Below are 288,358 nucleotides of genomic sequence, written 5' to 3' on the forward strand. Positions count from 1 at the left end.
CCTGGTATCAGTACCTCTGAGGCAGATTTAAAATGCACTTCACATTTACTGCGCCTATGCTGCTTTTGTTTTCTTGATTTGCCATCATGATTGAAAGAATGCTAATGGCCGCTGTGTTCCAAGCAAAAATATGGAGACCGATGCAAATAGTGTATTTAGACTTTTGTCATACCAACAGGCATAAAAATGTCATAATTCGTGTTTTGACAGGAGCAATGCGTCCTTTAGGTTGTAGACTAAAAGCAAATGTTTGCTTTTGCTATCATGTGGTATGCAGAGGGGGTTATCCTCCCAAAACGCTGCCATGCTGCAGGAAGTAGACCTTCAGGCTGTGTGCTCTCTGCTCAGCCAAATCACTGCAGGCTCATCCTGTAAACACAGCTAAAGTCTTTCAGGCTCTGCTGAATGCTCCCCATTTGTTCTTTCACCTCTGATGATTTCTCTTCAGTTAATGCACTTCCAAGCACTCAGAATCATCTGGCTTCATCTCCCACTCATGCATTGAAAACATTCACTTCTTTTCCCCTCCACATGTCACTTTGGAAACATGCAGTTTCTAAACGGCTGGATTTTATTTTCTCGTGATTCACAGACCACATTAAGCAAGTAGTGGTTTCGCAAATGCAGTCCACACTACAGTGCACAGGTTGAATGTGTGCAAAATTCCATCTGATGCATAGGGACTTGGAAATGATTGTATTTAGTATTTGCAAATGTCATGTTACTAAAAACTTGTTGTGTATTTCATGTGATAGACCAACACAAATCATGGAATTACTGAAGTGAAAGGAAATTTGTTGACTTTTTTTTTTTTTTTGCTACACTGAAACATGTCTAGCATATAAAATTCATTCTATTTTTCTTTGCTAAAACTCAGTTAAATTGGTTGGGGAAAAAAAAACAAACAACAAATTTAGATGTGAACCGAGTTGGCCTTTCTCTTGAATGAAAATGCTTTTATTTAAGTCGTTCAACTTTATCCATAATTAATATTATCTGGGTGAAATGTGACTTGGGACGACTTTGTATTCTGTTGCATCTTCCATTGAACTGATGTTCTCTATGTCTTCCAAAGAATATTCTCCTTACAACATGATGCTGCCACCACCTACAAGGACAGTAGGGTTGGGATGATGTTTATTTGTACAAAAAATAACATAAGATTTAGGCCAAGCACATTAAGAGAATATTTGAAAAAGTGCAACGGGTAATAAATAATTATAAAAGACATCACACTAATGGCAAGTATATAATTTGTGCTGTTATGGCAAACCTGCTTCAGTTTACAGTTACCTCTTGTTACTCCCAGTGTTAAACCCTTAATTGGACGACTGTTTAATAAACCAACAGGGAACTGCAAGTGGTACACAGAGTTATATTCAGGCCTTACTTAAAGCTGTCAAAAACAAGCACAAATTTTGATGTCCTGTTAAAAACAAACAAATAAGGAGAGGACCAAGCTGTGGGAGATGATGATTCATGCCTTATGTTTATATATCTATATAGGAACAATGTGTTCATGGGAGAAAACAGACATGTTCTTCCTCTTCTACTAGTCAGAAAATAACATGCTTCACAAGCTGTTTTCGTTTTTTTTTTTTTTTTTTTTTGCAATACAAAGCTGTCAAATAAAACATTGTTTTAAATGTCAAAACTGCACTGAAGGAGATGATGACGAGCACAGTGTGATTGTGGGTGTGCGTCGCTGATCAAATCAGCAGATGAATTAAATTTAATCCAGGCAGCTCTTGTAAACACAAGGAAAGGATTTCAATGTAAATGTTCCATTGCTGACTTGTTTCATCAAGCAGCTTTTAAATTATGTATTGGGTTTGTTCCATTTAATGTGAGTCGACACTTTTTTTTTTTCATAATCTTTTATTACAAAATTAGAATTAAACATTGTTTTTGCAGCTTTTACATGTTATTTGCTTTGGGATAATTTGTTTTGGTTTTTATTATTTACTATAACAAAAATAAACAGTGTCAATGAAAAAGATGGCTAAAATTATTTTGGGAGAATCTTTAGAAGCTTGCTCAGGATGATCCATCCATCTGTCCATTCATCCATCCCTATCTCCCTCCTGCCTCCCTCGTTTCTTTTTCCTTTTTCTAACTTGTTTTGTTTGCCCTCATTTTTAGCCTCTGTCAGTCTATTACCTGTAAGCCTTGGTAATAAAACCTGCCTGTAGATTTATTTAACCTGGCTGTGTCGTGAGTTTCAGTCTGCTTGTCACTTTGCAGTCTAATTATCTCCCCGTTTCTTTCGTTTAAGAGTATAATAGAGCCCCTCTGCCTTGTAAGCCTGACCACAGTCTTACTCAATTGTGACTCTTCATTTTGATATCCAGATCACATTTCATTGCCTTCCCAGCAACTTTGTGATGTATAATTAAGCTTGTTATATATACTTCTTTCATATCCTGTTGCCGGTAGCTTTTCTTTCTTTTTTTTTTTTCGGTCGTTGTTTCTATATTTGGTCAGAAACTGTCTCTGAGTTTTACTTCTGACAGAATGGACATACACAGCTCAGGGAACAATCTATGCTTTCTTCTCTTCTTTTAGGTTCAGGAAGTGGTGATGTGTGCATTTTGTACATTTCCTATTTAGTCTTTTTTTTCTTTGTGTCTCTCCTATCCTCTGTTCTTCCCCCACCATACTGTTTCCACTCTGGTCTCTCTTGGCATCACCTTTCTCTCCTAGTGTCCATTTTCTTCTGTCTCTGGAATTATGTGCTTCATAATCCCTCTCTTGTTTTCCAGGTTTACAAACCTCTGGCCCCTCGGGTAGGATGAGTCAGGTGTGAACATATCTCTTGCAGCTCGGAACTGCAGTCTCACACATTCTTTTTTTTCACATTTGAATTCAACTTTTTTTTTAATAATTGAGTGGTAGAAACAGTCTTTGCACACCTTTCTGTCACAGTTCTGGGCTTTCAGTCATACCAACGAGTTTACTGAGTCCTATCTGTTTATATGTGATGTGTTTCCAGTGTGCAACGTAATATTCAAATGACATGCCAGTTGTCAGTTTAAATCAGTGTTTGCATCTACAACCTCACAGCAGGCAAGAATCCACCAACACAAACCATAAAAGGTCTTTGTTGGTGCATTGTTGATATGTTGCAGTTCATTTTGTGCTACAAAGTGATAAATGGAAGTAAGTCAATTTGCTAGCTGTTCCTCTCACTAAAATCAAAATTTTTCAACCTTGTGGAGCTATGCCAGCGTTTAGTTTTCTTTTATCTGTCTTCTTTCTCATTTTTTAAAATAAGTACAACTCTCACTTTCTCAGCTTTTGTTCACCCACTCCTGAGATGACAGCAGCCTCCACTGGGCTTCACTTTACTACTTTCCTTACATGTCATTCTGAATGTTTGGATCAATAAGAGGCAACTGTGTAACAGAATTAAGCCTTAATGGAAAGTACAACTAGCTTTCTATTTACTCAGTCCCTTCAGGGAGCTTCAGGATAGGTAAAGAGCAGATTGCAAAGTGAGGTGGCAGTGGAAGCGAGTGAGGGATTTTTATGTTATGCTGTCAGGATGGTTGCATTATGGACAGCTGTGTTTTTAACAATGTGTCAACAAGAATGATGATGAATATGGGAAGAGGGGAGGAAAGAGAGTAATGATGATGTTAAAGATGTGCTGTTTTGACTTCATACTTTTCAAGGGTCATCCTGATAAGTAAGGGCAAGTTTTATTTGCCATTTGATGCGTTGAAAGTAGACATTTACTGGTCAAAGAAGACACAAAAATGAAGTAATCTTCTTGGCACGATGCACCTAAAACACACCATATTTGTGTTGGAGTGGTTTCAGATGGAAGTGCAAGTTGAGTGTTTGCCTTGGGATCTTTACTTCAGTGTTGTTTAGTGTCCTTGTGGATTAGTTGATTACTCTGTGCTGTATACTGTGTGAACTCCTCACTAACGTAATGAAATTATCGACCCAATGGATGGCTCAATGAGTTCCAACACAAATGTCATCTTGATGACTCTTAAGGTGTTAATGACTTTATGAGCAGTTAATTAGCTGAACTCTTCACCAGTGAGATCCTTGATATGTGAAATATCCTCAGGGTACAAAAGACAGACCAGGTTTCTATGAACCATACATCCTGTCTTAAGAACCAATTGATTTGCACAGCTTGGTTTTTAAAAATATAATAATTTAGTTTTTTTTTCTTATTCTTATTAATTGGACTTTTAAATTATCCCATCGTTAGTTGTATCTTTTTATCGATATTACATAGGGTAGCACAACACGTCTCCTTCCCCACCTACTGCTGTGCACTGTTTTTTTGTTGGCCAAGTAAAATCTGAGTCTTTTCACAAGGGAAACACAAAGTGTGAAAAATGTAGACATATGGAAACCAATTCAAAGTGCTTTTCATGAATTAGAAGGAAATAAAAACAAAACAATAAAAGCAAAGGAAATAGTAAAAAGACCAACCCCCCCAAAAAACAAACAAACAGTGGTCTAAACAGTGAGTACTTCACAATTTCTGAAAGTAGTCAGATAATACTATTACTAATACTACAATCTGCAAGTGGTACTCAGTCTCTGTATAATCTCTTCCCTGTAAGTCAATAAAATATTCAACCCCTTAAAAGTGGTCGCTCATGCCTTGGTGACGTCTCAAACTAAGATTTTATTTCTTCTTGCCATATCTAGGAAGATCTAGTCAATGGCCATAATGATAATTTTTTGTGGTATGTCAACATGTTAGTTGTTGTTTCTTACAGTAAAAACACAGACTAACCAAAGACTAGTTTTTTATTATGATAATTTTTTATTTTCTGTATTTTGTTAAAAGGCCTGAAATATAACTTTTTTTTTTTTCCTGTATCAATCTCTTGCATCAAAATCTGTTTTCCATAATCCCAGCTTGGCAACAAAGGATGCAGTCATATGGGGAGACTGCCTAGAACTGCTGCTGTTTGCACAAAAGGGCTAGTTTTGGCTTAATCAATGCAGTCACAGCAGAGGAAAGAAGAAAGAACCAAAAAGTTTTACTAAGCAAGTGGCAGTGAAAGGAAAGTTGGTCCAGGACAATAGCAAATTAATGCAGCAGCAATTTTTAAGAGCTCAAACATCTAGAATTTCAGTAGAAACCAGCCTAAATCAGAACAGTCATTCAAATTGACATGAAAGATTTAGAGTTTCTCATGATTGTTTCATTGCATAAGGCTCACTGGGTAAAGTGGACCATATTTGCATTTCTACAAAATTCATTCATCTCTTAATTTTTAACATTTGACACCAACACTGCATCTGGAAAAGAGGAAGAAGAAACACCTTCATTCAAATGGCAAGCATAATCAATTATAGGATTAATTTCATTTACATACATATTTGGAAGCAAATGGACATTCAATCAACCATTAATTTATGTCTTGTAATTCATCTATTAATATGCAAAGTGCATCTAAAAAAAATTATAATAACCAAGTACTATCATTAATATTTATATTCTTCAGCTCCCAGGATGGACACTTGCTGCATGAGTCATGCCTTTGAGATACCGCCTGGAATAACAGAAAAACACCAAAACCTTATGTGACTCATGGTGCTTGTGTGCTATTGGATTGTTTGGTTGTGATGCCATGCAGTGTGACATAAAATGACCTGATGTGATGGGATGTGCTCTGGCACTGGGCGACGTGATGCTCCATGATGTGATGCAATCTACAAGTCTTATTCTTTTCATTTAGACCAGCCAAAGCAGTAAAAACGCCTGTCGCCATGAAGCCTCCATCGATGCACTGCTGCCCTGTGTTTTACTTCCGTTTAACCTCATATGAGTCATTATAAAAAAAACGTTCAAGTCTGTCTTTCTTAAAACAACGGATGCTTTTGTCATGTACATTTGCTGCCTGCATTTGACCCAATTCAAGTATTATGGTGCCCTATAAGTACAAACTTAAACAAAGCACACAAATCAGCAAATACTCTTTCTTTTGACTGTGCTACTGAGATCTTAATTATTCACCACTTATGAATAACAGACTTTACCTCAAGCTGGCAACTGGGGGTATTTTTTGCACATAGAGGTTTGAATTAATAATGAATTCACAATGGGGAAAGCATGCAATTTTCATGTCTTCATTTTATTTTATTTTTTATTCTTTGCAATGTCATGCTGCAAAGCTGCAAACTTGACTCATTAACTGAAGCTAAGTTAACTTACTTGCAACACTTTGCAGAGTATTTTACATTTTGACGTACAACAATCAGAAACTGAAATGTATCTTCATGGAATGCGATGTGATGGCCCAACATAAAGATGCACATGATTGAGAAGTCGAAGGGAAATATGTTTTACCAATAAAATCTGAAAGGTTTGGCATACGTTTGTGTCTAGTCCTCTTAACTCCGAAACCACTAAATGAAATCCAGCGCAACCAGCTCCTGCCAGAAATGGAGAATTGTAAATAGAGTTCACCCGGGTTATTGTAGGCATCAACAATGTTGTTCTGTGAACACCTCAGAGGCTTGTTAGAGATCATTAGCGAAAATGTGTTTTTTCATCAGAGTCAGCCTGGATGATAAAATGGATGGAGCGAAATACGAGGAAATCTTGGAAGAGAACGTAGAGGGTGAGGCTGGGGCAGAGGCTCACTTCCCATCAGCACAACATCCTAAACATACAACCAGAGCTACAATTCAAGAATTTAGATTAAAGTATATTAATGTGTTAGAATGGACCAGTCAAAGCTGAGGCCTAAAATTGTAACTGAATTTGTTGCACGACTTGAAAAGAGATATTCACAAACCCTTCCCAGCTGATCCGACTGAGCTGTGTTTAATTTGCAGGATATAACCTAAAAGACTTGAGCGATCAAAGCAGACACAAATTGTGATTTTAGGAGGTTTAGGAAAGAAATATCATAATAAATTCACAAATTTAATCAAGGGTTTGTTGTTATCCAAACATGACCAATTATAAGATGAGAAAATCCAGCACTCTTCAGTGAAGATGATGTCAAGTCAGACTAATGAAGGCAACAAAAAGAAAAATCGTCTGCACTGATGAGACATTTTCAGCACATTGGACAGCTCCAAGGAGGAGCCCTGCTGGCTTTGTAGCTGTCCGTGGGTCTAAAAAGAGAAAATTAAGAAGCTGGAAAACAGAAGAGAGCATGAAAGTGTTTCCATGCCCCCAAACTTCAAAATAATTTTATCCCCTGACAATTTTTCATCTGCATTAGGCAACACCTCTGGGTGATTCATCTTTTCTTTTTTAACATGCTTTGATACCCAGAGATGGGTCAACTTTCTGCACAGCGCAGCCTGCTGTACATCATCCCTTCATTTACAAATAAGCTATGGCTAAACCGAGTATCGCTAACAAATCCCCCTTGAGGATGCAGACCTTCAACCACAATATGTTTCAAAATAATGCATACCTTTGTCATATAACAAACTAAACAACTTTTGATGCTTTAAGCTTTTTGTTTTGATTCATCAACAAAAATATTGTATGTATGGTTGTAAAGTAGGAGGAAAGAGATGCATGATTTAATTTTTTTTTTTTTTACAAATTAAACTTAATGAAGTGTTTCTGGGAAAATATAAAAATGCATTTAATAAATATTAACCCTCTGCAATTAAATATAAAATTTGGTGCAACAAGTTGCCTTCAGCAGCTACTTAATTAGTAAATAGGATTCCTGAACAACGTTGGACAAAAAAACTTCAAAAAGACCTCAAAACATGTCATGGAGAACTAAGCTGTAGAGTTAGTACCTAACTATGAAGGTTGTTGCACAAAAAATAACTAAATATTTTTCCTCCGCCAAGATATTTCATGTTTCTATGTAACCACCTGGCAGCACCATGCTGTGGGGATGATTTCCATCAGCAGGGACGGGTAAGCTGACGGGTAAACATACAACTAGAGCTACAATAAAATACAAAAGGATAATTCAGATCAAAGCACATTTACCTCTGTCAAAGACCTCCACGCCATTAAAAATCTGTGGCAGGTCTTAGATTATGTTTGTTCATAGATGCTCTTTATTTAACTTGACTGACCATAAACGGTTCTTGCTAAGACAAAGAGCGAAAAATGTCTGAATGGGAAAAGCCGTTCAAACACATTTGATCAGTTGACTTTAATCAGAACTATCAGATAATTTTAATAAGCGAAATTTGTGTCTTAATCATTTATCCGTTGTTATTAATTTAGGATAAAGACTAAGCAGTGCACTGCATTGTGTTAAATTGCCTCAGACCAGTGAACCCATCAATAAACAGGATGGCAAGGTGAACTAATGAAGGATGGAAAGCATCCCCAGTAAGAAACGGTCAGCACTGACTAGACATTTTCAGAACATTGGACAGCTCCGGAAAGGGGATCCTTTCGGCTTTTTATCTGTGTGGTGCTAAAAAGAAAGAAAGAAAAAAAGAAAAATCTATACTCTAGAGAAAAGAAGTAATGATTTCCAGTGTCTCTAAACTTCCGCAGATGATTTAAGCAACCCCTTCAGGCGGCTGCGTCTCTCTTTCTATATTTGAGACCGGGAGCTCATACATATTGTTTTCCGTAAGCAGTTAATAAAATGTCCTGCGGGTTGTTCCTGCACAGTAAGGTATGGCCACATCTCTTTCCTCCCCGATCATGCGCGCACCTTTCAAAAACTAATTCCTCTGTGTGGATGCAGACCTGCTCGGGCGTGAGCCGGCCGCGTTCACGGCGCGGAGGCGCGCTCGCTGACACACCGCTCAACTTGGTTATGCGTCCCTAACTATGCACCTGCTTCTTTGTGCCTGCTCAATGCCACGTTACTTTAGTCCAGGGGTGGGCACTCCTGGTCCTCGAGGGGACTCTTAGATGTCTCCCTGGTCCAACACACCTGAATCACCTCCAAGGTGCAGTCAGGATCCTGCTAATGACCTCATTATTTGACTCAGGTGTGTTGAAGAAGAGATAGCCTACATCTAAAAGTTGCAGGACACCGGCCCTCGAGGACCCGGAGTGCCCACCCCTGCTTGAATGCCTCAGATCATAAGTCTGCTTTGAGTTGTTCACAATGGTGCAGTTTTTCCAGAAAGAAATGCAACATGCACTCAAAGATAAACAAAGAGATAAAGGAGTGTACAGCGTGGCTTTCTCCCCGAATGTCCAGGCCCGGTCTGGTGTTAGAAAAGTGGGTTCAAAAATATTTATCTCAGTTTATTTGATTACCGAATGATATACTGCTGCAACATCAAATGTAACTCCCCCCCAAAGACATAAACTCACAGGTTTATGTCTCTCTCTCTCTCTCTCACTCGCTCTCTCTCACACTTTCGTTCAGGAATTAAATGAAAAGATGAGGGTTTGATGCGTCGAAGACAAAGCAACATGTCAATAAAGCGTGGCGTAACAAGTAAACATCAACTTCTCTCGTATGTTAAACTTGTCAGTGAAAATTAGTTCTGCGACCGGGTTTTCACCGAGTCTCTGCCGAGATATTTCGGCTGCATGCGGTGCCGGTTTTCACAGATGCGCCCCTCCGACGCTTACTCCACTGGGAGGGAGTCTGGGCGCATGATGGAGTGACGGCGATACCCTCTCGGAAATTGTAATGCTTCAGCCAGCGGGGGGAATTAATTGTTGCTGTTTTCCTTTCTTTCCCTTCTTCTTTTTTTTTTTTTTTTTTTTTTTTTAAATTGACACGCCTTGTTTTTGGAGAAAACGTCTGGAAATGTCAAGTTAATCACCGAAATATCTGTCGGAACGAAATGGGATAGAAAAGGAGAAATTGCGCAACATTTCTTTGGAAATGAACGAACTACAGAGATTTTTACCCTTAGTCAGAAAATGCTGGGATTAACATTTTCATCTAATTCAACTGTTGTTTTTTTTGTTTTTTTTCGCAGCGTGTCCTGTCAACGTGACCACGATGGAAACAAGTGTTCCCAAATTCCTCTGAGCATTCGGTTTAAAGTGCAACTCTGATCATTGATTATATCTGAAATCCAGTTGTTCCCTAAAGGTGATTTGAAGCAAAAGTTGGCTGACTGTGCTTGGATTTTTTCCCCCCTTTATTTTTTCGGGTTTTTCTCGGTTCAGTGAAAATGTGAGTTTCAGCGCGCACCAGACAGTCGCCGAAAGCAGAACCCAGATTTTCCACCGGGGGGGAACCGGGCTTTGTACCGCAGCGACGTCCTCGCTGTTCTTCTCGCCGAAATGCCTCTGGGTGCACCGATTCCGTAAAGACACAAGTGGATATTGCTTCTCCATGGTGTTCAGCGACCAGGTGCATCAGAGAAGGCAATATCTGGGCTGTTTTGTGCATTAAATGCAGGACACACCTTTTTGAATGTCCGTCAAGGTAAGTTACCTACTGCCGACGCAAAAGGCTTATCTCATGTTGCTGTGAGGGACTAAGAGGGGGTTATTAAGGAATATGTTTGTAAAACCTGAAAGAGAGCGTATAGGAGTAAAAGTCTTGTCTACTGTTTAAATTTTCAGTCACCGTGATCCGGCAAATGATGCATAATGCTTTAAGTTTTACCTCCGAGATTTCTGTTGCTCTGAAAAACGCTCAGCAAGCACAGAAATTTGCGGAAATTCTTACTGTATGATCACATCCAAACTGCGGTCTTCATAGAATCTGCCATACCGTGATTCTGTCCATAAGGATCATAACTCAGATGCCATCTTCTCTAAGGCACTTCTTCCCCCCTCCCCCCTCCCCACTTCTTGTAGTTATTGATAAATAAGCAGCTAGCAAAATTGTTGCATCTCTAAAAGTTAAGGCCTTAAATAAAATGTCTGCAGGTCCATTGGTGCAAAGTAGGGAATGAAATAAAATATTATCAAAGTTAATTTTGAACATTTTTTCCTGCTTACTTTAAGTGAAATGTTAAGAAAAAACCCGCTGCAAGTATCTGATCATGCAGAAGTGTAAGCTTCTTGCTTGTACTGCACAAGCTTAAAATATGATGCTGTTTCCCATAGTGCCAATCTTGCATCACATTTGTTATTTTATGCACACATTAAAGATAGAATTGAGGGGCTGCACAGTCAGTTGCACTGTTATCTTGCAGCAAGAAGGTCCTGGATTTCAATCCCAGCCTGGGGTCTTTCTTCATGGAGTCTGCACGTTCTCCCTGTGAGTGTGTGCGTGCATGATTGTTTGTGCTGTTTGTCTCGATGGACTGGCAACCTGTCCAGGGTGTACCCCGCCTCTCACCCATTGACCGCTGGGGATGGGCACGAGCCCACTAAGCATGGAAGCTAAAGGATGGATGGACTGTTAAAACTGACCAAAGCTGCAATGGACCAGGATGAAAAAAAACATAATGTCCTGGCTGATTAATGGCTGATTAATGTGTTTAATCTTAAGGAACCTTTACATAAAGGCAACGCTCTTCAGTCAGAAAATTTTGGTCTGAATTTCATAAGAGATTACAGGGGGAGTAGGGATAGTAAGGGGTTACCTAAAAATCCCATTAGGAATATACATATAAATATATATATATGACATTCATATGGGTATATCCCAATGACTCAGACTCCAGTGAAACAAGCTCCACAGACTATAAAGTGCAATTTATATGAAATTAACTCTGTTTTCCAGAACAAAGCTTTAAAAATAAAAGTTATGTAATTTTGTTCAACTTCCCTTGCAATGACATTTCCTCTTGCAATAAAATTTGACCTGAAGGTATACCTTTCAGTTTTGCCGCAGTCCGAAGTTTGGAATAAATGCAGCATTTGAGTCCAGAACATGCAACAACTGATGCAGTTGAAACAAGTGAAAAGAAAAAAAACCTAAAAAACAACAAAACAACATGGTGTTATTTCAAAACTTTAACAGGTTTTGCCGAGTCAACGTTGAGTTGGTGTTGGATAGAACCTTTGCAGGTGTGAATGGCTGTTGTTGGTACAGACTGCCACAGGGCGACAGTATGAACATTTTAATGTAATAGTAAATTCTGGGTATAACATATTGTTATTCGTGTTGGTTCTGATGAAGAGTGAACAAAAGCCATGTCATCAGTCATCACATATTAAAGTAGGACGACATTGTTACTTGGAAATCTCTCACCCCATACATCAAAATGACCTCACTTAAGATACTTATTGTCTATCCTAACTACAAAGCATGAAATACTCACAAGTGCAACAACTGGTTTGTTTGTTGTGGTGCTGTGGGTAAAGTTTAAAGAAAGTTTAAACTTTCCTTAAACGTTCATCAACCAATGAACTTTCTTTTCATAGGTTGATGGATTAGAAACCATGCCTTCCTAAATTCACTGCAGGATGGCTATATGGCCATGTTGTCCTCGTTTCTTGCGCTGCAACATCTTTGCAAAACATTGAGGCAAAACACAATGGATGCACTTTGGAATTCTAGTAGAAGACAGAAATTTTGTTTTCCCTTTTGGTCCATCGGGTCACAATGACCTGAAAACAAATTGGGCAACAAGCAATAGTTGCTTCCTCCCAAGCAAAACATGGAGAGCGCTGAATTACATTTATTGGTAAAATGTGATACCAATTTACCAATAATGGTAAATTTATTGGTAAAATGTGATACCAATTTACCAATAAAGGTAAATTTATTGGTAACATGGCATCAATTTACCATATATTCTTCTTTGGTTTTCCTGTTGTGCAAATATGACAGGAAACCCAAAGAAGAATACAGAGAGGAGAAAGTGTAGGAAGTCTAATGATTGAGGGAAGAGAAAGAAGTGTCGAGATGAGGAGGGGGGGAAAACACAAAGGGCTGGACGGAGCACACAGGGACAGAGTAGGATACATGTGCATCTGCAGTGAATGCTGGTATTATCAGGTTAGGTGAAACGATCGGTTTATGCTCGACAATTGTGCGGTGAGGGCAGCCACATGCTGCGCCTTGAGAGTCTCCTGCGAAGGCCAGAACAAGTGGGAGAGAAAAGGAGGGGAAGGAGGGGGCATGAGGTGGATCTGAGAAGAGATTTGGTAACTGTGGGTGTCGATATTCTATTAAGGAGAACAAAGAAATGCAAAGTGCGGAAGGGCAAATACCAGTAGTGTGTACAACACTGACCGAACACATGGTGGAAATAACTTGAAGAGATGGCCGAAGACACAGTTCATGCAGATAAATTGTGAAAGGGTTGTTGCTCTGCTTTAGATTCACCTCAATGATTCTCTCTGCATTCAACAGCAGCTGATATATATATAAAAAAAAACAACAAAAAAAACAGCAGGTGTAATCGTTTGAAACAACATTCATAGACCTTAAGCCACTTTGTTAAACATATGAGTGTAGTAAATGAGGTGGTCCTGACTTCAGGCCCACCTATCTCTTTCTCTCTGTGTGTCTCTTCCTCCCTTCCTGGAAATGTGAGTCACTGTGAATGCCACTGGCAGGCATGGCTGTTGACTCATGAAAACTCACCCACAGGCTCCGTTTCTTTTTTATTTATTTTATTTTATTTTATTTTTTTCCGTGGCATGCTGACTATAATTGTAACTAAAGGTGCTCATCAGTTTATGCTGGATCAGTATAGTGTTTAATGACAGGATCTGTGCAAACGTCTGGAAATGTGATGAAAATGTGACGGATTAAACAAATAGATACATGGGCTGAACTAAATGAGTAATAAACGAGATGCAGGGATTACAATTACTGTAATGATACTTTTTGTTATTTCATGTATCAGCTGGTAATTTAAAAATATAGATAGACCTAGGAAGGCAAGGAAAGCATAAAACTTGCTTAAACATTTACCAGAATATTAAGATTAATTTCTTTAAACACACAAAAACCATCAGCCTCATTTTTTTATTTTTTATTTTGTCAGACGACTATTCTGCTATTCTCATTGGTTTTATAGTCTTTCACGTTTCTTGATTTTTTTTAAAGTTATTTCTCTGCAAGCAGATATAAGTATATATTGTAAAAGTACTCTATATTATGGTATACAAGCTGCACTGTGTCACAGTTATTAGCCTTGTTACTTTCACCAAGAAGTTCCTGGGTTTGAAACCCAACTTTTGACTGGAGTTAAGAAAATGTTAATAGAGGAGAAATGTAGTGATGACTTCCTGAAGGTGGAGTCTCAGAACAAGAGTTTCGTAAAGAGACAGAGGCCCAATTTCAAAACATTAAATTACAAAGGCAAATTTCTTTTAAGTCATATTTGATATATGCAGCATTTTTATAACAACTGAAGGTAACATGGTTACTTTTTTGTGGTGTATAATGGTACTTTGTGGCTGGAAAACATAAAGTACTGCCCCTTTAACATGTTAATAGGACTGTGGCTCAAACTCTCCATAGTGCATTATACTTACATTTTACCTTATAATGAAAATAATCTACTTGTAAATACCAGGTCGTTTAGATGTCTCTTACTTAGAGCTCCTGTCATTTCTCCTTAGGCAGAATTACATTTGTTGCTCATCAATATTTACTTATGTTTATTAGTCATCTATTTGTCTGCAGATGTACAGTTTATTTCATGACTTGTATAATTCTCTTTTCCTTTATGTACGTTTAAAATCCACAGATTGATGGGCCATGAAGAAAATCACATAGCTGGAAACAGCACAATATAGAAAATAATATATATATATTTAAAGAAACATTTCTCAACACAAGAATCTTTGCTGTGGAAAAGGATCTAAAACATTAGGAGGGATTATTAGCTCAGTCTGTTTTTTGATATTCGCATATGCAAATTATTTTCTTTAACTGATAGGATCTCAGTGTGACATCTGTGCTTTCCACATGTTTGCCTATAGGTAGACTTCTGTTTGCATTAGCACAGGCCCCCTGTGTGTCCTTACAGTATCACATTTTATCCAGGAGCTTTCACTCAGTGTGCTCAGGTGCGTCAGTGCAGCCTAACCCAAATGTAAGCGCAGTTGTCAACAGATAATCTCTGTTGACAAGCAGCATTCACCCAGTCCCCCAACGTCCCAATTATAGATGAATGTATGCTGCACTGCAGTTAAACGAGTGGATTTATGGGGAATGTCAAGCTCTGGGACTAGATGATGTCTTTTTAGATGACATGGTAGGTGACAGGTGTTTACAGTATTGTAGAGTGTTTACTGAGCTAAAACGATTTTGTCTGAAAATACATTTAAGTTGCTCGGAGCCAAAAAGAGAATAGATTGCTGTGCAAGCGTAAGACAAAGGTAGAATCTGCAAATAGATGTGTTAGATGACCTCACCGACAAAGTCGTTTTGTAAACATTTTGGTGAAGCTTTGTTTTGTCGAGACCAATAATATTTTAATATTCCACGTGATAACATAACCTGATATGTTATCACCTGATAAGGGAAGATATAATGGAAAATCCACTTTTATAAATATATATATATATATATATATATATATATATATATATATATATGTTTTTTGCTTTTATTTTGGCTATTTATTTATGAATATTTGTGAAGGCAGCTGGAAATGTATTGAATGCAATAATTGTTTTTTTACCCAAATTTTAATAAAAGTTCTTCATTTATTTATATTTTTTATGATGCTAACCACTCAGCTTTAGCTCTGTGCTAGGAAATTTTGAGTTGAGTTGTCATTTTTAGTGCTGTGGTTTTATTACTCTTCCCCCCCTCAAGATTTCAGTGTTTCTTTCTAATAACCTTACCACTGTCCCTCCTGTTCTGTAGAAATCTGCTACCATACTAAGCTATATATATATTCAAATCACTCCACCTCTGCCTGCAAGATGCTGTCCTCCTTCCTTCTAAATCTGAGTTATCTTTACATACGAAATCCTGAGGACAATATTCCTCTACATCAAACCGGGAGCTACATTGTATTATATTCTGCTATAGCTTATCATATGCCATTTAAAGAAGCATTCCTACTTCAGTATTTGTCTATGTGAAGACTATAACATGCTAAATATTGTTTTGTGTTGTTGTCGGACACTCCTTTTTGCTTTGAGACTGACCTCTTTACACTGGATTACAACCAACTCATGGTTGCAAGGTCTGTGATGGCCATTCGAACAGGGCTGAATAGTGGTGAATCTGATTTTATCATGGTTTTACCATAGCACTGGAGGACATTTCTTTGGCCTTTACTGTTTGGCAAACAGGGTTTTCCCTTCTGCTTCCCTGTCCTACATGACAGTATGCAGCTGAGGAGGGTTTCTATACAGAAGGTGCCATCCTGCACAGTTGTCTCCGTCATGTGCTCTGCTGTGTGAACATATCAAGGCAAGTGCAAAAAAAAATAGACATGATTGTGCCTGCTTACAGTTCCTCAAAAACACAACTTCTGACGTGTGCAATTTGGAGGTATGTGCACTGTGTACACAGCAGAGAGAACTATTCCACATCTAACACACGATCCCTTTGTGCAACTGGCCTGATCATGACATCATGTTTATGGCTGTGTAGATCAGTTCTACACAGATCTATTTTATGCTTAGTGAGCAGTGGAGTGATACAATGAATCTAGTAGCTGCAAGTGTTATGTCAAATAATTGGAGTGCTTCTATCCCAGTGTGGGTTTGATTAGGTCACAGTGTTGGCACAAGCCACGTTGGCCTTCTTCAAATCCCTTGAGGACCAATCTATGCTGGTGCACACAAGCCACATGTCATGGACAAGGCGCCAACACTGAGAGCAGGATCTTTTATGCAAAACCCAGGTGCTAACACAATAATGAAAGGACATAATCTCTATGAAATTTTTTGTGCAATCTCAATACAGTTGGGGTAGCTTCAATCTCTGTCACTCACACTCAAGAGATAGATGCTAAATGTTTGAGAGAATATCAGACTTTAAAATGTATCCCCTCTCTGCTGTACTTAAGAATTTGGATAAGAGCCACTGTACTGCTACATCTACTGATGCTGCAGAATGTTATTACCTTTTCTTTATCCACGCGAACCATGACCTTTGCATGCTCTTTTATATTGTATTATGTTAGTCACACACTAAATGCTTGCATTTTGTCTTCAGGAGCCTCCAGCGTAAAATATTCATTCAATTTGGCCCAAATTTCTTATCACTCTTGCACAAACCGAGGCACAAGTTGCGACACAGCCCTCTGATGCACGCAAGTTGTCCCTTGGTGGGCCTCTTTGGCGGCTGTTTTGTAACCTGTCAGGACTGACACCAGTAAGGGAGGCCATCTCAGGGCCGCTCTACCATCACTAAATCATTTTGACTGATGGCACATCCCACCATTTAGCTCCACTCTGCTTGTTATTCCATAGAAGTAAATAAACAGAACCGCGCCTTGAAGATTTGTGACTTTAGAATAAACATAATGAGGCATCACTGATGCCTCACTAATTCATGCTGTAATTAGAAAAATAAAAATCTCCTCCTATGATCTATTGATGGTAGTAAGTCCTTTGACACACAAGTATTAGCATTATTAATAAAACCTCGCTTTGCATTTGATAAATTTCATGCAACTGCTGTAGACGTCAATATAGCTTCTATCATAAGAAAATTATGTTCTAATTTTCTAAAATGACCTATTGTAAATATAAATCTTTTGTGCAGTAACGTCTCGATTTACAGCAACGTTACAAAGATGTGAATGACTTACTCCAACCAAAGAATGTTTTCACAAAACCAAAATTAGGATCTTATTCAGTTTTCAAAACTCATAAATACTAGTTATATATTATGCAACCATCAAATCTAAGCAATAACAGAGAAAGAGGTCCAGAGCAGTAGCTAAAGCATAAAATCACTTTTGCAGTGCCTCATACCAGTGAACCTGTGAGATAAGGTGCTATAACTTAATGTACCTCAACATAAAGTCACAAAGACTCACGTCAAACAACTTTATAGTCCTTTGTTGAAGCAGCTTTGAGTAAGCAGTTTGGAGACTCTGGGTCATATTTGGCTGAAGTCAGGAGACATTTGACTCAAGTTAACTCTGGAAAACGTATCTGCTCTGATTGGATTCTATCTTTTTCTCTATATACATCCTAGAAAAAGTGCAACTGATCCTTAAGGACTGGTATCTTCCCAGCATATCAGAAAATCAATATTTTATTTATTTGTACACATGTTGAATCAAAACATCTGGTTCCTTTAAGATAGGAAACAGGTTTTCAGGCATTGGTATTCCCAGATGCAGCCCACTGAGGAAAAAGAACACTCTAAAGTTTGTGCATGTTTGTCTTCATTAAGGTTGTACTGACAGTGATAATGCACAGTAATACAGACCAGGGCTGATTACCATTCTAATTCTAGCAAAACAAAGCATTATGTAACTGAATTATAGTAATGTATATTAATATTTAATTAGATTTAAAATATCTGATCTGTTGAACCAATACAAAGTAACATAAGATTTTTCCATTTAGGATTCAGCTGCATTGATAAACATCTTCATGGAAGGACTAACTTGTTCTAAAGGATTATCAATGGCCTGGTTTCCCCTTTCGTGGTTGGTGAACTGTGCACATTGCTACCCACTAATGGTAGCAATGTGCATATCAATGGGAAAAAGAGCTGAGTGCAGAGATTTTCAATGAAGATAAATGGTGTAAAGCCTGAGTGTAGAACCTGGACAAAGTCACCTCATTACAAGACTAAATTAATAAGATTGTTCTCCTGTTGAGCAAGGTCTGCACAAACCTTAAACAGTACTTCAGATGAAATAACCCACGCCAGTTAAACTTGATTAAAAAGGGTCAATTATTGAAATCAACTAAAGTCTCAAGTTTTTAAGTCACTAACATGAATATTCTCTTAGTGGATGTATATCTAATCTGCCTATTATATTCCATTGCTACAGATTTTGAGTCATGCAGTGCCCTGACCTTTATAGGGTTTGGAGGCGTCTTCCTATTTTGAATCAGAAAATTTGCAGAATTGTGAGGGATAAATGATTAACTTATCCTTGACTCTAATGTGGCTTTTTAAAGCTCTATTTTATGTTATAATTGTATTCACGTATCAAAAACATACCTGTAGTGTAGGTTTGCTTCTTTCATGCATGTTTGAGGAATCCTTGAATCTCCAGTGGCAGCCATTCTGGAGTGCCTCCGCCTATTTATCCGCCTTGAAGCTTCAGTTTCTAGCTGAGCTCCTGGCACACAGAAAACAGTTGTAAATGGTATAACAACTGAATATAACGTAACTACGTGCCTGGAATATGCATAAAACCCCACCTTACATAGTTCTTCTGTTATTATTAACCCAATTATTCTTGAACTTAAGGTCACAAAGTGATGGCAGGACACTCTTCTTCATCATTCTGAGAAGGAGGAGATTTTATGATTTTATAATTAATTATGGCAAGTCAACCAGATCCTAAAGGAGGAGTGCAGCCCCTGACCACCATAGTATACCATCACTGGCACCACCACCATATTTGTGTGTTAAAATTAGTAATCTGAGTAATCTGGCAACTTTTGGGATGATTCAGTTCTGTTTCATGTTTTCTCCATTTGTGGATAGCATAGCCCTTTCGGGTATATCTTTTAATTAATTGGCAATTAATTGAGTGTAGTAGAGTAAATATTTGAAGGTGAATTACTGAACAATATTTATGGAAATATTTACAAAAATTGCTCTTTGTTTATTGAATAAAAAAAATAAAAGATTTTCTCCATGAAATGGATATGAAAAACTAGAGTTCATATAAATTAAATTATTTGTAATCATTCTGTAAATACCCATTCATCATTATTTATGTCATGCATTCAGATATGACTAGTATCTTTCAAGACAGAGAGACACAACATTTAAAATGAATGCTAATAAAGATGTTTTTTTTCTGAATATATGTTGCAGTACATTTGAAATTATATAAATTATTTCACCTTGTCACTTAGTTTTTTTACACCTCCTTGTTTTCTCACCTGTGTAATTTATTATATTGTGTTAACCATCAACAAAAGTTGAGACCATCATATTGCTTACCTCCTTTACACAGAGTAATTACTTTTCACCATTACAACTGAAAACAGCATTATGAACATGGCATTTTAATTATTAGCATCCATTTTATCACAACAAATTATTTTGTCATCATTATCATTATCACAGCCACTCCATCATCACTTGCAACAGAAACTGCCACTGCTGGAAACTAATGGGCTGATTAATGTAGCTACATTTGTCTTGCAACAACGGGGACGTCTGCGTAGGACTATTAACAATGATATAGATGTTTTAAAAACTATACGCTTAAAAATACAGTAGGTTCATTCAGAAACAACATACACAATATTTTGTACATTGTGGATACACAGACAAAAGTTCAAACTAAAAATGGCCTGTTTTAACTTCAGGCAGCTTTTGAACATTTTAAGCACTTACAATAACAATAATAATAAGAATTATAATAATTTATTGAGGTTTGTTCAATATGAAATGCCTTGCTCATTGTCTCATTATTAGCATGTCTATAGCAGATTTTATTAGTTACAAAATTATTTGTACACCATGGCACTTTTTTCAATCAAAACTTGAACACTCTGGTGGGTGTCTGTTTGAGAGGCAAGGAGCAAACACACATACTCACACACAAATGCAAACACATGCACATAAAATTCTTAGAGCTGCAGGGCTGTAAATGTCAGTCCTCACTCTGTCTATTTGCTGATAGATTTGATTGATCGTGGGTTGCATGTGTGTATGTGCTCATGGGTGCGTGCTTGTGTGTTTGAATTATAGCTCATGAAGAAAAAGGCAGAGAAATGCAAGTGCAGAGGCATACAACTGATGAATTGGACTTTAGTTTGACCTTTCAACAGAAATTTCCTGAAGGTATTGTTTGCAATGGTAAATCTACTCAAGTGTCTCCATTTTTTTTTATTATTATTATTCAAAACCCACATGCTTTTCCATGTGAAAAGGCAACAAGAACCTGCAGATGCTTCTTAATTGTCATACAAGTAATCACTAGTCTAAATAATATAATGTCTTATTTTAAGTATCTGTGCAATCTAATCTTTGGTTGTGTTTTTCTGATTTTTTATTTTTTTTTTCATTTGCATGTCAATAATAATTACAAGAGCCTCTTTAGTTTTATCTAGAACATAAAGCCATTTGAAAACATGAAACAGAAGAAGTAAAATGAATAAAAGAATAAAAAGTTAAGTAAACTTGTTATGAACGATACCAGGAAAATGTGTAATAAACCAGAATAAAGTTAGTAATGAAAAAGTTAATTTCTTTGTGCTTTTTGTTAATTGCAATCATATACCTCAATAGTCTGTCCAACTACATAAAAAAAATGTCATTTTAATCTTAGAAACCATTCTTAACTGAAAAAGTTATCTGCTGTTTTTGCATTAAAGCAACTTGGTTTTAGTTTCTTAATTTTCTATTATGTGAAATTCTCCTGTACATTTTTGTACTTTTCATTTGGGTCTTTACGGCTTCTAAAAACAGCCCAAGTGCTAAAGAAAAAAACATATTCAGGAATTTTATGGCATTAAGTACTTGTTAAATTGGTGTCAAGAAAACAAGCTTTACCAAAAGCCTCCCAAGTATTACGTCACAATCGGTGGATAATGGCCAGTTACTAAGCAACCCAAACAGAGCGCTGCCTCTGCTCAACTCATTATTAGAAGACAATTGGCCAGCTGCTTTTGCTATTGTGTATTTTGTTTTTGGCTGCACTGAACATGTGTCAATGCATTCACGCCCTATATATAGATATAAATATGAGATAATGTTCTTACAGTATTAATCTGTGCTTATTGCTAACTGTATACGTAGAACATTTAATAAGCAAGATTGTGACCAGTACGTAAGGTGATTTAAACAAGAACTGTTGTGGACGTCTCTTGCTTAACAATGCTTAAGAGCGTTGGTAAGCAACACTCTTAAGCATTAAGAGCGAAGAGTAAGCCCTTGTGGGTTTTATGGTATGTTTCTATGGTGCTCTAAACTTTGGGGGTTTTAGGCAGTGGGGCGTTTCCGCAGTAGATCTGGGATTTGCTCAGATGAAGACAGGCGATGTTTAAAAGTTGAGTTAAATCTGGTGCTTTGCAGCTTGATGGACTGACATGGGCCTGAAGGCAGTTAGACTGAGATAGAACCTCATTCTGTACTTCTGTGACTGTCAAAGACTTACGTTAAGCAAGCATGATTCTAAAATGACAAGACATAACAAGCTGGGACTTTTTTTGAGGAGCCTTATATTTGTTTAGGGGTGAAGGGTTGTATAAATTTGCTTGTTATTACACCTGTTGTCTTTTTACTCCCTTTCATTCATTCGTGTTAAACATTTTTTGTCTGTTGTGTTGGGTATGACTAAAGGCATGGAGTGTGAATAAAAAAAACTCTCTCTCTGTTCTCAAATCCAAGCTTATTTTTGATACACAATGCCCAATTCCTTTAACAATCTTCAAATGGTGGACGCAAAAAACATGGACGATAAAATGACATTGATTGCTGAGATTGTCATCCATTGTTTTTTTTCTTTTCATACTGCCTGTCTAATCTTTCTTTTTATTGCCAGATGCATATTTTAAAGACCAGGCAGGAGCCGACAGACATATGGAGCCATTATGGTTGTTAATGGTAATGATGTTGTGGTTCCTTTGAACACCTCCCTGCTATCCTGATTCATTGACTCCAGTTGCTCATAAAGACAATGATCCCATACAAGTGCCAGCATAAGGATTTCACAAACTAACACAGACATAAAACTGGAAATAAAAATACTGATTTATGCATGGTAAAGACACAGAGACATATTTGAGGGACAGTTAAGAATTTTCCTAATCTCTCTGCTGCAAGACAATAGTTACTAGTGAAAAAAAAAAAAATCATTTCAACACATATTTACACATTCACACCTGCATAAATACCTAAACACACTTCATCTTTACACACACACATTTGCAAGATGTGCTGACACATTTCCTCTACCCCAAGGACTCTTGTAATTAGATTTCTACAAGCCGAGTTTCTCAATTTCACTGCATTTAATTGGAAACGAACACAAAAGCTAAAGCATGCATGCGCACGCAAAAGGCAAGACTCCACAGGTCCAAGTTTGTTGATCACAAGTTGAGGTGTGTGCCACTGAGTCTAATTATTAATTTCCTGCCTGCACCCCCCCCCCCCCCTCCATGCCTCATTTACAAACAAAGTCCCTTGCCTTTGCCTTATTAATTCTACCAAGTTGCCCAACGCTCTGTCAGGACATGACCAAGGGAAGAGACCAAAGGTGGATATCTTGTTGTCTTTTCTTGTCGGACACCCAGTGATGCACCCTGTTTTAACTGCTGATGGATGACCAATTGTTTCAACTGTTGTCTGTTGTCTTTTTTTCCCTTCACACCTCAGGGTGTGAAGGGAAAAAAAGACAAATGCTTGAAAAGCCACATGCTGCTCTTTGAATGATATGAGACTGATTGACACTGACATCTCAGCCCAGGGCTTTCCGCAGGTTTAAAAGCTCTGATGCACCTGAATCCTGCAAACCACTGTTGTGATATAATTTTAGTTAGAACTGAATAAAAAAACGCTACATGTTACGCTCTGAAACATTTTAAAGCCGGAAAGATTCTGTTTCCAAAGCATGGTATGTTTATAGGAATATTTAAACATAATTATGCTCTATTGAAAACCCCAAAGTGCATCAGGTAGTCAGGAAATAAGGATTAATATAAAATCAAAAAGGACTGCTTTATTTCAAAAATGTCAGAGCAACACAGTTGCCTTCATCTTGTATTTGTTGTAAATTAAGGAAATTAAAACACAAGAGACTAAACAACTGCTGACACCTTGCTTGCATCATCTTGCAGCATCTGTAGAGTTCATACTCCACTGGGACTTTGACCAAAGACCATCTGTCGCAGGCTCCCTCTTTCTCATTTTTATTTTTTTTTGTCATTCTTAGACAAATAACCAAACAGTCATTGACTAAAACATGCAGAACAGATTTGTGTATGAATGGGCCGGCATGGGGAGGATGGTAAATTTAACGTTTAGTTTATCTTTCTTCGTACAGGTAAATCTCACTGGGACAATGAGCCTCATTATCAAGAGGGTCTTAAAATATTTCCAAATTAGTCTCCTTAGTAAATAATTGGAGCAAGCAATTAAGAAAGGTAATCTAAACTGTTGTTTGATGCAGACGCATGCAGTGAACTAGACCATGAAACCTCTCTATTTTTGACAGCACTCTTCTTCCCTGGAGAAATACCCAGCATCCCGAGGCAGTCCGACTGTTGTTGCAGACATCCAGTTGGGAGACGTTTGAAGACTCATGACTATATTGATAATACGTGTTTATTGTTTAAGCGTCATCTGATCAAGTAAACTTTGTATTACAGCAAGAAAAAAATCCGCCCCTCAAAAAACTTGTATCAAAGATTTTATTGAAAGCAGTTGTTCTTATAGCATAAGCTGACTAAAGGTTGGCAGAAATTCTTATCCTGGTGTGAAAAGCAAATATTTTGGTAATCAGGCTCCCCACTTTGGGAATTTGCTCTGAGCTAATATTTAAGACCATAACACTTATTCTGTTTTCTAACTCCAAGCGTTCTTTCCCAACCCCCAAAGAAAGAGCATCTTGTTTGACATAAATCAGATTTGAGACATTTTTCAGTACCTTTAAAAAAACATGAAAATAAGTCATATTTTTGGATTTGGACTTCAGCTGGGCTACCTTCACCATAATTTTATCTCTCACATGTCGAGTATGTTTCTTTGTCTTCACAGTAATTTGCTTTCACAAGACGAGCTCTGTCTTATCAGCACTTCCTATGCTTATTGCATACGGGTGGACTCTGTTAAACAGTTTTATGACTTCAGAGACACCGCTTAGGATTTTCATTTTGGTTCTGGGTGCCACATCCTTAAATAAAATTAAGTGGTCTGAATGCTTTTGCAAGACACTCTGCAAAGCACGGGATTCATACCTCTAGACCTGAGTAACAAGATGGAGCAGACAATCATTAGTATTTTTAGAACCGCAAGCCTCAGAGGAACCACTTTTTTTGTAAATGTTAAGTTCTCTCTGCCTTTTGGTCTGTGCTGCTTGTTAAGAGTTGCTTCAGGAGAGGTGAGGCAAACTGGGATGACAAGAAATCTAACTTTTTGAGGAGAGCAGAACAGAGTTAAAGACGAGAATGAATACCCTGACATGCATATACCAAAAAGATGATGAGAAAACAAGATGAATACGGAGTACACTGGTTGCCTCTTGGTATTTCTTTAGTGAATGATTTGCATCACCATTAAGTGTCGCCTCAAGATTGTTGTAGCAGCATTGCAGTAGCGCAGCAATGCACTCAAGTATCTGTGAAGTTCAAATTAGCTTTACTAAATGGACCGTGACTAAGAAGTCTGTCACATCACATTTTTAATTATTCTGAAATTTTAAACAATAAAGGACACATATTTATAATTCTAAGCAGTGGATGCATCTGAGAAAAATGATAAGCAATTTCTGGCAAAGGTACATTCCATATTAAATTTCTAGAGTGTGTTTGTGTAAAAATTAAATGCTATTGTTTAACAAAAAGAGAGAAAAAAACATACAAGTTAATAGGAAGCATGCACATGAAACGAGTGCTGTAGAGTGCTGCAGTGGGATATTTCAGTGCGATGTGGTTCTAACTTTAACTCTGTTGACAAGTGAAGGAGAGAAAGAAGAGTGCACAGAGAGAGACTAAAAGAAGTGAAATCAATTTATTACTTTTCCCCCAAAATGCTTATTTTCTACTGAATAAGCAATCACTGGCAGCATTATTGATGTCGGCAAGTGCTCCACTCTAACTCAACCTTCCGAAATGCAAAAAGCTCTCAAACCAGGAGTGGCAGGCAAAAAAAGAAAAAAACACATTATACAAAAAATAAATAAATAAAATAAAAAAAATTGAATGATTGTTAGAGGAAAAAAAAAGAGGAACATCTAAAATTGACACACAAAGAGAAGGTGGAGATACATCAGGAAGAAATAAAAGATGCACTGAATGTGTGTAGACCTTTAAAGATTAGCATGTGAATCATTCCTGTCGTAATTGCATCAGCTTCTCACCATGCTGCGTGGCAACGGCTTTGAATGTGAGTTTACATAAGTAAATACATCGAGTATGTATGTTTCATTCAAACACTGCAATCTGAGACATAACGTGTTTGGCACTCTAAGCTCCAAGTGGTTCACGCTCAGAGTCACGGGTGCCTGATTATGTTATAAAATGCAAGAGCAAAGAAGTGGAGAAAGGGAACATCCATAAGTGCCACCTTTATCCCGTTGAAAAGTCATTTAAATAAGGTTTCCTGTCCTCATACGGTGAATTAAGGATAATTCTTTATCGTTAATGTGCTTACATTATGAAAATACGCAAGCATACACTGATCAGGCATTACATTTTGACCTGAAGCCTGTTTTAGTGCTGCTCTCCTTTTTAATGTCAAAGCAGCCCTGTCTTGTCAATGCATGGACTCTGTTGGAGAGAGAGAGAGAAGCTGTAATTTTGTTTTTCACCTGGATATTAGCATCAGAACCTTGAAGTTTCTGACTTCAGTTGATGTTAGTGTTTTTCTCTTGCCTCACAGCAAGAAGCACTAAGTCAGTAAGCATCCAGTAATATAATCTGAAGCTACAATTGGTCAATTTGTGTTGCGTTTGGGAGAAAAAAAATGGATAGCTAAATGTAGAGTTTGTCCAACTTTCAGTTCATTCAGGGTGCGGGAGGCTGCGTCAGCTTCCATTCACCAAAACCAGAAATCTGGGGATGCAGTAATGGCTGAAATTGTAGAGTGGATCTCTAGTAAGCCTGACCTGATTTGTTGAGCTTCACAGATGGTATGGGTAGAATTTGGCGTAAACAGCTTCAACCCGGAGACAGCACCTACCATGTGTCCACGGTCCAGCTGGCTCTTGGTGGCAGTCAGAATCTTTTTAAATGTGCTTTCCTTGTATGATGGGATGTTTGGGACAGGCACATTTTGGCCCCACCAATCTTGTGATGCTTTTACAGTAGCCTTCTTGTTGAATCTTTCAGTGGGTTAGCAACACTTTCCACTTAGTAGATTCAAAATATTTGAAACTTAAAGATATTCCAAATATTTACAGTACATTATCTAAAATCTTAGGTTTTTCTCAAAATGTTACCCAAGGGCTGTAGTTTTTGTTCAACCAAAGACCATTCGTGTTGCTTATAAGTAAGTTTAAAAACTGACAACGTAATGGAATATTTTGCTCTTCTTGTTGCGCATTTGCTGCTGATTTTTTCATATGTCAAGTGACAATGTGACATTCTGTACAGGACTAATCGGTGCCTTTGGGAAAATTCAACGGGTATTTTATCTCTCCTCTTTGTGGATGATTTCACACGGTCACGCTTAATTATGTATCGGAGTGAATAAATGTTTAAATTTACCATGGAAAATTGAAGAAAAAGGACATTTTTATGATGTTGTAGTTATCACTGTTTGCTCAGAGTTTGAGTGTATTTTCTGTATCTGTAGGTTATTCCCTAGGCACTACTTTTCTTCTCCTATTCCAAAATGCATGATCATGAATGTGTGTGTCAGTTGTCAAATAGATTTGTGATCATTCAAGAAGGTTCTCCCCTCTTGCATCTTGATTGCAAAAGAGGTTTTTTTTTAATTATTTGCTGCTCCAACAAGTAAGATACAGTTGATAGCTGCCATAAAGTTACGATTTCACCAGAACAATATGCATAACGATGAGATTTTAGAAAGTTCAATATACTATACAGAAAAACATTTATAGTCTGAAGATTACATAAAGTGTTTTTTGTCAACTTAAGCGATGGAGCTGACAAATAAGCTGCATAATAAATGAGGCCCTCTAGGAGATTTTAATATGTAAAACTGAACTGCATACATTTTGTTTTTTTCTGTTGTCACTGCTGAACAGTTTTCTCTGCCAAGTCAAGGTATTTGAACTTTCGACGTTGTATTGCCAAAACCCATTCATTGATTATGTACAGACCTTGCAAAACACACACGCCCACACACACGCACCCCGACGGACCTCAGACCACTAATGCCCCCCTGAATGTTTGGTTAGACTCTGTGATATTAATTAGGAGTGCCATCCATAGGTTTTAGACCGGGGGTGTTCAACTCTAGGCCTCGAAGGCCGGCATCTTGCAACTTTAACTACAAGTAAAACAATGAGGAGTTATTCAGCAGTTGGCATTGTTAAAAAAATTGCATAAACTTGAGAAGGATGGCTCTGTTTTAAAGATCAAAGATAGTTTTATCTTTGATCTTCAAAAATAAAATTTGAAGATCCTATTTGTTGGCTTCTAATATTTGTATTTTTATTGATTATTTTAAAGTAGATTCACAGGATCTGGGTTTTTCTGAAATTAAATAGCTTTGAAATTGGTTTAACTTGGAATAACAAGCTTGTTTGATGTATATTTTCTTACATTAGATCACTGAAGATTAATTCAAGTTGAAGTTTCATTCATGCAATCAAAGCAGTCTTATTGATTTTATTATCCTTGCTTTAATGTGTTTATTCTGGTACAATAGGGCCTAATTGTGGGCAACCTCAAGTGATGCTGTTTTCAGTTTATACATTCATTTATTCTTATTTATTAAGTACCCGGTACGTCCAAGTTTGTGTCATTAGATGTTTATCTGTGTGCGCTTTTCTGGATGTCTTCGTCACCTCTCCCATCTCGAAGCTGAAGCAAAGCTAATCACTTCACTGCTTCCCAGTGGATAGGGCTAATGTGCTTAAGCAGTCCTGAGGGATCTGATGCTTGACAGCGTAGAACGGCCTCTCTGCCCGCTGATATCTGTGTGCTTTAGTTTTTTTTTTCTTTTTTTCTTCCTTTTGTTGTTTCCTCTTACGGGACCTTCTCTCTTTCTCCAACCTCCCAGTTTAATTTCTTCCCTGTCATTCTTCTCTGCCATCTGTTTGCTCCTAAATCCAAATCATCACCGCTTCAAAGAAGGAAACATTACTGAAAGATTGAGGGTGGTTTTTTTTTGATAAAGACTGAATTCCTGCATCTACTCTAGATCTTAAAGTGTTTCTTCTTATATAGCAATCAAAGTATTCCTACTGATAATTCAATTCAATGTCTAATAGGCTTTCCGCCACTCTTTCTACTGTCTTTTTTAATTAATTTTTCTTGCCTTCTTTCTCTCTGCTGGTCGGAGTAAAGGCAGTTTATTATCCACTGGACCTTAGTAATTTAAGCTCCATGAACTCTTGAACAGAGCCATCTTTTGGTCAATTAGAATTTGATCAGCTGGAATGATTATGTAGCTCGTAAATGTTTTGCTCATTAACGCCTTAGAAACACTTGGAGAGTCCCACATTGCGTTTTTCAGATTAGATATCAGCTTCATTGTGTTGCACTGTAGAGCGAAACGCAAGAGAATAACTGGGGCAGACATGATTTATCTAATAGAGCACCTAAAAATGATTGATTTTGTTTTGTTTACCTAAAAGTTCTAAGCAGGACTAAGGAAGCAGATATGTCCGCATGAATTTTTTCAGCCTTTTGAAAATTTTAAGCACATCTTCAAATTTAATCTACATGTACACAAGGTTTTGATATTTAGCTGGGCAGAGGCTCAGATGTGAAACATATCTGACCCCATAAATGAATGCTTGGTATTACCCAGTTCAGATTTGATCATCATTTTGGAAGATATTTTTAGATTTCAAAAACATACAATATTTTCTGAACCAGCAATGACTAATGTCATATCATTAACATAAACTTAATTAGCAAACATAAATAAAAGCAAGCAATTGCGTAGCTCTTTGCGATTTATTGTGGGATTTTAATATTACTAGATATGTTGCCATAGAACTCATGATACCTCAAGTAGGCAGAAAGATATACTTCTCTCACAGTTTAAGTGTCAGTGATACCTTATGCTGTTGGTCTTTGTCACATGTTTATTTAATCATCTGCCATCACTCTGCATCTGGAGCTTTCACAGTTTCCCTTCTCTCCATTTCTCTCACTCTCCACCTCAGTCTGACCTGTAGTCTGAATCTGGAAGGCTGCATAATTCTGCTGCATGGTACTACAGGAAGCTAAAGCATAAAATGAGCTTTTAAGGTGTGGAGGAGTTTGGAGTTTGTGATTTATTGAAGGTTAAAGCGTATACCTGAGCAAGATTGATGATGCTAAGATCTTCCTCTGGGCCCTGATTGGTTGTTTCTGACCTGGAGGGGTGTTTCTCTGCACATGGTTGTAGGACCACAGGGAGAAGCAGAGGAGCTCCACTTTTCTCCACAGATTAACCGTCCCATACTCTGCGAACATTTTGACTGTTTTACCAAATGGAAATATGTAAATAACATTTTCTTTTATAAAAGTTGCTTAGTTCAGCTTTAAATATCAGCATAACAAAAGAGAGATGAGAGGCTGTTTTCTTCTATAAATCAGGATAACATAAAAGGTTGAATGTTTTCAGGTGTCTCTGCACTTGTTGCAAATGTGCCAAGTTAGCATTTTTCATGGCAAAGACTACATATAAGGTTAGTAATCCACATAACTTATGACTCAGACTTCATATCACAGAAAAAACCTCTTATTGTTTTATTTAAATACAATTTATTAATTGTTATGTTTTATATAAATCCATCTATTTACTGAAAACATACAGAGTGGCCAGAATAAATGTAACTTACTACACTGTAAACTTTATCAGTCACAGTGTTTAACATAAGCAAAATTACCTCATGACTCCAGGATTCTTTTTGTCCCTGTTTTGATATTAATAGAAATGTGGCAACATATATTTCATTTATATATGAGCCACACATCACTGACACAAAGTTAAGAAACGTACAGACTCAAACACAACTGTTATCAAATGATTGTATCAGGATTAATTATGTAATACTTTAAAGCTAAATAGTAAGTAATTCAGTCAGACAACCACTGAGAGCGGATTCCATTACTTTTCAGTAGATTCTTAATTGAAAAGTAGCACTGGACAGATAAAATGAAAATGAGTATTAATGACAGAAGATGAAAGCAGTAAAAAATTATGGTGCAGTATGAGCTAAACGTTTTGGAGGGTTTGGGGGAGTGGAGGAGGTAAAGGAGGGAGAGTGAGCTAGATATGTAAAGAAAATACCTTTAAAATTGACTGGGAGCTGGCAAGAGCTAATGTAAATTATTTAGTGCATGTCGATGAGCATACAGAAGTCAGGAAGGGATTCAGGTGCAGATGAGATCATTAAAATCAATTTGTCTGCTTGCAGAACAGCCTTCTCCCATGACCAAGGGTCAACCACATTAGATCTACTTAAATTAGACCAGCTGAGCAAAAGAAGATGTCTTTTTTTCTAATAGCAGAGGCAACAGTTGGTCTTACCAAAGATTTATTTAGTCTGCCCGATGTACCTTAGAAAACCAACAATAATGACAAATATATAATGATCAACTCACATACCAGACAAAGCATGATTGCTGTTCGCCAAATGTTTACTTTTAATTATAGTGACTTCTGCTGCACACTAAAATTATTTAACTTGTTGGAACACTGAGTGATTGCAGTTTTTTTTTTTTCTAACAAGCCATTTTTTCTAAAAATGATAGATTGGGAGGCTGATTTTGAGCTCTGTTGTATGCCTCTAGTGGATGATATGCTTCACACTCTAAGTTTCATGCTAAAATGGGGTTATGAGCAGCATCCATCTTGACAGGCTCCTGGATGTTCGTTTGTACCCAAAACAGACATTTAAGGAAGTCAGCATCCATGGTTGCAGTGTTGTGTTTTGTTTTTTTCATCATGCATACTCAATTAAACTGAGATTTTACAATTACCAATAAGTGAATATGTGCATAAATGGCTGCTCGTCTTATGTATCTCTTCACTGACCATGTATGTAATGAAGTCGATCTCCTTAAAATGTGGAGGCGCATTTTAAAAACTTTTACATTCAAATTTTAGGAATTGAAAATTAGAACATTTTGTGCCATAGTTTGCATGCAAGCATTTCAGTGATAGTGACTATATAAAGTATGTCATTATAGTCACATTCACACAGTTGCACTCACACATGCACACACACCTTCATAAACTGATTTGTAGATCAGTAGGCTGTCGCTAGATAAGTGTGTATTTTCTCACATCAAACTTTAACAGTATTGATAAAACTGTTGACCAAAGACATGAATACCAGATTTTTCAGATTCCGATTATTTTTATTTTTTTTCTGAAACAAATGAATTATAATATTGATAATATATATATTCTAAATATTTAGACAGATTCTGAGAGAAGACATTCATGGAAATTCCTGGTCCACTGCGATTTTCGTGCCCAATTTTCTCACAGATTCATAGAAATTGGTCCAAAAAAAGAGAAAAAAAAACACAGTCATTTTCCAGTGAGTAGCTGTTGTGAGAGTGAAAATGCCTTAAGGTCCAAGATCATATGGCATATTGGTTAATGTAAGATAGCGTCTCTGAGTGTACAACACATTGAACCTTGAAGCAGATCGGTTACAGCAGCAGAAGTCTGTAAGGACTCCTGCCAAACTGGAAGGCCAGCTACAATTCACTCTAGGCAACCAAATTTGGACAGTAACAGACTGGAAAAACATTGCCTGATCTGATGGGTCTCAGTCTGATATTTAACATTCAGCTTAGTATGAGGTAGGTGATCTGATTTAGTGGTCGGTGAGCCTCAGAATTGGTGTTTACATTCTTTGTTCTATATATGTGCTCTAAACCAATAAATCAAGAGAAATGAATGAATTAATGAATTCATATACTAAGTATGTAATGGGTAAAGAGTATACATTTAAAAAAGCTTCACAAATTCAATTGTAAATTCCAAATATGGACTCAAAAAAACATTCTGATGCTGTTCTAGCTCATTTTTGTTTTATTCTGGCCTGGACTCCATTTTAGCCTCATCTCGTTTTGGCTTCCCTGCCTTGTCATAGTGGACAAGCTCCACTCAAAATGTAAAGAAGGCTGTGAACAAGGGTGTGAGCATTCAAAATGAAAATATGTTCCTCTCTTTCCTTCTGCCTACGTTACTCCACTTGATCCTGTATCTGTGTTTTATTTTCACCCATTCTCCCCTCTTTCCCTCTTGCTGATCCCCGCTTTATATTCATGACTCTACTGTAGTCCTCTGCTTCTCACATCTCCCTCCTCGGCTTTCCTGTCCTTTCCACTCTTCACCTTCCTGTCCTCCCTGTCTCCTCAAGCTTCCTGCACCTACCTCCCCCTCTCCCGTCCTTCCTTTGCCTGGCATGCGTTCATGTGGCATCGCAATCCTTTATTTTTACGAGAGGCTTTTTTTGTGTTCGTGTGTGTGGAAGTTTTTACAGTATGTGTGTGCGTGGATGAGTGGGTGGGGGGGCTGAGGCGAGCCACAAATGCTCCAAGAGCCATATTCAAATCTCATTTCACACTGCTGAGGGTGAAAAGACCTGACACAGCACTCTGCAAGAGAAGGAAGGCAGGCACAGAAAGAGAAGGAGGATGAGATCGGGAAACGAAGGGAAAGGAATGATGCCGGAGACGGCGCTGAAATCGGAGGAGGAGAGTGAGGGACATGACATGGGGGAGGAGCAGAATAATAGCTGTTGGCGTTAAGCTACCTACAGGAAGTGTGCAACATTAGGAGGGGGAGAGAGGGAGCAAAGACATAAATACCACACAGGAAGTACAAAAAGAAGAAATGGATTGAGAAACCAGAGTACCATGATTATGAAAAGAATATTTGTTATCTCTCAAGCTTAATAACTTCTCTGTTTTTTAACTTTACTGCAGAACTCACTATACTCCTTTCTCCACTTGAATCTCTGCCTCTCTTTCTCCGTGTTTTCTGCTATGCTTAGAGCCCACATCCTTCTGTCTTGCACAGTGTGTATGTTTATGCAAATGAAGTAATTAGGAAGCTACATGCCTTCATTTGAGCTCTGAGGTTTGAGAAGAGGTGTGAAGACAAAAAGGAGCGAGGAAGTGGAAGGATAAGCACTCAGGCTTTGGAGTTGGTCGGCACATCAGTATTACTCATTCCTATACAATTATATATTCCCTTTAAAGAACTGTACCATTCTATGCTTCACCATATCGCTTTAACTCATACTGCATTTATTGCACATAGCTGCAGCTGTCTTGAAACTCTTTCTTGTTCCCTGTCTCCGGCCATGCATTTCTGCCTCTAAGTCCTTTCAGCTCTACCATCCTCTCAACCTCTACTCTCTCTCTGTCATGCTCGCTTACAGTATATTTTCTTTCTGTGTTGTTTTTCTCTGTTTTTGTCTCTTCTGTCTCGCTTGAATCTGTCACCATATCCCAACATTTAAAGCCCAGTCTTCCAACTTTTTCGATTTCCATTTTCCCTCAAACCTCTGTCTTGTCATTTTCTGCCCTTGACTGATGCAGTATTTTACTTTCCTTTCCATCTTTTTTCTTAATTTACTTTCACCCCATATGGGTTTTACAGTTTCACTTACTGTAGTAAAGTGGCATGATTTTGGATGGCCAAATGTCATAAATGCATTATGCCATGTTTATTACTTTTGGTGCGCCGAGTAGGGAGGTAACTGAAGAATGGGTTGCAATTCATTTTACCCCAAACCACTGTCCCCTCCAATGTCTGAAAGTAAAAACTATTATAATAAAAATAAATAAAAAATATTAATTTCTATTGAAAATTATTGTTTCTGCCATTGTAGAACCAATAACAGCAAACATAATAAAGAGATCCAGAGCATGGTTAACATTGTTTTTGGAATTTTGTCAAAATATCTGTGATTTGTTAATTTTGTGGTCAGTGCCATGTATTAACTTCAGTTTTAAATATTTACAGACCAAAGGCTCAAATGCAGTGATGGTACTCTCTTGTTTGATGCGATGCAAAACAGTTATTTATGAAGCTGTCATCACATGCTATTGCTGCAGACCTGAATATTGAAGTAAGAATACCTCGGGGCATTTTATTTGATTTTCAGAGTTTAAACGTGAAACTTTGTACTTTTGAGTACAAAATGAAAGCAACACAAAGCATTGCTGGGGTAAGAATTTTCTCAAAGCAATAACAGGATTGACATTTCACACTTTTGACAATGTTTTCTACACTTCTTAACCATTAACGTCTTCAGTTAACATTTGTAGTTTAATGGAAAAGGGCTCAGAATAAATTTAAAATCATGTCATCCTAGAGGAACATCCAGGCTGGTTCCTGATCAGATGTTGAAGCAGGTGATACATTTTGATGTAGAGGAGGTACAACTCTTTTCCACGCTTCCTCTGGATGATGCAGGTCCTCACACTGTCTCTAAAGATGAGTCCACCCAGCAGGCTCATTCAGCTCATTTCAGCTACTTGTATCCAGAATGTAGTTCTTTTAGCCACAATCCATATCATAAGACACTAGGTAAAGGTCAGAATATAAAGACTTGTGTTTGGCTCTGTGACAGACCAAAGCAGCACCTTTATTAATTAATACATAGTACCAGTCTTCCATCTATCTTCCGCTTCATCCTTACTTGTGAAGGAAACACCAAACTACTTAAATTCCATTTGAGGCAGAGACTGACTCCCAAGCAAGAGGAAGCAGTTTATTTATTTTTTTCTTGATAAGACCTATGGCTTTATGCTAGTTGCCTTACACTCACCCCAATGTACAATGTAGGTCATGGTCAACAGAACCTCATAATCTGCAAAAAGCAAAGACGAGACCCAGAAATTTCCAAACGAAATCCTTTCCTATGACCTCTAGTGCTATGCAGTCCTCTTCATGAAAATTATAAACAGAACTGAGGACAAGCAGCAGACTTGACAGAGTCCAACCCCACAAATTTCCTGCTTTAAACATTTGTAGCAATGTGGTTGAAGTTTATTATTCAGGTTACTACGGTAGTCTGTATCTAAATACCAAGTCATCTCCACCCAAACCCAGTATTGCCATATGAGGTTACTTGGTGGGTGACAATGATCACTCTGATCACTAAAAGCACCCGTCTCATCGTTAAAGAGTGGGAAGTCTTCATCACGCTTTAGATTTGTATTGTGTCATGCACATCCCTCACTGTTGCCACGCATGTCCTGCCAACGCAAACATGCGCATGCGTGGCAGTACTGTACTTAGGGACAGACACGGTAAATGCATCAGTGGTGAACAGCAAATTTTGAGATATCACAAGCATACACAAACAGATGTGGAGGAGATCTATCTTCTCCACAGCACCTGTTTGAGCAGGCTACCATCAGGCAAGCTCAGAGCATCTTGTCTGATGGGTCACATGTGCTCCCATCAGAATATGTTCTTATGAACTCTGGGAGAAAGTTCAGGGTTCCCCTGTGCAAACATAACCTTCTGAAACATTCATTTGTACCACTCTCCATTAACCTGATAAATGGCAGACTAGCGGGGCCTGGACCGAGTAACAGGAGGTCCAGACGATGACCAACAGTAGCATGTAGAGGATGTATTGTATGTGAGTGGAAATGGTACTGCCGATCTGATATTTGTGCTTTTATGCATTTTCGTATTTATTTATTTTATTGTTGTATTTCCGTTTTGCCCCTGCTTCCAAGATAAATTTCTCCTATGGGAGACTAATAAAAATTATCTTATCTTATCTTACATAATCACATGCACGCTCTGTCAAGGCAGCTTTCATTTCTCAAGCTTGCCACCTCGGGGTTCATATCAAGGCTTTGTCTGCTCTCTCTCTGTGCCGTGCGCTCGCTCTCACTCACGCAGTCACAAAAAAAAAAAAAAAGCACACACACAAACACGTACTCTTTCCCACATGCACATCGCCTCCCGCCCTTTCTGCTGGAGTTTTCAAACTTTGGATGGCAGCTTCCTGTCAGGGCATGAAAGCAGTGGGAGAAGTGATTTCTGAAAGGAGGAAGAGAGGCAGTGAGGAGACAGGGAGAGAAAAAAGCGTGTCAACAGATGTTCGACTCAATACGTGTTGGCTTCTAAGGGGAGAAGAGGAATAGCTCAGTCATTACTTCTGCTCATCCTTTATCACATCTGGTGAATCCCTTCATAAATAGAAGGGCGCAGACTCATTCTGTTTGAAATTGCCCATGCAATCATGCTTTTAGCCATTTTTAGCAAAACATACAACAACTAGAGCATCTGTTGTCCTCATTCGTTTTACTCGGGTTGTGAAGCAAAAGCAAGCAGAAGCAAAAAAAATGTGATGGACTATGGCGTCTGAAGCCGGCATTCAGACTACTCACATAATGCATGTGCACCTGCAGCAAGTTCACTGGTCTGTGCCTAATTTGGATTGATTGCGTTCAGTTGCGCGACCATTGTTTGTGAGCACAGCAAGGATCGGATAACAGCTCGATTTGGATTGGAAACACGGCGACAGACACAGCCAGCAAAGCACAGTGGAAGCTTTGGCACGTAAACCTATAAGATTGACCGTTTGTTTTATTTGGCTCGCCTACCCCAAGCACGCTTTGGCTCACACACCGGCAGCCACGAGAAAATGTTTATCATTTATCAGGATGAACGAATGACAGCTAGAGCTCTAATAGTAAATCATTGGCAGCATTATTGGACCACCCTTCCCTCGCCAATATGGATTTGCGTTGGGAAACTGGAGGAGTGTGTAATAAATCAGTCAATAACACACAGAAGAGTGCGAAGGAATACTTTCACTATTCACATGGAAAACTATGTGCTAAACGCCACATTCCCACATTATTTACACTCCTTTATATTCATTTATATAAATACAAAATATTAAATGTGCTGATAAGTTGCCTACTGATGTTGTCTTGCTTTTGAGATCTCTTTGAGGTCTTATTTCTACTTTTTCAAAAGCTCTGTTTTCTTGATATTAAATCCTCAGAACAGGATAACTCTAACTATGAGTTCCACAAAACAACATGCATTAAAAGCCCAAATATATATACTGCATGGTCACTTGCAAAAGTAGTTTATCCCTTCATTATTATGATTTTGTTCTACATTTTGTCATGCTACAACCTATCTTCAAGTTGCTGGTGTGGTGATGCTTCAGGAGTAAAGCTCTGCAGGCTGGACTTTGGTTGAACAGCAGTAAAGATTTTATTACAAACTGCAGCCTAAGTCAGCACAACCAAATTATGAGGAGATCTTGGCCTCGTCATATTGCAGTCCCGTCTATCTCTGGTCAGAGTCCCTTTTATAGGGGTCATCTCAGTACATATTTTCAACATAAACATATTTTGACATTTACATCTTCCATGTTAACATCTTGTATGGGTGTTATCACATTCACATGTTACACATTGTCTCCTTGTGCTGAATCTCCTGGGAGCACGTAGATTTTGTTTTCCAAAGTCAGTGTCTTTTGACCTTTGACTTGTTTTTCCCAAGCACTGCAGAAAGTCCTTCTGTGTGTTCTGAAACTGCTGTGTCTTATTGGAATGTTATGAAGACTTTGTGCATAGTGAAGTGGAAGAAAAAGTATGCTTTGCAGTTGTTGGAAATACAAATCTGATTAGTGTGGTGCACATGTCCTCACTTAATGCAGATTGAATGAATAGCCTCTGTGAACATCAGTTTTCCTGTCTCTCCAGAGATTTTTAATTGGATTTATGTGCGGACTTTGACTCTGTTTCTCTAATTAATTAATTTACTTGGATCTAAATCAGTCCATAGTGGCTCTGTCTTTGCAGGGGTCATCATCCTGGTGGAAAGTGAACTTTTGCTCTGTGGTTTGAAACCTCTAAGAAGTTTTCCTTTCAGGATTTACATATTTCCCTTCTTCTACTTTCTCATCAGCTCCTATCAGATGGGGAAAGAAAGACTTCCCCTCTTCATGATGCTGTTAACCACCATGTTTTACTGTCAAGACAAATTGTTTGGGGTGATGTGGATTGGTAATTTACTTCCTCACTGAGATGAGAAAAGCAACCCATGACCTACATCTGATACTATTTACTCACTATTTCATTACCTTCTGATTATAATCTAATACCTTAAACTTGTATGCTTGATGCCTTGTTTGTTCAGTTCTCTTAGTTTCTTTCCCAAAAAATTGGATCTAAAATCCATTTTAATTTCTCATTCTGTCTAAATCTGTTAGAAGACGTAAAGCATGAGGAGAATGTGCTTAGCTAGTCTTGGTTAACCCATTTCATCAACCCTAAATGCATTTTAGCAACATTTTGACATGTCTTTATGTGGACACAAATCTTTCTTTCACTTTAAAAAAAATATTTCACCTTGCTTAGACAGTAGGCTACATTATGTTTTCGATGTCTGTTGAACAGAACGCACAGGATATTTTGATAGCAAACAACATCAAAGCAAGAATGAGAACTAGCAGGTGACCACTAACACCACAACTGAACATTTACAGTTTGCACATTTAAGCTTGCTTTTTCTTTCAACTCCACTGGATAGTGTTGAAACTATTAAGTATCCTTAGCTTTTGGTACGCTATGAAGCAAGTTCCGATCCAATTTATGGGCTACAGTCTCCGCTCATTTCTCTCTTGCTCATTTGCCGACCTGTCAATCCTCCTTCCAACCAATTAATTTATAGCATTACATCTGAACTTTCCCGTGGCCCAAACTCTGCAGTCTTCTAGCACGATGCTACAGCTAAACGTTTCCGCTTATTCATGCTGTAAAACTATTGAATTAGCATCGGCAATAGCTTGTCACCACTTTGGTGAGGATTTACAAAACAGAGCAGTCATGCTGGCTTTAAGACACAAAGACATGCTCAGTATTCATACGCTTGGTTAGAGCCAATGCTGTTAAAACAGATTAAACTGATGGGGCCTCTGCTTCAGAGTAATCCACTGACAGCAACTCTCTGAAGAAGAATTTTGACACACAGCGCAGTGTCCTCTTCTTCATCATAAAAAAGGAGATGCTGTGAGAGGGAGAGAAGTTCAGAGGAGGCATGAGTTGCAGAAGAGTAACAGCGAGGGAGGGAAGAAAGGAAAGGTTAAAGAGGGTATCAAGATAAGAAACTCAAACAGATAAGATAACATTCCCTTAAGAAGGTGTTTGATTAAGCAGGAATGAAAGGGAATATTTTATTCTCTCCTGAAATTAAAAATGAGTTGCCACAAAACCATGTTTCAGAGAGTAGCTGCACCCAGAGACTGGGCAGTAGGCTCCCACTGACCTGTCTTGGATTAACAATCTAGAACAACATGATCACAGACAGTTGAAACAAAGGCCACCTGATGGTGGGTGGGATACATTAGGAGGTTATTTTTTCTAAAATTGAGATCCAGAGCATCTGTAAAACTGCAGCTTTTGTGGTGTGTCTGCAGTGATTGGTATCTGTTAAGAATGGTCAAAGGAAAGCAGGACGACAATGAATGCTGGCCAGTGAAGTCCAGCTAGTAATGTAGCTCAAAATGTATTAGAAGTTAATACATTCATAGTAAATAAAATGTAATATCATAGAAAAGTTTATCCCAGTTACCAAATGGGACTTTATAGAGATTAATTACATGGAAACAGCTTTTATTTTTATTAATAATGATATGGTTTTTTTTTTTTTTTTTTTGGGGGGGGGGGTTTGGTTTTTTGCGTACAGCTAATGAATGACATACCTGATAATTACTTTGATGTGAGGTAAGATTGCACCTGTACAAATGAGCGGATGTATTCCTAAGAGTGCAAAAATAATCATTGTTTGTTTAAAAATAGCCTTTTTGTCTCATGATGCGAGATATTTTTGACTGTAAAATCCATTCACTTATGTTTTACTTTGTGAAAATGAGTTTTGCATGTTTATTTTCATCACCTGCTATTTCCAAATGGTCTAATGAAATGTTTCTCACACAGACCATATGGCTATGTACGAAAAATCTGCCCAACTGGCCAGTATGTGATCCATAACAAATGGCTGGGCCAATATAGCTATACTGCAGAGTCTGTATTATGCTTTTCTGGAGGCAAAATATGGTTTTGACACCCATATGTCACTTATTAATGGAAATACCTTAAAGTGTCTGGCTGTGGGAGTAACAAGCAATTCCAGTGAAATGCTTGGTATTTTTACCCACTGGTGGACAGAAATCCGAGTTACTAAATGAGACACAAGCATAGAAAATACAGTGGAAAAAATATTTTAACAAGAGTTTGATTGAGAAGCAACAAACTTATTAAAACTTTGCAAGTTGACAACAGAAAATCAGAGTCAAAAGAGTCTGTCAATGCAGCTCTACCTGACATTTGCTTTTGTATAGAAGGTTGTGGTCAGGTGGTTTTGTGACAGCAAGTTGTCACTTTTTGAGGGAAGCTAGGTGTGAAAACTTTAGGTGAGGATCAAATTATGACATTCTTCTTTACAGAAAATCACATTTATCAAAAAGATCACTTACCCCACAGAAATAAGATATAGAGCTGCAGATACCATACGTAATTTGATTCTAGTAACATTTTTGCAAATTGTGCCAAGTAATTCTGAATTAGACTAAACTGACCAAGGAAAAATTGTTGACCCAGTTAAGGTCAAATCTGGCTCAAGGTTCAGGCGGATCCACAAAAAGAGATGGGACAAAATTTGCAACCACTGGCTTCATTCCAAAGTCAATACCTGACCAGAAAGAAAACACAGCGCCATCTCACATGGCAAAAATCATCTTGATGATGCTTTTGGGAAAATAGTATCTGCATTTATAAAAAAAAAAAAAAAAGAGTTGCATTTCCGGTTGCATCCAGAATAAAGCTAATAGAATTTTTTAAAAAAGAACATTATATCAATTACCAAACATGATTGTGGGAGAGTAATAGTCTGCAGCCTTTTTTGCTGGACTGCTTTAACTGATGAAATCCCTACGTTTTCAAGACAAAATATGAAAGTAAATGTATAATAAAAGCCTCACTCTAAGCTTAAAGTACAATTTGGTTATGCAGCTGGATAATGATTAAACAGCATCATAGAAAGTCCATTTCTGATGGTTAATTTTCAAACCTAGTGAAAGCCTAGACTTGGATCTGGCTTCAAAGCTGTGGTCTGCCTTTTAATAGGTATTTGATGATGGGAAAACCTCTTATGTGGTTCCAATTCTTAAGAAAAGAAAAAGAAAATTGGCCAAAATCTCTTCGGAGTGTCTTCAGACTGATGTAAAAGATATAAAAAACTTACTGGTAGTTTTTGCAGATGCTTCATTACACATGCTGCTGCCAATGATGGGACAATTAGTTAGCAGGTCTAGAAGTTGTCTGGTACTGTGTATTAAAAAATGTTTTGATTATCAAAATATTTAAGTTAACTTAAGAGCTAAACAAAATCGAACAAAGAGGTTTTCACACCTCTGTTTTCATTAGTTCAGGAGTGCTAAAGTCCAGTCTTGGAGATGTGTTCTGCAACTATTAGATGCATTGTCTCTTCTACATACCTTGATCAAATCACAAGGACTGGAATTGGGCACCTCTGCCTTAGTTGATAGGATGGTGCACAGATATAGTTCTATGTAGATAAACTGTGATGACACCATTCAATTTGTTTTGTTGTACTGTGAGAGCCAGAAGCTTGGATTTATATTTCATATATGAACTTAAAACAACTGTGAAAACTGCCTGAATGATTTAGAGTTAGGATGAAATAAAAAGGCAGCCAATGTTTTCTTCAGCTGTCCAGTAAAGTTTATGATAGCATGTTTACAATGAGCGTAACACTCCAGTGTAATTTTGGACTGACAAGTAAGTTTAAACATAATAAAGGTTATAAACTATACATATTACAATTTGCTTGGCAAGGTAAATATGCAGAGCAGAGATTATGATCTTATCCTTTATGTGAAAGGCACATTTATCACATTTAGAGGGCAATTTTATGGCGCTGTCAAAAAGCCAACTCCACTATTCAGTGTTGGCTTCTGCATCAGTGGCTGCTCTCTGAGTGCATTTTACTTTCTCATCGATTATATACTGGTCTCTCTAAAACAGCAATTTGCTGTTTTGATCACCCAACTATTAAACTGGTTAGCCTGGGCTGATGTGCTTGTTTGCCACGTGAACAAGGTCTAATTACGTTCAAAAATAATATCCTAAAGTGACTCTGATTTCATTAACCAATGTCTGCGTTCCAAAAGACCCTATGGAACATCATGTTTCTTCTGACACACGCATAAAAAAAATAAAAAATAGATAAAACCACCTCAGGGAGAGTACCAATCCTCAGGGATGCGCTCACATTTTCTAATAATATGCTGGATGTTTTCAGTCCAGGCACCCAGAAACGTGTGCTCTTTTGTAAATCACGCATGTGTATTCTCAGCTGATAACACTGTGTCACCTTCACTGTGCTCTGACTGTGTGAGATTAAATTAAGCAGGGCCAATGCTGAGTAAATTAAGTGAATGAGAGATTCATGATATTTTAAGGCATAAATTTACCCAAGTCATCAGGTTCCACTCAAAGGCGTCAGGTGCAACCCAGCAATGGATTTGTTTCATAAACAAATGAATAAAGCTGAATAGAGGCGACACTCATTCTCTTGTTTGCTGGTAAATCAAAACACCTGGTGTAAAGTCAGTCTTTATAATACTAGATTTTTGACTAAAATAAAATAGTTTAAATACAAGTTATCGTGAACTGCACATCAGCAAGGCTGTTCTGTGTTGACTTGCAGCACAAAGATTCTGGGTTAGGCACACTTTGCTAAAATCATTAAAACAATTAAAACAATGCACAGATGGTCCTGAAGGGCCCAAAGTGTATCAATAAGGTCTTCAGCAGCTGTCTTCATCTTGTGCAGATAATTATGGTAAAGGCCAATTTAACAAGTGTGCCTAATAAAGTGGCCTGTGTATGTTATGAAGCCATTTGATGGTTGTCAACCCATAGCCATTTGTTGTTCCAGTTTTATGGAATAGTTTAATTTCAGTCATTGTGGAGCTAATGTAGCAAATATTAAGTATTTTGGAAGGTGGGTCCAAATGTATACCTCAATTCCAGAATGGTTTACATAACTATACGATTAATAGTTAAACAAATAAATATTTTATTTGGATCCCTGATGGTTTCTTCCACTTTAAGACGTTCACACACATTGTGCTGAATGTCTCTGTGTGTTTGAGCTAGAGGGGATAAAGGGCAGAGAAAAATAGTTTTGTGCGGTAATTTGCCACAACAATTAGAAAATAGCACTACTGTTGGATTTGATGCCTTTACCAAGCTGTATAGTTTTGCTTTTCAATTAGCACACATGGTGTGCATCATAGTTGAGTTGCAAAAATAAACAGATAAACAGAAAAGAGTTACAAGAAACACTGAGATCCCGCATTTTTATTGACGGCCCTTTTTTTTTTTTCTTTACCGTAAAACGCATATTTCACCACATTTCATTTCTCTTTGAGATCATTAAAATGGGTTCCATCCCTTGAGCCTCGTATATGAGAGTTTTGATCTCTTAAGAAAGCAATGAGTCAGAAGTGAATACCCATTATTTTACAGTTTTCTTTTAATTTTTTTTTGCATTCAGACTAGTTTTATAAAAAACACTGTAAGACAGCGCTGTGTGCCTCAAACCATCATTGTTATAATTTTGCTGTTGTTGTACATCCATCCTCTTCCTGCATCTGTCTCAGACTGTCGCAGTGGATGTGCGTGGGAGGGGGAAGCGAGTTTTTTTGTGGCATCATTGCAGGCCTTAGCTCATAGTGCAGCTAAATGGGTGACTGCATAGCTGCTACCTCAATTAAGGGTGCTAATGTGCCATAGCGTGTATGTTGCGAAGGTGTGAATGTGTTCATGTGTCAGTGCTGAGGCATCATTTGGAGCCTTCTGCTTATTCGGTCTTCAACACTCTGTGTCACACACTTTCATCAGTTGTCATTATTAAACACAGAACAGAAGAATGTTTTTTTCAATGAGAATCACCGAAAAGAAGAATAACTTATTAACCCTCATTTTAACTCAGTCAAGATAAAATACTTGCTGTCTTTACCATGAATTCATATATTAAAAAAAAAAAAAACCACGACAGAAGATTCACGCACCGGAGCATACTCCTTTCAAGATTTTCTGCAGAGCTGTCTTCGACTTAATTGTAGTTGCTTGTAATAGCTACAGGGTCTCCCTAAGAGGTTTGTCAAGGGAAATAAAGCACAACAGAGGAAGAATAAACTTCCTGCCTCCAAAGGAAACAGCTGTTGTCATGGCAAAGCTAATTAAAAATACCAGTTTGAAAAAGACAAAACACTCGCCCGGGTTGAGAGGCTGCATTTATTAGCACAAACAGCACTCATGAGATAATAAATGGATACACAGTTTTACTAGACAGAGCTTTGTAGACAGTTAATGTATCAGTGTATTGCAATGTGAGGAGGGTGACTTTCTCGGTTTTACCATGTTCTTCCACTTCAGCATCTCTTCAGAGGACTATCTTTGAAACACTAAGAAGTGCAGGCCACTAAATCACTGCTGTCCTATTTTCGTAGCTTGTAATGAATAGCCTTTAATATCATTACCCTATAAAAGCCCTCTCTCCTGCCAATTCTTAATGCTGCTGAGCTGCATGCTCAGAAAGAAGTCACACCCAAACATGTTATGTGCTGTATATTTATAGCATTATCATTTGAGATGCTTAAAATCTTAACATTTATGCAGAATTATGCTATTTATGGTGTCTTGCAAATGTTTTCATTGCCCTTGGAGTTTTGAAAATTGGCTGTGTTACAACTGACCTATCATTTTAATTGTATTATATTCGACAATCCAACACAAAGTAGAGTGTAATTGTGCAGCAAATTGTATTCAAGTAATGTAATTCATAAAAAGAGTTCACATTTGTATAAATTATTTTCAATACAAGTCCAGATCTAATTTGAAGTGAGAATTGGTAATCTGGTGTTTGATTGCCAGAGCATATCCAGTTTGATTGATCTTGAACAATTTTGCAAAAAATTGGTAAGAAAAGTAATCAATTTCTAAATTCACATATCTAGTAAACACAAACACCAAAAGTCTTACTGCTGTAATTTCAGCCAAAGGTTGGTTTTATACTGCATATAACAAGATGGATGGAATAATCCATGTTTCACTTCTAGATTTTTATACTAAAAATGAAGATAGGAAAACCTATATATAAATTTATATATTTCCATATAAATTTCCATATCTTTTACTTGCTTCTTTTATTTCCCTGAATTGATTTCTTACTTCCCTGGTTCCCCTGTTTGTCCTTCTTTGCTGCCTTGTGTCAGTCTACCATTTACTCCTCTTTCCCAGCTCCTAGTCATTTAGTTCATTAAGGTTCCCTCCCTTCCTCGCTCCAGTCATTTCCCTATTGGTTAATCTCTCCCCTCCTCATCTGTCCACATGGGTCTCATCTCTCACCTGCAACCCGTTAACTAATCAGCCCAGGTCTTTTGTTCCAGCATTCAACCTCACAGTATTTAAAGCGGCCCTCGAGGACTGGAGTTTGAGACCCCTGAAAACCCATCTCCTGCTCACACTCTTTACTGGTTCCTCTTGTCTATCATGTTAGATCCAATAAAATCCTGCTTATGCTCCCTTGCCCTGTTGTTACTACTTCCTGGCGATTTTGTTCTACTCTGCCCTGTTTTCTCCATGTTTTTTTTGTTGTAACGTTTTTTATTATTATTATTATTATTTTTATTTATTTTTTTTTAATTAAAACTTTCAACATGATTCATGCTCACGGCTTCTATCTACATTTGAGTCTTCCATTACCACTACACATTATATTACACACACACATAACTAAAAGTACAAAGCCATTGATCGGTTTTGCTTCAGTATTAGGACCTATAGATTAGTCTGTGATATAAAATCCCAATGGAATGCATTAAAGTATGTTGTTCTGAAATGATGAAATATAAAAATTGAATGGGTATTGCAAGGACTATAAAATAATGCATGGGTCTTAAAAATGATTCTGATGTGGCATACAATAATTATTGCAAAAAACTCACAGGCAATATATATACATTTTTGTTAAGGTAAGAAAGTCAGAATGTGTGTGTTATCACTTGTGGGTGTGTGTAAAAACTATGCATACTGTATGTGTAGCTCTGCACATGTCCAGCCACAATTTGGCTGCTTGCCTTATGCTGATGTCCTTCTTTGGCTGTGAGCTAAAATGAAAGAGAAAAACATTAAGTCCGGTGTTACTATCAATTCACTTAGGCTGTGGCCTCTGCCCTGCAAGCATAATGCTTGGGGTGAGTTACTGAGATAAATTTGTCTCACTCCCTTTGTCTTTGCACAGTTTACTTCATTAATTTTCTCCTGTTTGCATTCAAATTTGTAGATTTAGATGCACACAGGTCAACCCAATGATATTTTCTTGCTTTATGATCTTCAACATGTGTAGGTTTCCTGTCTCTTTGGATAAACTGGAATCCATTCGGAGGGTTAGTGATTGGAGATGGGAAGCTATTTCCGCTGCACAGCTCTGTTGTGTGGGGTTAAATGAATCGTCAATGAATGTGCAATGACTGTTGGAACTAGTTCACTCTCTGCTGTTTTACCTTCCTGTGTATGTGAGGTGAATCTGTTCAAGGGTTGTTATGCAGTGTCTCTACTTCACTTTAACACTTTTCGGTTACAGGTACCAGACATAGTCTTCAAAAACTGTGTGAGTCTTAGTCTTGTGAGTAGACAATTTGACGAATATTTTGCTTCTAATAAATTGACGTTTCTTGGTATGTTTAGAAGTGCTCTTGATCAATATTGTTTAAATATTTTCGGAAGCTTATTCATCTCTACAATTTCTTACACATATTGAAGGTTGAGTTTAGAGGTTTTAATAAGTCCAGGGTTAAAACAGGACACCATTTATCCAGCAAGACTCTCCAGCTTATTCTGGGGAAATCCAAGTTGTTCCAGGGAAATGAGGAACATGAGTCAACTCTACAGAGTTTTGTGTCTGATTGAGTCTCATTTGGACTTCCAAACCTCCTAATACTCATCCCAAAGAGGCATTCTGAGGAGACGCCAATAAAACCTTAGCTGGCTTCTTTCATTGGAGAATAACAATGACTCTACTCTGAGAAAACAGAGTACCTCACATTCTCACTAAAGCAGAGCTGAGCCACATTATGGAGAACCTCATTTTAGTTCCTTGTATCCAGGACCCCTTTTCTTATGGTCGTATCTGAAGCATTGTAATGCACCGTGGCCCATTAAATTGAGAGATTACAGCTGACCACAGCAGGTCCAGCATTATGCAGAGGAGGTCCAAGTCAACCTGCAGCTTTCCCACTATGACTTACTGCAGAATACATTAAGTTTAGAACCATGGCCTCAGAATTGGAGTACCTGACTCTTTTTGTTGATCTGGTGTTCCAAAAGTTTTTTAAACTATTCCTTAAAACTTACTTGTTTTTACTGGAGTACCTAGCTATTTTTAGTTTGTTTCACATTCCAGCTTAAGTAATAATTGTGTGTTCTATCTTCCTTAAACAAAAGAAACACTGAAATTTTGTGACAGTGGTTGAGTTTATGTTTACCACTTGTCCCTTAAGCATATTTCTGATTCATCTAGTACTTCTGTGATTGGTCATGATGCTTTAATTGTAAATTTGGCTTACTCACTATTGCGAGTTGTTTTGTGGTAGCATTATTTTACAATTTGCGTCTATGCATATGGACACAATTTTAATTTTTTTAAAAATGAATTTTAGTTTGACTGAAGTTTATTTGTAAAGGACCAATTTACTGCATGTCATCAAAAAACAAAGAAAAGAAAAAACTCATATTATTGCCAGATTTTCCAAGAGAAATTTTCCTTGACTTTCTTGTAATATTTTAATTTATCCAAATGAAGCTGAGGGTGGTTTTATACAATTTCAAAACTCTGTATTTAAATGTTTTGTTTTTCTTTATTCACTGAGATTCCTGACGTCGTTGTGCCGTTTCTCTTTTGGCTTCAGATTTCAGCGGGGGTACCATGACGACTGAGGAGTGTCCTGTGCCGCTGAGGAGTATCTCCTCAGCAAGGCCGGGGCAGAGCGAGGAATACGGCTCGGCGCACATAGATGACATCATTGAGGAAGTGGGTCCGGGTGACGACAACGTCAGCATCGGCAGCGACTTAAGCACTCTTGTGTTGCCCTTCCCTGAGTTGGCACCCGTGGTCTTCTTCTGCCTCAAGCAGACGACCTGTCCTCGCAACTGGTGCATTCGCATGGTCTCCAGCCCATATCCTTTCCTTCCTTTATACTCCCCATTCAACCTTAAACAAAACCTCTCCATCTGCATTTGACCCGTACCATTTATCTAGTCTGTGTGACATAGCTTTCTTTTAAAGGCAATTTTTTGTTCCTGCTCTTATTTATTTATTTTTTTCCTTTAATGTGTATCTTTTCTCATTCATTTCTGTTCTGTTTCTCATATGTGTTCTTTGGTGTGCGATATTTGGTCCATCCTGACTTTGCCCCCACAAACACATCTAATCACAGCATTCTCTTTCATCTCGGTATTTGCAACCACATCACAGCTGTCATGCCCGGATCTTCTCAAAGTAAGTGTGTTTGACATCCACATACAAGATCAACTGCAGCAGTCAGTGTTACACTGCTTTGGAAAGCGCATATTACTGTGCAGTTTTGGGTGTGCATGTGCGTGTTTGGGCTTTTAGCTAACGGATAAGAATAGGCAGTTGTCTTTTTGCCGACAACATTAACCGTGCCAGTTGGATAATGATGACTCTCTCCACGGCAGAGGTAAAAAAAGAACACTGCGGCACCATCTATCTGTTCTAGTTTTTGACTCTAAATGCTTCGGAGCTTTGGCATGAGTCAGTTCCTCCAGCTGATCTAAGGATTTATTTATTTTGTAATTTTTTGCAACAATTACAAAGAGACTTTTCTTGGTTTTTATGCAACCTATGAGGATTTAGTTGTCACCTTTAAATGTACTTTTGATATTAGTAAATGTTGCCTTATTTTTTGTGAGTACAAGTATCAGAGCAATGTTTACTACAACCATACATGTCCTTAAAGAAAAATACTGCTGAATCTGTTTAGTCTATTACACAAAGACATAAGGTCTGGCAAATATTGATTCATAATTGTTAAACATTCTAGCTTTGCATGTGCCAGTTGCAGTCGTCTTTCTGTTTCCCTTTCAATTCTCAGATGGCATCAAAGACCCAGCACACAAATTGGAGCAAGCAGTGTAACAAATTTTTCTTCACATTGTTAATTCCTCTGTCACTTCAGCCCGGATCCTCATTGGTAGCTGGATACCTGTGATAATGAAGCAGCAAGTGTGTTAAAACACATCTTTTGTGTCCTGTCTGAGTTTCAGGGGTGTGTGAGGAAAATATGAAAAGGCATTAGGAAGGCAGAATGTGATGGAAGTTGTTTCTTCTGGGGCTACAGAGGCTTATAAACCTACTATACACCTACTGGAAGTCATAGGAATTTAGATGAGCGTAACCTCTGCCACAGCTGCAGCGCCATCTACAGTTGCTGTTACTGTTTCTGAAACGACATAATGTCATACTTAAAAACTTAGAAAAAAAAAAAGAATAATGACATTCAGACATAACCCTAACCACATCTTAGTTGTTCCTTATATTAATTATTTGTCTAACCTCTGTACAGTTGAAGCTATACATTTTAGAAAATATGCAAAGCCTATCTTCTCACTGTTTTAGGCCAGTTAGGTCTATAAAACTTGTGTCAATTTGCTAAATCCCTAAATAAAGTTGATATTTTTAACCCTTTTTCCAACTTAGAATTGTACATGTAGAGAAACCTAAGATCTTCAAAATAAAGACTTTATTGCCTAAAATGACACGCTCGGCACATATTGAAGCTCATGGCTGAGTAGCTACATCCATTTGTATTGGTCTTTGTGTGCAGGGTAACAATATTCTCAGGTCTGTCTCTTATTTCTGTGTAAAAAATAGGCAGTATCATACATACTGTAAATACATATACAGGATTTATGGATAGACAGATCATTGGTTGTGCTTACATGTACCAGCAAATTCTTAACACAAACCTTTTTTTTTAACTTGAAATACTTTGACTATGAAACCTTGCGGCTATGATGTGATTACAGATATCCTTTATTTCATTGCCATCAAATACTGTTTTGGTTGTGCTAGGTGAAATATATCCAATTGTGCATGAAGGACAGCAATGAGTGGTTATATCAGCATCTTTTTTGAGATCAATAATTGTGTCCACCACTCAGCAGTCATGAGAAGCCTTCAGCCATACACACAGCAAGAAACGAACACACACACACCGACACACACACCCCATTGTTCTCCCACGCTTGCCTGCAGCACAGCACCTGGAGCACCTCTCTGTATCGCACCCCACTCACATCCTATGCCTCCCTGGATTCTAACACTCTTTACACATCATACAGTGGCTATATACCCAATTATTACATGTCTCACCTTGTGATTATTTGTTAAATGCTGTTGATTGTCGGTAAGTTAGTTCTGCTTTCCAGTAAATTTTTTTTCAGTGTGTCTGTTACAGAACATCTTAAAGCTTTAGTCTGTACATGTAGAAACACATGAAAGGACAAACCAAAAAAAAAAAATATGTTCATCTGATTTTGGACAGAACTGCTTACAATGTCTGTGAACAATTTTTTTTGAACATTTTGGGAAAGATGTCATGGCTTTATGAGCTGGGAAGACTGCTGGGAAGAAAACAACTCCATTTATTTAGCTTTATTCACAAAAATAGTCAAACTTCTCCGTCTTCAAAGGATACTAAAAATGTTGCAACATTCATGCATGACTTTGTTTACCAGACCACTAAAAGAAAAGGAATGCTTTGCTATAAAAACTGTACTGTGCTGTCTTGTTTGCTTTTGTAACATGTGTCTTAGTTTCAAAGAGATTATTTCTCATCAATAATTTAATTTACATCTATGACTGTCACTCATACTCCAGTACGCTTGAGGTAACACATATCTTCTTTTAGTCTTAGATATATATTTCGAAAGAAAAATCATTACATAATTTAAATAAGCAAGTCTATTGCAAATTAATTTAATTATTCATCCAAACAAACAGTGTGTTTTTTCAATATCCTGCACTGTGGTTGACATTATCTGTTCAATAGTTGTTTTTGTTGGAATAGAGTGGTTGTAGTTTTGGGAAAACTTAAGTTTGAATGTAGAAAATGATTTGCAGTGTGCTGCAGCCGAGACGGGAGATTTGAGGTGCTTGGATGAGTTGTACAGAAGCAGATTGTTGATTGATGCCTGGCTCAGGGCGCTTTTTTTCCTTTCCTCTTCCGAAAATCATCAAAGTTGCGTGTGCATTTCCTTCTTCCTCCCAATGTGATTTTCTTTATTATATATATATTTTTTATCATAATAATTAGCATCTTTCAATCACTCAGAGTTACCTTGCCCATAAGGCTTTTATTTTACTTCAGTCTGTGCTTTGCTTGGAATTTCTTTTTATGCACCTTTTGTACTACCATATTGTTGCTGCTGGACACTGTCTCTTTCTGCATTGCTTCACCTTTTCCTCTCCTCCTTTGATTTGCTCTTGAGGTGTTCAAGCAGAGTGACCAATGTGAGTGACCCATGATCCTCTCCCTCTCTGGAAGCTTATTATCTGCTTGGTGACAGATAACTGAGGCGTTGCCATGCCTTGCTCTTGACAATCACAGTGGATGGAAGTCACACCTGCGACACGTCACCTATCTTCTCTGTTTTTCTTATTAATTTAATTTACTTGAAGTTTCCCTTTTTTGTGTGTGTCCACTTGGAAAAGTGTTTTATTTTGCTATACCACCTGATGTTAGGTGTTTTAACTAAATAAAAGCATGCTTGTAGATGCCAAAAGACAGTTTGACTTGTTTTGACAGACGTTTTATTAAAAAAACATCAAATGTCTGTCTTTATTTCACAGCGATAGTCTTCCCTTCTCTAATCTCATGCTTGTTTTCTTGTCAGCTTTTTGGCGCTTTGTCCTACACGCTTCAATTTTGCATCACTCAAAAATTTTGTCATGTTTTCTTTTAAACAAATCACTTTCCCTCTTGCTTAGGATTATGCCTAGTTCCACATTTTTAGTTATGCCTCCATGTTGTGCAATAATGCAAGTGTTCCACTTATTTTAATGAGTCTCTGCTTCAAGAAAAAATGAGCTGTTGTCATTTTACCTCAGGGAACATCTTCTTTTTTTTAAAAAAGAAAAAAAGGTGTAAACATTAATGAGAAAAACCTTGCTTAAAATAAATACAACTCATTAGAATATTAAGTTTCTGCTTGAAAAATAAGTCCCAGTGCTAATGTTAGCATTTGTTCTAAAACTAATTCTAATGATCTCTTTTCCCTCTTTACTCTTCTGCGTTGCTCCTTCCTCCATTTGCCTCGTTGCACTCCCTCAGGTTTTGCAGAAACCACATTAGTTCTCTGTGGTCTGAAAGAGATAAATGGGGAAACAGGGTAGAAACGATGAAGAGCTTATAGTGACTCTAATGACAACTGTAGACTGCACGTACTCTCTGAAAGTTCAGCCACACACACACTATTCCTCCACGGCTGTCATCTGGGACCCAACATGGACGTTTTGTGCTTTGATACCTTTAAGTTTATATATATATATATATATATATATATATATATATATATATATATATATATATATATATATATATATATATATATATATATATATATATATATATATATATATATATATATATATATATATATATATATATATATATATATATAGCCTTTTAATGAATTTGAATATTTATTGCTACATCTTCACATCTCATTTTGTCACCTTATAATGGATAGTTCCTTTGTGTCAATATAAAATGCTGAGCACCTTTCTTCAAGAAAACTTCACCCTGAACGATTAGAGTGATATCAAAACTTATTTTCTGTTTTCCATAAATGTTTTCCATGAGTTAAACACGACAGAGTGTGAGATTGAATAGGGCTAAACCGGCGAGCAGTGGAGCTACTTTGTTGAATTCATGAATTCACCCACCAGTTGCACAGGCATGTTTTAATGTGTGTTATTATGGATTCAGTTTTATTCCTGCTGTTGAATAATGGATTAGAAGGAGACCATTTTGAGCTGTAGCCATAATTGGGTTATAGGTACATTCAATCTCATGCTCCCAGAGGAGAATTTAATTCATATGGCTTTGCTGACATTACCCACCTGCTGGTTATAAATATATATATGTATACTGTTTATAACAGCAATACTTTATCCTGCATTGCCTGTTTGCCCCAACTAAATATTATTAGGAACAGCCTGCTTTCATCTAAACCAATGATAAATGTCAGAAGGGCACAAGCAGCAATATGCATACACCAGCACAGCAACATGCTGACTGCCGAGCAAAGACCTTGACCTTGCTCTGATTGTCTATTGTGGACTTTGCTGAGTGATTTCAATTGTTTTTTTCTTCAGTGGTTCTATGTTTTCTGGTTATGGTTATCTTTTTTTTTGTCTTTTTTATATCATCCAATAACCGTCCCTAAATTTTTGGTATTCAGAAGGAAAAATTGATTAGTTCTTCCATCTTCTTGTCACACAAGTTGTTGATTAGCCTTTCTTTCCAATTCATGATCAGTTCATTTGAATTCTTCTTGGTATTCCAGACCTGGGCCCTGATTTTTTTCTTTTCCTTTCTGCTAATATTCCTTAATCACATTACACACAGGTTTTCAGCTGCCTAAAAGCAATTCTGGTGTACAAAAGGTTATTTTATTTGCAGAGTGCATCTGCTTGAAGGGGCCTGAAACTTATGAGGAGCTGAACACAGTATTGGAAATTGAAGCATTAATAAGAAACTTTCATCATCTAGCATCTCCTATAGACAGAAATAAACTGCAATCAAGGAAACGCCCCAATAGGAGACCTTTATGAGACCTTTAGGACAGATTTTTATGGCAGTCTTTTCCAATGTAAACTTCATAAATAGACAAATATTGATAATATTTTATGACAATGTCCATTTTATTTCCAACGGATGCTAAAAGTAACAAGGTTTACGAATGTGTTTTACAAATAAACTTAAAAAATAGGAAAAAGGACCAAATGAATTACACATAATAAAACATAAATAACAGACAATTATACTAGAATGATGGAAAAACAAGGAATACTAAGAAAACACCACAAGATGACTGTCAACACTGTAAACATGTCTGTTAAAAGGATAGTTTTACGTAATAAAAAAATAAGGCTATAATCTTTATTACAACATTTATTATAATTACGAGCAGATTTTCTCTTGGATTTAGGTAGAAAACCTAAAGTAGAAAACTGGAGGTTTGTGCCAGACTGACTGGTCTATTCAAATTTAAAATTTTAAATAGACTAGTCACCAGGGTGCAGGGGACAAGATATGTCTTCAGAAAGTTTTTCAATGCATAATGGGTAACTCAAAATTTTGTCTTCATGGTGCAATAAATGTATATAATGCGGGTACCTTTGTGCAAGGAAATGGCCTTCTTCCTCTGCAAACTGTGCACCCAGCTAAATAGTTAAATTGAGTGAATTTTAGAAAAGCCCACCATGAATAGCTGAACATCATGTTCATATCAACTTATCTAGGTCATAATATTCAACATAAACATACCACATTGGCTAGGTTTGATGCATTTATCTTTAGATAATCAGATTCAGTATATTTAATGGCAGGTGTTTATCCAAGAAACACAAATTCCTTCAAATATGCTTTAACAAAGAACATTTTTAAGGCTGTGCACATTTATGCAATAAGGCTATTAAAGTTTTTTTTTTATCTGTTTGTTTCATTATGATCTGTGATTTTAAACCTCTAGAAAATGTCCATTCAGTACTATGCTTCCACCTCACAAGCATGAGCAATTTTTCCTTTCACCTGTCGTCATCATCACATTCTTGCAGCTTCATTTTTCTGTTTATATTAGACTCATATCCTCTTTTCTCCCTGCCAGCTCAACTCAGAAGAAGTGCTTTGCTCAAACTCAAGCTCTTGAGAGAATTTAATAAGTAATTTTATGGCTCTATCATCACTAACTACAGGGTACATTTTATTCATTTGAGTGCTTTGTAGTTTGCTATTTGTCATCTACTATCCACAAAGTGCTATAGAAATTGCATGAGTCATTCTGCAGTGAGTCTGAACACGAGCCCACAAAAAATTTATCTGGAACTGATCTGAAATTTTTATTCTTTTGTCTACTGTACCTGTGGTGTCTAATGGTAAAACAACATTGGGCTGGTGTCTACTCTAACAGACAAAAAAAGTCATAAGACTTCTTGAATGCAAGTACAAAAGCTCAATGTGAGAACAAAGAATAGAAGAACAAAGAATAATATCAAGCGTGCAAATTGGCTGGATGATCTATTTGGTTTTAAAGCATTATAATGAGGAAACTAAAGAGGTTTCCATGAGTAAAATACAGAGACTTGTTGATGCCTTCCCTTGTTCGTAATGAATATACTTTTGTGGAAAGAAATTCACTACTCGTTCCAGTCAGTAATATGCACTAGTGATAGGAAACTACTGTACAAGAGAGTTTTTGTCAGAAAATATATTCTTCAATATATTTCACAGCTCATTTGTCCTTCTAACTGCTGAATCAACATACCTGCATCCCTATTTCTGCTCAACAGACATTTATTAGACCTTAACTAAAAAGTGATGCAATTATGAGCATACATGTCTGTCATTCAAGAAGTAAAATATGGCAAAAGAAATAGTGACCCGAACTAGCAGTTTTGGCTTTCTCTACAGTTTTCTGTGTTGTTTCTGTTTTTTTTCCCCATTTTGTAAATGTTATCACAAACCCTAACAATCAAAGAAAAACAGTTGTTTTTAAGACGAATATGTATTTCATAGATTAGACTTTGGAATTAACTTAATCGTATAGCAACCTTTTGTTTCTGCATAGTTTTTCAGAAATTTTGCTGTTCTTCATTGGTGGTTGTATGTCAGACACAATGATAGAATTATGGCTTTTGCAAAACTGTAGACAAACATAGAAAGCAACAGTTTGTGTGATGAATCTAAGCATCTCATTAAAATAACAAAAACATTTTCTGACTTATGCTATTGAAATAAGACCCATTTTGACTCACTTTGCATGCAATCCACAACAAATACATTTGACAAATACAGCAGACAGAATTACCAATACATGAAATATGACAGCTCACATTCTGTTAATTGTGAAAAAAAAAAGAAGAAAAAAAAATGGTGTTCTTTTCCAGAGATGATCTGTTCACTATTTTGGGATTGTGAATAGGCAAGTCTCATATTTTAAATTGAACACATTTATTTGTAAAATTGAATGTTTGAGATTTTAAGCTGTTTTTGGGTTACCCTTATATGTACCTTGTTAAACTGTCACTGTCCAAACATAAAGTGAAGGAGTTTGGATCAACAAATACAATGACTGACAACAAAAGGAAAAAAGAAGACATAACTATTTTGTACACTTTCAATCAAATTGGCAGTGGGTGATTGTTGTTTGTCATTTACTGATGTTTATGAATAGTCTGCATTTTCATAGACCATCAGATTCACATAGATTTACTCCTGAATCATCCGCCCACTTGCTGCACGGGCTCTAAGGTCTACCCCTTGGTAATGAATACTTATGAGCACATTAGCAGACCAATAAGAGTCATTAGAATATCAAGGAGGCCAGCAGATCTCATGTGCTTTTAGTACTTTGGAATAGAGCAGCCAGCTTTTTCTTTTCAGCTTTAATGATCTGAATGTAACAAACCTATAGGATAGTGACTAAGCAATCATTGCGATCACTTACCTTCTGGAACAGACTTGTGTAGTGAATATAACCTTTTTAAATGTCTTGTGGGGCCCAGAAAGTGCCAGAAATTCGGAGTAGATTCTAGAACTGTGGTTCTCATCCATCCTTCCATTTTCTGTATATATCCTTGTCCCTAGAGGGGTCCGGAGGGGTGCTGGTGCCTATCTCCAGCTAATGTTCCGGGCGAGAGGCGGAGTGAACTGTAGTTCTAAAATTATGAAATACATGTGTCAGCTATGACGACACAACAGAGTGGGCATCTGTTTCATAAGTGGTCTCTTTAGGGGAAACCATGGCAATGATGCATTTAACCTTTTACACTGCATTGACCTCTGCAAAGGCGGTGGTAAGGTGGCAGCAACCTGGACAGATAAACATTGGGAAAGCTAGAGCCTGCAAGATGAACTCTTTTAAAGACGAAAAATCTATTGAGAGAATTCCAGAGCACAAAAAAGTCCCTGCTTATTCTTCTCACAGAGATGAGTTGTAAGCTGGTGTGTTTACTTTGCAATGGAAGCACTGTTGTGATTAAAGAGTACAACTTGAAAAAACACTATGTTGCAAGCCCGGTCTCTTTCTCTGGTCTTTTTCCAGATGATTCTGGGGAACAGAGACCAAACGTAGAGGGGGTGCTGGCATCCTTTCAAAGGACTTAAGTAGCCAATGTACACTTTTAACCGGAAAAGTAGAGAGCAAAGATTTCATCCCTACAAGCTGCCTGGAGATTAAGGTGGAAGAAATAGGCTGAAATGGTGCTGAAATGATGCCCTTGATAAAATTGAGGTTGACAAGAAAAATTAAGTAGAGCATTCTTTTCTTCATCGAGAAGGTGCCATTATTGAATATATCAGAGTAAATGCTGAACTGTATATCAATAAAGCAGTTTGAAGTACTCAGAAAAGCAGATGTCATGCCTATTGCTGCAAGTGAATCAACATATTCCTCTGACACAGCCCAGCTTGGCTTATATGTTTGATTTTTTTTTAGGCTGTTTGTTTTCTGGAAGAACCTTTTGGACATATTCTGCTTTAGGCATGCAACAGATTAAGTGATTTTTCAAAATATTGTGACTTTTGCAATGAACATGTAATTAGCCCCACATATGCAGTTTTCACGTCATATAATCCTTCAGTCCAAAGGTGAACTTACAAACACAATGGAGACCGTCATAAGTATTGTTAATTTTATTTGCTCAATTTCCACCTGTTCCATGAGCCATTTGTAGAGCGGACGGACCTGCTGGTTCAAAATGTCTTCTGAGCAAAGAGAAGGTTCTGGACCATTACTGTGAAGTCCATCAGGAGAGTAAGGAGAGTAGAAACCTTTTTGGACCTCATGCTGGCTGAAGATATTTAGGTTAAAGATGGTGTCCGTATTTCATGGCATGAAAAATAACTTTGGTAATTCTAACAATGTTTTGATGAATGAGTCAAGCTTTTCTAGTAGAAAAACAACATCTTGGTCCTTCCTGGCCAATTTGAAGTTACGTGGATTCCTTAGGATTCCCTAATTATACATAAGTAGCTTAATCAAGGCAGTGTAACTTTTCTCACAGACAGCAAAATAAAAAAATATGTGACATGCATCACCAATATTGCATGGCGAAAAGAAACTGATGTTATTTTTCTGAATATTTTATTCATTCATCCAGAAAGTATTCTGGATACACATGTTGAAAACATGGAACACTGTGATTTTATATATATGTATGTATATATATATATATATATATATATATATATATATATATATTATATATCTTTTTTTTTATTATTTGGATGCACTTTATGTCGGTTATAGCAGTGACAGAAACCTCCTTTGGAGAGATTTTATTTTTATTTTTATTTTGGATTCTCTTCACACTGTAGTTAAATAACCATGTTCTTGGTCTTCATGGATATTTTTCTTAGCTGCAACTTTAGCGACCAAGGCTTACAAAATGCATTTGTAACTTTAAAATTATATGAATCCTTTCCCACCCTTTACAAAGAATGAAATGCATTCATTTGTGCACCGGACCACAGTGGATATGTCAGAAGAAGGCAGTTTGAATAGTTAAATTTGGTCCGATGAAATGGGAGGTCAAGACCAAACTGCTATTATTCTAGGATCAAAGATCAGGTCAGATCAAAGTAAGTTTTATTCGTTTGGCAGATGGAGAATTTTTTCTTTTTTTTTTTCTTTCAGCCTCTAAGATATTAGAACGAGTCATCCCTCCTCAATTAGATTTTCTGAATTGGATAGAAAATGTAAGGTTTGATGAAGCATAAGAGAAAATATCAGTGATGCACATTTGTAACTCAAAATATCATCCACAAGTGCATTTATTTTTGTAATTTAGATAAAAAGGTGACACTTGTATTAAGATTCCTGTCATGTTTTTTATTTTTACGGCTTTTGCTAATGAAAACCCACAATTCAGTTTCTCAGAAAATTGACCATAAATATTACTAATGATTAAACGCAATAACAAATAACACAATCCAGATTTTTACACGGAAATATAGATTTAGCGAAGGGAACTGCCATGTACCGCACAGGATATCAGTTCTTTTTTTGCATGAATTACTGCGTCAATGTGAGAAGAAGGCAATTATTCTGCCTCTGCTGACGTGCTGAAAAAGTACAGCTCACTTTAGCAGCAGCTTTCAGTTTGTTTGCAGCATTGAATCAGGTACCTGATCTTTTTTTAACAGCACTTCATACATTTTTGGGATTTTGGTCAGGTCTGTTTACTGGGCAGTCAAGCACAGTGACGCCATGGTGAAAAAAAAAAAAAAAAAAAAATTAAGTTTAAGTTTCCTTACTACGGCCTAGAAAATCAAATCAGCATTTTCATAAGACTTGTCAGTTCAGGGAGGGACGGGGTTCTCTAAAATGTCCTGGCTCTCCTCTCTTCAACTAGACAAAATGTTTTGAAAAGTTTTTTTTTGTTTTTTTTTCATATTGTTCTTCGGACATTGTGTTAGTAGCCCATGGCCTTGATATGGCTGTATGGTGGTTCTTGAAGCACTAACACCTGCTGCAATACATCCACTGTGAATCTTTTCAAAACTCTCAAACAAGCTTTAGTTCTCTGTCTTATCAAGCCTTTGGCTATCCCTGTTGTTTTTACACCTTTTTTTAGCAATGTGTGTCCCAGCACTCAGCTTTCTATTAATTTGATTGGACATAACTCCGTGTGAAAAGCCAGTTTCTTCAGCAAAACCCTCTTGTGGCTTTCCTTGTTTTGTGGAAGGTATAACATACACAATCATCTTGAATATGCTTGATATTTTGTTATATACTAATTACCTTTTCAGTAACACTCTATTGTGAGGTGTAGCTGGATTCTCAGCTTGTATAATATTGAGCAGCAGCATTTTTTTCTTTTTTGCTTGTTTGATTCTGCTGGATCAAGAAAAGGAAAACTAAAAAAGCACACGTATCATAGTTTATCATAATTTATATGCATTTAGACTTCTATAACACAACACAAAGTCGGTGTGAGTGGAAGTAAATTTAATGCAACAGATGATCAATAAAAAATTTTATGAGCAGAAAAGATTGAAAACAAGGCAGATAGAATGGAGTAGATTGCTTTGGTAAAAGATTAGTTAGCGGGGAGAAAAATAAAACTCAATGAAAGAAAGGTTTATAACTTTTCTTGGAGATAAAGATTAGAATAAAAACAGAGATTGTTTCCCTCGGAAAGGTGCTCACAAAAAGATTAAAGATTCCTTGTTAGCAGTTTTCTCGAAAAGGCTGATCATTGGAAGAAGAGGGGGAGAAAAGGAGATAGTTAGTAGAGTGACAGAATGAACTTTTGCCCAGTTCCTGTCACTACAGAGGATGACAGAGGACAGTTGGTGTGTATGTGTGCACCCCACAACACGTGTGGATGTGTGTGCATGTGTGTATCCTTGCCTTTTCTTGACAGTGAAGAGGAACATGAAGTCACTAATTGCTCTGGTGTCTGTAACTCAAGACCTCTACTTTGGTGAAGGAGAGAATAGGAGTGAGAACAGGAGAACGCTGAGAACTAAAAACAAAAAAAGACTAATCTATTCTTTGTTCTTAATCTATTTTTGTTCCTAAGCCAAAATATTCATTTTAATCATTTCATAAAAATGAAAACCCCATATGTTATTACTTACTAAGATCTTGAGTGATTATATTTCTTAAGAAGATATTGTTTTTGTCAAGATTATCAGCTCATTTGTTACACAGATTTATTATTCAGTACCATTTTTCTGACTCCTTGGAATGATTTTTAAGAGTAATTGAAGTCATGAATGTCTAAATCTGTTAAAAGTTACTTAGGGTTTAATCATTTGTTAGGATGACTGTTCCTCTGATGACCAAGAACCCCTTTTGTTTGTGATTTCATAATGTTCATGAGAAATAAAAACAAGCTTTTTCAGGTTGAAACTATTGAAACGTACTAATAAATTATTTCAATAAGAGATTTGTAATTATCTTGAGAATTTGATATATTTAATAATTTATTTTACCAAAGAAATATTGTTAAAAAATATTTAAGTAACCTTTTTTGGGAAAAAAAAACATTTGTTATCTTGCAACATATTTATTGCTTCTACATGACAACTCATTCATTATATGTAGTGATAACTACCTTAATATCTTGGAAATAAACTTTATCTGATGCTAATCATAATCATATCCAAACTGGTATTACAAAAGATTAGCACCTCAATAATTCAAGAAGGCAAGATTTGTATTCCATGTTATCAAACTCCAGTGTGTCCTGCAATTTAGAGATTTGTTCCCTGTCTAATACACCTAAATTAATTGGCCAAATTGCCACTTCACTTAAGCATGCAGTGATCTAGCTATCAACTGTGGGTTTTTGTTTTTTTTTCTCCAAAGGAGATGATTGGTTATACATGCCAGAGCATATTTGCTGTACAAAAGGGATATTTTAAGTGCAGAATCCTAATATTCTGCACTGGCGGTCCTTATTGTGTAGGATTAGGGGTCAGGTTGAGGACTAAGGTGTGAAATTAATTTAGATTGGGAATAGGTATAGACTGGTAATGGTTAGTTTTAGGTTTAGGGTCATAAAATGAATGAAAGTCAATGCAAAGTCCCTGTGAAGACATAAAGACACAATGTGTGTGGGATTATATGTGCAACAATATATTTGTTTGTGTTAAGCAATTATGTGAGTAATTTTGTGACCTGGAGGTCCCATAGTTGTTGGATGCTCAAGAACGGTCGATAGCCTGGAATACACAACTCCGAAAGGCTGCAGATACCGCAGGCAGACAGATACAAGGTCTCACCTCAGGGCAGCCATATGCCCCACACAGAGGCAGATCACCAGTGAAGCACAGGAGAAACATCCCCCAGGCCAAAGAAGCACAGAGTTAGACATAGGGTACCCAGCTGCCTTGACTGAGCCACAATAATCTCTCGTCATTCAGCCCGGGACCCGGTTTCCCTCATAACTTAGGGCACGGACCAACCTCTATCTGCAGTATCTGCAACCTCCTCAAAGCCCCTTAATAGGAACCAGCCGCATTGCATTAGCTACAACTCAGAAGGACCAATGTAGGGAGGGTAGATTACCATCTGGTTTCCTGGAAGGCCCTGGAAGGGTTTAGTGGGAGAGATGCCCACCAAAGCCCAGCGTAACCCCTGCAGCCTATAACTTGCCCGACAACATCCCCGGGATACATAGCTCATCATTACTGGATGTGGGCCAAGCACCCATTCAAACAACACCACAACAGAGAAGCGGCACCCTGCTGACCCTCCTATGATGCCCCCGGAGACCCCCAGGCCATCCCCACACTTGAACCAGGACAGACGACATGTATGTCTACACCGTGTTCCAAATTATTATGCAAATTGGATGTAAGTGTCACAAAGATTACATGTTTTGTTGTGCTATTAAATTTATAGATGGTATTGTGTGTCAGGGGTCTTTGAATCACTAACTTGATAACTTGTTTAAATGAAAAGTCAAACATATACACCTCCACACAGTAAGGATTATTATTCGAGATAATTTTATATACATTTACTATGAAAAGTAGGCCTTGAAATGATCAAGCTTTATGCTAAATACCTTATTAACATGATAATTTAAGTTATATAATCATAATGATAACAATATAAACCTGTTATCATTCATAAAACTACTTTTCTTTTTAAAGACTATAACCAATATACTGCTAACTGTGACACAAAATTCTTCATTATTATATTAAAATCAATGCATGGGAAATTTGTTTTTAACCATATCCTCCTGTTTGAATAAATTAAAAAAACATTTTCTGGACAAATAGAAAATGATGCTGTAATGGAGAGAATATATAAACAGCTTTCATTTTAGTGGGGCTGTATTATATTTAGACACAAATGCATGCAGTGCTAAACAAATATGTTTCGCCGGGATGTTCTGTTTGTACATTTGTCCTCAATTAAAATAAACAAAGCAGGATGATAGTGCTTTTAATTAAAATGATTTAGATATTTGGATGTGTAGTTCTGTAATGTTTATTTGCATAATTGGGCTTGTCTTTTAACTCCTTAACAGCTTTAGGCTTTATATCCATATTTTGTGAATAGAAAAAAAAAAAAAAGAAAAGAAAATTTTTCTGCATCAAAATAGGCTGCAGTAGTCTGTTGGGAGGTTTTGTAAATGCTGTAATTTAATGCAATGAATATGTAAATCCATTTTTCAACTGCTTTCTTAGCATGATAAAATATATTTCTAATTATTTTGCTGTTCCACATTGATGATGACAAATGTGTGTTGGGATACGTAGCACAGTTGCAAAAACACAAATCACAGTTCAGCTCTCTTTCATTACCTATACTCCATCTTTTTTTTTCGCTTTCCATTGTGTGTTTCATAGAAAGTTCTGGTGGATGTGGGACGCAATGAACAGAAATGTTGGATTAGCTTCACGGTTTAGGGATTTGAACTGCACACCCTGACCTGGTAGACACAGAACGCAACCGCGACTCGCACCTCACAAGCTCACCTCCGACATTTCCCTAAGTTCTGCTCAGTGACCCTTGCTTTCTCCTGGACGTATTCCCACGTCTCCCAGTCAGCTCTGAATGGAAATCCAGACAAAAGCAGGACAGACAGAGTGGGGAGGGACTGAAAGTGAGCAAAAATAAAGATAGACACCCTGTGATAGGTGGAATATCACAGAGAGAAGAGGGGAAATAAAAACCAACATAAACAGTGAGGTAAGAAAGAGAGAGGAAGATAAAAGGGATGAGTGGCCACTAGGGGACTTGATAAAACGATGCTGCTATGTCACTGTCTTTCACACAAACACAAACAGCTCTACTTCCCTGGCTCCTCACTTGCTCATATATACACATAATCCGTGCTGTCAGATATAAGTTACATTTATATGAATCATACTCAGCCCAAATCCTTTTCCCAGCCGCAGTGGTGGTATGAGTTGATGTGTGGGTGGCATCTGTCAGGTCGGATGCTAAAACCCTTCCTCTGGCCAATGATAAAAGCTCAGACCCAGTGTGTGTGTGTGACCACCCAGATGTTTGTACATTAGCTGACTGCTGCTATCTGCAGCTCAAATGAGCCTTGGAGCTTAGGTCATTAAAGAGCAGCTTTAAACTTACTTGCACACGCCATACATAAGTTCACACAGCTTTTGATGTTCTCCCCAAGCAGCTGAGTTGGTAAGTTTCTTTTAATTCTCTGCAGACTCTGGTGTAACAGAATCGGTGACTGCGTCACTGGCAGACGAGCAACAAGTGTTGGTTTTATTAGCAAGGCTTTACAGGAAAGAAAGTAAGTAGGCGAAAGGGAAAGTCATGACTAACTAAATAAATAGAGGAACTTAGAGTCACAGTCATCTTATGTCTTTTGCCTTTCTATGAGTTTGGTGAGGGATTCTGTTTTCTCTCAAAGACTTTGGTGTTTTCTTGTTGTTGTTATGAACTCAGTTGTCAAATTAGAAAAATATGAGTCCGTAATGCTAAAAAAAATTTCAAAAAAAGTTTCATTGCCTCTTGATCCCAAATATTTATTAATATGCAATCCAGTCAATCCAATTTGGTTAGAAGTTCCATTTTGTCCACTCAATGTTCTGTTTTTTTTTTTTTTAAAAAGGAACATAAGTTTGAGTTGGAAGAGGCAGATTTCCTCTTCCAACTCACACTTATAGACTTACTTGTCTTGGCTGGTCCTTTTATCTGTGTGCAGAGAAAGTTGCTAGTTGAGCCCCACAAAGTTACTAGCAGAGCCCCAAAAACCTGACAAAAAATGTCCCACTTAGAATGCCCTGAAAGGTTAATAATTATGTATCATGTAAATAATGTGGCTTTCTAACTGTGGATTTGGTTACACACAAACACCAAACACAAACAAAGGAGTCGTCCAAAGCAGAATCCTTTAAAAAAAATGGACGGTTTAATATTTAGAATAATTGCTTTGACAGCAGGTGGCATTTACTTCATTAATTGTCTTTTACATTTATAAGTACATTTTCCTATTTGTCTGGGCTCTTTCAAAACCCTACAATGACTCCCACACACAAACTTGCATTGAAATGAAGCATTTCTTTTTGTGGACAGAAATGAAGTGACTCCACAGAGTTTTAGAATAATAGCTGTTATGGATAGGTCATTCTTTGTGGTACCTGGGCGCTCTCAATTCTCCCAAAACATCAGTAATGCCAGACGAGAAGAAAATGTATATATTTCCCTTGTTTATGTGTTCTGAATTGCTTTACACAGAAGTGCTTGTTGTGAACATATGGGACCAATCTAAAAAATAATAGAAATGCCTTCCCTGACTATTTTAAACCTTGGTTTCCATTACTTGTATATTTATAACTTGCTGTGAAGGTACATGTTAAATGGATGACTATATATTTTCAGCAAAAAATATGTCATCAATTCTAATGTACAAATGATGAGATGAAAAGTTTTACATTAAGCATGTTTTTGAGGCTCGATTTAAAGCAGATAAGTACATTTTATTTATTACAGAAATTAACACATTATTAATATATTCTGTTTTAGGTAAACTACTTTTATATTGTTTTTCAATTAGCACTTTAGGGGATTTTCTTTTTTTAAAGCAAACACAAATACCAGCTGCAGACATTTGACATGCGTGGACATTTTGTTTGTCCCTCAACGAAAACCGCATTGAAATAAGATGATTCATCAGAACTCACCAAGCAACCTGCTGTCTTCAGGTAAAACCCAGTGCACCATTTCTCTCACAAATGAGACCTGACAGCACAGTTCTGTACAATTTAGCATGTTGGCAGAGAAGAGAAAGCGGGGAACAGAGGGGGCAGGGGATGTTGGGTGAGAAAGAGAATGCATGTGTCCTCCTGGCCCGTCCTTTTGGCTGTTTTCCCAGTCAAATGAGTGTGAGAGAGAGTGCAAAGGCACCCGGGACCCTTGCAGAGCTGAGCTCTGTTTAAACAATCTTACCACAATACATTTGTTTCACTCCATCTGTTTCATTTAAGCATTTGCTCTCACTGTCCTCATCTCCCGCCCTCTTTGACGATCTCTTTCTTTTCACATATTACAATTAAGCAAAGAAATCAGAACAGGCACATTACAACTGTGCTTACATTTGTCTGGTGCTACTATTAACTAAAGCGTCTCATATGGATCTAAGATCTATTTTACCGGTGATAGTCGTATAATCTCAAAAACATTCACACACAACTGTTAAATGCTATATAGTATGATCCTTGGTCTTATTACAATACCACACAAGCACAGGCACTAAATTACTACCTCAACACCCTTCAGTTCATGGCCACCAGCCATTTTGTGGCTCAATAAGTTATTGATTAGAAAAAGCCTACAGTACTGCAGATCCTTGTACATTCTCAAGGACATTATCCATTTCTGACCATCTGTGAAATTGACCAAAAAAACAGATTCTAGTGGCTTACCTAGGTCTTTGTTCAAAAATGTGAGGAACATCCTGTGACCTAAATATGAAGTAAAATCAATGTTAATCATTAATTCTGCTCATATTTTAAATGAACTAATTCATCTTTTATTGTTGTCTGGTCTACCTCGTAAAAAAAGTAATGCATTATCTCTCAGCTCTTCCAGTGGTGAACCACAGTGTATTTGCACTCCCTAAATGAAGTGTAATAAAGCATCCAGGTTGTTTGAGTTAATCTGCAAGTTCAATTTAGTATTCAGGTGATTCTGTTTTTCTATGGACAGTGGTGGACGTTGGTGGTAGTGTCCAGTGCTCACTTATATACTCTGTATTTCCAAGGACGTTTTTAAATTTATTCATTTGCACTAACTGCTATATTTTTAGGGATGTTAACAGTTTTTCCAGCAGAGTTTCCTTCTCTTTTGTGTAAACCAGAAACTTCTGAGATATTTTTCTCCATGTTGACATGATTAAATTTCATAGATGCTGCAGATTTGCTGCTCATCTATCATGAGATTTCAAAGGTGTTTGATTGGAGTAAGATTTTCTCATTGTTGAAGTCTTTGGAGTACAGTGAACTCGTGGTCAAACAACTTTGTGACGAGAGCTTCATCACATGGTGCAGCATGCTACCAGAAATAGCTATCAGAAGGATAAACTGTAGACATAAAGACACTTGTATACTATGATTGTTTATCAATAATACTTGGGTAGGCTAAAGTATTTCAAGAAAATATCCTTCATACTATGACACCGTACCAGCTGATTGTTGCAGCTGAAAACGAAACTGAAACCAGGCAACATTTTTCCAATCTATCATCTTTCAAATTTGATGAGGTTGAGCGTATTATAGCCTCACTTTCCCATCCTTAGCTGACTCAGTGTAACCGTCTGCTTCTGTAGCTCTTCTACTTTATCGTTTAGTGAGAGTAATCTGGATAACCTAGATATGACAGTAAAGTATTTAAATTAGTGTTACCTTCCCATCATTGTAAGCAAGTCTACGCATTCTCCAGTGATCTCCCGCACCAGTCTGACATTTTTATTAACACACTGCTTATTGGAACCTTTCTGTTAGATATTTTACATGAAGTTAAATGTTTTATTTCAGGATTTATTATTTAATATAAGATAAATTATGCACAAATGCAACGCTTGCACATTGTCTGTGCTCTTGGGGGGTTAGATAAGTTTGTTCTTCTAAATTAAACTATAGCTTGGCACTGTTGGATTTATGCTCCAGGTTGTTCTTCTTGTTGTTTACTTTTCCAAAGCCTAAATCTTTCTCCTTGAACCAAAATTTTAAGCATTATGTAACGAATTACAGTAAGAAATGCTTTAAGGGTATGTGGTTTTAATATTGCCACATTGGTACATTTAATGCTTTTCTAGCATCCCAAGAGTAAGTGAAATGTTCAACAAGTTTTGCTTGAGGTAATATGTTCTTTTACTTTATTGCCTAAATGGGTGCACTTCATTTTGGAAGCAATGTTTTTGGATTTAAAATTCTGACTTTTAGTCTTTAGATTTATCCCATTTCGTTTGATGCTCAAGTAACATCCTTAAAGCATTTTAAAATCTTTTTGAACATTTTTTTAAATTTTTGTTTATGTGAAACAACCAATAACTGAAACTGATGGATTCAGATAGCTGTTACTTTGTCATCATGAAAGGAAAACAACAAAACAAATTCACCTCATCTTTGTGTCATAAAAGTATCACTGATTAGCTAGATAAGTTAATATGAACATGGGAGTGAGTTTTCATTTCTTCACATTTAAATAGTCTCAAATATTTTAAAAAATCCAACTAACATTTTATATCCTTGCAAGAAGAGCTACTAATTTTGCTATCTTTTATGTATGAATCTCAATAACAGTAAAGAAACATCTGAAAATACATTAAACCTCAAACACAATAAGTTCAGTTGAAGATTCTGCTAAGGGGCAGGCAGACAGAGTCGCTGTTGCTGTGTGAGAAGAAAAGAATCTTTGCTGAATGTGCTTCTATGTCACTGTGATTAATAGAAACTCTCCTGCTTCTCTTTTACTCATCTAATTAGTTGCCCCGTTTTGTCAGTCTTCCTGTCTTCCAACCCACCGAGGACAAACTGTCAGAAATGTCGAGTAAATTACAGCAGTGGAAACATATTTCTTCTGGTACACGTCATGCCACTGTGGACAGGCTGAGGTCTGAATTACCGGTTGTTGCATGGTACTCAGTGCTAATGGTTGCTCACTTTAAGCTATCATTGATAGAGTTCAGTTTATACAGTCCGCAAGACTCCCCTCACACATGAATAACAACACTACAACATCAGTAAAATTCAGAACATGAGTGTTGAAGAGGTCTTCTAAGGTCCATCAAGAATACACCGTGTGAAGCAGCTTGAGAGTTCTCTGTTTTTGAGCATAAAGTAGTTTTGGTGAGATCATGGGGAGTGGATCCCACGTCTAGATCAAGGGAGGAGACCTGTGCTAGTAGTAATTAATTATCTACAATGAGTGACCGAGTGGCCGTTATATGCAAGCATTAGTTAGTCATTAGGACCACTGATTTATCTGGGTTTATTTTAAGGCCGTAGCATCATCAGACCATGATAGGCCTAGTAGGAAACCAATGATTAAATATAACACTCTTAGATAGCTTGCCTGTCAAGTAATGAGGCGACTGCTGCAAGATAGTTGAGGCAATCAGCACAAGCTGTACTTCTGCTTCACATGTGATCTTCCTCACACACTGCAAAATATTCACTTGCCTTCCTGCCAGGTGAATGTTTTGCTTGGTTGTCTTGAGTTCTATCACCAATCTAAAACATCCAGTAGTGCCTCAAATAGGGTTCATTATATCATTTAACAAAAGGAGCAATGCGACTCGTAAATCCCTCGCCCCCCAAAAAACAAAACAATTTCAGGCTTCAGGGCCTCTGTGGGACCAACTCAAAATGATTAGTGAAATGTGTGCAGCTTTTGGGTAATGTGTACATGGTTCGTTCTGATTGCATTCAGCAATATGTGTGCAGAACACTTGGCCTCATTTCAATTATTGCACATGATGGCACTCTCTCTGTTAAACAGAAACCCCCTGACCTGCATTCTGTCATGCTGCTGGTGAATTGAAGAAAAGATCTGATTGTGTTTTGTCCTCTGGAGCAAGGTAGAAACGTGGCTTAGAAGTGCAGAAATCGTCTATATTACATGGACAAATTCAACAAGTTGTAGAGAAAAACCTTGGTGCACTTGTTGTACCCAAGGTGGTTGCAGTGTGGTAGAAAAGCTGAGAAAGCAGAGGTGAAAAAATCAATTTGGTGAGAAAGAGCTCAGCAGTATGCACTGGAATTAGGTTTTCTTGATTTGTTATAAACCAAGCAGCACTCTTCATATAATGTGAAGCAGACGTAAGATTAATGTTAAGTATTACGATAATTTAATTCTAAGATGGATATGATTGAAATTTGTCAACCAGGGGGTATGCATAGCACAACTTATTTTCTTCTTTCTTTCTGTGGAGAAAAAAAGAAGGGTTATTTGGCACTTCTGCCAAATAACAGGGTAGAGTTGAGCACTTCAAAACCACTTAATATATGTTTGATCCAATTAAAACCTAAAATGATATTTTCACCTTTGTATTACATATCTGGACAACTGTGTATATGCACAGGTGTGCATTCTTTCTGTTCAAGTGTGTGCATGAGCATGTGCATATTGCATTTGCACACACTTGAATTTAGCAACCAGGAGAGATGTGCTCCCACAGGGTTTAGTCACTGCCACTGCTTGTTAAAATCACTGCGACCAGTAGAGCTGCAATAAGTGGCCTTGGATAGGCTTTTGCTAGACCAGTGAACTAGTGTAGTCCACATTACTTCACAACAATCGTCATTGGAAAGAGACATCAGGTTTCAGGTTTAGGAACCAGTCATTTTTAATGAAACTCACACAAAAGTGCCACAGGGCATACGATCCGAAATTGCGCAAAATATAGTTATATGAAATATTATTGTTTATTTTAAAAATTCAGTGATTGGGTTTGGGAGACAGAAAGGCACCATGAGTTTAAATAACCATTCGTCTCAACCAAACTATGGCATGATACATTTTCTGAACCCCTAACAGCTCACCTCAAACCGTCGATGAAATGGGCGATAGCAGCCAATCAAGGCCTGATTACAGCTATCATATTCAGATGGGAGGATTGGAATTAGCATAATGAACATCAAAGCATGCCTTCATCCTGTCCTGTTTCAGCAATACAAGCTGCTGCTGGTGGTATAATGGTGTGGGGGGATATTTTCTTGGACTTTGCTTGAAATATTCATATTAGTACCAACTAGCAACATTTAAATACCACACAGAGCCTTTCTGAGTTTTGTTGCTTGCCATGTCCGTCCTTTTGTAACCACAGTTTGCCCATGTGGAGATGCAATCTCTTCTAGGATGACACACTGTGTCATAAACCTCATATCATCTTGAACTGGTGTCTTGAACATGAAAATGTATTTACTGTTCTCCACAGTCACATGAGCTCAATCAAAAATATTTTAGATGTGATAAAATGGTGGATTTGCATCATGGCTGTACAGTGTAGTGCTATCATATCAAAGTAAATCAAAACCTCTGAGGAGGGTTTCCGACACCTTGTTAAATCTGTGCCTAGAAGAAATTATGGCGGTTTTGAAGGCAAAATTGTGTCCAACGAGGAATAAAGGACAAACAGTACATGGGTTTTCAGCCCATTTTACTCTATATACTAATGATGAAAAAAGAAGACTTGCTATATTAGTGCAAATAGGCGTACTTTTTCTCACAGCAGAGTCGTAATTAAGTGTATGTTTGGATAAGTGTTAATATCTATTGAATGATCAACTTAAACTATTTCCCACTAGCTGTGACCTGACTGTCACTCCAAAAAAACAAAAAAAACAAAAGGCTCCCTCACATCATGATGTATGTAAACTTTTGAGGTGGGTTATTTTAGACATTTACTTCACAATCAGTGATGTTGTGTGCAGCTTTATCATGTTTTTAAATTGATTAAGAGATATTTAGTCCAGCAAGGTACCATACTTGCCTGGGGCTGAATAACTCTTGATAATTTTTGATCTGCATTGCTCATGCTGTTTAGATTTATAGCTCTTTTTCTTTTTCTTTTTTTTTTTTTTCAGGTTGCTGTGATGTTAGAGACAAGAGCATCTTGCATTTTAGCACCTACTTCCTTCAAGGTCTTGCTATCTAGCTGAAGGTGAAAAAAGGAATGCATTGTTATTTTATCACTTCATCATGTTTAGAAAGATCAGTCCTTCAGCACACATTTAGATATTCTGCTTTAGTTTCCTGGCATTGAGACTTGGCAAAGATGCCCACTCAGTGCCCTTCAAAAAGAAGGCAGATTATGAAAGCCATTAAAATGAGGTAAGGGCTGTTTGACTCCTATAATGACTGTAATAAAAATGAGCATAAGGGTCAGCACTGGGGAGAAGCTTCAAATTAAAACAAATGGTAGTTATGAGAGGTGGGAGTCGCCAACTGTAACAAATGCTACTGCTAAGTGAGGTAAATTAATAATGCAGGTTTGAGTAACAGCTTAGTTTGTCCTTTTTTTTTGGTTCAGACATTTTACCTGCCAGTGTAAAGAAAAAAAAGAAATGGAACTGAAAGCCTAGTTATGTGAGTCATTGAATGTCATGCTGTGCGGTGCAGTATGCTTTTTCCAAGTCATGTCAGCCCGCAAGTTGGCTTGACTCTTCATTCTGCTTCATGTGCTTTTCAATGCCCTTTGTGCGCTAAATCAAGCATGAGTAAAGAGAAGTTCAGAAGGGATATGAGGACAAAGAGCTGCTTTCCTGTTGCTCTTGTTAATTTGCGTGTGTTGATGTGTGTGTGTAAACGGGTTGAAATGAGAGTTACTGTAAAACTGTATTTGTCATGTTTTAGACACAGTCGTGTGTTTGATTCACAGATTAACTGCACATGTTTTAAAGTGCCCTTTAATGAGAATGTGTGTGTTTGTACGGCATGTGGGCATGTATGTGTGTGTGCCTTTGGTAAAAGTGTGTGTGTGTGTGTGTGTCAGGTGGTAATTAATAAAGACAGGAACATTGGCTCTCCTGCTGTGCTTACATGCCTACAAGGAACTTGCCACCAGTTGAAGCCCTAGCAAGAACTGAAGACAGACAAACCTCCTTCAGACAAAACATGTGATCAATCAAATAGTAAATCTCTGGTTAAGATTTTCCCCCCAATTTGCTGTGTCCTATTTTTACTGAACTTTTACCTGAAGCAAGCACTATGCATAATTGAGTCTTTCTTTTTCTGCTTCATTTCAGTAGTGAAGAAAATGTTCATTAAAATTTCAGTAGCCTTATAAGGACAGAAATAAAAGGCTTGAGCAGAAAGAGTGGGGGAAACACTTGGTAGACTTGAAAGCACTTGGAAACTTAAAGTACTTTGCAAACAAAGACTAAACAAAGTTAACTTGCTTACTTTATAAAGAGGTAAGATAGAGCAAAGCTGGCCACGTTCAAGGGTTAGTCTGCTACTAGGAGGTGCAAAAGTTGGATGTTATTCAAATAAAAAAGCCTTTCAGACAGATATGCTTTTTAAATCACACTGCAATCAAATACTGTGATCTGTGATGTCAGAGATTATCCACATTTACAATACTTAGTAACCACATTCATAGCACTTAAATTTTTCCACATTTTATCATGTTATGTCTGCAAACATTGGTCTGTTTTACCAGGATCTCATGCAGTAGACCAAAACTCATTGTTGTATGATCCTGAGGTGATGGGGGTACATGATGGAAACATTTCAGTTTTGTTTTTATTGATTTTGGCCAAAAAGAAAAACGTTAAATGGGTGAAATATGAACAACCCACATTACCCTGAAGGCACTAAACGGATGGTGTGGTGACTGTGTCATGCTGTGGGGAAGTTTTTCTTTAGCAGGGATAAATAAAATGGTTAGTTAGGAAATTGTTGGAGGTAAATAATGGGCAATGCTGGTGTAATCTTTTTAACTATGAAAGCATCCCTTACAATTTGTACCTTGCTAAAAAGTCAACAAAATCTAATTATCCAAAAATCCCAAACCAACCATAATTCACCCCTAATGCAGCAGGAGGTTGGTCTTGCATTTTGCCTCAATGTTATCTGGACCTATTAGAAGCATTTGAAGAAACATTTTCTTCTTTCTACATGTTATTTTCATGACTGTTGTGGTAAAAGGGTATTATTTACTCTTTAAAGAGAAAAGAAGAGCAACCTAACATAAGAAACAAGCTTAAAACCCAAGTAACCTGAACTTGATGGGCATGTGTGCGTAGGGGTCCTTTTTGCACCAATCCCATTGCAAATCAGATGCTGAGACAGAGAAGATGGAGGTCGGCTAGAGGTCTTGAAAACCAATTAAATGATAAAAGAAAAAGAAGTTATCATGAGTTTGTTTCCTGTCTCAGAAGTTAGAAAATTCTTTAAATAAATCAATGTAGAGAAGATTTTAGGTTCACAGGAAAAAAAAAGACCTTAAGAGACAGAAAAGAGTGATTGGTGCTTTATGTATAGCATGTGTTTTGTGATATCTAGCTACTCAATAACCTATTATTTCAGTGTACTGGGTTTTAGCTTCAGGAATAAACATTTCACTTATATTTGACGTAATCTGAGTGACAGCAATAGGGCACCTCCATGGACACTATAAAAAAGGAAAGGGCAGTAATGTAGAAAAAAAATCTGCAATAAAGGTATTAAAAACAGATCAAAACAGAACTTAAAAAACCTTCAATGTTAACTTGTGACATGTCTCAAAAAAGGGATATCTAATTCCACGACTCCAAAGTAAAGCTGCTTTAATGGTATATTTTCCTCCCTGGATTTAAGGATTTCATTCAAAAATGTACGAATCATAAAGAAGGGGTTTAATCTGTCAGTCATGTCAGCTGTCAGTGACTCCACATATTTGAGCTGCAAAATTTTAATAAGGAAGGTGGAATTCCCCGCTTTATTGCTTGGGACTAGTGAGAACAGGACAAGAAATGAGCTGTCACAACAATTCACTTTATGAGTTCCAATGTACTCACAATGGAAGTAAGGGAACCGTTTGTATTAGCTGTGTTTTATAACCTTGTTCAGTACTTATAGTGCAATCTTGCATACATATAAATATGTGACTACAAATATACAATCTGTCTGCTTTTCAGTACATAGATAAGAATTTCATTCATGCACGTAACATAGACATAGTTACATTTTAGACACTTAATTCTGTTCATAGGGAGCTTTTATGGAGGACGTTTGTCATTGTTACATAGAGCTTGTGATTTCTCTGCAATATTTTCCAAATATTAATGGATTTTTCGTAATTGTTTGTTGTCAGTTATATGTAATTGCATTGGTCTGATGCATTATTAATGCACTCTGATAGAACAGTGCAAAAATGTCTGAAAGCCTCAAACTAGTATAACATATGTGCCCATCAGCAGTGTATGCAAACTTAAGCAATAGTTGAGTTACAATTAATGTATATTAATGGATATTATGCATGACAAGTGAAATTCAAACACAAAAAAACATTGTCTGAGAAGACAGCAAAAGTGGATCACTGAAATAATAACCCTTTTGGCTTTCAGTGGTTCTCCTGCTTAAACTCTCCTCTGTTCCGTGTCACCTCGTTCATCTGCTGTGTCTCTCTCAGCTTGTTTGCTCTGGTTTCATGAAACACCTGTGAAGCTCAGGGAAACGGTCACAATTAGAACCACGTGCTCCGGGAGCCAAATCAAATCACGGAGAAATTGATTACCAGTAGGAAAAGGATGGAAAGAGAAGAGAAAATCTGACAGTTCAAGTCATACCTGTGAGGCTTAAAGAGCAGGCAAATTAGCTTGTGTATCCAAAACAAATAGGACTGTTCTTATTTGAAGATTGTAGTTCACAGCATACAACTCCAAACCATATAGCTGCTGGAGTTTACATTCTTAATGTGTAAAACTTTAAGAAAACTGTAAAAACTCAGCCTCTTTAATTGCTGCCAGATCCCATCTGGTCTCGTTTCCTTCCTTTGAGCCCTCATCCTTTTTCCCCCCTCTGTGTTTGTAACAAAGATCATGTCAGCCCATTAGACCCATGTTGAAATATGGATGAAGAGATGAGAGAGACTAAGGCTTACAGCTCTCCTCTTAACTTTATCCACTTCATCCCCATCTCCTGTCTCTGATCTCTGTCAGTCCTCTGTCTGTTCAGAGTCAGGACTGTGTTCTCTGCACGGATCAGCCACACTGTTACAAACACTTACTGAGGCAGTGGATTGGATCGTGGAATCGATCGTACTCTGAGAGACTGCAACGCAAACCAACCACCACTCACCACAAACACATGGCTTCCAATTATTTCATGTTACACCATCTGTTTAAATCTTGATTGCTAGAGCATCACTATTTTTTTTTTTTGAATTGGTATTTCAAAAGATACAAGACACTTTTTGTCAAAAATGTTGTTACATTTCTAAAAATAAAATCTCAGATTTTAAAGTCCAGAAAGCCGATCACGTTTTACGTCCTCCAAGCTGAGAAACCCGAACTGATAGGATTTCCACAGATTGGGGAAATCTGTGGAGGTGAAATGAGATTCAGCCTAAGTCTTATAATCATCCACCATATCTTCTCATTTATACATGAATATTCCCTTTGTTCATGAGAAAACGGTGCTGTCTTCATCTAATATCATAGAGTCTGGTTCTTTGGAAAAGCAATGTGAAAGGACTCCTTCTGTCAGATCAATAGGATTGCTTAATATCAGGATGAAAAGAGGTTAAAGGCTCTTGAGCTTCTAGTGCCCTATTCTGCAAAAAAAAATCCTACTACAGGACCTTTTTTTAAGATTTCTTTTTTAGTGTGATATGACACACATGTTCTGTACATTAATTTTTCAGCCTATTTATGTTTTTCATGTATTCAACATTTACCTCCCACCTGGTTGCAGTTCATTATTTGCTTATTCATGTTGTCACAGATGTTTCTGTGAAATTATTCCTGAAAATTCACGTTTTGGAGGACGCTGTCGTGAGGCATGTCTGGCATGGTAGAATGCAAAATAGCTGAAGCTGAAATAGCTGAAAATGATTGACATTGGCAGTTCTAAGCTTTTCTAGAGAGGATAAACATAGCAGTTATAGGCCCCAGCTAAAATATGCAAATCTCTGGAATTGGTGTATTTTAGCAATTCACCTGCAAATTGCTAAAATATTGGTGTCCACTGTATACTGTTCATAATAATTTGGATTAATTCTGTGAATGTGAGATGAATTACGGAGTAAATCAGTTGACTAAAGATTTGATCTGCGGTAATTGGCGATTAGCAGACAGAATACTGATTGAAATTCAGATCAAATTTTTCCTCTATGCAATAAATGTATCAAAAGTAAGAACTCTAATTTTGGTTCATAGATGATTCAACAAGCTTTATCTTTTAAGTCACTTTTTTTCACAATTCTTAAAATCAGATAAAGTTCAAGGACTCTGATGCAAAAATTAACATAGTCTTAAAATGTAAAAAATTTCTGTAGGATTAAAAGAGGTCAAAATAATAATATTTTTTCTCTCTTTTATGTACTCTCGTCCTTTAGAAAAAAATCTTAATCAGACCAAATCGAAATTGTCGGCTCAGAAAGAGAAACTTGATCTGCACATATCTGAGATGACGAGTCCGGCGTAACTTAAACGAACGCACAAAAAAAAAAGTGGACTTTAAGCACATTTTGTGATTCAAACATCCTTTTATATGCTGCGCTAAGAACTTTCTTGTTCTTCCAGAGGTAGAAGATAAATGAGTCAGATGATAAAAAGGACAGAAGAAAAGAAGGTTGTTCAAGGGGAAATTAAAACGCCGAGATCAGATCCAATTATCCGAGATATCTGTAAGATTTTCGTAACATTAGTTTCATCAATGCCAAGAGTACTGCTGCTTTTTTTTTCTTTTTTCTTCTGAGTCCTTGCATTTCTCAGAGTTATGTTACACAGCATAAGGAGACAATGTCCAGAGCTGCTCCTCTGACGTTCACTTCATGTCACAGCAGCTGTAAGGAGGTGGGGAAGTGGCGGAGAGATCACAGAGCAGATGGCACCGCCGCATGAGATCAGTCGAGTTGTTATGAAAAACTAAAGAGGTTCAAAATGCTCTTGAGTTTTGAGACCCACGCCACAAGATTGTCACAAGCATTTCTTCAAAACTGGTAATTTATTATTCACTACATAACTTTCCACAAGGACATTTTTTTTTTCTTTTTCTTGAGAATGACTAACAGACAGAAGGACAGGTGGCAGGAGGGAAGCTGAGGGTTGCTGAGGATGGTCGCTTGTCAGATCACAGTCTGAGGGGTCCCTGGAGATGTTGGCAGCACAGTCCTGTCATCACATTTCTTTATCATCCCCTCGCTCTCCTTTCCTTATGTTTCCAGCTGTCTGTCTCAGTATCGAATTCGAATCAAGTCGTGAGTACACGCCAAGCATCGCTGTCTGGTTTACACCCTGGAAAAGCTTTAGTCTTTATCGTTTCTGCCTCTTTCAAAACCCTGAACTCATTTCTATCACAATCACATTGTTCCCTTGTACGCACTGGGTTTATGTTGGTATCTTTCTGCCTGTCTTTCTCTCACCTCCACTCTATCTTCCTGAGTAATGTTCTTCCTCTATCTGGCTTCCTCTTCCTCACTCGCACACACACACACACACAGGCAGGCAGGCATGGAATGCATCAGCTTATATTTCCCATGGTATCTGCAATACATTCTGCTTCACTAGGAGCAGCAATGTACTGGAGCACGGCACCTGCTGTGCACAGCTGATATGAGGGGAGAGACAACACACGCGCGCGTGCGCGCGCACACGCAGCCACACAGAGACCACGAGGTTTCATAAACTGGATGGAAAATATAATCCTCGTATGTCTGTAAATGCACATGCTGCACAAAACTAGACATTTAAACACAATTACTGGCAGCATGAAAAAGCAACAAATCCCTTTGTAAATAGAATAATTTCATTTTCAAACTATCATAATATATATAGATATTTTTTATTATTATTCCAGGGAAACTAAGCTTTCCTATTGTCATCATAACATGAAATATTGTATTTTAATATAGCGACGTCACCCAGCAAAAGTTATTAATATGGAACTTGAATAGCGATAAAACTTTAAAGATTTGGAATAATTGTACAATAATAATCTTTTAGGTTTATATTTTATCCAGGTCCTTGTAAAATTATCATACATCTTCAACTGTACAACCGCAAAGTTTAGGAAGTGTACGTAAAAGAGCAACACTAAGTAGCACATAAATGTGCAGCATGAGGACACATTGATTTTAAAATTTGCTAAAATCCAAGTCAATACTTATGTATAGGCTCAGTGAGATTTTTATAACTAAAATAAGAAAAACATGAAACCTCTTTGCATTTTAATTATGAGGTATGAAGAAATATCTGCAGCTTATAAAGCAAAAATGGCTGAAATAAAAGGGTAACAGGAAAATAGTTTGTTTTTTTTCTGGTGTATTCCAAAAAGTCTGCAATAAAATTATATATTTTTTTAATTATTCGAATGTGATAAATTACAAATCTTCAAGAAGTATGAGTGTTTTACACCAAATTACTTTTTGTAAGTTCACAATTTGTTTGCAGATTTAAGCTGCTCATTATTGCGGCCAAGCTTCCTTGAAGGGAGAGGCTAAATATTGAATCCTCTCAGAGGTAGAAGAACAACCACAGTGCAAACAGCTGAAGGCATAAAAGATTCATTAAAGTAGTTTGGAAAAAGCAAAGCAGGCCAGGGATCTTAAAAATGATGGAATGACTTAGAGAGAATTGTTTATACACCAATAAGTTTGAACTGAATCACTTGTATATAAAAAAAAACACTAAATGCATCAAACCCTGCTCTTAAACAGTCTCCATGGCTGCCTATAGGTTTTCATTTATTCCACTTCACAGTGAATCAGTTTTCTTCCAGTGCTCTAAATGTTTAATGGTGTTTAGCAGCAGGCATGAATTACCACAGTCAGTGGATTGTGTGTCTTTGCTATCAGAACTTTTTAGAGCAGATAACCTGTTCCAATGTTTTATGACCCTGTAATTCATAAAACATGTCTGCTCCTATGGCTTTGGTTAAAGCCTTGTTTTGAGATGTGGATGAAAATCTCCAAGTGCAAGGTTAGTCTGGGAGTTTGAGTCTGTCCTTGTTAGCCCTTTCATTTGTCATTTGCTTTAGTAGATTGGACCTTAGCACTTCATGCTGTGCTTTTTGTTGCAGTTTTGCAAGCGCTATACAGATGACAGGGTTAATTATTAAATTGCTCTCTTCTTGTTTTCTGTAATGAGGCCTCTCTCCTGAGTGTTTTTCTTTCCTTTTGAATTATATTTGCCCTTGCCAAATATATTTGTTAATATTAATTACTTCATACAGTCAATCAAGCAATAGTTACAAGTCAGAAAATAGTGGAATTTGCCCCCTTTTTTTTTTGCTAACTTCAAACACCAATAGAACTTGTTCACAAATAAATATTTCACAGCACCATATGTGCCACCGGCTTAACAAGCTGGAGACCAGCAGAAGTGCTAGCAAATATTTTATACCTGCAACCTTCACCCCATTCCTTATGCGCAGAGACATATTAGATAAAAATCAAAATTTGACTCTCCCAGTCGGATTATGATTTAATGGGATTTTGTTGAATTCCAAACTGGTAACTAAGAAAACAAAGGGAGCTTATATGTGGCTTAATGTTCTGCATAAAGGTTTTTGATTTAAAATTCATCTTACTCTAATAATAAGCATATTACTGTGATGTTAGCTTGTGTTTTTGAAGAATTTTAAGAATAGTTTGGTGGAAGTCGGTGTTGAGGATGCCTCGTCAGGTAAAAACTGCAGGGTTGTGACTTTTGAAAATATTTAAAGTTCCAAACTTTCAGTCAACATTTACAAAAGCAATAAAAAAAAAAGAGTTGGACAAATTCTTTTGATGCAGTAATTAATATACTTACAAAACTACTTCATTTTAGGTAGGGTAGCTTGTAATTGGGAGCTACATTTCTAAAGTTCCTTTTTCAGACTTTCAGCAACCTTTTTTTAAAAATACATATTGTTCAGTAAAGCTCATTCTGTCTTTACTCTTTCTTAATATAGATCCTCGGACTTAGATAACATTTTGTTTTGAATAGCATTAACCTCATCTGTTGTAGCCAGCCCCAAATCCCAACTGAGCTGTAAACGAAATAAGGTTTATTTTGCTACAAGAAATAAGGGCGATTTGGAATCAAATGTGTTTACTCCAGCACTTTTAGCTTAAATAAAGTTTGTTCCTATAGACTGCCAACATGTTATTAAGTAAAGATACATTGTAGTGCTTGTATAAGTATGCAAAAATTGAATCCATCAAATGTCTAATGGAGTTTTGATAGTAAGCGGGGTAATGTGGGTTTGTCCTCTTAGGGAAACTTTTTGAAAAAGAATGGAAATGTGAACATTGCATTTGCTGAGACAAGCATAGCAGCACTTACAGGACCTTTGCATCAAGCTTTTAGGATGGAGCTAGTTTAGCAGGGGAGATTTTACCCCACTGTAATGCAGAGGGAAAGGCTTTGTTGTGAGCAGTATGAGTATAGCCTCCTGTCATTATTAAAGGTTAACTGTAAGCACTTGCACAGCTGGATGCACAGATACAGTAACACTGAACATGCAATTTTTGTTTGGTTTGCAACTTTCTTGTTATTAGTATATGAGGGATTGCAGTTGATGGAAAGGTTAAATCGTGACACAAACAGAGAAGACGAAGAGCGAGGACTTAACATAAAGCGGAAGAGATTTAAAAAATGAAATAAACTGGTAGGCTCTAAAGAAGGATGGACAGAGCAACATCAGTATCAAGCCAAGATCCAGGAAAGCAGCTGCTCTGCCACACAGGAAGACACACTGATCAACTTTCCAAGAAGACACTAGAAAATTAAGGGGGGTAAAACGAACGACGTGAGCTGAATTAGGCAGGTGGGGAGCTCCTTGGCAACTTGCCTTACTCGTGCATTACTTATGGGGAACGCAGATAAGAGAGTGACAAGGAGAGAGGCAAGGGCAAAACACAGGAGCTATGAAGTATTTGACGTCAACAGAGGGCCAGCTACCGTCTGCATCACTCTGAACATTGGTCAGCAGAGACGGCTTCAAACTGCAGCGATGGATTCTTCCTCCATCAGCTGGGACTCTCTTCAACGTACCACGCACAGTTCGCTGAAGTTGTCATCCACATTGCCGCTGTATCTCTTTATAAGGTGACAAAAAATACTTGAAGAAATTTACCCGTTTGATGGAACCACAGCTGTCCATGAAAAATGTCAGTGGATGAGTTCATGTATGATCGCCTGTCTGTTGTTGGGCGTGTGTTGTTTTTTAAATTTTTTTTTTTTTTTTTAAGCAAGAGACAGCCACAAGTCCTGGTGTGTGCTGGGACGACATGCGAGCATGTGTGAATATGCGTAACAGCGTGTGACCCATCATGCTGAGTTCTCATTAGGAGAAGAGGCAGGGACAGGCTTCAGCGCCACAGTGAGAAGCTAGATGTCATTTTAATTCAGTTTCAATGGGACTGATCCCGAGGGGATTCACAGGAATGCTTGTACAAGTGCATGGACTTGGATACTGTACATGGCTACAGAGAGGCATTAGAGCACAGAACGCCGTCTAAAAGCCTGACTTTGAGTCGTGCCGATGTGACATTAAGCAAAAGCGCTCTTGTTTCTGTTTAATGCATCCAAATGCTCTCATTATGATGCCCTGGTTGTAGCCCCGTAGGAGCAGATGCAGACTATATATTTTAAAAATGTATTACAATTTTACTTTTAAATTTTAACATTTATGCAAACTACTTTTCTTCTGCCACTGCTGCAATAGGACTGCAGACAAAATGCTTTTAGCACTCATCTCTTTCTATTTTTTGGTAAACTGTAAATAAATTGTTGTACTTAAGCAGGTTAGATTAGGCCTGGTTCTCTCAGGCTCACATGCCTTATTTAGTAAACCTCACTGAAATTACAGTACATAGTGTGCAAACATTTTTATGTTTTCAATGAGAATGTTTCTCAAATATGCCAAGATTTTAAATTGGCTTTTGTTGAATACTGGAAATGCTTTCAGCCTAAGAAGAATGTGGCTTTCAGAAGTATATTCTGCTATCCTGCTATGTTAGAAAAAAATAAGACCATAGTAAATCCACTTCAGCCTTTTACCAAAATAAGACTGACGTTATCACTCATAGCCTGAAAAGACAGATAAAGACAATAACTACTGCTACATTTCCAGTCTGTCTTTCATGTGCAATATTTTTCAGGAACAGTTGCTTAAAACTCCACTCCTATTTAATTCAAATTAATCTCTACAAACAATTACAGTCCATTTCCCATAGTTTTTCTCTTTCCGTTGACGACTCCAAAGTCTTTCCCTCACCCCTGGTTAAGAGTCAGGATGTTCTTGTTGATAAATCTCTATCTTTTATGTCTCACATTAATAATATGTGTGCAAATTTTTATCAACACAACACATTTCTCCACCTTGCTGTTCCCTCTGCTTGCCTCAGCACCATGAGGAGCAGAGCTTTCTGCCACTCTGCTCCCAAACTCTGGAACTTCCTTCCACCAGACATCTGGAGCATTGATATTCTTCCCTGTTCAAATCCAGACTTAAGACCCACCAGTTACACTGATTTCTCTTTCTGATTTTGATGCTTTTGTCTTTGTTGTTTTAGCTGTGATTTGCAAAGTGACATCTAGTGTTGTGAATAGAGTTTGTTACTGTATTGCTATAAAAAAATAATTTAATTTCACTGAAAAAGAAACCATTCTGTTGCGGGATGAGTTTTTTTTTTGTTTTGTTTTTTTCTCAGAGCAACGCTTTTTACTGTTAGTGATATCAGAGCATGAAATTCAAATCTTTCCCGGTGATTCAGATCTGTGTATTCAAAGCCAAAGACTGTCTGTTCATGTCTGGCTTAAACATTTTACAATAATCTCATATGATATAAAAGTGTTTGCTGACATCAGCTGCAGACAGGCTTTGATGACCATTCTTCAGAATCACACCAGCGAGGGATAATGTGACCATATTTTATACATGGTGAAATGCTGAACTGGTGACACTAATCTAAGTCAGCCTCATTAAATTTTAAGTCTGAACTGAAGTTTATTAAAGAAGCATGACTTTAAAAAAACTTTTCCCATTGTGAAAATCCCTCACATTCATATCCAACAGTGTGTTGTCCGATAAACGTCTTAAGAAGTGATATAACCATGGACCGTCAAAAAATGCTTTTAAATACGCTGCAATTTTATTAAGAATAGTTTTGAGAGATGTCAGTGTTGTGTATTAAAAATGTACAAGAGGAAGGTTTTAGTTTTGCTGTTTCTTTCCTGTTTTATTTAATAAGAAATTGTTGAAATTCTTCACATACACAAAACATTTTAGAAGAAGTTTTAAACATAAACCCATAAATTGGGTTTCCAAAGACTTTTAGAAGCCATAATATTTCAGCTGGGGAAATATTTTACAGGTCATCTAATTTATTAGCTCTGAATCCGGTGAAGTGTTTTGATGCTTGAGTTAGGCGAGACAAAGCAATTTATTTGTACAGCACAAGGCAATTCAAAGCATTTTACATGATTAGAGGAAAATAAAACAACAAACAAGCAAAAACGGTAACTCCAAAATAAAGGAAAATGATGACAGGTTGAAAAACCTACTTCGGTTTATGTTGTTCCAGTTATTAATCAAATGCACCTCCAACCAAATGGATTTTGACTTTGAACTGTGGTTTTAATGGCCTAAAAGGAACTGAGTGTTTCAGCATTTTTGTAGATTTCTAGAACTTTACTAATTGCTTATTTATGTTTGGATCCTGTTGGGGCATTAGACCTTTGATCCTAGAAATAATATGCAGTTGGTAGAAGGCCGGCATAGTCATTGTCTTTGTGTGTCTCTGGGTGATCAGACCTGAATCCATCACAACACCCACATCCAGTAAGAAGCACATTTAAGGAAGAGATTCATTCAGGTAATAAATTGGTTTTGTGCAAAAGCTCAATGTTTTGGACTCAAATTATTATTACTTTTCTCCACAATGCTTTCCTACATTCTTAAGGCATGAAAGCAAATCCCCTTGAGTTCATCATAGAGGTAAACAGAAAGAACCAGAGACAGAAAGCTGGGATTTTGAAATGTTTTGTCAAAAAGCGAGAGGGTGAGCTTGATAAGGTCAGAAAGCTCCGTACAGAAAAAAATAGGTTTATAGAGAAGGGCAAGTGTCTGACAAAATGTGTACTGACGCAGAGAGACAGGCGTAGGAATAGGTGGAGACGTGGAGAAGAAGAGAAGAGAAAAGATGAGAAGTGAATGAAGAGAAAGAGGAGGCCCCGACTGTGTCCTAAGAAGATTAGATGCCATGGAGAGAGGGGAAAAAAGATGTCATGCAAAAGACAGGAAAAAAAATAAAAAATCACATCTTAGGTTTTACATGGATAGTTTCTGGGTGGGAAACAGTTTGAACTCGGTAGCTTCACACAGACCAAACTAATTAAAAACTGAACCTCAAAGGCATCGCTTTCTTCCTTTATTTTTTTGCAAATCGCCGATGTCGAAGTCGGTGAGCGCCGGCCCAGCACGACGAGGGAGGGGACATGACTGCGCATTGGCTACAGTGCTGTGGAATCAGCTGGGTGTGAGTCAGACGCCTTCTGCTTCACTCCCTGGGGAGGGAGAGGTCCGGGGTCATTATGACAAAGAAAGTGAACTCAAACCAGTGCTGAGTCACTTCACATGTCAGAGCAGATACCGTAAGGTTTAATAAGGTGGAAGTGGGGATCATGTTTAGGTGTGAAAGGTGTAAGAAAAAGGAGAGGAAGAAGGTTCTCTGAATATTCAAAATATTCAGAGCCATTGCTGAGACAGTTCAGGGTCGAACTCACCTGCTGTGTATGTAAGCGTTACATTTTGAAGCTTAAGAGGAATGTGTACTTTTGAAGGCATTGGGTATCACATATCATTGGTGTGTTTTTGTGCTTGGTCTTGGTTGAGGATTTATAAACAAAACCTCAGGGCAGGGCCTTGGGTAATGGTGTACTGGTGCTAAACAGCTATTTAAAAATGCACATACATATTCAGTGACTGATTTTTCATTGCCTGTTGAAGTATAACATATCCTGAACAGTTTCCTTTGTGCCACGAGGGCAAAATTGTCCATCATTTCCTTGAAAATAATAGAAAATGGAAGTGGAAAAAGGAAAAGGCTGAGATGCTGTGAGCTGGGAAAATTGAAGTCATTTTGAGAGACGGACAGAAAAAAAAGTAACCTAAAGGGAATTAAGGACACTTATTTAAAAGGAAGGTATTGGTTGTTAGATAAGAAAACAGGAACAAGAAAGCAGACAGACATTTTATGAAACATATTGTCCAGATATATTTTTTTCCTCATTTCTCTGTTGCTCTAGAGGAAAGTGGCAAAGAGAAAACTGAAGTGGTGCAGAGGATTAAGGATAGAGAGAGCAACATCCAGACATATTACCATATCTTTGTGTTTTACAGGAAAGAAATTCACTCAGAAATAAACATTCTTTTAACAACAAAGTGCAAGGATAAAGGGTAAAAATACACATGTGTTTGTGTCTGTGGTTTTAATGGCCTAAAGCAATATAGCATCTTTGTTTTTATTTTTTCTCAAACATGTTATTATGTATAAACGTATCCCTGAACAGACGGGTTTTGAGAGATGCTTCACATTGAAATAGGATCCATGGCTGAATTACATCCTTTCCTGTATTTGTTGTAAGACAAACAAAACAGAATCTGTTGCAAATTATAATAAAACTGGATTTCACTAACTAAATCTTTATCACAACTTATAATTGGTTTAATAAATGTTTCTTGAATATTTCAAGTAAAATATTCTGTAAAGCCAAATCAATCAGTGTTGATGTGTCTAATTGACACTGAGCGTCTCCAAAATTGCTGAATTTTGGTGGCGCTTGCAAGGAACTAACAGTTGGAAGCTCCAAATTAAAAGAGCTGAAACCTGGGAGAGTTTTAAAGTGGATTATGGTGATTATAATTCATACACATCTGTCTCTCCTTATGTATGCATAATAAATGCAAGTATCACGTGGAGACATTTCATTTCATTAACTTAACAAAGTTATTTTGTGTTGAGGCTTCCAGAAATCGCCGGCTACACTTGCAGGTTATGCATCTCTACTTACTTTTAAGCAGGATAGTCAATAGAGTGGAATAGAACAAAATAGAATGAAGCCTGCATTTAAACAAAAATGAAAATAAAATTGAAATAGCTGAGAAATTAACAAGCAATAAGGAATGATGTATGACACTGCTACTTTTAAGTATTTAAATATGTTTTAAATCATTTAGTGTGACTAATGAAGCACCTCTGAAGTCAAATGTGCATTATTAGTTCTTAAAATATCTATATAGTTTGTAATCAAGTCACATAAACGAATCATAAAGAATACAAAACATTTTCACAGGTTTCATTTTAAGGAAAATACAATAGTGCAGAAATGTTAGGCAAGTCCTGCTTTACCATCATCAAGTACTTTAAAAAATATATAAAGTTAAAAAGTTACTTACAGAGCATTACGGGGATTTAAAGGACTTTTAGTGAGACGTGAGAGGAAGTGATAAAATGACTGGTGCTTTTGACTCTATTGAATGTTGAGTAATGCAATGCTGCCCCTCCCCTACCTGATGCTTCATACGGACAGTCAGCTGAATAAAACCAGACTTTTATAAAACACTTTTTCCTAATTTATCAAATTAACAAATTGAACTGTAAGGCAGATATATTATCAAGCTCCATATGGTTAGCCAGGAGTGGCATGTCTGTTGTGATTTAGTCAAGGTTAAAGTTTATCATGCAGTGAGAATCTCAGTTTGACTGGTGATTATACATCATGCAGATTCTTTTTTTTTTTCCAATTTTCATTGAACAAAAGTTAAGTTGAAGAAAATCATACTATACTTTATTGTATTATATATTTTAAGAGGAACGTTTTTAGATTTAATTGCCCGACTCAAACTCAACCTTGTGGTTTACCCCTCCAGGACTAACTCAGATGTTTGTTGCATGTTGTACACGTTTTCCTCTCCTGCCACGCTCCTTAACTCCAGTTATGTCAGCACGTGGTTCGAGAGGATTAGCATCATGGTGATCCTGCTCAACTGTGTGACGCTTGGCATGTACCAGCCCTGCGAGAACATTGACTGCACCTCGGACCGCTGTCAGATACTCCAGGTAAGGCGGACTTTTGTGTGTGAGTGACGACGTGTAATCACACTGAGGGAGATGTAGAACAAAACATCCAATTACAGAAAACGCACTCTGCTTCTTGTTGACATTCTTCAAGCTGTGATGGAAAAACACACTTCAGATAGATTTTTTTTTTCTCTTCCCCTCCTGGAATGTTTATATTTTCTCCATCCTCTGAGGAGGGAACTGGGGCTTTGTTTGTGTTAATAAAGTCTTGCAGAGCAGCATTCTGATTTTTTTTTTTTTTTTGTCACCTCTTGAGAGAAGGAACCACTTTTGAGAGAGTGATTGTGGAGGTTCTCAAATGGCACAAGTGGCATTTGAGAACATTCACTTGAACTCCAGGTTTACCTGCAGGCTTTTCCTAATCTGCAATTTATTATTCAAATACGAAACTAAACTGTTGGCCTAGGTTTTTTTTTATTAGGACTTTTCCACCTTCACCAAGCCCTTATAATAAACTCCATTGCTTTTTGTCAGACAGATTAAAGTCTGGTAGCATTTGTGCTGAGTGTTTCTAATCTAAACCAACAGATTTCCCCAAACTCTATGTTTTGTTTCAGCACCTGACACTTCCTATGCTCTGAAGATCCCAGATTTTAACAGTGGTAGTGAAAAAATGCAGCTGGCTAAGTTCTTAATTAAAATTGCACACATAGTGGAAAACAGTTAATCTCATTCTCATTGTGGCTTTCCTTTTATATTTGCTTCATTATTGCTTGTTTACTTGACTAATTATGTAAAAACTGTTACTGGCAGTTAAAGTAACCAACATGTTTCTATTGATTCCTATAGGACATGTGCATAAAATGGAGTGCATATTCAAAATTGTGTTATCATTCTTATTTATTTATTTATTTATTTATTTTTAATTGCTGATATTTTGCCATTGTATGAGTAAGCCATGTTGGGCTTAGGCAGAAAATGTGTTATTGCCAGCTGGCGGCGGAATCAGTGTGTACCTCTGGGATTGTAATTGTTTTTCACTGAAGGCTCAATTTCAGTGGCGACACAGACGACCTAATTCCGCCTCAAATGGTTTTTTTTCATGGAACTAAAAACCTTTCTACTGTGACCTGCATCGAAACAGTATTGTTAGTATATTTAGTTTACTCCTTTTGCTCCCATTACCCCCTCTACCGAACACTATCTTCATGTTTTACTCTGTAACAAGCACACTGCCTCCCCAGGTAGGGGTCCTGTTCCAGTAGCTGCTAATGGTAACTGGGAGGATTTTTGTGACAGAGCTGAGATAGTAAACATGGCCCTAAAATGTGTCTCTGGGCCTCTGCAAATTCTGTTAGCCCAGCATGAACTCGCATTTAATTCACAAGGTCTTGATTGGGATATGAACAAGTTAAAGCCAAAGACCTCATATAGCTGAAAGCCTGGTGGAGGTGTAGTCTTCAGTCGATACGCATAAATAGGACATGGATTGATGGATCAATTTTCATAATTACTGTGAAAACGATTTACTCTGTCTTGATGCTACAGGAAAGTCAAATGAACTCTAAACGTGTAAAGCCACTTTGGTATTTGCTGCAAATGAATTAACCCCAACTACCCTGACAGAAGATTCTTCCTTTCCCACCGTTTTCATTTGAGTGACTTTCTAAGAAATTTGTGGCAATAAAGGTAAAAAATAAACTTTTTCTTCTTTCTTACTGTCAATATAGTCATTTCTGAAATAGGGGTTAGATATTTTAATTGCACACGTTTTAGTTCTTGTTCTGATAAGTCTGTTTAAGAAGAAAATAAATATATTTTTATTTCAAACCCCTAAGATCAAAATAAATAAATCTTTTTCCACCTCTTTTGTAAAATTTTCCCTAAATAATGCAACTGAAATTATAGACTGCATTCTCCACAACACTTTGAGAAGATATACCAAAACTCAAGCAACCTGGTCAAAACAATCATTGTGTTGTTTTTTTTTTTAATTCTTGAAAATATCTTTGGAAAATAGAGGAGAAATAAAAAGCTTTTTTAAAAATAAAAAAAAAATAGCTTAAAAATATCCATTTGTAGAGAATAAAATATCAAATTTACATTACCAACTTAGGGCAGTGTATTCAAATTTAACTTAATGCTTAAATTGTTCTCCTTTTTTTGGTTTAAATATGTAAATGTAGTAACTCTGATTACGATTACTGATTTTTAAAATGCATTATCTTTTCTAATGCTATTTATCTTCTAATTATATCTTTCAACTGCTCCCTAAAATAAAAACAGAAACAACTTTGCCAGATATTTCTTTTCTTGCCCTATATCCCTGTGAGTATTAAGTGAACGTTCATTTTCCAGGTACCTCTGGAAATTTTGTCAGTATCACATCAAATAAGACACACATAACATAATTTTTAAATCATTCACCATCCCAATCTTGATGACCCACTTACTGCGTCCTTTCCTCTTGGCAAATAAGTGGCACAATGACAGCATATAAAGCAGCTTCCACACCAACTCATACATCAAATTATGAAAGGGCCCATCGTAAGACACCCTCAACCTCTTTACAAATCATGCAGATGATGGAACCTGATAGGGTGACTGAAGAGAACGCTGGCGCCGGTGACAAATAACTATGATGAATTCATTCCCCTTCCTCTCAAAGCAGCAAGGGATGGGAATCTGACTGTTGCATCCACTGTCAGATTACATATGAAGTGTGCAGGCGGCATTATTTATCAAAACGTCACTTAAACAGCATGTAGGCCAGACTTCTCGCCTTCCCGATAGAATTCTGCCAGGTCCGAATTACGGGTTGATAATGAGATAATCCATCTCATTGTCTTTTTTTTGTAGCTGTGTTTGCACGCTTGCTTCCCCCATGCACAAATTTGTGCTGGCTTGTATTTGCACTTAAATAAATGCTAAATCTGTCTGTCATTCTTTCTTGTATGGAAAGGAGCTTATTTGCTGGGTATTCCTCTGTTTGACTCTTCCAAGTTAGACACAAGAAAAAGGATTTTTCAAAGATTACACCATGGATAAATGCTTAGAATTTAAGTTGTTTTGCGGAAGCAAACTTTTCATTTCCTTTTTCTTTTGCTGTTTATCATTAATGAACAAATATGTGTGTCAATGTTTGTTCGTCTTTTCCATAATCTATCCTTTTTCAACAGCTAAAGATTTTTTCTGAGCATGTCTTACCCCTTCCTACCAACTAAAACAGCACTTCATTAAAATCTTCAGAAATTGGATTTCTTTGCACAGTCTTGCCAAGTATATCATGTGCTTGACAGAGTCAGAACGTTTTCCTCACAATTTGCACAAAACTTCCACCGGACAGTCATAAAAGTTAATTATCTAGGTAGCAGCAGATCCAGGTCCTGCAGCATAGCACAACTTGGTAGCAGCAGTAGGATTGTATCACACAGCAGCGTGACTGGTCATCCAAGAATCTGAAGTGAAACTGGACACAATATGCCAAGAACGCAACCTGTGAGTGGGACGTTCTCCATGTAATTTGCAGCACCGGTTCTATGCTCACAGCGTTTTTCCGCCGCTCTGGCTGTAACAAAAAGAATCTCATGGAGTAGCTGCCACTGGCAGTCCGCAAGTCTTCACATCGCTAAAAACAGTGATCAGGCCCCTTGTTCCTAGTGATCAGTGTGTTCATTTGACGCATCAGACTCCCAAAAGCGAAAACATATTCAAATTTAAGGAGACTGGAGAAAGCTTTAAGATTTCAACCTGCAATTTATTTGCAAAATATTTTTGTCATGCAAAATAGGTTGTGGCATTAAACCTGAATGACAACTGGGGAAGACAAAGAGGAGAAGAGAAGAGGAGGGAGATATAGCTTAGCAAAAGAATGTTATCAGGACAAGTTAATCTGCAAAAAAAAAATATTTTACATTTTTCCTTGTGCACATGGTCTTATTGTGCACTACTCTACACTCATCCCAAATCAGTAAATTGTGAGGAAACAACTTATTAGGTTACCTGTGCTGTTAAGGATAATCAGTAACAAAACTATTTGAGTACTGTGGTCCCTGTATTGGCTCTGTGCAGAAATGGTATTAACTGGCTTTTGATAAAATAATGGGCGATTGGACTGATGTGTTTAAGATGAAAAGGAGCATCCAAGCTCTGGAAAAATAGCTGAGTTAGTTTCCAAAATGATATATGGTCCATGTGTGACCACAGCGTAGCAAACTTTCACATGTACTATTGATCCAGAGCTGCTGTGTATATGGATTTTTGTGAGTCATGTGCTGCCATCAAGTTAGGTTCTTACAGGGTCGCACAGTTATTACAGTGAGGATTTATACATTGTAAAGAGACGAATCAAAGAATGGCTGAAATGTTGTGTTCTAAAAGGAAGAACTGTGTTCTATTTCTTTTTTTTTTCTTTTTTTTATAAAACTCTGAAATCTCTCTGCTTCCCCTCTTAGTGATATTGATTTTAGATAGAAATAAAAATCTGCTATTGTGAATCCTAGCTGTACAGTGAAGACATTGAAAATAACATCCTTTGCACTTTTTGTCTACTGTCCGATGAACAAAATGAACAAAGACCTGTGTTTGATAAACTCTTAAAGTCAAACAAATTCTTAGCAGCTTATTTGACATATTTTGTTTATTTACGGTCATATTTGGACTATAAAAATACTGCATTCTCTCTAATGTACCTTTTGAAAATGATCTCACTTGAGACACACTGCATGCATTTCTCTCGGTACGGATGGCTGACAAATTGCTTTTCACCAAGCAGCAATGGGTTCATTTAAATGTTCAAGCCTTGAGAAACACTTTGTCAAGAGGTACTAGTTTGAATAATGTCGTGCAAGAATATGTAACAAGGCAGTAAATGCAGTCATTCAGCCCAGGGCAAAGCGCATGGAAGATTCTGTTCCATAAATACAATGGGCTCTTAAGCCAGTCATCTGAGCATAATAATGTATCCTGGACAACATAGGGATATGTTCACGTCTGTCTCAGTTTATCTATTTTCCTCCTTCATCTTTCTTTTTTGTTGTTTTGTTTGTATTCCTCTGTTCTTTTCATTGTTATTTAGTAATTTGGATCAGGTCAAACAGAAAACTCAGATCTCATTGTCTTTCTTTATGATGCTAATCATAATATCCTTGCTGGTTGACATAAAAAAAAAAAAGTAACCACTCGTTGTCCGTATCCGACTAAGGAGAAGCAGAGAGAGCCATCAGAACACAAACCTCATTCTTATTATTATTGAATGAACCTCTGGTGTTCCGGTTCATTCTGGTGAATGAACCTCTGTGGTGATTAATGGAGCAGTTCTTCTGGAAAAAGAATTACCCAACAGCTTCTGAGAAACTGGTGCACTTAAAGTCGTGAATGTGCCATTGAAAAGTACGAGATGAGCAATTATAGGTTATTTTAAAGCGTTTAGGCTGATATAAAATTGAAGAAAATTGATCAGACTCAGACTTAGCAATATGTCTGAATCGTGAGAATTCTGGTTTTTGCTAATAGCTTGAGCTAAGTGACATTAAACTTTCATTTAGAGTGTCTTGAATAAGATCAAAATCTCAGTGTGATCTTGCTTCACTTGCCTCATTATTTCTATTTCTTTTCACAGGCATTCGATGCATTTATCTACATCTTCTTTGCATTGGAGATGGTGGTAAAGATGGTGGCTCTTGGGATCTTTGGCCGTCGCTGTTACTTGGGAGATACCTGGAACAGGCTGGATTTTTTCATCGTCATGGCTGGGTGAGCAAGTGTTTCAGAAAGCAAGAATCATACTGGTACCACCTAAAAATGGCCTAACAGTGAGTGTATTAGACTCAACACCTTCCCCAATTATATCTTTGTCCAGAGTGTCATTATCATGCTATTATCCATCCATCTACTCTTCCATACCTGTTTCATTAATGGATGGAGGGGGTTAAGGCTAATCAAAGAAAACACAGAGCATGAGAGAGCACACAGTGTAATTATATCACGTTATTGTTATAGCTGACTTTGTTTGATTCAAATTCTGCGGTAACCCATTTATATTTACAATAGGTAACCGTCTCCTATTTGTTCCTTTCCATATAGTGCTGTACAACAATATTCTTGGATTGTTTTTATTTAGTGACTTGCTAACAAAAAGTTGTGCATAGTTGTAAAATATAAGGAAGAAACAGATTGTTTATGGAAGTTCTTACAAATAATTCAATCCTCTTTCCGCTAATACCCCTAAAATAATAATGGAAAAAAAAATGTAAAAACTCTGCAGCCAACTCCCCCTCAGGGGTTGCATATTCAAGATACGTTAAACAGAATGACCCAGTCAAAGTCCAAAAATAAATTTGAATTAGAATCTGTAGCAAAACTTATAACAACATAATATAACTGAGATGTTTAGTAAAGAACAATTCATGTGCTAAGTTTGTATAAGCTGGAGGAGGTTACGTGTATGCTACTTTTGAGAAAAAAGGTTAAAAAGTTCTCGAAAAATATCATTTTCCACTTTACAAATATGTATGGTGTTGTGCCTGTGGATTACAGAAAGTCCTAAATAAATACATTGATGTTCATGGTTATGATGGGTCAAAATGTGGAAAAAGTTTAAGTGTTATTCGTTGTTTGTTATTATCATTTTCAAATAGTAATGCAAGTTGAAGCAAATGCAAAATTTAGTATTTTTCTTTTTTTACATTTTCTCCATTTACCATGTAGTTGTTATTTTTATAACTTTTTCAGCTGAGCATCTTCTGACGGTTAAATCATAAACAACTCTTGCACAACCGAACACAGGTCTACAAGAAATTTTGCATTTCCCTTGATTTTCTCATAAAGTTTGATTTTGGGGAACTTTAGAAGTTTGATATTTTCTCCTTAATTGGTGAAGAAATTAGCCTGACCCCTCTTTGATGATTTCTCCCAGACTTTCCAAACTGAATGGCCTAAATTGCTCTATTCAAGAGAGCAACTGATTGCCCATACAAACTCTGCACAATCCATTGCCAAGAAAATTAAGATGAAATAAAGATATATTTTATATATGTTGCACCTGCTTACACACTTCACTTCTATTACGACACACACCGTCACTGTACAGAAAAGTCATGCTGCAAAAGCACTCACATCCATTGTCATACCATGTTTTCATAAGATTAACATGTTCTTCCCAATGGTTAATTGCTGTTTTCATGGGAGACCGATGCATGCAGTCACACACAGAGAAAACACATCTGCTCAAACACCTGCTTTGATCCAAGTGAAATGAGACGCTCAGACACGGGTAATAAAGCAAGTCTGGATAGGTGTGCATATTAGTCATGATGCAGATCATCAATTGGTTGGCACAGTAGAGAGCAGAGACACGCCCTGACTGAGCCCTTCATAAAATAAATCTCTTTAGATTACTTGGTACGCATGTTTATAGATGGAGTGTTAAAGTGTTGGATTTAGATTTTGGTTAAGATTTAGTATTTTTTTAACATTAGCTTCACCTTTAAGGTGTGTTTTTCTGTGAGAAAGACAAAGAGATTTAGATTGGAAAAGTGCCTGGTATATTTGCAGAAAAACAACAACAGAGCTCCAGACTTACCAGGGTAGCTGGAGGGACATTCATTTTCATTTGACCTGAATCACTTCATCCCCAGTGAATGTGCAGAGACTCTCAGCGACTGCATGTTTTCAAGGCTTAACATCGGCATCAAAAGTTTAGAACTGTAGAGTTTGGATATGGATTTGTGTGAACACCTTTTGTCTTTGTTTTCTTCTGAATACCTGTACATTAGATCAGAGCCTGAGCTAATTTCAGAGAGCATGTCCAGCATTTCCAGACTCAAGTACAGCCGTCATTCTGTTATGAGCTCTATGTCGTTTTCTTCTCTCTCTTTTTCCCATAGGCATCACCTCACTGTTTCATAGTCCTTCTGCAGCCTTTTTATCTGTCTATCTGACTCATCATCCCCTCTCCAGACAATATGCAGCCTGTCACCCAAATTGACATGTGTAGTCTCGTGTTACCTTTTTTTTCCCGTATCACTCAAATCCACTGCACAAATCCTACTCTTCCCTGTCTCTCCTGTAAAAAAATAAAAATAAACCACAAACAACTGAATCTTTTTTAACTATGTGGCTGAGATTACTGAGATTATTGTTTACTCAATTTCTGGATTGAGAAAACATGCAGAAATTGAGATTTATGGCAGATTTATGGTTAATCTACCTGTCTGAAACAAGGGGAAACAAATATAACAAGTAAAAACTCAACAAAACACAATTTGGATTTAGGTGCAACCTGTCGTACATCTTCATACATCTATTGGAAAAAAAAAAAAGAAAGAAAGAAACTTAGAAGGTGAATAAAGTTATAGTTAGTAGAAGAATTATAACAGACTGATTGTACTGATCCAGATAGGCTGTTTTTTTATTATTGTTATTCATTTTTGTATTAGTCAGAGGTCAGGTTCAATGTAAGTTGCAAGACTTCAGACTTGACTTTGAAAATCTTTTGCAAACATTTCTTATGTGAGGTCAACATTGACCATATTACAAGTATGTAATACAAAGCCTTCCCTAATGTCATTAACTTAAGTACTTCAAAATGACTAGAACGTTTTTCAATAGTACAGTATAGGTAAAAAAACTAATTTCATGGACCTGAATGGACTTTAAAAGAAATCAAAGTACACCTCCTCCATGTAATAGACAGTTTAAACTAAAAAACAAACAGACATTTTTTTTTTCCCATGGGAAGAAGAAAATTAGAAAATATCACAAATTTGAAAGTAAATTCAAATTCATTTTTGCATCTTTATTACCAAATCTTTTTAGGGTCCTTTATGGTAAAGTTGTCTTTTAAATCTTGTCTTGTTTTGCCCTCCATCTCCTCTGAATCCTTGTTTATAAAGCAGCACACACACTCAAACACACACCCACTATGCCTGTCACATAAAAGCAAAGTGGGGATAAGGGCATCACAAAAAAAGCAATGTGAGAAAAAGAGAACAATCATGAAAAGGACATTTGGGGCAGTCCACTAATTACCTTTCCAAGCAAACCGATGTGATTGATGTGCACAGGGGAAGACTACCTAATAGAACAGACACATACAAACACACAATGCATTGCAAAGATAAAAAGATTGCCATCAATCATATGCATCTAGCATCCATGTGTTTGAACTATTTGAGCAAACCAGACACTGAAAAGCTGCATGTCCACCGGAATAACAATGAGATAATAAAAACTATCATAGTAATTTTTTTTTTGTGTGTGTGAACAGTGACATCGCAATTATTTAACTAAATTACTCATTAGGTTTGGAAACACTTTGCATTCATTGTACTAATGAGTATTAGAGAATGATTAATGATACACACCCCTAAATGACGTCACAAGAAAGGCATTGATCAAGAGGAGTTGTGTATAGCGTACAAACATTTCCACAGGCCTGCACATGCTGGTCCCTCTGACTTCTGTAGACTGTTATTTGACACCATAACTGGATTTTGTCGCATAAAATGCTTTAAGGTGCATTGAGTCTTGTGTGCAACGCACAATTTTCCTTTCTTTGTTGTTGTAAAATACAACAATTTGTGTCAAACAAAGATTTCTCCAAGACACAAAAGCATAATATTTATTCGTTTATAGTTTATAGCTGTATCATTGTAGTGCATCACATCATAATGTATATACGGTATGTAACAAAAAATATCACAATATATATTTTATTTGCCATAGAAATTTATTTGGCAACATAATACATACAATATTTTGATGTATTGCAAGACTTCACATCAAATCACACGCATAGACATGTGACCTTCATTAAATTTATTGGTGAGACTTATTTTTTTTAAATGGTGAAGGTGGAATTGTCTAAAATGGGTTTTATAGCTATATTATGTCACTTTCACTCTTAAAAAAATCAGTTTTTTAAACATTTGTTGTGACAATATAAAACAAGATTTGTGTGAAAAAAAAATCAAGCTTCTCTGACTTCTCCAGTATTAACTGCAAAAATACACCGCTTGGTCAGGAACAACTGACCAATGCCAGGAGGAGGGTCTTAGCACTGTCAAGCAGCATGTACACAAAGATTATTGACGTTAAGATCTATTTCCTGCCTCTGATTGGTTGTTTTTGAACGAGATCAGCGCATTTCTTCAGATCGCTGTTGCAGCTCACGGACGACATGGATTTTTCTCACCTATATATATATTACCTATATAACTGTCACCATGTTAGATATGGTGACAGTTTTGACAAATATGAAAAAAAGTAAACATTTTTTTCCCATAAATGTTACATACTGTAGCATTAATAGAATCCCTATATGTAGCTGAAAAGAAGTCTGACCACCAAAACAACGGTTGTGCCTTTCTTTATACTTTGACATTTTCATCAGGTGTGGCATTTCTGCTCTATTGAATGAAGTGGGGAAAGAAAATTTGTCTGTTGCATTTCTACATCTCTTCAAGAAATGTACTCTTCAAACACGGGCCGCAGCAGCTTCAGGGGCAAGAGGACCAGAACTATTGATGCAAACAGAGGGAGAAAATATTTCACTGCAGCATTTTAGCTTTTTATGCCACATGTATAAACTTATAAAGGGTTGTTAAAGCAAGAATTCCTCTTAAGTGACTGTGAAGGGCAAATAGAAAGTACTCGCCCATGGGATCAATAAAGTATCATAATATTGTAAATGACACGGCTCCGAACACTGTCCATGTGACAGACAGAGAGATTGATTTCTTTCTTTGAGGCCTGCAGGTAAGATGTGGCTGTTATCTTATGACAGCGATGCAGTTGTTAGTTTCATGCTGTCCTGTCAATGTTTTAACCACCAGCAAATTACATCTGGATACACATGTAAAAAAAACCAAAAAAAACATGCCTTTTGCAGAGAAATCGAAACTTGTTCTGTAACTTATACAAACAATGAACTTCCTCACTCACTTAAACTGTATCTTAACCGACCATTATGAGCCATGTAGCTGTTTTCGCCACATTTAAAGAGACTCACTGCTTTCCCAGGCACATATACTGTATATTTCACCGTGACTGCTCTCGTGTGAAAGTGGTTTGAGTTTGGGGGCACAAGCAGCTTAGCCATGCAGTGAAAATGACTTGCTAACAGATGCCAGGCTCTGACTGAGACACAACATCCTGCAGGCAACACTTAGAAGAAAATGAATCCATATTTCTGCCTTTTCTTCTCATATCTGTTTCATGTCATTCTTCTGCTCTGTGCTTTGTAACTTTATCCCCCATCCTTGAGTCTTGCACCTTTCCATGGAACATCTTTTTGATGCAGCTAAGGCTCATGCAGCTCTAGCGGACAGGGTGGAAATCAAAATTCGTACTGGCCATTCAAAAATGTAACAAGCCATCATTTCTTCTGGTCACACTCTTGTGTAATATGGTTTGTGTTATTTAAGCAAAACTAACTAAAAATTAAATGATGAGGAAATAATTAAAAGTACATAGTTTATGTGTTGTCAATTAGGATGGTGCATTTAATAATAATAGTTGTTTTGTAGCAAGAAGTCCAACCTCTGGAAGTCCAAAAAACACGACTGTAAAGTTAATTGGTCTCTCTAATTTGGGTTTGATTGGTTCCATAGATGGCTGCTTGTTTTGTTCATCACGATGTTGCGCTGAGATAAACGGGCAACTTGTCCAGAGTGTAATCTGCCTCCAGCCAAATGACCAATGTTCACTTAAGATAGGCACCAACTCTCCCTGCAAGGCAACGAGGTTTAGACCAGGGGTCTCAAACTCCAGTCCTCGAGGGCCGCAGTCCTGCAACTTCTAGATGTGTCTCTGCTGCACCACATGGATAGAATAATTATGTCATTAGCAAGGCTCTGGAGAACTTATCCACACAAGGAGGAGGTAAATAAGCCATTTCCTTCCAGTGTTTTGTACCTGTGGCACATCTAAAAACTGCAGGACAGCGGCCCTCGAGGACTGGAGTTTGAGACCCCTGGTTTAGACAAAGGATGGCTGGACAATGACATTCTTTTTTCATTTTTATTTTTTGACAACGACCACTCTTTTAGCCCAATAGATTTTCTGGAAAACCTTCAGTGATTCACCACGGGGTTCACTGGGTACCTCAAAAGTTATTCTGACAGGAGCCGGGCAATATCAGGGAAACATGTCAATGTGATAATTTAGATAAAATTGCAATAAGGAAATTGACTACAACCAATTCCCATTTTTCACATGTCCCCACGACCCTTGGTATGCTTCAGCATCCAGTCATTAAAAATATAGGTCAAGTGTTGGCATCTAGGGAAGGAAAGGTCTGCTCAACTGACTAGAAATATTATAAACTTTCAGAATTTGCATGCATGGCACTTAAAATATCCTCCCAAACAATACAATAAAGCAGTCTTTGGCTTTTTGTGTTAATTTATGTTGCAGTCACAATTCTGATCTGATATGTTGCTCTGCTTGACTAACACTTGTGACATTTTAACCTTTATACTAACACTAAAAACTAGCCGACACAAAACTGCAGAGAAAAATTTGTTTGGCAGATGTACCCATATCACACGTATTGATAAATGCCTGGAACGAAGCAATTAAAATCTGTGGTTGGGAAATGTTTCTAAACTTTTCAGATGTTGCGCTTACAATTCAGATTTCGCCCCAAATCAAGAAGTGGGTTTCGAAAGGAATGAGTAGTTACTATTCTTTTGTCCAATGTTTTGAGACCTTGAAAAGAAAACACGATTTATGCATTGATGACTTTTTCAAATATCTACAGGTCAGGAATTATTTTAATTAGGATCTAAAAGTACATCTACATAATCGGGGATTTGTGGAAACATTTATATTATTAACTAAATCAGAAGCAGGCAATGGAATAATTTCCAGGTTTTACAAGGCCACCCTGTGGTATAAGAAGGACACCACTGTTTATGTTAAAGTGAAGTGGGAAAAAGAAGGCAACCTGAATAATTCCACAGGAAAATTGGGACCACATCTGTAAGATAGCATGGACAAGAACAAGATTGAAGGTTTGGCGTGAATGACAACAAGGTCTGATTGACCTTGTTGTCATTCAGATTGATGCTTTGATTTGAAATGTGATGTCACTGATTTGATTGTATTATGGCTTTCAGTTCTGGTTTGTTTTTGCTGGTCTCGTTTTGTTTTGTTTGTTGTTGTTGTTTTTTTCTCAAGAAAAAGTATGAAAAACAAGAATGTACAAAGTTCGAACAAAATCATTATACTGTAAGCATATTATTATAATGTAATGTGCTTTCTCAATAAAAATGTTAATGTAAAAAAAACTACAAACAGTTCTCGGTAAATGTGGATTCTGCTTTGGAGCGCATCTTGACTGAGGGAGGAGATGAATTTTGCTCTCCTTGTCTTTTTTTTATGACTGGCTAATGACTGATTGATGTGGACAAAACGTCTCAAAAGAGTTGTTCTGATGCTTTTAAAACTAAGTGCTACGGTTTGATTGCTGTAATCTTTAACGATTTGTGTCATAACTGGGTACGTTGTGTTCAGGTCAGTAACACAACATACTTGTGTTGTACGTTGCTTAATATGACGTTATATTAAGCACCAGCTGAGCTGATTCAAAATGCAGCTCAGGCACGTCGCTGCCCCCAGCAGATCTGTTGTAGAAATCAAAATGCTTTTTGAGTTGCCAGTAGCATATAATTTGATCCCATTTACTCAACACTTCCTAAAGTTACATGCATTTTGCCAAGAGTGGGTGGCAATTTCCAGCCCCTGACAGACAGGGGTGGAAGGTAATACTTTATATACTTCAAAAACATTTGAGTGGATTGTGACACTTGATATATTTAGAATAAAAACTGAGAAACTGATATTTGTCTTTGTGTTTCTTTTAATATCTTTGAATCCAGGATGGTGGAATACTCCCTGGACCTGCAAAACATCAACTTGTCTGCCATTCGCACGGTTCGGGTTCTTCGGCCCCTGAAAGCCATCAACAGAGTCCCAAGTGAGAAAAACTTAAGTATTTTTGTTTTTAACTGGAGATTGTATTGCAAGTATGTCTTATTATTAATGATTTTTGCTGTTTGAAGTTGACCTGTGTTGTTATCTACAGCTTTGGCTTTTTTTTCCCCTTTTCTTGAGCTTTTCTGTGTCGTCACATCTGTCTGTCAGTTTACATCAAGCTGAAATGCAGTTGCATGAAAATTCATGCAGATGAATTTCATTTTTCCTGCATCTCTGGGAGTTTTTCTTTTTTTTCTTTTCATCCCTACACTACAATTTCCCAGTGGGGATGATTAAACTTTCATCTAATGCTTCATAACAAAGTCAGCTCAAACCTTGAGTCACAGCCTTATCTAATTTACAAACCACACATTAATGTTGCTTCAGTGATCAGTGTGTGACTATAGACCCATTCTCCTTATCTAATACTCTGTTCTCCAGCAAGGTCTTGTAGATCCTATCAATTTATTTGTATGACTGCCATAATTGGCAGCTTGTCATCATAATAATTAGCAATTAGCCTGAACCAGCAAAAACTGGTTTGTGTCATTGCTGTACATTTGTATAGACAGTTGAAAATAGATGAAAGTTGTTTGAATATTTGAATATTGAAAAAAAAATGTGTGTGTAGGAAAAAATGGATGTGTTCAACACTTACTTTGTCCACTGTATTTTTCATTTGGATTTTATTTATTTATTTATTTATTTATTTATTTTTGGTTTGTATCCTTAGTAGGATTTCCAAGAAAAGATCTAAAATTACCCATGTTGCCCCAGAAGGATGCAATGATGCTTGGCTCAACACATAAAACAGGAAAGGATGAACATCCTGAGCACAATTAATATTCTCCATAGTATCTCAATCAATCTATTGCATCCTGAATTGAGTTCTGCACACATGGCAAGAAAAAATACTGCATGATAATGGAATCAATGTCTGCAGTTCTGTTAGCTACTTAGACTGAACTGCCGAGCTGGCGCACCAGGTTTTAGGTCTGTGAGATCTCAAGAAGCTATAATGGACTATTCATTGCATTCCCCTTCTTCCTCTATGACACTGTCTGTCACTTCCTCTTAGTCATTGTCTTCACAATAGTAGAAAAAAGTGAGAAAGTGGAAAAAAAAAACTTTAATTACACTCTTAGGGTAGAGATGGTGGAATATAAAGTATTGCTGCTTCAAAATCACCATTTTCCAAGTCTGCCACAGAATAACTAAACCTAGAAATGTAAAAAGCTCTGCTCTGAAAAGTTCTTTAAAACTCTATTATTTTTTTTCCGCCTAAAGCATGGGTTTTCATGCGGATGCAAATTGTAAATGCATAAATTGCGTTCTGTTTTGCAAAAATGTCCATTCTAATTTAGCCAGTGGCTTTAGTGAGGTGACCACATACATTGCCTTCTTATTTTACTTGACATATTCTGATGAACAAGCCATCCTCTCGTTGAAGTTGTAAAAGAGGAACCTGCTCAGTCAAATATTTGGTGCACCGGCAGCACTTAGGGAAAAGGTTTGGAAAATGTATGAAGACGAGTGTATACGGGGCTTTAGGGAAAAGTGAACTGGTTGCAAACAAATTTGCCCTTCTGTAGACAATTATATTTCCCTCCTTGCCTGTGCAGATACAGGGGTTTATCTTTGCATACGTCGCTCATAAGCAGCTCAAACATTACAATACTGTTGATCTATCTTTTGTAGATTGTTGTACAAGGGTATTTATATGCATCTACTTTGTATTGAACTGCAAAGTATGCATACTTCTGTGCATAATTAGTGTGTGCAACTTCTACTCTGTCTTGAGAATGTCTGAAGCAAGAGGATAAAGCTATTTGTTCTTTCTGCAGCTGGATTGCTACTTTGTCCAGAGGTACAAAGGCAGCATGAGCACTCGCTGACCCCTCACACACCTCAATTTGTAACCCTTCTACAAGGAGCAGATAAAGCAGCATGTGGCATATGTGAATGTGTTGTGTTAAACTTTGTTTTTGAGGAAATTGGTGTGATGTAAAAGGAGTGCTAGACAGAACTGTTGGGGGGGCAATAAACACCACAGAAACTGAAAGGAGAAGAAAAGGGAAGAGAGGATTTTCTTTTCCTTTGGTGAAAGGCACAGGCAGGGAGCCAAAAATGTGTTAACTGTGTGGTGCAAGCTGAGGCATCCATCTTTATATGAGAACAGCAGCAGCTGACAAACAAAACAAAAAAAGTCAGTGAAAAGGCAAGAAATGAAGACAGGTAGACGAGGATGGAGAAGGGAAAATATTTTTGCAGTGCCACCGTAAAGAAGAGAAAATATTGACAATAAAAGTTACAATTTTTCCACCATAAGATGTGCTTTATTTGTATTCTCCATTTTATGATTTTTCTTCATTCGGTTCTGTCTCTTCCTTGTTACTGAGTTTGCACACCACATTTTTTTTGGCAGATTGTCTCCCTCTCTACCCCTTTTTTCCCTCAATCCATCTCTTCCTCTATCCAGCCAATTAGGCCTAATGGAGCAGTGGCCTAATGACAAGAACCCTGGGGAACAAATACATTTAGACTCGCCTACAGCCATCAGCACGCTAGCAATGTTACTGCTTCCCATTTAAAGTTGACGAAACAATCAGCCAGAGATGACAAACCGGTTTAAATTAATTTTCCCCCAAAAAAATCCAAAGGTTAATTGAAATATATTCAAGGAACTATTTCAGCATACAAAAAATCTGCACGAGAATCATTGATATTTCCTCCATTTCCAATAAATTTGGATTTTCTGAAGACTGATGTAATTTCTACTGCAGTCCAGAGGTGGTTCCACCCAGCCCCAACACAAACAGATGTACACTGATAATGAAAAGATAGAAGGGTAATGTTTTTATGCACCAAGGTTTTACAAAATACTTCTTTTCTGAAAAGCACTAGAGAAAGTAAGTACAAAAGAAATTTATTTTGTTTTGTTTGTATTTCCTTCTAATTCATGTAAAGCACAAAGTTGCATAAAATGTGCTATATAAATAAAATCACCTTACCTTACTTGAGTGATCAGATTTCTAAAAATTGAAATCAGTCCATAACTTTGTGTTTCCCTGGAGCATAAATGACACACATTATTCCCCATTTAAATATCCACTCTTAAGTAATGTGAAACTCAAGGAAGCATGCAATTTCTTTAAGGTGGTTGCATGTCTTAGTTAACAATGGCTACAGCGGGTGCCATTAGAGCAGGCACATGACATAAAGATGGTCAAAGTCCTCGCTGAAGTTGTTCCTACTTCAATTTTCTCTCTGCCTTTCTTTCTGTCCGTCCAGTCATATTAGTATGATATAGAGATTGTTTTCAAGTTAACAACTATAGCTTGAAAATGATTATCTACACAAGATTGTGAGAGAGATAAAGGAAAAAAATCAATCCAAAGCTTGCAGCCAGCAAAAAAAGAAAGAAAAAAAATTGAAATAAGGCACCAAAAAATGTTGACTTGTGTAAATGTATGTTTTTTTTACTTAGTAACTGCCAGGGGTTGTACTTTTCTTCTTATTGGAAAAATTGCAAGTTATTAGGGAATTTTTGCATTAAAAAAAAAAAAAGTCATCCATGCACTGCATATAACTGCTTGTGCAATGTCGTGGGAAACTGGTGCCTATCTCCAGCGATTATTGGGAAAGAGGCAGGGATACACCTTCGATAGGTTACCAGTCTATCACAAGGCAACACACAAAGGAGAAACAGCTACACACTCTCATACAGGCAATTTAGAGTAATCAATTAACCAAACACTGCGACAGACTGGCGACCTGTCCAGGGTGTACCCCGCCTCTCGCCCGGAACGTTAGCCGGGATAGGCACGGGATGTAGGGTGTATAAAATATGGATGGATGGATGGAATTAACCAAACAGCTGTTTCTGGATAATGAGAGAAAGCTGGAGTACCCAGAGGAAACCCATACATGCATGGAGAAAAGATGCGTCTTCGTACATGACCCTACGATTTGAACCAAGGACCTTAATGCTGTAAGCCAGCAGTGCTACAAGCTGTTTATTTTGAAAATCAGAGACCTTTATTTAAGGAATATTAAGATTTTAAAACAGACAACCTCTGTGTTTACATTGCTCTGTGTCTGCGTAGTGAATAAGCTACAGGTATTTTCCACTTCTGTAAATATAATTATCTTCTTCTACTGGCTCCTCTGTCTCTCCCCTTCCCACAGCTTTTTTTTTTCCTGTCACTCATTCTCATAGCAGCTCACATGTGCTGTTGAGACACATTAACCGACCGCTGAGCTGTTTTTCATGAATTGAAGCTCAGAGAAACAACACACATTTTTGATGAGTGGATGGTACACTTTTACGGTAATGCCGTCTCTGTGCAGTGATCTCATCATAGGGGTCTCACCTCACTCGCTCATTAGACCAATCAGTTGTCATTATGCTCTGCTAATCACAGTATCAGTGCAGTATGTCATCACAGTGAGACAGGCTCATCAACAGGGGATAAGGTCATCATTATTCGACAGGGTACACACTTGTGTTTCTGCAATTAGGCTCCATCTCATCATGACTGTGACCTCACGTAGTCTGGAAATGCATCAGTGTCGCTGATATTTCATTTGATCTTTGAATGAGCTCATTTCAAGCTGTTGCCAATGATACATTTGTTTCTCTTGGTATTTTCCCCCTATTTATGTGAAGTTTTTCTGTAGTTTTGATATGTGCGATGTCAAATCTCAGCTGCTGGTTGAAAATTAATTAGAATTTTCTTGTGGATGATTAAATCAAAAGCTTTCAGAGTCCCTTTCAGCTTTCAGTGCTGAATTAGGAAGCAATCAAGAAGACAAAAAAGGTCAAGGCCACAAGCAGTTTAGAAACTAAACAGATTTTAAAAATATAAACCACACTAAAGACCAGGTAGAGTACCTTTGTACCTTTTTCTTTTACTTGAGTAATATTATTATTTCTACATAGATTCATTTTGTACCCCCAAAATAAGCCGATGCCCCCCCTGTTAAACTCGTCTGGAGCCGGGGCTGATCTACTGTTATGACTTAAGGTGCAAACCAGTCAACTGCTTTTAGTTTTTTCATGTTTCAGTTTGCTATAAGGGTACCTAGCACAGCTTTAGCCCAAAAGAAAGGCATTTCTGTAATGTAATTTTAGTGAAATGTGTAAAAAGATGAAATATGTGTATTTTTTTATTTTTATTCTGCAATCAGTAATATTTTTTTCTGCTACAGACTGATTAACATGCTAATCCTTGCAGGTATGCGCATTCTGGTGAACCTGCTGCTAGACACTCTCCCCATGCTGGGCAATGTGCTGCTTCTCTGCTTCTTCGTCTTTTTCATCTTCGGCATCATCGGCGTGCAGTTATGGGCGGGACTCCTGAGGAACCGATGCTACCCTGAGGAGAACTTCACCATGTGAGTAAAAGGAAAAAAGAAAAAAGAAAAACGATGCTCAAGTGGGATTTGTGACACTTCTTCCTAAAACCTCTAATGTTTGCTTTCCACATTTCTTCACTTCGTCAAACCAATATTATGCCAAGAAATCTATCAACTCTCTGTGAATATTCCTTTTTACAAATTATTTTAGCATATTTTGAATAAGGCAGAAAGCAAAACTCATTTACATGCTTTCATCGTTAATCTTTTTCACTGCTGCCTGCAGATTCTCTTCTCCATCTGGCTCTTAAACGCCAAAAAAACCACAAAAAAAACTAACAGGAGTCTTTCTCTTTTGCAACTGTGAACGCGATTAGTTTCCAGCTGCAGTCCTCCATATTTACGACGCCACGTGACAGCATCACCCACTGTGTCTGAGTGCAGGACTCTTATTGAACTCTGTTTGATTGCATTTCCTTCATACTTGCCTCAGACATACAAGCACATGTGTGCTCTAATATGTTAAAGCTACATGCTGCTGTACCTCTGCTCTTTACTACATTGACACAGGTACATCTAAAGACTAAGACACACTCCTGCTATGATTCATGTAGGATTTGATTTGTGCATTCATCTCACCTATTACTCAACCAAAGCATTATGCCTGTGCATTCTTTATATCATAGCACTAGATATAGTGAGCGGGGCTGGAGTGCTTAATTAGAAAGGTGTGAGTTAGTGCTAGAGGACTATTATGCTAAGTAAAGGGCATATGTTTGCGAGGTTATAATGAAGTGGGCTAAGTGCCGCTGTCAAGTGCAGCATTTGCTTAGCAATTTTATAGCCTCCCTCTGTTGGCCTGCATGATTTATTTTATTCACAGTGGTTTTGTTTTTAACAAGTTCCTACAAGATTAGTAGTTGTTGTTTTTTTCCTGAAAGTTACATCTTTTCCAAGATTCAGTTGTTTCCTTTAAAAAGGCCAATATAATTACAAAAGACATTTTAATGGTACAGTGTTTAGGGTGTCCTTTCTGTGTTGTCTGCAGGTTTCAGCCAGGAGGCTAATTCCTGTCTCGATCTGCCATTTGTTTCTGACCTTTTTTTTCTCTTTTTTTTTTTTTTTTTTACACATAACACAGCTTTTCTATGCTACTCCTCCCACTTCTTGGTCCTTGCCTCCACCTCGCTCTCCGTTGGCAGGTGTCTTCTCAGTGTGAAGTCAGGTTGTACTGTGCCATGCTGTGTGATGCCAAGTCTCTAAGCAGGGGGGACAACAACCTTCATTCATGCTCCAGTAGTCTTTCTTCCTTCCCTTTTTGTCTTTTTGAATTTAACCTGTCTTTTGTTGGAATTTCTTTTAACTTTTTACACAAAAAAGTGAATTTACATCTGAGACTACAATGAGTTTGGATAAGGAGGGTCATTTTAAAATCAGATGTGTAATCTTAACTACACGTTTACATGCTGCATGTGTGCTTAGAGGTGAAACAAATTCTATCTAAAGAACAAACATATCAGGGGTTTCTTAAAGCTATCCGTCTCATCTGGCTATGGACTCTGTTGCCCTTTTTTGGACTTTAAGCACATCACATTATGTTCACTTTCACTTTGCTACCTGACCAGGTGCATCCTTTTAAATTAAAATACAGCTGTACAACGCTGTACACCTCCAGTTCTCCAATTTGATAATTAAAATCACAAAAAACCTGCTTTGTGTCACATGGAGAAAAAAAGAAGAAAAATAAACAACATAGGAGCATGAGTGCGCTGCCTAGCAGATATGTTGTCCACTTTCAGTCACCAAGCACATCTCTTCATGTCCCTCAGCTATTTGCCTTGCCTCTTCATCTTTGGACTGGCAAATGATCCTTTGGTTATCAATATCTGGAGGTAGACATCAACCCACCCTCCAACCTTGCAAATGTCTGCAGCTAGAGACAATGGATGGATGGACGACCAGTCACCAAGCTGTTCAATGAGTTTCAGAAATGTATTCCGAATAGTATTGGGAAAATTAGAAATTGCAGCAGTGTTGCTGAATTTTGCAATGACGATATTGGTTTTGATTGCTCCCACATTTTCTTCTTCTTCTCTTTCTTTATCGTTGACATGATGTTGCCACCGCTCTGTGATTAGTGGTGGGCATTGAGGGCAGTGGGAGTGCAACCAAAAGGCAAAGTGAGAGTGCATGGCACTTGAAATATAATAGCTTGCCAAGAATAGCATCCAAGCAGTCCTTTACAGTTACAGTTGTGACACTGCACACACTGACATTGAGATGAGGATTGAGGTTCAATACATTGTGCAGTTCAATGTCATCCATTGTGCTGTAGCTTCAAATACGCTTGCAGTCTACGCTTCATAAGCTTATTTTAAAGAACTGAATAAAAGTGCTACTATTGATCATGATACACTTCTGTGCTGCTAGAGTACCTGAACCATACAGTGGAAGTATGCTGATACTTTATCAGCCCTGATATCTGCAGGAAGAGAAAGGATTAGATCGAAAGGATTAGGTATAAAAAGACAGAAACCAACAAGAAACCGAGATGATTGGGAAGTCTGAAAATCCTCCAGGGAGAGGATATGGATGTGATTATTGGAACAGACAGACAGAAGAAAAGGCAAGAGGAGTGAATAAAGGTGTTCAGTTTCAGAAAATGCTTCATAAAACTTTCGCATTTTATTAACAAATACTTCAGCTGTATTTGAACAATCCAGCTGACATACATTTTCTTACTCCAAAGATCCTTCTCAGTAATTTACTTAAATATCAAATACTGTTACTCATTTTTGTTGTTGTTGGCTCCATTTTAGGTTTCTGAATCAATTCATTGCACCTGCATTACTACAGTACTTTTCTTTCAAATCGCATAACTGAGACAATAGCAAATTGGAAAACTTGATTAAAAACTGCTTTACAGCTGTATTAAGATACCAACTTTACTATTAAGGTATCCACAACTTTCCAAATTGTTGCCATTGAAAACTGATTTGAGTGTGATGCAAAAAGTACCAGACTGTAAGCAGTGCAACAATGTTTTATTGCTCGCTGTGGCAAGACTTGAAGCTCTGCAAAAAGGTGTAGTTGTAGCAAATGCGACATTATCCCAATTTGAGTCAAATGAAATGGGGTGACCTAGTTTTGTCTTTATTTATGTTACAAATGAAATAGATTGGAAAAAATGGGTAAAATCACTCTAGAAATAATAACGCTTATTCAAATGTGTAAATAATTGTCTATGTATACAGAGTTGTCCTATACCGAACATTGTTAGCCTGTGTACATCAGATAATATTTTGAAATAATGCTGGATGTGTAAGAAACTTCCATTTTTTTCACTGTATTTTCTTTTACATGAACAATTAAAAAATGTAAATGATTAAGGAAGAGATGGAGTTTATGTCAAAAACATATACACATATACATGTTGTAGAGAGGTTTTGTTAACATCCAAGTGGGATAGAGGCATTGAGAGTTGTATTCCCTGTACTTTCAGTATCATTTTCACGTTTTTATTATTTATAATACTTTGGGGAGATTTATTCAGAGAACGCTCCCCATAAAATGTCTCATCATCATTTTTCCTTCCTGTTTCTTTCTCACTTCTGCCGTTCTTACAGGAATCTCCATGAAAAATGTAAAACATATTATTATTAAACAGGATAAAACTCTGACAACATTGAACTTTTTTATATTTATTAGACTCAACCTTCAGATTTATAACCATATATATATATATATATATATATATATATATATATATATATGGTTATATTTTTTTTTGCACAGACCTTCAGGCATGACGCTGCCAGCTCCCTACTACCGACTAGAAGAGGATGATGAGCGGCCCTTCATCTGCTCCCTGGGTTCTGATAACGGCATCATGTCATGCTCTGATGTACCAGCGAGGCGGGAAGGAGGACGCATATGTTGTCTGGATAAGGAAGACGCTCTGCACAGACAGTCTCTGGGCCTGAGTCCTGAGCCACTGTCGAATGGCAGCGGCGCTGGTGAAGCTCTGGGTTTGTGCATCAACTGGAACCAGTATTACACACGGTGCCATACTGGAAGCACTAACCCCCACAAAGGAGCAATTAACTTTGACAACATTGTATATGCCTGGATTGTCATTTTCCAGGTAGGTTCCATTCTTGCAAAGAGATCTATAAAATACAGTACATTCATAAATTAATATTGTTGCTCCATCTCCTTCCCAAGGTCATAACATTAGAGGGCTGGGTGGAGATCATGTATTATGTGATGGATGCTCACTCCTTTTACAACTTCATCTACTTCATCCTTCTCATCATTGTAAGTAACTCTGCTCAACACATGTGCCGTGCTTCCTTAAAGGGTTAAATGATAGAGATACAATAAATACTGCATTTTTAGCCTTGGCAGCAAACCAGAGTTTGTGCATTTATGTAATTTACAAAACCCTTTGCAAAGGGAGCTATGCACTCTAATCCACCTTGTTAGCAAACAGTTCATCACAGCGCTGGCTCTGTTTTATCACAAAAAGCATTATTTGGCCAGTAAGAGAAAAAAAAATCTCTATTTATATATATTTTTTAAATTACAGAAACTGCCATATTCTCAAAGACAAATGTTGTTTGTCCCACTCAGTTAGTCAGAGATACAACTGCTTTCAAAAGTATACAAACCACTGATTAAATGGCACCATTGTCCTCATCAAGTGTCCCCCACAGATTTTCTGATTCATGTAATGCTGGACTCTGGCCATACTTTATTGATTTGCTTGGTCATGCTAAAAAGCACATTTCATCTTTAGCTATTAGCAGATAACTGAAGGGTCATGGCCTAAGCTAACTACAATATAAAGCTGATCACAAATTAAAGAACTTGGATATAAATCTCATTAGTACTTCAAGAAAAGTAATACTTTTTGGAAGCAGTTTTACAATTTTCGCTTCTTCTTTTTTTTTTTTTTTTTTTTTTTTTTTTTTTTTTGATTTTGCATGCTTCATTTTCCCAGAGCTGTGGTTTTTCAGTGCAGATGGCAAGCAACCTAAATCATTTTTACCATCCTGTGGTAGCAAAACAGTGTTGGAGTCAGTAAAATGATTAGCTGTTTCATTTTGATCAAACTGTACCTTCAAAAGCTTCGAAACCTCTCCAAATTATCTCCAAATTATATGAACTTGTTTGAAAAGTGTTCAAATGTCCCTTATAAGTTACTGAATTGACTGTTTATTGAGCTTGTGTATTCAGGGTTACTCTGGATAAAAAGTTTGACCTCCATGATGTTTTACAAAGAGACTCTTCTCTGCATGACACTTGATACACTGAGAAACCATAAGAGCTTTTACTGCCGCACGTTGAAGAGAGTAACTCAATAAAAGTAAAGGGCAAATGCTAAGCAATGTCCAATTTACAAAAAGAATAAGCTCTAAAACATTAAATGTATGTGACAGCACCAACAACAAAATCTATAAAAGTCCTCTGCAGTAAGCTATTAACATTTGTAGGGTTTTTTTTGCCGGAACATACCTGCTATGAGATGTTGGGGGAGTGGAGTGTGTTTGGGTGTGCATGCATGCATGCATAATGCAGTGATGATCTAAATGTGTGATATTCGACTGCCCCCCCTGATTATGCGTAAAGCTGTCCGCTGATCAGAATCACAGAATAGACACTCGCACAGATGCAAGCCTGGAGGGAAATCAAAGCCTCCCACACCTGCAGACCTGCTTTGACCCACAGACCACAGCTGGGTGTCTCTCCTCCTTTCTTTCCACCTCCCTTCTACAATTCCCCTCCGTGTGTTTGTCTCTGTAAATATCTCTGGGTTGCCTAGACTCTCCTTCACCTTGCCCTAAATCTTTGATCATTGCAGATGAAAGTCTAGAGGTTGAAGGCCATTTGGGATTTGATATCTGAGCATCTTTTATTACGCATGCCTTTTCCAAATGTTTTGGCCTTCAAGATGTGTTTATATCTGTGTTCTTTTTTTTAGGCATGTTCATATCTGTCTTAAGGGACTATAGCTTATAGAAAACGTATCTAGTGCCCCCCTTTGTCCAGCATTAGCAAGTTTGTCAGCATTAGCAAGTATTGATCTAATCACTGTTTTGTAAAGTACTCGAGCAAAGGCCCAATTCAGCAGTTTGAAAATGATTCCCGCTACTACCGCTAAAAAGTGCCAACTCTTTAGTTTTTCTAATTGTTTGTTCACCTAAAGAGCCTTGTAAAAGTTTAATTTGCCTTTTCCACATTCATTCACCAAACTCAATGTGTTTTAAATGGGATTTTATGTGTTAGATTAACAGATAGCACATAAATGTGAAGTGAAAGAATCATGAGGCATGCTTTTAACTTTTTAAAAATCTGACAAGTGTGGCAGTCACCTGGACTTATCTGTATGTACTCTGACGCCCCCCAAAAAAGTGCAGCCACTTTGATTTGTAAATGATTTGTCAATTTTATCTCAGTAAATCTGTTTTTTGAAAGTATTATACTGTTTCCAATAAAACTTGTTAATGTGTGGAGCAAAGTTAAAACACATGGAAAAGTCGAAGGGGTTTCACAACAAAAAGTTTTGACCTATAAATATATAATTTTAATAATAACTTATTATATATATATATATATATATATATATATATATATATAATTGTTCACCTAAAAGTTGGTCTATGTTGTTCAGCTCATCCCAATAAGGAAAGATCTACAGCAGCATATACATACACCAGACTTTATCAATATTTCCATCTATAATTAAGGTTTTTATGTTTATACAATAATATAAACACCAGTGAAGGATAACATTAAGGGAGTTGAGGGCATCTTTTGATTAGTTTGTTAGTGTGTCTTTCTTGTCTAATTTACAGAAAAAAAAAAAAAAAATCTTAAAATAATTGTCTATAAAACATTTACTAAATGACTGGATTTAACACTCAGACCAAAATTAAGAGCCGGTTCATGATCCCTCAAAGACTCCACAGCTTAACAACCTTGTAAGTGGTTTCCTTCAGACACAGATGTCTAATTTCAAATAGATGATAAATTTAAATCAGAGGAGAAAGAGAAAGAGAGTGAAAGGCAGGCGATGGTCTGGGCCTTGGGTATGTGCTGGCTCTGTCTGTCTCCTCCAGTCAGCCATGGTTTGGTAGGAGGCCAGACCTCAGAGACCTTCAGCATGTGTGCACCATTTCCACAAATGGAATCAGAAAGTGTGAGAGCTTCTACAAACAAGTGTGCAATTACCACTGGAAAAATTCAATACTTCGCATTTGTATTTGTTGCATCTTGATTTGTATTCTTTTCCACATACTGGTGTTAAGGTTTAACATTCTTAGCATAGCCTGTAAGGAGTAATTTACCTTTGTGTGCTTAATCTTATTCCCCATCTACTTGTATATTCATTTAGAATATCCGCTTTTCCTTCCCCCTCGTCCAGATTGGTTCATTCTTCATGATCAACCTGTGCCTGGTGGTCATCGCCACACAATTCTCAGAGACCAAACAGCGGGAGCACCAGCTGATGCAGGAGCAAAGAGCGCAGTGCCTGTCCTCTTCCACCTTAGCCAGCATGGCTGAGCCAGGAGACTGCTATGAAGAGCTCTTCCAGCTGGTCTGTCACGTCCTTCGTAAGGCCAAGAGGAGGTCAGCAGCTCTCTACTACACCCTAAGAGGCAAGCCTGTTCCAACTAGTATAGGCAGGAGCAACAGGCGAGGGGGAGGGAATGTCAATGGAGATCGCCATCATTTGAGGCACCAAAGATGTAAGTAAGAGGCAAATTATAAAAGAGAAATTAAATACATTCAGTCTGGCAAAACATCCAACTGTTCAAGATTATGTTCATGATTAGACTTGTGTTGTTGTTGCTTTCCCGCAGCACCCAAATGTCCGCACCATGGCAAGCAGAACCATGACTCCCAAGCTCAAGCTAACTCCATCAGCCTGACTGTCCAGAGTCCTGAGGAGTGCCCTATCTGTTTGAAAGAAGGTCAGGGGTCTGCGGGACAGGAGAATGGGGAAGAAAATGAAGAGGATGCCGTGAAGGAAACAGACAAAGAGGAGAACCACTTAGAGGAGAAGAAAAATGAGGAGAGGAGGCGAAGGAGGACATGTTTTGGATGTTGTAGAGACCTTTGGAAGGATATGAGAAGGAAACTTTGGGGTATTGTGGAGAGCAAGTACTTCAGCAGGGGTATTATGATTGCAATTCTTATCAACACCATCAGCATGGGCATTGAACACCACAACCAGGTAAGATGATCAATCTCACTTTAAAATGAGGAACATATCATGAGGCAGATATGTGTGGATCTTAGCCTCAGTTAGCTAGTTAAATGTTAAAATTGATGACTGTTCATTTATAAAAATCTCTTTTTATAGAATGTCAAGCAAAAACCAAATACTTTACCACACCAGCACACAACAGGTCAAATATCTGTCAAGGAAGTTGGTGGAAGTGTGATGATTTAAATTTTTGTGCGAACATCTGGCAAATGAAGCTTTATTGAAATATAGTATTATCAGGGCTGGACTTGGAGTAAAATCGGTCCTGCCATTTTTGGCACCATGGTCATTATATCTGGAGGCTCAAGACATGTCAGAAGATATATGTGCATATTGTGTTGCTTCAGAAGTTAAAATAAAGTGCAACAGCCTACAATTGATAGCATAACCATGTTAAAAAACGGATATACTCATCCGTATATCCGGAAAAATATATCTGGATATACGGATGTATTCTTCCTGGGACATTCCCATCTTGAAGTGAAAATGGATGTCAAAGAAACACTGCTAAAGCTGTATTTTAGTGTTTTATGAAATATACTATTTGTACAAATACAGAATTATACCCATAGTCAGACGATAGCCACGTGCTCCTCAGGAGGTCCTCATTAAAGTGGCACCTTAAATCAGTATTTTCCAACCCTGGTCCTCAATGCACACTGTCCTACATGTTTTAGAGGTTTTCCTGCTTTAATGTGCCTGATTCAACTGATTGCAACAAATTCCTGTTAACCAGTCATCAATTGAAATCAGCTGGACTGAAGCAAGGAAATACCTAAAACATGCAGGGCAGTGTGCCTTGAGGACCAAGGTAGGGAAACACTGCCTTAATGTATAATAAGCACTTCAAAAGTTTAGGACCACAACCCTAATTAATCTGGAAAATATTGTAACAGATTAGTTTTCTGGCTTTGCTCAGAAAAAAAAGCATATTCTGTACACCACACATTCTCAATCCTTCAATGTTCGATCCATTTCGCACTGTTGTAATTGTCAAGACAATGCTCTTATTTATTTGTGCACTTACTCCAAAAGCTCTGAGCCAGCAGAGATAGTGATTGTTTTGGAACACTGCATTCAATTATTTAGATTGGCATACAGCACTACGGTGTCAACAGAGTGCGTTGGCGTGATCATTTTTCACTCCCCTCTCACTCCGAGTCACAGAAAGAAATATTGCAATGACAGATGAGATTCCGACAGATGAGCGTGGGCGTAGATCATCAGTGCCACACAGTTTCTTGACAGAGGTATAAACATTCAGCGCAACGGCAGACAAAACATAGCCGGCTCTTTAACATTGGGCCTGTCTGGTCAGAGGCGTACAAAGCAGGTGTCGGCGAGGGAGAGTGGAAAACATCTGCCAAGGACACACATGCACTTGCAAACACAATTTTTTTTTTTGTCCAGTCTGTGTGAAGCCAAACAAGATATCTTTTTTCATACTTGCGCAAATGCACCAATAGAAACACATTCAAACAAAGACCCACAAGCTGTTACATAAGACAGCTTGATTCCTCTTCCTCTCCCTCTCCAGATCAGACGATTCTTCTCCATTTTTTCCCTAATATTATTTCCACCTCACTCTCCTTATTCCCCCCATTAAACTCCTGTGTGTATCTTTCCTTTCCACCTTTTCTATGGCTGCCTTTCTTCCTTCCTACCATCCTTCCTGTTTTACCTCAAGTGTCGCATCTACTCTCTGACTCTATTTTTTTCTTTTTACCTCCCTTGATTTCACCCGCTGCCTCCCCACTTTTTCCTCTGTCATCCACCCACTCACTCTCTGACACTGTACAGAGTAGTTGCTTTCTGTTTCTCTCATCTCTGAAGACTCTAAAAATAAACGAGGGGTTGGTTGGGGAAGGTGGATCGGGGGGAGACAAGAAAGTAGAGGGGGGAAAAGAGGAGGAAGGAGGCCTCCAAGGTGCAAAGGCAGGCAGAAGTCACACAGCAGTTTTCAGCTCTGTTCCTGGTGAGAATCGTTTTTTGTTTTTTGGTTTTTTTTCTAACAAGTGTGGGCTTTTCAAAGCAAGAAGCCCACACTGACGTTTGGACACACACATCTTTATTGCTTTGTTGAGTATCTTCTGCATTTTTCTGCCTCCACAGGTTTTTGCAGGTTGACAGAAAAGTATTCACTGAAATGTTGGGTTATTTTTCTGTATGAAAACCACATTGCCTCCTGCAAAAATCCCATCTTGGGGAAAACCAAAGGGCAAAAACCTTATGGAGCACATTGATATATATTTACCTGTGAATTTTATTGGCAGTTTCAAATTCTTCATAGGAAAGTAATTGGCCCTTAAATCGGATGATTGGTTGTCCCACCCATGCCAGCAACAACTCCTGTTAAGTATTTGTTGTAAATTGGCAATGAGTCTTTTACATGGCAGTAGAAGAATTCTGGTCCGCTCTTGGTTCCATTTTAGCAGAGTATCATATCATAATAAAAGACTTTAAATTTTTGTTACAAATTCACTGCAACTTTAAAGTAAGTTTTTTACAGTGTAATCTTACAAAGGCTTGCAAGGGTTTATTTTATGCATGGTGGAGTTTGTAGCGCTGTTTCTTTGCAGCGAGATGGTCCTCGGGTCTATTCTCTGTCTGGGGCCTATTTCTCCTGTTCATGAGTGGGTTCTCTTTGGGAACGCCAAAATGGTCCATTTGTATGGGTGCATTCATGTTTTTCTTGTGTATTTCTGTTTTGCCCTGTGATGTGATGGACCTGTTGGCTGGATGGAAATAAAACCACACAAATGGATGAATGGTCAAATTCAAGTAAACATTGTAGAACAGCTTGAGACTGAGTTAAGCAACGGAAGGTAATAAGGCAAGGTAAAAAGGAAACTGTATAGACGAGTTGGGCAAAAGCCTGAAGAGGGAGTGATGATGGTGTTTTGTCTGAGTTAAGTTGTGATGTCAAGAGTCATGATAGGTATGTCAATGGCAATAAATCTCCCATCCTGTGTTGGTGTTAAGGATGAGTAAGGAAACTCTAGATATATGTCAAGGTTAGAGCAGGTGCAATGGAATAAAAATTGCATTTGTGTGTCTGTTCACCTCCTTATTACTGCGGCACCTGATCAGGTGGTCTTATTGTATCTGTGGATTTTCCTTTTACAACGCTGGATGTTTAGTGATAAGAAGTATTTTCTCTTGCTCCCTGCTTACCTTTAATTGTTTCTTATGTTTTTTTGTTGTTTTTTTTTACTTATCCTGTCTTCAGCTACACCATCCACTGTCTTCTCCTCATCTCCTTCTTCTGAATTCACTCTGTTCCTTTCCTGTTCTCTTTCTACTGATCGACAGGATGATATCGATTGGGAAGAGATGGGTCAGCCTGATAATGAGACTCAGAAAAAGGAGAGAGAAAAAAGGGATGGAAGTACTAGGGGAATGGAGATAGATTGGAGGCAAAAGCGGATTAGAGACGGGGAGGGCTGAGAATGTGTTTCTCTGACATGGTTTGCTAACTTTGGCAGGGCTCTGCTGGCTGTTTCTTTTTTCTCTGCTGGCTTTGAAACTGAAAATTCACAGGGGGTATCAGTGAAAGCATCTGATCCATATTGTGCAAACACAACATTCAGTCATATGCACAATACACTGGGATAAAGTGTGTCTATTCACATACAAATGGAAATAAACCCTGCCTTGTGTATTTCAGGGTTTCTACTTATGCAGCCCAGTTCTTATAGAGTGCCCTTCAAAAGTATTCACACCTTTTGAGTCTTTCAGTATCTAACACTCCTCATATTGTATTTTACTGGAATTTTCTGTGAAAAACCCACATAAATTAGTATGCCATTTATACATAAATTGCATGTTTTCAAAATAAAATTTTAAAAAAGTGCGATCATGTGTTCAGGCATCAGTCAGTACTCTAAAGAGCTGCTTTTGGCAGCAAATGCATCTGCACGTCTTTTTGGGTATCCCTCAAACAGTTTTGGATACCCTAGAGACTAAAATCTCATCCAAAATTGGATGAAGAGTGTCTAACCAGCAATTTTTAGGTCTTGACATATTCATGAATTTGTGTTAAGCCCTCCTGTGAGACTTGAACCACTTTTACTGCAGATATTGAATTTCTTGCCCACACACCAAACATAGTCAGACTGGATGGAGAACATTTGTGGACAGCAAATTCAGGACGTTCTAAAGCTTCTCAATTGGATTATGTTTAGAATATTTACTAAGGCATTCTAGCAAGTGCATATGCTTTAATTTGAAAATGACATTGCAGCTCTAACTGTAGGATTGTTTATAGAAGGTTATGTTTTTGGCACCCTTCATCCTTCTTCCCATCTCTTCCTGTCAAATTCCCAGGCACTCCTGAAAGAAAGCATCTTTACAGCATGATAATGTTGGTTCAAATAGTTTTCCATGTAGACCAGAAAGTGTAGTTTAGACATCATCTGACCAGAAAACCTTCTTCCACATAATTGTTGTTTCCCCGTGTGTTCTTTGACCAGTTTTAAAATGGATTTCTCATTACTTTCTCTGAACAAAGGATTTGTTCAATTTTTGGAGGCTTGTCAACAGATTCTCTCACGTGAGTTGTCGATATCTTCTGCTGGACCAGAGTTAAAACGGAGTAATTGACAGCTTCCCCAATTAATGATCTCTTTGCTAGGCTTGTCAGTTTAGTTGAACAGCCACGTTTTGCTGGGTGCATGACTGATTTGACAGTGCTGAGTGAGATGTGGAAAACTGAATATTATTTTATAACCCAACTCAGCTTTAATCTCCAAACTTACCTGCTCTCTGTGCTCCTTAGCTTTTTTGATCATGTCTCTTCACTAATATTCATTTCCTAGAGTTGCTCTTTTAGTTTAAATTTCCAAAATAATATATTGAAGTTTGTGGTTGTAATGAAGAAAAACAAAACCATTTAGTTCTCAAGGTATGAAAGCTTTTACAAGGGGCTATAATTATCTCTCCTGTTTGGGTGTCTTACATCTTATGTAACATGTAACTAGTCCAGTCTGTACATTCTTTACTTTTTGTTTTACTTTAATATTTTTGATTCCATCCTCCCTACTGACTTGTTATTTTTTGACTTTGTCTTTTTATGTTTCTGTGTCCCTGCACTGTTTCTGTGTCCACCAAGCCTGAGGAACTGACCAATGTCCTGGAAATCTGTAACATTGTCTTCACCAGCATGTTTACTCTGGAGATGATCCTAAAGCTCACAGCTTTTGGCTTTTTTGAGTACTTGAGGAACCCATACAACATCTTCGATGGCATTATTGTCATCATCAGGTCTGTAATCCGTCATAATAAAGGAAAATTATTGGTCAAACATGCAATGTATGATGATGTTGCATGTCTGATGTGGATCTACATTCAGGTGATGACTATCATTCCAGAAATTGTACATTTTTGGCTTATTGTGTTATGAAGTTGAATTGAATGGAACAAATGTATAATTGCAAAATTTTAAACAAATCTGATTTTCTGCATTTAATTACAATAGAATCAAATACCAGCATATTTATTTTACTCCCAGAGTTACCAGTTGCCTTTATTTCTCCATGTCATCCCACACTCTCTAATTGTGCACACGTTCTGCAACACGAACTCCAGTGTGTGTGAGATCATTGGTCAGGCAGATGGTGGTCTGTCAGTGCTGAGGACGTTCAGGCTGCTGAGGGTCATTAAGCTGGTGAGGTTCATGCCTGCACTGAGAAGGCAGCTTGTGGTCCTGATGAAGACCATGGACAACGTGGCCACCTTCTGCATGCTGCTCATGCTCTTCATATTCATCTTCAGGTAATCATATCACTTCTTTATGGAGTTTGACAAGAAAGAAAATCTACATTTTACCCATACAAGCGGTCAATCTAATATTAAAAGCACGTATCTTCTATTCACAAATGAGTTTAAAGGTTTGCTAGGCAGTATGTGTAACATTTGCTGTAGGTTTAACGGTTTCAGACTGAAAATGTTTTTTTCATCATCACTGCAAACCATAAAAAGTATTTTGTGGTTGGCAAAAAAATATTTTATGCCAAGCCACCACTGGTTCAGTAAGCATTATTTTGATTTTAGTAGTCTCATCTTGAAATTGTTATAAGTGCTACCACATTTGTTGGAGTAGTTTAAACATTTGCTTCCCTAAGAACAATTTCATTTGAATGTTGTGTTTTTTTGTTGTTGTTGTTTTTAATGATACATTTGAACTGTTCTTTTTTATGCATGGAATAATAATACAATTTATAACTTCAATTATGTTATTTGAAGCAAGAACTAAATGGAACAATTTTAAAAAGCTTTGCTTTTCTCAGATCCACACAAATGAATCCATTCATCCTCATATATAGATAAAAATCCATTCATACTAATACTTGATTTAATGTCTGGTTGCACCAACATGCTTGTTGTAGTCATCAATAAACTTTCTTTAATAAACAGCATATTCTGTGCATATTCAATTGTACATAAAAAGTCTTGTATTTGTTGCAGTATCTTGGGGATGCATATATTTGGCTGTAAGTTCAGTTTGAAGACAGAGGCAGGAGATACGGTTCCTGACAGAAAGAACTTTGACTCCTTGCTTTGGGCTATTGTCACTGTATTTCAGGTACCAGTAGTTTAAACTCACAAATTCATACCATGTGTTTTCTTTCATTGGGCAAACAAAATGCTTTTCGTTATCCTCTCGTCTGCTTTAGATTCTAACTCAGGAGGACTGGAACATGGTTCTCTACAATGGCATGGCGTCCACCTCTCCCTGTGCTGCTCTTTACTTCGTCGCCCTTATGACATTTGGAAACTACGTGCTCTTCAATTTACTCGTCGCCATTTTGGTTGAAGGCTTTCAAGCAGAGGTAATCGTAGAGACAAACCATGCATTAAACACAACACAACAAAAGAAATAAGGTTATGTTTTTGAAACTGCATGGTTTGTGTTTTTTGAAAAGTCTCTACCTCATGTGTTCTTTTTCTCTTCTTCCTTCAACAGGGTGACGCAAATCGCTCCTATTCGGATGACGACAGGTCCTCCTGTAATTTTGACGAAAATGATAAGCAAAAAGACTCCCTTCACCTCTCAGGTGCAATGTCTGTGACTATTTAGCAGAGTTTTTCCACTGCTGTTACAACTAGTTTACTAAAAAAAACGATGGGAAGTATTTTAGAAACTATATTTTAAGAACTTCACAGTGCAAAACACCTCATCTTTATTCTTTTTTGTACTCTAATCTGTACAGCAGCTCTTCTGAAACTTCAACATTATCCTAAAATAAACATAGATTTTTATTATATCTGTTTATTTATTCATTTAGAATTAATTACATTATTATTATAAAGATGTACTTTCACATCCAAGTATAATGATCACAGTGTGTGCTGTGAAATTTGCAGGTTGTAACCTGTGGCATGAAATACCTACAGTTTTCACAAGAAAAGCTTTCTAAGCACCTTTCCCAGACTAAAGATGTAAGCTTAATAAACTTTATGGATTGCAATCTCTATTTAATTTTTAGCATTCTCTCTGCATAGCCATTCATAATTGCTGAAAAAGCAGGAATGAACCAGCCATAGACTGCAGTACAGAGCGGCATTTAGCAACACATTAGGGAGCCGTCTGATGGTGTCTGATGACCGTTCCCCTGAGTTCAAGTGTACCTTTTTAAATGTCAGTGTTGGTGGAAGAAAAGCACATTTGAATTGTTTTTAAAGACCAATTTCTCCCAAAGACACATTCAGCAATGGATAAACGACTGGCAGATATCCTTTTGTTTCACTGTTAGGAGTTTCTTTCTGCCTTCTGAAAGACAACTTATTGTGAATTAAATCCTCCTCTTCCCCTTGGAGGTGGCTATAACATTGTTTTGGGACATTTATTGTGTACAGTGATGTGGAGGCCTCTGCTTTCATAGCAGCAACAGACAAAACATAAACAAAGGAAGGCAAGGGGTGTATTTAATGCTCCTTGTTTCTCCTTTTGACAGTTTCTTTCCACTCGTTTGTCTTATTTTTCGCCTTACCTCCACTTAACACTCCTGTTGATTTCTTTTGTTTGCCTCCCGCACTTTTCCTTCTGTCTTCTGCAGACCCAAAGATCTGTACCCTGACCCCTAACGGACACCTGGACATGTCATTGTTGCCTGCTGGTCTGTTCCCAGGAGAGAAGTTGACCTTTGCACTTGGCTCCAGAAAGAACAGTGTTATTTCTCTTGGCAGAGCTGACCTGGAGAGGAGGGCTGCGGTAAGTGGAAAAGGTTGTAAACGTAAACTGTAACCACATTAGGTCCTGACTGAATAACAATATATGTGCTATGTAGAATAGTTTGCTCTTGAGACTCTTGAGACTCTTGAGACTCTCTGCCTCGTTTATCAAACCTGGCACAGATTTGGGTAAAAAATGATTATAGGGCAAGTTCCAAATATGATTCATGAAACTGTGTATGCTGGCCAACTGTAGTGTATGATCAATGGTGTTGATGTAGTAGCTGGAAACGATCACCCTATAATGCAACATTCTTGTTTATTTTCAACATGGATGAACAAAGGAGTAAAAAAAAAAATCTACCTTTTACTCAGATTTTAAAGAGACAGAAGATTTTTAATAAGTTCAAAGAAGCTTCTAAAACCAAATTTCTCTTTGAAAATATGCAATGCCTTTATTGTTAACAGGACTGTTTATCTATCTATCTATCTATCTATCTATCTATCTATCTATCTATCTATCTATCTATCTATCTATCTATCTATCTATCTATCTATCTATCTATCTATCTATCTATCTATCTATCTATCTATCTATCTATCTATCTATCTATCTATCTATCTATCTATCTATCTATCTATCTATCTATCTATCTATCTATCTATCTATCTATCTATCTAGCTAGCTTGGTGATCAGTGTGTGCTATGATTGTGTCTTACATTCACTTCTAAATTGATATAGTTGAGAATGAGGTTGGAAATGATTATTCAGGCATAATTTTATTGTAGGTTATTTTTGATAAACAGAGGCCAGTGAGAGAATTTTTTGAAATTGTATTCTTCGAAATTCATAATACATTTTCCTTTACCAGTATCCAAGTCGAGGTTACCACAACTGGGGCCGTCCGCTGCCTCCCCAGCCTCACCCCTTGTGGGCCCGTCGCTCCAGCTGGAGCAGCCTTGGGGGCCGACCCTGCTCCTCCTCGTCTCCCTCTGCCAGCCCTGTCTTCACGCCTACGTCTGCAAGGCCTTTTTACGGCTACGGTCTGGGGGGTCTCGGAGGGGTGGTAGGAGGAAGCCTCCGTATCCGCGGCCCTCGTGCCTCCTCGTCTCCCCACCATCACCATCATATCCAGCCAGATGAAGAGGAGTCCCTTCTCTCTTCACCTGCTCCCCCTCAACATTGTCTTCAGCTGCCACATCCGAAGCTCCATGACTATTTTGCGCCTCGTAGGGACCGCAGAGCTCTCTCCCTAGAGCTCCCCCACATGCTCCAGTCTCCAGCTGGAAACCCACAGCAACATCATGCTCTCCCTCCCGTGAAACTCCACGCTCACCACAGGAAGAAGAGCCTTTCTGGAGGGCTTGTGATCAGCACCGGCGGGGACTTGGAAGGAATCCACCAGGACTGTAATGGGAAGACGCCTCTGTCGCACTTGCTCCTTCCACCCTCCAGGCGGCAGCAGGACCAGGCCGGAGGGGTGAACCTCCAGAGCCACCTGATGACGGATGTCTTCCCCCAGGTCAACACACGCAGCAAGGACAGGGAGGACCTGGATGACGACATTGAATATGTAAGTTACTGTTTGTTTGCGCGAAAAGGGAAAAGAGCCTAAATGTTTGTTTCATTTATGAAACAAACATTCATAAATGTACCTCCACACAGACAGACAGACAGACAACAACTTAGAGGAAATGAGTAGAATCTGCTTTTAGGACTTAAAGTAACTTGTCTGTTAACTCTGAAGTTAAAGAGCTGAATTTTAAAAACACTGTGATCATTTAGTCAATTGTGTCTGATTCATATCAACTTTCCATGTGTATTCATCACTCGTTGGAGTTTAATTTTTTTTTTTTTCCCTTGTAAGCAAGTGTATCAGCAAATCAAGGTTAATTGGGAAGGACTATTTAGAAAGCATCAGATAAGAACTGTGCAGATGGTAATGTTGAAAGATGTCCAAGTCGTTGCCACATAAATGTTTCACTTGCGTGAATAATTTTAAAAAATGCAGCCTAAACGCGCTCTTTCTACGAAGCTTTGTGTTTTCATTGCTGTGTGTTTCTGTGAACCTTTGTGAGCTCGGATCTGTGTGGTTGTTGCAGAGCTTATGCTTCCGAATCCAGAAGATGTTGGAGGCATATAGACCAGACTGGTGTGAGACGAGAGAAGACTGGTCCATCTTTCTCTTCTCCCCGCAGAACAAGTGAGTTCATTCTATATTTCTATCTTTATGGATAGTGACAGGCTTATTGCTCAGTAGTGAGCTTGTTCACAGATTTCACTCCTAATACCCTTAAATTTATGAATTTAAAAAGAAAATTATACCTTTTCAGAAAATACAAGAATATTTTAGATAAACAGCATGTGATGTCATTTTCTGAAAAATTAGACGGTATAGTTCAAACAAAGAGTTGTTAGCTTAGCTTAACTAACAGGTTTTTTTTTTCCCAGAGTGCCTGTGGCGCCCCCTTTGCAGTGCCACCCTGAGCAGTGAACCATAAGGCCCAAACATTACCAGTCAACCAAAATGGATGGTGTACCTTTACTATTTAGATCAAGTTGATATGGGAATTTTTCACAATCACTTACAGTCTTGTCCTTACATCTGCTCCAACTTTTTGCAAAATGTTTCTATATTTTGGAATGTTATTAGTAATAACAAATATAATCTAAAACAACCATATTTCTCTACTATTGTTGTTGTTTTTGATTGAGAATAAACAAGGCAAAACAACAGATAAATCTCAATAATGTAATTGTGCAGTTTTTATCAACAGCAGACTCCCTCCCCCACAAATAAAAACAGGACTGCAGCCTCGCAAGACATGTCATTGTGAGTTGCATCATCTTACAGTGATGAGCTAAAATCTGCATTCAAGGCATTATACAGAGACGGGTTTAATATTTTTTTTCAAAAAAAAATAACATTGAAAACTCTCCATGTATATTTACAATAAATATATATTTTTCTTGTTTTTATATTCCTGTCATCTGTTCTGATAAGCACTTCAGTGAAAATATTTAATTGCTTTTTGGCAGTGAGCGCTGTCACATGCTCACTTTTCAGAAGCAGATTCAGTGTTCATACTGAACGTCCTGTTTCCTTCTGCTATCAGCCCCTCCTTCCCCCTTTTCTCTGTGTGTTTCTCTCAGATCCCTCGACTCTGTTCTCCCAGCAGAGCTCTGTACTCAGGGTTCCTGGGATTCTGAGTTAAAGTAATTTGTTTTGAATTAGAAGCTATGTAAACAGGGCCTGAATGAGACTATTTACTCACTGAGATGTGAAGAAGCTACCATGCAATCACGGGAACCGGTTCCAGTTTGATTGGATGGAAGTTGCAGATAAGCAACTTGCAGATAACCCTTTCAGGACGATAACTGTCTGCAATGCCTTTTTTTTTTTTTTTTTTAAAGTTCTGCATCTTGTTTTCTCCTGTCAGGTTCAGACAGATGTGCCAGTCCATCATCGCCCATAAGCTGTTTGACTATGTTGTGTTGGCTTTCATCTTCTCCAACTGCATCACAGTGGCCCTTGAGAGGCCAAAGATCCTTCAAGGCAGCTTGGTAAATCCATGTGAAATGTGTGTCAATGCAGTTTCATGTTGCAAAAATTATACCCTGTGAACAGCTTTTTGTTTTTCAAATTACTAGAAAACAGCCAACTTAAGAGTTTTGTTTTTGTTATATAATTGTGTTAGAGCAACACGAAGGAGTGAAATATAAAATGAAGGTTTTCACATTTTCTTACAAAAAAAATATGAGTAGCATACATGCATGCACGTTAGTCGGATGCCTGTCAGTAATCCAGTGTCCTTGCTTGCTTTCAGAAAACCTGATTGGTAATAAAAATTTGTCATTGTTTGCTATTTAATCACAAATCCAACTAATCTGTGCAGGCCTCAGAGGTTTGGCAGAGAAAATCAGTGAACAAACAGCTTTATAAAGATTATTGAACACAGCAGACAGGGAAAAGATTAAGTATTCCAGAAGTAGGATCTTCTAGAAAGATCTTACTTTCTAGAAGAAAGTAGGATGAAACAAAAAGTTTAGATATGCTTTAGTACAGCTGCCAACCTACCATTTTTCCACCTAAGCAGCCTAGAGAGTAACTTTGGAGGATTTATAAATATCTAGAGCTCAAATGGGAGAAAGAAGACTTTTTTGGGGGGGGGTTTCTCATGCCCTCCACAAATCTAGTTTTGGTGGAAGAGTGGATAGAAAGATAGCCATTATTGTGAAGGCCATAAGGACGTATGGAATGAACAGAGCTAGAGCTGTTTTGCAAAGAGAGAATTGCCAAAATTTTCAGTGTGTTATTATGCAAATCCAGTAGAAACAAAGCCCAAAATACTTTTGTATTTAAACAGAAAGATTATTCTGAAAATTGCTCAATGCACATTTGAAGATTTCTTTTTCTTCCGATATTACATATTTTGTGATCCGTCCTATAAAAACCAGTAGGGGATGTGAATACTTTTGCAAGGAGCTCTTTGTGATAAATTGAGGCTGCTCAAAAATGCTCCTGTTTTTGCTTTGTAGCAGCATTTTCTTATGATAAATTGAATGTTACCCTCTAATAGATGCTGTAAAGACACTTTAAAACTCCTGATTGGCCCATTTGGTGCTCCTGACTCTTGACTCTCTTTACGTCTCTCTTTTCTGTTCACACAGGAAAGAGTCTTTCTCACCATTTCCAACTACATCTTTACTGCCATCTTTGTGGGCGAGATGACTCTCAAGGTAACATTTTACAACCTGTCTCTCTTTACTGCCACTGCAGGCTCCAAAGAGATGCCTTCTTTGTTTGCCTATTTCAATTGACTTGCCTTCAGTTCTCACACAGAACATACTGTTTCCTTCTTTTTCTTTTACAGCCAGTTTCCAGGTTCTTCTGGGGAAAAAAAACAGTTATGCAATGTCATTAATTAGTGGCTGATCTTCTCATATGCATATTCCCCTACTTGCTGTGTGTCTTTCTCTTCCGTTTCTCTCCATTTCTGTGGTTTAACTTCTCTTGGGTCTGAGCAGTCATTTTTGAAATTCTCAATCAGTTTGTTTCTCTGTCTTTTTTTTCATTCTTCTCGCTCACTCTTTCGTTGCCCATCTTCTGTTTTCTTTGAAAAAGTGTCTGGCATAAGTGGGCCATCAATTATGTACTTCCGCAATCAATTATTAACCAATCTGAGCCCGTCAAGGAGCCGCAGACTTGTCAGCCCCGTGGCCAAGCGGTACATGTCTCCCTTTGAGCCTGTGTGTATCTCCAAAACTTGTGTCGATGCGCTTGTTTGTTTAGCATCAATCTCTCCATAGGATTCTATCATCTGTTTGAATGCTGGATACAAGAAGGAGCCAAAAAAAAGGGGGGGGCGAAGGGGAAATAAAAATACGACGCAGTAGGAGAAATGGTCAGCAATCTGAAGCATCTTCAGGCAGAATATTGGAATTACAAAAAATATGTTTGATGTATAGTGCAAATTTGTTTTGTATGGTTTCTGCAGACCATACAAATCAAAAGAAATACAGTGGTTTACAAAAGTATTGAGTCACTCCTCATTCCCTTACAAGTGGCTTCTGAGAATCCAGAGTTTCTTGTAGTCCTATCCAAACAGGTTTGCTCTGAAGGTCTTTCTTTGAACTTTATCAAGACAGGTACTCTCCAATTTCAGAGGAATGTTTGTTTCTATGTTTGTTTGTAACATTCAAACATAAAGAAAGCTTTTAAACTCAGTCAAAACTGCAAACACTAAGAGATTGATATTTATTCAGTTCACTTTTTTAGGATTTAAATCAGTTAAGACTTTTGGACCTTAGATGTTTCCCACGGACTGATCTTTCAATCGTATTGATGTTTGCACAGAACCCTTTCATGATCTCTCAAAGCTTTGCTGAACACTTGGCAAATAGCTTCAAATGTCAGCGGCAGATTTTTGCGTAAGCAGAAATGATGCTCCCACTTCTATCTTGCAAGATTCAGTATCCGTCTGTGTGCATCTAAACTGTAATGTTTGCTCAGCATCTGTGTGTCAGTCTCATCTCATGTTACACAGAAGCCAAAGATAAAAGCTTTAGCTTTGGGGCCCTACTTCAGCTGTGAACTCTGTTTCGAGATCAGTAATGGTGACAGTCATTATTACTTGCAGGTGCCAGATGTTTGCTGCTTTCTACCACGTTTTCCACGACTGTTTCTGTAGAATGTATATCTGAAGTATGCAGCAAACAAAGACTACATGTGTAGAACTTGTCCTGCATTTACTGATCCTCTCACTGTTGTGGAATGAATGTCTTTTTTTTTTTTTTGTTCCTGTTATTCAGTCTGAAGCAGACAATCTACCACTTTCCATTTGTGTTCAAGCTGCCCCAATATACCAAGTACATGTTCTCATCATATTGCTTTACCACCTTTCTGTTCAGGTGGTTTCCATGGGACTGTATATGGGCGAACAAGCTTATCTGCGGAGCAGCTGGAACATTCTGGATGGATTCCTGGTTTTTGTGTCATTGATTGATATTGTTGTGTCCATGGCGGGAGGGGCGAAAATCTTGGGCGTGCTCAGAGTACTGAGATTGCTACGAACGTTGCGTCCCCTCAGGTATGCATTAAGTCGTGGGACATAAGAGTCAAATTTGTAATCCACCATATATTTTTAGAATACATAAAAACATTGTGCTTGTCTTAAAGCTCCAATAGATAATGTTTGGCAAAAAATATGTTTTTAAAGTCATTAAGGAGTGACAGTATAGCATGAGACAGATAATCTGTAAAAAATTGGAAATCATCCACCTCCTTCCAGTTCCCCTGCTGTCATCTGCAGAAAGGCACTGATTGGTGGACATGAGGGTGATTGACAGTGCTAAGATCTTCCTGCTACCTCTGATTGGTTGGTTCTTCTGACCAAGCATTGTATTTCTGCAGATGGTAGTAGCGTCACATGATGAAAGGAGAGAAATTTGACTTATTTTATTTTTTCACAGCTCACCTGTCTGATATTATTCTGTCACAATAGCAACATATTTTTTACATACTGCAGCTTTAAGGTAGATCTACTGTATATTTTGGTGTGTGTTTCAATTGATTGAAATAGGCAATTTTCCAAAATATTCAGTTTAATGGGGATTCACTAAAAGGAGCAATACAACATGATTCACCTAAGCATAAGTAATCGCCTTTACTAGACTTGTATGTTCATAGCTCCAAAAATATTTAACAAATTGATTAATAATTGAATATACACAAAAAAAACAACAGATGATTGAACACAGTCCATTACTTAGTCATTATATTTTTCTACAAGCTTCCAATAACATGGTGCAATAACATCTGGCTACATATCAATATCTGATTGAAAACATAAAGTTACAAATATACAAATAATTAGTTAAATGTAGAGTCCCTAAGTCCATATCTGGGATTTACTTGTTGAATCATACAGTATGTGCATCTAAAATCTGTGTTTGTGTCTATCTACTTAAACATGGCACTGATGTAAAGTCTGATTTCACCATGTTGTTATTTTTTCATAATTCATACAATATTTTATCTCATTGGTGCAAATACAGAAATAGTTGCACAAAACATACATGCATTATTACATCATATTAAATATTACTGTAATATCATCTCTCGTTAGAGTGATAAGCAGAGCTCCAGGATTGAAGCTGGTGGTGGAGACGCTCATCACTTCCCTCAAGCCTATTGGCAACATCGTCCTTATCTGTTGTGCATTCTTTATCATCTTTGGTATCCTTGGCGTACAGGTAGGAAACTGGGTCTTTTGATCAGACCCTTATATTATTTATGATCATTGATGAGATCATTATTAGTAATGATATCATCTGTTTGTGTTAAAAGCAGTTTATATCACTACAGGCTTAACCTTTCATTGTGAAGCAGCTTTAATGCCCAAGTATTTTTCTCACAAGAAATTGCTAACTGTCTTCCTTCTTTCGTACTTCACTTTTTGCTGTTGAGCTCCTCAGCCAGCTCATTATTTTATCTCATTAGAGTGACACCCAATGGCTTATTTTTCTTTCTGGAATACATAATAAGATGCCATCAAAAGGTTTTTTTGTTTTTTTTTATCTTTATCTTGCAGCTTTTTAAAGGCAAATTTTTCTACTGTCTCGGCCCTGATGTCAAAAACATCACCAACAAGTCCGATTGTCTGGACAAAAAGTACAAGTGGGTCCACCATAAGTACAACTTTGATAACTTAGGACAGGTGGGTATCATATGTATTATGATTTTTTTTAATTTTACGAATAGAATTAATAATCAGTGAATTAAAAAGTTATAAAAAGAAAAATAATCTCCAATAACTTTTTATCCAAGGCTCTGATGTCACTGTTCGTACTTGCCTCCAAAGACGGCTGGGTAAATATCATGTACCATGGCCTGGATGCAGTGGGTGTTGATCAACAGGTATTTTCATATTAATTGATGACAAACAAGTTTTTATGTAAAATAAAAATAAAAAATCTGCATTTTTTCTGATCACTATTATGTCTTTCTGTTTTTTCTCATCCAATCTACCAACATTAAATCGTTCTACCACTCCAACTGCTGTAGCCAATAACCAACAACAACCCATGGATGCTTCTGTATTTCATTTCCTTCCTCCTCATCGTCAGCTTCTTTGTCCTCAACATGTTTGTTGGTGTGGTGGTGGAAAACTTCCACAAGTGTCGCCAGCATCAGGAAGTGGAGGAGGCCAAGAGACGTGAGGAGAAGCGACAACGGCGGATGGAAAAAAAGAGGAGGAGTAAGTGAGATGACTGAGTGGAATAAGCAGACGGTGACAACTGTTAACCAGAGGTTAAATGGTTAGACAGCATTGAATAGAACTGGTTTTGTGTTGCCAAAATGTAATTTGCTTTGCCTTGCAAAAAATCTTCTTTTTCTTATTCTTCTTGAACTTTTGTGAAAAGGTTCGAGAACAGTTTGACTTGATTATATTTTACTGGGATTTTATTTGATTAACAAACAGCAGCAAGCATACTGGTGAGATCTGTTCCAATCAAAGCAGCACACATAGTAATGGTAATAATATGATTCATGTGCCGCTTTGTTTGGACCGTGACATGAAATCCCCATATGGCGTTTTGTTACAGCATCAGGAAAATTATTGTTTTTTTTGTCTGCTCATTTTATACTTGGTGAAAATATTGATCCACTCAACACTTTTAATCATTAACATTCCATTAACAACAAGCATTTAAATTACCTTTAAATTGTGGATATCTTGTTTCTCTTCCTCCCCCCCACCCCCTAATAGAAGCTCAGAAGCTGCCTTACTACTCCAGCTACGGCAATATGCGCCTGATGATCCACACACTCTGCACAAACCACTACCTGGACCTCATCATCACCTTCATCATCTGTATAAATGTCATCACAATGTCATTAGAGCACTACAATCAACCTCACGTAAGAAGAATTGCTTCCTTGGTCTGTAGGTTACAAGACTGTTTTTAATTTATTTAACGTTACTTTGTCATTTTATGACATTTTCCCTACATAAGCGCTCATCTTCTCACCTCTAAACGGCAGCCTCTTAAACAGGGTCCAATGATGACACCTGCAAGCCAACCATCTTGCAACTACAAGCCAACTGAGGCCAGGTTTCTCTGCAGCTTGTGGTGCTGACACAAAAGCTCTGATTCAACGTCGGCTGTTGTCAGAGTAGTGTATCTGTCCCTTCACACACAACAAATGCAGGTTAATACCTGGTAGCGCTTTTCGCACTAAAGAGAAAAGAGATTATCTTAAGATAAGACACCTGTTTGACCTTTGAAAATGGCGCAGGCTTTCTCAAATGGACTGAGCATTAGATAAATATCACAGGTCTCACCTGTGTTTGTCAGTTGTTGGTCCTGACATTTGGCAGCCTCCCACTTGTCAGAAGACACCTCTGTTTATATGAAAGGAGGAAAGAGCCAAACGAAGATTACAGGACCAGCTTTTAAATAATTACAACATGCTTGGCTCGTTGACGCTTAAAACTCACCTTGACCTGAATGTACTTTGGAGGAGACAGTGTATCACTGTATGTAATATCATAAAAAGGGGGAATCTTCTGAGGTGACCTCAGGCTTCTTTGATTTCAGTCCAGAAATAACTGGAACAATTCCAGTTTACAGTTCTTGCTGAGACTTCTAACACAGGTCCTCTTTTCTATTTGCCACATCTATTTGCACACACACACATGCCCGCACACCATGGCTCTCTCACTGTCTTTTTTTTTTTTTTTTTTTCAGTCCCTGGACCTTGCACTAAAGTACTGCAACTATTTCTTTACCTCCACATTTGTGTTGGAATCCATTCTCAAGCTCATCGCATTTGGATTCCGGCGCTTCTTCAAAGACAGGTAATGGCTTGAATTTAAGGCGGCTGAATTTTCAACATTGTGGGTGTGTAAGGGATTGCAAACAATTTTAACAAGACTGCAGGATGCTTCTGTTTCTCTTTATATACTTGTAACAAATGCGATTAAAAAAAGATGTTAAGCATTGAAGGGGCGATTAGAGCTCTGGCACAAACGTTAATCTCTTGACTGAAAATGTCATATAAATAGTGCCACAATAAATAGCTGTTTAGCTCAAAGTGCTTTTTTTAAGTCATAATTTTGCTTTGATCAAGTGTTAATGGAATGAGGTCTAACAGTTTTGAGGATTATAAAACGTGTTGAAATATTTGAATCGGAGTAGAGCTATATTCTGTTTTAGAAATATCCCTGTAATGGATAAACAACATAAAGACTTAGTATTCCTTAGATCACAGACCTAAAGCAGACTTCTTATTGTTAAAGATCATTAGATTCCTTGAAATAAGTGTACTATTTGTTGCAGAGACAAAATATTACACGAAAAGAACTTTAATATATATTTGAAGTAGATTTTGTTGGTGAGGAAGAAAATCCCTCTTTACAAACAAAATCACTAGAAGCACACAAAGTTATTTTTAATTATTTAAACTTTTAAAATGTTCATTTTGTGAAATAACCTTCTATATATTATTTTGTTCTTTCTGTATTAATTGTGAAATGTTGATTCTCCTTGTTGGATGAGGAGCTTTCCTCTAAATAAATATAGTCAGGTAAAGTCTGAATTTCTAAATTTTGACTTCCAATGGGAAATTATGCTATTCATTAAAACAATTATTTATTTTAGAGCTTTTTACACCTTTTTACTAATGTTGCCAATAACAATGAAGGGTGCTGTAAATGTATTATTCCCTTATTGCATAAATGTGTGTTATGTGTTGGTTATTTGTAAGGTTTTGCTTGAAAAACAATCAACTTGTCTCACAGTTTTTCACATATGATGCTATAGGACTAAGTTGTAGGACTTCACGTTCCTACATCTCACACACTTCCATCTTTGTTTGGTCCTCATGGTAAGAACGCATCAACATGGTCCCATCTCATTTTCTCTGTCATACCACTACACCATGTACAGTGACAAGACCAATGTCCCCTTCTCATCTAGGATGCATGGCGCCTAATTAAGGCGGAAAGCAATTTGGGTGCTTATATGGTAACTTAATGTCATGACCTATTTTAGCGCCTGATGAAAATCTTTGAGCGCGAGAGGATGAGAAGAAACGGTCAGAAAAAGAGATGGAGGACAGATAATATATGGCAGGGGAAGCTGGTCTGATCAAAAATGAAAGAGGAAGGGCACAAACGAGTGATGAAATGAGAAAAAGATGGGCGGATGTAGGGAGAATTTATCACTCGGTTATCTTCGAGCTCTTTGTCTCTTTTTATGTGGTGCCAGCAACAGCCGTGAACAGTCATTGTGCATAGAGTGATTTATAGTTTAGGGTCACTCGTAGCTTCAAAACTGGGTCACTGGAGCAGAAATTAACACATAAATGTAGAAAAAAGGAGCTTGTTTGCGCTATGTTCTTTAAAACAAAAAATGATGTAATATCATGGGCACCGCTTAAAGGAAATTCTACTGTCTCAAATATGGCTACAAGTGCAACGTGTGGGATTGAGGAGGAAGAAAAATTGAGCATAGGACAAATAATCACTGACGGGAAGTCACACTGCAGCAGAGAAAACTTTCATGAAAAGCTTGATGATTCAAAGATGACAGGTGTCACACCATTATTGCATAACCCTGCCAAATGTTCAATCATGGCAGACGCCTCATTTTGTGATCTCAGATCTAGATTTTTTTCAGACTTTCTCTTCTTTATTTGGCCTTGCAGCCTAAGCTGAACTTCAGTAACTAAATAACAAGAACAACTTGTCATATAAGCTGCAGGTTGTTGCTCAGCAACAGCATTTTGACATCAGGAACAGAGTATAGTAAGATAAGAGACACTGTGACAGCAGACAACCAGATGCAGTTATTGAAAGTCATTTAAGAAACCTCTTACTGTTTGAACTTCAATAAAAGTCAATAAGTTAAAAGCCTGCACCTAAAAGAATGAAGTTTTTTAATTTTATACTTTTAAGCCTTTTACATGATAGTATATCAGGTACAACAATACATCAAGACAGGACACATGACAGGAAATTAGCTTAAATGCAGCCTAAATCAAAAGAAAATCTTTGAACTGCATCCTGATTGCATACATTTGGGCTCTGCATTAGGTGGAATCAGCTGGACCTCGCCATTGTTCTCTTGTCAGTAATGGGCATCACTCTGGAGGAAATTGAGATCAGCGCCGCCCTGCCCATCAACCCCACCATAATCAGAATCATGAGGGTTCTGAGGATAGCACGAGGTAACAAATGCCAGACGTTTCAGAAATCCTCACTCTAGCACATTCATTTCACACCACACATCCTGTAAATAAAAGATATGATCTTGTTAGTGTGTTGAAGCATAAATGTTTAAACTGTTAAATAATTTCACAGGTCAGTTTGCTGCATAGCCGCAGTAGCTTGAAGTGTTGTTCTCTTTGCATCTACATATTAAGAAGGACAGAAATATTTCAATTGTCTAATGGTATATATTGTTACATTGAACCTAAAATCAATCTCCATTGAATTATCTTTAATCTCATTTTTTGTTTCTTTTTCCAAATGCTCACACAGTGTTGAAGCTGCTGAAGATGGCAACCGGAATGAGAGCCTTATTGGATACAGTTGTTCAAGCCCTGCCTCAGGTACACCTGAACACTGTCTGACATCCTTCCTTCCTGACTCAGACACCCCAATTCCTTAGAGAAATTTGGTCAGTCTCCGTCAAGAGTCTTGGGAAACGCACCCTGCTTCTCATTTACTGTTGACCTTTAGACAACCCCAGTAAACCTTAAATCAAAGTCTAGGAAAGTGGAAAACAAATGCATGTGCACAGAAGTTTGCTTTCAGTACTACAGAATGGAGATTTTCTTACTGAGATCACAGTCAGTGAGAAACAGGCAGTCTGCAGATTTAGTTAGGAAGTGTCCACAGTCGCAATATTTCTTTACTCAGTGCACTTCAGTTTCAGCTCCAGAAATGAACGTCAGCTTTGTTTGTACTTACTGATGCTGCAAAAATTATTAGTGTAGAAGTGAAGACATGGTAGACAATGAATCATGCTTAAAAAAATAAATAACAAAATGAAAACATGAAATCATGAAAGATTGCTTCAAATGTCCTTTATTTGTTTCATTTTATGGTTTCTACATTGCAGTGATTCACAACAAATATGATCTACAGACACTTTCTGAGACAAAACGATCCATTTGACATTATAGTTATTGAGATAAAGATGTAAATAAATATAAAGAGAGGGAGAGAGAGAGCTAACTCCGTCCATTACTGTGAACACACCGTCCCCTACCACAGCATTTGTTTTTTTGTACACCTGACTGTTCTTCAGTTTAAGGAAATGAAGTGTTGATTTTTTTATATAATCCACTTCCTGTCAGGCAGGTTCTGCTTATCAGGCCTGAGAGTTTTCAGTGAAAATGCTCTGACACAAAGTGGTTCATTATTCATTTTCGCATAGGGCAAGGTTGGTTTGGACTGCTTTTTATTCTGATTATCTGTAGTCTGAAAATAAAAGCTGTTTAATAGTCTGAGATACTTAAGTATCGCAAAATAGCTGAAACTGAACAAAATCCGCAATGGAGAAAATAGTTTTTATTTTTGGTGCCGAGTTTTCAGAAAACTAGGAATCATCTCTTCTGTGAATGCCAAAGCATGAAGAGAAAGGCAGGAGGGAGGGAGATAACTCCTAAAGATGTAGCCAACCGTCAAAGTGCTGGTACCGTCCTGACACAGATAGGCCTCATTTATGGAGAGGCACACTCCCATGTGATCCTTTGACCATTAAAAGCAAGACGAAGCAAACACACAGAACAGGTGGCATGGTGCGGGGAGGGCTGCCAGGTCTGAAGGAAAGTGGCTTCCTCGTCTTTCTTTTCTATTGATCCCTCCCTCATTAACACCCAGGCTTTTGTTTTGTCCCGAGGGCAGTCAGGCAGGTAATTAAAACTAAGGCTAATTAAAGAGTTCCAGGAGGTCTCTTTTTGTGCATATGGGGTCTGTGCGCGTATAGAGATGCTCACAGAATTACACCTGGTGACAGATTTTACCTCAGGTGATATTTCACTGTGCAATTGAAATGGCAAGCTGCAAATTTAATTTCCATTCCGTCAAATATGATACCACAGATTTGAACAGTCCTTATGCTTTAAAATCTAAAAGAATACAGCATAATATATTTACAAGATGTTTAAATGTTTAGTAATTTAAGAGGAGTGACTATTACTGCAAAGTAAGGCATAGCTTTTGTTTATAACAACTGAACCGAACAAACAGTTCAGTTAATAAAAATATGATCATGGACAGGTAAAGTGAATAAGATCCAACATCCCTTTATCTTGCCACTTGCTTATCTATGCAATATATTAGACTGCAAACAAACGTTTTGATAGAAGCAGAAAAACCAGGCAGCATAAGGGTTTGAGCGAGTTTAGCACAAGACTGGATCAGAGAATCTCCCAAACTGCAGTTTCTGTGGGATGTTGACAGTCTGCAGTGGTCAGTATCTATTGAAATATATCAAAAGAAAGAAACAGAGGAGAATTGGCAGCAGGATCAAAGCGGAGCCAACGAATATCCAGTCTGAACTATGCCAAGTAAAAAGATAGACAAAAACCTTCCGCCTATTGTATTTTGCTGGAAAAAGAGGTTAGCTACTAATACTTGATTTTTGGACATGTCTAGTTCTAGCAGCCAGAAAAATTTTCTTACTCTCAGTGGAGCAGCGCGACTGTTTCATTTCTCAGGAATGGGATTAGATTTTAGCCCCAAGTGCTGTCTAACATCTTCATCCCTGTTAAGTTGTGTTAACAGGAGGTTGTTTTGCGGTGGAACCGAGCCAAGTCCCAAAACCCCCAAACTCAGAAATTCATAAAAAGCATGAAAGGTTCACCTCTTAGAGTCTCCAAATAAGCTGTGCAGCAGTTTACACTTCCGAACATGGCAACATAAGAACAGTGCAGCAAAAACAAGCTGAGTAACCTAACACAACCAACAGACATTTCAGAGAATAGACAGAGAAACTCTTACTGAAAATCCCTATCTGCAGTTTTTAAATGTCGTTTGAATTAATAAAAAGAAACTAAATAGTTGTTTAGTTTGTTTCTATTCTAATGGCAGTAGGTTTATTTAAAGCTGCATTTTAACACTTTGGACTTTAGAGTTTTGCTAAATGAAACTTAATTAAATGTTTTCAATTACATGCACATTGTACATTAAACCGATAAGTAGAGATTAGAGAATTGCTGTTATGCTGATGGTTTTGTTGCAGGTGTTGGAACTTTCTAAGCGCAGTAAGGCAGATACACAATGAAAGGTTTTACTTTGTTTGCATGTGAACTGTTGTGTGTTTCTGTGCACATTTACTCATGTATGTCAATGTGTTGCAGGTGGGTAACCTGGGCCTGCTCTTCATGCTGCTGTTTTTCATCTACGCCGCCTTAGGAGTAGAGCTTTTTGGAGAACTTGGTAAGATTTTACCATTTATCTTCAGCGAAGGAATTTTGATGGCAGGTGAAGGTGCATTGCACTTATATTGAACAATATTTCTCTAATCGCGATACAGTGCAGTGCTTTGTAAACTTTCTCATTTCTTTTTATTAAATTCAATGTAGTAAGAAGGTATATGTATGATGTTACATATGTATGATGTTATCTTTTTGCAGCAATTGCTTGGAAAGGTGGGTTACATTTTATTTAGGGGTATTATAATGAGGAGAACTGAGTGCATATACAAGCCTTTAGTTTCAGACTTGAACTTGTAAACTTCTTCCTTTTTACAATTATGAACTATCTTATGTCGGCCTGTAATATAAATGTAATATATTGAAATTTGATCCATAGTGTCTGGCTATCCAACACTTTTGCAAAGCACTGCATGTCATAGAGACAAGGGACAGTTTGACTTAAAATGTCTTTGCTCTAGCAAGCATGACCTGTGCGCTCAGAATTGTGTTAACCTTTTCCCCCAGTAATCGTCTTATTTTCTGAGCTGCATTTATCCAATTTTAAAGTATTTTCTTCTGAAGCCATTCTTGACAGCCCCTTGGGAATCGAGCCATTATCCAGTGTTTTGTTACATAAACAGTGTCTCAAAACTACCCTGATTCAAGCTGAATGATCTATCTCCCATTATCTATCTCTCTTCCTTGGCAGTATAAGGACCTCGTTCCAAGCAATTTTCATTGACTAGACCTAGAAAGGCCAAAGTTAGCTTCTGTCTAAACAAAATAAAGTTGTGATAGAAATGTTCTACGTTTGTCACAGAGCCAGCGGTATGTTGTCTCTTTTATGTTTACACTTTGTGACATTAGAAAAACGATCATCATGAGGTCAGACCTCGAAGAAAACTGAAAACCAATACATGCCACTAACGTCACTGAATCTCTCATTCTGGGAAAAGTTCTCTTCCAACGACTGATAGTTTCTTTCTTGTGATCCCGTCCCATTCCTTTCCTTGGCTTTTATTTTCCTCTCACCACCTCTTCATGTATTTCCCCTTTTCTCTCCTAATTTGGCTCCATCGTTAACCTCACTCTCACTCTTAGTTTGCAATGAAGATTATCCATGTGAAGGTATGAGTCGTCATGCTACCTTTGAAAACTTTGGCATGGCCTTCCTGACCTTGTTTCAAGTCTCCACGGGCGACAACTGGAATGGCATCATGAAGGTAAAAAGACTCCCTCAGTCAGTTTTTACTGTATTTAGTGTCATAAAAGATTCAAATAGACGTACAGTTCATTTTAAAAGCATTCACGCATCTTAAACATTTTCACATTTTGTAACTTTACTTGGATTTTATTTGACACGTCTACAGAGTAGTGTAAAATTGGGAAGGAAGTGCGAAAATACATTTTTGATTTTCGAAATGCCTTAAGAAATAAAAATGTGGAATAAGTTTTTATTTATCCTCCTTTATTCTGTCACTCATGAATCCATCTTTTTTTCAACATCCAGACCTTTAAATATCTCAATGGAGCATGTTACTAAAATCATTTTCTAATCTGTCAAATGTTGAGAAAGTTTAAGAGACATGCGTCCTTTTACAAAGCACTGCAGAGCACACAGATGCAGCTTGATTTTAGGCAGGTTTTCAGAAATTTATATAAAAGGCAGAAAAGGAGATTGGAAACACTCTACATCTCACAGCCACAATGTGTTGCTGAGTTTTGAAATCTACTGATAATAAAAATGGAATAGCTTACTACAAGGATTCGATCTCTCTCTTTACAGAAACACCATTTTATAATGACTCTACATCCATCAGCACCTCTTCACTGTACCTACACTATAAAGGGAAAACAAATCATACTGGAGCAAGATTCCTCAGATTAGATTTATGCAGCACAGATTGCATTGCGCATAAAAAAACATGTGGAATGCAGATGCCGGTTCTGAGAGTGAATTCTAGATTTTGAGACATAAAAAAAAAAAAAGTCTATCTATGCATTAACGGAAGATCTGCTCTAAATTAGTGAGAAGCAGGTAAAACTGAGATGGAATTAGTGATGCAGTCATGAGAGAAAATGAAATATTGGGGATGGGAAATACAGGGAGGCACCAGTGAACTGTGCCACAAGTGGAGAGGGGTTAAAAGTTCCACTTATTATTCTTTCTCCTAACCAGAGGCAAAATAAAAACAGAAATGAAAAACATGATGGCATTGCAATGAGAGAAACGGAATGGGAGAGAGAGAGAGAGAGAGAGAGAGAGAGAGGATGTTTGTGTGTTAGAAAATGCCTGGTTTAGTTTAGCAAATGTCTGAAATATGCATAGAAATAAGATGGAAAGGGGGATGTACTCTGAAATTGGAAATGTTTTGTGAAGGAGGACAGTGTGTAAATGTCAAGCCAAATTAGACACAAAAGACCAGCTTCAGCTCAGAGGGCTGAAATTGTTATGTGTGGTCACAGCCTGGCTGAGATATGCTTTTTTCCTGCAGAAAACTCTTGTCACTTCAGCTTTGCTGCGATGAAAGTCCACAGCACTCATGTTAACTAGAGTGGAAGACAATCCACACTCTGGATAATAAAATTTACAAAAATAAAATAAAATAAAAATAAATAAGTTAATGGGTGCTTTAACATTGTAACGTTAATTTCTATTGACATTGCTGTAAAAAGCTGCGAAAAGCATTGAGTTGAATTATTTCATTGCTGTAGTGTGATTTCTCAGACAAACTCCAACCTTTAATCTGAGTGCATTTATTCAAGGAGCATTATTCACAGAAGCAGCCAACAAGGCTTGTGATAACCTTTGAGGAGCTGCACAGATCCAAAGCTCAGGTGGAAGCATCTTTTGACAGAATATATTAAACTACTGGAAGAGTGACGAGAAAAAGGAATCGTTCACAGTGTGCACATTTACTGTGTCCATCTCTATGTTGATGCGGCCACAGTACATACAGCCTGAAGGGCAACATAATGGTTTACATCAAAGCAGATTCCTTCTTTAACATAGCCCAAATGATGCCCTAACCAAAATGGAGAATCTGTGATAACTTGATAGCTAATGTCTACTGACGCCCTTCAATCAATCTGAAGAAAAAATAAATTAATTAATTAATTAAATTCCTTCCACTTCACTGTTACACGCCACTTTGTGTTTGTCTGTCATACAAATACTCTGACTTTTGTTGCTGTAACGTGACAAAATGGGAAACGATAAGGTACATAATACTTTTGCGAGAAGCAGCCAGTTTTATTACATTACAAATTGGACTTCTTACCAATGTCATTCAATGTTATTCATTCTTTTTGTATTTTTTCAGGACTCTAAAGGAAGTAATCTTATTTTTTGATTTTGACAATCTCTGACTTTGTTTTTTGTTTTTTTCTTTCCTCATCTCACCCCTCCCCAGGACACATTGCGGGAGTGCCCACCAAACCATGACTCCGGTGTGGACTATGGCTGCAATCCGAGCCTTCAGTTTATCTCGCCCATGTATTTTGTCTCCTTTGTGCTCACCGCCCAGTTTGTGCTCATCAATGTGGTGGTGGCCGTGCTGATGAAGCACCTGGACGACTCCAACAAGGAGGCCCAAGAGGAGGCGGAGATGGATGCAGAAATTGAGCTGGAGCTGGCCCAGGGCACCCTCTGTTGCATGGGCGCCCCCAGTTGTGGGGGTTTGGGGGTTGACAAAGGACTTTTGACTGTTGGATCGGGGCTTGGAGCTGCGCCAGGGAGAAGGGAGAGGGGCGGAAGTGCCAGAGGCGAGACGGGGGAAGGAGGGAGGAGGTTGCGGCATCCTGTAACAAACCAGGGACCTTACAATTCCTGTGATTCTCCTGAGTCATATTCGCCAGCACAAGTGAGTATTTCTGTATGCGTGTGTATGGGTACTTTTTAACTGAGTGAAAATGTAAATGACTCGCTTTGTATGCTTGCGGTTGGTGGACGAGGATGCCTTCAGTATTGTTTCAAAACTTAAACAGTAAGATCAAGACTGATCCAGGTTGGAAAAGAACGTACCGAATTTTTAATCCAAAATCTTCCTGAAGCTACTTAGAATTGCTCTTGTGTTAAAGTCGAATTATGAACCTCTTTTAAAATACAAAACTTCTGCCAGTCAAAAGAAGTACACAGATTAATGTTACGCTCAAGATCTGTCAACAGAAACCTCTATATCAGTTTTTTATATTTATATTTATATTTTTTCTGAAGCATTTTTTTTTTGCCCTATCTATCTAAACATTGTACATAGTACAATCTGCTTCATTTAGGAAAGAAAACCTACACAAGAAGAGCAGAAGGATATGGAATAGTCAATAGAAGAAAAGTCAATAGAAGGCTTAGTAAGCCTAAATTCTTCTTCTTCAAAGATGTTTTGTTTCACAAACATTGCTAAAGACAAATGGTAATCATTTAAAATGTACAGTGCCTTGCAAAAGTAACCATAACCCTTAAATTTTTTTTACATTTGTTGCATTAAAGTGACTAAAATTGAGATTTACCAATTCCCTGACGTTTGGGAATTGATTCAGATAGATTTTGTTGAGGACTGCCAGAATAAAGAGGGCTCAAAGCAAATCAAGCTCTAGTCTCACAAAAATATATATTATTACATTATATAATAATATATAGTGTTAGATTATTGTTTGGGATGCTAATGAGCATGAATTATTTGGTTAAAAAAAATAACATTAAAGTTTGTTATTTTTCCCAGGAAAGGGATTTTTGCAAACATTTTCAGTAGCAAATTTTGCTGCTGCAGTAAAACATGCCTTTCATTTTGAGATTTTTACAAACATGCACAAGTATTCCAATAAACATTGTGGGCTTCGTTCCCTGCATCACGCCAAAGCACACCATACGCAATATGAAATGGTATAGACTGATTTATTTTTTTTTAAATATGCAAAGTAAAAGATTATGCATACGTTATGAAAAAAGAAATTACATGCAATTTCCTGAAATACATTTGTTACTGTATCGCCTCAAGCTTAGTGTGTTGGGATTTACTTTTCCAAATGGATATGTCAAAGTAATTGTCAGAAGGGAAACAAGTGAAGAGATTAAATAAGCAAACATTGCCTTATGTCGGCATTGTTCCACAGGAGCAGCTGAATTAACATATTTGTGAAAATATGAAGCAGCAAAAAAACATCCCTTAGTAAAACAGTGACACTGGTAACATGAAATTATGTCATAAATAGTTTAAGTAAAATTTTTTGGGTTAGTAGTTAGATCACCCCTTGTTACAGGCTGGAGTATTGTCTTTTTTTCCTCTGTTTCTTTTTTTTTTTCCAATTCCATTTTTTTCCTTCTTGGGTTCTTGCAGGTTCATGTTTGCGGGTTAATTATAATTTTGCTTCCTAGTCCAGTGTGTAAGAAAGAGACAGTCCGCAGAGACTCACGCTTCTATTATGAAATATCCAATGATCACCTGAGATACCCACACAGATACAAACATAAAGATGACTCACCCTCTGCCGAAAGGAGTTTCACCTTTGTAGAGCTAATCTTGGCTGCATAGAGCCATTTTTAGTTTGGTGCTGGCTGACAAAGGAAGTTAATGCAGTGGCAGGATCCACCCCCGCTTTTTCTATATCCATCCTCCCATCCTCCCTGCTCTGTTTTCTCTTTCTCTGGAGTGATGCAGTAAGGGATCAAACAGACCAGCGTATTTTATACACAGCTCAATTCCTTGGGTTTTTGCCTTGTGCTAGCATGAATGTTACTTTACTGCTCAGCTGCAGTAAAAAATACACATTTTCTTAGTAGTTTAGTTTAAGAGTGGAAAAAAAAAAAACTTGAACTTTGTCTATCCAAAGAAGTTGATCAAAAGTTGTTCAAAAATTGTGTGTATGATAGAAGTAAACACCCAGAAGAATGAACTCAGACCAGATCTACATAAATAATAAAGAAATTGTCAAAATTAGAAACGGAGATGAAGGTCCAAAAAACTTACAAATCATGACACATAAACTGATTTCCTCCAAAAACGATCTAGAATATACCTCAACCACTCTGTCCATCTCAAATGTTGCCAATCTGACAAGATCAAAACTGATAAATAAAGTTGACTTAGAATATCTCTTTAATACAAAAAATAAATAAAAAATAAAGTCTTGAATGCATTTCTGCTCTGTTGAGTCACAGTGTTCCCAAAAGTAATTTTTAGCCAGTGTTGTTCATCAGCATTTCATGAATGACTGCTCTCTATGCAGAGCTGTCTTTGGGATTTGTGACTTCCTGCTGTTTGTTTATGCACTTAAAATCACATTACTCAAATTAATGATTTGCAAGTTGGAGGAATCCCTTCCATTTCCATTTTTGTCTTTGGGGAAAATAGTTTTCAATAAATCTAATATATTTTCTCATACTTTTGTTGACAGATTGTTGATCTTCTGACCACTTTTTCTCCTTAAAGGCTCTACATGTTAAGGAAAATAATTCCTTATGAAATTATTTTAATCATACTGCAGGCCTGAAATGCAGAAAAAGATGTGTTGTAAAAGTTCAACAACAAAAGTTCCTCAAGACAAAATTGGACATTTTTTTATATGTTACAGGTTAGTGTCCACAATAAAACATATATGTAAAAGTTATGAGGCTCAATGACATGGAGTCTCATTTCTTCAAATTAGGAAGTGTGCTTAGATATATAAAAATATGGGTTTGAATATATCAAGTAAGTTAAAATGTGTGAACCAAAAATTAGCAATTTCTACAAAATAAAAAATATTAAAGGGACTCTTCTACCTAACATGCAGAAGCTTTTGCAAATCAAATATGTCAGAAACCACTGACTGAATCCCAAGCTCAAATTTCCATCACCTCCTCATGACATCAAAAATTTTAACAGAGCTAATTTCATATACATATGTAACCTTTTTATCAAAATTTAAATTTGGTTTTCTTGGATACACAGAGGAGCAAATTCACAAAGCAATGCAATTTGCTCTTTTTGCACATTCACCATACATGCTTTACTTCTGCAGTCTGAGGCAGATTGGTCAATGCACACAGACTCTAACAAGTCTTAGCAAGTAAAATGATGGACAAATTCATATAAGGGACACTAGAGCCCACAGAAGACCCTCTGGATGGGAAAAAAAAAAAGATGGACAAATTGTATAGTGGTTTATTTTTTATAGGGTCATAATTATTCTTGCTTTCTGGACAAATTTGACAGATGAAGTGTTCAGCAAGAGACCACATTTGCTCAGCAAACTCTGGTTCCTGAGCAAACTAGGGAATTTATCAAAACTAATAACATATCTGAAATTCTTGAGGGAAGAATCAAATTTAAAGTCGTATTTCTACATCAACATGCAACGTGGATTTTCATCAATATTTGACCATGAATATTTACTCTTTTTTTTATTTATTCATTGAAAAGTGATCTTTGGTTTCTTTTCCACTGTGTTGGTTGATGTGAGCTCACTCACTACCTTCTTTCTTTCGCTGCCTAACAGTTGAGAGGATCAACTCTACCTTCTGTGAATTGAAATGACATCCTTTGATAACTTTGTTTGCCCCAAAGTTGTTTCATAAATAGACTAGACTCATTCTACAAGTTGTTTTGGTGATGTTGCAGCAAAGTCAGATTGACACTGCAGTTGTGCATTGCTGATACTGCTACCATCCAAGTTTTACTTAGACAGCTCTATTGTCCGTAAACAGTTATTGTTTTACCTCCAAAAAATGCCGTAATTAGTTCCCTTGCAATATGTGCATGTTCTTCCAGCTGTAAACATTTAATCTTCTGTGATTTTTCGAAATTGCTTAAATAAGTTATCAGCTTGACTAATTAGGGTCTTGAACCTCAAATCCGTTGGGCTATCAAGATTTGAGACGTTGCATCTCTGCATGATTTTGCTTTTTCTTCTGCCATTTTAAAATAGGAAAGATTTAAATAATAGCCCTTCTTTAAATGTTTCCTCCTTACCTTTAGACCGACTGAAGATGCCTTTATTTAACTGAGTGGTGGTCAAAGTTTTGCATGTCAGGCAAGGAGTTCTTACGAATGGAAGACACTAATTTCATCGACAGCCGATGGGCTCTTTTAAGACTTTTCATTGTGTCTAGCTTTATGCAGAAACATTGCTGAAGAACTGCACAAGCTACATAGGTTACACTGCAGGACTCTGAGACACACACCCACACACACACACACAGTTACAGTGTAACAGTGTGTTACAGTCCAGGAGCAAGAGAGGAGAGATAATGGCTGAGCCAGTGACAGTCAGATAGAGGCAGTAATTAATTTCAGCTCTCTCCTCTTTTACTCTCAACTTCCAGTCCCCCCAGACAAGCCCATTGTTGTCCACTAATACAGTTATTAATGGGGGCCAGCACACAGACAACGGCAGTCAATCAAACATTATTTTTTCATTTTAAGCTCCACCTACACATATAACAAAATATTCAAAGCCTCCCTGTGAATTACAGAGTTTGTGTGTTTTTTTTTCCACACTTGCATGTGTCAAGCTAGTTTCAGCAGAGTCACTCTTCAGCTTTATTTTATAAACCAACAACACTCCAGTAATATGTAGCTCACAGTACAGTAGGTCAGCTCTTGAAATCTTAACCCCCTCATTTTTTTTTATTTTTTTTTTTGAAAACATAAGTCATGGCTAAATGTAATAAATCCATGTGAGTCATATGAGATGGTGTGTTTACATAACAGGTCTAAGTATAGTCCCATAAGCACCATTGCAGAATTTTATAATGAAAATGGGCTTATTCGGGAATTGAAGAGGAGTGACCTTATTTCCACAGTGTCTTTTGGGAAATATCTTCTGATGTAATACAGTTTTTTTGGCTCCAGGCACAATGCATTCAACTGAAGTGAATTGATGTTTTGAATATTCGTTCTCGAAGTAGTTTCCTTTCGCCGCTACGGTAGACGCGTCTCCAGAAATAAATCTAGCAGACGAGATTCAAGCAAGCAGAGATCATTGATGACAATAAAAAAAAAAAGCCCTGAGTGATTCAAGCTCAATTACTTTAAAGCTTATAATATACCCAGAGCAAAAGGCAAATACCTAAATCTAAAACTGTTTCAACAAGGTATTGAACAGCCTAATTGAGATGATATATCAAACGTAATTGCTTCACACTGAGCGCCCAAGGATTTGATAGTAAAATTAGATGTGGCTCGACTAATGAGCATTTGGAGCTTTATTACTCGAGATCTTGTCTTTCTTTTTTTCTTTTTTTTTTGTGAAACAGTAAAGACTTATAAAGAGGAGAGAATGATTGCTACATAATCACTGACAATGCTTTCGAGCAGCAAAACAAATTGCCTCATAATTTTTATCTATGAATCGTTTGTGTATCCTTAGAAACTACGACGTTTACAGCTGTAGAGGTGAACAAGAACAGTGCTTTGCAAAACTATTCAAACCTCCATTTTTTGTTTTATTTTGTCACAATAACATGTCAAACTTAAATGGATGTCCAGATTTTATGTGTCAGACCAACCCAAAATAAAACCTCACCGTGATGAGGCAGAAAAAGGGTACATTGTTTTCAAAATTATTTAAGCTTCAAAATGTTCCTTATTTGCGGAGTGTCTTGTATTCTGATAACTCCTCAGAAAAAATGCTGTAATCAATTCTCTTTAGTTTTTGCCTGATAATTAAATCAAGCCCAGTTGTTCATAACTGAATCACAATACAGCTGTGTGGCGAAGGCCTCAGAGATTGAAAACTAGCACAGCACATAACACACCATCACCCTGGTGAAATATGGAGGTGGCAGCATTATGCTGTGGGCATGCATTATTTCAGCAGGGTTAAACCTGGTAAAGGCTGCCAAAAACCTGAGACTGTCCATCAGTCACCTAAATTGTGTAATGAAATATTTTGTACCAAACCAAATAAATAAATGTGATAGAAACCCAGACCTAACTCCAACTGAAAGCCTTTCCAATTGTTACTTATATAGACAAAATAGAAATAATGAAACTTTTTCCTCAGCTTTACAGTAATGAACTGTTTTGTGATGGTCGATGACACAATATCCCCAAATAATAAAATGTAAAAATGTGATAATTAATATCAGGGGTGTGAATAATTTTGCAAGGCACTGTATATGAAAGACGAATTGCAGTTTGTGAACGTAGATTTAAAAAAAAAAATTTAAATGGCAAAAGCCTGCGTGTGCACACGGGCTCTTTAATAATCCTTCCAATGGTGTATGCATTTCCCTTCGTGTTTTTTTGTCCTCGCATGTCCGCATGTGCACATGTTTGTGCCTGCGTGCATCCTGGTCTGCTGGCCTCCGTCCCGTGTGTGTTTCTGTCCGTGTGCGTGCGTGCGTGCGCGTGTTTGTTTGCGTGTGTGCGTGTATGTGTTCCAGGAGAGCCAGTGGTTGGACAGCGTATCTCTCCTAATCAAGGATACAATAGATGGGGAGATGCTGATGATCGACAACCTCTCCGGCTCCGTCTTCCACCATTACTCCTCTCCGCCTGTCTGCAAAGACTGCAAGGGCCACCCGCAAGAGGTACCACCCTGAACACACATAAAACACTATTCGGCACACACACACACAACCCTGGGCAGGGCTGTGTAAGAGAATATGGAAAGTTTAACATTTTAAAAAGCTGAACGGAAGCAAAAACTTTTCTGAGCAATTAAGTATTTATTAGTAATTGTTTATTATTTATAGTAATTTTCATCTCCTCACACCTCATGTACAGACTTCTTGGAAAAAGAAAAAAAAAAAAGCAAAGCAACAAGATTAGCAAGATTAGCCTCCTCTTAGTGGAATTACTTGCAATAAAAATGAGTTTTAGCAAGAAATCCATAGGCTTACTGAGCGAGAGTAATACTTCCCCAACTACATCTGTGCTTCTCAAACTGTGCTACTGTTTCACTGAATGTAAATCAGACCTGCTGTTGAGATGTATGTTAAAATAAACAATGTTACTGGTTCAAGCACAGTGGAATCCTAAGTTTACCTGTAAACTAATGAAAAATGCATGTTTAATGGAAAAAATTCAGGAACCCCTGCAGACCTGACTGGACAGCAGGTTTTCAGGGCAACAAACAGGTTTGGCTGGACAACAATAAAGCGGGTCAACAACCAGTAACTTTAGAAACATATTATGGTTCTTTGTAAAAATTTAAAAAACAGCCTAAAACTAACCACTGTTTTGCCACTTTAATTGTGTCTTCAAGCAATATCACCCTACATTTTTCTCAACAGAATAACAGTGTAATCAATGAATAACTGCATAAAAAAACTCAAATATTTAGGCCTCAAACTAAGCTCTAAATGTTCTAATTTTCATTTAAAATTAAAACATGTGAAGATTATATTTTTCTTTGCTCTTAAACCTAAAAGAGGAATAAAAATAAAATTACTTTTTCTTATTGAACTTAAAATAATTTAAAAAAATGAAATATTGGGTATTTTTATCTCTTTTTTTTCCCAAAGACTTATATCTACAATGAGATAATGCATAAAGTTTGAGAACTTCTGGTCTAGACACCAGTCTTATTTCTTCAGTGCTGCTGTAGTTTTCAGGGCTAACAACTACATTCAAAGTTTCAGTGAACACATTCCGCAATTCCGTACTTCAATACGCAATTGCTTTGGTGCCTCCTTGAGAAAAACAATTGCCGTACTTGCTTTTGCTTTACCACGTTGTGTGTTGTTGGGGAAAGCAGTATTTGAAGTTAATGAATGTCATTTCATTCTTTTGTCAACAAATGACAGAATGAGAAATTATTGTGATTTCACTGATGTAGATTACAGAAAACCTAATATAAATCTGCTGGATGTGAAAGATTTCTGCACATATTTTTTTTAAGTGTAGCTAGGACAAGAATGTAAAGCAGCTGCTATTAGATGCAATGATCAATTTTAACGTGTTTGTATTACGTCTTAGCCCTAATGGAGAGTCAAAACAGAAATTACATACCTAAATATCAGCCTTCATAAATACTTATCTGTACAAACATGGACAATTTTGCCAGCTGATGGATTTCAGACTGTAATGGAATAGTGTGTAAGTAGACCATCCAATTAATTCTGGATTTATTCTTGATTATTCCTAGAAAGCCCATATAATAAACATCTATATATATATATATATGTATGCAGTACATTCCAAATCAGGGTCACACTCAGGAAGATGCATTTGCATGCTATATGAAAATACACTGATGAAACCATGTTGCATGGCTGTTTAATGGATTACTGAGGCCACTCTGCATGAGCTCACAAATGCACCCATCCTTCATGACTGTATGCTTGCATGAGAGCACACATACGGCCACCCACAGTCTCCTTGAGTTTATATTCCAAGGTGCCTTGTTAACAGGAAAGTCTTGCATTCAACAAGCACTTAGAAACATACTGTCCTGCGCGAGTGTTGTCCATCACAGTGACAAAGTGCAGTGGGTCAGCTCAGAGGAGGAAGTAACTGGGATCTACACCTCCTCACCTGTCAGCTTTGCTTTCTGCCTGTCTGCAGCTGCTGTCAGACCATCAATCTTCTCTTTCTCTCGTTTACATGTTTCCTCTCTGTGCACATTCACTCCTTTTGCTATCTGCGCTTGGTCTCTGATTTGCTACGTAGGATCCAGAGCAGTTCCGCTTCAGTTTATTTTGAGCTCTAGTGCCTTGCAAAGTATTCATACCCCTTTTGTGTTTTCGTAGTTTGTCACATTTCAATGGCAAACGTCAGTGTATTTTATTAGGATTTTATGTGGTTTAAAAAAAAAAAAAAGAATAAAAATCTGAAAGGTTGGACACTTTGTACTATGACTCCCTTAAATTAAATCCAGTGTTAAAAAAAAATCCTTAAAAAGTCTCATACCTAGTAAATAGATTCCACTTATGTGTAATTAATCTCACTAAGAGAACAGTTGTTCTGTGGAGGCCTTAGAAATTTGTTCACTAGTGAACAAAAACATCATGAAGATCAAGGAACACAACAGACAAGTCAAGGATAAAGTTATGAAGGGGTATGAGGCAGGGTTTGGTAAAAAAATATATATATATATATTCCAAGCTTTAAACATATCAAGGTTGTAAGACCATTCAATAACAGTTTTAAAAATGTCTTACAAGTAAAAATCACTCACTCTCTAATCATCTAGTCAGAAAAGCTGCCAACATGTTCAATGGTAATTATAGAGGTCCATAGCTCAGGTGAGAGAATCTGTCATGATCAGAGTTGATGGAAAGGGGAGAGGAGAAAAATAGAAGAGAAATATTTTGAGTTGGTACAAAAGACTAAAGACTGGGGTGAAGGTTTGCCATCCAGCAAATAACCATCCTAAACATCCAACTGTATCTGCAACAGAAAAGCAGAGATAAAAACAGACAGAATTGTTTGAATGGTCCAGTCAAAGTCAGAGTTTTATCCATTGAAGAATATTTGGCAAGCCTTGGTCCTGATGATCACATGGGATCTCCATCTGAAGAGAGTTTGAGAAATTTTTTTTCAAAAAAAACTGAGCAAACTATTTAGTTAACTAATGTGGAAAGCTAGTAGAGAAACACGCAATAACCCAGAGAAGTTATATGGAAATGCAGACAGTTTACCATGACTTTGTTTTGGTGTATCACCTTAAATCCAGAAGAAATACATTGAACTTACTTATTGTAGGTTAACAAAAGGTGGCAAATATAAAAAGACTTTATTTTCATATGTGAATGTATGGTGTTTGGAAGTGAAGGAGGGAGCCGTTGTACAGCTAATCTTCATACAGATTACTGTGAGATCCTGAGGTCTTCACAGCTTTGGAGAGTCTAAAAGGCCCTACTGGAAATCTGGGCTAATGTGTGTAAGAGGAGAATAATTCATCATGTTACTCTGTAAAGAGCCCTTGAGGCAACCTGAAAGTGACAGTTCAACCTTTACCGTTAATTTAGCTGCATGTGTTGACCTTATGCTTCCTTTAGACCAGCGTCCTTCTATATTGCTTCATTTGTAATCACAGCAGTGCATTTACCATAAAGCCTGTTGTTAACCTTTGTGTGTTGAGTAGGAAATTATCTTGCGATTGCTATTCCAACGAGGTTGGAGCTTATATGATGCAGCAAACGGTGTGTGCTGGCCAGTGTGACTCGTGCATTTCTGTTCAATGTTCTCCCTTTTCTTATATTGAAGTGAATACTTTCAGTTTCCCGTTGCCCATCGTGTTACCAAACATACTTCTGGAGTAGCAAAGTTTCCTCTGCCTTTTGTACTTCTGCGTTCTCCCCGAAGGCACGGCAAAGAACACAAGAAGAAAGACGTCGCAGTTTGTGTTACACATCAATATAAACACCTGCTGGAAGCTTGCAGGGTTCTTCGTCGAGGCTATTTATTGCCCACCTATGAGACGCAAGTCAGATACAGTGCTGCCACAAAGTACCACAAGTGAGGGCTACTACATGAATCAAAACAGCACAACTGTGAAGTGTTTCTCTGAGCTAATGAGTCGCTTTGCTGTGCTTGTGTCTTTGCTTTGCTTCATTACGTCTCTCTCTCTTTCTTTCTCTCGCTCTCGTTCTCTATGGGATCTGTGGCAGTGGTGATTAACTGGCTCATATCAGCAGTGAATCTCTCTTTATGAGCCGCTTTGTGCACGTGTTAATACATGGCTAACCAGCCTCGCTCCATTGAATTTCACTTGGCCCGCTTTAAGTACTGTGGTTAATCTACCCTGCTCAGGCTGACTATTTATTGCTCTACCACCTCTAAGAAATACTGCTGGATTGCCCAGACTGCATTTCTGATTTCAGGTTGTTTGAAATTTTGCTGAGAAAGAGCACATGAGCTGATATGCATGTCCTGCAAATGAAAGAAAACTGGTTTCAAGAGGTTTTTGAAAAGCTCTAATATCACATTAGAAAATGGGACACATTGGTTTACCTGATGATTACAAACTACTTGCTTGAAATGTCTCACCATGCTCTCTTTACAGACACACCCCACAGCATTATTGCCTCTGAATTGTCAACAACTGGTGCATCTTAGAGGAGGTTTTGTTTCTTTTGTCTGTGATGCTGTTGCTGGTTTATTGAAGCTAATGAATAATCAAAAAAAAAAAAAACATCCTGCAAGATCTCGGTATGTTTTCATACTTTTTCATGCAGATATTCTTGTAAATATTTAAGGTTTTCCATGCTAGAGATGGTCACAGTGAGCACTGATAAGATTGTGTTCTTCCAGGATGTTGGAAGTGGTCACAGTTTCGTGTTTCTTTGACTTTTAAAGGCATCAGTAAGTGAAACAAACTCTTTGCAGCAGATCAGAATGGCAGAGATTGAGCAGGCATCACTGAAGTCGGAGCAACTCTCAGATAAGTCTTCGTCTCCTGCTCTCCCTGATGACCTGAGCCTGGACGAACATACCAGCTACATACTGCTGATGCAAGACGGGAAGGTGAGTTTAAACTGAGGTTGAAAGAGAAGATTAAATCCAATACACCCCACATTATAGGAAAAACAGTAACTCAAGGGAGCTGGAAAAGATACCAAAAATACCATAACACTCTTACTCTCAGATGTAAACTGCCAAATTCCTGAAAGAGATCTGTTTTCTTCTTTGTGGTTGTGTGTGTGTGTGTGTCCTCTCTGATCTCAGAATTGTACTGTAATATTATGCTTAGTTTTTGTTTGTTCATCATGTTATGTTTTTATTGTGTAAAGCACTTTCAACCACATGTGCTGTACAGAAAAACCTGATTTAATATAAAATCTATAATATAAAAGCCTGTTGATTTTAGCTTTGCTTTTATGTAACAATTTCATTCATATTTTTCTGTTGTCTTTTTAATAATTAATTAAAGAAATATGAGCTTCCCTTCTCTAACAGAACTCCTATTGCAGCCTTTTTTAATTAGAAGGTTTTTAGTGATTTCCTTGGACATTTGATAAAGGCCTTTAATAGTTCGCTTTATAAATAATAACTGCAAATAGAAGTTTTCTGGATCACCTTGAGACAGGTGTTAACAATACTTCCGCTTTGTTTTAGTTATAGTGATATTCCTAATATAAATATTGTGTTCCGAAGGCCTCTTTATCTCTTGCTCTGCATGTATCAGGATAAAATATCTTGTCTTTGAGGGGCCCACAGTCCCTAACCACTTCAGACCATCTCATGAATAAATCCTTGCCCCGTGTTCCCTTTAGTCTCTTTTCCTCGCTGGTTCTCATGCCTACCTTTCTTTGACTTAGTCTCACTGTGAAGAAATTATCCGTTCTGCTTCACCTTTTTTCAGTCTTACATCTCTGGTAATTACACACCTGTCCTGAACTTTGCTTCAGCCCCTCTATCTCTGTCCCTTATCATTTTCTTTGTAACGGGGTAATGCTTCTTGTTTCTGGATACCCAGATAAATGTGCAATCAGAAAGTACGACTTTGATTCTCTGCTTTTACGTTTTAGAGAGCGATTGAAGTAAGAGGAGAAGAAGGGGGTTAATAAATGAGAAAATATAAACTGAGCATGGCGTAGTTTAGAAATCATGTCATGCAGGTAGCATATTAATCTCTTTCTGGAGTCAAATTATATCCGCACTCCCCTGTAGGACGGAGAGCTCTATAACCATTATGCCTTACTGAAATACTGAGTTTAGGGTTAATCTACAGTAAATTAATGAAAATCGATATACTGCTCTCTGAGGGGACGGAAACAGAACTGCAGTCTCACTGAGCTACTGCTAATGTACAAGGCCTTTTTTATTACAAGGATGGAATAAACTCATTTAAGCAAAAGCTCATGTCGCTCGCATTAATCCCATTATACCTACAATAACTTACAGTTCTAGGAAAATACATATTATTTGTGTTTTTGCTGAAAAGCTATTTTTAAATGTGCTATTCAGATGAACTTGAATTGACTGTGAAGAAGGTTAAAGTTGTGATCAGGTTTTTAAACAACATCCCAAATTTGGACCTCTCAAGGGATACTGTTCAATCTGTCATTTAAAAATTAAAAGAGTTCTACTGCAAACTTAATAAGATATATGCATGCTCGAAGGTGGGTAGAGTAGCCAAACAGTAATATTAAATGTATATTATTTACTTCTACTTGAGTAAAAATATATTGAAGTAATGCTTTAAAATTACTTGAGTAAAAATAAAAAAGAATAAGGTAAAAACCCTAGTAAGTCTCAAATTCCTTGGCTAGAACTGTTCTTATTTAATCGGTGATATTCATGTAATCATGCAGACAAAATACAAAACTTTGTTTCAGGTCTTTATACTAGCAAATAAATCACCTGACTGCAAATTAAAAAAAAAATTGGATAGGAAAAACACACACTTCCAAAATTTGTTTTCCACAACGTAAAACTTTTGACACCAATACTTACAGTCAATAATGGTTGCATGTCCAGTGATCCAATGTTTACTAAATATTCCTTTGACCCTCAAATGGCACAACATGCTCAGCAGACAGAAAATAACATTAAAACAATTAATAAAAATTTTTCTTAAAAGACTTATTTGAAAGCCATGCTTTGTTTGTTTCTTTCTTCAAAATTATGGTACTATTTTTCATTGGGCTGTCACATCAGAGCAGTAAAAAACATTAATGGTTGTGGTTGTAATATGAAACACATGAAGCTGCATGTACATTTCTCCAAGACAATGTATATTAGAAAGAGAACTTCCCCGCTTGATTTTTTCTTATATCAAAACATTAACATGATAATAGCTGCTAATAATAATTTCCTACTGCTTAAGAGGCACTTAAATGAAAAGCCAGTGGAATGATGTAAATCAGAGGACATGTTTAATATCCGTGCAAAGCCTCAGGGATTGTTCTGTTCTCATTTTCTAATAATTTTGTTCTCAACCAGGAATTGTCACATTGTGTGTACAATAGTTTAAGCTTGACTTGCCCCTTTGGAAAATCCATTAGACTTTATGGACCACATTTAAGTGTTCTTATTTGTCATTTTATACATGTGACCTTTTCTTACAAGTTAAATGTCTTACTCCATAAATATAAGATTTTGATATTGAAAATGTACTGTTTTTGGAAAAAAAAAAGTTCACATGTTTATCTGCATTAACATAGACAATCACATTCATTCCTGTTGAAGATTTTTGCACCCTTTCTTGTTCTCCTTTAGGGAAGGTGCAGCAGCAGCTCCCATAACTCTGATGAGGCCGGTGGTGGAGGCGGCGGCCATGGAGGTGGTCATCAGACTGAGGAACAAGGTCAAGGTCAGGGGCCGTCCCTGCAATGCAGGGCTTCCAGCTCGGACACAGAGACTGAACTGCAAGAGATGGAAATGCAAACATACCACACAAAGATGTGCTCACCTCTCTGCTCCCCTGGTCAGTAAATTCCCACAAGGCTATTTTTGAAGAAAGTTGTGTTTCAATCTTGCCATGATCAATCAAATGAGTCAAAGTGTGGTTTGAGGTATTGTTTTGATTTGCTCACCACTTCGTGAGACCGTTGAGAGAAACAGGTAGGTAAAAACGTAATACTAAACATTATGATAAGTTTGGCATTGTTTTGTTGAAGTAGTGCTTAGGTTTAGATTAAACTGAGATATATAAATATTCATCTAAATTAAGTCGAAAACCAATACCAAACCAATACTGCTTTACTGCAGTAATAAACCTCTAGAGTTGGAAAAACTGCTGGAATAATTTGCTCTTCTATATTCATGCTTTGTGCTTGTCATGCTTCCAGAATAGCTGTTAAATTAAAAATAACCAAAATCTAATTTAAAATACATCGCTGAATCAGATGACTTACACAGATAAAAGAAAGACTTCATGAAAAGAAGTCTAGAAATGAATCACTGTGGTTCTCTCCTGAAGGTGGGATTTCCAGCATCAGCAGCAAGGAAAGAGGCAAAGGAGACGAGGAAAAGGGGGCCAGTGGCATTTCTACCCTCTTTCATCTGCCTGCTGAGTTTTTCCACTCTGCAGGGGCAGCCATCCCGATACCTTCGCGCAGTCGGAGCCTGCGTTTGTCAAGAGGCCTCAGGCTGACCTCCCCAGCCTCTTGGGTCTCATTCCGCTCCCCTGGAGCCCCTCGAAAGACGCTCTGTGCACAAGTAAGCAGAAGGAGGTTACAAACTAAATAAAACAGTGGAAGAATAGCACATAGGGTGATGGGGGAAAAAAAATTAATGTGAGCAGTTGTACTTTTCAAAAAATAAAACGTATTAGTCGATGCGTTCACTTTTTCTTTTCCACTCCTCCTTTCTCTAGTACCCATCCCACAGTGACTCGTCCCTTGCCACTGGCAGCTCTGAAGGGAGCCTCCAGACAACCCTGGAAGAAGGACTGAGCTTCAGTGTTTCTCCATCGCAGAACCTGGAATTGCCAATCCCAACAGCTTCCTTATCACCCATGTGCCCTATCTCACAGCCTGAAGACAGAATTACTATTTCCTCTCCAGTTCAGGCCCTAAAGCCTAGGGTGAACCCTCCATCTTCTGTAACCCTTCTGGCCACAAGGGGACACCAACGGAGCCAGAGCAGTGGACGAGGCAGCACAAGCCCCGGCTACAATCGTGACGACTCCATTGACCCCTCAGATGAAGACTTGGGCATAGGCATTGGCTCCTCTATCGGTGGTTGTGGCTCTAGCCAAGCAGGCAACAGTGAACATTTATCAGAGGCGCTGAGCAGCATGTCACTGACATCTTTGCTGCCGCCTAGCACCATCCTATGCCCTGGAGGACAAGTAAAGAAGTGCAACAGCACAGGTAGCCTTGACAAGGGGGGTCTTCTGCTGTCTTCCCGGTGCAGGGAAGGCCGCAGGGAAATTATGGGAATGGAGCTAATGGACCCCCAGGGCTTCTTGGCCAACCCTTGGACAGGAGTACTAGGTGACAGCAGAAGTGGAGAGGGAACTGGAGTAATAAAAGATGAAGAGCACAGCTTGAAAGGGAAGAGCTCAAGCCAAACAACAGTGGGGTCTTGTCGAAAAAATAGATGAAACCTGCTGTTTCGTTTTTCTTCGTCTTTCCATTTCTTGGAACTAAACCCATTGCCATTCCTCTCACTCTCTCTGCTTCATCAGTGAGACAGAGGTCTGATGAAACACGATGCTCGGTATTTCAACACCAAATCCTCATCTTGCCCCTCAACTTTTTTATATACATTTTTGACAATTTCTGTATGTGCTATCTAGGGGAGTGGCCTTGGTTATGGTTGATGGTGCAGAATTGGCTCATAGAGTAAATGCCCATGGGCAGAGGAGTGGCTCCTCTGCTGTCTGAGGAGATGTATTCCTGCAGGATCCGATGGGAAGTTGTGCTCACACTGAAAAACAGCAGTGTTTGTTTACAACAGGAAGTCAGCCGAGGAGGATGTTAGGGAGCCAAGCCTTTAAGATGCAACAGCGAGTTAGTATTGCTCTGAAGCAGTTTCCTCCTCTCTCTAATGGGTTGAGTTTATTGGGGTTGAAAATAAGAAATCTAATCCATTTCAAGAGACTCTGTTTAAAACTGTTTATGTCTCAAAGACAGGGCTAAATTTAGGCTTGTAGAGGACCTACTGGGATGGAATACATCAAGGTGGAACGTAGACTGCGAAAGGAAGGGCAGATGGAATATCTGTCTTTCCTGGCCGACCTTCAGCTTAGATCCGACTTAAATGTGAGGATGATAGAAAGTTCAGTGTAGTTCGGTCCGGGTCTGTGTTTGTGTTCCCGAGCACTGCCTCAGGTATCCAAGGCATGAATTAAATCATCGTCATTGCTGGCTGTACCACATTTCAGTGTTTCTGAAACCTGACTGTAGGTCTCGACATTGTGTGTCTGTCAACTTGGTCGTCATGAAAATGGAAATAAATTGAGGGACAGTGGAGGTAAAACTGTGCATGACGTGATTCGTGAAATCGGTTATTTTTCATTATGTCGCCAGCATTTCTCACTCATAAACATGGAGGAATAAGTGTGAAAGAGAGGCAGGGAGAATGGACTCAAAATCCTGTCTGAGAGCACCTACATGTGTGCATGAAGCAACATTTTGTGCACTGAAATGGAGCTCTAAGTGCACTCTTTTTGACTGCACTCCTTTCTCAGCATCTTCAAGGATTCTAAATGAAAGGACCCTGTTGCAAAGAACCTTGACTGCATGACGGAATTGCATCTAACCATGATTTTTAATCTATATACAGATGTGTACTAAGATTTCAATGTCGGGTGATAACCATGTGATTCCTATTCCACTATTTTTGTAGACAAGAGAATAGGCACGTTTGCGTATTGCCATTAATTTGTCCTTATTGAATCCCTGCAGTGTCTTTGACTTGTCTAGGACTTTTTTGTCTGCCAGTGGCTTCCAATTTTGTAACATTTTTTTAACTGAGGGCGGTGCATAAAATGACAAAGCAAAAAATTTCAAAGAAATGTGTGCGCTGAAGTGATTGTCCCCTGCACATTTTCCTATGGGAATACTTGCTCCTCAAGGACAATTGTTTTTTTGTCTTGGTTTCCCATGAGTTGAAGTCTGTGGACAACCAGAAATGGGAACAGCCATATTCACTCACCACTTGTGGACATTCTAGCTCACAAACATGACTGCAACATTCTTTGCGTGTAGCCTCATGACTGAAAACCTCTGACAGCATAAACCATCACGATGAGAGCTTTAATTTTAGAGTTACATCACGACATATCGGTTATGGGCACCCTACTGCACCTTAAGCATGGTTCTGGGATTGCAATAGCATATGCTACTTTATCACATGATACTTTGATGCACTCATCTTCTCCATCTCATTGTAGCAACCCTTTCTAATTTTATTGTTTAATTTAAAAAAAAAAAAATTGCAATGTTTTTGTTTTTTTTCTCTCTTTTAATGAAAACCTATTTTGGTTCCGGCCATTTAGAGTATTGCTTCATTCAAAAAGAGGATTCTGATGCCCGAGGTTGACTGTTGTTTTAAACAATAACCTTAGTTTGATTTTTTTTCCAAGAATGAACAAAACATGGAGGCGGTGTGGGAAAATGTGAGGTTTCAACCTCATTTATCATGCAAAATCACAACGATGACTATGTTTTATCACAAGGAGTTTGTTTTCAATGGGCAAGGCAATTATATGTGTGAGAGTGCGTGTGTGCGTGTGTGTAAATAACTTCAGGTAAAGTGACTTGCCTTTCCCTGAAGTGTCCTGTTTGTCAGTGAGGAGGATACTTGTGGTATAAGGATGAAGATGAAAAGGCAAAGCAACCAAGGGCTGTTTTAGCTTCAAAGATATATTGTCCTATTATATCTTTTTAAGACGAATAGTTGTCAATGAACATGGCATCAAAAGGTTAAGCCTGACAACACAGCAATAAATGTTCCATGTATGTTCCCTGAGTAAATGATGTCAATGTGATTTTTATCTCCTCAGAACAACAGAATTCATCAGTGTCTGTTTTCACTTTTATTTGTCTGAAACACTCAATTGGAAAGCACCTCTGCCCTCTCAGATACCAGTCAAAGAAGAAGAGATGGGCTCCAATTGGACAACTTGAACACATGAGGTTATTAAACTCAGGTCGGGGGGTAAAAACCACTAGTAAAATCTTATACAATAGCTGTGAAGTTGTGCTCAGACAGAATGCAAAGCAGAATTTTACCTGGTTTGATTCAGTTTTTACATTTTGCCCCGTTTCTATGTGCTTTTAACAGCCAGATATGAGCTGTAACACCACGTTAAATCTTTGTGTGAACAAAGTGTGCCTTTATACATTGTGCGTGCAACAGCTCATACTGAGTCTGATTTCAAAAGTTGCCAGTAACGTAAGATGATTTTATCACAATGCCCTTATTCAGTCTTTTTTTCTAATTAACTTTTTGTTAAATATTGACCAGAGCCATTTTAAATTTTTCAAAAAATCTGGATATCTCTAAGGCTAACTTTAAGATCGAAAGCTATATGTAGTAAAAAACTGATACCACTGGACACAGTTTATGCAAACTTCGGAACGAAACAACTCATAGCAACTTGTTACAAAATTTATATACAGATGATCCATTACTCATTAGCCTAGGTCACTGTACATACATCAATGAAGCCTCTTGAATCACATGTAAATCTTTTTTTTTTTTTTTCAAAGAATCACAAACACAATATTAAGAGTGTAAATCAGTACACATATTGCAGCTTACGTGATTATTTATGTGTAGAGTAATGCTTCCACCTCTACTACTGTCCTCTCAAAGTTCACTTGTTCTTGTCTGAACCTCAAAATTACTTTTCAGAAATATTCTCCATATACACAAGTAATAATCAAGGTTACACCCCCATACTCCTGTCCAGTGTTTGTCATCAATGGCATCATGTGATAAGACTTGAAAGGCAAAAGATGTCAAATTTGACAGAAAACTAGTTTGTGACAGATCTGGTCAAACTTGCCAGTTTTTCAAATCATAAGTCTGAGGCCAGTAACATTGCTTGCTCTGATCAAATAAACCCAAAATTTGAATTACCTCTCTGGCTACAGAGAAAAAGGTAGCATCAACACCAGAGTTCCAAATTTAAGTCTTGTTGTCCTGATCTTAGTCAAGTGAAGGACAACACTGTGGATGCTGGGAAGAGTGAAAACCTTGTCAACAGGAGTCAACATCCATTAGCACAGCAGCATTCAGGTTGCAAGAATGGGCTCCCCATCTAGTTGATTCGTAGAATGTTTACTTGAAGGTAATTATTTGTTCAGAGAACATGGAAGATTACGCCACATCGTAAAAAGAAAGGTTGGTTGGAACAATTGGGAAAGTACAGCATTAGCAAAAGACCTTGTGATCATATTAAGCATTGCTTCAGCTAAGTGCCAGCACTGTGAATCAGCCTTAAAGTTTACAGTTAAAAAGTTCTTCCTTTTTATATAATTAAATGCATAGTCGAATATTGTTGAGCAAAGATCTTTAGATATCATAGTTATGCAACAACATGAGGATTTAATGTAATCTCAATGTTTCTTACACTGCCTCTTTATATTTTCAGTATGTGCATTATTGTGCACAAGTATGCGCCTTAGAAACTAATTTGCTAACATGTTAATTTATGTTTACATTTTTTTCATTCCATATTTATAAACAAAATTGTCAACCACACAAGAAAGTAGTTGGACACTGTTGGCTTTCCCTTTTAACAACATTGAATATGTTATGGGAGTTTTAATATTTTTTTTTTTTTCTGTGTCTGACAACCATGTTCAAAAACACTTAGAAACCCATTTTGATCAACAGGATTTTATATGAAGATACAAAGAAACTCAGCACGGCTAATAAACCACAAAAATAAATATTTTTAAGATTTGATTCAATGTAACATTTCACTGCAGAATTAGCTTGTAGTAATAACTTAGTAGTTGACTAACTTTTATAGCATCAAGATTTGGAAAAAATTGCTTTTTTTCTAAAAGAAAAAAAAGAAGAAGTAAAAGTACATCTACAGGTTTCATGTAGGATAGCATCAATTACCTTTTGCGATAACAGCCATTATATACATTGTAATTTACTCATATAAATGCATTATCTCTTCTTTGAAGAGACTTTGTAAACACTTCTTTTCTCTCCAAAACTTCTGCTTGATTGATTATGTTAGGTGCCAACAGAGCTAAAGGGTTTGATTTGCAAAATGCAAGTATCCAGTGTCATGCCTTCCACTTGTACTCAGACGTCACATCTTTCCAGTTCCAAATTGGTGTAATTTAGTTATACGTTTAAAATGGATTTATATTGTGTTCCTTAAGTTTTAGAACAGAATAACATTTATAAAATGCAGAAAAATAGATAGTTGTCTTGAATTGTTAATGCCAATAGCAACCACAAAGTTACCAAATCCTACTAATTCTTGCAACTACAATTTCTGGAACTTGTAGTATATCATGTAAAAACAGTGATGAATATCACTTTATCATGACAAACTTATTTATTCAGTACATCTAACTGCCTCGTGTGTCAAATCACAGCACCAGCTTTATTTAAGGCAATGTTTTGATTCTAATTACAAGATTTGAAATGTTGCATGTTTTTCTCATTACTATGAGCTCAGGTGGGAGTGACAATGCATTCTTTAGATAAAGCCAGATGATTTTGATCTAAGATTTTTGTTATTATTATTTAAAATAGCAACTTTTAACCATAGCACAAAGACAAATTTTTTTTGGAAAAGTGTAATTATCAGTTTTTGACTTTCCTGTAGTTAGATTTGCTGTTTTTAGGCTCTACTTTATACTTAAGTCATAGTCAACCCAGGACCAAAACTGCTTTGCCTTCTGTCCAAACACACTTTCCAAGTGTATAATTCACAATTGTACATATTTATGTATTTTGAGCTGCATGAATGCATTGCTGCTAATGATAATGGAATATAATTAGTATGCATCTTAAAAGAAAATGTACAAAGGTAAAAGAAATGCCCCAATGTTTTTGACCACTGCTATGAAACCACAAAAAAAAAGAGGCAGTTTGAGTCAGAAACAGTTGTTTTGTTCTAGCACATGACTATAAAAATATAAAAAGATTGTTTTTCCATGAGATGTTACACATCTACTCTTCATCTTGACAAACGTTATTTACATTGAAAGAATTGGTCCTGACAGCAGCTGAATCGGGAACAGTAAAAAGAAAGAAACGGAAAGCTGAAGACAGGATGGAGACACAAGACCAGGAAGAGTCCAGGGATGACACGGACAGCTGAGTGAAGTTAACAAACAGCGGTGAGATGCTGCAGAAGAGGGAACTTCTGCAGACAGCTTGTCATCGGCAGCAGTGCCCAGCGGAGCCGTCAGCGCGAGAAAGCACATTAGGCATACACACTGAACTCTGAGGTGTTGTTTACCTCACACCCTCGACCGGCCGGCCGGCCAGCCAGCCCTTTGCCTCATCTAACCTCTTGAAGCCAGTTTTCCCTCCAGGCCGCTGTCCTTCAAATGTCACAGCAAGAGTGTGGAGGTATATGTGCGTGATGAGTGGAAGGTGTGTTTGCATCTTTGTTACTCTGAAAGTGTTTTTCATATGTGCAGATTTCTGGATGTGTAAGTAATCTCTACGGTTTTCTCAAGAAATGCCCTGCCATCTGACATTTTGGGGGCTTTTCGTCTGGGTTCCTTCTGTCTGAAAAGATTGTCCTCATAAGATACTTTCCTGCTGCACAAGCTCCAGTGGTGAGGATTTGATTACCTTCCCATGGCAACTAGAAGACTGGCTGAGACATGTAGCCTACTTGGATTTTTTTTCAAAAAGCAATTTGACTTGGAATTAATCTGGTTGTGCCTCAGTAACAACCTTTGTTCTGCTAACATCAGTATCTCAGAGCTGGAAAGGAGACCTCAGGCTAGTAGAGCTCGGTTAAACTCTTCTAGAGATAAAAATGGAGAAATATTTTTCCAATGAATCAGTCAAATGTAGCACGTCTGCATGGTAGAAAATTCTTCATGGTAAGAAGAGGTATTTGTGAAATCTCAGACAAAAAAAGAAAAAAAATCCTCTGCCATATTTACGTATGCAAATCAAGAAAAGAAAAACCCAAACAAAGTTCTAAAACTGCATTTTTTCATTACAAAAAGAGACAAAACACAAAACATTAAGTAATCTACACCTATGACACGAATAAAAGCAACTTTCCATAGCCTTTACTTAGTAGCAGATTTAATATAAAAACTTAATTTTTAGAATGAAAACAAATCTCACCATGTTATTTTAAAAAATGGCTCACAAAGTGAAAATAAATTGACCCACAATATTAAATTGAACAATAATTTAATAGTGTGTATTCACATACAAATGAAATCACTTCATTTGTATATAGTTAAAAGTAAAGAAACTTAATAATGTATAGCATTTGTACCAAACAGAACAAAAGCAATGAGTTATGATCCAAATCAGACAAAATCACATAAAGAAAGAAAACAATTTCTGAAAGACCTCGGGAAATGAGTGAATTTGTAATCTCAGTCAACAACAGTTACTGGCACAAACAGATTGCAAATGGAGTGGGAGTCTGTTCCATAATTGGGCCAATTTCACAAAAAGCACAACAAAATTTATGCCTCAAATGATTGGTTGGAACAGAGAGAGGCTGGTCAGCTGACCTTGGAGCTCTTGGTGGGCAGTTAGTCTGTGATACAGGCGCGTGCTTCCCCATGCAGTGTCCTAAAAACTAGGAGTTACATTTCAAATTTTAATTTATGTATGAAGGGCAGCTTGTTCTTTGATGTGAAATTCAGACTAATGTGAGCAGATACAAGGATTTCTGTTTTTCTCACTTAAAATTAAGACTATACGCTTTTTAAGTTTACTTATGCAACTAAGAGGCATTCATTCACAGAGCTGTTAGGGAAACTAATTGCCTTGGCATGATGTGACTTGCAAGTAGCAAAGGAAACAACAACGGCATCAAAACCACAGAGTTCTTGATATCCACAGACCGCAGTTAATCTTTCCATCACATTTACTCAGCCAGCCAAATTCAGCTCTCATTGTAAATAATTAAAGAGTCCAACAAAGTTGGTTAATATCAAAAGGAACGCATGAAATTAACTGGAAATTGGTTTGTGTTGCTTCTCTTCTTCTTTGAACGAGTTTAAAATGTTTTGTCGTGTCAAGATTTTGATGTCTGCATTTTTATGCAGAAAAACTTCAGCTGCCGACAACTGATATTGAACCAACATACCAAAAGAGCTCCATAATATTATTGTGTGGCCTTCAGTCTTTTTCAGCAGTTTAATGCGGGAGATAAAATTCAGCGTTGGCCAATTAATGAGTAATGTGAGCAGGCAGTATATGACCTGCCATCTCAAACAAGTTTCATTGACTCTAAATCTGATATTCTGGGCAGCTGTGGTTGAACTATTTCATCCATGGGGAGAATAAAATGTTGAGGGTCAGTGAACAGGGTGAGAATTTCTACAGAGAAATGTTGCTGGGGATTTTTGGGGGGGTTTTTCCACCCTCCTATGGCTGAAAATGAAGATAAATGGCTGCCATTCTGTTCCTTAATGCAGAAAGAAGGGGCTATTATTGTGGAAATGCAGCTCCTAGATGCACTTCTCCAACTTTTTCTGTGTGTGTGTGTTCTTCTATTTTTTTATTCAATTATATCAGCTTGCCCAACATTTACCCAACCTACACACCTGAGATCCGTGCACAAATCAAGGCCGTGCATGGAAAACCAGCCCCTGTCAGCTGTCAAGGCTAAGTGTCCAGGGAGTTGTCCAGACCCGCTGATCCTATCTCAGGCTCCGGGAAGAGAGCCAGATGAGGCAGGTCGAAAGGGCTGCACAACAAAAAGAAAGAATGGCATGCCAATAAAAGAAGGGGATTGCATAAAACAAACTAAATAGCTTTCAATCACGAAACGACACTTTAATTCAGTGTAGGAAAGAATGATCTGATTTTATTTGTGCTAATTCTGTTCTTTTGCTCCGTGTTCTCGCCCTCTTCTCTGTGGCTTCAGAAGATGAATGAAGCTGCTGCAATTTCTTCATTGCTCCCAATCTGCTCTAAATTTAAATAAGCAGCACTCTGGCCTTCATGACCTCTCTGGCACAATTTGCATCAGTGCCTGTGTGAGTTTATTTCCCTGCATCCCCCACCCCCTCTTCTCCTTCACTCACACTAACAAAAGAGATCCAGTCGCTCATTGCACCTGATTCTCAGAGGAAAGGTGCCTGTCAGCACTAATGGCTGAAGCTTGTCCCCTAACAGGCTGTGTTCCCCCACCCATCCTCACTCTCATTTTCTCTGTTTCTTTTGCTTTTTTATTTTTTTTGCCTGAGGCAGCTGGGAAAGAGATGCAGTGACATGTTGAAACCGTGGGACTTGGAGCAGCACTGACACTGCTACTTTCAACGTGACTGACTTGTTTTCTAAACACCTGGTCTGGTGTTGTGTAAGAGAATAGAGACAAATATCATAGTAACAACGCCGAGCAACTGGTTTGTGCTTTGAAAGATTTATCTGAAGCAGGCGGTTCTGTCGTACCCAACGACGGGAGCGTCTATTGCAACAGCTAGACTTGAAAAACCTGGCTTCCATCTCTCGGGCTTTGTTTGACTTTAAGACGCTCCACTTTTCCCTTACATGAAAACCAATTTCAAGGTTGAGAAAGCTGAGAATTTGGAAGGTATTTCCAACTCACTTTCAGTGTTGAGGAGCTGAGGGCTGCAGAAAAGGTGCTAAACATTATGTACCTTTAAATAAGCAAAATATACAGTGCAGTTCTTTTGGAATGATTTAATCAACGGGGAACAAGTGTTTTGGAATTTTAACAAATGGATAACAAATGGAAAATGCACAACTATTAAAAACAAACATGCTACTCCCATTCTGTGATACAAAGTTGATTGGTACACTCTGACAGCATGTTTTAAATATAAAACATGCTGTCAGAAATAAAACCTAAAACCTGCTACTGAAATATTGTCTCTCTCCCTGGATATTGAGCTGTTAGCATGACTATATAGTCATGCTAACAGCAACAGTGCCTTCAGTTTGATTTCTACTACAGATTATTCCGGTAGAAGTCAGAATCACAATCCACAGCAACCAGACGTTCAAAACTACCACTCCAAAACAATATTGCTTGTTGGTAAAAAGTAAGCTGTTATTTCTTTTCTAAGTCTGGGAGTATGACTTTATTTAAGCGTACATCATCCTGACTCACAGTCTCACTCTCAGTAAACTCCTAAAAGGTCGCAGAAAATGAACTGGTATTTTCTGAAGTCACAGTGAGTACAAAATGTTTCCAAGGTAGGTACAAATTAATGCACTGTTCTGTATTGACAGTCCTGCCGCAGACTAAAGGAACCAATCAATGAAGTCATATCATCTGTTTTAGGAAAGAAGCAGAGTCTGTGTTAGCCATCTGTATCAGTCGCTGAAGGTTTCAAATCAGTAGGAGCCATCTTCTTATTTCCTTTCATTAAGGGTTTTCTTTTGTCTTAAATGTAATATTGAATTTTTTTTTTCTTTACGGGGGTTCCCTGAGTATTTTGTAGGAACATATTAGTTTTCATTTTTAAAAGGTTCATGCATCCAGAGAAGCAATTTGATCACCTTTTATATGTACTGTTAGTTTATCCAATACATTGCTGTAATTGCATTATTTTTGTTGGTCCCTCAAATTTGTATTAACTCATTGAACATTACTGAGACTTGGGCGATACACAAATGGAAAGATCTTAGTTTTAGCTATGCATATTAACCGAACAGTCATAGGACGGCAAAAATGTATTACTTAGTTAGTACATATTTTTATTTTTTGTAAATACAATATATATTTCAATGAACGTGCGCCATGTAGTAAAAAAAAAAAGAGAAAACGCGGATAGATTTTTTTTTTTGTCAGTGTTGCCAGGTTTTTTAAACAATAAAGCGTTTAAGACTGAAACTGTTGGATCCTAAAGAAAATTCCTTTATCACAGATGGTTCTTAACGATAAGACATGCTGGCTTTAGCCTCTAATGCATGCTGTGTTACGAGTTTATTGAGAATGATAATAAAACTGTGAACATCAGCTTGAAGTCAGACATGCTGGAATTTGCATGATGCATGACACAAGGTTGCAACGAAGGACAAACTGGGGAGACACTCATGAATTTCAAACACTCTGAGTTAGTCTGAATATGTTATAAACACACAGTGGCCCTTACCATGTGCCTAAAATTTTGATCAGAGCTGCATTCTAGAATCTATTCTGTATCCACACAGAATACCCATGAAGACATTTATAAAGCAGCATAAACATATACAATTTAATAGGAAACCTCAACTTTTGCCCCCTGTATTTAACAAAGCACTGGTATCCATTTCCAGTCTAACATTTAAGGCTTTAACTTCACTGTCACACCTTGTTTATTTCTAAAATATTGGTCATTGCATTATTGAATAAATAGCATATTCATGGGCTCCAGACTAGCAGCAGCAGCAATTAGCAAGCACCTGGAGGAACTGCATGTCTGCTGAGTTTATCATATGAAATACAACACTCCTAAAATTGGCTGTAAACTGCATCATTGGAGAGCATGGAGCAGTATTGTTGCGAAATGCTGAAGGGGGAGTCTTGGAAAGGGTAGAAGGTTCTTAAAGGGACAGTGGCCAATTTCAAAGGGTCATACACAGCAATGATGCAAAGTCAAATTTCCTTTTATTTGTTTTTGATTTTTGCAACATTTTCATAACAACTGAAGGCACCATATTGATTGTGCTATTATTGTGTTTCTGGATAATATATATATAGTACCTCCCCTTTAACATGAAGTCCAGGTTTTATTCATTTTGTCCCTGAGAGCCAAATTATGCTCACTATGGAAACAACAGATCTCTCCTCACTGCTTTCTTCACAACGATCTTTGTTGATAGTGTTTTTTTTCTTCTGCTGCTCATAATCTGACCCTTCATTTTCTTTTTCTGTTGTGCGTTTACCGTGGCTCTCCTCCCCCTTTATTTCATCCCTGTGGGCGTGTGCGGCCAATGCGGTAACAAATGTCCAGGTGGCACACAGACTCTGCAATCTACATGGCCTCTGGTGACTATAGAGCTGACTGGGAGGTATGAATTAGGCATTACATGCATTTGATGTGTCATGCTGAATTACACGGAGACAACAAACATCACTGGACTGCAGGTGTGAGTAATTCTACCAGAAGTGGGGGTTCTCAAAAACAGAACAACGTCGAATGGATTGCAGGTTCAGCGGGTGGTGGCCATGTGCCTCTGCTGTGTGTTTCAATACTGGAAATTAATAAAGCCGTATATTTTTTATTTATTTATTTTTTTGCACATTGCACACAGCCGTTGTGTTCTGCCTCACAAGAGCTGTGTAAGAGCTACTGTATAGCGGCACTGTAGTCGATCTCCTCCCCCTGTCAAGTAACTGAACTTGTTGTGTGTGTGTTCCCCTCCCAAAAGTCTTTCTTACAAGTCTTTATCTGCCATCTCTGTTACTTCATGTATCACTGCAATTAGTCGCTCTGCTGAGCAGGCAAGTCCTCACTGAGAGAGTGTTCCTCCTTGATTAGAGAGCTTGTTTCCCATGGTTATTTTACAGTTTTCTGCACATGAGTTTGTTCAAGTGTGTTTGTGAGGTCGCCTTAAAGCAATCTTTGCTGAAAATGAATTTTTTTTTTTCAGAACCTGCTGATTGCTAAGTCTTCTTGTCTTGTGTAAAAGCTTGGATCAAGAACCCACCTGCCTCCTTTTGTAGCCAATGCTGCAATTTATCCTCACTGTCTCTAAGTCTTTGTTCACAGAATGCACCAGTATCGCTGACAGGCAGAGCCGGTCGGGAGACTAAGAGAAAGACAGCAAGGTAGCAGGGTAGACAGACAGCCCTGAGACAGGACAAAAAGCAGGTGGAAAAAGATGAATGAGCTTGAATGCAACTGAGGATGCACAGGAAAAAAAAAGAGGCCAGAACGTTTAAGGAAGCGTCAATAAAACAAAGTAAAGACGAATGTGCCGTTATGCTATACTGCAATCTTCAAAGGCTATTTTATATCTGAACATATGCTGTGTATCCACAGGAGCTCTGGAGGTGAAACCAAAGCCAACACTTCTTGCACAGGATCCGTCCACCTTGAAAAAACATTTTGCCATGTGTGCTTTTTAAAAAGGAGAGTGAGATGATATGAAGAGTCTCAAAACGGGGTAAATAAAAGAGAAGCAGGAAAAGCTTTTTTTTTTTCTCTCTCAAAAATAAAATAGTGAATACTGAACAGCCAGTGTTGGTCACAACAACCAATACTGTGGTATGTAAATTAGATCAGTCAATATTTTGAAAAAACAATCTGTAGATTCCTGGTTTTATGTTGTTCCTCAAACTCAGCATAAATACACTTTAGACTTTATATTACTTTGATACTACAGAAACTTCAAAGCCTCAAATAAATACTAACAAATCATTACATGCAGAAGTAAAAGTAAAGGTAATTTTATTTATGTGCACATTTTCAGCAACAAGACAATACAAAGTGCTTTACAGGAATTAAAAGGAAATACAAACAAAATAACAAACCAAAAGAAAGACCAAAAGAAGAAAAAGCTAATAATGTTGATCCAAAGTAAATAAACTAGATACTCCTATTTAGGGTTGCTAGATAAGTCGAAGTAAGTGTCTTCTGGTCTAATTCCTTTAAGTACTCACATTTAACCTTCTTCTGAAAGCAAATAACCAGAATGTCTCAGTGGTATTTATGAGCAGGGGAGGAAACGGTTACAGCAAGCATAACCCGTTGAATTATTTATATCAGAGGTTAACCTCTGCTTCAAGACACAGTGGAGTAATTAGTGAACTTTTCCATGAATATTTAAAAGTTTCAAATGAGATTGAAGATTATTACTCATTTCTTATATTATTTCCACTATTTTTCTTCTACAATAAACTTTAACTTAAGCAGCTTAGCGCAAAAAAAGTCAATGAGAAAAAAAAACATATAACATAGAAATTAAAAAAGAGTGTGAAAGAAAGATGGGATTCTGCTGAAAGTTAAGAATGTGACTCAAAATTTACATAATGATGACAAGTACATAATAATTGCCTTTTCGCATTCTGAAATATACGGCATATATTTAGTTTTAATTTTAAATATAAAACCAAATTAAATGGAATTGCTTAAATCGAGCGCTTTAAAATTTGAATCCTCAGAAATATGCATAAACAGAAAAGAAAGCATATGATATGTGCATCAAGCAAGAATGGTGAGGTATTTTTTTTTAAAATGCCATAATAATCCTTACAAAAATACAAAGATTTGCTTTGCTCTGGAACCTCTTCAAAACTTACTAATGATGCTGTACTAGTAACACAAGTGAGGTAACATGCGGTGCTTCTATGAAATGACCATTTGATAGGCAACTGCACTAAAAGCTCTTGAACGTTTTCAAACATCACACGCCCAAGCAAGCTCCAGAGTCCGAAGGCTGGAGGAAGAAAAAATACAAATTGTTTCTATGTCAACAGCACCTAAACAGACAGTCTGCTTGACTGTCGGTGGACAGCCACTTTTTAACTCCATGACCTGCAGAGTGAAAACTTCATTTCTGCTGTGGTTGGCAAAACCATAAAAAGGGGTTTTGCAAATATTTGTCCTCTTGACATGATGAATTTTGTACGTCAGTCGACCTTTCCTGTGCTAGCATGTTCTGTAAGCACATTTGCAAACTGACCTAATCCTTTTATCTCCTGTCTTTGCAATGCTTGCTGTTATTTCCTATGTCTCCTTGCGTATTAGGGAGTTTTGCCTGTTGCGCTTTTCAGGGGAGAATGTGCTGTCTGCTTCGCTCTTTTGCAAGAACTATTCAATCATCCCTCCAAATGTTTTAATTTATGCGCTCCAGTCACTTTATGGCCACAGGTATATATCAAAAAAAAAAAATAAACTACAGTGAATTCTAATGTAGCATCATAATAAGATGCCGCCTCTGCAATAAGTCACATAGTAAATGTTCCTCCCCCACTAAATACTCCATAGTCAGCCATTAGTGGTGTCATAGCAAATTGGAAGCGATTGGGACCTACAGCAACTCAACTATGAAGTGTTAGACTGCGCTGAAGTGTGCAGTGTGCCAAAGTTGTGAATTTATGTAGTCCCACTGTTGGGGATTAAAAACTGTGGCGGGGAAATCTGTTTAAATATCACTAAACTCATTTATTCATTGTTTTACTGCAACTGCTGCAGAAAAAAAAAAAACAACCAACACAACCACAAATTTGTTTGTGTTGTAAAAAGAATACAAAACCTGCTTTGCTCTTATTTGAATTCATTTGAGTCCAAATAAAATCCAATTTGGCCTTGCAGACGGGCTCAATCTTATTTAGGCATGGCGGTGTGACAGATCGTTTTCAGGATGTCTGCTTTAATAGTTGCATGGTCCCAGCGGACTCTGTAGGCTAATTTGCTTGCTTTATTAGTTTTACAAGAGCTAAAATGTAGCGTGACCCTGCGCAGCTCTCTCCAGGGGGATGCTTCTAGTTGCAGATACATTGTACTTGCAAGCTCCTACTTTGCGACAGATGCTCTCCCTCCCGCACATATGGTATGAAATCAGCTGAAAAAAGGCTAAAGTAAATGTCCATTTCTATTTGCTACCATGTATGCTTGGGGGGAAAGGATGTAAATCACAAGCTGGTTTGGGCCTTGCAGCAGCATTGCTCAGCAACACTTTGCATCCATATGTTGTTTAAAGTTTTATGTTAAAAGGCAGCATGTGTTATAAGCATTTAGTAGTAACTTGGGAGTGAATAGATCATTGCCAGTAGTTGGAAACTGTGCAAAAGCCTTAAGTCATGCTCATTAAATATTTTATGCACCCAAGCTGCTCCTTTTAATCTTTTAAACTGGTCCTGATTAATGCCTCTTTAGACTTTCAGAAAGTATTTAAGTTGCTTTCTTTGAATATTAAAGAAGCATGCACTTCTGCCTTACTTTATTCACATGACTTTTTTTTTCTTTGACACTGAACTGTTAAAGCATAGGTTGAAACCAGATATTTACAAACTCTAGATAAAAAATTACCATTCCATCTGTCTGACATTAAACCAGATTAAACCTTTGCTGTTTTAGATGAGTTCAGACCAAGATAAGTTTTTATGCTAAACGCAAGGATAATATACACACATGACACTGAGACGTGCTGAAAAGTTTTTAAGGAACTGAAAGAGTTGGCTCGAATGTTTTTTGCTATTTTTGAGCCAACTTAATTATTCTAGTTCTAACATGCTAGTTCTAGAACATGCTAAGAAATAGCATGTGTGCTAGTTCTAGACAAGCACTTGTGAGGATACGTTTTAGAGTTTATGTAATTCAGTTAAGTTTTTTTGACTGCCTAGCTTAGATAATTTTTCCTTTCATCTTACCAGTTTCCTCATTTTTTCTTCAGAAGTTACAATAGTCAATATGGCCAAATACATCAGAGTCAGACGTTTAGTATCATCAGATCACTGGACATGCTTCCAAAAATGTTAGTCTTTGTCCTTGTTTACATATCCGACTGTCTGTTGAGAGTTGAGTCTTTCTAAAAGACCACAGTGGCAAATACCCAAGTGTTACAAAAATTGTATTTCGGAGATACTTTCATAGCATTCAGCTTAGACGTTGCCACGTCTGATTAAGTTCTTGCTGGCACTTTTTCTCAAATAGCCTCATAATTCAGCAATCCACTTTACTCTTAACAGTATTCAGCACGTCTCGGTTTTCTTTACATAATCTCTGTGTGTTACTCGTGTGGGTTAAGCTGCACTACAGTAACCCCGTAGCGGACAGAGTTTTTCTTTTAGGCACCCAGGATTTACCTGAGACAAGTGAACCAACCATTTCCACTTAACAGGGTAATACAAGCGCTCAAGGAGAAGCAGAAAAAAATCCCAAACAACTCTGATAATAAAGCTGTTTCTATCCACATTAAGCATAGCTGAGTCTCACAATCACCTCTATTGTTTTGATGAAAAATTTAACTAGAAGAGACCTGCAATGCATAGAAAAATCAAACGTAATCATACTCATGATTTGTTGCATTTAACAAAGAAACATAGTTAATAGCTCGCAGCAGCAGCTGATTCAAACCATGTCAAATGAAGCTGCGTAGCATTATACGTCTTCAATTTTGCAATTGGTTTCAAATCTGAGGTGTGTCCAAAAAGAACAAGCTTAACTAGAAAAAATTATGTGAGACCAATCAGTGCAGAGAACATAATAATAACACAACTAATTGTCTCAGAACAGCGATTAGCTTGGTTTTTCATTAGGCCTAGAGCACATTATGCCAAGGTCCAAGTAATGTTTTAATGCAAAAATAGGTGAGTTATAAAGATCAAACGTTACAATTTTCCCCTAATGTTGCCTGTGGAAACTGAGCAATTACGCTCAATATATGCAAGTGCAAGTCTGGCATGCATGTTTGTCTCTGTGTGCATTAGCTTTCTAGAGAAGACCAGGTCCTGCAGGTTGTGAGGTGAGAGTCAGGTGTTTGCCGAATTTTCCATTTCAGTACACATCAGTGCAAATGTCAGTACACATTGGCTTCAATCTCCTAGAATGCAATAGGAAAAAATTAAATACATGTCTGCACCCGACTGACTTGCAGCCTAACGGCTACCATCTATGGACACAAGTAATATGTTTTGTAAATATATCTCAACAACCCTAATTTATTTAGCCATACACCAGTTGCATAAAAACTATAGAACCTTGTGAGGGAGTAAGAAAAGCAGCTGATGACAAAACAGGGATGTAGTGCCTGAACTCACCTGCCTGCTCTTCTTTGTTTCTCTCCTTCTCTGTCATCCTCTACATTACCGTTGTGGTGTCACTAGCAGGGGCAGCAGGAAGAGGGCAGAGTAAATCAGCCGGGAGGAGGTCGGCCTCGCTCAGCGGCCAGCATCGGTAATATCCTTGCAGGGAACAAGTCTGGTACTGATTTGCATGATTAAACAGCATCCGCCAGACAGCCAAGGTTTCATTACTCATCATGGACACACAGAGGATGATTAGAGGAAAATAAGCTGAGCTCCACGCACACACAAGCATAAATGTAAACATTGACATGCAGAGACACCAAAATACTGTATACTCATAGTAATGCCATATGACAGCATTTGCAGCTGAGCAGAAGCAAAGATGAAACCTCCCAAATGCACGCATTGTCCTACCAGTTTGAAACCCAAGGATGCTTAAATCTAAGAGCAATTAAGAAGCTACATCTTTGATATTTGCATAACATCCTGGCTCGTCAAACTTGTTTGTATAATCTCACTATTGTGCAAAGGGCATCAGTAATCAGGTCCATGACTGATCTCTATAGCAGGTAAGACAGGGAATCAATAGGGAGCCTCTGAAACCCTGAATCGATGAAAGGGCAAAGGATTCAGAATACAGAGGCCGCCCTCCAGCATTCCTCTATTATGTCATGTTGTTAGGGCAGTCCAGCATACTTGTCAAATATGTTGTTTTGTCAGAAAGATGATTTGATTGTGACATCTGTCGAGACATATACCAGTGATTATCCACTCCTTTCCTTGGTAAGTGCGGGCATTTTTCCTAACTGCCAGGACTGTCCGCCCTCTCCAAGCACTGCATAGATCAATAGGCGACATGCAAATGTGTTACAGAGACAGCAAACAGTTTGTCAAGACTTACAGGCTCACAAGAGATAGATACTACATTCTTACTCTGAGCCAAACATGCAAGTGATACAGTGTGTCCTAAAGGTGTCAAAAGGCAAGGGTTAGTTTGAAAAAAAAAAAAAAAAATTTAAATTAGGTTTTGGGGAGTTGCTGACAGCACTGAGTACTTTGCCCTTTGTTGACAGCTGCTATCAAAATAATGTGTTTGAAAAAACAATGAGAAGTTTGGAAGGAAGAGTCAAACTACCTAAGAACTCTGAGTGAAAACGAAAGCAGGCTTATCCTGTCTTCCAACCTCAACTCTCACAAATTTGTGTGCTTCAAAATGTTTGAATTGAGCAAACCTCAAATTTTTTTGAATGCAGGTTAAATCACCAAGCAGTTTCCAAGTATCAAAGTCCTTTTAAAACATTTTATCGACAGAAGTTAAGTTTTGTGAAGAAAAAAGAAGATATTTTCTATTTGTTTGGCACGTCAGACATTAAAGTGGAACAGTCTTACCAACTCTGTCTCGAAATCCAATACGGCTCCTACTGACTTAATAAATTAAAAAAAACTAAATGTTTGGTTTGCAGTTTGCATGTCATAAAATCGTTCACACACCCAAATCATGTCCACTATCTATTCAGTAACATTATCCTTTAGCATTTTCATTAATATAATGAGCAGATGTGTGCTGCTGTTAGCTCATACTGGTGGTGCTAAAAGTGATTAGCCTCCTCGTTGATCATAACATTGGCAACTAGAACATAGTTTCATCTAATTTGATTTCAATCCAAGGTCAAAGTTCAAGGCACAGATAATTAGCATTCCTCGCGCTTAGCAAAGCATCTGATTTTATACATTGTAACTGTGTGTGTGCCCTGCGGGTGGGTGTGTGTGTGTTTGGAGTCCATGGAAAAAGGATTCGTTGCGTGTATGATATGTCTTGTTCTGTAATTTATTTTATTAAACGGCTCAATTTGTATTTTTTGTCTACGTTATGTATTGATACAACTATCAGTACATAATGGGGAACGACAGTTAGAGAATCTGCTCTAACTTTGAGCAAAAATCTTTGTATGTTACAAACCTGATGCGTGCTAGTAAGTTACATATGCATAAAACAAGGCTTGCAAGAAATGATACGAAGTTTTCCATCCAAAATAAACCCTCATCCAGAAAGCCTGCCATTACTTATGAGTGCCCTTCTAATGTACAACATCCTGTATATTTCCAGTACATTCTGAGGTGTAGGAAAGTGTTAACATCACATGCTCAACTAGGGCAGCCCCCTTTGAAATCACCCCGTCACAGACTAGGTTTCATCCTGCTTGTGTGTAAGCAGCCACCCCCTCTTTGAAGTCCGACACGAGGCTTTTATCTTGTTATCATGCTGTTTCATTGTATTCCCCTGCGTAATGCCATGCAGCGTCCCGAGAGGTACGACAAATACCCTCTCATCCATAATAAGGGAGCCTCCAATGAAGCTGGGGAAAAAAGTGGAAGATAAAAATGTCTATTGTATTACTGAAGTACATCAGAGAGGAGTTGACCATACACCGTAATGACAGGCCTAATTATTCGGATACATAATTCATGCGACAGTGTGCTGTGAACAAACAGGAGGGATCAGGACAGACTGCTACCATCAGCATTTCTCTCAGGAGAACATTCTGAAGAATTTCTGATTGAAACAAACATGCTGATTAGAGGTTGATTAACACTCCGGGTTAATTATGTGTAAAAGGTATTCTTAAACAAGAGATTCATAGAGAACTTCAAGCATCTACTAAACACACAAACTCAACGTCTTTGGTGCTTCTTGACTTTAGATTATTGGGTTTCTTTGGAGTAAATGTATGCAAAACAAACCCTTAAGGGTTACACAATCTTCAGAAGCTCAACATTAAGAAACATGACTAAGTTTAGCTCCTTTCCATGAAATGTTTAAACTTTATCCTCACAAACCTTCACATTTCATCTTCACATTTACTTCATTTAGTTTGCTCATAACACATGCTTTAATTGGTTTGGTTCAGATGATGAAGACAAAATGGTTTGGAGTTGAAGTTTGAAAATGGTTTACCCATCCCAGTTTAAGTAAACCTTGTGTGTTTACAGATAAATCAGGGGAAGCAAGTTGATGTGATACAAAATCAATAAATGTATTCAGTATAATCCAAAGGTGTATTAAAACAATAAAAAAAGCACATAAGGCACAAATGTAACTTTTTATTGGCTTCTCTACTTTTTGCTCACAATATTTACAAGAATACAGATATTGTCTTAGAATATTTTTTTATATTTCTTTTACTAAACACTCTTTCTGCTTTGACTAAAAAACACATGTTTAACGGATAATTGAGAGACGGTATTCAGGACGGAAATCTCAGAAAAGCAATTATGAAACAAAGCTTACACGAGTTAAAACCTAATAAGAATCTTAAGAGCTAATGCGTCTCATAATATTTTTAAGTTTAGCCAAGTCGTACATCCTAGTTGTACGACTTGCTTCACTTTTTACAGTAATATTAGCAAACAGACTTTGAATCATTAATTAAGTGTTGCTCTTTACTCTGCTGAATATTTAATTGAGCACAACTTTAGCAGCATATAGATGGAGACACAGGAACCACTAAAACAAATTTATGCAAAATCAACTGGAGCTGAACCCAAAGAGAAAATTCACAATCTGTACAGACAAACAACCCTCAATGGATAATAGATAGATAATAATTTGTTGAATATGACAATATGACTGGATGGCTTTTCTCTGAGAATAATAATAATAATAATAATAATAATAATAATTATTATTATTATTATTATTATTATTATTATTATTATTATATATATATATATATATATATATATATATATATATATATATATATATATATATATATATATATATATATATATATATATATATATATATATATATATATATAGATATATTTGTGCGTGATGTTATTTTACCAATATGTAAAAAATTTACTGTTTGTCTTCACTGGGAAGGAAGGAAATCAAGCCAAAACACTAACAACCTTATTTGATCTTCTTTATGTAAGGACACTTGAAGTTTTTTGGATCAGAAACTATTTAAACCTTTGTGAAGAGCAAAAACTGGAAACACAAAATCTTTGGCTGCAAGGTCAAAATCTTTTCCGCTACTATCGCGGAATATAATTTAGAACAAGATTTATGTGTTTGAATTTACTCTAATATGTTTCTCCTACACGTAAATAACCACAAGATAAAATAAACCGCAAAATAAATTAATTGAAAGGTGATCATCCATGGCGATATTGGCTGAAGAAATGGGATTCTAATCAAACCCTTTTAAAATGAAGTCATTGAACACATTCAGCAGGTATTATCTGATGACTCAGCTGTCCATAAGAGGGAAGCGTTACATTTTCTTCACCATATCTCATAAATCATATTTTGTTGGTCATTGTATCGCTGCAGTTCCGGGCTTTCTCTCTGCACACTTGGACACACCTCTAGGTCTTTTTACACTCTGCAAGACCATTGACTTTTATATTAGAAGGTAGGCAAGGTCAGCTGTGCCCAGCCCCATGGACACAAGGTTACATGTTGTGAAATGTTTGGCTTCTTCTACCCGTTTTAAAATATGTGTCTGTAGCTGTGCCGTTTATGGACTCTTAAGGTCAATAGCCCCTTTTTGTGGTGAAAGTGATTTCATCCACATAACACATACTGCAATTTTCCATAAAAAGCCTTAACCTAAAAGCTTTTATATTTCTTGTTCCACCCCTTGCCAACTTTGTTTTCTGAAATCTGAAGTAAATCAAAAATGCTCAGCAGACACCCAGTGCATTATCTAATTTCTGACGACCCAGCTAACACAAAAATAATAATAATGCAATGTCAAGATTCTGGAAACATTTCTTTCTTCCACTACTTTACACCATTCAGTCCTCCCCACTCTTTCTGGTGGCGATTTCAGAGGATGAGCACAGAGAATGAGTTTCTGTTCACACAGACAGGTTTTAAATCTCAGCTGGGAAGTCTGGACTCTCAAAGTGACTGCATTCCTGACTCTGGCTGGCTCTTCAAAAGCCAAAACTGCTAACACTGCAGGACACAAAAAGGGGAAAAACAGGCAAAAGCAAAACAGAGATAGCACAAAAGAGGAGATGGTCAGAAAGAGAGAGAGAATAAAAACAGACAGCTCGTTGATTCTGGCTTTCTTCTTGAGGTGACGCCATCTGCTGAGACGGTGGTGTGGAGTTCAGGTTCCACAACTTTCTGCAGCGGTGAAGTCACTGTCTATTTTAATCCCATAAGTTATAAAAATATACAAGGTTCTTCCACCTCTGCTTTGAAAATACCTGTAGTTGACTTTGTATTGGGAGAAGTGAACTGTTGGGGTTTTTATTTTCTTTCCTGTGGTGATTTGTAAAATGTATATATTTTCATGCTTCTTCAGGCAATTATCTATGCATTGGTCGCTCAACCATGAAGCACAGATGTTTCAAACTTTAATGAAAAGGACAAGCCTATTTTCTCCTCTGCAATTTTGTCATGTTTCCTTTGACATCTGTCACCTTGGTGATTAAAACTTTTTGTATTAAATAACGAGTACTGAGGAAAAAATGACAAATATTTGATTTGGCAACAGAGAATAAAAAAAAATTTGGTCAAGCAGCTTTCAGGGCATGATGCATTAGATTCCAAATCAGTTCAAATGACAGAGAAATTATTCTGCCTCATCTCAACTTGAGTGGCAACTGACATAAGCTGTTAACAAGTAAAACAGTTTTGGTTATTAATCAGACAGCGAGCTAAAAATCCTGATGAATTCCTTTCTCCTGAATATCCTCTGTGCTGCTCTTGTCTTTTAAACTTTGCTTGAGAGTCGGTGCATTTCTCTGCAACACCAGAGAATCCAAAGGCATTCTTCTTTTTGTGAGTTTTTTTTTTTTTTTTTTTTAGCATCCCATTAAACTCTCTCTTTCAATGCTCTCTTTTCCTGTTTCCTGCGCTGTCACATTTTGGTTTCTCCTGCCTCCCCAGCTTACTATCTCTCTATTGTTTCTAGCCTCTTTTTTCTCCCCTGTAGCTGCAACTCTCACCCTGGGGAAATTCTGCTTTGCTAATGACATGTGCAGACTGGGTGTTGTAGAACGGGACATTAATGTTGCCTGAGTGTGAGACTGTAGAAAGGAGTTGCTATCCTCACAGGGGTTTTTTTCTTCTTCTTTTTTCTCAATTCCAGTGTGAACACGCACAAAATAAAAGACAACACATACACAAACACATTCCTTCTCTACACTTCAGAGGCTGATGCTGCTGCCAGCTCGGTGAAGAATCTCAATTAAAAATAAGTACATAGCGCCCCCTGCTGTTAAGTAATCTAAGAGCATAAAATTCACCGTATGTTTCTTAAAATATGAAATGCAAAGCTCCAAAATTCAGAATCTAACGTTTAATATTTACCACACATGTTATAATATGTGTAATATGTTTCATTAAGTGCCACATAATGCATTTGAAACTTTGCAGATTCCAAATCAAAGAGTAAAACGAGATCACATTTCTGACCAAAAGGGGAGATGGGTGGGGGAAAAATATATATCAATCTGCATAAACTGTAAAATACTTTATTTAAATTAGTTATCAGAACGAATGTTTCTCTTCACACTTTGTGTGAACAGCTTCAAACCTGCGTTGCCAGGGGAGAACTGGCCTCTGGGATTTGTATACAAGTATGCCAGAACAACTGGAGCACACCAACATTCCTCTGTATCTCTGGTTTTTCCCTCAGAAACAGAGAATTTTCCATTATAGTCTGAAGATTGACGTGACAACGCTGTAATGTTAATAAGGAACCAAAATGCTGACGGCATACCTGTAGGCCACTGATGCTTGAAAGTTGTTGTTTTTTTTCCCCTTGGAATCTCCTCTTCAGCACGAGGGAGAATAAACTCTTTAAGAATGTTGATGTATTAGGATCCATGAGACCTAGTGTATGTCAAATATGCCCTACACTAGTATGAGAGCCATTCCAATAGCAGGAGTATGCTTCACAGAGGATAATACCGTTTCCAGGGGTCGTTAGACCAACTGTCTGCAGCCTCTAAAGTCAATGAGAAATTTTGTTATTTTCAGTCTGTAGCACATAAGCATATGATTTTTTTTTCTTCATTAAAAGGAAAGACAGATGGAGCTCTTTACTAGTAGTTTACACATTTACCTTTGTCAGACTTAACCAAATATATGCTCAGCATTGTCTGGAATGTGTCATTTTGAGACAAAAAAAAAAAAAAAAAAAAACACTTACCTGTTTTGGAACAAAATGAATGTCAAATTGAACTTTAATTGTGGCCATCCTTTTTGAACAAGTCATGACAGCTGATTTGTGGTCTTTTATACACTCCTGAATTCAAATATTTTCAGAAATAATTGTAATTAATCAATGCATAATCAGAATTTGTGGAAATAAATACATACCTTTTCCAAAATGAAACCATTCTAGCTGCCTAAGCATTTTTATCAGGCTAAAAATCAGTTTGATCTTCAGTTTATAGGCTAACTTGTGTTTATGATACCACGATACTAAAACATAGAGGTTTGCATCACTGCTGCTAGATAAACCCCCAAATTGATGCCAAAAATCTCACAACCCTTTTAAATTCATTAGTCACAAGTAGAAAGATTCAGCAAACTTTAGCACTCATTGAAAGCCTGTCCTAACAGGCTGATTAAACACACCTTAAACTTTTGAAAAAAAAAAAACAAAAAAAAAAAAAACTGGTTTCTAAGGGGGACAAAACGCCACCACAACAAAGGATCTAATCCAGACTTGACAAAAAAATGAAGCACTCATACTGTAGAGACTGAGGACATATAGCTCTGAAAAGCCTTTAATTTTTTCCATTTATGTAAATACCAAACATTTACCGGAATCATCGCAAGACACCTCTGAAAACCTGAGAAAAGGTGTAAAGATGACTTGAAAAATTTTGCCTGGCATGTCTAACATGCTGGGAAATAAAACTCATTCAGTTCAACTTACCTGGAATTGACCAAATGTTCATTTCAATTGTAAAATACTTTATAAATCCAGACGTGAAATCAAATGTTGCACTCTCTTTTATCTAAGGTTCCTCAAAGACGGTAGTTCTGGTGGTGGGCAAAAATGACCTCCTGCAGCAGCCTGTGTTGCAGCGGTCCAGGTGAAGCCTCTGACTGGAAACACTTAAGTTTTATAGAAAGAGGATGCCCAAAGTTGTCCATTATGCTCTTCATTTCTTCAACCATTCTTCTTCACCTCCAGAACTGAACCAGCCATCTTTATCAGCTTCTTGACCTTTAAGTAACTGGGTCTGCTACTGCTGCCCTGCCTCAGGTAGTGGTACCGGATGCAGCTTGGAGTACAACCACATTTGTATTTTTTTCCTGTCTTACTAAGAATATTTCAAAAATCTTTTAATCAAATATAGAATTCATTACAAAGATAAAAAAATAAATAAATAAATCCCCCTGCCCCAAAAAACAACAACAAAAAAAACAACAAAAGACAAGATTTTACCTTTTAATTTAACATGACAACATGTACATTAAAAGCAAGGCGAAATTTAAACAAATCTTGAATGATGAAGAGCTTCAGATGAGAATTAAAATGAAAATATTTTACATTGATGGGACAAGAGCAATAGCCATGAGCTCAAAGTGGAGGAGGAAAGAAACACTCCCTGCCAAGGATTTTACATTGTACAGACGCTTTTAATTGAGGTTGTTTTTAAAAAAAAAAAAAAAAAGGTCAGGAGAAGTAGAACCTGACAAATGAGTACAAACCACGATAACTGTTTTTATTCAATTTCCACTAGATGCCAAGAAACATAGGACGTGTAAAGATTTTCAACAAAACAAAACAAAAAAGCCCATTAAGAACTTTTTCTACACTTTCCATGTGATATCTGGCTGTCATCTATTACCAGTGAATCAGATGAATATGAGATGAACCACAACTGCCTTTTATCCAGCCAATTAAACAAACAAAGAAAAAAATAATAATCTAAGTATTAACCCTCTCTCCTCATTGAGATATATCATTTCATGGTTATTTATTAAATAACCCCCTACACATCTGTGGTTCACCTTGTTTGTAAGCAGCGAAGTCAGGTTCAGGGTAAAGGTGGGCGTGCTCTTCAGCTTTTTCCTCCACAAGACATTCCAGCTTCCCCTGCAGAGCAAAACGGCCACAACAAACAACGTTAGCAAGGGCCCCACAACATGGGCCTGTAGCAAAGACAACCAGCTATGCAGGCAAATGTTTATCTGCTGCTCAAATATGGTAATTTTTTTATTGGGGGGAGAATGATGGTCCCATTAACAGACTATAAACCAAATAAGTTTAGATTTCTAGCATAAACACTGCAGGTTTTGAATACATTTGGCTACTTTGGCATATTTCATCTGCTTTGTATCTATAAAAACTTAGCATTATTTTAAAGACAAACCTATATAATATTCCTTTCGCCAAAGTGGAAATATGCCTGACATGTTGGAGAATTTGAGCATAATAATAATACTGTGGACAAGTCTGTGGCAATTTCAGCCAATGGCAAAAGGACATGAAGGTCGTCTCAGATTATTCATTCAAATAACTTTTCTTCCCCCCAACATGTTACCAAATACAGCAGCAAATCACACAATTAAAAATAAACACATGATGGATACATGTTCTAAAAGAAGTAGCTAGTTCTTTTTTTTTTTTTAGACAGGCAACAGCATTCAGAAATGGATGTGGGTAGAGAAAGGAGTACCTGGGGTGAGTACCTGCACAGTTTGACAGTCAGAGAGTATCCAAGATTTTTAATTTGCCCTTTTTCTCATGTGGGTCTCGCTCACAACACCAACGCTGTGTGAGGTATAGAAGTCAGCTGCAATTCATCCGATAAACCCTACACCTCCAGTTAGTGTTGTTAAGACCCCCCCCCCAGGTGCTATACCCCCCCGCACCTCCCAAAAAAAATAATAATTAAAAAAATAATTTAAAAAAACAAAACACAGTGCATGGCATTATCAGGCACAGTAAGCTAGAAAATGGGCAAATTCCCAAAAGGTAAAATCTGAACATGTAGAAAACATAGCCAACTTAATTTCCTCCCTGAATGGACAAACAGCAATTACTATGTTTTCCTGTTTCAGAGTAAGAAAAAAATTGAATGAAAAATAATAAGAAAAAAAAAGATAAAAACATGTATATACAGCTAGAGAAACTTGACTGGATCTGTCATTTCTTCCACAGAGTGAAATTAAAACATCTGTAAGGATCGAAAACTGATACAAAACGAGGAGTACCTCTGGGCATGTTTGCTCAGGGCTACACTGGCCTTTCCCTCTTGGCTTTGTGTGAATGTTTTCTACTTTCTTCTCATTCATCGGGCCTAGTCCTTCATCTTCAGTGCATACTTACGATGCACTAATCAAAAACAGGATAAAGATATTTGCATATAGTACATACGACAAAAGAAAAGGGGGAAAAAAAAATAAAATCATAGGCATTGAACTGAACATAAACAGCGTGGGAAACGGAAGGGGCAGAAGGGAGGGGTGGAAGGAAGGAAGGAGGGCTGAAGGAAAGGGGAGAGAGTGTGAGAGGGGAGGTCGAGAGCCAGGGGGAGTGAAGAGGAGGACGCACTTACCTGAGCCTGATCTGAGGTCCTATCAGATCAGTTTTAATTGGACTGAGTGTCACCTTCAGATTGGAGGAGCTCTTGCTGGCCGTTAAGCAGAGGAGGGGAGGAGGAGGCGGCAGCCTTGGTCTGCATCGGTTCCGGCTCCGACGAAGCCTTAACGGTGGCCGAGTCGCTTTCTTTCTTAGAGCTGCTCTTCTCCTCTGTCGCCTTACGGTCTGACAAAACGGTACAGATATTCAGCAGTTGACCAATTATTACAGTCTGAAAATAACTCACTTAAAAAGCGTGTTATTCAGGCCAAAACAAGGTAGAACATAACGTACCAGTAGAAGTGAAAAAAAATAAATAAATTATTTCACAAATGTAAACCTGAAGGGTAGGATTTTATTACTACTGGGCTTAAGTCTCTACCAGCTTTCTATCTCTTCCATTCATTTAATTATTCTTCTGGGGGAATTAGCTCAATTCATTGGGTTGTTTCTGTTGTTTTGGATATTTTAAAATGCCTTCCAGTTCCAGTGTTAAATGTTCATCAGAATTTAAAGCTTACTGATCTTTGAGAATGGTTTCTAGTGTTATCATAATGTCATATGAAAATAGTATCGCAATGACTTCTGGGTCAATGGTACCATTAGAGTGGAGGAACTTTTTCTGCGTGAATTGATAAAAGCAAGAGCTTAGTTTCATTTTCAACTGCTTTTATTGCACTCTCACGTTAAATCCCAACACAAAACCCTGAGGTTTCATGACGCAACATGACAACAATGGCTAAGCTCATTCTGAGGAAAACAGGCTCCCACCTTTTTCTTTTGATGACCGCTCTTTGTCTTTGTCCCTTCCTTTGTCTCTGTTTCTTTCTCTATCCTTGTCCTTGTCTCTTTCTCTGTCCTTGCTGCGGCTCCGGCTGCGATGGCGGTGAGATTTGCGCTCTGAGCTACGCGACCTCCTCCTGTCGCGGCTGCGGGAGCGATGCTTTCTGTCGGATCGCTCACGACTGCGCCTCCTCTCTCTGTCACGACTCCTGAAGAAATAAGAACGAGTTGAAGAAAAATAGATTTTCTCTACATACACACACTCAATTTGAAGCAAGACATATCGAAGCACGTAATGTAAGCAAGTTTTCCTATAAGGTTCTTGCTTTGAGATGGCAAACAGATTTTCTGTAGATTCTAATTTTATTATAGTTTTAAGTCGGTTGTTCGGGGGGGGGGACAGTCAAAAGTAATGTTCTAAAATTCTTTTTATGATGATAAATATCTTTTTATAAGAGCGAAATAATTCATCCAACTGAAAATTTTAAGCCCATTTTATAGTTGATTGTAGCTATAAAGGAGAAGGAGAAGAAGAAGAAAAAAAACAAACAAACTAATCGGCCATACCTGCTGCGCTTCCGTTCCCTGTCCCGGCTTCTAGACCTCCGGCGGTCGCGGGATCTGCTCCGCCTCTTGTCCGACGTTCGGCTGGAGTGGCGGCTGTTGGAGTGGCTTCGCCTCGCCCGTCTCTCACGGTCCCGCTCTCGCTCTCTGTCTCGCTCCTTCTCTTTCTCCCGTTCTCTCTCTTTCTCCCGTTCCTTCTCCTTTTCCCGCTCCTTCTCCTTCTCTTCCTCCTCTTTGCGCTTCTTCTCCCGCTCCTCCCTTTCGCGCTCGCGCTCCTCTCTGTCCCGTTTGACAGTAGGGCTCTCGCCTTGAGGGTCCTCAGAGCGACGTCGGAGTTTTTCCTGAGGACACAAATTCCCCATCGAATGAAAGTCAAAACCAAAAGGATTCAAATTACTTGTCTTAGATGTCCAATGCTGAGCTGAGGCATTTCATAATCTTACCTTAAGCTCCTCTACAGTAGACTTTATCTTAGCGTAGCCCATGTGTTGTTTCCCCATTAAGTGGTCATCCACCCGGGACTGTGCATCACCCACGATGAGGAAGGCCCCACACACCTCACACACCTCCATCTGTTTCTCCTGAGCAGCAAAGCTCTCAATAGTCTTAAAAAAAAAAAGATAAATATTAGTTTCACACTATAATTAGTGAAAACATAATTCATTTTGGATTGATGTATTTCTACACATCGTAGGATGAACTCTTGTTTGAAAACAAACGAGGTTTTCTTGTTTGAAAACCTACACACAGTAGGTGTTGCTTGATTACACAAGCAACACCTACTATCTTGGGCTGCATCAGTAGGCCGATTAGCCGGTGTTAGCTGACTCACCGAGGGGGTGGAGCTCAGCATCTCCCTCTCCTCCTTCAGCTGCTCCACCAGCTTCATCATTCCCTGAGCCTCCTCCACGCGGCCCTCCGACCCCAGTTCCTCAATCTAAGGAAGAGAACCATGTTGCAGTTTATAAGCAGAGAAGATGGGAGATTTTCGTAATCCATTACAATTCAGTATTAGATTGTATGACCTTCTTTATCACTAATTTATTCCAATGTAATGGCAATTCCAAATGTGTAACTGCAGAGTTAAACTTGGCTACTGCTGATATCAGTGAAGGATTTGAAGACCAAATACAAAAATACTTAATACTTTTTTTAATACTTTTAAATTATTATTAGCCCAAAAATATCAGGATCTATTTTAAATGAAACTGAATGTTCTCCGACATGTTCGCCACGAGGTCATTCAGGCTGAGAGAGAACGAGACGTTCAGCAGGTAAAAGGAACGCCAAAACTGTTACAGCAAATTTGCTCTCTTCTTTTTGAGGTTTCACCTTCTCTCAGTCAGGAAACAAGTTGGATCTGGTACCAAAACATTTTGGAAATCGTAGGAGTTAAACTAAAAACCAGAATTCCCTTAGACGATATTGGCTGAATCAAAAGCTATTTAAACACATAGACCTGCCTAATCCTGCGTGTCTTTATATAATTATGATCCAAAACAACCATCTAAAATCATTGTGAAAGATTTTCCTTCACAATGGATGACAAACAAATGTAAAATTATACCAACAAATTAGTTGCAAACCTGTAAAACCAGGTCTTCTATCTTCTCTGTTAGAACTTTAACTTTCTCTTCGTTCTTTCCAGATGGACCCGGGCCCTGAGGGAATAAAACCGCAATATCTCACACAAACGGTGCATTTATTTTCCTGTGGTTTTTCCACAAGAGATAAAACTGCATATGTGTGTGAAAAAATTTATAAGAAAATTACAAACCCCTGCATTTTGCTGAGCTTGGGAGAGTGCAAGCCGAGCGTGTCCTCTACGAATCCGCCGCTCCACTTCCGCCAGGAGAGACTGCAGATACCGCAGGAACTCTCGCTCGTAGCCTTCTTTCATAAACCGGGAGCTTTTCTCGTACCTGTGGCAAGAAAGAAGTTTATCAGGTCAAAACATCCAAATGGGGAAAAAAAAATATGCTAAAATCTTAAGCAGAACTTACAGTTTCCTTAGATTTTCATCATGGATTTTCTCACAAGGACCTGGAACAAAATAGAAATGCCTCATTACACTATATTATAGCAGTATTAATTTAATACTTTTAAATTATTATTATTCTTTCTTTAGGTCCTTACCCAAGTCAGAGCGTGTGTTTGTGAATAGCTCCGCTGGGCAGAAGCCACACAGATAGTATCGACAAACCTTAAGAGAAAAAGAGAAATATAAAACTTTTCTTGTGTTTATATTCCAAGAACAGTTTATGAAGAATTTTAAAACTCTGAAAATTGCAGCTTCCATTCATTCCAGTCAAAAACTATTTCAGACATCTCTTAAGCATAATCAGTACAAGCACACCGAAGGAGAAGTGCACATTTTGACTTGTACAATTCAATATACAAACAAAAATAAAGCTAACTTTACTCCAAATCAATTCAGATGTCAGTATTTTTGCATCAAATAACGCCAACAATAATGCAATATTTTCCTCTAACCTGATCAAAGAAAATAGGAATCAGCAGATTCTCTAGGACGGAAAAGGAAATAGTCTTCATCTTTCTTTTTTGCTCCAATTGCTTGATTATGCTGATTATGCCAAAACCTGCACCACTGCTTTAAAAATCCAACTTTATTTGGCTTCCTTAAAATATAAAATATATAAAATGATTTGTTATCCATTTTAATTAAAAAGTGATGCAATGCTAATGTGCCAAATTTACCTGAAGAGTAGATTTATTATTTTCAAACAAACCAAGTCTATAATTTAGAAATGTGAAATGACCATGTAGAAAAAACAATGTAGAAAAGGTTTTCTGTTTTTTTGTTTTATTTTCCCCGACATAACAATCTCAGTCACCGTTGTTTCATTTTTTTCAGTAACTAATTTGGTTCTTTGAATAAAACACCATAACAAGCCAATTCTTTTTTACATCTGAAAAACTAAACAATTTTTTGCTTGAGGTTTTAGAGCAACATGCCAAGCATTTTCTGTGACTTGGATAACAACTTCTCACTGGTTTCAGTGTAAAACGAGGGAAACAGACTACCAACAAACTTTAGCGGTTGCTTTCATTTTAAACCCACGCGTGATCTTAACACTTAGAAATTTCTTTCAAGACGTAAGACTTTAAGTTACTTATTCGACGAGCACATATATGAAAAATGTGCTCTTGATGATGACACATTTAAAAGTATCTCTCGGGTATCTTGAGGTTTTAAAAATCTTGTTCTAACGAGAGCGTTGCCAACCTTCATTGTGATCCACTAGCCTAGCCTAGCTTAACCGTTAGCAATTTCAGATTAATACCGCTAACATGCGTACCTACAAAGCAGTGTCCCTTAAGACTTAATTAGAAGAACCTTTTAAATTAAACTTAAAGCAAAAATCCCAGATCAAGAAGCCAGTTGAGTCCCAAACCATATAAGACATGATGTTAGACATCTCGCATTGCCTAAAAAAATGTTAGCTCATCACATTTTCGAAGCTAAGGTTAGCTACATGCTAACTTACGCTCTCGTCATCCCATCGCACGTTGGAGCGCTTCTCATCAGGGGCCAAGTTTCTGTCTCTGCCCATTAACTCATCGAGTAACTGGGCTGCAGACAGCATTTTGAAAGAACGGCGGTGCCTTCTCCTGGAGAACCGCTGTGTATCCCGAGGAGCCTATTTATGCCAAATACAACGCTTAGTAGTCCTAACCAAAATGGCAGACGCTGGAGCAGAAACAACGCCCGCTCACGGCTCGTCTACGAAAAGGTCAGTCTGAACCGGATGCAAAAACTGAAGCAGAGTTCAATAAAGTCCCACGCATGGTCCCACTGTTGTGAGCAAATGTCTTATAAACTATGTTATGAATTTTTATTGTTTTTTGCGTCTTACAGATTTCTCCTATTCTTGTTATTATTATTGCTTTTTATAGTTACAGTTTAATGTTTCAGATCATATAAAACCATGACAAGAGAACACAAAATATGAAATTTTGAAACTTCAAGTCCAGTCAGAAAACACAGCTAACCATATTTTTTGTTTCAAGGTCAACAATGAACCAAATAAGGCAAGCTGTTTACAAGGTGAATGGAACTGACTGAACCTGATTATTGTCTGATCTATAGAATCAATCAAGAGATCATAAAACCTTTATGAAAACATTAAATTGGCTAAAATACATCAAAAGGCAGCATCATATGGCCAAACAAAACTGCGGAAGATGAGGAAAAATTCAATGACATATCAGACTCTAAAATGTTAACAGGGCTTTGGAATCCACAAACATTTCAATTCAATGACTCATTTAGAACTTAAAGAACATACAGTTAATTTATTAAGTTAGTGTTCATGTTAGGACAAATATGAAAAGAGTTTCAAATATTTTAGAAATGGCCTTGTCAAAGTTCAGAATTAAATCTGAATTAAATGCTGTGGCATGACTTTGGGTCAGTTTCACCTTAAAATAAGGGTTTAGTTTGTCAAGTGATCAAATTATACCCTTTTTTATCTATTCTATGTCAACATTGTGACCAGAAAAGTTTACTGGTGTTTACTCAATCATCTTTTTAAAGCTTAGCATTTTTTCCATTACATATTGCCTCTATTAAGTTTTATCATCACAATACATAGCCTACATTTTTAAGTTTGTGCCCTGGAAAATTGATAGTAATTGGTTGACTGGCAATCGCACTTTATTGTTCCCATAGGAAACTTAAATATTGTTGTAACTCATGCAAGGCTTTTCATAGAGTTATTCTAGATGCTGATGGATGTGGGCAGGAATTATCGATTCTTACTGTTTCTAATTATCAAAGAACAACAACAACAACAACAACAAAAACCTGATTATGTTATATCAGATCTAATATAGATCTGGGGTCACCCCAGGGTCTTTCTGCACGGAGTTTGCATATGGGCTCTCTCCGAGTACTCCGGCTTCTTTCCACAGTCCAAAAAACATGACTGTTAGGTAAATTGGTCTCTCTAAATTCTCCCTAGGTGTAAGTGTGTGTGTGTGTGCATGGTTGTTTGTCCTGTCTGAGACAAACCAGTCTGTTGCCCTGCGACAGACTGGCGACCTGTCCAGGGCATACTACGCCTCTCGCCCAGAACGTTAGCTGGAGATAGGCACCAGCAACCCTCCCGACCCCACTAGGGACAAGGGTGTTAGAGAATGGATGGATGGATGGATGGATGGATGGATGGATGGATGGATGGATGGATGGATGGATGGATGGATAGATGGATGGATAGATGGATGGATATATGGATGGATAGATGGATCAGATCTAGAATAGCGGCTGCTCTGGCATGTGGATATTTATTCCCCTCTAGTGGTCACACTTTGGAGATGCAATAGTCGTTTACCTATATCAGATGTAATAAACATTACGATAACTCGTAATGTTTATTTACATGTGTTTTATTAGTGTGAATGCTGAGGGCATTCATTTAAAATAATTTACAATTTTTTTTAGATATAATGCATTAAAAGATAACTATACATGTGTAGTTTTAATAGGCTAATTTAACTCGTTTTTTGTTTTTTTTTTAAGATCGGATTTATTTGTTAAGCAGACAAAGTTGTGAAAAATAGCAATAAAGAGTAATGTAACAACAGTATTTTGAGCTAAAATATGAGAAAGTGGAACCAACTACCTGGGTGCATAATGTTGTCACATCCTAACCCTTCCGACTCGACGAACAAGCGGTGGTGTTTGAGATTGACAGGACACCGTCACTAGTGTCTGAATGACCCAGGCAGAGTATAATCAATGGTAGTATGACATGAACTAACAGTATATTAGAATGTTGAGTGTTTAACTCCAGTCTGAGGATTTGAGGAACTCTTCAAAGCGAAGTTACGTTAGCCGACGCTATTTGTTGTCACAAGCTAGCATCCCCTGTCAAGCTAGCTACTTGTAGGTAAGGTTAGCCGGTTAGCTGATCAGTCTCTCAGCGGGACCTGCGTGGACATTACTAGCGAACACAGTGTTGGACCATATTATTGGCGAGACACTTTTGCCGTCCTATGGTCTCACTCCGCTAGCTGCTTGTCTCAAAATGTCCACGACTTCGTTGGATAAAGAATTACAGGAGCGACTGAGAGAAGCGTCTGCCATCGGTGATATCGACGAAGTGCGGTCGCTGGTGGAGAGCGGGGTGAATGTTAATTCACAGAATGAGATCAACGGGTGGTAAGTGTTTCTAGTAAATTACCGCACTTTGTGACTGACTTTTGTTGTGTTTAGCTTCACCAATTGAAACCCTCGTAGGAGTCACTGAGCCAAGTGCGTCGTTGTAGGGATAAAAATGGTCAGTGTTATCCTATTAGGCGACACTAAGCCTGTTAACCAGTCAGCCTTGCCCTTTTGCTTATCCGAGACACAGAGCTCCGAGGCTGTCGAAATGCCCTTTATCACTCTGCATGCCAGTGGTTAAATAGGCGCGTTGTTGCTGTAAAACTACAATAATATCACAACGGATCCAAAAGGATAACATGTTCAAGTGGGGGGGAAAAAAATCCCCGAAGGGAGTCAGTCCTTCAGGGCTGGTGTCATTTATGTTTTTTCTCTGATTCAACCCACCGGAATCAAAAATGGCTCATTAGCAGGCCTCTGTAGAACTTTGTCATGTTGAGATTGAGTTAAAGGAGAGTTGCGTGTTAAGCTGGTTCTTGAGGGCTACAGGTGAACACCCATTCCATAAAGGCTCTGATCATAGCTAGATCAAATGTGATAACAGGTGGATTTCAATAAATTAGATAAAAACAAATTTATTTCAGCAATTAAGATGGAAATGTTCAAATTCATTTAAAATATTTAAATGAATATTTAAATTGCTAGCAGTTGTTTTTCTTTTAATTGCAGTTGTTATAGATTACAGATAATAGAAACGTAGAAGTTACTTTCTCATATAATCAGACAATTACATAATCAGTGTTCACAGTAACCTTTTAATTAGGCCTGCCAAGCTGACACATGTGGGAGTGTCATGGGGAGGACATTTCTGAAACATGTCAGGACAATGTTCTCAGATTTGCATAATTCACACTGTACTAAAACTGTAGTAAAATTTAATAGCTACAATAAATTACAGCTCTTTAGTCCTGATAAGGCATGTGTGTGTTACCAGCGTGACTTGATGCAAGGGGATGCCACAGCTCAAGCTCGTATCATGGATACGTCTGTGTGTGGTGGTTCTTGAAACCCCTGCAGCAGTGCAAGTCTTGTAAATCTCCCCCTAAAGCCCTCTAATATCCCTGTTTGTGCACTTTTTCTACCACACTACTGCCAACCAGCTTCTTTAGGAGTGAACCTTTGTGGCAGCAGTCTCCCCCATGATTCCCTTGCCAAGACTGTGGCCATAACATTAGCGTTTCTTTATTAAGTTTTTATTTTTTATTTTTTTTACTTGATCTTCTGAATTTTTCTAATTGTCTGAAAAGCTGGATTTCTGGCTCCCATTAACTGTAAACCATAATCATTAATTGTTGAAATATAAAACTACATATCATGTATAAAATTACAACCTAGTTGACATGCTGAAAAACATTTTGCATGAAACAAGAGATGAGACTGGTGAATAAAAATGTTATATAGACAAAAAAAAAAAGTGAACTACATGATGTTTACCAATAATCCCAAAGGATTAGGATATTTTACCTGAAAGAAAATTAACAATATTTATCTTAGATTTTTGTATAGCATTATGTTAAAAATACCTCAAAATGAAACCTGAGTTAATGAATTCTTTCTAGTTTGGAAAGAATGGTTAGCATTACAATGTGAGCTATTTAAAAAAAAATAATTATTATTAAACATGATATTTTTAGTTTACGTTTAGAGCTAGCTTTTTTACACTGCATCCTCTGGATATATATATATATATATTAGATTTTCTGGTTTCATGTTATAAAAGGAGCATGTTTGTTTTTAAATGATAAATGTTGACATATTTTTCTTAGGCTGTTTAACAACGAAGCTGCAGAGCATGAATAAATGGAAAAAAACAGTTTTTGATTTCTTCCACCAGGACATGCCTGCACTGGGCTTGCAAGAGGAACCATAAGCACATCGTGTCCTACTTACTCGGTTGTGGAGCGGACAAAGAAATCCTCACGGCTAAAGAGGAGCTCGCCTCTCAGCTTACATCTAAACCAGAGATCAAGAGACTCTTGGGAGGTTAGATCTTTTTTTATGTTCTTCTTCTTCTTATCATGTTCCAATTTTGCTATGTTCAGTTAAAACCCATGCCATTATTTGTCTAAATATGCCTATGAAAGTATCGTCTTTGTCATTATGTCGACCCTTTAATAAATAATGATTGTCTGCGCACTTTCATAGTTGAGGTGGAAGAAGTGCCTGAGGTGAAGGAGCCTGAGTTACCAATCATCCCAAATTATCTGTCCAACCCGCCCTTCATGTACTCCAGGATGGACAATAAGTCAGAGATCCTCCAAACCCAGCCCCCCACACAGAACGGCTCTAGAGATTACACTGAAGACACGCAGAGTGATTCAGCCTCGCTGTCCTCCACCGATGAGCTCCAGAAACCCCAGAGCATGGTGTGCGACGGGCCCGCCCCTTTACCAAACCCCGTCGTCAATCACAGCCAACCTCCAGCTGCTGAATTCATTCCTGTGCCTGAGCAAAACGGCGTGTCACCCAGCATGGCCTCGTCCCACAGTCACACTGTTGTGAACCACACAGTGCCTATTGACCTCTCAGTGGAGCCTCACCTGGTCAACCATGCCGACTACCCTCACATGGTGGCCCACAACGGTACTGTGAGTTCACCTCCACTGGCCTCACCACGCCCAAGCTTGACCGGCGGCGGCACACAGGTTCAGGCTCCGGTGGCCAGCGCGAACCCCACCATGAACCGGCAACAGTCTATTCCACAGCAGCTGAGCTACAGCCAGGCCAATGGGCCCATGCCAGCCTTTCAGCCTTTCTTTTTCACCAGCACCTTTCCTGTTAATGTACAAGGTGGGTTAAACTACTACTTGTTTGTTGTTTAGTTTTTACATAAACAAAATACTGAAGTTCCCACATACAGCATCCAACTTGTTGAAGCAGAAAAGACTCTCTAGTGGGTATAACATCTCTCACTGTGACCTCTGACCCCTACGACAGAGACAAATATGCAGAGAAGTTTATCTGGTCCAACAAGGTTGCTTTGTTAGTACATGACTATAATAAACTGGTGACGCAGTTATCCTGAGATCCCATTGTGTCTGTTAAATAAGCCATATTATGTGCGTAATAAGGAGGTATCTCTCACTCTTTTCCTTCAGAGTTGGTTCTGAAGGTTCGAATCCAGAACCCAAATGCACGGGAGAACGACTTCATTGAAGTAGAACTGGATCGTCAGGAGCTCACCTATCGTTCCCTCCTGAGAGTCTGCTGCCGCGAGTTGGACATCAGTGCTGAACATGTGGAGAAGATCCGCAAGCTGCCAAACACCATGTTAAGAAAGGTACAGCTGACAGAGATATATTGTCCTGCAGATTATGTTCACATGTGTTACCGTACATGTATTGTGGAAAAAAAAAAAATGCTGTCTGCAGATTGAAGTGTATTGAAATTATGTGATTAAAAAGTTGATCATCTCTTCTGAACATTGCTTGATAAATATAGTATTTGGAAATCCAATTGTAAAAGACAGAGCCACAGACAAGCGTCCGAAATGTCAATGACATTAGTAATATTACCGCAGTAACTCAACCTTAATTTCAAAACTTTTTTACTCTTCTGTAAACACCAACCAGTCAGCTTAAATTGTCCTAATTTAAGTTTTTTCAAAGGTTGGCAGCTCATAACTGAGAAACGTCCACCACTCTTTGTCAGAACAATATGGTCATTAATGAACTGGTATTTTTATAAGTCAGGATTTTTTTTATTTCAACCAATTTGTCCTTCCTGTTCAGGACAAGGACGTGGCTCGGCTGCAGGACTTCCAGGAGCTGGAGGTTGTGCTGGAGAAAGCAGAAGGCCTGTCCCTATTCTCTGGTACGGGGAGCCTGACAGACAGGCCCTGCTACAACATGAAGGCCTCTCGCCTCACTTACTGAAGCAAACCCAGACCCAAAGGTCTCCCTGACGACGACGGGCTTCTGTAGCTTCCCTCGAGCAACCTCAGATAGCCGCCCTGCCCAGCTCCTTTGTTCCAGCTTTGTTCAGCTTTGATGTTTGACCAATATTTCAGCTGGGATTTGTTTGTACAACTGTAGCTATTGTCCTCCTCCTGTCCACTTCTGGGCCTGCTGCTGCTGCTGCTTATGTGTACCCGAATCAGTTCCAAGTGAAAGCTGATGCATGGTATCCTCGAATATGTGCAACGTATTTGACCCTCTTTTTTCCTCTTTATCATGCCCTCCCACTGCACTTCGTGCCAAGGAGTAAGTGGGTCAACAGAGGGGGACGTTGGCTTGTCTTCCTAACGGGCTGGATTCTGCGATCGCCTTATAAGGACATGTTTTTATTGTGGAAAACTGGCCAAGAGGACATCAGGAAGGATTAACATGAGATCATCATCAGACCACCATGCCGGATAAGTTGCAGCACAGTGGACCACACAGCAACTTTGGTTTCTGACAGAATGAGCTACAGAGTCATAACCGATAGTCTTGGTTGTGCACACATGCTCTTTGTATTAACCATAGTGTCTTCTCACAGACGATATCTGTTATTGGCCAAATGAAAGCAAAGTTTATCTCACTTAATTAGGAGTAGTCCATTTATTGGCCTCAAATAAACATATATTCTCATCTGCATCCTCTCAGAGAAGATTTAAAGAAAACGTATTTCCTGTTTTTGAAATAATTCCACTGTGGTGAAGGAATAACACAGGAGCTATGCTTTCTTTTTTTTTTTCTTTTGTTTTGTGAACATAACACTACATGTTCACAAAAAAAAAGAAAGCTATGCTTTCTTTTTTTTTTCTTTTGTTTTGTGAACATAACACTACATTGCCATTAGGCAATGTAGTGTTATGTTCCCTCTCTACTTCTTTATGTTCAGCAGCCAGAATCATACTTCAGTTTTCAGAGCAGAGCCACATCTTGCATTCTGGTGGCAAAGCAAATGTGTATGAGGTTTCAACTTAAAATCTTTAAATCCTGCCCCGTATTAAATATTTTTCATTGCTGTCAATTTGTTTAGTGTCAATTTAGAATTGAGACCAAAAAATAAAAAAGAAAGAAAGAAACCGGACTAGCCAGCAAAGACAATAATATCACTAACAAACCTATCACTGCTTTAGAGGAGAATGTAGCTTTGTTTTCATTTTCATTTTCTCACAAGTGCTAAAGGAAAACATGCAGATTTTTGTTTTCTTTTAGAACTTGGCCATGATGCTTTTTGTTCATGTTGAGGACTACGCATAACATCAATATCTATCATACGGCTACAGTTTTTCTGTTCAAAGCCACTCTGGTCCTTTTTTTGAATCATTATTTCAGAACTAACATTTGCCTTTGACACTTTTTCTAGCTTGACAATTTAAAAAGGTCACTTTGAATCTGACTTGAAGAATATCTTGAACACTGAGAAAACACATATTTACTCTAAAGACATACAGTTGTGTTAGATAGCGGATTTGTTTACGCTGCCTATGTTAACCTGTTACTGGGGCTCCTGTTTAAAGTTTGGTAAATGGGCACTAAACATGTCTTACAATCAGCGTCTTACCTTGTGGTGAGAGTTTAATTCTCTGAACATACTTGAGCCTCTAACTCTTTGTTTTAATTTGGGTTTTAGGTAGTGTTTGTGTATATATATATATTTTTTGTTACCAGCTAGGCCTGTTTTTTTTTGTTTGTTTGTTTGTTTGTTTTGTGTCAAAAAAAATCTGCAGTTCTGCAGGAGTTCATCACCGAAAGACCCGAAATGCTTTTGTTGAAGTGCAATGGGAAGGAAGAGGAACTTGTTTCAGTAAGAGGAGCGGGACGACGTTGAGAGAAGTCATGCTATGTGTGAGAAGCTGGAGTTTGAAATAACAATGCAGACTTCTTAATTGAAACGGTGTATGCTAAATGAAGGGGGTTTTTTTTGTTTGTTTGTTTTTTAAGAAAATTAGATTTTAAGAAAAGGGGATGCCTATGTTGTGCTTGTTGGTTGCACATTATTTCAAAAAACAGAATACAGTTGGAATTAACCTATGCATCCAGAGTGATATTTTTATATACAGTAGGACCTGTATACATGTACAAATAATCTAATAAATAGGCACTGTTAAAATTGTGATTTTGTTCTGGAAACCTTTAACTGTTCTTTGATAAAGCATGGTAAATGAAACAATCTGTTTTCCTCATCCTTTATTTTAAATTGACTCTATCTTATGTTTTTGTCTGGTTAGAGCAGCCTATCATAACATGCAATGGTTTTTGTTCTCCTTTTCATTCAGACAGAAGATTGACCATTTTTATTTGAGTAATTCCCGACAACATAACGTCAACAGCACTGCTGGGATTTTCAACGTAACCTTGTTCAAACTGACAATAATCAAGCTCAGAATATTTTTAACAATGTATCAACTATAGATATTGATCATGATCTGCATCAGTTTTTCGAACAAATAAGAAACTTCAATTAATAGCTAAACATTTAAATATATAAAGATTTAGAATATTTTGGTACAAAAATACTATTTATAATGTGTATTTATTTTTGATTCCACACAGTGTCAAATTTTATCACACCAGCTTAAAAGAAAGCAACAAATTAACATTTCTATTCATGTTTTGCACTATTGTCCTGTTAGCACACCCATTATGTTTAAGTCTCAACCAACTGATAGTTGATTTCATGTGAAATTGTAGAATTGACACATTTATGAGATTTAGCCCAGGCAGTTAACTTAGTATTGTAAGCCCTTTTGTTTTGTAGTAGGGTGATGCTTTGCATCAGATGGTTAATTTTTGTTACAACAGAGTAATAATGCTAAACACAATAATAACTGGTTTTGGGGAAAGACGCAGCAGGCTAATGTTAAGCTACAGTGCTCATAATTATTTTAAAGACCTGAGCATATTGGAAGAGTTTGTTGAATTGCAGGAATTGCGCCACCATCCAGCTGCAGGGTGCCCTGCATGTTCAGTCAGTCGTCACATGCATTCTGCACAACAACCCACTGTTGTGTTATCCTGCAATGATCTTGCAGAACATGAGGTGTTGTTGTGTTCCCTGTCCGACTTAAAGAACACAAATAACATCTTCTTTACGGTCACGTCGTCACCGCTGTTTCTGTGAAATGAAGACTAGTGGTTCATGTGGTGACCAGATGTCCAAGTGATGCAATCTGCAGAGGACAAATATTACAAAATCTACACAGAGGGTCACGAGTACTGCGCCATCATACAAAGGACAAAGCCATGCAAGTCTTCTGGCCTTGCTGTGTTCTGTTGGATGTCTAGACTAGAGTAGGGGGTAAGCTTACAGCCATGCTGTGGCTGGATGTGTCCCTCTCCTTTGTTTTGAAATTAGACACTTTTATTAACCTTAAATGCACATATAATACCTTTATTGTCTTGAACCAGCTTTCTAGACATCACAGGGAGTAGAAGCAGTGGATCTACGTGGTCAGGCAACATTAGTCGCAAGTTGATTTCTTTGTCGCTGAGCACTGTTCAAGTCATTCTCTAACAGATCTAAAAGTATTTCCCAACAAAACTCCTAAACAACAAAGAAAATACATTGTAGTTTAAAAATGAGAAATCCTCATTTCGCTCATTCCTCTATGTGCTAAACCCTGCACAGACTCAGTGTCTGAGCTACGATTGCTCACAAACACGGTGAAGGTCAAAGTCAAGGTCTAATTGCAGACAATACATGACTGAAGGCTGATAGAGCGGCCCCAATGAGGGGTCTCACATGTAGCTTGATTCAATATGCTACGTGCCCTGTAGCCTCAGTGTTGACAATGCTGGGAATGCAGGGTCTTGAGGGGTGAAGGTTAAGGGTGGGGGGCCTAACGGGAGAGGTGGGGGGAACAAGTGGGTGAGTAGACAGTGAAAGCACAGCTTGACTGTGTTTGCACATTTGCAACCAATTGAACTTGTATATTTGTGAGCAGCTCCACTTTCCTATAATGAAATCCCTGTCACTAATGCATGTCAGCTATAAATAGATTTTACCCTCCTGGCTGATGATGCTATATTTCCTTTTTATGTTCATAAATGTCTCGCCTGTTTACATGTGAATTCACCTCACAGATAACAGGGACCAGACAGAGACTGCAGGGTTTGGTCTGAAGATCACCGGGCCTCATTAGAAGCAGCAGGGATTCAGCTTGGGAAGCATAATATCCATATCTCTGGCCACACCCTGGATGCACACAGTAACAAGTTTTAAGGTTTAACACATTACTATAGAGAGACATCCATCAATGGAACAAATTTTCCATCCATTTACAAACTTTAGACACTGTGTCTGAGGCTGGATCATTTAAATTTTTTTCACGCTAGTAAGGTTTTGAGCACAAACAACCTGTTTAAGATCACAGGTGTTAAAGTTAAACTTAAAACAATTTATGTTTAACTTTATCTACGCCACTCCTAAACCTTCTGTCTTTTCATCCATTGTCTATCCCCGACCACAGGGACTCGTTATCCTTCAAGACTCCGGTAGAATTCATGTTTCATTCAATCACAGCAAGTTTTACAGATGTGTCAAACAACTTCCATAAAGTTCCTCTTTTGTCTTGTCAAATCATTTTCCAAATGTCTTGTTGATTATTAAAATAATGTTGGAAATGGCTTTTTAGACTGACATTGGTCAAAAGCCTAATTTCTCATCTTATTGTTTTTAGATGAATTCTTGATTCAACAGGCCAAGCAGTAATTAAACAGTTTTTGTCTTTAATATCTTTTTATATTTTTCTCAGAAGGCCAGGTTGGCTTGGATAGCTTTTTTTTTCCCTTTAATAAATGCAAATGTCATTTAAATGCTTTTAGTATTTAGTCAGATAATCCTGTGTGTCTGTCTGTTGTAAAAATATTTCTAAACGGTCTGAAACATTTCTGTTTGACAAAAAAGCGAAAACAGCAGAAATCTGTAAGAGGAAAAATATCTTTTCTTTTTACAATATAGAAAAAATATATTTTATATTACTTTCAAACAATGTTCGAAAATTAATTGCAAACTAATTTTTCTTTCTGTTTTAAACAAGCTGAAGCATTCACACCAGCTGTTTGTTTTGAAGCCTTCTCTTCCAGGAATTGCTTTTTGGGGGGAACAACACCATTATTCACAGCATGACTTCAAGCTGTCTGCACTACTTGTGACTTCTTGCATGTCAATATTGTGCTATCAGATTCTAGCAGATGGTGTCTACAGTACTCCATTGTTGACTGCTGTACGCATTTCTTAAAGTTTCTGAATAAGATAAGATAAGACTACTATTAACACCATATTTTATTTTGAGGAAATTGACTGCAGCTGAAGTGTACTAACACTAGAGACCTGTAAACTAACAAATCTAAGTTATAATTTTTTTCTGTTTGCATGTGCAAGTTTTCTATGGTGTATGACAAACTATTAGTGCCAAAAATCTTACCCTTGTAAAAAAAAAGTGATATGAAAATTACTGACAGCGTAAAAGCCGATTGAGCGCTGCTTTGTATGTCATGCAGCTGCTCAACAGACTCATGTTCATAAGGGCTGCAACAAACAAAATGTTGTCGCTCTTATGAGCATGACAGAACAGGATTTTTTCAATTTTCCATCATGTGGAACATTACTTGTTGCCATGAAATATGATACTGTGGTCATGTTTTTCACCACTTCGATCCCTACTTATTCAAAGTAATGATTTCAAAATTTTTTTGAATTTTGGTGAAAATATCATTACACAGAGTTTAGGGCGTTCAAATCAGGGGGTTATCGTGTCTGCCTACAATCGTGTTAAAATAAAACTACCATTCTATGAAAATGCAGAAATCAATCAATCAAAATCATAGAGTGGAGCGAATTTGGCGTCATCTACTAGAGATATATTGCTTAGACGACCAAACTAAATATGAAACTGCACAACATATAGCATATAAAATAAACAGATGCTCTTGATAGATCCCGCAGGGTACTTGTTTAAGGAATTAATTGAGCATGTAATTAAAAATAAAATGATAATGAGTATTTTGTTATTCAAGTGTGTCATAGGTTTTTATTGTAAAGGAAATCTAAAATGACCCCATTTTCACTTTAATGTATTCCATATGTGTTTTTTTTAATTCATAAATTCTTAGTTTATGAGTAGTTTAATGTAACATTTTGAGACCTTTAAAGTAAAAATAATCCTCCACCTTCCACCGACTTTGCTTGCTAAGGGTTAAGGCAGCCGCAGGTGTCTGGGCAGTTCTTCATGAAACAGCAAACTTTTTTCTTTCTCTCTTTTTTTTTTTTAATTAAGTTGATCATGACTGTAACGCAGCTGGGGTTTGCTGTGTGAGCAGACAGGCCACTGTAATTCATGTAGCCATAGCTGGAGGGGGGTTCGCACAGCACCGTCAGCCTCAAACCGAACCCTTTCTGCAAAGCGTGGAGCAACAGCTGAACCTGAAAACTCTGCAGTTCGGGACCCAATCTGGGACGCTCGCTATATGATACGATACATCCGAATGGTTTTTGAGATTAATACTGACATTTCTGGCAGCTTGAAGACTTTTATCAACGTTGCACTTTTGTTAAACTCATCGGAGCTTCAACATTTTTGATTCCCCCTACATCCCCCCCGCCTCTATCGAGATGTGGTGGATGCTGTTTCCCCGATGGATTTGGTTTGTTCTTGGACATTGCTGGACTGTACTCCTGCATACGAACTGCCGGGTGACAGCGATGCCTATGATGTCCGCGGCAAAGGTGGTGTACTCTCACGCAGGTCTGTGTCCCAATGACCTGAACCCCAACCTTTGGGTGGACGCGATGAGCACCTGCATGCGGGAGTGTGAATCCGACCAGGTGAGCGCACCTAACATAAGCTCTGGATATTACAGTAAATTAAATGTGCTAAATAATCGACATAATGAGAACGAGTTGAAAGTCGTTTAAGATTATGGTAGAAAAACGGAATCACAAACAAGCTGCATGTATGTCTTCCATATTCTGATAAAATAAATAAATAAAAAAATGTCAAATAATTTTGTAACATTTTAATTCAACCATGCTATTATTAGATGCTAAATTACTGTGCATCGTTTGCAAATGAGCACTGTTTCATTTTGCACCGTGAAAATGCTTTCATTAGTTAAAATAGAATTAAAGTAATAGACTGATGACCCCAGTTTCTGAAAATACTGATTTGAATTAATCTAACATGACAATGTAATAAATCTAGCTATTTAATTTCCACATATTTACAGGATCCTCCTCATTAATTGACGTCTCTAATTTGAGCTCATTTATTGAGTGGGAAAAAAGTCCTTCTTCAAGACATTTATTTACTTTGTGCACGCTACTCTTCTACATTTATGTGCTAACCATATCTCTTTCTTTCTTTCTCTCTTTCTTTCTTTCTTTCTTTCTTTCTTTCTTTCTTTCTTTCTAAAATGTATCTATCTATCTATCTATCTATCTATCTATCTATCTATCTATCTATCTATCTATCTATCTATCTATCTATCTATCTATCTATCTATCTATCTATCTATCTATCTATCTATCTATCTATCTATCTATCTATCTATCTATCTATCTATCTATCTATCTATCTATCTATCTCTTGTTCAGCATAACATTACACCACTGCAATAAGATAAATTATGTAAATGATTTTTTTCCACGTCATTCGTCATTATCAGTTTCCAAACCCCGTGTTTTCTTCTCCTAACGTCAGGACTGTGAGCCATTCGAGAAGTGCTGCCCTAACGTTTGCGGAAACAAGAGCTGTGTGGCGGCACGCTATATAGACATTAAGGGCAACAAGGGCCCCATTGGTATGCCAAAGGGCGCCACCTGCGACAAGTTCATGTGCACCCAGCAAGGCTCCGAGTGCGACATCTGGGACGGCCAGCCTGTTTGTAAGTGCAGAGACCGCTGTGAGCGGGAGCCCCACTTCACGTGTGCGTCTGACGGCATGACTTATTATAACAAGTGCTACATGGACGCAGAGGCCTGCTCCAAGGGTGTCTCAATCACTGAGGTCACCTGCAGGTAACATGTTAAGTATTTCAGACATTTATTTGCCTGATTCGTGAGGTAAACGTCTTTTGCTTCTGTCATCAAAGTCTAAATGATTTTATTTCTTGACTTTTTACAGTCCCTCGCAAAAACCTTTCTTACCACTTTTAACTTCTTCACCTTTATCATATTACATTCATAAACGTTGGTGTTTTTTGGGATGTTATGTGAGAGAACAACAAAAAGGGTATAATAGTGGTTTTCAAAAAGTTTGCAAATAAAAATGTGAAAAGTGTGGAAGGATTGTGTTCCCAGCTGATGCACCAAAATAAAATCCAGTTAATCAATTGCCTTCAGAAATCAAGTAATGTATTAATAAAGTCCAGCTGTGTGTAATTTACTCTGACTGTAATTCAGCTGGTTTGTGAAAGCCTGGAAGGCATGAGGGAAAACATTACATCACAACAAAGTCATGCAACAACACAGTGGCTTCAGTAGTTTATGAAACACCGACACAAGATTTGAACATCTCATGTCATTTCATATAGCTCCATTCAATGCAGCATCCAAACAACCAACTGCCACAAAACACAAAGATCAAGGGGTATTAATTATTTTGCTCGGCACTGTAAAATAGTGTATATGTTGCTTGCCATTTAGCACCTACTCACTATCTCATTTTATCTACCTACAGGTATCACCTGTCCTGGCCAAACACAAGTCCAATCCCTGTGGAGACCACATTACATCCCACTACCGCCCTTCAGACCACCATCCCAACTGACATTCAGCTTCCTGCCATACACAACTCACCCATCAAACAGATTGTGTTTGTGGGTGAGACGGCCAGCTTCTTGTGTGAGGCATCAGGGAAGCCACAACCAGAAATCACCTGGGAGAAACAACTGAAAGGCAAGGATAATGTGATAATGAGACCCAATCACGTACGAGGTAACGTTGTGGTGACCAACATTGGCCAGCTGGTCATATACAACAGCCAACTTCAAGATGCCGGAATCTACACATGCACAGCGAGAAATGTCGGGGGAAGCGTGTCGTCACACTTTCCCTTGGCCGTGATCAAGAGAGAACTGAGAGGTAAAAATGCAGAGGGGAATAATACCAACCTCCCATTCCCAGCGGCCGAATGCCTCAAGATTCCCGACTCAGACGACTGTGGAGAGGAAAGCATAAGCTGGTACTACGAACCGAAGAGGAACAACTGCTTCACCTTTACCTACAGCCAATGCAATAAAAATCTAAACCACTTTGACACCTATGAAGCATGCATGCTGTCCTGTGGGGGGGAGCTGGCAGCTCCATGCAGCCTACCAAGCCTGCAGGGACCTTGCAAGGCATATGAGCCTCGCTGGGCATACAGCAGTACCCTGAAAAAGTGCCAGTCCTTTGTTTATGGAGGCTGTGGTGGCAACGAGAACAACTTTGAATCTAAAGAGGCCTGCGAAGAGATGTGCCCCTTTCCAAAGAACCACAACTGCAAAGTGTGCAAGCCCCGAGGCAAAATGGTCTCCAGCTTCTGCAAGAGTGACTTTGTGATCCTTGGGCGCATGACTGAGCTGACAGAAGAGCAAGAGTCAGGGCATGCATTGGTGACCGTGGAGGAGATCTTGAAGGATGAGAAGATGGGTCTAAGGTTCTTTGGCAAGGAACCTCTGGAAGTCACCCTTCTGAACATGGACTGGAACTGCCCCTGCCCTAACATCACCATATCCGATGGACAGCTGATCATTATGGGGGACGTGCACAATGGGATGGCCGTCCTGCAGCCCGACAGTTTTGTTGGCTCCTCCAGTTCTCGCAGAATCCGAAAGCTGCGTGAGGTTGTCCAGAAGAAAACCTGCGATTTCCTCAAAGATTTCTCTTCAGCCTAATATCATACCAGCAATACAGCTCCTTTGTGTTTGTTTTCAGGTTGCTTTAAACTCCTGTGACCTCAACAGCATGACAGCCAGTTTTTTTTGTTTTTTTGTATTTCACTTTTTTCCCCCTTGTTCCTACTCTTCTCAAAAGATCTTAGAAAACTGTTATCAAAACGTATTTACTCTGAGAAAAATATTTAATATTTTACCCTAACAAATCATATCTTGTATGCACTAACATTGTTCAATTAGTAATATTTTCATACAATTATTGTATGCCTTTTATTTTGATGGGTGTTTTGTACTGTTCCTATTGTGTGACAGCTGTCTTTAGTGCTTAAAGGGATAGCTTGGGTGCTGTGGAGATTTTAAGAGGAGTGATGATCTTACCGGCTGTAGATAACTCTAAATATGGTTTGAGAATTCATTATATAATATTTTTACAAATTGCTAGCAAATGTTTGAGACTAGAATTTTATTCAAAGTGAGGGAGTTCAGAAAGGTAAGATAATTACTGCTCCTAACCTCTTCACCAAATGGCCTAAATATTCATTTAAGGGGAATGTCAAGTAGTTTTAAAGTGAGGTCTTGATTAAAAAAAGTCATAAATAATTACGGTAATATCTTATATTCTGTAGATTGCTCTATATGTGCCTTCACTTGGTAGAAGTATTGTTTAGGCTAATGCTAGTCTGAGATAGACTAACACCAACTCCTATTGTCTTAAAGCAATTCTGATGTAAAATTATAGAAGGGTCGTTGCAGTTTATGTAAGCACTATTTAGTTAACCTTTAATTTATATCCACATTTGTATTGGTCAGAAACGCTTACCTTCATTCTGCCTAGTTAGTCTCAGAGGCTAAACACATCAGCTCATACAAGAGGGGCTGAGACCAAAGCAAACTTTGGCCGTCTTAAAACATATGGAATTTTATTGTTGCCCTTTATGCTATTCTATAAACATTTAAGCTTAAGTAGTTAAATTATGGAATAGTATAGCAGTATAAAGTTGAATAGAAAAAGCACTCATTTAAACTGTTGTAATATTTTTACCTTTTTACAACACTTGACTTCCATATTCTAGCAAGAAATGCTTTAAATGTTCAGCATGTTTCTCACAGGAATATCATTGGTGATCATCCGCCTCCTACCTCCATTTCCTGTGTAAATAATCACTCACTTCTACGTAAATGGCAGTGCAATGCCAATGTGACTATGGTTTAGCCCCCTATCTCCCCCCCCGCTTGTTCTAGTTGTTAGCTTCAATCTTTAGGACTACCTTGTCTGGATTGGTGGAACAAGACTTAAGAACTGTCTATTATATACCTGATAGTGATTTAAAGGTAAGCATGCATTCCTTTTTATTGAGTCTATGACCTGAGTTTTGTTTTACGCCGGTAGAAGTTGACTTTTTTTGGGCCCATTTGGGACTAAATATCATAAGCTCAGCCTCTGGAGTCAACTAATCTGGACCTTACACAAACTAAAGATATCAGAGGAGCTTATAATGCAGACAAATTGTTTACTTTTTATGACTGCTTAACAAAACCTCGCATTAAAACCTACCCCTTTGAGATCACAATAATGCAATACAAAGCCTCAGTTTTTCTGCCAGAAACAAATAAGCTCTTGGGTTCCATTTTCTTTTGGAATCACTGTGTTCCATTTACAACACTGAATATGTTTATGGACTTGTTTATGTCATATTTATTTTTCTTTATCTCTATTTTAGGGCCTTGTTAAATGAATATATGCAGTACAGAGGAATATGAATCTAATTACTTACAGAGCATTTTTTTATATCCTTTATAGCCAAGATTAGTAAATAAATAAAGATGATTTCTGAATTTACTTTGTGCTCTTCATTTTTGTAGCGTCAATCCTCAGCTGAAGGGAAAATTATTCAAGCAGTTCGACAATTTGCTCTAGAGCTCTTGTAAGACATCCTTCCATCCATGTCCTCCTCCTTTGCTCTTGTATTTAACAGTCAGGCTCTTGTCTGGCATTAAAGTCTGAAGCAGGTCACATTCCAGCCCAGCTGCGGTGGCCTGCCGAGCTGTGTGTGTTGTGTTGTGTCTGGGTTTGGGGCCCTCGCATAGCACACACCCCGCCGGCCGTCCATTCGCGTTGTGCGGCCTCTTTCATGTGTAAGAGGCCGGGGTGAAAGGGATAGGGAGGAGAGGAGGGACGCTGGCTGATTCTTTTTCTTTCATTCAGTCACATCTGTGTTTGGAAGACATAATAGAAAACAGAGAGCTGAAAGGAAGGGGAGAAAAACATTAGGTGGTACGAAAGGTTATCAGTATACATTTCTACACTTTTATGATAAGATCTTTACGAAATCCTGTTGTCTCTGGAGCTTGTGATGCAATGTGCGCTGAAGCTCATTAAAAATCTGTCTCAAAGACCAGCTGAGCATACATTAAGCAAGAGCTAACTAATGCATGTTGTCTCCCTTCCCCCTCTGAGCTTTATGTCTCCTGTTCTTGAGTCTGCTTCCTCAACCGTTTGCCTCCTTAGATCGACAGACAACCAGCCTTGGGAGATGAACTTTGACCTTGCTGATGAAAAAGAGGCCGCGGAGGAAAAAGGTCACTTTCATTAGAACTGTTGACAAGTGTTAAGTAACTGGCTGCCCTCCAGACTGAACTCCACAGAGCCTCCTTGATGTTCTACGAATCACAGCCGGCTGCTGATTTCAGTATCATGTTCACTTGGAGACCACCAAACTGGGCAACCTGCCAGACAGACTGGAATAATAGCCCAGAAAGCTGCAGGTATGCACAGGGAGCAGAAGCAGGGGAAAAAAGAAGTTAGTATTGAGAAAAGACATTTGCTTTCCTTTGAGACACATATGTTTTTCACATCTTAGTAGCTGTCCTTTGATAATAAAACACAGATCTAAGGATGCCAGCTGTAAGGTTAATTTAAGACTGTTCTAGGAATCACTTATGCATCAGACAAATACAGTACCAGGCCATTATTACTGTGTATTATTTTCACTAAATATATATTATCAGCTTTGTTGATACTATATGGTGTCTCTCAGCAAAGCTGACAGTCAGCTGTAGAAGAAACTTTTCATTTTAAAGTTTGTTCTATTTAATTTAAACTGAGCATGTCATACATAACAGGAAAAAAGAAGTCATCTGCATTTTGCTTACATTAATACTGACACCCTCAAGGCTAGAGGTTTACACGCATTTCCTTAATATTTGGAAGAATGGGTCATTTGCACTCCAAAACCTATTTAATGCAACCAATCATGGTATCCACAAGATGGCAGTACTTCATAATGAAAGTAGACTATTTTGCCACAAAGTAAAAAAGATTAATCTCTCCTTGTTGATTGCAGAGTGGGAGTTGGTTGCTTTTCATAAATTATGATTACCACAGAAAAATGATCAGTAGTAGATATTTTAAATCATACACTAAGCTTTGAAGCTCATTTTCTTATGATTTCCTGACTTCCTGTCAACCACTTCCAAACTTCCTCTACTCAGAGAGAGTGTCACACGCCACTTGAATGATTCTGATAGCAGTCAGCCAGATGGTCTGATAGATTGTGGTTGATGGAATGGATGAAAAAATCTATTACTGGATGCAGTCCTACACAAAATAAAAGGCACAATAACCCACACACACACACACACACACACGCATACGGGTTTTGGTGGTTTAGAGGGACAATTTTTTCAAACCAGTTTTTTGCAACACTAAACAGTCACCCCTTTCCACTTGTGCTAGAAAGACGTAGTAAGTTGTCAAAAATCTTGTTTGAGCTACACAACATAGATCTCACTTGAAAACTTCAATACACACATCAGAACTCAAAATACAAGAACCTGATGCAATGCTGTATTAGAAGGACAGACGATAATGAGGTGCTTGGCTCCGCCCATGATACCAACAGTAATTGTCAGGGCCAATTTTATTTATCAGGACCACAGCATACACAAACATGAAATATATATGTATTAAGTCCAAACATGGAAATATGGAATATGGCTACACAGAAAGTGGACTTTATTTACAGCACCTTCACTAAGAACTAGAGCAACAATTCTGTTTGTGAACATAAAGGAAAATCTGTGAATGGCAAAGTTAAATGAATTATGGGTCTATTGTTAAATCAAAAAGATAATGCTGGCATTCTATTATAGTGGCCAGTTGTCCTTTCTTGATGTGTTCGCCAAAGTGCCTCATGACCGCAGCAATCTCCAGGAGATCATGGATGCTTTTGCTCTCCTAGCACTTTCCATAGATGCTAGAAAAAGAAATAATTCATTAGTGAAAACCAACTCCAATTGTTAATTTTTCTTGGTTATAAATTATGTAATGCCTGTTTTCAAATAAGCATTCATAAAGAACATACATTAGTGGGAGAAGCTACAGAAATGAGCATGTAGGTTGCATCGATGAAAATTAATTTCTGCAAATGCCAAACAGGTTAACACTTGGTATGGTTGCTTGGTATGTATGATTAATTATTTGAGGGAATTCTAGAAAAAATTTTTTTTCATAATTTAAAATTGCATTTGTTTGACAAACAGGCCTCAGCAGCTGGTGAAGAACCATCCAAAGCCAAAAGACTTGTTCCTCCTTCTAATGCTGGTGCCTAGTCTTTTTCCAGTGAAGGAGATCCCACTCTGAACCATCTCACTGACTCCACCAAAATACAGGTTCTGTACAGGTGCAGCATCAGCAAAGGGTCCGTTCATTGAGATCTCTGGTTTCCTAAAACTAGAGATTAATCAAATTTAAGATGTTAATTTGGTTAATATCTTAAAATTAACCAAATTTAAAGATATACTCTGATTACTTTGCTTATTAGTTTTGTGGTGCTTTGATATTTTGAAAAAATATAAATATGTGAATGTATTTCAGATTAAGATTGGGATAGAGAAAGTAGTATAAACAGTCCCATTACTGATCACCAAATTAGATTTTCTAGCATCTGAACATTGGCTGTGTGAAAGTTTATCATTTTAATACAAGGCACAGTTAAATGGTATGTGTGTGGTAATTTAAGCCAGATGACATATTGGATAATGTCTGCTCAAAATATCATGCATAAAGAAGAACATGGTCACCCTATTGCCTTTCAGTGGTGTAGATCATTACTTTTGACCATGCTTCAGTTGTGCTTTTGAGCTTAACTAGCTTGGTGTTTCAAGACTTGTGTAGGTGTGGTGATTTACCAGAATTTTTATTTGTGTTTCTTTTTCTGCGGGGCTCTATGTCCTTCTGTTTTAGTTTTCTGTTGAGCTCTTTCCCCTTACCATCTGTGTTTACTTTGTGCTGAAAAGAACATATAAAAAATATGGGGTTAATCAACTGAAAAGTAAAGAACACTTGCTTAAGGTGAGTCTCTTCCCAATGTAGAAAACAGTTCTCCATATTCCTGCACATTACATGTTGAATATTACACAAGACCTGTGTGTCTGTGCACTTCTACATGTAACTTTCAATTTTTTGTAACTTTAAAACTCAGTCCTCTATATACCTGCATCTTACATGATGAATATTACACAAGACCTGTTTGTTTGAACAGTAGTTAATACCATTTTAATGACTTCATTTAGAAAATAAGTTGGTCTATGGAGACCAATAGTACCTCAGGAGGGTTGGTTAAAAAGGATCCCCATGCATCCACGTCACCAGCCTGATACGGTTCCTTTTTGGAAATCTGAAATGTAAAGAACACTCATTGAATGCGAGTTTGTTCCCAATGTAGAAAACAGTCCTCCTTATTCAGGGACCTTACATTTTGAGTATTACACAGAACCTGCGTGTATAGGCATTTCTACATGTCACTTTCATTCTTTCAAAACTATGTCCTCCTTATTCTGGCACCTTACATGATGAGTATTACACAGGACCTTTGTGTATGGGCGTTTCTACATGTAACTTTCATTCTTTTGTACTTGTAATTTCAAACCTCTGTCCTCCCTTTTAATGCAGCTTTACATATCAAGTTCTAGACAATACCTGTGTGTTTGAACAGTACTTAATATCATTTCAATTACTTAGTTTTAGAAAATATGTTGGTTGTTGGACACCAAAATTACCTCTGGAGGGTTGGTTGAACAGGATCCGCATGTTTCCACATCACCAGCCTGACACAATTCATCTTTGGAAATCTGAAATGTAAAGAACACTCATTGAATCCAAGTTTGTTCCCAATGTAGAAAACAGTCCTCCTTATTCAGGGACCTTACATTTTGAGTATTACACAGGACCTGCGTGTATTGGCGTTTCTACATGTCACTTTCATTCTTTCAAAACTATGTCCTCCTTATTCTGGCACCTTACATGATGAGTATTACACAGGACCTTTGTGTATGGGCGTTTTTACATGTAACTTTCATTCTTTTGTACTTGTAATTTCAAACCTCTGTCCTCCCTTTTAATGCAGCTTTACATATCAAGTTCTAGACAATACCTGTGTGTTTGAACAGTACTTAATAACATTTCAATGACTTAGTTTTAGAAAATATGTTGGTTGTTGGACACCAAAATTACCTCTGGAGGGTTGGTTGAACAGGATCCGCATGTTTCCACATCACCAGCCTGACACAATTCATCTTTGGAAATCTGAAATGTAAAGAACACTCATTGAATGTGAGTTTGTTCCCAATGTAGAAAACAGTCCTCCTTATTCAGGGACCTTACATTTTGAGTATTACACAGGACCTGTGTGTATAGGCGTTTCTACATGTCACTTTCATTCGTCTGTATTTGTAATTTTAAAGCTACGTCCTCCTTATTCTGGCACCTTACATGATGAGTATTACACAGGACCTTTGTGTATGGGCGTTATTACATGTAACTTTCATTCTTTTGTACTTGTAATTTCAAACCTCTGTCCTCCCTTTTAATGCAGCTTTACATATCAAGTTCTAGACAATACCTGTGTGTTTGAACAGTACTTAATAACATTTCAATGACTTAGTTTTAGAAAATATGTTGGTTGTTGGACACCAAAATTACCTCTGGAGGGTTGGTTGAACAGGATCCGCATGTTTCCACATCACCAGCCTGACACAATTCATCTTTGGAAATCTGAAATGTAAAGAACACTCATTGAATGTGAGTTTGTTCCCAATGTAGAAAACAGTCCTCCTTATTCAGGGACCTTACATTTTTAGTACTACACAGGACCTGTGTGTATAGGCGTTTCTACATGTCACTTTCATTCGTCTGTATTTGTAATTTTAAAGCTACGTCCTCCTTATTCTGGCACCTTACATGATGAGTATTACACAGGACCTTTGTGTATGGGCGTTTTTACATGTAACTTTCATTCTTTTGTACTTGTAATTTCAAACCTCTGTCCTCCCTTTTAATGCAGCTTTACATATCAAGTTCTAGACAATACCTGTGTGTTTGAACAGTACTTAATAACATTTCAATGACTTAGTTTTAGAAAATATGTTGGTTGTTGGACACCAAAATTACCTCTGGAGGGTTGGTTGAACAGGATCCGCATGTTTCCACATCACCAGCCTGACACAATTCATCTTTGGAAATCTGAAATGTAAAGAACACTCATTGAATGTGAGTTTGTTCCCAATGTAGAAAACAGTCCTCCTTATTCAGGGACCTTACATTTTTAGTACTACACAGGACCTGTGTGTATAGGCGTTTCTACATGTCACTTTCATTCGTCTGTATTTGTAATTTTAAAGCTATGTCCTCCTTATTCTGGCACCTTACATGATGAGTATTACACAGGACCTTTGTGTATGGGCGTTTCTACATGTAATTTTCATTCTTTTGTACTTGTAATTTCAAACCTCTGTCCTCCCTTTTAATGCAGCTTTACATATCAAGTTCTAGACAATACCTGTGTGTTTGAACAGTACTTAATAACATTTCAATGACTTAGTTTTAGAAAATATGTTGGTTGTTGGACACCAAAATTACCTCTGGAGGGTTGGTTGAACAGGATCTGCATGTTTCCACATCACCAGCCTGACACAATTCATCTTTGGAAATCTGAAATGTAAAGAACACTCATTGAATGAGTTTGTTCCCAATGTAGAAAACAGTCCTCCTTATTCAGGGACCTTACATTTTGAGTATTACACAGGACCTGCGTGTATAGGCATTTCTACATGTCACTTTCATTCTTTCAAAACTATGTCCTCCTTATTCTGGCACCTTACATGATGAGTATTACACAGGACCTCTGTGTATGGGCGTTTCTACATGTAACTTTCATTCTTTTGTACTTGTAATTTCAAACCTCTGTCCTCCCTTTTAATGCAGCTTTACATATCAAGTACTAGACAATACCTGTGTGTTTGAACAGTACTTAATATCATTTCAATGACTTAGTTTTAGATAATATGTTGGTCGTTGGACACCAAAATTACCTGTGGAGGGTTGGTTGAACAGGATCCGCATGTTTCCACATCACCAGCCTGACACAATTCATCTTTGGAAATCTGAAATGAAGAGATGTATACTGAATGAGTCCATAGAAAAATAAAATCCACCTATTTAATGAACCTGTCCAGCTGATTGTTAAACAGACATTTTATGTATTGACACTGCAAAATATGTCTCCTGCTATAAAATGTTCATTAATATAAGGTCAAAATATACTAATTTACATATGACAGTTTCTAGCATTTTGGATAGCGCTGAACAAGTTGAAATGGTGGTCTGGTTAAGTCTTTCTCCAAAATCTGGTTTTTAGGCACTCTGCTAATCACTTCTTGTTTTCAACTATAATGAAACTCTGTACTACAACTTGACATTTCCTTCAAAAATATTTTCAATGCTAGTAGAATGACTTGTGATAGTATTTTCACACTTACTCCCTTCTTCTCCATAGCCAGTCAGAATCACTACAATTATAAGTCATTTCTTCCCCTGGACCAATATCTTTGAGTGCAAACAAACAGAGATGACGTCTTCCATCCACCCTTGTAACTTTCATTTTGTTGTTTGTGTTCATCTCTTCATCATTTACCAGCCTCCCCAATGATCCATGTTCTCTGGCAGCATCAACACTAAAATATTAAGTATGCTATAAGAATAATTATACCATGCAACGGAAATGATTTTGCATATTTGGTGTTTGCATGTCAGAAGAATATTCCTCCTCCAACTAAAACTACTTTTACTGATGAAGCTGAAAATGTTTACATCACTTTGATTAAATATAAAATAAAAAACAACATTAAAACAGTCACATACCAAAGCTGTTGTCCATTGAACTTGAAATCAAACATAAAAGCCTGGAGTGCATCATGGTAAATTTTCAATCGGTTTTCTTGTTCCTTCCTACTTATGACTTCCCCTCTGCACTCAATAAGGAAATCTCCTTTTTGAAAGCACTGGCAGCTGAACACACCCCGACCTGCAGGTAAACATAATGAGTAAGGTTGAATAAACTTTAAACAATGCATATCTTTCAAATAGTAGCAAATGAGATTATTAAAATTTTTTCAAAATCAGTTAATTGATCTAATTTGAGGTCTTTCTGTGTTACTTGAACATTTGTTTGTCAGCTGAGTGGTGCTTCTAAATGTCACTCATTCTTTTATACTTGGAATTTCAAAACACAGTCCTCCTTTATACATATATATATATGATCTATGCTAGTGTGCAGTATAAAAATAGTTTAAAAGTCAAAAAGCAAGACAAAAGTAAACAAAAACAATCCTTTAATAAACTCTGGAATCCTGTACGTAAAAAAGTCACAACTCACCTTTAAATGAATTGATGTATTTTACATCAAATCCCTCTTTATCTTCACCCAAGGAGAATAATAGCTGGCATCATGTTTGGGATTTCTTTTTGCTCTCTGAGACCTTGTTGCTGACATCTCCTGCAAAGATCAGAGTAATTTGTTGTTGAGTAACAACATGATGCTTTAAATCAGGAGTGTCAAACTCCAGGCATCGAGGGGCAGTGTACTGCAACTTTTAGATGTTCCTCTGGTCCAAAACACCTGAATTATATGACTGAATTAGCTTCTAAGGGCAGTCAAGTTGATGACCTGCTGATGACCACCTCATTTGATCCAGCCATGTGGCATCACAGACACATCTAAAAGTTATTGTATACAAGCCCTCAAGACCTTGAGTTTGACACCTCTGCTGTACACAATATGATTTGATTTTATTGTATGCGAAAACCTGTACTGAAGTACACAGTATTACATAATTGACTTTCTATTGACAGGTTCTCAAAACCTTCAAATATTAAAACATTATCTTAATAGTAATGATTATTACAAAGGATAATTTGTGCCTGTGAAAGAATATCACTCACTGATGCACAGAAAATGTCCAAATACAGTTTTGTCTAATTCTGGAGTGAGCCACCTTCCCTTTAAACTCTGGTACACTGACTAAGATGGTTGGTGATAACTAGCTAAACTGAAGCAAATCAGATGCTTTGGTGCATCCAAACATCAAGTAACCTACAACATTCTTCAGAATTACAAATCAATATGTACTTAAATGTCTTAAGAGATTCTGTATGAGTCTTACCTCTTCTTCCACGCAAAAGAAGTTCAATTAATACTAATGGCTTGCACCTGGCCTTGATGGACTGTACCATGTTGATAGAGTAGGAGGGTACAACAAAAGGAGAAATCCATTTTGTTTCTGAAGCACACAAGGTCAGATTTTTTCAGAAACAAGAAAACAAATTTATTTGAGTTATATTTTGTAACTTTCATTCAATATTTCAAAGTTAAATAGTTTATCATACATCTTTCTTTAATTAGGAAACAACAGTAAGATGGTATCTCTCACCCGCAATGTTTAATCTTTTATCAGGAAGGTCACTTCTTTTAATCATTTCTGTTCAATCAATTATTTAAGTTTACTTCTATAGCACATTTCAACACATATATATACATATATATATATATATATATATATATATATATATATATATATATAAAGTGTTCAAAACACTTTAAATCATAAAAACAAAACTGTTGTCTAATGGCAGACAACACCAGCAGAAAAAGGTTGTCTTATGTACCTGCCTACAGACAAATTAGACTACCTAGACAATCTGCATGTATGCAGAGTAGTGACATTGAGATAATGACAAAATATCAATCTAAAGTTTTGTGCTAACAGTAACATAAGTAATCATAATATTTTTGGCACTTTAAATATTTTTAAATAAATGCTTTTTATATTTATATTTGTAATTCTGTATTACTCCATGAGTGGTTATCCCTTCTTTCAAATTCAAAAATACTTTATTGATCCTAAAAAGGAAATTAAATTTAAAAAAGCTTGGGTCCTCTACCACAGGCCTTGGAGTGTGAGTGGTCTTCACAGTATATTAACAGTTCCCAAAGGTGTGCTTCTCTGTATCAAGAGGTCTGATGATGTATTGTTTGAGCCACTCTTCCAGTTTAGGGTCATTACCCCAAGGGTTTCAGTGACCACAGGCACTACTGTTGCCCACACCTTCCATCTTTTTAACCTTTTGCATGGCATGCATTATTAATTCATCTTTAATATTGGGGCTGATTGGGCCCTAATGATTCCAAAAACAAAGAGTTATCTTTTACATGATATGTGGACATAATTCTTCTCAGAAAAATATTTATTCCTTTTAAATCACCATGTTTAGCACCATGGTAAATCTCTACAGTTGCCAACTTTTGTAAACTTACACCACAACAATAAACACTGAACATCTTGGGTCTAGCCTGTAATATGTAATAATCTTCCACTACCACTAAGTCATAAAATAATGACCTAACATATGGACACCCAATCCCATGTAGAGCTAAATTTATTATTGTGGGCTAGACAGCCCAAAATAAGTCATCCACTTATGTGGATTGGCCTCTATTGCTACGGTACTAGGCACCTGCTTGTGTGCCACCATAAATACCACCTCTGTGCTGTGTTTCAGTCTAAGCCTTTTTGTCCATTGGTAGTATTGTTTGCTCGCTATTGTAAAACACCCTGTTGTTATGATTATGCATCATAACAAAATAGCAAAGTATAAAAATATTTACAAAAATCAGTCCAAATACACAGTATCAAAACAAGAAGGAACTTTTGTCCAAACAAAAGCTATATTTCCCCAGAAAGGCAGGAATGAAAGTTTAAAAGTTAAATTCTCAATGAAAGAACAGGGCTACTCCAATGTGCTACAACCTTGAGAGGCACAATTTTCCATTCATCATCAGTAGCATTTGAATTCTTATATCAGTGGACTGAGTTTCCTCCCTTTTCCATCTTATCATTCCAGCATGGTATTTGATAACTGTCAATGCATAGCTGTTGATTGCTGGACCTTGTTTCTCTCATTGGACTTGCCTTACTTATTGTAGGTACAGTAGTTTGCAAAAGTATCCATAGCCCTTGAACTTTTCCATATTTTCTGACATTACAACCGCAAACATATTTTTACAGAATTTTATGGGAAAGACAAACACAAAGTGGCATATAGTTGTGGAGTAGAAACAAAACTATACATGATTCAAAACATTTTCTGCAAATAAAAGCTGAAAAGTGCAGTGTACAAAATCTTCAGCCTCCTTTCCCTAAGTGCGACCAATTGCCTTCAGAAGTTGCCTGATGACTGCTAATGACTAAATAGTCCACCTGTGTGTAATCTAATCTCAGTATAAGTTCAACTCCTCTAAGACTGCCTCAAAGGTTAGTTAAGAGAATATTGGGAAGCAAACAGCATCACAAAGTCCAAGGGACACACCAGACAACTCAGGGACAAAGTTGTGGAGAAGCTTAAAGCAGGCTTAGGTTATAAACAGGTTCCACGAATCATCTGGAAATGGAAAGAGAATGGCACAGCTGTGAACCTACCAAGACAAGGCCATCCACCTAAACATAAAAAAGTCCCATTTGCAATTTGCCAGAAGCCATGTTGGGATACAGCAAAAACAATAAGACGAGACCAAAATTGAACTTTTTGGCAAAATTGCAAAGCATTACTTGTGGTGGAGAATGGACACTGCACATCACTCTGAACACACCTTCCCCACTGACAAACATTTCTTTTCTTCATTCTTGATTGTAAGATGGATTGAGCCAAATACAGGTCAATCTTGGAAGAAAACCTGCCGGAGTCTGCAAACGACTTGAGGCTGGGGCGGAGGTTCACTTTCCAGCAAGACAATGACCCTAAACATTAAGCCAGATCTACAATGGAATGGTTTAAAAAACATTCATGTTAGAGTGGCAAGGTCAAAGTCTAGACATAAATTCAACAGAGAATCTTTGGCAAGATCTGAAAACTGCTGTCAAGTCAAGTTTATTTGTATAGCACATTTCAGCTGGAAGGCAGTTGAAATTGCTTTACATCAAAGAAACACAGAACTAAGAAGTCATACAAGTAACATATACTGTGTTCCAAATTATTATGTAATTGATATCTTCTCAGATTTTATTAAATGGTCAATGGAAATGATGGTCAGTATGATTGTCAAGTCAAGAACTACTACAGTATAAATAAAATTTTACTGAACAAAGCTCCCAAGGAGAACAGTATTTTTTCAAAAAGAAACTCAAAATGCACTGTTCCAAATTAATATGCACAGCAGATTTTCTAAACATTTTATGGATTATAAAGAACTGCAAACAGTTCTCTGAACTAATCAATATTTGAATGTGCAGCATCACAAGTACTAAAATCAAAACCTAATTCAATCAAAAACCTCTTAATAGACTGAGTTACGTGTTCACATAGGACCCCTTCTTTGATATCACCATCACAATTCTTGCATTCATTGAACTTGTGAGCTTGTGGATAGTTTCTGCTTGAATTTCATTGCAGGATGTCAGAATACCTTCCCAGAGTTGCTGTTTTGATATCAACTGCATCCCACCCTTAGATCTTCTGTTTGAGGAAACTCCAAAGGTTCTCAGTAGGGTTGAGGTCAGAGATCAGAGGAGGATGGTGACCTCACCATGAGTTTTTCCCCTTTCATGCCTATACACAGTGGCCTTGCAGCATAAGATGATGCATTGTCATGCATGGAGATGATTTTGGTATGGAAGGTATGGCTCTTCTTTCTGAACCATGAAAGAAAGTGATCAGTCAGAAAGTCCATATACTTTGCTGAGGTCATTTTCAAGCCTTCAGGGACTCTGAAGGGGCTGACCAGCTCTCTCCACATGATTTCAGCCTCCACTACCTCCTTGTTGATGTCACAGCTGTTTTGGAATTTGGTGGCCATCCATCATCAATCTACTACTGCGAACATCTGGACTATCCAGGGTTGCACATCAGTCATCAGTGAACTAATCTGTTTGAAAATCAATCTTCATGTACAGTTGGGCCCACTGACTGGTTCTGCTTGTGAGCTCTGGTTAGGAGCTGCCAAATAGTAGGTTCATGCACTGCAAGCCTCTGGAGGACCCTTCACCTTGTGGTTCCAGCTTCAAGTAACTGCTTGCTGCTATGTAAGGGCATTTTAACAGCTGCTCTCTTAATTTGATGAATTTGTCTAATAGAAACCTTCCTCATTCTGCCTTTATCTATACAAACCCATCTTTGTTCTAAATCAGCCACAAATCTCTTCACAGTACAATAATGCTTCAGTTTCAGTTAAAATATTTGATGTTTTCATATCTTGTCATATAGCACTACACTATCTGATGATTTTGGTCAGCAAAGAGATCCTTTCTCTTTCCCATATTGCTTGAAAGCTGTGGCCTGCTTAATAATGTGGAACATCCTTCTTAAGTAGATTTCCTTTAATTAAGCTCACCAGACAAACTAATCCGAAATTAATTATAGTGATTAAAAGAGCCCTGACACACAATACCATCTATAAATTTAATAGCACAACAAAAATGTAATCTTTATAACAGTTAAATCCAATTTGCATAATAATTTAGAACATGGTGTGCATTCACCTTAAGAAAGAAAAACAAAGAAATTAAATTCAAAGTAAAATCAAAATTAAAATCATATACATCAAATATAATGATACATGTACCTTTGATTAAGATTCAGAAACAATTGTAAATAGTTGTGTTTTTGCCTTGATTTAAAGGAATTCATTGTTTCAGCTGTTTTCAAGCTTTATTCAAGATTTGTGGTGCATTGAAGCTAAATTCTGCTTCAAAATGCTTGGTTCTGGTTCTATGGATGCAGAGCAAGCCAGAATCAACAAAATGTTAGCAGTGGAGTGTATAAATAGTTTGGTGAAAAATGGCTCTCTTATGGTTTATATTTCTTTTAATCCATGCACTTATGTCACACATTTATTAGTCATAATATTTTAAATAAACAATATTTGACCAAAATATATATTCATTTCTGTATCTTATAGCACAGAATAATCATATTGCCAACTCATCCCCAGTGTAAATTGCAAGACGTGAATTAGAAGGACACTGTAATAATTAGCAGGACCTTCCGGTAAACAACCAATCAGATTAAGACCTTGTGTGAATATTCATGAGGTCCTGCTATTACACAAACCTGCCATAGGGGGCACTGTGGTGATACACAGATTATACACAAAATCAGGTTTATGTGTATTAAGCGGACATCTCGTTTTTTTTGCATTTTTGGGGTTAATAGACCAATAGAAACCTTTCTACGTTTTTAGATTTTTCTCTGTTTTAGCAGGACACCGCTCCTGTCCTGCTAATTCAAAATGTCCTTCTAGTGTGGTGTGTATTCTGACGAAATGTCCTGCTAAATCACATATACCAACGCACACACACACACACACACACACACACACGCATGCACACCAACACCAAAGCAGCACAGCTGGTCTGTATTCAGGCAACAAAAATTGCCAGATGGAATGAAACAGAGAAAAGGACACAAATATTAACAGCAATACATGTTTGTGCTAAATTTTAAATATCAGTACTTCACATTTAAATCATTTAAAATGTGTCACAACCCAGTGTATTACGTGAGTGGTGAGCTGGATGTGCTTTTACATGGTGGAGAATCTTTGTGGTGTTGTTTGGCTATAAAAACAATCACAATAAGAAACTTGTATGAAGTGAATTTTGTTGTTTTAGTACCTGGAACAGCACTTTCAAATGCAGCAGTTTCAAGTGAGAATGTTAAAAAAAAAAAACTAAATGAAATAAAACAAATAAATAGGCAGGACATGCTGCATAAATGCTGCTAGCGGACATGAACAAAGAAAAATCGAAGTGCTTTGCTTTTAAGAATTTCACAGTAACAGTCCTTGGTCATGCAGTTTACCTTGAATGTACAAGGTCAGAGGTTTCCTCCTAAATTGTTCTAATAGTAATATGTTTCTAGTCCTTGTTGGAATTTATCCAACCAGGCATTAGTGTATTCTTTAAATGTGGGTCTATGGCTGTGAAGCAGAACACAGTTACTTTCTCCAAGAAGTTTTTGAAAGAGTTTTATTTTCTCAGTTTGTGACATGGCATCTCAGGACACCTCATGTAAATGTGACAATGTGGGATGAGAAGTAAATTTGTAAGAGTAGAAATGTTTTGGCTAACGTTTTGCCCTTGCGTTATTAACTGGAGAGGACTTAATAAATCTTCAAGTCCTCTTAACAACATCTCACATCAAAACAGAGAGTAAATATGCTAGTTGTTTTTAAAAGGATTTTCTTTATATATTTAGACTTTTCAGTTTTTTGTTAGTCTTTTTAACAAGTTTTTTTTTTTTTTTCATTTTTAGTTATGTTAATTTATTTCTAAGCCCTGCACGAATGGGCAAATGTATTCTGTTTCTGCTTTTCATACAAACCTGAACAGCACAAGTGTATGTACTTCTGTACTTCCAGTGTTTTTCAATTCTGTCCAGTCCTTATTTTCATTTTATTTAGTGCTCCTTTCTCCTTGTGCCAAATTTAGCTCCTCTCCTGCTCTGTTCTGTTGCACTCTTGAGTTTCACATTATCTGGCAGCACCTAATGCTTGTGTTGGTTGGCAAAATAAAGTGAGTGAAACATGAAATTAGGGGTTAATTTAGTATTTTAATATCACATAGATACACATAATTGCATTTTCTTTTCATTGACAAAATAAAATCAATGAATCTTTTCTTGGTGTCCTTAGATCCTACATGAAACTGTATGACGCTTCTATAAAAGACGTAATTGGCCCATTTTTTATCGGGCGAAGGCTTTCATTCTGTACTTTTCTGTCCTCACAAGGTCTCTGCTGACACCTGAGAAGAGAAGAACGGAGAAAAGATTAAAAAGAGAAGAAAATAGTATGCAAGGACTCATGAAGCAGAAAAAAAAAATCTAAAGGAATGTTACTGGGATAAGATGGAAGCACAGAGGTCACAGTAACTTAGGGAATGTGATAGGATCACAAAAGTGCTTCTCGTGGGGATTCTTTCCCCCTTATCTTTTTTGCTTTGACTATAAATAGCACACCTGCTGGTTGTAAAGTATAAACTTGGAAATGGATGCCTATGCTATCTCTTTTCTACCTCTCAGATGAATAGATAAATGCTGATGATAAGAAAACACAGTTAATCATATGGAAATATCTCCTGCTCCACTTTTCTGTCTATGATTTGGAAGTAGCCTATAATGGAATACAGGCCAAGAAAAGCAACTTTGTGGTATTGGTAGAAATACAAAAACCAAAAAAAAACAAAACAAAAAAACAATCTTAAAGCAAATGAAACATATCGATGAATCTTGTTGACTCGATGAGATTGCACATTAAATGTGACTATTATTGCAAGCTTTCCAGATGTCAAGTTTTTTGCTATTCCGTTGCAGCAGGGGGAGACTGTCTCTTTAATGAGATGTCACACCACCAGTCTAGTTTTTATACACGTCATGTGCTGATGCACACACAAACACACACATTCCTTTAGGTTTCATTTAGCACAGTTCAGTAACATAAACACATTTACGCTGCAGACACACAACAAATATCACTGTCTTCCTCCAGTGTGAGTAACAACCAGAGAGAGGAGGAACACCAGAGAGAGGAAGAGAGAGAGAGAGAATCTGGTAGGAGTGGCTTGAAAAGAATGGAAAAGGGGGCAGAGATAAAGGGATGCTTGGGACAAAATGTTCTAATCTCAAGCTTAAATCGCAAAGAGTTGCTCACGGTTTCCACATTGTTTCTTTTTTGAGGAGACAAAGAGTGTTGTCCCGGTGTGACCCAGCTGGATGGCAGCAGAGCTCAGCTGCTGTCAGAGAATGAAAACAAGGAGTGTCAGTCCTCATGTGACTGATTACATGAGAAGGGAAAGAAAATCTCTGTGTAGCATGGAAAAACACCCAGAGCTTTAAATTACACTTCAACTTGCTGCGTGAAGTGAATTGTATGATTTAATCAAACCAAGAACAAAAGACGGTGAAAGATGGCCATTGCACATCAAGTGTTTGACAAATTCACTAAGCCTTTAGAAAGTAATGTTACAAGTAATTTATGCGATTTAGTATCTACCGATAATTACTGCAGTTTTGTCATCAGTAAATGATTACCTAAAGGTACCTTGCGATAGTATTCATACTCTTGGAACCTTTTCAAAAGTCATTTCAGGAATAATTAGTTAAATATATATTTATGATTTGATCTAAACCAGTTCAATGCAACTGTCTGATGGAGGCTTAGCCTCTTAGTATAAGCCTCCAGTACAGTCTCTGGTCTTTTGCAGCTTTTTACAGATTTTCTGTCCCGGTTTGGCCTATTTAAAGCTTAAACCAGACTGAATAATGCTGCCGCCACCATGCTTCACCATAAAGATGGTGTGTTCAAGGTGCTAGCCTTCTGTCATGCAAAACGTTCTGCATGTGTATCCCGAATACACATCACATGTTTAGTGATATTGATTTTGAAAACGTTTTGCTGTATCAGATTCTTCCCAATAAATCATTAAGAAAAAAACCACATGTAATATTCAAAGCCTGTAATAATTAGTTTTATTTGTCAAGACAGTAAACAGACCTCACTGTGGATGACCAAGACTTCTGTACACATTTCTCTTTTTGCTTTTCAGACTCTTGTCTGTGAGGCTTAAGGGGAAACTGTGGATGAACGTCTCTTTGAGGGTTATTAAGCTCTGCAGACACTGGGGGGAGTGCCAGGCTGCTGTCTTTTAATGAGTTCAAGTCCGACATCCAGACTTGAAAGAGCTATAACTGCAAATTCAAGGCTGATTTTGCAGTTAAGCAATTTGTATCGGAAAAAAAAAAATTCATAAAAATAAAATGGTGTTTGCCTGACTAGTAAGATCATTGATCAAAGAAGACATTTATAAACCATTATTCTCACTATTTTTTTTTATTGATACTGATTCTAGAATTTTGTTTTTATAAGAACTGAGGTGTTCAGTTCAACACGTTGTTTAAACAAACAGGTTCTTATTGCTGAAATCTCATAATCAGGCTTTTGTGAAGGGAACTCACATCATAGTAAGTGCTTGTTTACACATCAAACATGGAAAAACAACCTCCATTTGACAGCAAATGTGCAGATTTCTGTTTTTGGTCAGTGCCAACACAAAACAAAAGCACCAACTTTATGCTGGTGCAATTTTGAGTAAATTCTTGGAATCTCTCTTCATAACAAACCCAAAGCTTGATGACTGAGCTGTCAGTCATCTAACCAGCTCTTTGCCAATAAGGGCTCACACCTATTCAAGGTGTCCCCATGCAGGATGAATGATGTGAAGCAAAAGTGTTTTGATTAAGGTGCAAAAATCACACAGCTTCCAGTGACTTCAGTTTTAAACTTGGGATTAACCTCAGATACTCCATGAGTCCTGATAATATGATGTTGTTGGTAGTTATTGGAGAACAGAGACCAGCACACCGAGCAGGAAATCAGGTGATCTGCTTCAGGGAAAGTCTGTTGACTGTGATAATATCAGCAGTAGTATAGTAAATGTGGTAAGTGTGGGGCTGCTATTCTGTAAGCCTCCGGACCTGAAACCAAGTACAGTGGATGTGTCGAGATTTGACTGTCTCCTATATTATTTGACAGTTTCATAAGAGTGATAATGAGGAATAGGATAAATGTATGTCATTTTTTATTTATTTTCAGCAATCAAAACACACAAAAAGAATGTTTTTATTGCATAATAGTTGAGATTATGCAGCAATAGAGGAAAGCTACACCATAGGGAGTTGGCACATGGCCTGCTCTGTTACACAAGAGAGAATACATGTCAACATATTAATTGCCTCACCTTTGTCTTGAAAAACATTCTGTTGTGTTTTTATTAAAGCATGCTTCCACTCCAGCCGTCTTACACCTGTGCTTGATCACTACCCTTCTCAGCAGCTTGTAACTACTGTGGTGCCCTCGCATAATTAATTGGTCACTTATACCCTGGCTCAACATTGGTTGCCACTCAGGCTTGTAAAATGCAGATGTCAAATATTTTCCTCAGAAAGTCATGGCAATCCAGTAAAGACCGCATTATGAACACGCAGTTTATCATCAGATCATGTCTTCGGTTTGATGTTGCACAGTTGTGCAAAGTTATCTGTAATGAATATTTTAACCACTCCGAGTCTGACCTTATTTCCAGAGCCCTTACGTAAGTGTTCACCACTTGAGATGGAAGGAAAGCGCCTGGGCTTGTCAGAGACAGAGTGCAAGATAGAAGTTGCTGCTGAACTATTTTTGGATTGCAGTCAGGTTTCTTTCCCCCAGGGTTTGTGCCTCAGTACCATGAGAGAGAGAGAATATTAATCAATGCTTTTATTGTTTGTTATGGAACCACTCCCCCACCCCCCACTGTTTGATTGGCAGGGACACTATCAACCTGTCTCCCTCTGCTGTATTACAATGCGAGCTGAAAAAACATTTTCCAGAGAAAGAGAGCAGAGGACTTGTTTGAACTTAAACGCTGCTGTATGGTAGGGTAAACTGGAACACATTCTTGAAGTGGCACTCCTCTTTTAACCAGGGATTAATAATCAACAGGTAAACAGAGGGATAAATTACATTCTCCACAGCTGTCCACAGACACACGTGTGTTTTCGTTAGCGTATCTGAGTCTGTGATGAGGCAAACGCGTTTAATCCGACTGCAGGCAAAATCCTCACGTGCAGCTCCCATCTAATCAAGGCCTCTGTGTTTGTGTGTGAGTGAACTGTATTAATGGGTTTGTCAGATCCCACGATCTCGTGCTTAATGCTGAGCAGCTTAGGCGGAAAGTCTGTGTGGGTATCACATGACACTTGACCTCTGACCTGTGCCGTGTCCTGCTTTAATTAGGATAAAGGCATAGCTGAGAGAAAAAAGGGACAGAGTAAGTTGTGACAAACAGAATGAGGTTGCATTGGCAGCTGAGGCTCATCTGTCAAGATCTAATTAAACGGCAGTTTAAAGTACATTTGTTGATTCTTTTCCACAATCAACAACAAATAAGTAAAGCTCTACTATCAATATTTTAGCCCTCTTTTCTTGGATTGCAGTCTCTACTTTGGAGTTTTCACATATTTCAATAGGATTTCAACAGAAGCCATTTAAGAAAAAAAACATCACTCTACACTAATCTTGAATGCTTTTCGGTGTATGTTTCAGCTTACCAACCTTTTGGTGACCCATGACCCACAAATGAGCCTCAACTTTCATGAGTCCAAATGCTTCCCTCCAGAAAGCCTTGATGGTCTTCAGACAAAGAATTTGGAAAACTCCCTTTCACTCTTTTTGCGGAAAGTCGACTCTGTAATTTGAATGCTCATAAAAATGAGCATTGAAAAGTTTTGACTTGCCATTGCAATCCCTTTTCTTTAAAGTCTTTTTCTACATAATTTTGCAAATGAATATTTAGCAGTCACATCATATACAGTAGAAACCAGATATTCATAGATGGTGAATAAAAAAAACATAAGCATTTTTTCTCATTGTCTGAAGTTAAATCAGACTAAACGTCTCTTGTTTTAGCTCAGTTATAATTACCAAATCTATTTCTATTTGCTAAATGCCAGAAAACTGAGCAATAATTCTTCAAATTCATAAATTTACAAGCATTTGGTCAGTATTAGGGATAATTGTATTTTGAACTGTATGACCTGGGTCAAACTTTTTTGGTTTTGGGTTTGAGCACACCTGTGGACGTATTTTAAATTCCAAACCTAGAACACACTGCTCTCTTGTCATGAGAAATCAGCCAAGAAGGCAAGAAGTGAACAGTAAAGCTGTTCAAGTCTGGTTCATCCTTGAGAACAATATCCAGATCCTTGAAGGTGCCGGATTCATCTGTTCAAACGATATGCAAATATAGACATGATGAGAATGTCCAATTATCAAAGCAAATGTATAAATAATGTAGCTGAGAACAGCCATAGCATAACATTGCTGCTATGTTTATTTATCATTTCAAGTGATGTGTTTTCCCAACAACTCGACTGTTTTTCATGCGTTATGTGAAAAAATGAATGGTTCTTGTGTTACGCCAGGTTTCATCATGCACTATAAATATCACAGAGCACTGACTACAAAAAGGATGTTACTTTCAGCTCAAATCAGCTGTCATCATGACTTTTCTTCTTTATATACAGAAAACACCCAATTAGTTTCCTTGTCATTTTGGAAAAAAATCTAGCTACCATGAGAAAGTTAATTTTGCAAAACCGCTTAGTGTATAAATTGTATATATATTTGAAGAAAAACAAAGCTTTTTATCTCAAAATAAAGACATAATTTAACACAAAAATGAAAAGAAAAAAACCCCCTAAACTTTAGTACATTAGGTCATGGAATAATAATGATATGTACAAAATAGTTCCGTAAATAATTACAAAGCACTTTGTAATGTTAAAGTTTGAAACAAATTGCACAAAACCTTGATGTGTGCAGGTGCAAGACAATTTAATTTTGTCCTTTGTGGGCCATGAACCATTCTCTCACATGGTGTAATTTGGATCTAATATCTGTCATAATGTCTGTTCAGAGCCCATGTCATCTTCCTGAGCAGCCATTAGTTTTCACCTCCAGCTACAGTCGACTTTGACGGGCAAAATTGATGTCATCCATTCACCTGGGTGAGCATTTCAAGGGAAGAAGGTGACGGTAAAGTAGAGAAAAGAAAGCAGTGAGAAAAAACAGGACTGAATGTATTGACTTTTTTTTCCTGGTTGTGTTTTCCATTAGTGTTTGGCTGTATGGAAATATAGAGAGATGAGATGAGCAGAGATGCTGTGTGTGTGTGTGCGTGTGTGTGTGTGTGTGTGTGTTTTATCACTGCAGCTCTTTGTTGTACAACATTGCACTGCATTAACTCTCTACCTCAAAGCCTACATCCTGAAATGTAAAAGTTTATTGTACCAACTCACGCTTTACTCTCAAAAGACAAAAACTGCAAATGAAAGAACAGATTTTCCTGCCATACATAAGCAGTGCAGATTCACACAGTAATACATAACCATGTAAAATACATATCTAGTCAGGTCATTTGCTTATATTGAAAGAGAGAAGGAGGGAGGAAAGAGCAGAGTATGGTTAACATGATCAAGCTTTTCCTGACCATAGCAAAATAAAACTTTCTGGACACTTCATGTGCCACCGTAATTCTTCACTTGGTAATAATGAGAATGATGAGAATGACTTTTTTTTCTGAGTATAAGTTGAATAGTGACAGGTGCAGTAGGTATTAATGGGGTGATGAGTCAGTATGTCTGTCAACTTGCTCCTAAATATAAAAGTGAGATGGTTGTAAAGCCCTTCTCAGTGCATCGCATTCATTTAGCACTCGTTACATAAGAGAGAAAACATGAAGCACATGTGGATCAGGATTTACATGTGTACAGGAAAAGAAAATGCACACACGATGACCTAATGGAGATAACAGCTCCTGCCGTCTCTCTTTCGCAGTTGAAGTTGACCACTAATTAAGGAGAATATTTATGTGTTTTTATTTAATCTAATCACAAAAGGCTGTAAGATTAATTTGCTTTAAGAGAACCTTAAAGAAATCCCCTAAACAAAAGTTAAAATCAGCCCTAATTTGTTAATGAACCACCAGTTTAACCTTTAAACTAAATGTTTGTTAACCACTCTCAAAGAAAGCAAGTAATCCAGCCAAATACCCGTATAATTTGTAGCATGATATTCTCTTGATGAGCTCTCCCCCCTAGGGTAGAAATGCCAACATGATCTCAGATGAGAGAGCTTTTCCTGGAAAGCATCTTTAATTTTATTCATCATATTCATAATCAGAGCAAAATTTAGGCTAAACAGGGATGCCCACAGCAACTGAAAGTCTGTCTGATGTTCACCACAACTTTCTTTAGAGTAGAGCAGATGACGAGTATGGTGTCATCTGCATAAAAGTGCATTTTAGCCTATGGCATGTTGCTCCATTTTAGCTTAAAATGTGTTTCTCCTAGTTTCACTAATGGTAAAGCAAAATAAAATTCCACCTAGATTGAGCCTTGTGGGATTCATTTTACACCTTTCAAAAAGTACATCAAAAACACATTGCTTTCTCTGAAACAATTTCCAGACCAGTGTTCTCCATATTTATATGGCTTTCATACATGGACTCATATGTAGCAACAGAACAACAATGACTCTGGCATAAATCAGCTGGATAGGTTCAACCTCCAACTCCTATGAGATGACACAGTGACATTTTTAAGCCTGGTCAGCCCACTGGTGGGTTGACCAATCACTTGTGTTTGAGCTCTGCAGGTAAACAACATGAATCACAGACTTTTTCTTTTTTCTAACTTGACTGCAAGAAAAGGCTTTAATGTTTCCAAAACAATCCCCCATATGAGTGTTTGCACAAAAAATATATATATATATATAATTTTACAGCTATTTAACAGATTTAATAAATAACAGTATTGGAAAGCTTTTTTTTTTTTCTGGAAGATCTTGTCTCATAGAAAAAGTGATGTTAAATATTTTGTTTGCATAAATCTTTTAATATATGAATGATGCAGTGTTTCAGGTGTGCTGGTCATTTAGGGCGTGAAGTGAAACTCTTTCCTGCTAATCAACAGAAGCTGCTGTAGCCTTTTTGCTTTTCCTCCCCTGCACTCTGTCTCGGATTCATTGTAATGCAGCACAGAACACTCCACACATGGACTTGACAAAGACCGCTTGTACTCCAGTAGACCTTGGGCTGGGAGCCTTTGTGGCAAAAGTCTGTGACCTCACTCTTTCCCTTTTATTGCACAGGCTCACATAACACAAACAAATGTACTTCTGAGGGAAAGCAAAGACATGTGGACAATCTGGGTGGAAAAAAAAGGGTTACTACACAAATTAAATTTTGTGTTGTTTACAAACACAGAACTGTTGCCGTCAACACATATGGACACTTATGTTGCTGATGCATAAATACTCACTCTATTTATTCACAACCTAGCTGGGGCCCAACCTAGCTTGTAATACAACTGACAGCATTGGTCCTTTGAAAGCTTGGAAGATATAAACAAAGCTGACCAACATACAAGTGAGTGTTTGTGAGCTGAATGTGTTGTGAATGGGGGTGTGCGGGAGCCACGTTTTGTCATGATCGCACACACTGAGGTTCCAGAAAAGGTGGCAGTGTTTCTGTATGAGTTTAAAGGTCCTTACAAATAGAGTTACCTCGTGGAGTTTCCCCCACAATAAAACATACACAGTAGTGATAATACTGATTCATGATTTGCTTCCAATACACCTGATGTTTTGAAGAAAAGGATTAAGGCTTTGTGGGAAACAAATCAGGATTGCAGCAGACGCCTTCAATAATTAACCAAGTGTCCAACAGTTTCTAGAAATCAGAGCTACTTCTGGTCTTGGTCCATACAATTTATTATTTTTTTGATCTTCCTGCCTCTCTTTTTACAAGATAAATATATTCACCTTTTTTCCTGCCTCCCTGACTAATAGAGCCTTGCTATTTCTGTCAAAGTGTTCCAAAATTAGTAATTGTGTTTGTGAAAACTCCAGCTTTTCCAGATTTCTCTTCACAGGTTTGTCTGGTTTCAGGTTCAGATGTTAACTGTGGCATCTATCTGATAGTCCATCTAGGATCTGTTAATGCTCCACCATTGTTCTCCGGCAGTCATGCTTGCTTTTCTTCTTTTTCAGACTTCACAGACTTAACCTGTCCCAGTCACATTTGTAAAGTAGACAACTTTAAAAAACAAAAGAAAAAGTAAGTGGGTTGTGTTGCAACCCAGAGTTTTTGGTTTGTAGGCAAAATTTTGCTTCTTTCTTGTAGCATATTTGTAAATTTTCTTTAGCCAAATGAAACAAGAAATTTGCGCTGTCACATGTCTGTTTAAGGTGCATGAAAGAATTTCTTGTGGCCAGAGTTAATCTTTGATAAGATTTACTTCTAAGATGAATTTACAGATTTAAACTGAGTTAATTCATGCTCAGAGTTCACCTTATAAACATTTTGAAATAAACTCACTTTTGCAAAAAGAAGTCATCATTGATTTTTGAACAACAAAAAAAAAGTTTCTCCCAATGTCACTCACAAATTTATAAATTGATGTTGTCATCATGCACCGCTTGCAATAGGGCCTTAACGCTTCTGACTAAAAGTAAAATTAGTCAGAAGCGTTAATAAGACTGCGTTTCCTATTGTGGCCCAAGAGGCTGATGTCTCTGAAGGGAATGAAATACAGCACCGGAGTCATACTTTTGGCCATAGTTGCCTGTGTTGTGATTTGGTGCTATGTAAATAAGTTGAATTACCTAGAAACCCACCAAAAGATTCTTTTGCCACCGCAGAGTCATGAACACCGAAAGCAAACCCACTCAGCAACAAAACTCAGCATAGTAGTTCAAGCTTGTCAAGTAAAAATTTGCATCTTAAATCCATCGTTGTCCAGAATATTAACACTAGGAATGAAGTATCTAATTTAAATATGTTTGTGCATGTTGTTGCATGTTGTTTTTGTGGCCAAGATTTGAATTGAGGAAACTTTGAGTATTCCTTGATGGCCAAGTACAGAGATCACAACAATCTCAAATGTTTAATAATAGTCTACCTTAAGCCAGCTTCCTTTTCTGTGAATAAACAATGCAATTCAACCTGGCAGATGCACCAACTCCTGGGAAAAGAACTGGTGGCATCTGTGGATGAACAATGTCGTATTCACTAACGAAGCCCCAGAGGTTCTTCTTTCCATGCAGTTTTACACTAATGGATGCATAATCAATAATACAATACCAGAAAGGGAAAAAATACTCTAAGGACTGAAGCAGATAAAACAAAAGGCTCCACTTAACAAACATCAGTGTTGGTTGAATGTATTCATGCACAAAACAAGTTATTTAAAGCTATCTTTTGATATGTATGACGTTATTGAGGAAACAATCAAATGGAGTTTTATACAGTTTATTTTGTTTAACAAGGACTAAGAGAAGATATTTTGGCCAAATTTCCTTTATGTAATAGTTCAAATTCCTGTACGAGGAAATGAGATTTTGTCAACCTAATTTACTTTTAATTTCAACACCGTATAATAAATAACTGACATAAATTGTGTTTATATACCATACAATTTGAAGAAGTTTTTTTCTGGGAACACCATACATTGCTCTGGATGGCACTGATCTCCATTTCAAAGAGCTCAGAAACTCACAGAACCGCACATGAACACACACCTACATGTGCATCGGTGTTTGTCGGCCACAGACTGACATGTAAAGCAGCTGTGCTGGCAGTTGGCTATGTGGTGGCCAGAGGGAGGAACACAACAGAACAGAACAGGACTTCAGCAATAATACCACAGCGGGTCAGCCTGAGAGAGAGAGGAGACAGAGAGGCACAGCCTGCTGAGCTAGGCCTCTCATTATGTGGGATGTAATCTGAGCTTTCGGGGTGCAGACCGGCCCTCTGACAGTGCTGAATGGGGTGGCATGGGGGGGTGAAGGGGCGATGAGGGGAGGTTGAGCACCGGCCCCCTCCGACTTTCCTGTGCTTTCACTTTGCTTAGCTCGACAACTCTGATTATAAACTAAGAGGGTGGGTTGGTTATTTGGGGCATGGTGGAGCTGGGGTGGGTGCGGGCAGCAGAGATTTAGGTGGACCCGGGGTGTTGAAGGTTTGGGTTGCAACCATGTGATGAAAGGGTTACCTTGCAGTGCTTGGATAAGTTGGTTTCTAAAGTATGATTTCACATTTCTGAGCATTTTTTAACATGTTTTGTGAGGTCACAAATGAGGTAAAATGAGACCAAAAGTAGACTTCCAAATTTCTACATGTAAAATGCGGTCTGAACACATCATTACTGCTGAAGCATGGAAGTGGCATCATGCGGTGGCTCTACTTGACTGGGAACAAAGAAGTTGGACAAAGTTTATATGGAGATAAAGAAAAACTTATGAAAGGCTGAAATGGAGTTGAAACTGGGGCAAAGGTTAACTTTAGAGGACAACAACCTTAAAGTCATGTGTTGAGCTGGTCTACTCAAAACTTCCTCTTAAGTTCAAATGGAAGACTGTGGTAAGACTTGAACACTGAATTGAAATGGTTTTCAATCAAAACTTGATCTATTTTATAAAGACTTGGCAACAAGTTCAGTCTAGAAGCTGGCAGAGACGCATTGACTCACAGGGACATTTCAGCTTTCATTATTATTGAAAAACTAAAATGTTGCATTTTTGTTGTACAGTTTTACAGTTATGTGATACTTTGTGCTGGTCAGGCCTGTTGGTCAATCAAATGAAACTCCAATAAAATCCATTTGAGTTTAATGGGTATGGAAGCTTTTGTGAGGCAACATAGGGCATAAAGAGATTTTAAAAATGTCTGAGTGAATTCATAACTCACTTTTCCAATAAAAGGATGTCCATTAATAGAGGTTAGGTGAAATTTGTATTCATCAATATGTAAATCGTCATGCCTTCCCCACTCAACTCATCTAGACTAGCAGCAGCAGGAGTTATCAAATACCTGGTGAAACGGCATAGCAGCAACTGTTAGTTTGTCATATAAACTACATCTTAGTCCAATGCTCCCAAAATGGCGGTAAATGGAATATCGGAGGAGCATTTTTGTGATGACATGCTGAAGGTGGGGTATCAGAGAGAGCAGGAGGTCCTTAAAGAGACAGATGTCCAATTTCAATGTGTCAAATTGCAAAGTCAAATTTCCTTTGAGTAATGTTTGAAATAAACAGCAAATAGTATGACAACTAAAGGTAGGATAGTTACTATATAATGACATTATGTGTCCGTAAAATATATAATACCACGCCCTTAAAAATGGAAAACTGAACACATCATCAAATCAAACAGATTACCAACCAATCTTGCAGCACAATTTGATAATACGTAGTCTGTCGCTTCTAGTATCTCAGAGATGGAGAGCATTCACCTAAATTACGCAGAGCGCTAAAAACACATTCAAAGGCTAATCACAGTTTGTGTCAGCGACAGTAAGTTTGAACGTTTAGATGTGATGGTGACATCAGTCCAGGAGAGAAGCACGAATGACCTTGCCTTACTTCAACCTAAATGATGCCTGTGCACAAATGTAGACGATTAATTGCCGCCTTCTATTGCACGTGCGGAAGCACGTGACTGAAGTCATACAAATTGCATGCATGCAGTGCATGTGTGTGCTAGGTTTGACAACCTTGGCCTCTTCGAGCTAATGAGGCCTGGCCACCAACGTCCCATGGCTCAATCCAAGCACAGCGTGCGCACCATTCATTTGCCCTGGCACAAACTGTTTATTTCATCATTAGTCTCCGTGTTGCTTTTCTCATTTGAGCCATTACAAGCACTATTTAGAGCAGCGGTGTACCTTTCCGTCAAATATAAATAAGCACAGAAGTTCACGCTCGCAAAACAAGAAGAAAAAAAAGGGTGAGAAAGTCTTGTAATGTGACCCTGTTTCTCATTGGCAGAAGCCTGCTTCGTATGAAACAAACAAGACGGTAGGTTGCGTACTATCGTGTGATATGTAAAAAGGAGGTGGGTGGTTCACCCCAGGGGAGCTCTCTGCCTGCCTTTATGTGTTTCTGTGTTTACTTTCTGCAAGTTGTAATTGGAGGAATGACTCACTCTGGAGTTCTCTTGGGAACAAATTATTAATTTATAATCTCTTTCTTGCCAGACTAAAGTTTTAGAAGAAAAACAGAAGAAAATAAGTCACTTTAGGCCATCTTTGTTGTAGGTTTTTATAAAGCCACATGCCTTCTTTCAGACTAAGTGAGTAGTGGTCTAAAATAGCAATTCAACATAGTCATATGGTAATGTTTTCTGTATTTTTGGCAGCTTGCTTATCTCCAGCTTAGATTCCACAGCTGTGTTTCAATGCCAGTGTTGGAGTCAAGAGGGTAGCAGTTGGCAGCCCACACTTGCTTGTGAGTCAGTCGAATCACTTACAATTGGCATGCCGTGTCATTTGACATAGAAGAAGAAGAACCAGAGAGCAAGATCCCATTGAAACTAATGATAGAGGGCAAAGGCAAGAATGAACAGTCCCCAAAAATCTGACGGGTGAAGCTGCTGAAAGATGGATGCTGTAGCAGGTGTTTTGTCAATGGCACCAAGCTGGAAATCATGGTGAGAAACAGCTTAGACAGCAAAGTGATTTCACCTGCCATCATGAGACACCGCAGTCTGCCCAATGCTGCTTTTATCAAGCTAAAACACCACTTGTCACGGTCACAATAATACGGTGCTGATGGTTAAAAAACAAAACACACTCCATCACTGTCTGAAAAGGTAATGAAAATGTTTTTGTTTTTTTCACGTAACCCCGTTTTTTTAAAGATTAAACTAACTTGACTAAAAGTGAAAAGTTAGAAAGACTTCTCTGATAACTCACAGAAGCAGCGTGCTTTTGAAACATCTTCAAAGGAAATCTGTTTTGAATGCTTAAGAGGCAGTGGAAAAACTGCTTTCAGTCAGAAGAACAGAACGCTAAAGCCACAAAGTAGGTGAAGTGGGTCAGACGGGTTGCACTGTCTATTTATTCCAGCCAAACTAAAAAAAAAATAATAACAAAATGCCAAAGACAAACTGACATGTGAGAAATGTAGGATGACAGCAGCAACTCGGTTCCAGGTTTAAAAAGTTCCAGGTTTAAGTTTGTGCTCATAATTTTTTATCCATTCCTAGGCAGAAAGGGTCACACTAAAACGTGTTAAAAGAAAAAGCAGAAATTTAATTTCGCCTTGCACTGAAACTGCATCGCTAAAAGTTTAAAATGATATAAAATTGGCATGAACTACAACTTTTTCGATTGAAGTACTGCAGTTGACACATCTGATCGTAACACTGATGCCAATTATTTGTTACTTAGCATCATATTGGTGTTACTCCCTCCAATATGACCACTTTTTCCACAAATGAGTAAATAATATGTTTTTTGGATTTCAGTCACTGTGCATTATTATTTGTGATCATTTTCCCTCGTTAATATATATGTTTGCTGTTTTCTTGCATTGGAGTGACATAAGAGATGAGTCATGTTTCCAGCAGGCACCTGCAATACTATTAATAAACTATTGGCAAGTCATCTTTTGGTTGGAGGTTTGTCCACAGCTGCTGCATGGAACTAATAATGTAATTTGAAATCTAACTAAGCAAAGTAAATAAACTACCTTGCACGGGATTAATCAGTAATCAGTTGGGTTATTTTTTTCAAAGTAACTGTGGTCATGACGTAAAGATTGACAAGCTGCAAAATAGGTTGGGATTGTCTGGTGCTGTGCTACTCACAAATGTTCACCACAGCGAACTAAAGATGGAGTCTCTAAAGTCAGTGTTCTTGTGCTACCTTCATATGATACCTATAAACTCCCCCCCAACTCAGATTCAAACGGATTACAACATCTTTTACTGTGTTTAAGGTCATTCTCAGTGATCTCAACTAGATTCAGTGAGGGTGAAGACAACAGAGCATTGAATAAAAGGGTTATGTATTCAAATATTCACTTTAAATTCCACTAAAAAGTCTGTTACTAAATCAGTCAATCACCATTTTGAAAACAGACTCAGAACAAATGTTTTCTGTCAAACTAGAATACAGAAGAAAGTGGTATGACCTTTTATTTTCAGCAGGTCCTTGTAACAGACCACTGATTATTGTACATTGTGTACACCTGTCTACATCAGTCCCAGGTAGACACACCTGCACCATCTGAATACACTGTTTTGTTAAGAAAAATCACCCTTTCACAACCTTACCTACCCCTAAACAGCCTTATATGTTCAATGTATAGAGTGAATATAACACCTATTAACTTAGAAACATCATAATTATACACACCTTTGGTTGACAAATACTGAGATGTATTCATGTCTATAATGTTCAGAGTAAAGACGAATGACCACAGAAGTGGTAAAATATGTGATAATGATAATGAACCCAAAGCAATAAAAAGGGAAGTTTTCTAAAAGGCAGACAGAGAATGATTCAAAAACGTCCATGTTTGTGGGAATTGAATCCTCCAGAATGTTCCGGTGGGACACTTTTAATTAACCGTTAAGTGTGAATTTAAAAGCCAACCCTATCTGTTATGTCTTACGCCACAGTTACACCCTCCATGACAAAAAGATAGATGATAGATAATATGTGTGTTGCTATTTTTGGTGGAACATTGGCTCTGCCCACCTATCAGTACCTGGATTTGGAGACCTGAACTGGGGATTATAGTTGTGAAAAAGGTGGGTGTGGTGGTTCTCAGTTTAGTTTGACCTGCTTTTTATAAGAATATTGTGTAATCCCCAAATAAATATGTCCCAGACCGTGGTTGCTTTTTAAAGATGAGCAATGAACCCAAGCAAAACCTTCAAGATGACTTTGTTCAGTAAGAGAGAGAATATGTATGTAGATTATTTATTCAGATCTTAACAGAAAGGGAGATTTCAGGATGGGACTTTTTTTCCTTTTTTTTGCTGAGCTTAGAACGCAACTCACATCATACGGACAATAGATAAGCAAACAATAACAAGCACAATAGAAATAAAGCCTCCCATTCGGACCAACTTTTGGTTGTTTTCTGGTAAAATGTGTCAGTGTCAGAGGTTTGTCCCTTCTCTTGTGGAACAGTGTTGTTGACTCATGTCCTTATTCTTAGCACGCTGCATCAGATGTCCTCTTTGTATAGTTTGGCTGGTTCACCATCTATTTCAGTCTTCGTGTATGGACAAACATGCTGTTAGTGGGAAGACAGATAAGGGTGAAGGCAGCAGGGAAAACTGGGAATAAGAGAGTAAAATGTTGTAAAGTCACATTTAGAAACCCCAGTGTGTAAGTATATTATAGCATTAATTTGAAAAAGAAAAGTCATAGTTTCACTAAATACTTACTTTTGTATTTTGAACTAAATACTTATGTTTCGAATTAAATATTAGTGCATTTATGCAAAACAGGGTAATTTCAAGTTACGGTAGTTAAAAAAATGTAAATGGTAAATGTGAAGAAAAAAATAAAAACATGCTTAAAACTAAGCTGGCCAGAGTGATCTAGTACGAATACGAGAACAATCATTTTAAATTCTGTGAAAAATCTTGGCCAGGTTTTGTCAATATGTACAGGTCAAGCCAAATCTACACCACTGATTTAAAGCCCTTATTCTCCAAAATAAAGGATCTGCTGTGATCTGCATTTTGCCCCATTTTCTGTGACTTTGTACATGCATCTAACGCCCAAAGACAGCGGAAAATACCATCATTTATAACCAAAATTTGCATAATCAGAGTCAAGCCTTGTGACTCAATATTTACTGAAAATCAATGTCCCTTTGTGACTGAGAGCCTGGGGTGTTCAAACCTAATTAAAACAAATGGATCTGCATTGTATCTGCAAGCTAGTCATAGATAACATCTGTGTTTAGTGACTTGCATGCAATTTGCGTTTACCTCTTTGTTTTTTATTTTAAGACCTTAATGCCGTCCACTCATGTAAAAACCTTCATTCATTTCTATAAATACTTTCTCTCAGTGTTACATTAATAGAATGATGTAAACAGCATTAAAGGGCCACCACTGTGTCAACACCTCAGAAGTTTTCTCTAAGCATAGATCTGTCACTGATATGACACAAAGTGAAGAAAATAAATTGTTTATCCTACGTTTAAGACATGTCCCATGATTCTGTTGCTTTATTGTTAAAGATCTATTTTATGAACAGAAAACAGGGCAAATAGTTGCATTTCAATCATTTTCTCCACAAGCAGACGCTTTACTTAGACTGATGTAAGTTGGGAACCACAAATCAAGCTGGTTATCTTAAATGGACTATGCAATATAAAGTCTTTTTTTTTTTTCAAATTGCGATGTGAAAACTTCTGTATTTTTCTAACTGGACATACGGACATGTAATAACAATTTTAATAATATAAACCAATGAAAGTAGCATAAGCAATCAGTAAAAACTGGAGAAAATACCTTTTAAGATTTTCTCAAAAATGTAATAAAAACTACAACTGACACTATGGAAAACATGAACTCTCTTCCACATTTATCATCACGTAAATTGGCTAAAATCACACACATGCCTTTTTTTTTCGGTTGCATGTCTTTAGAACAAAACTACTCAGGATTTTGAAGGAAGTTTTTAATCTCTGAGCTTTGTATTTTTCTGCTCACAGGGAAATACAATACAAGTAGCCAACATGCTCAGGTTTGACCATCCAAGCAAAATCAGAATTCAAATGCTAAGTCTCCAAAAATCCTAACGTGTCTCCATAGGACCTACAGCAACATCTTGCCATTGTTCTGAAAGTGCCTGTATATTTTTTTAATACAAGTTTAACTTTCATGGAAGGTGTGTAAGGAAGAAAACAGAGAGAACGCACACAATCACAAGGAAATCTTGATTAATGCTCTTTTGACAGGAGACTCTAACAATGGAAATTTTGGACACTACAATAGAGGAAATGATTGCCATAAAGTAAGTGGTCCATTCCAGAAAAATAACTTGGGAATGTCATGAATTGGGAATGCTTTGCAGCAGCCAGTCCTGGACAGTTCACAACATGCACCATAAGTTGTGTCAAAAAATGTAAGTCTATGTCCTGGGTCGTTGTTTTGTTCATGAGAATGACCCAAAACACCCAAGTAAATCCATCAAGATATGGCTGAGAATTCATACCTTGATGAATTACGAAATGTAAAGTCCTGGACTGGGCGAATGCCCAAAACCTGACCTTACAGAGATGCTGTGATGTGTCTTGAAACAAGCATGAAATGCCTCACATATCTCACAGCTGAAAGTGGGGAGGTGGACTAACTTTCCTCAAACTGATTTTGTAGACTAGAAAATCACTAAAAGGAGAATTAGGTCAGGATGTCCTAAGATTTTCCCCACCTAGAAAGCACTTTCTTGTTCATGTTGCTTATTTTATGAGTTAAACAAAGCTAATATGTTATGTTTAACAGGTGTTTCATTTCTTTTTTCTAATTTTAACCTGTAAATGTCATACGCCATAATCCCAATTTGTAAATTTTTATTTTTTATTTTTATAGAATTAAACTGTTTTTACTTTGCTAACCTCGGGATTTTCATATGCAACAACTTCTCCGTTCTCATCCACAAAAGCACATAATTCACAGACAAACAGCATATAATCAGTGCTTGCAGCTTCCTGTGGAGGGGAAAGGCAGAGTCTAAATGATGATCTTTATATTGTGGCTCACTGAAAGCCTGTGGTCTGAGTAACGTCAGTATACGTTGCTATTTTGTGTGTTCATGCTATGTGTCAGAGTGTACCCAGCCATTAACTGTGTGCCTATTGTGCAAGGCTGTCAAGCTACCATGAATACCACTGGGGCTGCAATTGCAGGGTGGGAGGAGTGACCACGTGCCTTATTGCTATAATGCACAACAGTGTATATTTTCATCTGTGCTGTGATGACAGTGTTTTACACTTTTAAATTTTCTCACGGGCAAAATCAGCGGAGGGCGCTGTGGAAAGCTGCCACATTGTGTGCAAAATTATTTCACTTCACACTTTAAGAGCTCATGAGTGACTGATAATGCTGTTGTTGCCATGGAAGATTCTAACATCTAATCCATAATCCCTGTGATCACCGTGAAGATCCAACAGGAATATTGCTATGGTTTCTGAAGTTTTAGTAATATTTTAAGTAACTTCCCACTTATCTTGGCTTCAGATATTCTCTTTATTTATTTCTTTACCTTTTTTGACTCTTTTCGTTAATTACCTCTACCAGGGACCCCTGTAGTGATATGCTAATAACAGCTTCTCCCCTGAGTCTATTGGCTTCATTAAAGAATGCATTCCTGCTGGGCTCTGAACTGGTGCATCGTCGTCTCTTTCTCTACAACCTGTCGCATGATGTTACACCGCTGTGCTTTCAGCTGTCAGCCTACACATACCTGTTTGCTCTCTGAGGACCCTCACATTATTTACTCATTTCAAGACTGTGTGGGTGTGTTTATTTGTGTGTGTTATAAAAACTCAGTGGGGACAGCAATGTTTTTGTTTTGTTTTGGTGTAAAGTCTGCATTTAGGAGTCCAGATTTGAAGCAGGTATCATCATTAATTGTTAGGAAGTATTAGACTTTCATATTACTGTACGTTGGTAGGAAAGAGAAGAAACCCAAAGCCTTCCACACAAACACAACAGGACAAAAAAAAAATCTAACTTTTTTTTTTTCAACTGAATCACATTGTAAACTGTCTGCTTCTGGAAAATGCAGCAGTGGCAAACACAGAAAAGAAATCAGAGCAACACAAGTGCTTTAAAGCTGCTTTGAGATTTTAGGCCATGACTACATAATGTTCAGACATTTTGTAAATTGGAAAAATGTACCAATATCATTAGGTAAATTATAAAAAAGCTGCAAAATTACAATACATTCACAATAAAAGTAGCCAGCTGGTAATTCTGCTGCCAGTCCATTATTGTACATTTTGCTGTGGAGTTGACCAACACATTCTCACACCCGACTCGTCATATATTGACGAGTTGGGACGCCGTCTGACCATGCGTCACATATTGACGCGAAGGGTACCCCCTTCGCGTCAATATGTGACGACAAACAGGTTCCTTCACCGTAAAATTTTGACGATTTTGACGATTTTGGAAGGTCGCATGTTTTACATGGATTATTTACGCGAATGGTCCTCGCAAACACTGCCGACACTTCAAAACCCAAAAATTGGTTAGGTTTAGGGAAAAAATTACGGTAAGGCATCAGGTAAAACCCTTCGCGTCACATATTGACGCGAAAGGGGTACCCCTCGCGTCAATATGTGACGAGGACGGAAGTCCCATGCGTCAATATATGACGAGTTGGGAGTGAGACTGGGTTGAGTTGACGCAGTCCATTTGAGCTCATTGTATCTATTTAAACAACATAAGCTGGGGCGTGCTGTGGTGGCGTAGGGGATAGCGCAACCCACATTTGGAGGCCCTTGGTCCTCGACGCGGCCGTCGCGGATTCGATTCCGGGCCCTGGCGACATTTGCCGCATGTCTTCACCCCCTCTCTCTCCCCCTTTCCTGTCAGCCTACTGTCATATAAGGGACACTAGAGCCCACAAAAAAAACCCTGGTGGGGAGGAAAAAAAAAAGCATAAGCTGAAAGTGTTCAGACCTGTGGGAAACAATGTTGTTTGTCCATGTTGCGATTGAATGAGATTAAGTGTCATTATCTGTCTCATTGAGACTAGAGCTTCAGAATGCCACGAGTGGAGTAATCTTTCTATTTCGAGTAAATATGTCAAAGAAGGTAGTTTTTCATAAATTACCCCTGCACACTCAAGATCAGCCCATTGAGTGGATTCATAGAGCTTGTTGTCAAATTAATGTGGAGTTTGTTTGGCGGAGAAACTCATCAATGATCACTTGTAAAAATGTAGACTTAATATCCACTATTACACATGTAGCTTCAGAAATAATACTAGTGGATGTTTGAACTTTCTTTGGTCAGTTCAAGTTTATTTGTAAAGCATAGTTCAGCAACGAAGAAGTTTAAAGTGTTTTGCATAACACTTGCATAAAGTGCAGCAAAGCATAGCATAGCAAAATAATCAAATATGAAACCAGCAACAAACACTACATTTTGTCAATAGATATGCATGCTTCACTTTTGAATTTTTATTTATTAAAATTTAAATTTTTTCTTCCCTTTTCACAACTATGAACAATTTTAAGTTTGGTTCATGGGTTGTGAATACTTCTGCATGACTCCTATGGATGATTATTCACAGTACATATACTTTATCATGATGTTTCATTTCTGCTAATCACACTCTGGCTGTGCTTTACATTAAAGTCATTTGCTGTTAAGGCTACTCTCCTCAGTTCTCTTTGCCTCTTTATTGCTCCCTTGATGTCTGCACAAGTTGTCTACTTTACCTCATCATTCACGTCTCTTTCAGCAGATCACTCCTCTCTCCATCTGGCCATGTCTTTCTGGATCTCTCAGTCATTTCATCGCTTCCCTTTTCATTTCCTACCTTTATTTCTCTGTCATTTGCTCTCCTCATCCTTCATTTACTCACTATCCCTTCACGTTCATCCCATCCGTCTCAGCTAGCTGGCATAACTGCTGACGTCTGCAGCAGAGATGAAATGTTCTAAATCAAAATGATTTCTAATTAATACCATGCCTGCATCCAGATAAGTGAGCCAGGAAGATCATCAGACATGTGTAGTCTGATAACTTCTCCACACAAGATGTGAAAATCATCTATGATATATATTCTGCAATATTCATTAAACAATTAAAGAGAATATCAAGGGTACGTAGAAATATTAACTGACCATTCTTCTGAGGTTTTGACCATTTCTGTGACAATTTTAGGAAGCTACTCGGGAGCTTTCAGGTGGGTGTTGACTCAAAGCCAACAAGGAATGACACAGCAGTAATTGCACAAGGGGGATTTTGTTGCTGTCAATTTTAGAAAAACTTCTAAGCCTATTTCCAGGCAATCTAAAGTCTGTCGTGCAACACTGAGAGAGGACATAGAAAAAGTCTGCTGTAGACAATGTAGAAAGAAGGGACAATTTTAGACAGTTTGAGACAAAGCATTCTTTCCTGTGGTGGATTTTCTGTGAATTTAACTTGAGGTCAGGATGGGCTAAGAGGAAAATGCGAATAGCTCATCAATATTTATTATGCCTCAGTTATTATAACAAATTTTAAGGATGATGGCATTAGATCTTGAAATAAAGAGTTTTCTTTCAAAACTAATGTGACAGTACAGCTTAGAGTTCAGACTTGGCAACAATGGCCTCTGAATAAAAGAGATCAAAGTGAATCCATACGTCTGCTGTGCATCACACAATAATAACAGCTCTCCAGTGGGTTTAAAAAATTATCAATGCACATTTCAGCTAAAATTGGTAGATTTTTGGAGTAGATTTAAGTTGTTTTTTTTTACATGGGTTTGTACTTTGACACAAAATCTGAATGTGCGTCTGCTTTACACTGATTGGTTCAAAAAGCTGACACTAAATATAATGAGGTTGAGTTTTACTTCAGGCTTTCTGAGATTTCTTTTTTCTTTTTTGCATGTTTACTGCATTGAAGGTATGTCTATTTTGATTAGTTTTAAAACCTTGTGGTTTTATGAATGTACAAATGTTATTTTTTCAGTTGAACCATTCAAAGTGATAAACTCTGGTGTTAGTCCAACGATCTGTACAAAAATAAATCCCAAACAAAGACTCAGATATGATAACACTGCTCAAAAAGAAGCAACACGCAGGACAAAGCAAGCTTAACTACTGCTTTTTTTCTCCCTCATAAAATCTGGAAACCATCCCTGGTTTGGCTCTGGTTTGGATACTGTAAACAGAAGGTGGCCATCTGTTCCATATTTGATTTTCCACATACGCATCATTTTCCCAGAGCTCTGAAATCTGTTACCTGACCCATATTTAAAAATATAACAACCAAGACATTAAGTCACAAGACATTTTCAGCTTGTTTTTAGTTATTTAATCAAACAGTTCGGCGTCAAAGAGTGAGGTGTAAAATCAATTTTGAGATTTATTCCTGTTGTTGAGCTACAGTCAGATTTAATTCTACTTCCAAATTAATTCTGGCTGTGCTTCCTGTAGCGGGAGGAGCCTACCGATCATATTTCAGAGACATGGGAAGACATGACCTGCAAGGGACACTATGTAGCTTATATTCTCTCCCTTCCACGTTTGGCTACAGCCAGGCGCCAGAAAACCCCAAACAGTACCAATAATCCTTGGTGATGGCTGACAGCGCAGCAGGCGCTATATCACAAGACAGGATTGATGTTTTATGGGCGTACCCGTGGACCACCATCAGCTTGAGGGAGGAAAACGCGTGAGGGATGGACTATAAATCAGGACTGAAATGCAGCTACTGTAAAGGTCCACAGCACCGCAAAGAAAGAAAGGAAGCTGTCAGATTTTTTTCTTTTTTTTTTTTTTTTTCAACATTCTTGTGAAAGCATGCACTTAAAACTATTACCTATTCAGCTCAGTCCATGAACACCATACAGCTTGACCATACCATGGTGCAGTGCACTGGAGTTGAAGTAATTTAAACCAAATCAGAAGTTTTCAGATTATGGTGCAGCTTTCTGGTCCTGATCGCCCCTCACCTTCTTTTACTTTCCAGATGTACTTTGTTGTGTTACTGCTTGTTTTCACAACAATGACACAACAAGATGGCCTGCTTTGTGGGAAACAAACAGAAATGAAGCCGGAAATCATCCCTAAAGAAGTTGGCATACAGCCTTGCCCTTAGCTCCAACTGCAGTACTGAAGGATTTTTCTTCTTCGGTGAATAAGTGGCGGTTTATGCGATGAGGAAGCATTTAGGAGAGTCAGAGATTGAAGTATAACTATAGATTTAAGTTTGTTTCTGCTTTAATGGCTTTAACTTGAAATTTCAGCATTTTCCTCAGAAATATTAAATTTTCATACTATAACTATTTCATAATAATCAGCACAAACCTTAACAATGTTATTACATATGCATTGTTCAAGGATTTCATTTCATTTCAGTTTGTGTTGATTATAACATAATGCTTTTTAAATGATTTTTTATTACATTTTGAAGCCTGATTTTATTACATTATTGCATATTGCGGCATTTTTGCATAGCAAGGTGCTAAAGAGCACCTCCATGTTTCATGACTAAGATTTTGTGCTTGAGGTGATAAGAAGTTGATTTCAGCCATATGTAGCATTTAGCTTGCTAGCCAAACCCATTTATATTGATCTCATCTGATGAAAAAGCCTTCTTCCACTGTACATACCTGTGGATGTTTGCAGCATGACGAAAATGACCTTGAGCCTTTTAGAGGCTTCTCTGATTAATGTTCCTTGCTTTCTGGCTTTTAGTTTAGGTGGATGGTCATTTATCGGTAGGTGTGGCTTGGCAGTTGTGCATGATCTTTTTATTTTCAGGCTACGGAACAATACCCCGTAAGATTTCAAAGGGGGGGCATTATCTATTTTCCCGGCATATAGTGCCATTTTACAGCACAATCAAGCAACTATGTTATGCTTGTTACTTGTTATGTTATGCGGCACACTACTCCACAGTTTTATTCCTAAGCTTTCTGCTGTGTCTCTTGGTCTTCATGACTAATGTTCTGTTTCTTGACAAATGTTCTGTAATGAACCTCTCTAGCCTTCACAGAACAGCCGTATGTATTTATACCGAGATAAAATTACATGGCTACACAATAAAACAGTTGGCAGCTCTGCTGTCTTACAGCCAGAAGGTCTTCGGTTCTAATCCCAGCCTGGACTCTTTCTGCATGGAGATATTTTTCCCTTACATGTGTGGCTTCTCTCTGGGAGTTGAATAGAAATCCACATGCCCTTGTTCAGGCTTTTATTTTTTAAAACATGGCAGCATTTGTGATGTTTTAGCCACTTCTCTGTATTGGTTTATCACATGAAATTCCTGTAAAATAAATCTAAGTTTGTGAAGTTGTTCGGATTGGAATGAGTTAAAAGTACCTTTATTTCTAGAGAAATTTTTTGATTGAAAATTTTTTTCAAGTTGAAGCACAGGTCACAAAACACGTAAAGAGGACTGGGGACACAAGACAAACCGGTTATTGTTTAGAGGGGGAAAATGCTTTGTGTGAAATTGATTATACACTGCCTTGTCAAATTTCATTAAGTCAGGTGGCTTTGGCAGTGTTAACCTTCAACTCTGCTGTGCTCAGCACTTACATACATACTAAAGACACAGCAAAGTGGTGCAAACATGCATGGTGCAGAAGAGAGAAGCCAAACAAAGAAAAAGTATGGTTGTCCTGCCTGTGATTTATTTGTAATACTCAAGGAAAAAACACTACATGAGGAGAAAGGCCTGTTTTACAGACGTGAACAGAGAAAAAACCTGCAGCACAACATTAAAGGAAGCACACAAGAACCAACCACAAACACAAGTCTATGGACTGTGAAAGTAAGTATTTTTTTGACACAGTGTATGTGTGAAAATAACCAAACAAATGGTGGGCAAATGAAACTGAATTAAGGAGAGATGCAGTCAGTCCAGGAATAAAAAACAAAAGTGAGAAATCGCATCAGAAACAGGAAACAGAACAGAAATAATAAAACCAGTCGACATGATCCATCCATTCACCTGCTAAGCCTGGTTCCTTGTTTTCAGGGTCTCATGGTTCCCATCTTGGTCAATGGGAAAGTGGTTGGTTGGTTACAGGTTACCAGTCTATCACAGGGCAACATAGAGACACATAGATGAAACAAACATGCACACACACACACACACACACACACACACACAGCTGAGGGTGATAGTGATTAGCCAACATACCATGTATATTGTGTGAAGGTTGGAAGGAACCCATAGATCAAGGGAAGATACACAACTTACAAACTTGGCTTGGTTTTGAACCTGGATATGTTACCAATATTTGTGTGTAAGGTAATCAAGGTAAAGGTGCTACTTTTCGGGATATGGCAGAACAGAGAGGCCTGAAACGTTTGTTTCACAGTAGAGCGTGGCAACAGACCAAGCCCCAAAGAGGTATTTGTGGGGTGACAAATGAAGTCCTTTCTGTCTTTGTTTCCCTCTTGTTTGGTTTGTCTCTCTGACCGGTGAGGCTTACTAGGTGGAGTCCTGTGTTTTCACTCTGCCATTGTTCATCAGGCATGTGGCGGGTTCAGTCCTGATGCAGAGAGAGAAAATAGGCTTGTAGGCGTGACAGCAGAAAACACATTAGTGATTCCCCCCTTTTATTCTTTATGAAACCTTATTGCAGCGCTGACGTTCTTATGCAACGCCACCCACAGAGGTCCCTTTAACACCTCCCACACACGCAAACACACACGCCGGCAAGCACACACACATACACTCCCAACCCACACAGGAGTAGCCTTCAGCATGTTTGTTCTGCGTGGGAGAGAAATGACATCACGAAGTCCACCTGTGTTGTTTGTTTTGTTCGTCTTTTTTTTTTTTTTTGCACTTACATCACAACATTGATGCAAATGTCAGGGATGCGCAAAAAATTATCTGCAATAATTATTCCAGTTTTTCATGAACCAAAGTCAATTAGAGTCCTACTGAGGTTTTTTTCAATATTAAACAAAAACAGAAGAAGAATATGCAGCCTTAAGTGTATATCAAATTATTTATCTGTTAAAATGGACTCTACATTGTCTACCCCATAAAATCTCAATAAAATGTGAAGAAAAGGCCAGGGGAATGTGTTTGCAAGGAAGAGTAAACAAGCATCTAAAACATCGAGTTCTTAGAACCAGACTTACCCAACATGCACAAAAGATACTCTCATATGTGTTAACTATGATTTGCTGTCGCCTGTGAAAAGTTATTAATTTGCTTCATCTTTCAGACACTGTGGCGTTAGGCATGACGGTGATGCTTGCCAGGCAGTCCCCAACTTCCCAAGTTGATGTTAATAGTTGCTGCTTAGTCCTTAGGAAAAGAAATGCGCATCATAACTTGCTACCGTGGCTTTGGCTGACTTTGTTTGTTGGATACCCTTGGTAAAGATGTGTAAAATACCTGTGAATAAATGCATTTGTCTTTTAGAATATTATAATTTCACACTGAGAAATTAACCTCTCACTGCAAACCTAAACAAAATGTAGGTTTTTGTGGCCATTTCTTATCAGTGACGACCAACACAAAACCTTTCTTGAGGAAATGGCATGTTTTATCGTCTTTCCCATTGTGAAAATCCTTGGTCCCCGTTCCATCATATTTTTATATTTACAGAAATTTACGTCGTTGATTATGTAAAAAAAACAAAAACCACTGTGATGTTTGCTGCTGGAATAAAAAGGTTGTCTGAACATTTTTTTCAGGAGTGCCAGTGCTCTCAGGGTGCTGTATATCAGATCTGCTGGTAGCAATGCTTTCAAATATTAAACTTAAACCACAATTAGAAATAGCAGTCGTCAAATTATGATTTTAGTCTAAATGTTAGCAGTTTCATTTGACTTGGACTAGGCCAGTACATACTGATGGCAGGATGTTCTTCAGGTTTTTCATGGTAGAAAACAGAATCCATTGTTCCATCAATTGCAGCAAGTTGTCTTGGTCCTGAGAAAGTAAAGCAGCTCCAGATCATCACACTAGCACCACCGTGTTTGGCTGTCGGTATGATGTTCTTTTTCTGAAATTCTTTGTGCAAAAAGACACATATAATTATCAATAAAAGGATGACTTGCCACTTTATATTCTTCTTATTAATCCAACAATAACAAAAGTCAAGCTCTATTGTCTTGGCAACATACAGTGGAGCAAGAAAAGGTTGGCTGGATTGAGGAATCTCTATCGTTACTGCCAAGTCCTGACCTCATTATTGCCTCAGTGTGCATTGCTGTTGGCTGACAGGTGTGTGGTAGATTCCTCAAACTATTACACCAGCTCAGCTGCACCACTGTGGCAACACCGGGGAGGTGGAGAGCAATTACAGTCACATATTTAGTTTTCATGGCGGAAAATAGAGAAGCAATTTTCTCACAAATTACTTTAGGACAAAGACTTTGAAACAAAAGTTTACAAGAACTGAAACTCCTGTTATGCAGCACAGTGCAGCCAAGACATCTGCTTGACAGCTGTGTTTAACACTCACATCACGTTTTAGTTGTTTTTTCTGGGGAGTCTATTCACACGGGCTATTTAAGAAATCTACCTGCTTGAGTTTGAATCACCTTTCCACAACTTGTTTTAATGTGTTAAAAAGGTTTGAACAGCGAGGCCTTTGGAAATATTTCTCTCAGAGGCATTTTTAATTTTTGAGAGCACTTTAAAAATATGATTTTCTGAGTTCCTAATGAAAAGCTTGCGTCTAAGGGGTTGAATGTAATTACATTAGTGGCTAAATCAATTAAAGTACAGCTAAAAAAATATATTGTTCTCCAATAGGGCAATTGCTTTTCTAACAATGAGAGTAAGAAATCCATCTCCTTCATCTGTTTGTTTACACAGAGCTCACCCACATTTCCTGCTTTGATGGTCCTAGTAGCAAAAGTGATCACTTCATCCATTTGACATATTCCCATTTCAAAATGGAAAGGATTTTTAATTTTTTGTTTTAAATATAAGGGAAAGTTCTGCTGTTGCTGTTGTTTAACATGCCTTCTGTGTATTTCTTCTGTCTTTTCTCTTTCATGGAATACGTAATCAGAACATTTACCACAGATTTAATAAAAAAAAAATATATCGGAATGTGTGTCTTTGTTAGAAAAAGTCAATCTGGAGAGTGTTTTCCAGACTGAGCGTTACTGACCCAGGAGGCCTTATTATTGAAATGGTTTAAATTCCTCAGCCTTGAGTCAGTCAGAGCCGCTCCAGCTGTGGAGACATTTCCTGGTGATGTCCAAACAGGTTCCCTCACAAACATCTATCTTAACTCTCAGGTGTTTTGTGGACTCGTAATGAAATATTTTGCACCCTCACTTGTGGGTGAATGCCACATTTCTGACAACTGTGTTTTAAGACATTATAAACGTTTTTTTTGTTTGTTTTTTTGTCTCTGCACTGCATAAAGTGAAATAAGAGCCCTAAAAATGTTCATTCATCACTGCTGCTTCACATCATTGCCAGTAAATGCCACATAGGTGGTGTTTTCTCTGTATTTTGAACATCTTGTCCTGCAGATCCACGTGAACCTCCGCAAGGTTTGCCAACATTCCCACCCATTTGGGGGAACAGTGAAGAAGAGGCTCCATTAAGAACCTCAGTGTAAATGAAGTCTGTTAGAAAAACATTTTACATCCTCCAATACTGAGATCAAAGGAACAAAGAGCACATTTCATGACTTGAAGCTGGCCAGCCATCCCCAGTTTCTCTTTTTAATGTGTGTAAATATTATTCATGAAAGTGTTGAAAGCTTTCTGAGGTATAAGTCAGGTAAATCCAACCTGACTTTAAGTAGACGGAAAATGTGTTTAGAAAGCAATAGCTATATTTACCCAGCTCCAGAGAAGACTTTGTGTTGGCATGTTGCATATAGATAAAAGATGAAATTGTTAGAAAAAACAAACAAAACAAAAACTGGAATCTCAAAAATATTTTACTCAACGGGATTTAAATGTCTCTTTGATGACTTTTATATTACTTTCCTTTCAATTGTGGCACATATTATGTATAAATATGTACAGTTTCATTCAGCTACATCTATGTTTACTTCGAAACATTTGTGCCATGCGCTTATGTGAGACTGATTTACCTCCAGTCTTTCTCTCAGTTTACAATCTGTCAGAGTTAAAATGACTAATGTTGATTATCACCTGAAGCAAATTAAAAAGAAAACAAACTTAGGCTATATTCTGTATTGTAGTATCATTAACAATTTGCAATACTTGAATGCTGCAGTTTATGCATCTTTTACAGCTCTGGAAAAACGCTAAGAGACCACTGAAAATGATCAGTTTCTCTGATTTTACTGTTTATATGTATATGTTTGAGTTAAATGAACATTGTTCTTGTCTCCCAATTTAGCATTTACTTGCAGAAAATCTGAAATGCTCAGAATAATAAAAAAGGGGCAGTGCTTTCATACCTCAAGTAATGCAAAGAAAAGTTCATGTTCATTTAGAAACAATGAGACTAATGTTTTAACTCAGAAAGAGTTCAGAAATCAATATTTGGTGGAATAACCATGAGGTCTTCGATGGGTTCAGTGCAGTAGGCCTTTCTTTTTTTTTCCAAGAGATGTGCTCTTTGTAGAAGCTTTCTAATTCTGTGACCTTTTTTGATGGCTTTAAATTCAATCTTTTATAAATTTGCATGGTGGAATTGAGTCTATTCTTTTATAAAAATGTTTTGATTTTTTTCTCATTGGCTCAAACTCTTAATTTTCTCAGCTTAAAATCTGGAGCTGTGTTTTTCCCATGAAAAGTAATCCACTTTGTGTGAAACAGAAAATCAACCTGGTGATGTACTTGTTACTTGATCGCTCAGTAGAACATATTTCTAAATGGATTAGTTAGTTTGCATATTAATTTGGAATAAAAATGCTTAAGAGGTTTTTTTTTATCCAGAAATTTCCTCCTGGTCATATTTATACTGATATCTCTCCAAAGAAATCTGATACTCTATTCAGTCTGCGTAACATTTCCAGTGGCCTCTTAAGAGCCAAACAAGGAAATCTGATTAATGTTTTCTTATGAGCCTTTGCCTGGAACATTTTTAGGGTAATACCTCAACTCTGATGAGAGCAACCCGCCGCCTTAATCCAGCTGTGTTTTAGTCACGTTGTAGTCATACACAAAAAACAAAAAATGGAAATGGAAAAATGAGTCTCAACCTTTAGCAGGAATATCGCATTTTAAATTTTTCAAGTCTGCCATTATCAGTTTTTTTTCATAGTAGTGTGGCAATTTTGACCAACTCTACAAATCTGACTTGTTTGTAATGGTAGAAAAAAATAATACAATTGGTAGTATGATGTATTGTACACCTTCATTTTTTATTTTTTTATTTTTATTTTTTTACCAAACTGTGTTTTACAGCCAAACTAAAGTAAACACCTCCCAATCATCTTGTGATTTGACATTCAACAACAACACATCATAAAAGAATATGTTTTTATCACAGTGAATGAGATATATGGCATGTGAATTTTAAAAAAACTTGCGACAAGAAGCGTCATTGTAGCTTGTGTACACATTAACTTGCAGCATGTGATAGTTAGTTATCTTTTCTGCCACTCAGCTGTAAGGCATCATTATGGGAGTGGCCTGATAGGCTGCCCTGGAAGCTGAAGAGCGTCATCCTGAGAGGTGTTGAGAGGGTGGGGCGGCTGTAAAGTCTTGGTGAGTTGTTGGTTTCCTTCTGCAGATAAGAGCAGCTTCATAAACTAAGGCTGGCACTGTGAGTGGCTGCTATGCACATGTGCAAAGCAAAAAAAAAAAAAAAGAAAAAAAGAAGAAAAAACAAACCCACTATACATCAGAACTTCTAAATACAGTTTGTAGGGTGTGTGTAGGCGGAAGTGTGAATACAGGGGTAGAGAAGGAAAAATATCAGAAAACACCGAATCACACATCTAATTTCAAACAGTATGCAACATTTAACTTTATTCTACTGGTTCCCTCTTAGGTTTAATCTTCATCATACAGCTTCTAGTGACTTGTTAAAGGATCTGAAGTTTCCCATTTTTTTGTGTGAGCTGGTCTAAACTGGCATCGAGTAAAGATGAGAAAATATAAAGGCAGAGAATTGTGTGTGTTGGGTAAAGACAGCCTTTCCTCTGAAAGGGTGAAGACAGGATGTGGTGAAGTAACGTTCAGAAACAATCTCAATACCATCATTGTTTAATCAGCTACTGGATCCTTCCAGAAATAGATTCAGAGTAGGACCAAGACAAAAATAAAATAAAATAAAAAAAACATTCAACGATGTTATTTTTTATTATTACCATAAGGCCTTGCAGCCTGACTGGGACTCAAGTAGATTGGCGCTCCACCTGTGTTTTATGACAGGAAAGGTGGGGATTGATGGGGAACTGAGCTGTGAGCTTGACACCAAATTAGCATTGATAGGGGAAGTGGCAATGTTTTTCTTGCACCATCCCTTATCTCTTCTGTCCCTGCATCTCATAAAAATCCAATCTCATATAAATTTTTGTCTCTATTTTATTCTTCAAACTGTATTTTTGCATTTTTATGTTATTAACTTCATGCCATCATTTTTCCTTCAAGCTAATTGAAAATATGTAAATTCAGCACAAATAAATTAAGCAATTAGATTATCATATGTAATTAAGACACTCTGCTCAGTATAATGAAAAACGTCCAACGTTTGAGAAATTCATATATAATTACAATAAATGTTCACATTTAAAAGTTAAAGTATTTATTTTCTATCAAAAAAAGAATTTCATAAAGATTTAGTTGTTATCTATGGAAGAATATTTACAATATAAAAGTACTTGAATCCTCCTGTTTGTTGCACAGTTTTTGAAATGTGGCATTTTACAACCACAAACTTGAATCCTACCAGAATGCTGTAATTGGAAGTTTATTTGACAAGCAAGAACAGAGAAGAGCATAACAGTGAAATGAAAGAAAAATGGTAAATTACCACTCTGTTTTCTACTAGTCACAAATATGCCCCTTATGTAAAATAGGAAAGAGGACAGTAATTCCTAAAAGAAAAGGGAAAAAAATAAAAAGCTTGATGATTCTCACAAGCCTTAAGAGCAGCTTTGGCCAAAAAAAAAACAAACGAAAAAAATTAACACTGCTGAAATGGTATCTTTAAACACCATTTCCTAGGGTATAACACGGTGGAGGCAGCATCATCCTGTGGAGAACAGAAACACAGAAGCTGGACAGAGTTGAAAAAACAACAGATAAAATTCCAGCAGGATCCTAAGGACAGATAGTTTAAGAAAAGTATTAATTGAGGGGGCTAAAGATAAATACACATCACACTTATGAAATACCTTTAAAATTATCCATTGTTGTTCAAACACCTCCCAAATAATCTTTGCTTTTTGTTGGCCTATCACATAAACTCTAAAGAGATTTAAATATCTTCACAAGGCACTAGATATTTCCTATTGACCAGAAATAATTGTGAAGTACTTCAGTTGCTTCTCGTGTGTTTCTAGTTCATTCTCGCTCTCATTGCGACCAGAAGACTTTGCTGGTGTCAGCCTCACATGTCCTGTTAGTTCACACCATGTGTAGCCTAACAGCATGCAGAATGAGGGAGTCGATATGTGTGACTATGCTTTCCTGGCCTTGTTCACCCTGCTGGGAGTTTCACTCCTGAGTAACGGCTTTACGGCAAAGTGTTGACAAAAAGAAAGAGAGATACTTCACAGGAGGATTCATTTCAGAACGACATACACTGACTTTCGCCCAGGCCCTTACGTGCACACGCGTACAGACAGTGTGCCACAAAGGAAGATAAACAATCACACTCCTACCAGAATGCTGTATCAGTGCCTCAAGATAAACGCACATACAGGCTGAACTTTACACAGGCCTATCGAGCCCTGAGTGTATCAGAGGACACGCCAACACACAAGTGCTGATGAGCCAGCTCTGGAGGGACCCTGATGTTCCTAGCAGGGTCAGGGTGATGTCAGCCAGCCTGTGCCAGCATTAAACGGTCCAAAAACCTATTTGTAGTGACAGACATTACAGACATTTTTAAAATGAGGATGTCCTCATCAGGAACAGCTATTTTTATTTTAAAGTCTAATCTTATGTTGAATATTAAACAACTATCTGCAACACTTCTACTTTGACTTTGCTCTGAAGCCAATCAGTTATATCTAAGGGAATATTAGGCAACAGACATCAGAAGATGTCAGACATGAGATGTGTTAAATAATCAGTTGGATAATTGCAACAGAAGTGATTAAACGAGGTTGTTAAGGAGTTTCTGCTTTGTGTTTCTGCTAACGTTCAGAAAACCCACTTTGTTCAAATATATTGCTTGTTTTTGACCCAGTGGGATGCATTTGACTGTGGGCAAAGAAGTAAAAAAAAAAAGAAAAAAAAAAGAAAAAAGCTAGTTATCCATTAACAGGTCACATCACCAGAGGACACTGGGTGAAATGTAACCAATTTGTTTGGCTTTCAGCAACTACTTGATTCAGGTCTGCTCAAGTTTAACATATTTTATCCTGTTTACACTTTATGACACCAAGTTCCTGACCTGAATAATAGCCCAGCAGCGATTTTAAAAATATCTAGTCAATTGTTGTTTTCACTAACAATAAGCTGCTTTAATTCCCAGTTTAGATGATCTTATACCTATAAAGATGCTAAAAGGTTTAGCAGCCTGTTAGCTAACAGGCTTTCTGAGGGTGAGATTCAAGCTAAGCAGTTGGACTTTAAATAATTTAGTTAGCTTGCTGTTGGTCAATAGCTAATGTTTAAATTCAGGAGGTTCTCAGGATAGATTTAGTTATTCAGCTGCTTTCGTTAGCCATTAGCCTAACAGGGTTGTGTTATTGTTCAGGAACTGCTGAGCAAAGCGATGGCCCGTCGTGACACTTAGACCGAGGGCAACACTTGGCCAACACCTTCTTCATCCAGTGTGAAATATGTTGCAGGGAATTTATTGGGTATGCTTTGCAGGCACAGAAAATGATTTGTTTTGGTGCATGTTAGGCGACATAAATTTCGCTCCCATAAAACTGGTGATTATAAAACCGCAATTTCTGCCTTCGCGGCATTCTTTATGTTTTAGGGTAATTACCTGAAGCAAATTAACGATGAGCTTCAGTGGTTCATATTTTTCTTAATTAAGAAAGAGCGGCCGTGGCAAGAAGAAACTTGATTCGCCTTCAAGAAAGAGTCATTTTGCCCCCATGTTTGTAAAAACCCCTTCACAGCTGCCTCGCATTGCACAACTGTAAACACCAAACAGAGTGAACACGTTTCTTATTTTCAAGCTTTTTAATACAAACTTAATAAACTATCAGTCCCTCTTAACATGTAAGACACTGACTCCGAAAACTTTGTTATACCGTTTGCTTTATCAAGTATTGCACAATGTAGGTACAAAATTAATATACGATTACATTTTGTCCATAATATAGCAAAAATCTTTAAACTCTTAACAGAAAATACAACTCTTATATTTTTGTCAAAAAAGCAAATATTCTTAAATCCCACCACTACGGAATAGTCTGTACACAATCTTCAGGATAGTCAATGTTTATTTATTTATTTATTTATTTTAAAGATGGATTCATTTAATAATTTCAATAAAAAAAGGAAACATAAAGTTGCTGCAGCCATCACAGATCACTGGAGTAGTAAAAAGATATAAATGCAATACCATGTTGTAGAAACAATAGATACTCTGATATTTTACAAACTCTGTACTAAATTAAATTATACAATTAGAAAAAAGACCAGGAATTCCCACTTATTGATGCCAATTTCTTGAAAAACTGGCAATGTCCAGTTATATTTAAATACTGAAAGAGGCCATGACTTATGGTGGTGTTTTTTTTTTTTTCGTTTTTTGTTTATCTTAAAACAGTTACATAAAAAAATATTTTGTGCTTGGTTGGCAAATGAAATAACAATAATGCATTTTAAAGTTTGGGTAACCAAGCTTAGACAACTTGTACTACAAGCTTCATTAAGAAATTAAAAAAACAACAAAAAAGAAACAAGTATAACTCAAGGGGATAAAGTAATTCACCCTCGGGCTCATGCTCTTAGACTTGAAACTCGGATTTTACAGCTTACAAGTCTTTTTTTTTTTTCTTTTATATTTAACATTCTGTTTTTGTTTAAACTTTCCTTTTTTTTTTTTTTTTTGTTGAAATGTGCATTTGTGTTTGTTTTCCCCATCACATTATCTCTGGTCGTTTCCATATGAAGTAGTAGCTTAAGTAGTACCTTTAAGTGTACTAGTTGGCCATGACTGGCTGGAATTGCTGGTTAGAATACTGCATGTTGCCTAAGCTGAAACTCAAGCCATCCATGAGGGACTTGTCGTTAAGGCCACCGTAGGCCGCAAACACGTCGAAGGCATTGCTGTACTGCAGCGGGCTGTCTGCGGGGAACAGAGCGCTCTGGCTGCCTTGACCCTGCAGACTGGGGAACACAAACTCCTTGGCGTTGGGAGACAGGGCGGAGGGCTTCTGGTGCTGCTGCTGCTGCACACCAAGTCCCAGCCCATACAGTGAGTGCATGGAGGTGGAGATGGCTTTCTGTTTCAGGAGACTGTTCACATTCAGGCCCAAGTTGGTGGGAGAGGTACGTGCCACTTTGTTCCCAGCACCGCTGCCGTTGTTGCCGTTGTTGCCGTTGCGTCCACTGCTCTTCATTTTAGTGGAGCCGAACTTAGTAGCTGCGAAGGTGGCTGTTGTGAAGGTTAAAGGCTGTGTGGACCGGGGCATGAAGGTGGGACTGACCGCCGCCGAGTGGCCAAAGGGTGGAGAGGGAGAGCTGGAGCCTGGAGAGGTCCCGTTCAAAGGCTCGCTGATGGGCATAAAGACCTGTGCGTCTGGGTTGAAACTGTTTTTGATCTCCTTGTCCAAGTCAACCCCTCCATTCCCAGCTACACTTTCATTGCTGTCATCGACGTACAACACCTTGACAGGCCCCTTCTCGCCGATCTGGTAGGACACCTCGTAGGGGTCAATCCACACACTGAGGTCCTGGGGCAGATTGTTGCGGACGTCTTCGATTTCCAGCCCGCTCTCTTTCGCTGCCTTCTCGACCACAGGGTCCACCTTTTCGCCCACGTGGATGCATCTGAATCCTGAGCCCTTGTATGGCTTGTCCGGGTACCAGTGTCCTTCATACTTCTGCTTCAGCTGCCGCTCCAGCTCCTCGCCAAAGATGTTGACCCGTCTCCTTGGCAGCTTGTTGTACAGGTACGAGATGATGAAGTTGAGAGCTACTTGGATTTCAAGCTGCATAGCGAACTGCTGAAGTGTGCCAGGTGCGTGGAGATTAGCTGGCTGTGACCTTGAACGCGTCCACCGGCTCGGCTTTGTTTATCCGTGTTCGGCAACACAGACGTGCTCCAGGTAGGGGAGGCAAAAATCAAAAGTGCTGGTTTTGTAATAGTGGTGTCCTTCCACAGGGTGTGATCGATTTTCCTGAAAAAATTATAAGGCAAAAAAAAGAGAGAAAGGAATCATGAATAAATATAATGATATTCAGGTAGAATAAGTTAAAAATTAACTTAATTGGTTTGGACGGTTTATTATAAATTATTGGACCATGATTACTGTAGTAAGCTCAGACAAATGTAACAAAAATGGCCTGCGAATAAAGCGGAAAAAAATGTGCAACTGTAAAATAAGCCTGGATAGTATGATTCATGTGGATCCTGCACCTACATCCACAGAGATGTCAAAAAAGTAGGCACTGGGCATATTAACCTTGTACTAGAACAGGGAATCCTCTTACATAACACAGTACTGGACTGCCTCCATAAGGCAGGAGACAAGGAAAAGAACTGCGGGGGATTCTGCGTTTAATTAACACCAAACCTAACCGATTAAATGCACTGGCAATAAATGATAATGGTGGATAAGTTTGTGAGGAAATGGTCGGGGGATTGGATTTCAAAGCTTAAATGACCCTGTCACGGCGTTTGTTTCTGTCCGATTAGTCCCACTGATAAAATGTGTCGAAATAAGGACTTAACAAAACCGCGTTTACACCCATGTTTGGCAATTTTTTCAGAGAAGAGGAAATCCTTTGCAGATTAAACGACTATTTGCTAAATATTCAGTGAGACACGGGGGTGTTAAAATAATCGCCTTGCACTGTGACGTGCAAGAGGCGAGAACTTGTTGAGAATGATCAAATACTTAAAAATTCATTCTCTCGTACCTCTTGTGAGAAACAAATTTACACTCAAACAAATAATCGGATTATACTCGTCTAATTAATACGTCTTATTAGATAATATTCAGTGTTATGAAGTTACAGCTATTCACAAAAATATCACAAAATAATCGAGTAACAACTGCAAAGCGAGGCGCGTATAACGTCCAATATTTGCATGGATATACTGGCATTTATTTCACTGAGATAAAATAAGGCATTCTGAACATTTTTATCTCACCCCTCCCAATAAATTCGTCGACCGACTGTCAGCTTACAAAGTATGAACAGGTCTATAATACATGCAAAAATAGAAACCTATACAATTACATGAACATATGTAAAAAAAAAAAAATACTTACGTTTTTGTAAAATATAAAAATGCTCAGTAGTTCTGAAGTACCGTTGGTTAGTGCAAATAGAAAACAAAAGTATAAATACTTTCTTCACATAGAATATATTAGCATTACAAAAAAGTATTCCAGTACGTGGTGATTTTTTTTTTTTTGGAGAATTGACGTTTAAGGTTTCAGTTTTTAAGGTTATTTTGCTTTTTTTAACTCCTTTCTTTTTTCAGCAGGCTTTGCAGAGTAGCTCCCTCCTACTCGGGAGTTTCGCAACTTCGTCCCCTTCTGTCTTTGCGTTTCTTGTATTTATAGACTTCCTCCGCCGCGGACACGAGACAAGGCGGTGATGCGGTTTCAGAGGTCAAAACAATATACAAGGAGATGATTGGTCGTACAGACAAGTCCCGCCCCGCGAGCGTTGACGAGATCGTGCTCTCATTGGCTGAAAGGTGTTGTCAGTTTGAGGCATATGATTCTGAGAAATGGGAGGAACGCCTGTGATGAGGGTTTGCGTCAGAGATAACCTAGGACTGTGCTGACAGCAAAAGGCAAAAGTAATTTATGTTAAGAGAGAAAGAGTGCTGTTTAATATAACATCCTGTTAGTGTTTGAAAGAAATACATTTAGTAAAACAAATACAGATGCATTGTTTCTAGGAACATATGGGCTGGTCTATCCTTCATTAGATTTATTAGTGAGAGTATGCTTCCAATATCCGTTCAGTTCATACACCCAAATCTTACAATAAGTCATTTGTTTGCTTCTGATAGCAAAACTCACCTCTTCAAAATCTATTTTCTACATACTACATTGCTGCAACTTGCCTTGACGAACAGCAGGAGCTATAATAGATACGGGATACGTGCGTTGCCTGAGAGGAGATTCCCTACAGCGGAACAATACAGCAGTGTGGGTGGTGCTGAGTACAAGCTTGAAAACACAAGCGCTGATTGGTCCAAAACGGGGCAGGAGCCCCACAGTGAATGGTGTGCCCGTATCCAAGGTGCTGATGTAGGCTGCGCACGTCATCGCTCCGCTGAACTGCAGCCTGTTGCCCAGTTTTTTAAAGAGCAATAGGTGTTTTTTAATGACAAATGAACCGACTGAGAGGCTGGCAGGTGCAGTGATGACTTCAATTATAGTTACAGGAGTGAAGACAGACCAAACAATAAAGATATGTTTTGCAGAATACAAAATTACAGTGACCAATGGAGGAAAGTCATATTTAAAGGTATAGTTTATTTTCGGTTCGGTTTATGGTTGGCTTATTCTTTAGATAACTCTTATAGTGATTTCATTTGGTTTAAATCTATGTTAGTTAGTCTCAGAAGAGCAATAACAAGTTCATGAGAGCCTGAAAGCAAACTGGACATCTACTATAAAACATCCCCAGTTTTAAAAATTTCATTGCAGTTTACACAAATGCTCTTTAATGAACACTGAAATAGTTGTCATCTTTGCATCAAGATGGAAAATGAAGGTAGTTTGATGATGATATTCTGGTGCGAAAGAAGTACTAAGACCGGAACATAAAAGACCAGGATACAAAAGTGAAGCAGTGTAATCCATAATAGCAATTTCTTAAAGCTGTAAAATGTTATTTTTTCACTACGTTACTTTTATATGCAACAGTTATTCAAACCAGAGACACTTTATCTTCTATTCTCTGCTTCACTCACACAGGGGTGAGAACATTTGTGGTACACGGCCAACAACCTGTATTACCTGTGTAAATTATAATATGGTTCTTTGTACATAATGTTGAAATGTAAACATAAGAATGGCTTAAAGGTTCACTAAGTGTTGTTTGTATAAACAGGTCTGGTGTTTTTCAGATATTACTTGTTGTAAGATAGCAGTACACTAAGATTAAAGGAAGAATACTGGCTTTGTCTTGTCAGACTAGCTTCTTTCTTCATTTAGGACAGAATGATGTTCTACTGAAAAGTTGTGAACATTTATGATCTGACCATTGGACAGGAATAACATTCAAACTCCATGCAGAGACACTCGAGCGCTGGATTTAAACCCAGGATCTCCTTGCTGCTAGGCAACAGGGCTAGTAAACTAAGCCAGTCTAAAAGATAAACGTGAATATTATTCACTTAAATATAGTATTTCTGCTTTTAATTACACTTTACATTTCTTTTTGATGGTTAATCTGACTGGATATGATTAGCAGGTTACATTCTCAATTAATACTCATTGGTGGCACACAACCTCATACCTCCACTTCCCATTGTACATGAATATAGTTTTTATGTGAATAATGGTCCAAATGTGATGTGGCATTTAAAGGTTCTTAAAATAGCATTAGTTTACATTTTTTAGGACAGGAATTGATTTAAGATGGTAGAAGAACACTTTGGTCTTGGTCTTCAACATCTGGGACCAACTTATATTGATTTATTTTGCATGAAGATGCCAAGAGAATTATAGTCTGCACATGCATATTAACTGCTTGCAACACTTTTATAGAATCTCACTTCAAAAATTCAGAAGTCTCCCTTTAATAACCTATTTTCTCTAAAACTATTGCTTGCCTAAGTTTTGCTTACACAACAGCTGTGATTATATTGAAAACAGAAGCTGGTTTGTACAGGCAGAGTGGACTTTCAGACATTCTTTGAGCACTTAAGTTTGCCAAAGAGTCATGTGCTTTGTTGTGAGCACACAAATGTAAATGCACCCAAATAGGCTCCCTATGGAAAGCTCCCAGCAGACTCAAACACAGAGCATAGATGGGAACTCTAGATAGAAATGAGGGGAGAAAATTGAACAGTGCCCTCTGTATTCAGATTTACAATGCAGTATATACATCACAGTGGAGGAATGACTCAAATGCAAAAAGCAACTTTGTTTTAATACAGTTCTGCAAAGCCTATTGGGTTGTTTTGTTGCAGCATTTTCTGTGAAATCTAAGTCGGTTGTTATTTAGAGTCAATAGTATAAAGGCCTTCTGTGCATGGAGATTTTTACATTGAAAAGCAGGAGCTCTTTAAGTAGAAAACACATCATGTGTCTATTATGTATGGTGTTCATAAGGGACAACAAACAGTCTCAATCTGACACAGTGAAGTCATGAGGCTAAGACAGCCGTATTGTACCTGTACCCTGTCTACTGAAGTTTCAGAGGTGTGCAACTCAGGCTGGAAAATGTAATAACAGGACAACTATTAGTCTGGCCTTAATAGAAGATTGACAAGAGAAAAGCTATTGCTTAAATGAAGTCTTAAAGCCTTTTGCTGTTTGCCATTGGCAATCAGGGAACATGGCAAAAGGGATGTAAGTGCTCTGATCAGAGAGACCAAAATGTAACTCTTTGACCAACATGCAAAACACTGTGTATTGTGGGAAACCACCACTGCACACCATTCTGAACACACTCCATCACTTATGGTAGCAGGATCCTGACCCTATTCATCAGCAGGAAGAGGGATACTGACTGGAGTTTGGCATTGATGGAAAAAATGGATGACACTGGACTCGGTTCAGTCATGGATCCGGATATCTCCATGGGTTCACCCTCCAACATGACAATTACCCTAAACATACAGCCATAGCTTCAGTGCAGTGGTTCAGATTGAAGTATGTTTGTGTGTGAAAGGCCCATTCAAAGTTCAGACTGAAATTCAGCTGGGAATCTATGGCGAGAATTGAAAATAGTTGTTCACAAGAATTGAAAAACATTTGTCCTTCCTTTTCACAGTCATGTTTAACTTTGTCTTGGTCCATCACACGAAGTCCCAAAGAAATCCAATGAGCTTTGTAGTTATGACGTGACAAAATTTGAAAAGATTTATGTGGTGCCCATTTTTACGCAATGCACTGTGAAAGCAATCCTTAGCTGAAATAAGCTGATGTATTTAATAAATGTGTGGCTGGTTAAGTAACCCACAGAAATAGATCCTAATCAAGCTCTTTCATAAAGGAATAATACCCAAATATTTCCTCACCATGTCTCTGTTAAATGAAGGTCATCTTTAAACAAACATTGTTGCACAAGAGGCACTTAGTACAAGATCTTAACCTAGATCCACATATTGAACTTGATCTCTTTTTGTCAGCAAATGATAAGCAGATGCTATTATATTTACTGCAGTATCGTGATATAAATGCAACTAGATGTGGGAGCATTATATTACTCGTTCAGAATGAGAACAATAAGTTCTTCAGATAAAAAAACACATGCGGTGACAGTACATATGAACTCAAACATCTTTTTAATCCAAGTGAACAAGTTATTATTCATTATTTATGTTTATGTGTGTTACATGTGTACAAAAAACCCACAAATCAACACAAAAAAAACTAAAGATTTCTCACAAGCTGCATCTCTTCCATGTCTGCTTCACCTCCTCCCTTTCTGTTTTTTTTTTTTTCAGTCTCATTGCCCTCCCTCTTTCCAGCTCGGATGGAAAACCTTTGACGTCACTGCTTGTTATTACTTAACACAACTCTGCAGAGGGCCCTAGGCTCCTTGTAATAGGCAGACGTTTTGCTTCCCCTTTGAAGAGCAAATCGGGTGGTGGGCGAGACGGAGAGACACAGAGAGGGAGTCGGTGGGGGAAAACTGAGTCTAAGATTGGGATTTTAAGGGTTTTTATTTTCCTCGTGCACCAGTGCATAAAGTAAATTAAAGATCTAACTTGAGTCCAATAGTTAAAGAAATAAAAGAACAAGAGAAGATGTTTTATAATTTTCGTAGAACTAAGCTAGAGGCAAACTGACTGAATAAAAAGAATTATTGTCAGGGTAGTGAAATAAACATTAACCAAAAGAGAAATCTGGTAAAGTGCAGTTAGACAATTCCACATGCACAGCAACACAAGCTCTTTTCACACAGAGACTGCTCCACAATGCCATTCCCATTCATTATGTTGGCGTGGCTCACCTTTGCTGCACACCGACCAAACAAAAGTGGCAGAAGGCTGCATCAGTGTGGCCTTTCAAATATCGTGCCGACATGGCGGAAAGAGACAAATACGGGCAGAAAAATTGCAAAACAATCCAGTTTGAAAGAGGCTGAATTTTTTGAGTCGGTTAGTGTCACTTAGTGTAAACCTTAGTAGGTAAATCCCCTCTTAAGCTTGACTAGGAGAAGATCCAATCATGTCTGCTAGGACTCAGACTGAACATACAAAGTAAGACATGTCTTTCTAAATTCACAGTTCTTACATTAGTTGTTTCATACTTATGAATGTATGAAAGCTTTCATAAGTAGCTGTGTTAATAGTTTGTAGAGATGCGTTACTAGCTCCTCCACCAGAATAGCGGCAACAAAAATTAGCAAAAACCTGGTAGAAGTCTGCGTCTGCTGAGCTTATCATGCTGATTTTCAGCTTGTTCTCCAAATATGATATTGTAACATACTAATCCTCTGCACAACAAAGTACAGCCCTGCTAAAAACAGCATCTACTGATGACTTGAAAAGGCATTGCGGTGATGACATCCTGACAGAAGAGTATCAGGAAAGGGTAGGAGGTTTTTAAAGAGACAAAGGCCAATTTCAAGGCGTCAGGCACAGCAATGATTCAAAGTCACATTTCCTTTTTAAGTGTTTCAGAGGGTCTTCAGAACTGAAGGTAACAAAGTTACTTTATTGAGGTGTAAAATGGCACGCTGTGCCTGGAAAACACATCATTCTCCCCCTTTAAAATGAATTACTACATTGTAATCATAAAATCTCGAACAGAGGATTTTAGGAAAATCCTTCTTCCATTCATATTCATTCTTTGATGAATGCCGTACAAAGCAGGAGTGTTTGCTGCTGAAATCCTCAGTCTTGGGACCGTCTTAGCATTAACCACAATGCAAATCTCCAGTTCAAATCCCTGAGTGTTGCAAAGTTAATTTTAACATTTGTAATGGTAGTAAGGGTTCTTTCCTGGCTAACAACCCATAAACATGTACGATCTCTCATCTTTGAAATGGCAGAAAAGGCTAGAACCTTTTCTAACATTTTTTTCAGATTTATTCTACAGATGTCATTAAGACTGATGTTTCAACAGCCTGTTTCTTCATCAGAAGACTCTGATTTACACATATTTAACTAATGGGTGTGGAAAGTATTGTTAGGATGTTATTGTTTATTTTTTTTATTTTTTGTTAAGCTTTTGAGCAGCTGCTACGTCCTATTAAACATCAGGCATCAATGATCTGCTGCAAGTCACACACCATGCATGCACATGGAGGATTTACAGGGCTCAGCATATGTAAATACAGAGGTTATATTATCAGTTGTCACGGCAGCAGCGTAAATACTTTTTCTTCCCTGCACAGTCGCCTTCACAACCCATCGAGGCTGTTACATAATTCATCCCATCACAGTCTGCTGGTGCAACATCAATAGATCTATTTGCCATCTGCAGACAGAGAGAAAAGCAACACACAAAGACATTCAAGCATCTCAATATGACCATCTTATGCATACAGTATGAAGAGCAGCTCATTTTTATTCTATCGTCTGCTTGTGAAACATGAAACAAAGGAAGCCTGTTTCAAGATATGTGTTTTCATTATATTTGACGGGCTTTGCAAATTTATAGATGAATGAAAAAGCTTTTTTGTCTTCTGTGGCACATGTCTGTCTTTATTTATTAAAAGCTGAATTTCTGATGCTCACCTTTTATTATGGGTATAATGTCTTCATTGGAAATACAGCCTCATTTTAGGTATTCTACAGTTGCATTTTGCATTCTTTCCCACCATTTTCTGTTGGTGTTATCCTGACCTTGGAGTAAAGACAATGAGCAGACGCTTTGACGCTATTGCACAGAATATTACTCCAACTTGTCTTAGTTAATTCTAATGAAGTGACTTTAACCTGATTCCTGTCTAAGTTATAGTTTCATATACTGTGACCACATGGGTTAAAATTCACAAATAGAGAGAGAGAGAGAGAGGAAAGGAAGACTGTGTATGTTTGTGCTGGCACACATACACAGAAACTGTCTGTGTATGTGTGGCAGGTTAGAGGATAGAGCGAAATATAAGGTAGCAAGATAAGAGAAAGGTTGTGGGGATGTGACCAGACACATCACTTTGTCTGAGTTAGAGCCTGACGCTATGCTAATTACCTTGATGTGCTTTTCTTTGAACTACACTTCTTTATCTCGCCAATAGTTTATGAGTTCTAAATACAGGTTCCTTTTTTTAAATATATACACACTTGCTCTTAGGCAGTTCACAGTCTGACATAGAAGGAAAGATCCACCAAGGGGTTTGATATATCTTATACACTAGTCTTTTACAGCAGTGGATGCATTTCAGTGTGAGATGCGTTATGGTGACACATATTGGTACCGTATTACAGACGGAAGAAAAATGTCCCTAATACACTCAATTAAACAAACTCACCCCGTAGCATCTGGTCAGCAGAGGATGCTCAAAGGAGTGATGGTCTGGTAAATGTAGCAGTAGTTTTCAAGTTCTTAGTCCATTTTTACTGTTCTGCTCCTGAAGGCAGAGTCTGTAGTTTTCATGACCAGCAATATTTGATCAATTTTGTCTTTCCTGAGAATGAGCAGAACGTTTAATTATTTTCCACAGGCTTACTGACATGTATTTCAAAGCATCAGATGAAGGTGGGACCTGGCTGCCTTACTCTATGGTTCAAATAGCCCACATTAAACCATAGTAATGGAAAATTTTAGCAGGTATGAAGTCGAAAAGTTGAAAACCCTTGTATGTCTTGACAACCATAATCGTCCCTGTTTTAAAAGCAGAATTTGTTATCCATAAATGGCCAAGGCTCAGAGAGGGACTTGTCTTTGCAAGTTTCGAAGATGTAACAAAGGTGACTTATATATCGCCAGAGCAAACAAAAACCTCACAGAATGACCCGAAGGCCTCCAAATCCAACAGTGAAACTTTAAGGCTTCAGAAGATAGTCTAGAATTCACCAAATTCAGTGGTGAAAATGTGGAGGGTGACCTGGCTCCCAAACTGGTGTCAGTAGGACCTTGTTACATTATTCAATGCTTCAAGCAGCAATACAAACTACATACACTCATATACTTTTTATTATATTTCATCAAAAGGAGCAGAGTAATGGTATGAATATTTTTTTAAACATCTTAAAACCAGCGATCGTGTTTAGTGTGCAGGACAGCGTCATCGAGATTTGTGATTTATTATTTATGAACAGCGAGGGGCAACTCGCAGAGGAGCACATCATCGCATGTTCATGGCAAAACCTTTTTGTAAAAGAGGCTACTTTTTGAGTCCTTCCTTAGATGGGTGTAACAGTCCTTCTGTGGCCCCTGGTAGTCCCTGGCCACCTCTAAAGGCTGCTTGAGGAATTTGTTGCTTGTGCATCAAAGTGAGCACTTTCACACCGACGTTCAGAGCTGTTTGCTTGCAATTGGAGTACTCAAGACACATTTTAGTGCCTACTGGGGTGTTAGGAAAACAAGTTTTGAAGTGGAAAAAAGTGCATAAAGGAAAAAGGAAACAGGGACACATGGAAGCATAAAGGGCTAACTGTGAACTGTGAGGATATGGAGGATGAGAAAGCAGCTATATCCTTGGGGCACAGGGACATGCACAGTGAGAGGGAAAAGAAATGAAGGACAAGGCCATAGACGTAGAGGAAGGATAGGAGAACATCAATAAGATGATAAAAAATTGATGTGCAATGCTGGAGAGCAAAACCTGTTACATTTTAAAATAAGCCAAATCATCAAAATTTAAACCGCCTCCAGATAAAGAGTCTTTTTTTGGGGTTGACCGAGAAGTCTGATGCACTTGTCATAGATCTGATTAGGACTGAGCCACGAAGGTACAGGGACTAATTAGGATCCACAGAGAGAAATTAGAAGTAAACAGCAGGGGCTTGTCTGCTGTGACGTGAGCCTGATGTATGAGAGGAGGGATAAAGCCGGACAACGGAGAATGAGGATGCACAAAAAAAAAAGAGGAGGATTGAAATAATCCCACTGTTGTGTTGAACAAAGGGAGAGAGACAGAGAGAGGCTCCTCTGTGTTCATGGTTATGGAAAAGTACTTACTTGAAACTGTGTACTCAGTTCCCCATGCAAAGATACACACTGATTTATACATCTCTCAGCAGGCTCTGGCTTACATCCACTGAATACATAATTACACCCATCTCCACAGTGTGTGTGTGTATGTGTGTGAATTTATTCAGTGTGTATGTTGAAATTGATGTGGATAAAGTGGCCATGCACCGGTGGAAATCTCAATCTCACATTTAAATGAGATTCGACTATGACGGGCCCATAAACCAACCAAATTATCCTGAAAATATCCAGCTTCTCTGTGAGAATATTTAACATGTTACCATGCAGCATGTCAAAGAAAGCTAATTCATTTTTATAGGTTGTTTTATACAAATACCTCCACTTATTAAAACAGATCATCCATGAGGAAGCAGATTAGAATCTGACATGTGAGGTCATCTGATGCTCATAGTTCACCAATCTTCACCATCGTTCACAATTATTGATTTATTAATATTTTTATTATTAAAATAAGCAAATATTTTAAGTTAAATTAATCACACACATTTTTTAAAGAAAAATACAATCTATAATTTGAAAACATTTATTTAGTGGGTCAAATGGTAAGAAATAATTCTTTTTAGGAATATCACTGTTGCAATGCTCATTAGCATCCCCAACAAATCCTATAACAATTGTAACCAAAGCACGTTTCAAACTTTTAATTAACATTTTTTCAGCTCATTTAGAGTTTCTAAAAAGTCCATTTGGTAATCTGTGACTTTTTTGTTTCCAAAGAGTGTAAATATAAGGTAGCAATGTTGCAATTTGTTTTAGCCTCCCTTCAAAATAGGACAGGTAAGAGAACATCCCATAACTCAGCAAGCTGCCACTTACCTAAATTAGCTCATATCTTCAACTAGAGCAACAATTATCAAGCTTCAGTTAGCTGGAGCTGTGACAAACAAGGCTGGACCAAGAACCAAGTTTATCCTGCCAGCAACTGCTGTATGGAGGATGATGGAGAGGTAAAACAAAAAGTGGCATCCTGGTGTCAACAAGACTCCAAACTAAGCACTAAACAATATTTACCAGCCAACCAGTTACTTTGATGTAATGGCAAGCAAAATCTTTTACTATTCTACATCAACACACATGTTACTGGATCTTTTTGCTTTTGTCAAATGAGATAATTTATGTAGTTTAAATCTAATAAACAACCCATTTCCATGAAGGTGTACAATAAGTTCTTTTGCTGTTAAAAGCTACCCATGTAAATTTGAAGGTTTATATGATTAAGCATTTTTTTCCCCTTTTAATAACTGTATGATCCTTCTGCATCTGTTGCTTCAAATGCTTTGTTGTTCACCTCCAGTAACAGCCTATCTGCTCCCATTTTCTCTCTGCTTGGTCAAAAATGACTTCAAGCAGTTGCTAATTTTCTGTCCGAGGCTTGCAAAATCTTGCCTCTGGTTAGGTATTATTCAAAAGTAATCTTTGATAATGTGGATTAAAAAAAATAAAAAATAAAAAAGGATGCATAGACTACGACTTTCAGCTTTTGTTTTCTTTGTGAGGAAAATCACAAAGGAGACAAAATCTTTTCATGTAGAATGAAGAGATCTAATCCACAGAGGGGTTTGAAGGGACAGATATCAAAATGGAACAAGTATAATCCTGCTGATAGCCTGTGTTCATACGGACACATGGTCCTTTCTCACATAATCTCAGATCAAACAATCACCTGAGGCAAAACTGCTTGCCATTGGGTTTGTAAGTTCACGTTAATGTAATTTGTGTTTGTTTACATGTCGGACAAAATTGCATTAAGCCAAATTAACGTGTGTTGCCATATTTTCCATTATATGCTATAGTTAAATTAAATTTTTTTGTTTAATGTTCCATATGTGGATGCACTTTTTTCTGTTCACCATGAAAGTAAGTACAACTATCTCCTTTTTCTGAGGTATTCAGAGAGATTTTTATATGATCGACATGTTTGCAAGGAATGACTCTTTATGAAACCCAAGAGAGAGTCACATATACTTGGCCCACATCTGAACATGAATGTTTTGTTTGAATTTGATAGCCATGTCTGATTCAGCTAGTGGTTAAACCTGCCTGTGAGAGCAGAGAAAGTGTTGAGGAGTGATTGATGCATATTTAAAATGATTACAGAACATTAACCTTTCCTTTATTTAGCTTTTGCCCGGTTCAGTCATGGAGGTGAACGAATATCAAATGGCAAACTGATGAGCAAAGAATGCAAATCAGGATGCAGGAAAATGAACCCGATCATGGGTGCAGTCCTCTTGTGACTGGTCATATGTGGGTGCTTTGCATGAGGGCATATGGATAGAAAATTGCATGTGTTTTAGAAATTGTCATTGCTTGATGTATGGCTTCGAAAATATTGCAACAAACCTCTTAGGTTAAAGCTAAATGAGGTGCTCTAAAATGCAATTGTCCTATTTTTTTCTCCATATGTCTTTTAATGACATTTCAGGTGTAATATAAAATGCTTGTTGCCTACATATGTTAGGAAAACTTTGCTCTATGAAAGCAATATCTAGAGATGTTATCCCAACACCACTGGCTTTATTAAATCAAGGTTTACTCTGCAGACAATATTAGGCAACCCCTTAGAGTGGCCATGTGGCCGACACGGAGGCAAGTCAGCAGTGAAGAACAAGAGCACCACGTCACAAGCACACGGGCAATTAACCCCTTCCCGAGCACATCACCATGTCCCCCCAGAACCCTGACACCCCAGTAGCCAGACGAATCTAACACGGAGGAGAAGGAATCCCTGTCTCTGAAGAGAACCCCCAATCTGCTAGGCAAGCATGAGCTGTACACAGCATCTGGAACGCAGAAGGACCAGCATAAGAAGGGCCGTCCCGCTCAGTCAGACAGCTCTAGGTAAGACAAGGGAGCGGCATCCCCAACCAGACCCGAGAGCTCAGTCTCTATAGCCCAGAACATCACAGAGAAAACAACGGATCAGATCAGGTACCGCTGCTTTTGGCATTGTAAGCAGATGAGGAAAGCATAAAGTGCTCTAAAATTTCCAAGTGGGAACTTTGGACCTGTTATAACACAGCAGACCAAACCGAGCGCAGAATGTGATTCCCACATCATCACGAACTGTAAAGACGTCACTCTAAGCAGTCTGTTCCTCCGGTTCAATCTGTGTTTAGACTCTGGGACCCTAATTTCCAAATGAAATGCAAAATTTACCATAATCAGAAAAGAGGATTTTTTTTTTTTTCTATCACTGAGTCCAGTTCCTTTTCTCCTTTGTCTGGCTAAGATTCTTCTGATATTGCCTTTTTAGGTGTGGGTTAAACACAAGGAATGCAATATTAGTCGTTTGAGTCCTGAACATGTCAAGACTCTTGATTGGGCATTGGTTAAAAGACTGAGAAACCTTCTTCCCTCATTTGTGAACAAGATCCCAAGATATTTAAACTCTTCCACTTGGGGCAGAACACCCACCCCTAGCTGAAGAAGGCACTCTACCCTTTTCCGGCTCAAAACCATCGTGAGATAGGTCAGTTTTATCCTACTGATAATGTGTTGTTGCAATAGTAATCCTGCTCAAGTACGAGAGGAACCGCAGGTTCAGACATTTGGTGTATGTGCTTGGCTGAGGAGCCAATGGGGCGAAGCTACCATCTGTGGGATTATGACTGAAAGGCTCTAAGTCAGAATCCCACCTAGAAGTAATGATACCGTAGCGCCGCATTGCTTCGTTTGGTCTCCGATACCCGACTCTGGTCAGCGAGGTGAGCCTTCCATTACTGGGCCAGACCACCGCCTGGGCGTTCCCAGACGATGGTCCGATCGCGCACAGCATGTTCATGGAGAACGTGGTGCTAAATGACTTGCAGATGACCTGATTCAAGACATCATATACATTGAGGTAAATATAATAAATGATCAGACAGGCATCAAACACTAGTAAATTCTTGATCATGGCATCTTTAATTTTAGAAATACAATTATGTGCTTCATAACTCAAATTCTAGTGGAACAACCCCGTTTTTATTTTCTATTGATTCCATGTACTTGATAAGAAATTGCCAAACTGGCATATAAAATTTCAACACTGCATTGCAAACTCTAAAATCTTGCAGAAGACGCTGCTTTAGGGAACCAACCAGCTGCTGCTCTCTCAAACTGCCTCAGTCAACAGAAGTTAAGTTTGACTTTTTCCAGTTTGACCTTTGGCAAAAGAAACATGTCTTTGGTATAAGACTCCCACCATAGGGGGCCAACATGAAACATCGGTGTTGTGTCACCTGTCGCGACCTTTAACGTAACATGCACATATGTTACTGCACACACTTTAAAAAAAAAAAGCTTACATGTATCTTGTTTGTGACTGTGGTCCCAGAGATGATGTCTTTGGACAGCTGTTTACCTCAGTGAGAGAAAACCAGGAACACTCTTTGAACATGTGACTGAGGTCTTGGCCTCCGAGCAATGCAAGGGGGGTCAAATTAGATGCCGCTGCTGCTGCAGCAAAACAGTTTAACATATGGTTGCTGTTTATTTCTTCCTGAAATGGCATATCTTGAGCTGGTAGGAGGCTCCTTAGACAGAAAATGCAAATACAAATAAACCTCTGTGTCATATTTTGCACAAAAGCCGATAACATAGAAGAAGTGCGATGTCAATTCTGATGCAGCTCATACACAGTGGTACAGCCATGGTTTCCAGAAAGGCAGCAAAAAGTTGAATTGAAATGATCTGTATCACACAGGGGGAAAGACGCATATGTATTATTGTATAATCGGCTTATATTTTGAATGTTTCTTAAATCCAAGAATGGATTATGACCAACAAAAGTTCAACAGACTCTTCATCAGAAGAAAATTTAAGTTTTGAATCGGTCTGTCAGATAAATCTGACAGGGAATCGCTTGAATCACCAGAAATGAGCTGTGAACGAGACAGATCCTTTACAATTTAATAGATATAGATATTGTGAACTTTTGTATGTTCACAAAATTACATCAAATAATGGTTAAGCCACATGTTAGTTTATAGACATGCACTCTTCTGTAAACAGATTTATGCATTTTTTTGTTTTTTTGCCCCTAGTGAAATTGTTTGTTATTGAACTGCACAGGCTAGTTGTCACATAATAATGTTGTACTTATTCCATTATTTATCATCATTATTATTTATCATTGTCCCTTGTAGAGGAATCTAAATGCTTTTTGGAACACTTTGTCTTACAAATGCATCAATGGTGACATTGTTCTCTGCAATATCCCATTTCCTTTGTTATTATGCCTGAAAATAATAACAAAATGCAAAATTACTAAGCAATCTGGATCCTACTATTCCCCTCCACAGGACCACAGTGTGTTAGCATGTTAACGTAACTAAGAGCTGTTACAGCAGCCACCCACAACAGAGGGATGCACAGCAAGACAGAATCAACAAAGAGAGAGAGAGAAAACAACTTAAGAACAAATATCAGTTTTCCTGTCTTTTTTTCTTTTTTCCAAAAGCTGAGAGTTCAGTTCTGTCTGTATAAGTTCGTTACGTGACTCCTTGTGTTACCTTAAGACCCTTGTTTGCCTTCACCTCAAACAAAACTCCCATTGCACAATCTTCCGGTGATGTCACGGTTACCACAGTAACCATTCTCACGGTCCCTCCACCTCCCTCTTTGCTTTCGTCCTTAGTCTTGATCCCTTAAATCTCCTCAGAGTGAGAGTGCCGCTCCATATGTCTCCTGCTCTGATATGTGCTCCTGCACACATGCCGTCGACGTCATGTGAGCCTGACAGAAAACTATCCACCAGGCAGCTTCCCCGAGAGATAAAACGTGGAAAACAATGTTCTTTTGCTTTCCTCACATTGTGCGCACACAGCTTCTGCATACAGGCGGTCAGTGCTGTGCATGCTGAGGGTTTCATGGTGAAGATTCACGCAACAAACATGACAGCTGATTAGCAAAGGCCGGAGGACAAAAACAAAAAGACAGATGCTGTTTAGAATGCATCCGCCTGCTGATTTATGAGCACAGAATGAGGTAGGGGACCCTGGGCTGTGAGATGGATGAGATGGATCAGGAACAGTGATTGATGAGGGATTCAATGGCAGGGAACACTGCACGAAGGCAATTTTAGAGATGAAGGGGAGGAAACGTGTAGACACAAGTGCTTCAAATCAAATGCAGATGAATTTATTTATTTGTTGCCTGGTGGCTTGGTTTGTTACCTTTGTTTCATGCCTGGATAAACTAACTATGGCTACCATGAAGTCTTTACTTTTGATTTGACAGAAGGTATTCCTGAGCAAGTACTTCTGTGAGTTTTCTGTGTCTTGAACTCCCGGTAGATGGCAACTCACAATCAGACAGTTTCTGATGGAGATTATTTCTCTGAAAAGGGAGTGTTTCATTTCCCCTATAACCACATGAATGCTCAGTATGAGGGATTGCTGCAAAGGTAAATGACTCCATAATGATGTTGAATATCAACTAATGCCATATGTTCAGTGGAAACATTGCAGCTTCCTAGAGACATAATAATGAGCTGAACTTGACAACATGGTTTTATAACTAGGATCAAATCAGATTGCATGTAACAAACTTTGTATATCTCTTTATGATTTTAATTTAATTTATTGTATCAACTGTATCAACTTTGCATCAAATTTGTTTGTTTTTCATAGTTGATTAAGGTAGCATTTGTTGTGAAGTGGCAGTATATTAATAAACTAACTTCACTAGGTTAGAACACTGTAATTGTCCTCCAAATATTCCATAAATGCTGGTCAGTCATGTCTGTGAAGCTGCTAGTGAACATCGTGTTCCTTAGAGGCTGACGCTGATCAGGACCTGCTGGCAATCAACTTTTGCTCTCACACTGGCTCAGTTATTATGCAAGGGTGCAAGTTTATTTTTAGATAATGCAACCAGAGAAAACACTCTCTGTGCTCCAAATCCTTGCACAAGATCCATGAGAGAACTAATATGTCCTGCAACTGTTTCCTGGTTGTGCTCTTTTGAATGTCCCAGTCAGTTTGGATCGAAAATCAAACTAAAAAATAACAGCTAAAAAATAACAATTTTAGAAATGCTGACAAATGTTGTCATTTGTATTTGTCACAGTTGTAATGTTGGTTTGTTTACTTCCTTCCTTTTGATTTTATTTTTTTGTGTGTGTATGCGTGTGTGTGTGTGTGTGTGTGTTTTAATGAAAACCCGGGTCATTGTGACAGCAGAACGGTCATATCATGGTCAGGTCTGAGTGGCCATTGTCAAACTCTACTTAAACGTTATATAACAGGCAGATACACTGAATGCAATGACCTATTTAGCCCTACTGTGCCACAATCCATATTTTTACTAATGTATTTCCACTCTCAGCACAGGGTGTAACAAGGACAGCAGGCAGAAAATAAAGGTGTTGTAAAAACAGTAGTAGAGCAGAATCAGTAATAATTACAGTAAATAGCAGCAGAGAGCAGACAGCAAAAATGGGAAGGCGAATATAGAAAAAAGTCAAAACGTGTAGAACATTATTAATTCAAGCACAGAAATTCTTAATGAAACCTATGAACCATCTATTTAGCATTTTGCTTTTGGGGTCACTTCCAAGATCGCAGCAATCACAAGGCAGAGGGATGAATGAAACTAAAAGTGCAAACAAATGAATGCAGTATATTGGAATCAAACTGAAAAGACAACGGAGATACATAAAAAAAAAAGAACTTTAAACTGGACTCAATGGCACAAAAGACCTAAAGGGACACAAAAGATATAATAATTCAATTATATCTTTGTGGCATTTGTGACATTTGGATTAAATGTCCAAAATCATCCCAAAATACACAACCTGCCTACATTAACATTTCATTTACAGCAGCACAGTGTTTGTTGTGGAAAACTCAAAAATTGTGGCAGCATAGATCCAACGTATTATTTTAATCAGTTTCAGTGTATTTCCTGAGCACCCCTTAAAAATGTTTACTGGAAAGGAAAAGGGTGCAATGCCTCAACTGTTACAGCTATAAATGTTAACATCAAATACGTAAACTTGTCCAAAAGAAAAAAAAAATCTCATTGTCTACTGTTTGACAAAAAAAGACTAAAATTACACAATCCCCTGCTGAGCTCAGCCATGCATGTCTCTATTTAGGCCCTGATGCTGCCTCTAATCAGCCCCCTTGTTGAATGCCGGACCAAATGCCAGGCCTGCCCAACTTCCCCTCCTCTCACCAAATCGCTCAATGGTCTCCTTGTTCCTCACTATTTCCTCTGAAAAATGAGGCTCGGTAAATACAGCCTTTAAAGTGTGTTCCTTTGTGCGCAAATATGGAAAGTTTGGGAAAGGGGCATGGACGGAAGGACGGTCGGTCATAAATTCTAACAAGTGAAACAAAAGGCAGATGAGTTTGCTTTTGGGCACACCCTTGTCAATAAACAGCCTACGTAAAAACACTGGAGAGCAAAGGCCACAGGAGATGGGGTGAGAAACAGGAGAGTGAAAGCAAGTGGAAAAATCATTGTCTGACTCTGAAGGCCGTTTCAGGTCAAATTGCTGGCAATAGAAACAGTAATAGTGCTCGCAAAAAAATAAATAAATAAATAAATTCAGGGGTTTCTTATTTGACCAATTCATGTATGCTGTTGTGATGAAACTCTTGTATTTTGAATACAGCATTGGGTTGCCATATCAGAGAAGACATCAGCAGCGTCTTATTTGTTCTTATTATGACCTCCATTTTAAGCTGTGCAGCAACATGTTCAGGTTTCACCGATCTGACTTTCTCCTCCACAGGTAGAAATAGGAAATGATGAGATGGGGAAATGATACCTGGTGTCACTGGGTTGTGTTTCTACTTTAATTCACAATAGAGAGCAAATTCGTTCACTGAGGTGAGAATTAGTGTTTTAGCTGCTCAGCATCTGGTAGTGTTCAACAATTAACTGGTCATAAATTTAATGTAGACAGGCAATAGTTTGCACAGTGTTTTCTACAGTGTGTAGAGATTCTCCATTGTTCACTGACTATTCAAGAACCAGTCGGTTTCATAATGTTGATCATAATTTGTATGCATATATTATTCTAAAAGAAGCACAAAAAGGCAGGCAAGATAGCCTAGCAAAATAATCAAAATGTATTAACTCATCAGTCGTCACACTATAGCAAGGAAGGACAGAGAATGGTTCATCTGCTCATTTTATGTACATTGTTGGTCGAAATTGTACTAAATCCTTTAATCTCTGATACATTTACATCACATTTACAAATGTGAGGCTATAAGGTAGAAAAGCCTCTATGGGATCAATTTAAAACTCTGTTACCTTCCTTGGGAGTGTGGGTGCAAAGGGGACGATAACAGGAGCAAGCAAATGTGCAGAAAGGAAAACGCAGGCAAGTGAGGAGGGAATTGCTTCAGTATCTGTGATGCTGATGTGGCCAGATATCTCTAAGCCTTTGGGAATATGGAGGGAATGTGATTCTGTTTCTATTCTTGCATATCTACATCCTGTGTACAAACTGCTGGATCCCGTCATCATCCTGTGCAAATGTGTTTTCTCCATTATTCTGGCCTTCCCACATCTGTGGCTGACCCACAAATATCTACTGAATCCGTTTAAGCGTTAATTGTTGTAGAAATGCATTAGGACATAAATTTATCTGTTTAATTACTTAATAATTAAGTGATAAAATATTCCTACGCTGAATAAAAAAGGGAATAGTGAAAGCTCTTGACTCTGATAGCATGAGGCTGAGATATGATGTGTACCTTGTGTCATGGCATTCTCAAGGACAATGACAAGCCAAAGAAGCGTGGCAACGCTCCAAGTTCTCCACACAAAACACAGAGCAGATGCAATCAATAGAAAATGGAGCTTGAAGCTAAAAATAAATGAGGACAAGCAGCTGCAAGGAGAAATGCGAGCACTTGAAATTGGAAGAGGGACAACAATAAAGATAACATTTAGTGGTCCGACAGCACAATCTCACATTATGTATGAACCAGTTCTGGCGTTGCATCTTGATGCTCACAAGAACAATGTTGCAGTATCTCAAAAGTAAAGAAAATGTTGTTTTTTGGGGGTTTTTTTTAACATAACAGCAAAATTAACTGGAGCAGAGAACAGATTGTAATGATTTTACGGGATGTTATTTTTGTGCTTCTTTGTTGAGTTTTCTTGATGAGTGCGCTTTCCCAACTATGTATGTCCTTGCAGCTGTTCAATGAGATCCTTGGCTCTCTGTGACCCAACTTGGAAACATTGGAAGGACTGATACTCAGCTAAGGCGTGGTACAGGTGAGCACAGTTTAGTACAATTAATGATCTTATTGGTTCAGGATTTATCTACCAGCAAGAGGACGTTCGCCACACCAGGAGCAGCCCAAGGCACACTGTACCAGTTTCAAATCTAACAATAGGTCTGGTGGTTTGTAAAACTTTGTTATGATTGTTATTATTGTTCTTCAAGGCAAGAGGGTAATTTAGTGTGCATTACAGAAAAAATAACAACAAAAGAAACAAAAACAAAAACAAAGAAATAGGGTTAAAATAGTCCTCCAAAAAACAAAATGTATGTTAGAAACTTAAAGCATTTCATAAAAACATAATAATATAAGGCATAATCACAGAAATAAGAAGAAATATGACAAACATGTTGAATAAAAGTTCACTGAAGCTTTGGAGCTTTGAGGTATCCCACGTCTAATCTTTATGTACTACCTTTTATAATCACTGAATGAAATAGTCTTAGTCTGATCAGTACCAGTTTAGCACAGTACCACACATTCCTGCTTGGTAAATGAGATCCATTCAAAATAAAATGCACATTGAAATCGCCTAAAAACGTGATTAAACAATTGACAAACTAGTTACAGAGAAAATTAAGGCACACAGCTCAATGTACACAACGGTATCTCCAGATGTTCATAACCAATTCTAATCATCAAAGGCAAATTTGGATAATTAGCTGGTGCCAATTGGCTATTGGCTTTTGTCAGTGATCAAAACTGATTGAGCTACATGTCTGTGGTTGGTTCAACAAGGAGGGATTTATTCTTCCTGTTTCTTCTTGAATAAACAACAAAAAACTGGTTTTCCTTTGTGATTGCTGCCAAGTCTTTTCCCTGTCCACATTTCTCAGAGGTAGTGTTGTGTTTACCCCTTATCTCCACCATATTTCTCCGCCAAAATGTTGAGATTGGTCTGGTCGCCGTAGCAAATCATTTTTATTTAACAGCATATGGATGTGAACAAGCAAGGGCTGAACTCACTTTGTAGCCAGTGGGGCTCTAAAAAAATCAGTAAATGAATCAGATGAGAAGAACTACCAGAACATTCTGCCAAATTATATTTCCATAAACCCCCAGAGAGTTAGTGAGAGGGCAAGATTAAAAACCTTCCTAACCTCTAGCTGCTTTAAATTTGTTTTTGAAATACATCCAATACCTTACCAAAGTGCTAATGCTCATATCACAAAATTTATTTTGTCACATCAACATAAAAAAAAAAAAAATCATTTTCAAGGGAAGAGTTATGGGCTTTATGGCACATTCCCCTAAGAGAATAAATTAGGAACAAACTAAGCACAATTTCATTTTATATACACACACTCCATTCCTGCAAGAATGAACTTCACTTTCCAAAGTCAGCCTGTTTTCCATCAGCAATTCTGCCAACTGTTTTCTTTTTTTTTCAGCTCTTTAATTCCTTTGGCCCTGCAGTGGGTTGCCTTCAGCTCCCATAGCTCATTCAGGATGCTGCAGCTAGTGTTGCACAGTGCAGGGCTGACTGAGTCCTACTGTAGTGCTCTTTTTGTTTTGATGCTTGCAGGTTGCTCATTTTTATTTCTGATTGCAGCCAGCGCTGCCAAAGAGGCTTTCAAAAAGATAGGACAATTAATTGCTTCACTAATTGTAGCTTTTTGTTCTCTTTATATTATTTTTTTTCTGTAATATAAATAACCAAATTATCAGGATTACAGAGTCTGATTTTTTTAAAATAATATTACTAGATTCCCTTTTTGTCAAAAAAATAGAAATGGTGAGATGATAATAAAACCTCTCATCATGTATTAATTATTAATGAATATGCTCCTTTATTCCAAGCCTCTCCCTGTACTTCAGGAAGCAATATTCAGGTATAAACCAATGCCAGTGTTATATTCTTTCTCTTAAATGATGCACAGCAAGATGATGTATAACATCAATAATTCACCACTTCAGTTCTTCTCAGTTGTTATTTCGTTTTTACAATCCACATAATTTGGGTTTAAGAAACACCATCTTACTGAAACCAAAAACCACAACTAAATTATATGGCCACCTTTCCTGACCTAAAGAAATCCTTCTGTACATTTAACCATTATGTCAAATTATGAAATTTTAAAATGATACAGAGCTTTAGCATAATGTTTATGAATCACATTAGTCTGCCACCAATCAGTTATTTTTGGAGTTCTGGATACCAAAAGGAATGTTTTATCCAAACCTTTACAGTTATTGGACAAAAATCCACATTCACTCCCTGATTGCAGCGTTTAAATTAAACATACGGTAGTTACTTTTCTTTTAAAGACTGCATTACATATTTTGGCACTTTACCATGCAACTTTCTAGATGATCTGTACTGAATAAGTTAAAAATAGAATCTATTTGTTCTTTATTGTCCCTTGATGTAATTGTTTCAGCAGCAAAGTGACATGTAAGTGGAAGCATACAAATAGAAATAAATAAAATAACATTTAGATCGCTCAGGATGTGCGAAATTGCACTCTTACTGTAGATTATAGGTGATATTAAAATCCTATGTATCTTGTCCAAAGAATACAAGGAGTTTAACAGGATCTAATGTAACTGCCTTTTGTTCATTTAAGCAGCAGCCTGTCAGTGCAGGAGCTGCAACAGTACCTCACATGGTGTAGATGTTCTCCAAGAGAGAAGCATTACAGGAACATTTTACATTGTGTTTTCTTAATTGTTATAGCAAAACCAGATAAATCAATCCAATCCCTTCCCATCTTGCCTGCAGCTGCTTTTGAGCAGAAACAACAAGAACAGAGCTATAATCCTTTGTTATGTTCACAACAGCTCTGTACAAAAAACTTGCAGTCCAAAGTATTTGCCCCAGTGTGTAGCATCACGGTTCCTCAGCACTACTCATCCTGGAGATTATTTCACTTATCGCCCGGGGCCCCGACAGATCGCCTACTACATCACATTCCACCTTGTCTCCTTGTGTTTGCATGAGACAAAAGAAAATGTGTCGACAACAAAGGGGGCATTTAAAGGCTCCATTGCTTTTTCTATCTCTGTTTTTATTCTTGTGAGAAACTAACTTCTCTTTGCTTTTTCCCACACAGTGATCAGCAACAGTGTCAACTTGAGTTTGCACTAAGTGGTAATGATATCCTGCTGTGGCGAAATGTGCTGTGACTATGCTCGTGTCATCACCGTGGCTTAGTAACAATAAAAAAAGAATGCAGCAAGTGTTTGCCGGAGAGTGTTAAACTCAGGACTTCACCAAGGAGTGAAGGAGTCTTACGCATCAGATGACGCTGAGAGAAATATAAACTAACACATAGTACAACCTGCAGATGGTAACCAAGTACGACTGCCACACAATATACACACAAGTGAAGATATCTTCTATCGTCTTTGATCACAGGTCTCCAAAACTTTGTTCTACATTCAAGTGTTTTCTGAGCTCCAATTTCACAGCAAGAAATTTGAACAGGAACACAAAAAAAATTTGAAATACTTCTCTTTGTGTGCTTGAGTAGTTTTAGGAAGTGAGCTTTTTCCACACATCCTGTCTGATGAAATATTCTTTGTGAGAAAGAATGAGCTAAAGGCTCCTGGCAATGTTTGGATAAGAAGGGAAAAAAATGTCCCTTACATGCAAACAATAGAGCCTTTGGACTGATCACTTTAGACAAAGTGATATTTGTTGTATTAAACCTTTGAAACTCTTATCTTTCTTTTTGGCAAGATGTGTGAAGGTCAAGCTTGGTTGGTCTACAAATTCGGCTCACCGGACAGTTGAGCACTTTGAAGAGGTTATGGTGCAAATAATCTTGGGAAGTACACATCGCTGACGATGTTATATTTCTTCTCCTATTTCATATACTCAACACTCTGTGTGCTCACATCCTGCTGCCTCAGCTCTTTCACATTTTCACTCATTGACTTTTTTTATACAGAAGATTCAAATGATACAGAGGAGAATATCTTTCTGTTTTGAAAAATGTGCTGATAAAGTTACTCCTCTGGCACCAGATTCTCCACTTCACTTTGAAGTGCAAAACCACCCGGTCCGGACAAACAATAATTTAGATGCTGACTGCAGTTGCTTCTGATCTGTTTAATTTAATTCCCATTCGAAATGTGTTTTTAAATTCATTACAATTGCTGTGTATATTAGAAATACAATAATGATTCTTTAGTTTTTTACTTTCCTTACCATCCTTCTCACTTCACTTGAAGGCAAGATAAACTTCTTTGTCCCATTGTCTTTTTAATAAATGATCTTATTATAGATGCATACAAGTTGAGTTGAGTAACTTTTTTCTTGCCAGTACTTCTAAACTTCTGTGTAATGCAAGTAAACATATCTTTCTCACTTAAATGATGGGTTTACTTGCCTTTCCTGAGTAGCTGTAAGAAATGGGACTCTTATTTTGATTACATATTGTTGACTTTACCCTGTGACGATCACTGTTTGCAATGCCCTTGTTCCAAATACTGCAAGGCATCCCCAGAGCACCCTGGTTAAAGCCAAAGTCAAAGTGAAAATGTATTTTTGTAACGTACAGCCACCTGGGTATCATTCAGTTTGATGAATTTCAAAGACACA

General features: G+C 37.8%; 5 protein-coding genes and 3 long non-coding RNA genes across 15 annotated transcripts; 3 read left to right on the forward strand and 5 right to left on the reverse strand.

The window, feature by feature from the left end:
• The first annotated feature begins 9,633 nt into the window (after positions 1 to 9,633).
• Positions 9,634 to 171,009, forward strand: LOC122822409 (voltage-dependent T-type calcium channel subunit alpha-1I-like). 5 transcript variants are annotated; one of them, XM_044101054.1, is made up of 37 exons: positions 9,634 to 10,325; positions 48,733 to 49,000; positions 88,718 to 88,829; positions 94,411 to 94,544; positions 102,674 to 102,771; positions 108,008 to 108,167; positions 111,924 to 112,272; positions 112,353 to 112,445; positions 115,555 to 115,879; positions 115,994 to 116,367; positions 121,511 to 121,662; positions 121,987 to 122,172; positions 122,866 to 122,983; positions 123,075 to 123,230; positions 123,365 to 123,455; positions 124,458 to 124,612; positions 125,446 to 126,147; positions 126,677 to 126,777; positions 128,015 to 128,138; positions 129,246 to 129,314; positions 130,986 to 131,164; positions 132,203 to 132,329; positions 132,668 to 132,793; positions 132,904 to 132,993; positions 133,141 to 133,333; positions 133,847 to 133,998; positions 134,829 to 134,938; positions 137,177 to 137,310; positions 137,624 to 137,694; positions 140,452 to 140,530; positions 141,610 to 141,731; positions 143,922 to 144,371; positions 150,872 to 151,018; positions 155,763 to 155,900; positions 158,598 to 158,805; positions 159,301 to 159,539; positions 159,697 to 171,009. In XM_044101054.1, the coding sequence occupies exons 2-37, from the start codon at positions 48,750 to 48,752 to the stop codon at positions 160,426 to 160,428; spliced, it is 7,047 nt and encodes a 2,348-aa protein (XP_043956989.1). In that variant the 5' UTR covers positions 9,634 to 10,325; positions 48,733 to 48,749; the 3' UTR covers positions 160,429 to 171,009. The 5 variants fall into 5 exon arrangements, with proteins under 5 accessions (XP_043956989.1, XP_043956990.1, XP_043956991.1 ...); XM_044101055.1 differs by having other exon boundaries at positions 155,766 to 155,900; XM_044101056.1 differs by having other exon boundaries at positions 150,911 to 151,018.
• Positions 171,010 to 186,313: 15,304 nt separating this feature from the next.
• luc7l3 (LUC7-like 3 pre-mRNA splicing factor) lies at positions 186,314 to 193,226 on the reverse strand. Its single transcript, XM_044101059.1, has 11 exons — positions 193,096 to 193,226; positions 191,723 to 191,789; positions 191,590 to 191,629; positions 191,364 to 191,508; positions 191,173 to 191,247; positions 190,419 to 190,523; positions 190,030 to 190,191; positions 189,590 to 189,927; positions 189,011 to 189,231; positions 188,270 to 188,425; positions 186,314 to 186,751 (listed from the first exon to the last, which is right to left on the reverse strand). Exons 1-11 carry the CDS (start codon positions 193,192 to 193,194, stop codon positions 186,717 to 186,719), a joined length of 1,443 nt encoding a protein of 480 aa, XP_043956994.1. The 5' UTR covers positions 193,195 to 193,226; the 3' UTR covers positions 186,314 to 186,716.
• A 30-nt stretch (positions 193,227 to 193,256) lies between these two features.
• Positions 193,257 to 201,821, forward strand: ankrd40 (ankyrin repeat domain 40). 3 transcript variants are annotated; one of them, XM_044101061.1, is made up of 6 exons: positions 193,257 to 193,341; positions 195,623 to 195,770; positions 197,608 to 197,756; positions 197,919 to 198,563; positions 198,872 to 199,053; positions 199,505 to 201,821. In XM_044101061.1, the coding sequence occupies exons 2-6, from the start codon at positions 195,637 to 195,639 to the stop codon at positions 199,646 to 199,648; spliced, it is 1,254 nt and encodes a 417-aa protein (XP_043956996.1). In that variant the 5' UTR covers positions 193,257 to 193,341; positions 195,623 to 195,636; the 3' UTR covers positions 199,649 to 201,821. The 3 variants fall into 3 exon arrangements, 2 of the variants coding, with proteins under 2 accessions (XP_043956996.1, XP_043956997.1); XR_006369139.1 differs by lacking the exon at positions 193,257 to 193,341 and having other exon boundaries at positions 195,234 to 195,770; positions 199,505 to 200,523; positions 200,565 to 201,821; XM_044101062.1 differs by lacking the exon at positions 193,257 to 193,341 and adding an exon at positions 195,238 to 195,498.
• A 4,180-nt stretch (positions 201,822 to 206,001) lies between these two features.
• Positions 206,002 to 211,421, forward strand: wfikkn2a (info WAP, follistatin/kazal, immunoglobulin, kunitz and netrin domain containing 2a). The gene is made up of 3 exons (XM_044101063.1): positions 206,002 to 206,531; positions 207,406 to 207,722; positions 208,384 to 211,421. The coding sequence occupies exons 1-3, from the start codon at positions 206,319 to 206,321 to the stop codon at positions 209,579 to 209,581; spliced, it is 1,728 nt and encodes a 575-aa protein (XP_043956998.1). The 5' UTR covers positions 206,002 to 206,318; the 3' UTR covers positions 209,582 to 211,421.
• Positions 211,422 to 214,831: 3,410 nt separating this feature from the next.
• LOC122822413 lies at positions 214,832 to 217,538 on the reverse strand. The gene is made up of 3 exons (XR_006369140.1): positions 217,500 to 217,538; positions 215,188 to 215,259; positions 214,832 to 214,871 (listed from the first exon to the last, which is right to left on the reverse strand). It is a non-coding gene; the product is annotated as an uncharacterized LOC122822413 (long non-coding RNA).
• A 425-nt stretch (positions 217,539 to 217,963) lies between these two features.
• Positions 217,964 to 219,356, reverse strand: LOC122822414. Of its 2 annotated transcripts, none has more exons than XR_006369142.1 (3): positions 219,295 to 219,356; positions 218,781 to 218,943; positions 217,964 to 218,023 (listed from the first exon to the last, which is right to left on the reverse strand). It is a non-coding gene; the product is annotated as an uncharacterized LOC122822414 (long non-coding RNA). The 2 variants fall into 2 exon arrangements; XR_006369141.1 differs by lacking the exon at positions 217,964 to 218,023 and adding an exon at positions 218,406 to 218,593.
• Positions 219,357 to 261,266: 41,910 nt separating this feature from the next.
• Positions 261,267 to 264,828, reverse strand: tob1a (transducer of ERBB2, 1a). Its single transcript, XM_044101064.1, has 2 exons — positions 264,548 to 264,828; positions 261,267 to 263,449 (listed from the first exon to the last, which is right to left on the reverse strand). The coding sequence occupies exon 2, from the start codon at positions 263,264 to 263,266 to the stop codon at positions 262,250 to 262,252; it is 1,017 nt and encodes a 338-aa protein (XP_043956999.1). The 5' UTR covers positions 263,267 to 263,449; positions 264,548 to 264,828; the 3' UTR covers positions 261,267 to 262,249.
• Positions 264,829 to 268,145: 3,317 nt separating this feature from the next.
• On the reverse strand, positions 268,146 to 277,927 carry LOC122822417. The gene is made up of 3 exons (XR_006369143.1): positions 277,867 to 277,927; positions 271,893 to 272,048; positions 268,146 to 270,898 (listed from the first exon to the last, which is right to left on the reverse strand). It is a non-coding gene; the product is annotated as an uncharacterized LOC122822417 (long non-coding RNA).
• Positions 277,928 to 288,358: the final 10,431 nt, after the last annotated feature.

Source organism: Gambusia affinis, linkage group LG19, assembly GCF_019740435.1.
Source record: "Gambusia affinis linkage group LG19, SWU_Gaff_1.0, whole genome shotgun sequence".
NCBI classification, from domain to species: Eukaryota; Metazoa; Chordata; class Actinopteri; order Cyprinodontiformes; family Poeciliidae; genus Gambusia; species Gambusia affinis.

What these genes read in the sequence shown, in the direction of transcription:
- LOC122822409 (XM_044101054.1), top strand. Translation starts at nt 48,750, where the DNA reads ATGACGACTGAGGAGTGTCCTGTGCCGCTGAGGAGTATCTCCTCAGCA. An exon ending in CCTGGATTGTCATTTTCCAG is followed by an intron (nt 112,273 to 112,352) that starts GTAGGTTCCATT and finishes CTCCTTCCCAAG; the next exon opens with GTCATAACATTAGAGGGCTG. An exon ending in CGGCGCTTCTTCAAAGACAG is followed by an intron (nt 134,939 to 137,176) that starts GTAATGGCTTGA and finishes GCTCTGCATTAG; the next exon opens with GTGGAATCAGCTGGACCTCG.
- luc7l3 (XM_044101059.1), bottom strand. Translation starts at nt 193,194, where the DNA reads ATGCTGTCTGCAGCCCAGTTACTCGATGAGTTAATGGGCAGAGACAGA. An exon ending in TAGAAGACCTGGTTTTACAG is followed by an intron (nt 190,524 to 191,172) that starts GTTTGCAACTAA and finishes TCTCTTCCTTAG; the next exon opens with ATTGAGGAACTGGGGTCGGA. An exon ending in TGCTGAGCTCCACCCCCTCG is followed by an intron (nt 190,192 to 190,418) that starts GTGAGTCAGCTA and finishes TTTTTTTTTAAG; the next exon opens with ACTATTGAGAGCTTTGCTGC.
- ankrd40 (XM_044101061.1), top strand. Translation starts at nt 195,637, where the DNA reads ATGTCCACGACTTCGTTGGATAAAGAATTACAGGAGCGACTGAGAGAA. An exon ending in GATCAAGAGACTCTTGGGAG is followed by an intron (nt 197,757 to 197,918) that starts GTTAGATCTTTT and finishes GCACTTTCATAG; the next exon opens with TTGAGGTGGAAGAAGTGCCT. An exon ending in CTTTCCTGTTAATGTACAAG is followed by an intron (nt 198,564 to 198,871) that starts GTGGGTTAAACT and finishes CTTTTCCTTCAG; the next exon opens with AGTTGGTTCTGAAGGTTCGA.
- wfikkn2a (XM_044101063.1), top strand. Translation starts at nt 206,319, where the DNA reads ATGTGGTGGATGCTGTTTCCCCGATGGATTTGGTTTGTTCTTGGACAT. An exon ending in GGGAGTGTGAATCCGACCAG is followed by an intron (nt 206,532 to 207,405) that starts GTGAGCGCACCT and finishes TCCTAACGTCAG; the next exon opens with GACTGTGAGCCATTCGAGAA. An exon ending in ATCACTGAGGTCACCTGCAG is followed by an intron (nt 207,723 to 208,383) that starts GTAACATGTTAA and finishes ATCTACCTACAG; the next exon opens with GTATCACCTGTCCTGGCCAA.
- tob1a (XM_044101064.1), bottom strand. Translation starts at nt 263,266, where the DNA reads ATGCAGCTTGAAATCCAAGTAGCTCTCAACTTCATCATCTCGTACCTG.